Raw genomic sequence first — 288,358 nt, forward strand, 5'->3', positions numbered from 1 at the left:
TCACTTCCATAATCTATTGTATTCTTGCAACAATGCTGTATGGTAGAAGCGAACAGCCCCACTATACAGATGAGAAAACTGAGGTAGAGAGAGGTCGAGAAACTTTCCTAAATTATATAACTAGTAAACAGTAGAATTGGGACTTAAATTCAGGCAATCTGTCTTCAGAATACCGTCTCCTAACTACTCTGCTATGCCACTACCACATTCTATTACAAAAATGAAAGCTCATGAATAAGTAGAAATTACTCCAGGAATATAAAGATTGTTCAATTTGAACAAATCTAGCAAAATGACATATCATACCAATAATAATAGCGAAAAAAAATACTATCCCCAAAAGCACTCAGTATTTATCTCTAGCAGAAAAAAATAGATGGATGATCCCCACAAGTAAACAAGAATAGAAGAATGCTTACACATCTATCTGAAATAACTGTAATTAACACCTAACATTGGCACAAGAAAGACATATGTAAGTAATAAAAAAAAAACATATCTGTTATCATTACCCTAACTTAAATTTATTCTACATGTTTTAACTAATGCAGTCAGTAAGTAAAAGGAAAAATGAGGTTTCTCTTGAAAAATAAAATGCAAAATAATTATTTCTATATAATAAACTGTATAAATAGAAAAATAAAAGAAAACCAACTTCAAAATCATCTTTAGTGATGCAACATTTCAGTAATCCAAGAAACTGAAAGTCTGTGACAAAAAAAAAAGATATACGTGTGTGGGAGTGGCAATGGGAGTGGAGGGTTAGAGCTCAAATTCATCTTTCAGGCTGAACAGTCCCCATTAACTGGAAATCATTAAGTCCTGTTTCACCTCCCAAGAATGCATACCAGCTAAAATTCTTTACATTCTTTTTCCTTGCCTATTTTGCCTGGAAAAATGCTTGAAACCACAATGTTGGACAGATAGTTTATTTTTGTGTGTCAGTATTTTAACTGGAAGGAAGAGGAGAAAATTTTTCATGGATCTTTAGGTTATAATGATTTGACCTTTTATTAGTTATAGGATTTATTGCCCACATGAAAAAAAAAGGAAGAACTTTTGCAAAGGAAGAGTGGAAAAGCTAAGGGCCAATATCATGTATTCCCGTCTTCCCTGACCTACTATTCAAAATCTCCAGTAATGTGGAGAAAAAAGAAAGGCTCCAGAGTCCTTTGAAGTCTGTGTGACTTCAAGGAAATTACAGAGTAACAATGTCACGGAGTATCTTGCAGGCTGCTGGAAACCCCAGGGCTCAAGGCTGAAGGGAGTCTTCAGCCTTGCAGATCCAAGAGCCCAAATGAATCTGCTCAACTAAGGGCTATTCTGGGATGTCCAAGAGCTTTGACTAAATGAACTTACCAGACTTTTTTTTTATATAAACCAGTCATTTATGCATGTTTACCTGCCTCCTTCCCACAGAGGTTTTGGTGGCTAAGATAGCAGCCCATTAATTTATCTTTAGAAATACATTAGTAGCTGCTGGGGTACACCAGATGAAAACTGACTTGGAGTCAGAATCCCTGGTCCGAGTCCCAAATTAGTCATTTAAATATTATGTGTGATCCTGGCTGAGCCACTTCGCCCGTCATTCCACCAAAATTAGCTTTATCAATGTCACCAATAACCTGCTGGTTGCCAAGTACAATACACTCTTTTATTAAAATCTCACTTAACCTCTCCATGGCCTTGTACCCTGCCAATCACCTTTCCTCCTTGAGTTTTCATGACACCACCTTTCTGGTTTTCCGCTTACCTGTCAGCTGATTCTTCTCTTTATTCTTCATCTCATTCTTTGAATCTAGGATCTCTCTTTAATACTCAACTATTTGGGTTTAAATCCCTTTCCTTGAGCAGCCTCATCCAGATCCATAGATTCAAGTCCCAGACCTTTATCCTAAGACCCAGAACTATAGATTAGACATTTCCACCTGAACAAACCTTGGAGACCTAAACTCAACAGGCCCCAAACTGAACTAAGCGTCTTCCCTTATGCTTTCCTCACACTGTCCGAATCAGAAAATTAACTCCTCAGGTGAAGTTGATGCTATTAATCTATGAATGACACTTCAAGTAGCAAGTCGGAGAAGCAAGAACTTTTCTCCTGACTCCAACACTAAATTATCAAGTCTTCCTTGTTTATAGCCCCTCGCTCGTCATCATCCCCACCTCCACTGCCTTAATTCAAGAGCGAATGACACCTCCTTCAAAACAGCCTCTCTGCTCTCTCTACTGATCTCCCTGACTCCTTGCTGGGCCATGTCAATTTTTCTTACATAGTCCTCCCATAATGACCTTTATCAAAGGCCAGTCTGAGACTCTTAAATGGCTTTTCCATAGCTCTAGAGTTATTTAAGCTTCTTTGTTTTGTACACAGGCCCTTCATGGTCTGGCTTTATTCTACCTCTAGACTCACATCTGCAATCCCACATCCCTTGCATCTCAATCATTACCTCAATTTTCCTAAACACATCATGCTGTTTCATGTATCACTGCCTTCCTACAATCATTTCTTCTACTGGAATCCATTCTAAACCTCAAAGCTTGTTCTTTTCTCATCCTTCTAGGATCAGTTCATTCATTCCTTTCAAAAGAGGTCTACCCTTTCCCCGGTGTGATAGATTGCATTTGCTCACCACTCTCTGCCTATACATTTTTGCCATGGCTTCACCATGACCAAAATAGACTTTCCCACCCTTGTGCCTTGCTGTGGCCAATAGCACAGAAGTGGAGGTAATAATGTGCCAGTTCCAAGCCCTTTTAAACAAACTTATGACATCCCTATGAGAAGAACCTGTCTGAGCCTGTCTCAGAATGATCATGAGAAACACATGGAGAACTTCACCAATCAGCGACCCTCAGAGGCCCAACAGACATGTCAGGTAAATCCTTACTGGCACGTGCAGTTTAGAGGTGTGGTTGCTTCTTATGTGGTGTGTTGTAGATTAACCAAAACATTTAGTGTAGTTTATTTGTCCTTCTCTGTCCTCCCATAGCCACTCTGCTTGCTTTAGGCCAGCTCTTCTCCAAGACAAATGAGAAAGCAAAACTGGCACCTTGACCTGCTGCCATTCAAACTTTAGTCAAAGGGGAAAAAACATCCTCTCTGCTTTCTAATAAAGTTTCTTAAAAAGGTAATAACACCCTGCCTTGTGCTATTCCTCCAAATAAATGAAGACTTCAGCCCTTTCCCTTAAGTTGTTAATTCTCTAACCAAAATAATTTTATCCTTGACTTTTACAAAACTGATGCCTACATATATAGGGAAACTTTATTTACTGATATGACAATCAAGCGAAGAAACATTTGATTTTCTGCCATGAACAAACCAACTTTCACCTTGTTTAATTCAGGGAGCCCAGCTCTCTTGAAATCTGGAGTAACTTGAAAAATTATGCAAGTAAAAATAATTTTATTTTCTCGATGCTTTTGTCTGAGTTTTGTTTTTGTTTTTTTGTTTGTTTGTTTGTTTGTTGTTTTTGCCACAAGCAAAGGTTTGAGGCATTAGGCGCCATCAAGGGCTCAGCATTCTGGAAGCCTATGTCTTATAAGCGTGATGGTAGCTCAGGGATTTCTGAGAGGAGAAACCAGAAAGGCACTGTCTTGGGAAGACGCTAAAATAAAAAGACTGGCTCACAGTCCAAACTCATCTCCAAACCCCAGAAATAGGCAGGCTGTGAATTCCACTATGAGTGCCAAGAAAGGCAATTTGGGTATCCAATTCTAACACTCATGAGAAGGTATTACTGCCGTTGTTTAGAGGACCATTCAGCCTCTGGTATAGGTGAGAAAGAGACAGGCTGACATGGAAAACCTCTATTGCAAAACTTTTCACATGGTGACACAGAAAGTTTGTGTATAATTCTTTTATGTTGTTTATACAAGACAAGCTTTTTGATACATGTGTGGAGACATTACAAACAATGATTATGAGCCTGACTGGGCTGTATGGGACATGCTAATGATATAATGTTAAGTGAAAAAACAGAAAGCAAAATTTTTTTGCACACTGTTATTTTATAACATATTCCTAGAAAACTGATTGATAGAAAATACATGCCTGACCAGGCATGGTGGCTCACACCTGTAATCTTAGCACTTTGGGAGGCTGGGGTGAGTGGGTAGCTTAAAAGCCCAGGAGGTTGAAGCTGCAGTGAGCCCACTGCATTCCAGCCTGGGCAACAAGAGTGAGACGCTGTGTCAAAAAAAAAAAAACATGCCCAAAGGGGTTTAGTTGAGTGAAGGTAAGAGATTTTTTTAAATATTTCTATTTTACAAAACATTTTATGTAAGAATATAACTTTATGATGAAAAATAATAAATGTCTCACATAAAATAATATCTACAAATAAAAGCTGAAAATTTAAAAAGAAAGGTTTTTCAGTGAGCACTGAATAAGAGCAAAGCAGTGGGGAAATGTTGCCCAAGTATTCCTGTGGGAATATTCTACCAAGGGGTCCACTATTCATTCCAGTCCATCACAGTTCCCTCTCCAAACTGGGTTGGAGACACATGAATCACTCTTTGGCTTTAGATTTCTAGACTCCACACAGACTACAGCCCTTCTGATACACGACAATTGAGAAGATTACTGTTTACTTCAATTATATGCCAGTTATATACTCCTGACTGGTTTTCTTGATTGAACATAGACCTTGGTCATTTGCTGAAGAGTTAGAAATATTTTATCAGCAAACACACTTCACTTTTTTATTGAGTGTTTGTATGCCTAGAAGAGAAGGCTCATTTTTATTTCATTTTCAGAGGATAAATTTTCAGACCTCATCTCCAAATTCAAGGTTTCTATCCTATTTGGTAGCCTCATATACAGCCTGTTCTAACTTTTAACAAACGTGAGTGAAAACAGCTTGTCCCTATCTCTTTCCTATCTTGTTCATAATAACCCTTCAGACAGTTGTTGTTAAAACTATCCATCAGCTTTAATTATTCAGATTAACCCACCTTCTCTGATTGACTTTGGCTTTGCCCCTGATATTTTGTTTTCCAGGAAAACAAAAAGGAGGGGAGTATTTTTCTGGATACCTGTGCATATCTCCTCATTGGTTTTAAATTGAAGACATCTAAAAGGAACACTCTGTATTGGTACAAATATCACCAGCATTGCCTGTACTGTAAAGCTGAATGTAAGGTGGGTGGGGAGGGGAGAGGAGGTAAGCAAAGACATCATCCTCTACCAAAATCAATTTATCTAATAGGAAATCACAAATATGCATGATGTTTTGCCACACATACAATCTGTGTGCTGATAGGAAAAAAGGCTTAAAATTAGAAATAATATGTTTATGGAATGACCAGCTTCTAATAACCAAGAAATCAGTATGGGATTCCTATAGGAATAACCAAATGGCAGGAGTGCTATTTAGAAAATATTTTGTTCGGGTGCTAATTAAAGGGAATATATAGCTATACAGCTTTATAAAACAGTAACACAAGAACATGCCCCTTGCTCTGCAGGGCTGACAGAATGATTTAAACAGGAACACTGGGAGTAGACTATTGGAAGACGGCATCAGGGACAGGATTGGTCAGGAAGAGTTTGGAGATGGGTTAAGATACTAAAATGGGGAGGTAAGGGTCAAGTCCTTTCTATCATAGAAATGGGGAGGTCAGAGTCAGAGGTTCATGTGCTGAGGCCTGGAGAGTCCATTCAAAAAGAGGCAGAACTCTGAACTCGGGTTAGGGATCAGCAGCGAGGGGGATGTGGCAGGTAGGGCTGACACTGTAACTATTATGAATCATGGATACAGTGGGCCTAGCTCTTGGATGATGTCACATTCAAGGAAGCACCATCAGAAACAGCCAAAAAAAAGATTTTTTTTTCAATCTTCAACATGCAACTCTCAAAAACAATAAAAACAGTAAATGGTACATTCAAAATTCTTCCTTGTATTCTCTCTGAGTTACTGTAGAGACTAACTTCTTTTTTAAAAAAAAAATTTATTTTATTTGAAATTCTGGAGTATATGTGCAGGATGTGCAGCTTTGTTACATAGGTAAACATGTGCCATGGTGGTTTGCTGCACCTATCAACCCATTACCTAGGAATTAAGCCCCACATGCATTAGCTATTTATCCTGAAGCTATCCCTCCCCCCACCCCCTCAACAAGCTTCAGTATGTGTTGTTTCCTTCTATGTGTCCATGTGTTCTCATTGTTCAGTTCCCACTTATAAGTGACAACATGCAGCATTTGGTTTTCTGTTCCTGTGTTGGTTTGCTGAGGACAATGGCTTCCAGTTTCATCCATGTCTCTGCAAAGGACATAATATTATTCCTTTTTATGGCTGCATAGTATTCCATGGTGTATATGTACCACATTTTCTTTGTCCAGTCTATCACTGACGGGCATTTGGGCTGATTTCATGTCTTTGCCATTGTGAATAGTGCTACAATTAACATATGTGTACCTGTATCATTATAATAGAATGATTTATATTCCTTTGGGTATATACCCAGTAATGGGAATGCTGGGTCAAATGGTATTTCTGGTTCTAGGTCTTTAAGGAATCGCCACACTGTCTTCCACAATGGTTGAACCAATCTATATTCCCACCAACAGTGTAAAAGCATTCCTATCTTTCTGTGGAGACTAACTTCTTATCTCTCTCCCCAGCCACCATGCTCCCTTCCCCATCAGCTATTCCTGTGCCCTTTTCTGTGTCCAGGAGCTGGTGGGGCAGAGAGAAATGTTCCTCAGAGGGCAGTGGATGGAGATTACCCCAGGTAGGAAAACACCTTTTTCTTGGGGTAGCTGGGATGCTTAAGTGACTTACACAGTTTAATAATTTTTATTATGTCTCTCTGCCCTCTAGTCAAAATTACCGCCCCCCCCCACCCCACAACATACACACACACATACGCATACACACATAGAAAAATTCTTATTTTAAGTGGGGATCCCAGAAACTCTTTATTTACAGTCTAACTTTGCCACTCTTTGTCTTCTACTGGGGATACCTGTCATGGCCCTTGTGATTGTATCTCTGGGCATCTTCCAGCTGGATGACCACAGCCCCTTCTTATCAAACTTGACTGAGACTGAGGGACAGGCAAAATCCTGGGAAGCAAATGCAGTCAATTCCGTATTTAATCAGCCCTCACTTCGGGAGCTCCGTCCCGGATTTTTGGCACGGAAGTGATGTTCCCTGTGAAGAGTCCTCCTGGTTGCAGACTGCCACTTGATGTCCCTCATCCCTTCAACCTAAACAGAGGAATGAGTCTTCACCTCACCGCAAGGTATGTGACGAGCAGGGGGAATGAGTACCTGGGTGGGCAGAACCTCCTTATGAGTAATCAGAAGTGCAGTTCTAAGTCAGAGCCTGGCTGCCGTAGACGGTTCCCCTGGGACCCCTCTTTCAGGGGCTCTGTCTTGAAGGAGTGGAGGTGAGCCAGCACCCTGTGTCCTAGCATTAAGTTCTGAACTCCATTCTGGAAAGAAATCCTATGTCCAGAGAGCTTTTCATGTTGACTGCTTTTCCTCCTTAATTCTATTCTTCTTCAGCAGTAGACAGACTTAGAGGGTCCTCAGAGTAGCGGTAAAGTTCTGGATGGGTTTGATAATTTCTGACTATAAACTGGCACCACATGAATTTTATCTGGCTGCTTTCTAGCCTCCAAGTTTCATTCATTAGGCCCTCAGAGGAGAGCTCTGACAGTGTAAACAAGGTGGATCTTCCCAAAAGTATTAAGAATTAGCGTAGATGAGTCCTAATCACTTTTCCTGTTGGTCAAAGGTAATGAGATGTTTCTGCTCAGAAAAGTCAGTCATTGAAAGACTGAGTCTGTGATCATTCCATTTGGGAAGCCCAGCACTCACACAAATAGCAGCATTTCTCTGCCTCTGAACATGACCTTCCTTATACATTTTTGTGACACATTCTAACCATACCCCTCTATCCCTGTTACATTTTATACTGTCATATCTCAAGCTGTTGGGGCAACTGGCCAGTCCCAAATGCCTCCAAAGCTAATATGCAAGTCCATGAAGTCCCTGTGTGTGTGTTGGGGGTGAGAGTTGGGGGTGAAAGATGAATCTAACTCCCTCTGGTAAAGGCAGACTGAGCCTTGAACTAATCAAGGCAGGTCAGACTCTCTTTGAATTCCTCTCACAGTAGCTCATTGAAAAACGTTTCCTGGATGAATCCTTTATGACCCAAAGGGAAAATATTCCAAGGCTTTCCAAGAATATCAGACTACTGTCACAACTACCAAATTTAAAACATAATGAAGGCAGTAAACAATAGAAGAGATATTTCAGACAATCTTAAAGTCAAATTAGAAACTCAAGCCATACTTAAAAATGTTGGCATGTTTCCCTAAAATTTCCTCAAGCATGATTTTCACTGTTTCTCCCAAGTTTAACTGGACATGGTTTTCAGGGAAACAGGGAGGCAAATGGAGAGTTGACATGGATCTCTTGGAATGTAGATGGTCCATAGAGTAAAACTTTTCTCTTGTCTAGGGCCCCCTGTGATAGCAAAACAAAGATATAGGGTTTATGTGAGACTAGCCTATTGATATGGTTTGGCTTTATGTCCCCACCCAAATCTCATGTTGAGTTGTAATTCCAAATGTTGAAGGTGGGTCCTGGTGGGAAGTGATTAGATCATGGGGGTGGTTTCTAGTGATTTAGTACCATCACCCTAGTGCTGTCTCGTGATTGAGTTCTCATGATATCTGGTTGTTTAAAAGTGTATAGCACCACCTCCTTCACTCACTGTCCCTCCTCCTCCAGCTGTGTTGAGCATGCCTGCTTCCCCTTCGTCTTCCACCATGATTGTAAGTTTCCTGAGGCCTCCCCCAGCCATGCTTCCAGTACAGCCTGCAGAACAATGAGCCAACTCAACCTCTTTTCTTATAAATTACCCAGTCTCAGGTAGTTCTTTATAGCAAGGTGAGAATGGACTGATACACCTATCCATAAAGAATTTGGGCTGAGATTTTCCTAATGGGTTATATGAGAGTTTCAGACCTTCTCAGAGTAGCAGTGAAGTTCAGTGAAGCCTAGTTTGAGTCATATTGCAAGGTCTCTACCTGAGAAATTGGCCAGGGCAAGGGGACCTCAGTGATAAGAGCTCTGTGGTCTTAACCTGAGAAGCAGAAGCTGACGATAAGAAGACATCAGAGGTGGCAGATGCAGACTGCATTACTAATACTAGGGAGTGGTGCCAGATCAAAAATCCCAGATAATCTGCAAAGAATTCATACAAGTGACCCATGAAAGAAAAACAGTAATTGAGAACCTAACATGCAGGAGGTTCCAGTGTCAGGTTATGACACAAAAGCCACATAAGCCATTGCCCTTTTCTTTTAATACCTCTTGCACTTCCACGATGCCCCAAAATCATGAAATAGCAGTCAGTAAACAAAAGAGCACAAAGGGAAAGACTCTTCAAAACTTTCAGGGGCATCAAAAAAAAAAGCAAAGCCTGAGAAACTGTCACAGTAAAGAGAAGGCTAAGGAGATATGATAACTGAATGAAATACGGTATCATAAATAAAATTCTGAAACAGAAAAAGGACATTAGGAAAAACTAGTGAAATCTGAATAAACTGTGAACTTTAGTTAATAATAATGTATCGATATTGATTCATTCATTATAACAAACATACTATAGAAATGTAGAGTGTTAATTATAGTGGAAACCAGGTATAGGGGATGTGGGAACTCTATTGTCTTCATAAGTTTTCTGTAAATCCAAAACTATTCTAAAACATTGATTTTATTTTTTTTCAAAGGTAGATGAGGGATACCGGTTAAGAGTCTGTTAAATTAATTTAGAGGCTGATGATAGGAACTGGGACCAGAGAGGTAGCAACTGAAATGAAAAGCAGGTATTTGAATTTGAGTTACATTCTAGAAATAAGGCAGGCCACACTTGCTACAGGATTGTGTTGTGAATGAAGAAAAGGAGGTACTGAAGGTGCCTCTGAATATTGGGCTCAAGTGACTGGATGGCTAATAGGGTGTGTTTGTTGAGGGTATTGGGATAGGAAAATGTTATGGTTATTTTGGGGCAGCGGAAGAGAATGGATGTGAAGTGATTTGTTTTAGATATGTTAGGTTTGAAAGGTCTATTAAACAGTAAGATGAAGTTGTCAGGTAGTCTGGGATTCAAGGAAGGGCACAGGGCTAGGCACATATATTTAAAAGACACGTTGGTATATTTAAAGTCCTATTATAATTGACAGAAATCAGTGAGATAGTATTTAGAAGAAGGCCCAGGACCAAGCCCTGGGGCACTACAATATTTAGAGATTATGAAGAGGAGAAAGAACCAGAGAGGCCAACATTGAAGGTGCAGCCATAGAAGTAGGAGGAAAACCATGGAAGCATTTAATTATGGAAGCCTAGTGAAGGAGGTGTTTGTCAAACCCATCAAACGCTGCTGAGTAAGTAAGAGAAGATAAGAGAAATGACCACCAAATTTAGAAAGACGAGTGCTTTTAAGAAAGAGGTAGAAATAAAAGCCCAATTAGGGTGGATTAAAAAGAAAATTTTTAATTTCTTTTTAAAAATTTGAATTACAGGCTCATGCCTGTAATCCTAGCACTTTGGGAAGCCAAGGCAGGCAGATCACTTGAGGCCAGGAGTTCAAGATCAGCCTTGCCAACATGGTGAAACCCCCTCTCTACTAAAAATACAAACAAATTAGCCAGGTGTGGTGGTATACATCTGTAATCCCAGCTACTTGGGAAGCTGAGGCATGAGAATCGCTTGAACCTAGGAGGCAGAGGTTGCAGTGAGCTGAGATTGTGCCGCTGCACTTCAGGCTAGGCAACAGAGCAAGACTCTGCCTCAAAAAAAAAGAAAAGAAAAGAAAAATGAAATGAAAATGGGTTGTAAGGAAGTGGAAATAGTGACTCCCAACAAAATTTGAGAAGTTCTGTAGCAAAGCGGAGAAACAAAATGAGAACCATGAGAGATGAGGTCAAATCTTTTATATTTTAGTAGGCCAGAAACTCTGAAGGAAGTCAAAGAAAATAGAAAGCATAATACCAGAAAAGAAACAAAAATTCAAATCACTTTAAAACACTCTTAAATACCAAATCTTTAGGACACTCTTAAATACCATAAAAAAAAGAAAAAGAAAAGAAAAAACCCACAGAATTTTGCCATCCATCTATGGACCCATGCAATTTTCTGCCTCCCTCAACATTGGGCTCAATCTAAGCTTTAGTGCTAAGCACCAAAGGGAATCTCCATCCATTTACTATACCCAGAGAAAAGCTTGTTCTCGGACTCCTGCAGTCAGTAGCTAGTCAGGATGAGACATCCTGGGGACATTAAAAAGTGACATACATTATTGCTGAAAGGGCTCACATCAGTTCCAGTATAAATCAAGCTTACCCTTCACTGATTAAAAAAGAAGAAAAAAGGTAGATTCATCAAAACACCTTGCTATAGAAAGGATTACTAGTTTAGTGCCAAAGCCCCTCCTCTCAGAGAAAAAGAAATAATAGAAAAAGTAGGAAAAAAAACTTTTCTAAAAGATCACAATGCATATTTTCAGTGCAGTTTGACAGGCTTTAGGGATGCATGAAACTAACGTATGTGGCTATGGGAAAGTAAGCAATCAGAGAATAGAATGGGTTCTTAAGGGAAAAAATAATTTATAAAATTAAAAAATGAATAAAAAAGGCCAGAAATAGCAGAATGAACACTACACTGCTGAAAAACAAATTAGAACAGCAACCCAGAAATTCACTCACCTATTCAGTAAATATTATTTAAGTACCTCCTCTGTTCTCTATTCTGGCTCATATGTAAGCATTAAATATATAATAACAAGAAAATAAATTGCAGTCCCATGGAGCTTTCATCCTTGTGAGAAATATTACAGAATTTGGTGGAGAAAAATACATTGATATAAATGATAAGAGAAATTGTCAGTAATATGGACAATAGATAAAGGTGATACAGTATTTATATAATTAGGTATTCCAGAAGAACACTAGAGAGCAAATGGAAGAAAGAATAGAAGAAAATTTCTCCGAGCTGCTTGAGATTTACAGCAAAAAGACTCACTGAGTTCTCTGGAGACACGATAAAATGCATTCAATTATATTAATATCAAATTTTAAGATCATGTAAATTAAAAACATTATTAGATATAGGAAGCATCACCATATAATGATATAAAATTAGTTCACTAGGAAGATAATTTTAAATATGAATACTCCTCAAAATATATGAGGCAGAAATTCATAGACCCACCCCCAGAGAAAAAATGACAAATGCACCATCAAAGTAGGAGATATCAATATATCTTTCTCAATTGTAGATAGAAAAAGCAGAAAACAGCAAAATAGCTAAGATTTTCAAACATAATCAGCAGGACTGATCTAATGAAAACATATAGAATTTTGCATCCAACCATTGGAGAATATTAGTTTTTCTCAAGCCTGCAAGAGACATTTAGAATATGGATACCAAGATAAAAACTCTTGGCTTCTGAATTCCAAAATAAAGATTAAATCCTACAAGATAATATACTAGACTAGCATCATTTATCACTGCTGAAACACTTAATGCTAGAAATAATTAAGCAATGTTTTAATATTTCTTAAGAAAAATATTATTACACAAGAACTATAAACTTAGCCAAAAAATGTTCATGTAAGAGGAGAAATGAAATATGTTTTTCATTTTTGAGGGAATGAGGGAACCAGTTTTCATATAAGCAGCCACAAAGTATGCTTTCTTGGGAAAAAAGTCATTATGGAAGCCAAAAGAAAAATGATTCAGCATAAAGAGATAAAGAAAGAGGAAGATGGGGGGAAAAAAAAAACCTAACAAGCAACATAACCGGCAAGCTAGAGTTATCTAAGGACTTCTTGGCAGATGTTAGCAAAAAATCCTTCAAAGAGAAACATCATTAGGAAAAAAAAAGCGGATCTGAAAATAAATATGGAGTTGTTTTAATAGATGAGGAATTTTAGAGAAAAGAATAGGAAGGATCTACAACTCTGGTAAATTTCTGAATCTGAAAAAGGGAAACACATACACATATAATCTCATGATTAATAGAGATTAAAATGTTTTTGGAAAAGACTTTTTAAACAGACAACTTCAAAGTAACTGGAAAAAATAATTTCAAGATGGCAAATTAGAACAAAGAAAAACAAGGATGTACAAAAGCATAATAAAGAGAAATAAAAAAGCAACTAAATAACCTTATTATGCAAAGTCTTACGGAATGAATAATAGAGCAAAAACAAGATTTCTGCTGTTTATAAGACATATGCCTAGAATAAAATAATGTAGAGTTGGAAAATTAATTTAAAAGAGCAGTCTTGGAGATATTAATATTTAGAGAAATCTAAAACCAAATAAACAAAAAATGCTATTGCATAATAAAATGTTCAACCAATGTCAATCTAAGTCAAAAGCATTTAGATTGGCCAAATCACAATCATAATGGGACATCATAAGAAAACTATATTAACTTCATAATTAAAGTAGAAGATAATAAATTAGGATATATTAAATTAAACATACCAGTTCCAAACTTTATAAAAAAGAAAATATAGACCTGTATACCCAGCAAAGAACTTACAAACTTTTCAAGTTTTAGGGATTTGACATATTAATTCTAAATTGTAAATGGAACAAATGTGTAAGAATACCTACAAAAATATTGACACAAAGGAATAATATGAGTTTCCATGTCACATATTACAATATTTAACATTATGATGACTTATATTAAATGAATGTAAAATTATAATATGTAAATTGTTAAACTGAAAGAGTTGTGATCAACAAGCTACTTTTTCTTTCTTATTCTTTTTCTTTCTCCAGATGCACATAATCTGTAACACACATTTACAAATATTTTTAAATTCCATAACTGGTGTTAAAAAATTGGCTTTTTTGGGGAAAAAAAGGTACATTTTCTTACAATATACTTGAATAAACTGCACTGAAATTGAATACTTAGTCACTAAAAATAATAGATGCACAAAATAAACAAAAGAAAAGATAGTCAAATAAGTTTAAAAATCAGAGGGAAAAGCATGTCTAATCTTGTCTCAAAATTCAGAAACCATCAATGAAAATTACACAGAATTGATTAACAAAAAAATGAAAAATTTTTATGTAGCCAAAGACATTATATTCAAAGCTGAAAAAATATATAAGAAAGATGAAGAGCTAGTATGTTAACAAATAAATAGCTTCCAAACTAACAAAAACATCAACTTAAATTATTAAAAATAAAAGATATGCACAGAAAAGAATAAACTTATGAAAAAACCCTCAATTTCACCAATAAACAAAGAACTGAACACAAAAATAAAAATGAGAAATAATCACATACCAGTTTGGCTAAAAATCAAAAGATTGCTCATAACCAGTATTGATGAAGACATGGGAAAATGGTCTCTCTAATCACTAAAAATCTTGAAGGACATCCAATCAGTAGTAACAAAAATTGAATGTTCATACATGTAGCAGCAATTTCACTTCTAAAAATTTATCTTAGGGAAGTAATAATTGCACAAAGATATAGATTCTTATCTCAGCATTTTTTTAATAAGAAGAAAAAATTGGCCAGGTGGTGTATACCTGTAATCTCAGCACTTTGGGAGGCTGAAGTGAGAGGTTCACTTAAGTTCAGAAGTTCAAGACCAGCATGGGCAACATGGCAAAATCCTGTCTCTACAAAAAATACAAGAATTAGCTGGGCTTGATGGCACATGCCTGTAGTATCAGCTATTTGGGAGGCTGAAGCAGGAGTATTGCTTGAGCCTGGGAGGTTGAGGCTTCAGTGAGCCGTGACTGCACCTCTGCACTCCAGTCTGGGTGACAGAGTGAGACCCTCTCTCAAAGATGAAATAAAAAAATAAAATAAAATAAAATAAAATAAAATAATAAAAACTTAAATTGCCACCAAGGAAGCATTATTTTAATTACAGTACTTGAACACAATGGAATTTCATGTAGCAATTTAAAAGCTGAGATGCATACATATGTGTATGTATGCAAAGTTGCCCAAAATTTGTAAAAAACGAAAACGGAAACAAAACCAAAAGCATATTACAAAGGATATGTATGCCAAGATCCAATTTTTGAATGATGTTGATTAAAATTTATGGTTACATCTTTAAGGTACAATATTCTAACTTTATTGCTTTAACTGAATTTAGCCTTCTTATAAAACCCTATTTCCATTCAGTGATAGAAAGAAAAATCAATCTCACTCATACAGGGTAACTTTGAAAATTATTTTAAAACTTGGTCTCTTGAAGGTTAACTTGGTTTCCTCTGGGAAACTTGCTCCTCATGCCATTTTTCTCCTTTATTTTATCTTGAGGACTCTCACTCAAGGCATCTGGGTACAAGGGAAGCTCATGGCTATTATGGTGTTGGAACAAGGAGGCTCTGGTTGGAAAGAGGATGCTCCCAAGGACTCCAGGCTTGTCCCATCTGGTTTAACAGCTTCTGCACTCGTGTAGCAGGTCCTGTGTGGATTTTGAGTGTTTGCAGGATGAACAACTGATGTCTGTGGTTCCTAGAATGCCCTTAGGCCCTGAGTTCCTATGAATTCCACTTTCCCTATCCCTGACCCCCAGCCTTGTCCCACCCACCAACAATCTCTCAGCATTTATGCAATACAACGTGTTTTTCAAGGAGATGATAGTGCCAAGTGGGTATTTTTTAAGAAATAAAATCATGACTCAGATACAAAAATAAAATGAATGCACATCAAAGATTTCGTTCAGCTCATTAATCAATGAGGGAACCAGTAAGATGTTACAATCCCGTTCAAAGGGAAATTTTAAGTACAGGGCCTCGAATTCTTCCCATCAATATTCAGATGATGTAGAGCAACTGCCACGAGAAAGCTCCAAAACACGTTTGGGAGGAGACAGTGCTTGTCCACACAGCCAACCCCAGGAAATCTCAGAGTGCTCCCTGCCTTGAATGTTTGCCTTAGTGTAGCATTTACTGAGCATTTACATATTGGAACATCATTTTATTATAAATTTATTTCCTTTTATATATTGTCCATTATAATTGATTATACTGTTTTTTTAAGGATATGAATTAATTAGGTTGCATTATCTAAAAATCTCATTTCAGGATAATAATACTTTATTAAACAAAAACATTGTTAATAAAGGTAGGCACTGGCTCCAATAGAGGTGAGAGCCACTGTATTCCATTCCATTTCATCTTGGAATCTATGCTCTGGTCACTAAGGAGAGAAAATATCTCCAGTGGAATCAATGACGTTGTGCTTTAGTTAGGTTTGGCTTAACCATGATGGTGAGTCCTGAAACCCTTCCTCTTAAATGGCCTGGGTGGCCATTTGAGGCTCCCAATGCCTCATTAATGTATACGGTACTTGAAGTTTATCATATCACTTTTGCTCCAGTATACTTGGATAAATTAATGCAGGGAACAGTTAGGGTATTTTTAACAATTGTTATTTTCCAAAAATAAAAATTCACCAAATTTATCCACATAATTCTGTATAGTGATATTAAAGCAAATAAAGTCAAATATAATAAAAAGAGGAAAAATTACGATCATTTGTAGACAGGATGATTATCAGTCTGAAAAGCCTAAGTGTAGTGGACATTTGCTGTTTTTACTGCCCAGTATCTTTTTTCTCTTCTAGAAAGTATCCCAATTACATTTAAATAATTACCTTTTTCCTTCTGGATACAGACTATGATCAGCAGCCCTGCCCTGCCCTGTCCTTCTCTAGGCCAGACATTGAGATATGTGACCCAAGATATAGGTCTTGATTGAATCTAAATCTTGAAGAGAAAGTCAAAGAGACCAAAAATGGTTAGAATCCATCCATTTCCACAGAGATATTCTGACCAGATTGTTTCTGCTAGAAGAGAAATTCTGTAATTCCTGCTACCCAGCTCAGTTCCTGTTTATTTCCAAGACTAATTTTCTAATCTTTTAATTAATTTTGTGAACTCTTAATTTTCTATCAATTAATTCCTTTTTTGTTTAAGTTAGGGTAAAATTTTACTAATGCAACAAAAGAACTCTAACTGATGCCTCAAGGTGATAAATTTAAAAGTTTGTTAAAAGAAATAAGAATACTTACTATGGTGGCCAATTTCAAATACAGTTAATACTTTTTATACAGGAACAATAATCAGTTAAAGAACATAATGGGGAAAACGTTCTATTCAAATTATCAGCCACAATATAAAATACATAAATATAAACATTGGTTATTAACAACAACATTGTTAGGAAAAACTTGAAAAAAACCTAAAATGCAACTGAAAGACCTAAAAGTAACAAATAAAGAGAAAAATATACCAAGTATTTAGATGTCAATTCTTTTCAAATTATTCTACTATAAATGCGATTCCTATAAACATTTCAACACAATTTCTATAAACATTCCTGTTTTCTCAGAATTTCATAAAATAGCACAGGGAGAGATAAAAATATACCTCATACCTTCTAAAAATGTAAATTCCAAATGATTTCACATTTTTATTGTATTAAAAAAGTCATTAGACTACTAGCAGGAAACATAGGTATATATTGACATAACCTAAGTATAGGAAGCAAAATTTTAAACAAGCTATTGAAGCTAGGAAGTTCAAGTAAAAGATTGGTGTAATAAACATCACACCTTTTAAAATTATGTAAAGTGAAACAGATATATAAAAGAATAAATAAGCAAGAAAGGTGCATTTATTAAAAAGGAAAATGATAACCTTCATAGCACATATGGAAAACTGTTAATATATGTACTACATGAAAGCTTTCCTATATATTAGTTAGGAAAAAATAAAAATATCTCTTGCCTAAAACTTAATTTTTCTTCTAATATATATTTCAAAATAATTGCCCCTCCATTTTCTCATCAAAATAATTTTCTGCTCCTCCTTGCCCAATGTGCCAATTCTCTTGCTTCTCTCAAACATTTTCATTGTATTTTCTAGAGCAGAGCTTCTCAAACTTTAATGTACACACACATAGCCTGGAGATCTTGTTAAAACACATGTTCTGATTCAGGAGGCCTGGGTCAGCCCTGAGAGTCTGCATTTCTTACAAGCTCCCAGATGAAATAGATGCTGCTGGACTCAACTACATGTTTTAAAGATGAACACATTTGGCCATATCCTTCATTTCTTCATTGAACTGCTCACTTTTATAAAACTTAAGTACATTAGGAATGGGAGTGGGGAGCTGATCATTGACATCCTCCTCATTCCCTAGGGCTGCTTCTAGACATGCAATGCTGCCTCCTTCTACCAAAAACTTCCAATACTTCCTTGTTGCTGTCATCTACTGGCCCCCAGGATGTGTCTCCTGATCCCCCTGATTCGTTGAAGATTCTAGCTCCTGACTCACAGGTTTCCATTCCACCTTAAATCCAGCCAGCATCCTAACAGGACCTTCCACCTTAAGTCCAGCCAGCATCCTAAGTGGACTTTTCATAGTTCACATGGACTTTCTGGTCATCACTCTAGACATTCAGTCTCTCGATATTTTCCTCTCCATGAACCTTGTTTCCCTGTCTACCTGAACCACCAATTCTCCTCACACCTTAGAATCTGAAATGGTTCCACCCTCCAAATCTCTTTATGCAGATATTCTACTCTCTGAGCCAGACCATAATCTCCTATCATTCTAACTTGGTGGCTGAATTTCCCCCTAAGGGCTGATTTCATGGACATAAGATCAGTGTAGTCAGTTGCACAGGGTTCCACACTTATAAGAGACTGCATGTGGTTTAGTGCTCTGCTATGGGTGACCTGATATTCTTAATTTTTGAAGAATAGGCTCCACATTTTTATTTTGCACTGGGTCCCACAAATATTGAAGTTGGTCCTGCTTCTCCTATGACATGAATTTTTAAAAATCTGTATTCATTTTATTTTATTATTTATTTATTTTTTTGAGATAGAGCTTCACTTTTATTGCCCAGGCTGGAGTGCAATGGCATAATCTCAGCTCACTGCAACCTCTGCCTCCCGAATTCAAGTGATTCTCCTGCCTCAGCCTCCCGAGTAGCTGAGACTACAGGTGCATGCCACCACACCTGGCTATTTTTTTTTTCTTTTAGTAGAGACAGGATTTCACCATGTTGGCCAGACTTGCCTTGAACTCCCGACCTCAGATGATCCACCCGCCTCAGCCTCCCAAAGTGCTGGGATTACAGGCGTGAGCCACCACACTGGCCTGTGTTCATTTAAAATACAGGAATAACATATACTCATTTTAACAAACTTTAACAATGTAGAAATACAACATTTAAAGTCAAACATTCCCCCACCAATTACATTCCGTAAAAGTAAGTACCATTAATAATGTTCTGTAACTTTACCTTGTCTGTCAGTCAGGATAGGGTGCATATGTGTGCAGTCATTTCCACCACAGAATCCAAATTAAGCCCATCAACAACATTGCACTCCCGCCCCTTTCATTAACACATGCTCTTGATTCACATTTCTGTCTTTTTGTGTCACTTGTTGGTATCAATTAAATTATCTGCCTTTTTTGGCCTACTCTGAGATGCTGCATATTTTGAAGGAAAAAGAAACCACAACCAGAAAACTGGCATATTGTTACTCTGAGAACTAATCATGATAACTAAAAATACAAAAATTAGTGGAGCATGGTGGTGTGCACCTGTAGTCCCAGCTACTCGGGAGGCTGAGGCAGGAGAATTGCACTAACCCAGAAGGTGGAGGTTGCAGTGAGCTGAGATTGTGCCACTGCACTCCAACCTTGGTGACAGAGCGAGACTCCATTTCAAAAAACAAACAAACAAACAAACAAAAATAATGTTTTAAAGTTTTCTTAAACAAAATGAACAATAGTAGAAAATTGATCACTAGTACAAATAAAAGTTTCCCAAAACAAATATATATGTATGTATGTGTATACATACATGTTTGTATACACACACATACACACACACACATATATAAATATACTATAAGGCAAAATTTTAAAAATAGTTTATTCAAGATTGACAAGCATCTAAAGTATAACAATCAGAGCTACAAAATTTTAGAAAAATAAAAGAGTTTTTAAATTATTATGGAGGGGAAGAGGCTTCTTTAAACAAGATAAAAAAAAAATGAAAACACCAAAACAAGAGAAGCCATAAAGAAAAGATTGATGTGTATCTAAACAAAAACTAAAAACACAATCAAAAGGTGTGAAATTTGAGAAAATATTGCAATATTTTAATAGACAGAGTTATTTCCCCAATATAAAAATAGCTTCTATACAAAAATGAGGAAAATTTTGAAAATACAATAGGAAACATAAACCTGGAGCCCAAGAGACTACACAGGATTAGAGATAAAAATTTAAGAGTTGTCAGTGTACAGGTGTTTTTAAAATCATGGAACTAGATGGAAGCACATAGTAAAAATGATAGAAAAAGATGAGAATAGGCATGGGAATGAACTTCGGAGGGCTCCAGCAGAGGAAACTATTCAAGATATTAGAACACTGATATGGTTTGGCTGTGTCTCCACCCAAATCTCATCTTGGATTGTAGTTCCCATAAAGAACTCCCACTGAGAGGGACCCAGTGGGAGGTACTTTAATCATGGGGGCAGTTACCTCTATGAGTTCTCATGATAGTGTGTAAGTTTCCATAAGATCTAATGGTTTTATAAGGGGCTTCCTCCTCTGCTTGGTTCTCATTCTTCTCTTTCCTGCCATCATGTGAAGAAGGACATGTTTGCTTTCCCTTCTGCCATGATTGTAGATTTCCTGAGGCCTCCCAATCCAGCACAACTGTGAGTCAATTAAACCTCTTTCCTTTATAAATTACTCAGTCTCAAGCAGTTCTTTATAGTAGTGTGTGAACAGACTAATATAGTAAATTGGTACCAGATAGTGGGGTGATGCTGTAATAATACCCAAAAATGCAGAAGTGACTTTCGAACTGGGTAACAGGCAGAAGTTTGGAGGGCTCAGAAGAAGACAGCAAGATGTGGGAAAGTTTGGAATTTGCTAGAGACTTGTTGAATGGCTTTGACCAAAATGCTGATAGTGATATGGACAATAAAGTCCAGGCTGAGGTGGTCTCAGATGTAGATGAGGAACTTGTTGGGAACTAGGGTAAAGGTCACTCTTACTATGCAAAGAGACTGGCAGCATTTTGCCCCTGCCCTGGAGATCTGTGGAACTTTGAACTTCAAATAGATGATTTAGGGTATCTGGCAGAATCTCTACTTCCTGGGTTCAAGCAAGTCTCCTGCCTCAGCCTCCAGAGTAGCTGGGATTAGAGGCATGTGCCACCATACCCAGCTAATTTTTGTATTTTTAGTAGAGACAGGGTTTCACCATGTTGGCCAGAATGGTCTTGATCTCCTGACCTCGTGATCTGCCTGCCTTGGCCTCCCAAAGTGCTGGAATTACAGGCATGAGCCACCCTGCCCGAATTCTGGCAGAAGAAATTTCTAAGCAGCAAAGTGTTCAGGAGGAGGCAGAGGATAAAAGTTTGAAAAATATGCAGCCTAATGACGTAATAGAAAAGAAAAACCCATTTCCTGGGGAGAAATTCTAGCTTGCTTCAGAAATTTGCAAAAGTAAGAGGAGTCAAATGTTAATCACCAAAACAATGGTGAAAATGTCTCCAGGGCATGTCAGGGACCTTCCCAGCAGCTCCTCCCATCACAGGCCCAGAGGCCTAGGAGGGAAAAATGGTTCTGTGGGCCAGGCCCAGGGCCTCCCAGCTGTGTGCAGCCTAGGGACTTGGTGCTCTACATCCCAGCTGCTCCAGCAGTGGTTAAAAAGGGCCAAGGTACAGCTTGGGCCATTGCTTTAGAGGGTGCGAGCCCCAAGCCTTGGCAGTTTCCACATGGTGTTGGTCCTGTGGATGCACAGAAGTCAAGAATTGAGGTTTGGGAACCTCTGCCTATATTTCAGAGGATGTACGGAAATGTCTGGATGTCCAGGCAGAATTTTGCTGCAAGGGTGGAGCCCTCATGGAAAACCTCTGCTAGGGCAGTGAGGAAGGAAAATGTGGGGTCGCAGCCCTTACACACAGTCCCTACTGGGGCACTGCCCAGTGGAGCTGCAAGAAGAGGGCCACCATCCTCCAGATGAAAAAATGGTAGATCCACTGACAGCTTGCACCATGCATCTGGAAAAGCCATGGATATTCAACATCAGCCTGTGAAAGAAGCCAGGAGGGGAGCCATACCCTGCAAAGCCACAGGGTAGAGCTGCCCAAGGCCATGGGAGCCCACCTCTTGCATCAGTGTGACATGGAGTCAAAGGATATCATTTTGGAACTTTAACGTTTAATGACTGCCCTAGTAGATTTTGAACTTGCATGGAGTCTGTAGCCTCTTTGTTTTGGCCAATTTCTCCCATTTGGAATGAGTGTATTTACCCAACACCTGTACCCTCCTTGTATCTAGGAAGTAACTAACTTGCTTCTGATTTTACAGACTTACAGGTAGAAGGAATTTGCCTTGTCTCAGATGAGACTTTGGACTTGGACTTTTGAGTTAATGCTAGAACAAGTTAAGACTTTGGCAGACTGTTGAAGGGCATGATTTTGTTTTGAAATGTGAAGACATGAGATTTGGGAGGGGTCAGGGATGGAATGATATGGTTTGGCTATGTTCCCACACAAATCTCATCTTGAATAGAAGTTCCCATAATCCCCATGTATTTTGGGAGGGATCCAGTGGGAGGTGATTTAATCATGGGTGTGGTCACTCTCATGTTATTCTCATGATAGTAAGTTCTCATGAAATCTGATGGTTTTATAAGGGGCTTCCCACTTTACTTGGTTCTCATTCTTCTCCTTCCTGCCATCATGTGAGGAAGAACTTGTTTGCTTACCCTTCTACCATTGTTGTAAGTTTCCTGAGGCCTACCCAGTGCCTGTGGAACTGTGAGTCAATTAAACTGCTTTCCTTTATAAATTACCCAGCCATGGGCAGTTCTTTATAACAATGAGAGAATGGACTAACACAAATACCAAAGAAATGGTCATGTGAAATTTCTAAGCCAGAGTTGTAAATGACGGACTTCAAGGCTGCTACTGGTGAAGAATTAAGGGAAAGCAAGAAAAATGATATTGGAAACTAGAAGGAAGGGAAATCCTTTTCAGGTGGGGGCAGAAAGTTTAGCAGTGCTGACACCTACAGTAACATGGAAAGCAAAAGAGGTACCTATAAACTGAGTGGTTTTGCTAAGGAAATTTCCAAAGGGGTGTTGGAGGTTTTTTCTACCTGCTTTTTGCCATTTATAGTAAAATGCAAGAGAAGATAGAAGAGCTAAAGAAAGTGCTGTTAAATATAAAAGATCCAGGAATTGTTTGGTTTGAAAACTATCCACTTCCAACAATGGAAAATGATGCTAAGTAAAAAATAGCTTCAGGCAAAGAACAAATTGAGGGTGATTTCAAGAAAACATGATCTAAAAATGAAGCTAAGTTTGTGACTGCAAAACATTTTGTTCAGATTTGGAAAAGGTCTAAGTTGATGCCTCCAAGAATCATTCAAACAGTAGGGCTTCTAAGAAGCTAAAAGATTCTGTTTCTCAGCAGCTTCAGCAAAAGCCAAAGATAAAAAGGTCTTATTTCAAAGGGATCTGTTATTTGATGGTTGATACTTTTGTTTAATGGAGTAAACCTCAATAAAACTCATAGAAAACCCACAATGTTTTAAGGTAAATATATTATCAGAATCATTGTCAGGTTTAACTGAAGTAGACACAGCACAAATGCAAAGAACCTTTGAATGCCCAGACTTCTACAGTCTGAAAGCAGGCTAAGAAAACAACTTAGTAGCAAACACAAGCTAACTTTCATAGAGAAGATAGGAAAACTAAAATGACAAACCAAGAACTCAGAATGTGGCACTAATAACCATGGAAAATCATTCCCAGGTTTTAAGTTATAATCAAGGAACTGCCAACAGCTCTCTTGTTGGATAGCATAATGGATTCCCTACGTGTGTCTTCCATTTCTCTCCTTTATTTGAATGTCTATAGTGGTTCTTTTTATGCCTGTCCCATCAGTTATTTGATTTGTTGGAGATGGGGTTTGGGGTGTGGGCACAGATAACTATTTCTCCTTACTTCACAGGTCTTCATATTGAGAGAAACCCTGTTGAGGGGTTGTCCTTAAGGAACCACAGTCAAAGAGCCTCATCCACATGTAGAAACACAAATGGTTAGATCTTGTACTTTGATGATGCTGTAAAAGGAGAGACTACTGGGTACCCTGGGAAGGGGGAAGAAGTATGTTTTGCATGTGGAGAAACATAAATCATTGGAGAGCAGAGTGAAAACTCTTGTAGCCAGACTTCTAGATGACACCCAGTGATCTTTGCCTGCTGGTATTTCTGCCTTAGGGTGATTCCCTGCACACTGAATTAGAGCTGACCATGTGACCAATGGAATATTATGGAAGTGATAGAGTGTGATTTCCCAACTAGCTTGTTAAAGACACAGCCACTTCTGCCTTGGTTTTTTTGGATTACTAGCCTTGGAGGAAGTGACAAAGGCTCTCTCCTTGACTAAGCTCTACTCTAGTCAGGGTCCTCCGAACCCTCTTCTTAACTAGGCCTTACCCTATAGACATGACAGATTTTTAACACAAATGATTTCATCCACCGTCACCACCATTCCCACAAACACTAAGAGACCTGGACAACCATGTAGACTTTTCAGTTTGGCTTCTTCTATTTAGTAATCTACACTTAAATTTTCTCCATGTTTTTATATGGCTTGATAGCTCATTTATTTTGAGTGCTAAATAACATTCCATGGTCTGGATGTGCCATAGTTTACCCATTCACCTACTGAAGGAGATGTTGGTTGTTTCCAAGTTTCAGTAATTATGAATAAAGTTACTTTAAATATTCCATGCAGGTTTTTGTGTGGACATAAATTTTCAACACAGTCAGATAGATACCAAGGAGTATTATTGCTGGGTCATATGGTAAGAGAATGTTTTATAAGGAACTGCCAACTATCTTCCAAAGTGGCTATACCATTTTGCATTCCCATCAATAATGAATGAGAGTTCCAATTGTTCCACATCTTCACTAGCATTTGTTGTTGCCAGTATTTTGGGCTTTTTTATTCCCTATTAGTTACAGTTATATTAGCTTATTAGTTCTAGGAGTTTGTCAGTTTCTTCAGACTTTTTAGGCAATCATTAAAGTCAGTTTTATTTTTCCTTTCTGAAACTTATTTCCTTTTCTTAACATATTTTATTAGATAAGACTTCCAGTACGACGTTGAAAAGGAATGGTGAGAGAAGATAGCCTTGCCTTGTTCCTTATCTTAGTGGGAAAGCTTCTAGTTTCTCACCATTAAGTATGATATAAGCTGTAAGTTTTCTGCAGATGTTCTTTATCAAGTTGAGGAAGTTCCCTCTCTATCCCTAGTTAGAAAGTTTTTATCATGAATGAATATTAAATTTTGTCAAATGGTTTTCTTCATCTATTGATATAGTCATGTGATTTTCCTACTTTAGCCCCTAGATGTGATGGATTACATTGATTTTTTAATGTTAAATCTGCCTTGCATGCCCAAATTAAAATCCACTTGGTTATAGCGTATTTTTTTATACATTGTTGGACTCAATTTGCTAATATTCTGTTGAGAATTTTTGTATCAATGCTCATGAGAGATATTGTTTTCATTTTAATAATATCTTTGGTTTGGGTATAGGGTAATGCTAACTTCATAGAATTGAGTTAGGAAGTATTTCCTCTGTTTATGTATTTTGGAAGAGATTATGGAGAATTGGTATAATTTCTTCTTTAAATGTTTGGCAGAATTCTTCGCTAGTAGACCCACATGGGTCCAGTGCTTTCTGTTTTAAAAGGTTATTAATTACTGATTTAATGTATTTAATAGGTATAGGTTGACTCAGATTATCTTTCTTCTTGTGTGAGTTTTGGCAGATGTCTTTCAAAGATTTGGTCCATTTAATCTAGGTTATCAAATTTGTGGACATAGAATTGTTGTTTATAGTATTTCTTTATTATCCCTATAATATTCATGGGATCTGTAGTAATGTCCCCTCTTCTTTTTCTGATCTTAGTAATTTGGGGACTTTCTCTTTTTTTTCTTAGCTTGGCTAAAGGTTTATTAATTTTCTCTCTTTTCAAAGAACCAGCTTTTAGTCCCATTGATTTTTCTCTATTGACTTCCTATTTTCAATTTCATTGATTTCTGTCTAATTTTTATTATTTTTCTTTGGCTTACTTTGGATTTAATTTGCTCTTTTAAAAAAGTTCCCTAAGGAGGAATGTTATTGATTTTAGATCTTTCTTCTTTTCTAGTATATGAATGTACTGCTACAAATTTCCCTCTAAGCACTGCATTCATTGCATCCCACAAATGTTGATGTTTTATTTTTATTTAGTTCAAATTTTAAATCTATTGAGATTTCTTCTTTGACCCATGTGTTATTTAGAAGTGTATTGTTTAACCTATAAGTCTTTTGGGGTCTTTTGGCCAAACTCTTTTAATTAAAGAAACTTAAAAGACTGATAGTATCCAATACTGGTGAAGAGATGGGTTAAAAGATAGTCTCATACACTATGGTACTATAAACTGGTACAGTGTTTTTGGAGCGCACTTTGGTATGCTTTACAAAAAAATAAAAAATTAAATGTCCATTTCCTATAATCAGGAAAAGAGAAAAGTCAATTTTAATGCTCATCAAGACTGAATACTATTTATCAGTTGGGATAAGCTACGTTGCAGTAACAAATGAATGACAAAATCTCACTGAAAACAGAGCACGTGCTTATTTCTTGTGTAAATCAGAAATTATCGGAGACAATTCTCAATCAATTTAGAAGTTTATTTTGTCGACATTAAGGACATCCCCTGAAGAAAGGAACACAGAAATCACAAAAACAGTCTGTCCTGTGTGCCTTTCTCCAAAGAGAAAAAGGCTTCAGTATTTAAAGGGGAAACGCAGTTTGGAGGGGAAAGAGAGAAGATATGGTCACATTACTGAATCCACGTGTTGCAAGAGAAAAGGAGCAGGTGGGGGAAAAGTCAATTATGTATTTGTCTGGTGCTCAGTAAATCAGCACTTTACATAAGATAAGGTGAACATAGAGTAGCTACCTGTGGAGATATCTGGCCTTTTATCTGCAGCCATGTGCTTAGGGACAAAAGGAAAAGCAGTTTCTTGTATGACTTAGATTTCGGCTGAATTTTTCCCTTTTGGCATAGTGATTTTCATAGTGAGATTTTATTTTCCTTTCAGACTTGATAATGCTGTCCATTCAACATGAGACATCAGGGAGTTAGCTCTACATAGTCACTCAAGCTGATGGGGGTTTCACTCTCTTATTCTGCCACCTCTATTTTTGGCTTTTGGAAGGTGGAGGGGGAGAGAAAAAAGATCTGAAAAGTAGCATGGGGTATTTTAGTTCATCAAATCTAGAAATGACAGATGTCACATCCACTCACAGCCCACTGGACATAACTAGTTGCACAAACCTGCCTAACAGAGTTGTAGCTTTCCAGTTCAGGAAGAAGGGGTAAACAAAACATTGATGACCTGTAATAATCTCTACTTCAACTGCAGAGCAAGGCAGACACATACTTAAACCTTGGATGGATATCTATAATGTATTATCAAGTTAAAAATCAAATACATGGTACCTAGATAACCTTATTTTGTTGAAAAGAAACAGCTTCACATGTTTCTGGATAATACATTCAGATATTAAGTTCTGCTTTTTTTATTTCTCCTTGTTTTAGCTCATTCCCTTCTTCTTATTCAAGCAGATCAGAGGCTGTGTGCTTCTCCTCTTGGGGAAGAATATAGCAAGATGGCAGCAGAAAAAAATCAGACTCCAAAATCTAAGTCTTCAGTCCAGGGATATATCGTGAGCTTCAAGTTTCACATAGCCACCTTCCTACCACAAAATTCTCATTTGAAGGCTCTACTCATTATCTTTTCTCTGTAAAATTGCTTTTATGTTCCTTATCTCAACATATCACATTCCCATCCATCCAGTATTCGAGGTCACAACTTGAGAAAACATCTTTATGCAAACAATCACCGTGTCCCAAACACCCCTGAATCCATTCATCTCTGCACCTCCATTGCCACCTTCATCTTTCGTCTCAGTTAATGTGACAGCCTCTGATCCTATCTTTTGCCTTCAGTCTTTCTTCTCCAATTTATTCTGAAGTGTAAACCAGATTGTGTGGTTTTTTTTAAACTTAAATCCTTTAGCTTATTTCCCACAATTCTCAAGCATAAAATCACTTCCAAAATCACTCAAGTCATCAAGCCAGCCTGCCTTTCAAGCCTCATCCTCACAGTCTACACCTGCCCTTCTTTCCCAAATGGCATGCTTTCTCTCACTAAGTATTTACATATCTTGTCTGAAATTCCTATCTGCATATGCTAGATGCATGCCAATTTTTCTAATAGGTTGTTTTGATGTAAGCTGATTACCAGAGTGAGTGCAAGTTCAAGAGCTTGACAGGGGCACACCTCTGTGCAACTCAGGCTCAAGGTGAGTGGCTTTGACAGGACAGTTCTCATTCTAGGACAGAGCATTCTAAATTATCCTTTCAAAGATAGTTCCTCTCCCTACCTTCCACCATCCGTTTTATTTTCCTTTAATTTCTGTGTCATGCCATTGTTTCCTTCATAACTCTTAATACAATTTGTACTTTTATTTTGAACTTATTTTCTTCTCCTTCGCTGCAACTAAGTTCTATTAAAGATCTTGCTTATCACATTCACAGCAATGTCATAAGAGCCTGATACACAGAAGACTCTGAAAAAATATTTGTAGATGAATAAGTTAAAGAATGAGTGGTAGATAGTGATAACATCAACTATCACATCTAATTATGGTCATAAAATTTTCATTTAAGAACTGTCAAGTGACACCATATTTCTAGTTTTGTTCCAGTCATTGGTATAATAAAAAGATAATGGAAAGCACAAGATTATCTTACTCTCAAATATTAATAACTTGTTTTCTAGCCTGGCATATAGACATGCCTGCAATAATACGAACACCACACAGCACAGTTCATGCACCTGTTAATGACATCATGTTTTCTTCTCTTACTTTTACTGTGCTAAATTCTTTGAGGGATTAAAAAATATATAAAACATCATACCTCTTCTCAACGAACTCATAATTTGTTTGGGGAGCCACAATAGATAAATATATATAAAGAATTATGGATTACAATATAAAGAATATGTAATTAGGCATCAAATAATGCTATAAACAACAAATAGTAGACCACCAATTTTTTCTTTGAGACTGTTTCCTCATGTTTAAGAGTTATCACAAAGATCAAAATATAAATTATATGAATGTTTTCTGTGAGCTATAAATCCCATTACCCATGCAACACAGTAGTGCTATTAAAAATTTTCCCAAAGCATAGCAAAATAAGTTGACTACTCAGAAAACACAGACACATTGGTAGAACATATCATCAAAGGATTTAAACTTTTTTTTTTTTTACATTATTCCAACTTAATTTTAACTGTAATATTCTTAAACATGAAGGAAACCCTTTATCAGGATTGTGGAATTAAAGAGCATTTCTTGATTAAGCATGCCTTTACTTGTAGTTCACACATTTCATTTACATAAACAAGTGTTAAGTACTACTTAGCTCTATATGTTCTTCATAATAGAAAATACAAAGATTCCTTTCATGAAAGATGCAAATTAAAAGATGCAAATTATAAACAATGTCACACATGAAACAAAATGAAGTCTGGCTTTCCTGATGCCAAAGAGACGTTGAGAGTTCCACAAAACAAACAAAAATGTAAAATCACAGCCAGGCGTGGTGGCTCACGCCTGTAATCCCAGCACTTTGGGAGGCCAAGGTGGGTGGATCACGAGGTCGGGAGATGGAGACCATCCTGGCTAACACAGTGAAACCCCGTCTCTCCTAAAAATACAAAAAATATAGCCGGGTGTGGTGGCAGGCGCCTGTAGTCCCAGCAACTCAGGAAGCTGAGGCAGGAGAATGGTGTGAACCTGGGAGATGGAGCTTGCAGCGAGCGGAGATCGCGCCACTGCACTCCAGTCTGGGCAACAGAGCAAGACTCCGTCTCAAAAAAAAAAAAAAAAAAGTCAAATCACTTTGTGAATGTCTGTTTATCAGGTAATGTGTGCAACAGATTATCTGTAGTCTAACTTCCAAACTGTAGGGGAGACTTCCACTTTCTACTTTACTCATTTCTGTATTCCTTGAAATATTTGTTTGCATGGCTTCTCTCTGGACTATATATAGTCTATATTCTATAGTTCATGTGTATAGAGACTCTCCCTGTCTGTTAACTCTAGGGAAGTATCAGCACCACACCCATTGTTACAGAGAAGTCTTATGAGTTTTAGCATGAGAAAATTATTAAATGTAATTGAAGAAATAAGGACTAGATTAGTGAATGCTAGGAGTCAGAATGGGGGTAAGGGAGTTGGATGAAGCTATAAATTGCAACATGAGGAATCTTTGTGGATGGAACTGTTCTATGCCTTGATTATATCAATGTCAACATCCTGTTGTAATGCTATGCTATGGTTTTGTGAGATATTGGCCACTGGGAGAAACCAGGTAAAAGATACACGGAATCAGTCCATATTATGTCTTATAACTGCATGTGAATCTACAATTATCTCAAAAGGAAAGATTTCACTGGAAAGCGACAGCAACAGTATAAGCGATTAAACAAAACAGGAACCCATGAGTTCATATGGGTATAAATGAATGAATAAATGAGAGAAAAAGTTTCTCACAGAAGAATGCTAATATGTTTTGAAAAGAGAATTAGAAATTCATCATTTGGCAACTATCAGAATAAAGATTAATTCATCCAAGAAATATCAATGGATGCTAAAACTAGACATTAAAATTTGATGAGGAACAGGATACTCACATCGTCCCAATTACCTCTCTACAGGGTGCTTATTACAAAGGAAAAAAATGATTGAGGGTATGTGTGCAACGGGTATCTGTTTTCTTCATAGTGGACAAACCTAGTAGACATCACCTTAACTACATAATCAAAGTACGTAATAGGACAAATCAACCTGATGTGCTGCTTGATGGGATGTGGGCAGAAGAAACACAGCAGCATTTCTCTCTTGTTTTGTCAAAGATAAATGACATAAATACAATTTAAAATGTCCGACAAGCCAAGTTGAGAGACATTCTAAAAAATGACCTGTGATCTTTAAGTGACAAAGTCATGAAGGTCAAGAAAAAACTAAGAGACTGTTGAAGATTTAAGAAGACTCAAAGAGAGATAATACAGCCAGCCAGCCAGCCTGGACTAGGTTATTTTGCTATAATGGACATTATTGGACAAATTGATGAAGGTTGAATGGAATCAGGGAATTAAATGATAGTTTCTGTATCAATGTTAAATTGACTTTAATAATTGCATTGAGGTTATGAAAGAGAATGTCCTTATCTGTAGGAACTACATAAGAAAGTTTTGATGCGAACTGATTACCAGAGTGAGTGCAGTGCAAGTTCAAGAGCTTGACAGGGGTACACCTCTGTGCAACTCAGGCTCAAGGTAAGTGGCTTTGACAGGACAGTTCTCATTCTCAGACAGAGCATTCTAAATTATCCTTTCAAAGATAGTTCCTCTCCCTACCTTCCACCATCCGTTTTATTTTCCTTCAGGGCTGATGAGGCATCATGTTGGCAATTTATTCACAAAGATCTGTAAATTTGGTTAGCTTTTCCATAAGTTCCAAAATGCAAGTTATCTTTAGCATAAAAAATTGGGTTGAGAATTCTCTCTGCAGGCTAGAGCTAGATTAAGGAATGTTGTGCCCAATTTCTCCTTCTTCCTCTTCTAATGAACATCCATAGTCAAATGAGGATAGCATGATTGAAAATGGAATCTTCTAAATCAAGGATTGGAAAACTTTTTCAATAAAGGGCCAGGGAGTTAATATCTTATACTCTGAGAGCCATTATAGTCTCTGTTGCAACTACTCCACTCTGTGCTAGTATTTAGTGGTACAAAAGCAGTCATAGGGAATTAATAAACTAATAAGGATGGCTGTATTCCAATAAAACTTTATTTATGGACATTGACATTTGGATTTCTTATAATTTTCACGTGTCACAAAATATTTTCCCAACCATTTAAAAATGTAAAACCTCTTCTCAGCTGATAGGTCATACAAAAATAAGTGGATTCGACTGATGTGCCTTAGTTTGCAAATCCAGCATATTTTCAAGTGGTCATTACATGTCACATCATTAAAGTTCATATTCACAGTTATAAAGCTCATATTCATAGACTATTTGCTAATAATTTATGATTTAAGTTTATAATCTAATAATTTGCTAATAGTCTATGAATATGAGCTTTATAACATTAAGGGAGGAATCAGAGAATTTGCTGTGTAGACTACACAAGATGCAGGTGAATGCTAGAACATGAACAGCCCTTGCTTAGGAAGATTAACAACACATCCTGGCTCCTAGTTACATACATCTCTTCTATCATGCCGAGTCCAACCTCATTCACAAACCACCCATTCTAAACCCACAAATAATCCCTAATTCTTATGGGGTTTGGAATCAGGTGAAGCTCAGTTGGTATGAAGCAATTAGCACTTTGTTTCAAAAGCTCTTTTCACTAAAATGTTCTGTTTACTTTGTTATAGTGAAGGGATGTGATAAAACAGGTGTTTCTACAGTTTTTACCTAGCATGAGTGCACACTCTGGGTTTTAAGGGAAGGAGCTAGAAGCAGTATATAATATTTCAGAAGTTGAGAGAATTCTGGAATAAATTGGAAAATGAACAGTGGAACCTAAAACAATAGCTAACTGGGAAGGAGAAAAGGAAGGCTGATAAGATTCATTAATTGTATGTTAGTTGCAGTTTTAGGTCTTGAAAATTATGGTTTCACTAATTTAAAAAGAGGAATATGTGGGGGGTGGCTAATTTGTAAAGACCAGTTCAAAGATATTTGATTTCTAACAATCTTAGATCCACCTAAAATTAAAGTTCAGAATTCTCTTCCAAATCCTCATCGAGACATTCACTTGAATAAATATTTTATCTTTTTCCAACACCTTAGTGATCTGCTGAAAATGTTATAATGGTTATATCATTGGAAGATACGTATATAACTTTAACTTGGTTATTAAACCTATAAGTAGAAATACCACCGTGACTTTATAAACTAGTGAGAGTGTTTCATAAAGTTGTCAAAATTTTTTGTAAAATCAGAGTCTTTCAAAAAGAAACTCACTCTAACAGTTATCCTGTTGAGGTAAAGTACCATCTTAATAAATTGTCTCCTCTCGTGGAAATAAACTACCATCTCCCAGACATTGGCAAGATTTATTACTCAGATGGAAAAAAAGCAGTTGTGGGCTGGGGGAGCACACGGTTGCTCCACCTCAGGGCTAAGCAGCCCTTGTAACAGAGAAATAAAGGAGGTCACAGTGGGAAAAACACCCATGCAATGCAAGCTGGAAGACTCTCGAACAAGAGAAATAGCACTGACCAGAACCACACATTACCAAACGCTGATTGAAAATGATTTATTGAAGTCCAATTAGTATGCTTTTCATTTGAAATAATCCATATAGCCTCCAGAAAAATATGCACATGTGTAAAAGTCCAAGTTCATTTCTTTCACTTCCAATATAAAATACTCTGTATTTTGTATGAAGTATGTGCAAACACCTTTCTGCTAACTGGGTCCCCACATTCTTTTCACTACGGGTACTTTACAAGTCTGCCCTCTGCTCAAACACTAACCGTGCACTGATGTCCTCCTTCCTAGATAGCCATTCATCTCCCGGACTTCTTTCTCTCAGACATCCTCCTGACCTCCCCTGACCTGCTTCACGACTGTGTTACTTTACTTGTTACTTGTTACAGCAAACTGATGCAACTACTAGTCTACCTGGACAACATATTAAACAGGTATCACCTAATAGGGCGGCAGTCTATCGAGGTGATTCCTGGCGAATACACAGTAACCAACCACATACTGACACACTCAACCCATTTGCTACAGATGGACCCACACTAATTGATATGACAATCCTTTATTCACTCGGCACATTTGGTTTCTTTGCATTTTCTTCAATTTTACATTGCAGGTGTGGCTACCAAGAGCTGGATAACGAGTCCCTCAAACAAAGTTTGGAATTGCAAGAGATATTGGGGTACCTTGATTCTTGAGACAGTTGAATTCTTCTAGTTGATCTTGTTATATTAAAAAGTCACTCTCAAGTAAAGTGACCACTGCATTTCTTTTGTAAAAAGGTCATTTGACTGGCTTTTCCTCACAACTGCCACCCAGGCAGTACAAAAGCAGGAAATCCCTTTTTATGAAAGGTGTAAGTACAAGATGACATTTCACATTTTTTTTTAAAAAAAATCCTTCATGGGAATATGTCCAAATAATCAATTATATGGACAAAGTTTTATGTACACAAAATTTCTGCAACTTTATAATAATGAAAATTAGAAATAACCTAAATAGTTAACAACATGGGAATGGTTAAATAAACTGAGTTGCATCCATTAAATGGAATATAATATAGCCATTAAAATTATGTTTTTGTAAAATTTTTAATGCCATAAGAAAATGTGGCAATTTTGCAATGAAAAAGATCTACTTATAAAACTGTTTACAGTATGACTCCAATTATGTAAAAAAAGTATACAATACACATATAGGCATACATGAGGGTTGCTTTTTAAAGGTGGTTACTTCCGGGTTGTGATATTATCAGTAATCATTTTTGCTTTTTTACACATTTCTGCATTTTTCAAGTTTTCTATGATGAGTATATTATTTTACAAAGACTACGAAAATTTTCCTCCGATATACTGGTAATTATAATGTACTTGGGTACTTTAAATATGTAGGAACAATATTACAGTGCTTCATCTTCTATTACTTTTTTAGAATACATATCACTTTGGTAATAAACTTACATTTCCCTGTTTTATACTTGTTACAACATTTTAATTAAACAGTTAATATTGTGATTAGAGCATTGTTTGCTTCATAACCTAAACAAATACTGGCTTTGAAGTCTAGGTTCTATTTCCTAGATTTAACATTAGTATCCTTTTAATCTTTTTAAGTAAGGCATACTGCATACATACATTACATGCATGCTTTCTAAACAAAAGATAATTCCAACTTACAGTTTTCCTATGTAAGGGAAAAAATGGAATTATGGTAGTTTAAAAACAGTCCATAGTCTCATCCATCACAAACATGCTGATAGGCATAAACATGTTTATTAAGTGAAATGTATCCTTTAAAAATAAAAAAGGGAAGCCTGTATATAAATGAAGTTGTGGACTCAACTAGTCAGAATTTATTCTGACTTGCACCAAACCACACAAAATCTTTTAAAAGTCTAGTTAGTGTAGTCTAAATGGACACTCCAGAGTCTGTTCTTGAATTCCATTTTAAGAGCTCCACTTCCTACTTTCAGAAGGGATGGGGATCAAGATGAGGGTTGTCACATAAGCTAATTTTCAATATATATCAAGTCTTGTGGGGTCTAGGAACAAATACTGTCACTGGTTAGTGTTTAAGTACATGAGTTGACTTTTCTCCTCTCTCACACCCCACCTTGCCCTGGCAATTGGGTAGGGGGAGGCTGTTTATCTTCCAAGAGAGGACGGCTGGTTCCTCATCTCAGTTTCCGTTCTAAACCACAGAGTGGTCATTGCTGTGAACTCCAGCCAAGATGGTGTGGTTGAGGGAGGAAGCCGAGCGGTCTGAGCCTTCTGTGGGGCCGGTGGGGTTCTCACTGCGCTGGCAGCAGAGGATCTGCCTAAAGGTGGCGCTCATTTCTTTGTCGCGGTAGGAGTAAATGATGGGGTTCATGGCAGAGTTGAATTCAGCAAGGAGAAGGAAGAATTTCTCATAGGCCAGCACATCGCACTGTGGACAGCACACGTCTAGAAGTAACAAAACCAATCCAGGAGTCCAGCAGATGATAAAGGCCCCTACAAGGACAAGGATAGGGATCAGGAGGATTTTTTAAAAGAGAATGAAAAAATATTATAAAACATGCGACCATAAAGTGAAATGATTTCAGTTCAATATAAAAATACTGAAGTTGGAAGCCACCAATCATTGTCGCAAACGAAATATTCATTTCCTGAGATAATCAGAAAAAATTTAACGATAGTCAACTTAAAATTTTATTTCGGACGTTACTAAAATCAAGTAATTATGAGACATTGACGATTATTATTTTGAGCAAAACACAAAGAGTTTGATAAGCAATTGAGATATGAAAAACTGCATTCAGGAAACACTTCACCTCACATAACAACATGGTTTTTAATAGCAGTGTTATTTTCAGGCAAAAGATAAGCACGAATGATAAGTGTCCTTTAATGTTTAATTAAAGCATAGTTTCTGGATTCAGGTTGTCTGGGCCCAAATCCTTGTTTGACATGTAATAAACTGGGTGAACTTAGTTAGGCAAACTACTTTCTTTCCTTAATTTTCCCATTTGAAAAATGCAGATGATTATATTTACTCCTCATAAGGTTTGTTGTATGGATTAAACAAGTGTTAAGGAAATAATCACTCAATCTGTATCTACAATAACAATAATAATTATTACCTGCTGAGTAGCATGGGCCTGTTTGGAAATTGTGATTTTCAGTGATCAGATCTATGTTTTATTTTTATTCAACAACTATCTACATAGTGCTGTCCTATATGCTTTACCAGTAATAACTCATTGAATTTTCACAGTAGCCATATGACATAGAAACTAATATCCCCATTGTACAGATGAAGGAACTGAGACCCAGAAAGTTTATATAACTGGCTCAAGGCCACAGTACTGGAAAGCAGAAAAATCCCAGAGTTTCTGCTCTTAGAGGCTGCCTCCACAGTTCAAGCTCTAGAAAATATTACATTTCTACGTCTTGAAAATGATAACATTAAATATTTTAAACCAAATTTACTGTTTCAGATGTTTTACTAATTTAGATCAACCTTGTTCTCTTTCTTCCCCCAATTATTCTGAATCATTACAATTTTACTATAACTGTTAAGAGGAATGAAAATATAGATGATATGCTTAATTCTATTTCATTTAGTTTCTGAAATCACTCATTTGGATCCCAGGAAAATGGAGGTCGTAAAATCGCATTAAATCCTACCACTGTGTTACTCCAGACTCTGCTGGGGATATTGTACTGAAAGAACATGAGCTAACAGTGGTGGGCACCATTGTGTCCCATTACACCTCACCTAACGGGCCCCATATGTGTCATCAGGCAGGCTACATATGTGTAATCAGGCAGAGCGGAAGTAGGGGCAATCCCAGAAGGGCATTTGCATCTTCAGATTTAAATGGCGCTGGCTTTGGTGGATGCAGGCTTGGACTGGGGTCATGGATTTGGTCCAGCCTCAAGGAATTAGTTTCACAAAATGTAAACAAACGAGATTTAGTCTCCAAACAGCCCACTTTTGAATCTGAGCTCTCTTTTGTGAAACTTTTCAGCAGGGTAATGAAAATAAAGGAGAAAAGTACCCCCATAAAGCTCTTTGTTCTACAACACAAATGTGTATTGGTTTTAAACTGCTGTTCACTTTGAAGATTGGCCAAGGTACTTCATTTTCTAATAAATACAATACCTTAGACTTTCCTTGGAGAGAAAAAAATATTTCAAATATCAGGAGATAATAGCCAAGGAGCAATCTGAACTTCAATAAAAATGTTAATAAAGCATTCATTTCAAGTCCTTGAATTTCCTTGCTTGAAAATCACTCAGAAAGCTAAACATAAAGGAAAATCAAAGGAATGCCTCTTGGGTTTCAGAAATAATGCATTATTCATTGAGAAGCCAGGAAGGGAATTATTCTCAGGATGGAAAATGCTTGGATGGAAAATGCATGGTCCCATTATGCCATTTACTTGGAAACTAAAAACACGCAGTCCCTTCATGAATGGAACAGCATTCTTTCAAGTTTCCTTTCCCCTTCCTTTTATCAAAGCTCTAATTGAGTTCAAATTCAGAACTTGATTAGACACAAGGAACATGCATCTCAATAGCTAGATTTTAAATATAAAATGATCTTTTTCTCCTCCTGGGCAACAGAAGGGAATATCTTTATTCTCACATACTTAAGCTGCTTGACTTTGTTCAAAAGTGAGAGAATTCAAATACTGTCATTTGTTGTTTATAATTTCTTCCCATGTTAAAATTTAAAAGGTGTAAGATCTTTCCAAAAAGAGCCCATGAGCCTTACTTTTAGACCAAGAAATGCAAGGAACCCTGCTAGACTGAAGGCAGGAAGTGGGAAACACCACAGCCTGACACAGGAGCTACTATGTATGGATGCTTCATTGAGGAACCTCGAGTCCTCTCCCTTTTCTTCTTCACTGAAAGGAACTGGTTTTTGTACTAGGATTAGGCCCAACCACACAGTCCCAACACTCAGTGTTTGGATCTTCAAGACTCAATCCAATAATTTCAGTGACTCACAGTACAGGCCTCAGAAATCAACATCTAAAATCAATCATATGGAAATTCCGAGCCCCCTCCCCCTCCTTTCTATTTCACAGAGGCCTCAAGGATCAAACTGACCAAAAGATGAGGATGCACTACAGAAGAGGAAAATGGGGGCTGGAAAATTTCAAGGGATGAAGCTCCTAACCCCTAATGAATGGATATTCTGAAATAAAGTTTGCTCAAATTAAGGATTTCCCCTTGAGCTTTTGAAAACAATAATAAACCACACCTAAACCCCTTTAATAATAAGGAGCTAACCATAATTCAATCAGGTTACAGGACTTGAGATGTGCATTGTGGATCCCATCAACATGTAATCTATAGAGAGTTCAGCATACACCTGAAAGACAGGTTGATAAGAGTTAAAACACCGCCATCTCAGCACCTGTGAAGTGGAGAAATAATAGCTCCCCGCCTACTCCACATGGCACAGTGAGGATCAAACTGAGATACAACTTGTAAAAGCCCTCCGTAAATTGCGCATCTACCTGACCACCATGACTTACGTGAGTAGCACAGACTTGCGGCAGCTGGTGTTGCAGAGCCCTAGGATAGATTCTCCAAGGGCAGAATGTGAAAATGTGTTTTGGACAATGAAGAGCTGGCATGTCAAAAGGCTCCAAGACAATACTATCCTGATTATAAAGAGATTCCTAGGACTTGCAGTTGGGTATGAAGAAGATAACAAGAGGGAATAGAGAGACAACACAGGGAAGCAAATCACTTTGGAGGTCCTCATGGGTCAATACCATCACCTACCAAGATGGGGAATGAAATATAGTATTCAGTAGTCATAGTGCTCTGAGTAGTTTGTATATTGCCAGCACATTTCTGATAGAAGAATCCCACAAACCCAGGCACAACACCGATGAATGGTATGCAACAATATGAAAGTAAGAGGAAGGGCCCGGTGCGGGAGCTCATGCCTGTAATCCTAGCACTTTGGGAGGCTGAGGTGAGTGGATCACCTGAGGTCAGGAGTTCGAGACCAGCCTGGCCAACAATGGTGAAACCGCATCTCTACTAAAAATACAAAAATTAGCCAGGTGTGGTGGTGCACACCTGTGGTCCTAGCTACTTGGGAGGCTGAGGCAGGAGAATCACTTGAACCCAGGAGGCAGAGGTTGCAGTGAGCTGAGCTCACACCACCACACTCCAGCCTGGGCGACAGAGCAAGACTCCATCTCAAAAAAAAAAAAAAAGGAAGAAGAAGTATGGTTATTATTGTAAAGTCAGAAACAGAAGTAGCAGAAGATAAGATGTCCAAGGTCACAAAGGTCTTGTATATCTGGCTAAGATATTTGAAATTTGTCCAGTCCAGCATACATTCTCAACCCTAGCCACACATTACAATAGTCTGCAGAGCTTCTTTAAATAATAAAGACCTTCACCCACCCCTCCCACTATGGGATTGTAATCTCATTGGCCTTACTGGTCAGATTTTCATTTAAGACACAATATTGGTGACAGAGTGGAAGAAGAAAATAAAGTAAAGGCAAAACTATTTCCAAATTCCAGAAGAGAGATAATGAAAGCCAGAATCAGGACAGCAGCACTGGGAAGAGATATAGAAGGACTGGAGAACTACTTAGGAGATGGACTCCATGAGATGGATGAGACAGAGAAGTCTAGAATGACTTCTAAATTTTCACTTTGGTTGAAGGAGGAAACACAGGAGAAAATGTTTACTGGTGTTTTGTTAAGGGAGGTAAGGAGAAGAGAGCTGATGAGCTGGGTTCAGTGTGTGTTTGGTTTGAGGTGCCTGCAAGACATCAAATGGAAATGCCTTAATTACATCTAAATAGGCTCATGACAATTTGTGCCATGGGAAACTGTCTCTCAGCGTGCTGAACAAAAGCGGTTATATTCTCCCTGATTTGCCAACAATATTACAAGTAACATGGGGTGGAGGACATTCAAAACAGATCCGTGGGTTGTCCTTCCTTGAACAAGCTTTATTCCTCCCTGATGCATCTGTCAAAGCAATCTGTGAGAACCCCAATGCCCACAAAGATGGAGGGAGAGGTGCTGGAATGCAGACGCAAAAGGCAGGGAGGAATGAGGCTGTTTTGGAACAACAGGTCACAGCTGCAGATCGAGATCATATTACCACACCTTCCCTCAAATCTACCCAACCTCATCAGCTGAATAATGCTTACCATCTGGTCTCACAATTACAGTCTTTTTTTTTCTAGAATGACTTTTTCCTAACTAGTTGAACTTTGCTTACATATGGAATGCAAGAACCAAAGTTAAAGAGGAAAACAGTCCTTGCCAGAGAAGACCTCTAGAGAGAGTGTCCAAGATTTTTGATGAAAAACACAGAAAGCGTTTCCAGTCTGGCTGGCAAAGTTGTGTTTTTACAAAAGAACCAGACATCCCGCAGATCCAAAACAAGTCAAGGTAAATCAATTCTACATCAGCACTGTGCCCAAGGTGGCCTCACTCTTCTTGTTTTTCAAATGAGGATCCCAGAAACAGTCCTATCTCAGAGACCTGGGGTGGGAATCAAGGGAGAAAATAAGTGAGTGCCGAAGTTGCTTTTTCTGTTCTCCCTAAATTGTTTATTCCCTCAGGTCAGGCAGTGTGGTATCCCAGAATCTAATCAAATTTTAGTTCACCTCTGTAGTTACACTGTGATTTCTGCTATTAAGGTCCACACATAATACATAGTTAGCTAGGAAATCCTTCAATGCTATGTATCTTAACAGAGCCTATGTCAGAAAAATAGGCCACAGATGCAAAGCTTATTCTTCCTCAGTCTCGCAGCTAAGGATTCATTATAATGGGGGTGTATGTGGATGGCTTTTTGAGAGTAATGCTTTTTCTAAAAGAATAACCCAGATTAATTATAAAATCTTCTTTCCTGACTATTGAAACTATATAATTTAACTGAGATATATCTCCACAGTATTATTGTTCTGCATTATTTCCACCCTGATACCAATTTTACTCCATCTAGTTTGGTGTTCAACACTGCCATTCCTTCCTGGTCACAGCACATGTTGCATACATTTAAGGTTTCATGATTTCATTTATTGTGTGATGTGCTCTAGTATTTTCATTACTCCCTCTTGAGAGCAACATTTATCTTTTAGAGAAGGATAATAACACTACACAGAGCTCTAAAGCAGAGCAGAATACTCATTATGTTCTCTTTTTAACATTCCTGGGTGACAGTTTTAGCTTCATTAGACTCTCCTGATCACCACAATGCTACCTTTCCTGTACCCAAGAGAATGCCAAAGCTGCCTTCCCTCTGGCCTACTCTCCTTAACATTAAGTAGCGTGTATCGTGCACGTACAAGCTCCAGACCCTACAACAGACTCTAACTCTCATCTTGCAACTGTACATTGGAAAGTCCACATTGAAATGACTTGTATGCTAGTGCCATTCTTACAGAGCATTCCAGTGCTGAAAAGCCAGGAAAAAACACTTCTCCTCTCTACCACCCTAGCCAAGTGAGCAATACCTTTTATCTGCCAATTGCAACAGGCTCTTAACCAATTCCTCTTCCTCCACACTGCTTCCCTAAAGTGCAGCTTGTACACAACAAGCATAAATCAATTTGCATTAAGTCACTCTCCTGCTTAAAACCCTCCAAAATCTTCCTACTTGAAATTCTTACTGCTATCCATAATGCCCTACACATGACTGGCCCTGCCAGTTTCTTGGATCTCATCTCTTTCCACTCACTCCTCATTTACGAGGTTCCAGTCACATAGACCAAGCCCATTTCTGTCTCAGGATCTTTGCATTTATAGATCCATCTGCTGGGATTACTCTCTCTGCAGCTTTTTATGTCTATTTACTTATTAAATGTCACTTTCTTAAAAAGGCTATCCTTGGTTATCCTAGCCAAAGCAACAGCCCACCACCATCACCACATTCTCCCATTTTATTATCATCACATGATGATATACTCAAATGATATATCCTTTATTTATACCCAAAATTATTGTATTTATTGGTTTACATGTTTATTGTTTTATCTTCCCTCAACAAGAATGTTAACTGCGTGAAGGAAGGAATGCTACCTCTTTCATGTCTGTATCTGTGGAATCTAGAATATTGCCTGGCGACAGTAGACACTCAATATCTTCCAATGGATGAATTAGCAAGTCATAGCTAAGCACCTAGTACATATATCCCAAACAAGAAAAATTAATGAGTAGAACTGTCATTAAATTATGGGTGGAAAATAAACATTAACATCTACCATGTGTAAGGTCTTTAAATGGATGCTATAGGACATTCAAAGGGGCATAAGGAAGACCCTAGAAGACCAAATTCTAGAATGGTGGAACAATTCCTACACACTTTTGAAGGTTCAGAATTTGTATCCTGTAATTTTAACCTGTATTACCTGGCCAAATTATTCTTAAGTGTGAGGGTTTTTTAAATGAGTGGACAGATACATAATAAAAGTGCAAGCACATGAATGAGAACAAGAAGCAGCAATTTCCAGACAACTTCTGAGATGACAGGCAGGAGGAAGGAGTGGGGGATGGTGCTTTGCTTATATCTACAATTCTTTTCAGAGACCTGAAGCAAATTACGCAAAATGTTAGCATGTTTGACATTTCCTGCAGCCCTCTGACTTACTAACCCAATCGAACCCATTGATTTCTAGGCCTGCTTCTCAGCTTCCATTGAGCGTTGCTTATTTTACATACCCAGGTGGTACATTGTTTCTTCTAACGTACATCTTTTTTTTGGAATCTCTTTTCTTCTCCCTCCTCCACCCCCATTTTCTAGAGTGTATCCATGAGCATTCTTTCTAGAAAGTTTGCATAAGCTTAAAATCATTTTCTCTCAGAACACTGTCTTCTAGTATTTAGTCTTGCAGATGAGAAGTCTGAGGTATGATTCCCATTCTTTTTGTGTAAAACACCTGCGTAGTACGGGTCCTCACTTACTTGCCAAGCTTTGTCTTGCACTGCATGTCTGCTTTCTGGACATATTAGTTTTTCCGTTCCTTTCAATCTATCACAATCCCCCTAACCAGGGGCCTTTGTACGTGTTACTCTCTCTTCCTGGGATGTTACCTGCTCTCCTTGCAATCTAATTCCTACTCACACTTTACTTACTGCTACTTCTGGGATGCCTTCCCTGATTAAGTCAAAAATCCCTTTGTAATATGCTCTCAACACTATAAAACTCTCCATGGTAGAAGTTATCACAGGTGTAATTTGTTTTTATTTATAAAGTGATTATTGATTACTGATTATTACTTCTGTCCCTCATTAGACTATTTTTACTCCACTGTGTCTATATTACCTCACAAAATTTTTGGCATATAGTAAGTGGTCTATAAACATTTTTTGAAAGAATAAAAAAAAAAAATAAGTGAAAGAAAGAACAAGGATCTGGCTAGCGAGCTAACTAAGCCATTAACCAAACATTTTTCTCATCCTCTCCTACCGGAAACTGTCACAATGTCTTTCATTAACTTTGGGAGATCACAAATATCACTAGAATATGATGTCTCGGCTTTGCTCATAATTCTTGCTTGGCCCTTGATTGGCAATTTTATCTACAGTCTCACGTTTGTCTTTAGATTAAGGAAATATCCTATTACTTTGAGTACTTTTCTCTCCATTGTTTCTGTTCATTTGAGACTTCTTTTACAATGAATGTTGGATATTTGGGAATCTACATTTAGAAATTGATGGATCCTTGACGTCTCTTAACTTTTCATTTGTATTTTTAACACTTCACTTTTTATTTGGTATCCTGGGTGATATCCTGGACTTATTTTCAAGGTCAAATATTTGATTTTTAGCTATATCCATTTCACTACTTGGTAGTAACTTTTGGTTTGTCTCTTTATTAGTAATGGATAAAGGAGGGCAGGTGATCAGATTTTTTTATTTTCAGGAACACTGTTCTTTGAATGATCCTTTTACATAGTAATGTGTACTAATTTAGTCAATACAGTATCTTCTTGAATCTGTGAAGCTATTAATTAGAGTTTACTTGACATTATTTTGTGCTTCCTATACTATCACTGTTTCCATGTAAGATGTTGCTCTACATTCAAATGCAGTGGGTGGGGGGTCATCATGCTTCAAGGAATGTCTATTCATTATGCAGGAAACATTCCTGAATAGAGGACCCTCTTAATTTGAGAAGACAGCATAAAGAATTGCCACCAAAGTCAGCTTTTCCCTATACCTAAAACATTTAGCCATGCCATCTGAGTAGGCAAAATGCTAAATGAGATAATTACATGGGGAGAGATGTGTTCCTCTGAATGTTCTTATCTACAAATAGAACAAATAAAGTCAGAATAATGTTCCAAAAATATGGAAGCAGCACAACCACCTAATTAGATCCAGGATGCATGCACACATACTTCACTGCCAAAGGTAGCTACTATTCTCAGGAGCAGAATGTGACCTCTGAGGTCTATAAGCATACAAAAAAGGAAAGGCTTTGATTTACTCGCAATCAAACAATACAGTCTAAACCTTAAGATGGGTCACTGCCTCTTCCTTTTTTCCTAATTCTTGTCTTCTGATTTCTACCCAGCTCTGTCTTAGGGTTAAGTAACTGAGGTTAAGACTGACTTACCAGGCCGGGCGCAGTGGCTCATGCCTATAATCCCAACACTTTGGGAGGCTGAGGCAGGTGGATCACCTGAGGTGAGGAGTTCGAGACCAGCCTGACCAATATGATAAAACCCTGTCTCTACTAAAAATACAAAATTAGGCTGGGCATGGTGGCTCATGCCTGTAATCCCAGCACTTTGGGAGGCTGAGGCGGGTGGATTGCCTGAGGTCAGGAGTTCAAGACCAGCCTGACCAACATGGTATTACTCTGTCTCTACTAAAACCACAAAAATTAGTTGGGTGTGATGGCGGGCGCCTGTCATCTCAGCCACTCCAGAGTCTAAGGCAGGAGAATTGCTTGAACCTGAGAGGCAGAGGTTGCAGTGAGCCAAGATTGTGCCATTGCACTCCAGCCTGAGCAACAAGAGCAAAAACCCATCTCAAAAAAAAAAAAACAATTTAGCTGGGCATGGTGACACATGCCTGTAATCCCAGCCACTCAGGACGCTGAGGCAGAAGAATCACTTGAACCCAGGAGACAGAGGTTGCAGTGAGCAAAGATTGCACCATTACACTCCAGCCAGGGCAACAAGAGCGAAACTCCATCTCAAAAAAAAGACTGATTTACCAGAGCATTATTACCCATCAATAACCAAAAAAAAAAAAAAAAAAAAAAAATGCTACTCCAAGGCCTACAAAGAGATTATCTGGTAACCCCTTCCTATTTTCAAGTCACTGATATTATTTTAAACTTGTAAAAATATATATATACCCATTTGTATGCATACACATATAACACATACATAACATGCATGCACTATGCACACTCAGGATCCTCAGTCTTCGCTTTGCTGTATCATAAAAAAGACAGTAAGATTTGTTTTCTTTTACGTAATGTGCACTATGAAACCCAATCAAAAACGATGGTACCACATATATTCTTCACATAGAAAATAACTCACAATTCTCAAAATGGTTAAATCTATTTTGCCTCGTAAACCAAGTGATAAATTGCAAATGTTTTAAAAAGCGAAATTTCCCCCTTATTTAAAAAATAATAAATCGTAAACTTCACAGAAAATCAATGTTGTCAACTCCAGACCAACACCATCTAACTTAGAAAGTGATACTAAACTAATTGCATGACTGTGGTCCAACTGTTACTAAGGTGATTTGAATAATATTTATCCCTTTAAAAGGATAAAGGAAATTCCCCTCAGAATCTTTCCCTAGCAAAGTTCAACATTAACAGGAAGTTTATAATTGGTTTTGCAACATATTTAATTTTTTAACTACAAATTAAGATTCTCCCAAAATAATATAAATCTAAACAAGTACTGAAATCTGGCTGAAAATGCTCATAGAATGTAGCTGATGACAAAATCCTGTGGATTTTTTTTCTTTGCAGTTCATGAATCACAAGATATGTATTACCCAAGAGACAAACTTCAAGGATAGACAAACATAATGGAAATTTTATTTACAATTCATTTTTTTACTATCAAAATGGGGAAAATATTTAAAATTTAATCTAAAAGCAAATTCGGAAAACTTCGTGAATTATTTACATAACCTAAAAAGTTTATATTTATATAAATATAATTTTTAATAGCCAAAAGACATGAAAAGAAGAACAGTATAAACTGTAAATGTGGTCATTGTCATTCTTTTTGAGATTAGTTACATCTCCTATAGCTGCCAAATGTCCTGGATTGATCTTTAGGAAGCACAGATTCTTGGCAGAGCAGAAAGGAGGTACGGTCTGTTCTAATATGATAGCTGTGTGTCTAAGATATCTCTCATTATCAAAAACTTTTTATAAATTAAAAAACATCCTTAAAGTAAGGTTATAAAAACAATTATTCAATTGGGAAGTGGGTGCTTAGGCTACAGAATTCCAGATTCACAATCATAAACATACTTTTTCTACATAAATTTCAATTATTTTAAGTACAAGTGTAGAGTAAAAAGGCTAGCTGATAAAACTGACGACACCAAGTCTAAATATCACAGAGCAAATTCTGACTAGCCCATAAATCCTAAGCAAAAGTCAATCAGTTCTAAAGCTATCAAAATAAACTGCAACAATATCACTGATAGGAACTTACCCTATAGATATATTTACACACAATACAATTATGCATGTGCAAAGAATTATTTGCAGTATTCTTTATTTTAAAAACTGTAAATAACTTAAATAACCATAAATAGAGAAGTAAAATAAGGTACACTGCACCCATAAGGTAGAATCCTATTCAATTCTACCAGTTTAGATATTCTGGCTTTACTGATACCATGCATCTGACAGTGTTTAGAACGACAAATCATAAAAATGATACTTTAAACATCTTATTTAAAAATATAAATTTGTATTCATTTACCAGTGTTTTGACATAGAGTCAAGGCTTTTTATTTGAACACAGGTGCATTGACTGGAGTTCTGTGTCATATTCGAAGCAAAAGCCACCCCAATTAAGCATCCCATACTACTTCCAATTTGGCTCCTCCAGAATAGAGTCAGAACTTAAAATTCTTGCAAAGCAATTTCAGTGAAAAACCTTGTGGAGTGTTTTTATGGATTCTCCAAACTTCGACAGTTGTTTTCATCAGCCCTTTTTTTCCCCCCAATTTACCTTAATTGAATGTTAACAAAGCATTCACCTAATTTTCATAGAAACGATGTCTTCTTTTTGTACTTATTTTATTAGACAATGTAATTATTTAATTAGTTATGTGACTAGGGATGCAACAATGAACCCAGCAGAAAAAAAATAATCTGCCTTCATTGAGTTTAGGTTCTAAGATAAATGGGAAAGACAATCAACAAAATACAAAATAAGTAAGACATTTTTTATAGGGGAATAATATTTGGAGACTGTGGAAGCGCAAGTGTGGATACAAGAAGAGCAGCTAGAAACTCACACAGTAAATCAGACAAGAGATAATGGTGGCTCTGAATACGGGAAGGTGGAGATCATAGACACATTTTGACCATACAGCTGATATGTATGGCTAACAGACTGGATATTGGAGACAACGAGAAAAGTCAAAAATACCTGAAAACTGAAAAAATGAATTTAGTGGTAAGGAGGTCACTGATGACAGTTCAGTGGAGTCATGAGAACTCCTGACTTGGAGTAACATCAAGAGAGAACAGGAAAGAAACTGAATACTGCAAGGATATACAACTCTTTAAAGCAGTTTTACTGGAAGAGAATAGAAAAGTGGCTATGGGCATGAATTAGTATGTTTTACAAAACTATTGTTAACACATTGGCCAGGTGCGGTGGCTCTCGCCTGTAATCCCAGCACTTTGGGAGGCCGAGGCAGGCAGATCACGAGGTCAGGAGATCGAGACCATCCTGGCTAACAAGGTGAAACCCTATCTCTACTAAAAATACAAAAATTAGCCCGGCATGGTTGGGCGCCTGTAGTCTCAGCTACTCAGGAGGCTGAGGCAGGAGAATGGTGTGAAGCCAGGAGGCGGAGCTTGCAGTGAGCTGAGATTGCACCACTGCACTCCAGCCTGGGCAACAGAGTGAGACTCTGTCTCAAAAAATAAAAAAAGAAAGAAAGAAAGAAAGAAAAAAACACATTAAGTTGGTGAAAAGAAAAGTCAGGTAAGAATAGGTGCATATACTCAGTATGTATATGCAGATACACACATGCCCTCCCACACTCGCTTATGCTTATATATGTAGATAATTTTTAAAAATTCTACATCAGAAATTAGTATTGCCATGGCTAAAGATTGAGGTGAGAAAGTAGATTCACTGTGTATTTTTCACTACTAGAATTTTTGTCACAAATCATTACTTTAAAATTAATTGTAAAATTGTAATTGAGTTTACAACTGTTAATAATAACAGGATACCAACTGAGCTGCTGGAAATTCAAAGCAGGTTTAGGTTTGTTTGCTGTACAAATAGCACATTGTGGTTACAAAATAATCACTATTGGTTCTAGTAATACAAATCACACACCCTAATTAAGTGATTGCATTATATCCAAATGGAATGTCTGTAACAGACTCGAAATCCATTAACAGCACAGTTTTGCATTCAGAGGCCAAAATATTTTTACAAATGAATACAAATAATGAGAAAGAAATGAACCATGCATTTAACACAAAAAGTTGAGCAAAAATATATAACGTCCCCAAAAGGAAAAAAGAAATTAAAACATGTTACTGAAATAGTAAATAAAAAATAATAAACTTGATTAAGACAACAAATCTGGTATTTAAAGAAACAACTAAAGAGACAAATGTCTTATAAATATGACCAACAAAATAAAAACAGATTGGAAAGAAGAGATAACCATAGATGATGAAGTTCACACAACTAGAAGAAGTTACATGAAATTATTTGCCAATAAATTTGAAAATATGGCTAAAATTGATGTTTTTCTAAGGAAAGAAACTATGTCAATTGATGCAATAGTTTGAAAATCTGAATATACCCAAAACAAAAAACATAGAGAATATAATCATTAAAAAAGTTCCTTCACCCCCCCTCAAAAGGCACCAGATTCAGATGGATTTGTGGATGAAATTTATCAAACCACTAAGGAACATATTACTTCCTATGGAATTTATATTGTTCCCCAAGCATTAACATTTAAAAAAAAATTCCAATTCATTCTAAGAGACTAAAATAAACTATAAAAAATAGACAAAACAAATCTCCCCTCCACAAAACTATAGATTAGTTTTTCTCAATGGGATTGGAATTGGTTTTGTGGATGAAAAACTTCTTTGTTGCATGTAACTGTTCCATGAATTCCAGGGTCCTTAGCACCCTGCCCATTGTGGCCAGCAAAAACTACTCCCTCACATTCCCAAATGTCCCTGGAGAAGAGTCAGCAGGAAGTACCACCTTTCCTTGAGAATAACTGTATAGAGCAGTCAACTTTATGAATATAATCGAATCTGACATTATATTAGCAGAATGCTATGATACAACCAAAAAAGGTTAACACTAGGAAATCTCTTAATGCAATTCACCACACTATTAAGAAAAAATATTAGCACCAATGACTTGCCTGGTAAAATTCAACATGTGCTTTTTTAAAAGGAAGATAAAACACCACCACCAACAAATCAAAATATAATTACAACACTTAGTAATCTGGGAATAGGGGAAAACTACAGAAAACTTATTAGAAACCAACAGAAATCTTATTTAACAGTGATAAACTAGAAGTATTCCATTAATATAAGGGATAAGAAAAGGATATCCATTTGTATTGACATTCTAGTCAATGAATTAAGCTGGCAAAGAAAAAATTGATAAACAATTGAAAATAAGTTGTCTTCAGATTGCCTACTTGTCAATAGAAAAACTAAAATACCTGATAACTATTCAATCAACTCTTGGAAAAAAAATTGTAATTCAGAAAAGTGGGCATATATAAATTAAAGTACAAAACTAAATGGATTTCTTATAATAAATATTTGCAAGATAATCATCATCTAGCAAAAGTATGTTATTCTTCAATAAAGAACATTACATAACTTTTAAGAAAAAATACCTAAATAAATGGAGCTAGTACCACATTCTTGAAGGGGAAGATTCGATACTTTTAAAATAGGAATTCTTTCAAAATCAGTTTGTATATTAAATGCATTTGTGGGGGCAAGTTAATGAAAGGGGCTTATCTCATTAAAACATGCTATAAAGCCACAGGTTTAAGCTAGTTTGGTACTAGCAGGAGGATAAACGAGATTAGTGGCACACATTAGAATCTAAAAACGGATCTCTGCATAACAAAATCTAATACATATTTTAAAACATGAAGAAAAGATCAAATGCTTAATAAATAGTCTTGGAATAATTTGACTTTGGGGTGAGGGAGGGATATAAAAGTTAGATTCCCATTATGTATCAATACAATAATAAAATGAATAATCCAATTAAAATGTAAAATAGTTTAATAGATGCTTCTCAAAAGAAAATGTATAAATGGCGCATTAAGCACATGAAAAGGTGATCAGCTTCACTAGTCATCAGGGAAATGCAAATTAAATCCACAATGAGATACGACTGCACACCCACTGAATGTCTAAAATTTAAAAGAGTGACCCTAGCAAATGTTGACTTGGATATAGTGGAACTGAAACTTTCATCACTGCTGGTGAAAATGTAATATGGTATTAATTATTCGGAAAACAGTTTGGCAGCTTCTTCAAAAGTTAAACATTCACATATTATATGACTCAGCCATTCTACTCAATATTTATCCAAGAGAAAGGAAAGAATATGTCCACACAAAGATGTGTATGAAATGCCCAGAGCAAAATATTTGTAATAGTCAATAACTAGAAACAACCCAAAAGTCTATCCACAGATCAACAGATGAATATACAGTAGTATTTCTAATCAATGGAATACTAGTCAGTAATAGAAACAAACTATCAATATATGCAACAACGTGTTATATGTCAATTATAGTTCAATAAAATAGGAAAGAGAGAATAACAGAGGAAGATTGACCAACACTAGAAAGGCCTGCACCAACTATCTTTAGTTTCTTCTTCTCATTTCCTGTAGAAAGTAGCTCATAGCTCAGGCCCACGCGGTGGCTCATGCCTGTAATCCCAGCACTTCGGGAGGCCAAGGCAGGTGGATCATGAGGTCAGGAGTTCGAGACCAGCCTGACCAACATGGTGAAACCCCATCCTACTAAAAATACAAAAATTTGCCAGGCGAGGTGGCATGTGCCTGTAATCCTAGCTACTTGGGAGGCTGAGGCAGGAGAATCTCTTGAACCTGAGAGGCAGAAGTTACAGTCAGCTGAGATCACGCCACTGCACTCCAGCCTGGGTGACAGAGTGAGAAAGAGAAAGAGAGAGGAGAGGAGAGGAGAGGCGAGGAGAGGAGAGGAGAGGAGAGAAGAACTAAAGCTCTTCAGTATTAAATGCGTTATTCTGATCTTAAAAAGAATAGCTAGCAGAGTGGGAAAGATTTACAATGCTCTTACTAATGATGTAATGGTAATAAATAAATGGACACACTCATATACTGTTGATAGAAGAGTCATTTGACCATCTTTTTGAAGGGCAATTTGGCAATATCTATCTAAATGTACAATGTCCTCTTATACCTAACAATTCCATTTTAGAAATGTATCATCCAGATATACTTGAAGAAGCATATAAAAATGCAACCAAAAAATGTTCAATGAAATATTTATAACGGTAGAAAATTAGAAACTATCTCAATATCCACCGATAGTATACATAAGTGGACTAGTAAGCAGCCATTAAGCAGATTGGCACTGCTCTATCATATTTACCCACATGGGAAGATATTATGTTAAGTCTATAAAGTTACATCATGTACAATAGGTCACTTATTATAAAATTGCTATAGGTACTTATATGCATACATACCCTATGTGTATTACAAAAAATGTCTAGAAGGATACACACCAAATCATTGGCAGTAGTTACCTTGAGGAACCAGGGGCAGTTGCATGGACTTTAAATTTTAATGTAAACATTGTTTTTGTAACTTTTTCTGGTAAGAAACATGTTTTTCTAAGCCTGTCCAGGACAGGGGGGAAATTGATGGAGAAAAAGTCCTGGAACCCACTGGGACACAAACTTGGTCTCAATTCCTGCTCTCATCCACGGCAAGTGTTTGTAACCAAAAGTGGTATGGGACTGTCTGTTTCATGGACATAATTTTCCTACCTGCTTACACATGGCCTCAGTGTGCTGGCCCACATGATGTTCATCTACTATGCTCCCTGGTCTAAGCAGGAGGAAAAAAGAGGACAGACAGACGGTGGACTTTGATAATGATATTGATGTAGATAACCAACCCTAAATTATTACTTTTCTTTATTCTATGGAAATGCTTCATTAGAATAAATTAGAAATGCTTCGATGGAAAGAACTTCATTAAAAATGTTTTTAAAATAATGATAAAACCTTTATTAAACACTATTTACCAGTTTAAAGAAAAGAAACATGTTTTTCTTTAATAATTAAGGAAATGAATGACAATATTCACATGGGAACTCAAGAAGCTAGTTAGTGGGAAGGAAGAAAAATAGAGATATCTTGGAAATAAAATTTATTTTAATCTCCGAGGCTGGGTAACTTGGAGGACTTTAAAGGTATGTGTTCATCTTTTATGGGAGGAAAGAGACAGACAGACCTGAGGTCAGATACTGTTTCTTTTCCTTACTGCATATGGGTCATTGGGCAAGTTATTCACTTTTGCCCAGCCTCAATTTCCTTATCTGTCAAATGGGGATATGATCTACTTTCAGCACTATTGTGAGGACCGAATGAGACGCTGCAAGTGGAATACGAAGCACAGGGCCACCTAATGGGTTCCCTTCATTTCTTTCCTTTCCTACTTCAGTGAATACCCAAAGGATAAGCCTTCAAGAAATGTGGATATTTTGGGTGAACTGTTATTGGTTCTCCCAACCTAGAGATAGCAAAGCGGGAAGCTGTACTCCCTACTATGCCATTACCATAGTCACAGAGTGACATCAGGCTGTCCTTTAATCTGAAACAATTCTGAAGTAACCCATCAGCATTTCTTGATGACTTCTCGAACTTCAGAGTCAGTCCCCTTTTTGCTTAAAATTAAGGGACAGGTGCAGTGGCTCACACCTATAATCCCAGCCTTTTGGGAGGCTGAGGCAGGAGGATCGCTTGAGCCCAAGAGTTCAACACCAGCCTGGGCAACAAGGTGAAACCCTACCTCCAGAAAAAGTAAAAAAAAAAAAAAAAAAATCAGCCAGATGCAGTGGCGCACACATGTGGTCCCAACGACATGGGAGGCCGAGGTGGGGGAATTGCTTGAGCCCAGGAGGTCCAGGCTGCAGTGAGTTATGATTGCACCACCACACTCCAGCCTGGATGACAAAGCAAGACCTAGTCTTAAAAAATAAAAAAAGAATATAAAATGAATATTTGCTTTTAATTTCTTAATTTTAGACCCAATCTCATTTGAAAAAGAATTTGAGGTAAGAGTCAAGTTTAAAAGTTTAAATGGTCCTTTATTTTACTATCCTTCAAGTAGAGGGGAACAATTTCTAAGAGGAATGGACTTTCTCAGCCTGCTAAAGTACCACATTCTGGAAAAGGATGAAATCCTTCTGGCTTTAGAGAGCCTGGGAAGACAGCGTGTAGTGGACGCCCCACTCTGAGCATGCTCAGAGCTGCACAGCCCTAACAGCTGCTACAGCCAGGCATAGCCAGCAAAGGTTCTGGGTGGCTGACTCCAACCTCTCCTCTCTGGGGCAGACACTGGGGCCTGGCCACTAGGCTGGGTGGGCTGCACAATCAGTTATTGCAGCATGGGGCCCCCTAGTCAGGGCCTAAGGCAGAGGCCAGGTATTCTTAGCTGGGAAACTAAGGGAGACTCACTTGTTTTTTAATGACAGGGCCTGACCTAGTTGAGATGTTTGGGGAAAATAGATAACTCTTTAGGGAGTGAACATACAGGCCTCGTATTTCTGTTTTTCACAGGTTACAGTTTGGGAGGGTCTGGTGGAGACTCATCAGACAACATAGCACTGACTGGGGCGTGTTTGGAGCTGGATGCACTCTGGCCACCTCGGTAAGATTGGACCCCACCCTCCAGAAACAGCTGGGCTGCTGGGCAAAGGCCAGCGCTGATAGAATTTCATTGCAGAACAGTTCTGGCTAAAAAACAATAAAAATAATTTTCCTAAGAAATAAAGTAGCAACAAAAGAGAACCAGATGCAGCCCAGAGGGGCTTCATGTTGGCCCCGCGTGAAGAATGGAAAGACAGCCTTTGGGACATCTGGGCATTTCTCTTGCTTCTCATGCCATTTACCCATCCATTTCATATTCATTTCTTAGTCAAAAATCTTAGTCAGATCAGGCTTACAGAGTGAAAAACTTCATTAGGGAAGATGTAAGCTGGGTCAATTCCTTTGCCTTCCTTTAGCCGTAAACCAGTAAAGTGCTTGCTTCCAGTTTAGATCAGAGGCAGAAATGTACTTGCTCCATTTAATCCAGGTATATGATGCTAATGAAGAACTTGAAGTCCTGCTCATAATTATTCTTGTTACCACGACAGATTTTTAACTATGCTGTATACTTTCTAGGGCCCTCATTATATTTTCAAAAACATTGCTGACAATTTTCTTTTTGACAGTTATTTTTCAGACTCCTGCTATTTATTCAGGTCATTTGTGGCCTTTAGATTTTTAACTATGTAAAGTTTTGAGGTGCAATTACATCTTTTAAATGCATTTATATGTTATCTCTTTATAATGCCTAATTAAATTTATCAGGGGCAACCCACACTTGAAACATTTAAAAGGCATCTCAGAATGTGTTTTATTTGCTTAGTCTGATTGTTACTGAATTACACCTTATTTTGTGTTTTGCACTTAAGTATTTGATTTTTAAGACATTCCCCATTGTACTACTCCATGGTATGATCTAGAAAGTAACCCTACACTTAAGTAGGCAAGAAAAACAAAGGAAAGGATCCACAAGAATAGTACACTAAGGATTACCCATAGTGAGGTTACAAGATTGAAGACTAGGATTTAAGCACTGTATGAACTTGTAATAAACACATAATGCACTGAAGCATGACTTAAAATTTGGGAGGGGGTGAGTTAAGTGACTTATATTTGCATATGCAACTTCTTAGTGAAATCTTTTTTTTTTTTTTTTTTTTTTTTGAGATGGAATCTTGCTCTGTTGCCCAGGCTGGAGTGCAGTGGTGCAATCTCAGCTCACTGCAAGCTCCACCTCCTGGGTTCACGCCATTCTCCTGCCTCAGCCTCCCGAGTAGCTGGGACTACAGGCGCCTGCCACCACGCCTGGCTAATTTGTTGTATTTTTAGTAGAGATGGGGTTTCACCGTGTTAGCCAGGATAGTCTCGATCTCCTGACCTCGTGATCTGCCCACCTCGGCCTCCCAAAGCGCTGGGATTATAGGCGTGATTTAGTGAAATCTTTAATCAGACAGAGAAATTTATTTTCCTGAATCCTGCCTTCCTACCTGACATAGTTTGGCTTTATGTTCCCACCCAAATCTCATCTTGTAGCTCCCATAATTCCCATGTGTTGCAGAAGGTACCCCGTGGGAGATGATTGAATCATGGGGGAGGGTCTTGCCCATGCTGTTCTCATGATAGCAAATGGGTCTCATGAGATCTGATTTAAAAACAGGAGTTTCTCTGCACAAGCTCTCTCTTTGCCTGCTGCCATCCATGTAAGATGTGACTTGCTCCTCCTTGCCTTCCTCCACGAATGTGTGGCCTCCCAGCCATGTTGAACCATAAGTCCAATAAACCTCTTTCTTTTGTAAATTGCCCAGTCTCGGGTATGTCTTCATCAGCAGTGTGAAAACAAACTAATACAGTACCCTTCAACCCCCTTAGCATGCTGACAAAGTTCTTATGCATCAGAATTACAAACAGATCTTATGGGGAGAAACTTTTGCCTCTGTGTCATCTGTCTGTCTGAAAGTGGAACAGCATTTGGCTTCCTCTTCCATAAGTTAGACGCATGTGTGTTCTTCAAATCATAGCATCCTTACTAAGCTCCATCACACTGTCTTTAAAGATAAAACAACATAAGCTAGAAGGAAAAAGACAACTGGAGAACTAATTCTAGAAAGACAGGCAGAAACATTGAAAAGTAGAAAAAAATAACTAGATATAGACTAAAATAAGGCCTTTGATTTTTTTTTTTAAATGAGCAGATATCCACACTACTGTCATCAAGGATCATTGTCTCTGCATCACTTTGTATTGTTGAATTTTCATTACTTGGGAATTATTTCACAAGGGATACATAAAATACTCAAACATAGAATTTCTGGAGGAAGGAAGAAAATATTTAATAGCAAAAATAGTGAGCTCAAGAAACCCTAGTAATTAGAATCATAGTCTTGACAAGTCAGATTTTCACTGGTCTTCAGATACATATTTCAAGAGTTGAAAAACCTAGTGACTCATTTCTGTGACATTGGTGCCTCTGGGAGTCCAGTGAAAGCCATGGCCTCTATCCTGAAGGGTAAAAAGGACCCTAAAACAACACAATGCTTACAGTTCCAAGCAATACAAACCAATATTTCTGGACCAAGTTATTTTTTCCAGTGCTAGTTTTGCTTTTAGAAATTTAAAAAATATGTGTCTTTTGGACTTTGCCCAGTAGCTTTGGAATTACAAAACTATTTTATCAGAGAATTAATATAACTTTGCACTTTTATTCATCTACATATGAAGTAAAAACCTTTTTATATAGATTACCGTGTGCAAAGAAACATGAATTTAAATCTAACTTTTGTACTAGTATTGTAGTGACAGTTTCCATCCATTTACCCATCCTTTTCTCCAGACAGAAATAGTCTACAGAGAGGCAGTATGAAACTATAAGAATGCTATATTTAGAGTGGGAGAACCGGATTTAAAATGTTTTAAAAGTTGCAAGGCCCTCAAGGGTCATCCGGTTTACAGCACACGTTTAAGAGATGAAGACAGCTATGTTTAAAAGCAAGCCTCCAATACTGTCCTTTCCACAAAACATGCAATGGTTTGATCTTTTGACTAGCACCAACTTCTCTAGGCCTCAAATTCCTCATCTGTAAAATGAAGGAGATCACTTACAGTCTGAGAAATCTCTGGCTAATTAAACTAGAATTTTTAATTTGCTCCTTCTCTGTAGCAGTGAATTCTTATTTTTGCTGTAAGATGCAGTATTCATAAAATCAAGCTTTTAACGTTATGTGTGTCACCTTAACTCCAAAACATCCTATGAGTGTTTTCACTGCATTCGTGCAAAGAAAAAAAATGAGATAATTCCTTGTAGTTGTAACCATCATATAAAGTAACAGATTTTGATAAATACCAAAAACCTGATAATCCCCTTAAGTTCCTTGGGGAACATTGGCTAATTGTTTTTTAAAAATACAATACAAATTATTCCATTACACAAATGATTGCTCTGGAGAATTAATGTTAAGAATGGAATGTTAAGAATGGAAATACTGGCTACATTTTGTTACACATCAAGAATCAGAATATAGGATACTTAGGATGAGTTCTCTTCTTCACACTGTGAAATTATTAGGAAGCTTCAATTTACTATGAAATTTCTAGATATTTGAAACGGCTATCTTTTTTCATAGTTGAAACTCTAAGAAATGTTTGAATTAAATTACAAAGTAAAAATGATGGCAGCCATCCATTCAGTTAAAATGAAAATTATCTAAATCAAGAATTTTCAGAAGTTTATTCGATCCATAAATAATATCAAGCAGCTATTTTGTGCAATGCAATGTAGTTAGTGTCTTTGGGAGAAAATAGAGATGAAATAATACACAGACCTGGCTTGAGGAGACTAGAAACTGAAGCTGGGAAGAAAGGCATTTATGTAGCTAAACAGGAACCGTAAGTGCAGGGTGTAGCAGAGGGAGGAGAAAGGAAATGACAGGGAGAGAAAGAAAGCAAGAGAAAGTCACCTAGACCAGTGCTTTATCAACTTCAATGTGTACAGGAATCACCCAGAGATCTATTAAAATACAGATTCTGATTCAGTAGGTCTGGAGTGGGACCTGAGAATCAGCATTGCTAACAGCTGTCAGGCAATGCTAATGTTACTTATCCATGTACAGCACTTTGGGTAGCAAGAGTCTAGAAGACCAGCACTACTCAATAGAACTTTCCACAATGATAGAAATGTTCTATATCAGAGCTGTTGAATATGGTAGCCGCTAGGCACATATGGCTACCAAGCACTTGAAAAATGATAAGTGTGACCGAGAAACTGAATTTTTCAATTTGTTTAACTGTAATGAATTTAAATTTGAACAAACATGTGTGTCTAATAGCTACCCTATTGGACAGTGCAGCTCTAGACTATGCAGTTAGTTTAAAGCAAACTGAATAGGGAAGCCTCAATTTCCTACATGCTTTGAGTATATAAATTAACCTAGCTCAGAATTTCTCTATTTTGGCTAGATGATTCTTTCTTGTGGGACTGGTCATTCCATTGTAAGATATTTAGCAGCACCCCTGGCTTTTGCCCACTCGGTGCCAGTAATACACCACCCCCATGCCCCCATTGCAAAAATCAAAAATGTCTCCAAACATTGCCAAATGTTTTCCTAGGGGCAAAGTCAGTGGTGTAGATAATGCTTTTACATAAAAAGTTCTATGAGACAAATAGCAACCCTCTTAAAAATAACTCACTTATTTGTATTAGTTTTCTATTTCTGCTGTAACAAATTATCACAAAACTTCGTGACTCAGAATAACTCAAATGTATTATCTTATAATTCTAGAGGTCAGAAATCTGATGTGAGTCCTTGCTAGGCTAAAATCAAAGTGTTAGCAGGGCTGTAACACTTTCTTTAGGATCCAGGGAAGAATCAGTTTCCTTGACTTTTCCAGCTTCCAGAAGCTTCCACTGCTCATGGACCCTTCCTCTTTCTTCAAAGCCAGTGATCCAGCATAAAACCTCCCTATCTCAAGGCCTTTAACTTAATCACATCTGCAAAGTCTCTTTTGGTTCCAGGGATAAGGATGTGAGCATCTTTAGTGGTCCATATTTCTCACTCCCACTGTGTTAAAATAAAAATTACAATTGTAAATGATTTCATACCTAGAATAATTTAAGATAAAGTTTTTCCCCCCAAATCCTAGAGAACAGGGATTTTCTTCTGTGCCGAAAGTACTTTCCTACCTGAGAACATTTCATAGCATTTCTAGTCACACATAAATTCATCTAAGGAAGAACCAAGTTTTTCTACTTTTAATGTTACAGTTTTGGCACCATTCCCAAGCTTTCTTGACCCTGTTGCTATCACTAGTATAAAATTACATTTTTAATGCCCAACAAATGAGGAAATATGATTCATTTCTGAATCTTTGGGTGTTTCCTGAAATTTAAGAATTCCATTCTTATTTTATAGAGTTATATTTACTATTTTAAAAATTTTCTTTTAGATTTATCTTAAAAGTGAAGGTAGTATTTGGCTACTTGAACCCTCATCCAAAACCTTCATCAGCACCTTCCCTGTGTTTTTTAGATTTTTGCTCATATGTGCCAAGGGCTAGGGCATCTTAAGTTACAGAACACTTAGTGACAAATTGAATTGAATGTAATTAACATGCTGAAATGTTTAAAACAAATCTTTTCTTCAATCTGTTCCTATAAACTGCTCTTTAGAGTGAAAGCCTGCATCTGCTCAAAGTGACTGTGAGATGGGGGAGGATGAGTAAATAAAGCCAGATGGCATTTACACTTAAAGTTTCTTTCCCTTTTTGAGTTTGACATATAAGATTTGACTAACTGTCTTTAAAAGCTCATTTTTCCCAGCCTGTGAAGTTAAGCTTGGTGAAGTTGACAAGAGGCGATTAGGAGGAAGGCAGAAGGAGAAGGAGAAGTGGTGGCCTAAAGATAGAGTATTTGTTGACTCACGTTCCCACTACGACAAGAGTAGCAAAACTGAAAGTGAGGCTTTAACTCTTCCTCCACGCTCCTAAAGATATAAGAACTTCAGCTCACTGAAGCCCACAGAGGCAGCATGTATTAGTCTGTTCTCATGCTGCTAATAAAGACATACCCAAGACTGGGTAATTTATAAAGGAAAGAGGTTTAAGGGACTCAGTTCCATATAGCTAGGGAGGCCTCACAATCATGGTGGAAGAGCAAGGTATGTCTTATATGTAGCAGGCAAGAGACAGCATGTGCAGGGGAACTGCCCTTTATAAAACCATCAGATCTCGTGAGACTTATGCACTATCATGAGAACAGCATGGGAAAGACCCACCTCCAAGATTAATTACCTCCCACCAGGTACCTCCCATGACATGTGGGAATTGTGGCGGCCACAATTCAAGATGAGATTTGGGTGGGGACACAGCCAAACCATATCACAGCATGATTACGAAGTAGAGAGAAGAGAGAGGGCAGGTAGACTGCATTTCAGTTTTGTTTACAGGGAAATATGAAAGGTAGAAACATAAAGAAATAGAGAACTTTCTACTGAAACAAAGCCACTAACCAAATTCATTTTTTCTACAATGAGTAGTCTTAAAGGTCTTCTCCCACCCCACCTCTCCCCAAAAATAGTCCCTGCACAAGAATTCAGGACTGGACAAGATGGTACAGATACTTTTTCCCTGTTCCTCCCAGCTAAGTATAAATACAAACCCTAGAAAAAACACAAAAGGAAGCCAGAGAACTCTGAAAGGTGAACTGGTTAGAGACCCCACAACTAGAGGAATGTCACAGTGACAGTGCCTTACAACCCACAACCTCACAGAAGGTCACCCAAGCCCGGTGTTTCTAGAGCCTCAACCTAGTAGCCAGCCCAAATAGGCTCATTCCCACTCAGACCAAAGGGGAGTCCCAATAACACTACCAGGCTGGCCAGTGGTACCAGCCAGGGAAAATGGAGCAGGAGCCATGCTGATATTGTTTGGCTGTGTCCCCACCCAAATCTCATCTTGAATTGTAGTTTCCATAATCCTGCATTGTGGGGGACCTGGTGGGAGGTTATTGAATCATGGGGGTGGATACCCTCATGCTGTTCTTGTGATAGTAAGTTATCATGACATCTGATGGGTTTATAAGGGGCTTTTCCCACTTTTCTCAGCACTTCTCTCTCCTGCTGCCTTGTGAAGAAGGATGTGTTTGCTTCCCCTTCCACCATGATTGTAAGTTTCCTGAGGCCTTCCCAGCCATGTGGAACTGGCAGTCAATTAAACCTCTTTCCTTTATAAATTACCCAGTCTCAGGTATGTCTTTATTAGCAGCGTGAGACTAATACACCTGCTGACCATAAGGAGACAGGAAAGCACTCTCCTTACTCACCATGCCTAAGACTCCCTTCCTCCAATGAGAAACAGCAGATGGCTTGCAGCACTAGCAAAGGGGATCCTGCCACAAAAAAAGGCTCCACCTGGGAAGTGTTTTCCTTGGAGAGAGGGGCGGTCCTCAGCACTAGTGCCTGTCTCCAGGATATCTGTTTGTATTCCCTCTACCCCCATCAGGGGCATCATGAGGCTCTACCCAGGAGCTCCACCCCTTCAGGCAGCACCAGCAGATACCAGGAGGAACCCTAGCAGCCCCAGATAAACCAAGAGGACCAAAATAGCACCACAAAGTCTCTGAAAATGTAATTGTCATTGGATGCATAGCCCACAAAATTAGGCCAGGATTTTCTTGCTAAACCTAAATGGGATGACTGCCTACTAAAACAAAAGATTTAAATCGGACTCTGAGTCTCCTAACAGCATAGCCAAATTCCAGGATAGAATGAAAAATTACCCAACAAACCAAAAATCAGGAAAATCACAACTTGACTGTGAAATGACAACTGACACTAACCCTGAGATGAAACAGATGAAGAACTTATTGACAAAGATTTTAAAGCAGCCATCCTCAAAATGGTGTAATGAGTAATTGCAAATTATTTAGAAACAAATGAAAAAACAGAAAATCTCAGCCAAGAACTAGAAGTTACAAAAAAAGAACCACGGTACTCACAGTTCCGCAGCAAATACACTAACATTGGAACAGCATAGATAAGATTAGAATGGCCCCTGCACAAGGGTGACATGCAAAGTTGTGACGCATTCCGTATTTTTTGAGGAATTAAAAAAAGAACCAAATGGAAATTATAAAACTAAAAAGTACAACAAAGATAAACTTAGTGGGTTCAATAGTAAAATGAAGGTGACAAAGGACAGAATCAGTGAACCCGAGAACAGATCAACAGAATTCCCAAATTTACTCACTATGAACAAGAAGAAAATAGACTAAAAACTGAAAAATAACAGACCCTCAAGGACTTGTAGCACAATAACAAAATGTTCAATATTCACATCATCAGAGGTCCAGAATAGAGGGTTTGAAAAAGCATTTTTAAAATAATGGCTTAAAATTTTCTAAATTTGGCAAAAAATATAAATCTACAGATTCATCAGCTGTATAAATCTCAAACTGGATAAACCCAAAGAAATCCATACCAGGACATTTCATTATTAAAATTTTGAGAAGTGAATTGCAAAAAAAAAAAAAAAAAAGTCTTGAAAGCATTCAGAGAGCAACAACACATTACCCATTAGGGAACATCAACTCAAATAACAGCAAATTTACCTGAAACCATACAGGCTAGAAGGAAAAGGCACATTTTCCAAGTGCTGAAAAGAAAGAACTGTCATCTTCAAATTCTAAATCCAGGAAAACTATACTTCAAGAATAAAGGGAATATAGAAATATTCTTAGATGAAAGAAACAAAAAGATTGTGTTGCTAGCAGATCTTTTAAAAATGGCTAAAATAAGTTTTTTGAACAGAAAGAAAATGATGGAAGATGGAATCGTGGAGCATTAGGAAAGAAAACGGCCGGGTGTGGTGGCTCACGCTTGTAATCCCAGCACTGTGAGAGGCCGAGGCAGGCGGATCACGAGGTCAGGAGATCGAGACCACGGTGAAACCCCGTCTCTACTAAAAATACAAAAAAAATTAGCCGGGCGTGGTGGCGGGCGCCTGTAGTCCCAGCTACAGAATGGGTGAACCGAAGGGGTGAGGTTAACCGTGGCCATCCTCCAACCGGGGAGAGAAGTCTCAAAAAAAAGAAGAAAACAACAAAACAAGCTAAAATATGGCTACATACGATAGATGATCCTCCTCATGAATTTCATAAGATTTATTAGATGACTGAAACAAACATTATAACACCATCTGATACTCAAGACAATAATATTTAAAAGTGGGAAAGGTAAAAGCGTTTAAATGGAAATAAGGCTCCCATGTGTCACTCAAAGTGGTAAAATGTTGATATCAGTAGACTGTGATGTCACATTTGTATTGTAATGAGACAGCAACCAAAAGGAAAACTATTCAAAGAGGTATACTCAAAGACATAATAAATAAATCGAGGTATAATTCCAAAAGTCCTCAATATCTATTTGGGATTCTGCATATTAAATGACTCAATATAAATAAAAGTATTAAGTTGTTCATGGCAAAGTCCTAGACTAGGAGCTACCTCATTCTGAGACAGAACTAGACTGAAGCATGTTTCTGACTCTTAACTAGGAATCAGGATCACCAGAAATTCCTGGACCTTAACTGCCACATCTTTGAAATAGGAGTGGCTGGAGAAGTAGGTCTGAAAGACAACCTGGACCATACCCAGTGATAATTCTATACATTATTACAGGTTTTAATTCTTCTCATCCATCCTGTGTTATCCCTTATGATTCAGACATCTTCAAAGTGCTCTGAAAACTGTAAGAAAGTTCACAATCCAAAGAGGATATTGTATGACACACTCCAAGCTCTCACAAACCTCAGAGTAGAGCGTAGAGGAAGTGACAGAAGAAAGATACTTCAAATGTAGCATAAACCTACTGGAGCATGGACCATTTCCACTTAGAGGAATTATTCATTTCTTTCCCACCTCTGGTAGGGAACACAAATAAGCAAAGCGGAGTCAACTATTTACTGCTGTTCATTCAGCATCCTCTTAGATCAACTATAACAAATCCCTGGAACTAAAGGAACTATATGAAAATTGGCTGATGCCGATCATGGTCCACCAACTTAACATGCACTCACTTCTTCCTCAGTTTACCACGCTATCCTTTTCCAAGTCTGCATAAGTAGCAAGACAATTTGTCTTTGAGAAGTGCTAGGTCATATATGGATGGTTGGGTACAATGGACAATGAAATGCATTTAAAACAAAATATGCCTTTGCTATTTTTTTTTTTTTCAAAAGGAGTCTCGCTCTATTACCCAGGCCAGAGTGCAGTGGCATGATCTTGGCTCACTGCAACCTCTGTCACCCAGGTTGAAGCAATTCTCCTGTCTCACCTTCCCCCAGCATCTGGGATTACGGGCGTGTGCCACCACACTCAGCTAATTTTTTATTATTATTTTTAGTAGAGACGGGGTTTCACCATGTTGGCCAGGCTGGTCTCGAACTCGAGACCTCAAATGATCTGCCCACCTCAGCCTCCCAAAGTGCTGGGATTACAGGTGTGAGCCACGGCGCCCAGCCCGCTATGTCTTATAAATAAGTATAAACACCTTAATTGCACCATTTACCATAAAAGTTAAAAGGCTTGCATTTTTTATCAGTAATATGCAAGGATTTAAAAGGCTCTATACATTTCCTCAGTCTCTTACGTTCTATGGAATTATTTTTCCTAGACAGATAGTGGTGAACATACCTGGGCTAGAACATGCCAGTGTGTGCACTTGCTGGCTGAGTGTCCTGGCCCAATACCCTGAGGTTCAGTTTCTTCATTTGTGAAAAGGATATGGTAATACCTAATTTATAGCAGTGCTATAAGAACCAAATGAATTTCTGTATCTCAAACACGTGACATGTAATAAGCTTTCCACAGTAGCTATTATAATCCAGGAGCATGCTCTTTGTCAGAAACTTTACCATAGGTAACAATGGATTTGGAAACAAAGTAAAACATTTCAAGAAATCAGATTAGTAAACGTTATGGCACAAAAATACGTCAAGTTCTATGGACAAGACAGATGTTACCTCTAAAGCCAAAATTCTCCCTGCTTATGTTTGGGACTTCTAAGATCCCTGGAACTCTAGAATCAACCATCTGACTACATTGCTGGTCCATTCTCTGTCTTCTATTATATGTAGGACAATGTTAACCCTTCCCAACTTGCTGTAACGTGTTTCATTAAAAAAAGGAAAAAATCCTACTTCTTAATTTGTATAATATAATGTTGACACTGGTGATGTTTTTAAAAAACTTATTTCAAGCCATGTGTTCTTTGGGTGAAAACTTCTGATTGAAGACACATAATCATTAAGAGTATCATCTCCATAATTTTAGCCTGTGCTAGAAATGCAAGCTCATCTTTTGATTTTTAGTACCAACCCAACACATGCCAAAATGGTCAAAATATTATCTAATAAAAGTACATATTCTGATCATTGTGTGGTAGAATATTTTTTCATATTAAAACATTTTTCTTGGGTTTGACTCTTACACTCAGGAAAATAAAATGCTTCACAACAATAATACTATTATGGCTCTAACCAGTTATCAAAATACTTTTAAAACAGCTGATTTTCTTCTAGAATGAAACTTTTTAAATTAAAATGCTTTTCCACATAAAATGCATAAATATAGTCAGCAAATACAAAACATAACAAATATATCACATAAAGTAAATGAACTATATATTTACATGTAAAACCAAAGTTTCCATGGAGTGACATTGGATATATATGCTTTGAAGGCCAACTTAAGGATAAAGGAAGTTTCTAAAAATTATGATATAAAAATCCTTTATTGATGCAAAATGGATTCAGATTAACATCTTAATTCTGTAACTTAAAAAAATCTAGAATTAAGAACAAAACAAATTCTATGAATGTACATTTTCTGGTATTATATGCAGCTATCTAATTTCAAAAGTTGATATGTATTTGAAAAATGTTAAAAATTACATTGATCATATATATTATCACTTCAACAAAAGGGAGAAAAGGATAATACTACCTCTGAGAAAGGACTAAATCTTATTTAAGAATTTGATGGTCCCAATGTCACAAACAATAAATATTCCTCATAATATTCTGTCCGGCAAAAAATCTAGAGAGGAACAGAGAGAAACTAAGATGAACAGAGATGTATGGTGAACAACCTAGAATGACTCACTGGAGACTTGACAGGTCCTGAGCCACTGATGGTTCTAACACCCTTAGCTCTGTAAAAAGGCAAGGGGTAATCATTCTTGGTCTTTCTTTTTTTTTTGAGACGGAGTCTCACTCTGTCACCCAGGCTGGAGTGCAGTGGCACAATCTCGGCTCACTGCAAGCTCCGCCTCCCAGGTTCACGCCATTCTCCTGCCTCAGCCTCCCGAGTAGCTGCGACTACAGGCGCCCGCCACCACGCCCGGCTAATTTTTTGTATTTTTTAGCAGAGATGGGGTTTCACCATGTTAGCCAGGATGGTCTCGATCTCCTGACCTCGTGATCCACCCATCTCGGCCTCCCAAAGTGCTGGGATTACAGGCGTGAGCCACCGCGCCCAGCCCGTTCTTGGTCTTTAATTGAACAGACTCTGGTGAAAGAAATGGAACAGAGAATAAACTATAAGAATAAAGAACACACAATCACCTCAGCCAAAATAAACAGGTAACCTGTAAAGGGAGAATAATCAGATTGACCCTAGACTTTTCTGTAACAATGTTAAAAATCAGGGTCCAGTAAAGCAACATCTATATGAGTTCACAGGAACTGTTTTGATTCATTAATTCTATATTCCCTCTTGACATTCACATGTCTGGACAACAGGAAAATCCTCAGATAAAGGATATGTGTTGTCTTTGCATGGTGGGACTACAGGTTACTATTTTCTTTCTTTGATTCTTAGTATTTCCCAATATATCTGTACTAATCATATGTTATCTTTACAGAAGAAAATAATTTTTATTAATAATAATGCAGAGATTAAAACAGAAAAAACAAGAACTACAGAGAGCATAAGGATGGCTTACTATTCAAAGAACAGTAATTTGATTTACATCAGTTTAATTGTTCTAAAACTTTCACATAAAAAAGAAAGAGTTAACCTTTGACAAAACACACACACACACAGCTTTTCTGATTTCAGGGAAAAGCTAAAGTAGATTCATAAGAAAATTACACCACAGAAGACGGAGGCTAAGGCTTATATCCAACCCAAATAATTCTGCTTCTCATCAGTTGCTTCTTGTTTACTTGTTCTTTGGAAATAAATAATCAGTGTGTTTTTCTTTTCTTTTTTTCCCTTATGCATATTTCAGGAACATTTTTCTATTTAAACTAGGAACTAAAGTATTATTAATTTTAAATATCTGAATGTTTATAAATAGTAAGCTATTTTAAAATATTTTACTTAAATTATTTTAAAATATTAAGATATTTGTTTAAATATTTTATAATTCATTAATGCTTAAAACTATTAATAAATTAATATTAATATATTATAATTAACTATATATTAACAAATTGATAGTAATAAGTTATTGTCTAGATGCTACATTTATTAAAATTTAAATGTACTGAATTACAATTATTTTCATCATGAAGTATTAAAACAGGAAATTAATACTGAAATTAGTCTCTTGTCACATATCATGTTCAAGAAAAATCCAAAGGGAAATATAAAGCAGAATAATCTTAAAGGAAAAATACATTTTAGTAACTGCATTGAATGGAACATTCCGGTCTTTCAGAGAGATTCATTAGTTAGTGAAGTTACCTAAGCACTGTGAGGAAGTACCTTTTCTTCTGTGGACCAGAAATTCCCTGACATGAATACAACCTCCTAGGAGGCCTTGAAAATGCAAAGGGTCAGCTCTTGGAGTTGCCCTTGCTGGAAAGAACTATATTGAAGGGAAAGGGCAGGTGTGACCAGCATCCTTTCAGAAGAACTGGTGTGGTCACATAGAGAAAAATGCTCAAGGAGTCTTGTAGTTTCCATTTCAGAAGGGACAAGAGAACTACCAATCAGATGCCAGGGTAGTATTGAAACCAACCACATCATTCCATAGACTGTTCTTTTGGATAAACATAGAAATTGACCTTTTTTGTCTTAAAGCTTGAAACTTATTTTATCTGAGTTCCTTTCTTGAGAAAGGAGCTTCAGGCCTCTTAAAAAAGTATCAAAGAAGTGAAACTCACCAGATCACTGTACCAAATGCCATGCCCCTCCCTAGTTCCTATTTCTTACACATTGTGACTTTTTTTTTCCGTTCTATATAAACCCATGGTTTTAGTCAGTCAGGGAGATGGATTTAAGTCTGAGCTCCCATGTCCTCAGCTGCAGCACCCAAAAAAAGCCTTTTTCCTTGGCAATGCTTGGCATCTCAGTGATTGACTTTCTGTGCAGTGGACGGCAGGACCTAGACCAAACCCCTGGTGTTTCAGTAACAGTATAAGTTACATGATCCTAGCACCTTCTTGTACAGGAGCAGCTCATTTCACTGTGCTCACATTTCATTGACTGACATCACATTGGCATCTCAGTGATTGACTTTCAGTGCAGCAGGCAGCAGGACCTAGACCAAACCCCTGGTGTTTTAGTAACAGTATGAGTTACATGATCCTAGTACCTTCCTGGACAGGCACAGCTCATTTCACTGTGCTCATTACATTTTTTAGAAATTGAAGGTTTGTGGCAGCCCTGTATCACACAAAGATAGTGGCACCTATTCTCCAGCACCATGTGCTCACTTGATGTCTGTGTCACATCTTGGTAATCCTCACAATATTTCAAACTTTTCATTATTGTGTCTGTTATGGTGATCTGTGATCAGTGATCTTTTTGTTTTGCTTCATTTATTAAATAAAGTATTTATTTATTTATTTATTTATTTAGAGACAGGGTCTGGCTCTGTTGCCCTGACTAGAGTGCAGTGGTGTGATCTCGGTTCACTGCGACCTCTGTTTCCTGGGCTCAAAAGTGATCCTCCCACCTCAGCCTCTCGAGTAGCTGGGACTACAGGTGCCTGCCACCATGCTTGGATAATTTTTTTGCATTTTTTGGAGAGACAGGGTTTCATCATGCTGCCCAGGCTGGTCTCAAACTCCTGAGCTCAAGCTATCTGCCTGCCTTGGCTTCCCAAAGTACTGGGATTATAGGCATGAGCCACCATGCCCAGCCCAAATGTTATTTTTAGAGCAGGTTAGTTTCACAACATAACTGACCAATAAGTACAGAGAGAAAATTCCACCTAGGACTTTCATAGCTGGAGAGGAGAAGTCAATGCCTGGCTTCTAAGCTTCAAAGGGTAGGCTGACTCTCTTGTGAGGGGATAATGCGGCTGGTGTGTCTTTAAGCAGAAGCCAGTGGTCATTTACCATTCCAAAAATCCTACAGCCCTTAAGAATTATACTAAATCTACTCTGCCTGTAGTCTATAAATGCAACAACAAAGCTTGGATAACACATCTGTTTATATCATGGCTTACTGAATATTTTAAGCCCATTGTTGAGACCTGCTAAGAAACAAAGATTCCTTTCAAAATATTACTGCTCACTGACAATGTACCTAGTCACCTAAGAGCTCTGATGGACATGTACAGGGATATTAATGTTGTATTCATGACTGCTAAGCCAATATACATTCTGCAGCCCATGGATCAAGGAGTAATTTCGACTTCCAAGTCTTATTTAATAAGTACATTTTGTAAAGCTAGAGCTGCCATAGATAGTGATTTCTCTGATGGATCTTGGCAAAGTTAGTTGAAAACTTTCTGGAAAGAATTCACCATTCTAGATGCCATTAAGAACATCCATGATTCATAGGAGGAGGCCAAAATATCAACATTATTAGGAGTTTATAAGAAGTTGATTCCAACCCTCATGGATGACTTTGAGGGGTTCAAGACTTCAGTGGAGGAAGTTACTGCAGATTTGGGAGAAAGAGCAAGAGAAAGAGTTAGAAGTGGCACCTGAAGATGTGGCTAAATTGCTACAATCTCATGATAAAACTTTAATGGATGAAGAGTTGCTTCTTATGGAGGAGCAAAGAAAGTGGTCTCTGGAGATAGAACATATTCTGGTTGTCATTGTTGACATGACAACAAAGGATTGAAAATATTCCATCAACTTAGTTGATAAAGCAGCATTAGGGTTTGAGAGGATTGACTCAGATTTTGAAAGAAGTTTTATTGTGGGTAAAATGCTATCAAACAGTATCACCTGCTACTGAGAAATCTTTTGTGAAAGGAAGAATCAATCAATGTGGCAAACTTCATTACTGTCTCATTTTAAGAAATTGCCACAGCCACCCCAATCTTCAGCAACCACCACTCTCATCAGCCAGCAACCATCGACATCAAGGCCAGACCTTCCACCAGCAAAGAGGTCATGATCTGTGCAGGGCACGGTGGCACACGCCTGTAATCCCAGCACTTTGAGAGGCCAAGGCAGGTGGATTGCTTGAGCCCAGGAGTTTGAGACAAGCCTGGGCAACATAGCGAGATGTCATTTCTACCCAAAATACAAAAGCCAGGCATGGTGGTGCACACCTGTGGCCCAGCTACTTGGGAGGCTGAGGTGGGAGGATTGCTTCAGCCTGGGAAGTAGAGGCTGCAATGCACCAAGATTGTGCCACTGCACTCCAGCCTGGGTGACAGAGGAAGATCCTATCTAAAAAAAAAAAAGTGGAGGATTTGAAAAAAAAATTAAGAAGCAGACTTAAGATACTTTAATTTTTTTAATTTAAGAAAAAATATTTTCAAAAGATTATGACTTAAGGCTCAGATGACTATTAGCATTTTTAAAGAAATAAGCTGTTTTAAATTAAGGTATGCACATACCTTTTTAAGACATACTACTATTGCACATTTAGTAGACTATAGTATATTACAAACATAACTATCATATGAACCAGGAAACCGAAAAATTTGTGTGACTCACTTTATTGCAATATTTGTTCTATTGCAGTGATCTGGAACCAAATCTGCAATATCTCCAAGGTATGCCTGTATCTTTCCCATATGCCTATTTCCCAATTGAGATCAGAATTAACACTTACAACACAGAAAAGGGCTGGGTGATTGTTTTAAGGGCCAGCCAGAAAGCAGAAAGCCTAGGGAGACAGTATCTCAGTCTAAAGAAAACCTAAAAGGCAGAAACCCTCGGGTGATAGGAAGTGAAGGTAGGTAGACAGAAGAATAAACGTCTGGGTTACTGAGGGCTGTGGGAGGGAGAAAGGAAAGCACAGTATCAATGCAGAAACAATGTGACTACATCACAGTTTTTAAATACTTAATAATAGAAAATAGAAAGAAAAACAACTTCTTTCTAAACACACCCTACTTTTGACCACCCAGGAGGCCAGATCTCTTTGCTGTGACCCTCTCCATCATCGAGGTGACTAGAAGTACTTCACATTACAGAATTGTGCAACTTGTGAGCTTGAACATTGCCAGGAATCTCCACCTCTCAAAGACAATTCTGATTTCTTTACAAATGCAAATATTTGATCCCTGACCCAGAGATAGAATACAAAACTTTAAAACTCTTATCTTCTCATGACAGTTTTAAAGAAAGAATTAGTAGGGGACAAAGACCTTTTGGCTGACTACAGAGTTTTCTCATTTTTTTCTTCCAAAAGCAAAGAGAGAAGAGGAAATACCAAATGAGCTTCTCTTTTCACAATAAAACCCGTTTTCAGACATTCATCATTCTGGGAACATTGAGATTTTATTAATGGAGATAGTGTTTGGATATTCAGGCTTTCATCAACTATAGAAGCTGGCATGGTCTAAATTTGAACAAACTATTGAAATACAGCCATAAGTTTCTTGCTGGAGACAGAGTCTCCATATTACAGTTTTTTCATTACTCAAACAGTGCCCAAGGAGAAGGGCTAGAGATTCCATTCTAAATGCCACCAGGATACTCTGTTCTTCCTTCTTCACCCTCCAGATGAGAAGGGTTCCTTTCAGTTCAAAGGATGCTAATCTTGCCTCTCTTGGGGCTGTCCCAAATAATAAACGGGCTGAACTTAGCTAAACAGAGCAATTGGTCAAACCTGGGAAGATCAGATTTTCAGCCTCAGAAAGCACTGTCATAGGAACAAGGTTAGGAGGTTAACAGCATTAAGCCAGTTACTCTTTAGCACATCCTATGAAGTGGTGTCATGTGTGCGATTTGTGCTATTTCCCAGAGGAGGAACTTAAACTTGAAAGTAATTGACTTGTCAAGCTCCATTCAAACTGAAGTCTGTATTCAAATCCAGATCTTTCATTATATTCCCTGACCTAGAAAACCATCTGGGATATAATAGATACCACCTATCTAGGAATCTAGCTATGTATCTATGTAGATACCTCTTGTTTATATAACTCAGATGTTGAGCTGTCTGACTCCAAAAGTGTTTTTCTGCCAGACCATGCTGCATAGAAACTACAGACTTTTAGAGCATCTGTTAGATTAAATACAGGTTTCCAACAGGTAGTATTTACCACTACTACAAGTCAGCCGAATCAGAAAGGTTCATTATCCTAAAAGAAGTTAAAATCAGTGCCAACCTGTCATAATATGCATACACACAATTTGTTTCCGAAAGTCTCTAAATGAAAGTTTTGCAAAAGTATTGATGAAAGGTATTTATATAAATATATGTATATATATACACACATATGTATCAAGTTCATTTTAATAAGTATATATATCCATTTTTAGCTTTAGATATTACAAAACTACGTAATAATCAGAGTAAACCAGCAGATAAGCCTAATTAAGTATGCCCACAAACAAAAAGCACATTCTGAATGGAACAAAGCAAGTGAAGTGGAGTTATGGAAAATAAGACTAAAGGACATGCTGCAATGTGACTTTGGAAGGACGAGAACATTACGGTAAGAGATTTCTGCTTTCCTTCTTAGGCAGTGGGGATCCATTTAAATTGTTGAGTAGGAAGATCAAAGTGGCTATTTTGTAGAATGTAGATGAAAGGTTACATGCTCAAAGAGGAGAGAACGTCTAAGAAGTTCAATTGGGTGCCTGCTATATTTTACCACAAGAAAGCTGGCTATTACCAGACCGTATGAACAAGACACATCCAAGCTTGACAAGCATCACTGACTTATTTTTGGCAGGCGATCTGGGGCAAAAAGAAGTCCCCTCATTGCTTTTTTCCTTTGGTTCCTGTCCTCAAAGGATGCCAGCATCTCAAAAGACAACTCTTCCCAGGACAAAGCAAGCTCCACACCCAAGAACTTACAAACTCCTTTGCCTGATTCTAATCCTGTTTCCCTTTGTCTTATGTAGCTGTCTCCCTAACTTTTAAACGATCTTATCATTGTGTACAGTCTGTTACACAGTTAGTCTATTTTCATACTGCTAATAAAGACATACCTGAGACTGGATAATTTATAAAGAAAAAGAGGTTTAATGAACTCACAGTTCCACATGGCTGGGGGGCCTCAACAATCATGGTAGAAGGCAAAAGGTAAATCTTACATGGTGGCAAGCAAGAGGGAGAATGAGAGCCAAGTGAAAGGGGCTTCCCCCTGTAAAACCATCAGGTCTCATGAGACTTATTCACTACCACCAGAACAGCACGGGAAAGACCCACTCCCATGATTCAATTATCTCCCACCAGGTCCCTCCCAAAACACATGGGAATTATAGGAGCTACAATTCAAGAAGAGATGTGGGTGGCGACCCAGCCAAACTATATCAGTCTTTAATAAATGTGTTTCCACAAAATGTCTAGAACAATTCTGGTTGTGAGGATAATTCTTGGTTTCCTTCTTTCCCAGGCTGAGAGTCTTATCGAGGGAGGCAGAATGCTGATACTGACATGGAAGATGCCTAGTACAGTATGCAGAGACAAGCTTCTTTTTTTATCTCTTTTCACTTCCTTTCTTCATTTAAGACTCAAGGGGGGAAAAAAAAGCTTATTTTGCTTGCTGAGATGATACTTCTGTGTTTTAGTTTTCCTGCTTCGAAATTAATGTTTTAGCTCCCGAGCTAAGTCAACTGCTAATCTCATACTCAAACCTACCCTTAGTTCTAGCCACTTGGCTTTAAAGAAACTTGAATAAAACAGATTTCACAAGTTAAAAAAAAGAATTTAATGATCAGAATGATAGTGAGGGCCCCTTTGTGCAAGCTGCATGCACATGCAGTCTAGGAGGTCTCTCATTTAAGATGCAGACATTGTCCTTAAGGATAATTTTGATGGTTTTTAAACTCCCTGTATAATTGTATTCTCTAAAGTGTGCTTATGATTCATAGTTTTTCTTTATCTTCTTTCGTTTTAAAAACAGTAATATTTATTGCTATTTTATGATCGTGAGAATAAGAAGTATGCATTGTAGAATATTTGAAAATGAATATACAACAGGCCGGGCGTGGTGGCTCATGCCTGTAATCCTAGCACTTCGGGAAGCTGAGGCAGGCAGATCACTGGAGGTAAAGAGTTGGAGACCAGCCTGACCAACATAGTGAAACCCCATGTCTACTAAAAATACAAAACTTAGCCAGGGGTGGTGGCATGTGCCTGTAATCCCAGCTACTTGGGAGGCTGAGGCAGAAGCAGCAGAAGAATCACTTGAACCCAGGAGGTGGAGGTTGTAGTGAGCCGAAATCATGCTATTGCACTCCAGCCTGGGAGACAGAGTGAGACGCTCTCTCTCTCAAAAAAAAAAAGAATATACAACAAAAAAGTATCTGTAATTCCATCTCTAGAATCTAATCTGTGAACGTATTATACAAAATGTGTACATGTGTATATACACACATACACATGTCCACATGTGTATGTACATATAACCACAATCATATATTTAGACATACTGATTTTTCTTGGAATAAATTTCTGGAATTATGAAGATGTAAATGGATATGAATGGTTTAAATTCCTTAGATGTAGATTTTAGCTATTTTTCCATATATTATCATCAAAAATGGAACACTGACTACCCTAAGAAAGAAGAAAAATTGAACAAGTGTGCCTTCTTTTCCTCTCTTGCTTATTTCTGAGTGTCTTACTTCTTTCTTCTGTCAATATAATAATAGGTTATCAAATTATCAATTTGAAAATCATGGTAATAACATGAATGACTAAAATCAAACAAATAGGTAAGTATAGTGATATAACTTTATGGTAAAATGTTAGACAGATGTTAAATTTAAAGGATAAAGGAACCTTGAGTATGATATCAATTATATAACCCTACTAGATACATTTAAATGCATGTATACACACATATAAGCATGCAATAGCCAGTATCTACTGAGGTCTGTCACATAATTGGCACTGTGCTAATAAGCTCATTGAATATACTTTCTCATGTAGTTCTTGGCAATAACCTTATGAGATAGGACTGCCTATATTTTATAAATGAGGAAATTGAGGTTCAAAGAGGTCAAGAAACTTCTCTGGGCAATGCAGCTAGGAATGACAGAGCTGGGATCTTACTCTAGATCTGGATGCCTCCAGAGGCTTTGTTCTTAGCCACTATGCTATATTGGCACAAGAAAAAAATACACTGGATGGAAGTATGTCAAAATGGTGGTGGTCAAGTTCAGAATCACTTTTGTATCCTTATTTAAATGATTCTATATGCTATAAAACATTGACATAGGATGCGATTTACTTTTATAACCAGAAATAAATTAATGAATAATTAGTATAGCATGCAAATTTTGTAATTCGGACCCAGGTGGCCTGGATCACTCAGACCCTCCGTAGGAAGACCATTATTATTATTATGCAGAAACCCTTGGGATGGCCATGATTTTTTTCCTCTTTCTTGTAGCTGAGGTGGAACAGTCTCCTAATGAGGCAGATGTCTTTTTAAATTCCTCCAGTTTCCTCTAGAGAATGCTAATTACTCCCAAACCACCCCCTAAAAAAACTCCACTGACTTTAACTAGAAATTATAAAAAAGGTATATCCAGATGTTAGCAATAAAGATAATATTTTTTAAACTTGGAAAAAATAACTGTAACAATATGCATGGAGAACTGTATGATTCATTCTTTTGGATAGGCCAAAATAAAGTCTTTTTTTTTTCTTTAAGGTTGTTGAGGGCAGATACAGCAGAATAACTAGTGCTGAGTGTATACACTGTCAATATTGTAACAACTTTGTAGTTGGAAGATAAAATAACTTCTTTTCAAATATAAGCTAAGGTATGAAAAACAAAACTTTAAAATGTTCTTGGCTGGGTGCAGCAGCTCATGGCTGTAATCCCAGCACTTTGGGAAGCCAAGGAGGGTGGATCACCTAAGGTCAGGAGTTCGAGACCAGCCTGGCTAACAAAGTGCAACCTCGTCCCTACTAAATATCCAAAAAAAAAATAAAAATTAGCCAGGTATGGTGGTACATGCCTGTAATCCCAGCTACTTGGGAGGCTGAGGCAGGAGAATCACTTGAACCTGGGAGGTGGAGGCTGCAGTGAGCCGAGATTGTGCCATTGCACTCTAGCCTAGGCGACAAGAGTGAAATTCCATCTCAAAAATAATAATAATAATAATAATAATAATAACAAAGATCTTAAGCTTTTCAGGGGCAGGGCAATACGTTTTTAATAAGACTAAGAAACACTATGTTAAGCCTGATTCTTGAGGGAGCCAACCAATATATTAGAAAGCCACATGACTAGGCTATATCTTTAAGCCTCACAGAATTGCTTTCATTGAACTGCACTTTGGTTACAGACCACCAAACTTCACTGAGAAATGATATGACATGACTTTATGGGACATGGTACTGAATGTGCCATAAAGAACGTAGAGCTCTCCAGAACATCACATCATAGCTGATGCATCCATCACAGAGCAATAATACCCAAATGAGAAATGTCTCTTTGGACTCAGAACTTAGAAGGGTTATTTCTCCTGATTTTACTTTATGGCCACCAAATCATGAACCTTATTGTGTTTTACATCTTCATTAACTGCTAGAAAGTATGTCTTTACCTGACTCCATGTCAGTTTCTTAGATTTCTTTTTCCCCTTCCCTCCTTTTTCTTGCTTATTTTAAACTCAACTTTGTCCTCTGAACTGAATGCATCTTTTTAAGCTGTCTTAAATACTTTGTTTTGAGACTGGGTCTCGCTCTGCCACCCAGGCTGTAGTACAGTGGCATGATCACAGCTCACTATAGCCTCCACCTACAGGCCTCATGCTATCCTTCCAACTCAGCCTTCCAAGTAGCTGGGACAAGAGGCACGCATCACCATGCCCAACTAACTTTTTTTTTGTAGAGATGGGGTTTTTCCATGTCATCAGGCTGGTCTCAAACTCCCGAGCTCAAGCAAACCATCCACTTTGGCCTCCCAAAGTGCTAGAATTATGGGTGTGAGCCACTGCACCCAGCCAAATCCTTTTTCTAATAAAAGATTAAGTATAAATAAACAGGCACATACTCTGTACACTTCTGTAAGACTGTTTATGCAATACTGCTATTGGACATAAAAACCACCCAACATGAATAAAACCAGTATGTTTCCTATACCAAAAAGAAAATAAATTTTCATTTATATTTTGACAGTGAGATTGAAACAATCTAAGGTCTCTCGCCCACAGGCCATTCTGCAGACACTCAGGTTACAACCTGAACCCAACAGAGCAGCTGGCTTATCTATAGGCTCATGATTACATCATGATTATGTGTTTCCATGCCACTGTGTTCAGGAAGTAAGTGGTCTGGGTATAAGATTTCTAGCCATCCTTGAGGTGAGTGGACAGAAGGAACTGTCAGGTTAGATATGCAGTATTTCAAAAACAAACAGAAGGGATGAAGGAACTGGAAGTGAAGGAACAGGCAAAGAGATATGAGATTCAGAAAAGAGTAATGTCTCTGTAGCCAAAATTAGAGAAAACTTCAGAAAGGAAGTACTAGATGATACATTCTTTAACAGATAACTAATATTCCTGGCACAAACTTTTTAAAAACTAAGCATACATTTAAATACATAGCATTCCATCCTTTAGTCTTCAACCTAACAACATCAATTCCTTTAAAACAGTATTTTTGAAAAGCTGGGTTTTTTTTCCATCTGTACTCAAAATGGTACATCTATAGTGGACACACCCTAAGATGTTCCAAAATGAGCCACACTCTTGTGTAGTCCCCCCTCTCCTGGTGTGTGAGCAGAACCTGTAACTTGCTTCTAACCATAGAATACAGTTATAGGATGCCACTCCCTTGATTAGGTTCTGTTAAATAGCAAAAGAGAAGGGGTTTTGCAGATGTAATTAAATTGACAATAAATTGCTCAAAAGGGAGATTACCCTGGGTCAGTTGGACTTACTTAAGTGAGCTCTCACAGAGGCCAGAGACTGGAAGAAGTACAGATTTCTCTCTCCCTCTCTCTCTCTCCCTCCCTCTCTCCCTCTGCCCACCCCCCGCCTCCACCCATTGCTGGCCTTGAAGATGCAAGTTGCCATGAATTCTACAGTCACAGGGAAATGAATTCTACTAGCAACCTAAGGAGCTTGAAGCAGATCCTTCCCTAGTTGAGCCTCCACATGAGAATGCAACCCAACTGGCACGCAGACTTCAGCTTGTGAGACCCTCTGCACAGAACCCAGCTAAGCATGCCTGGACTTTTAACCTATAGAGACTGAGAGATAATTCATGGGTGTGTTTTAAACCACTAAGTTTGTGACAATTCGTGATGTAGCATAGAAAACGAATACAACATCTAAAGACAGAGACAATTTGCATGGGAATTGCCTTTTAATCAACTAAGCAGAAAAAAATGTAATGGAAACTTCAGACTCCCCTCTTAACTTCTCACATCACTTAGCCAAGTTCTCCCACATTAGATGTTCCAGATACTTAAACTAAAGCAGCTGTCACCATATCCAAAATGCTTTGCCGGAGAACCATCACATGACACCATTGTGGGGGTTTCAATGCTTGCTTGCCCAAGGAAATCTGCCTCCAATAAACCAGGAAATGTTTAACCCAGACAGCCTGTAACTTCCACAATTTTCTAATCAGCCATCAGAGAGTCCTCTTTAGATAGTCATAGTGACTCAGCACACACACATCAATGCCTTCAACCCCAAAGCTGCATGTCTATGTACGTAGTTGTTCTCCCTTCACCTACTTGGGCATGAAAATCACCAAATGAGCACAGGATTGGCAAACTCTGTATAGGCCACAAAGGAGGAGGCAACGTTTCATTTCCATTTTAGCACTGAGATCAAAACACAGCCAAAGGCCAGGCTATTCAGCTGAGACTTGATTCCATAATAGCATGTTCTCTCTGCCCTGCACAAAATTATACCCTGATTATGTATTTCCATGCCACTGTGCCCAGAAGGTGGTTAGGCAGCAACAGCTCTAGCATGGGTGGAAGGTTTCGGCATCTGAATATTTGGAAAAGTAGAGAATGGGGGGAAGGGAAAGTTTGTCTCTTTTTCTGAAGCATTTTTCTGTCAACTGGAAATCAAACTTACCAATGCTTACATTATACTTTCCTGAGTGATGAATACAATGCTTTGGATGCATAGTTCAAGTAAGGTCGATAGCAATTTATCTTTTGAAATTATTTCTAATGAGAAAGCATTGGCAATTTTTTTCAACTGTTGTTATTTTTATGCACTAATTAAAATCATTATAATACTTATATATACTAGACACAGCAGAAATAGCAAATTTTCATTGTTTAAAAACACATCAGAGAATAACAATCTTCTTTTCCTTTTTTTCTTCCCTTCCTCTTTTGTTTTTACCTTTTGAAATACTAAAGGCAACAAAATAGCAAGTAATGAGCACCAGCATTGAAACTACAAGACCTAGGTTAGGGTATGGGGTCTACCAAATACTGAATTTCCTTCAGTAATTCACTTCATCTCTCTGAATCTGTTTTATCATCTCTAAAATGGGTAAAACACTGTCTGCACTATCATACCTATAATTTCATAAAAATCATCACAGATCATATGTCTACAAAGATACTGTAGTACATATAAACCAAATGTGGCCAGGCAAGTGGCCCATGCCTGTATTCTCAGCACTTTGGGAGACTGAGGTGGCAGGAATGCTTGACACCAGGAGTCCCAGACCAGCCTGGGAAACATAATGAGACCCCATCTCAACAACAACAACAATTTTTTTTTTTTTTAATTAGGCAGACGTCATGGCACTTGCCTATTGTTCTAGCTGCACACGAGGCTAAAGTGAGAGAATCCCTTGAGCCCAGGAGTTTGAAGCTGCAGTGAGCAAGGATCGCTACTGAACTCCAGCCTGTGTGACAGAGCAAAACCCTGTTTCAAAGAACAACAACAAAAAAAAACAGGCTGAGGTGGGAGGATGGCTTGAGCCCAGGAGGTTGAGGCTGCAGTGAGCTGTGATCTAGCCACTGTACTCCAGTATAGGTGACAGAGCAAGACCTTATCTCAGTTTAATTTAAAAAAATTACATGAATGTATTTTTCCTTTCAATATTCATGTTTCCTCTCATGAACTGACAAACTTTAACAGCCAGTAGTTTATTACTCTGTTCCTAAAAACATTAAAATAGTTAAAAGTAAATTACAAAATTACTGTCAGAAAAATATAGTAACATTTAATAAATGTCAGACATTGACTAAAGGGCATCACATAACTTTTCATTTGATTCTCACATGAAGGAAACCAATTATCTCTATTTTACAGATGAGGAATCTGAAGTTTCAGGAAGTTAAAGAGTAAGTAGTAAACCTGTGATAAAAAAAAATTAAGCAGGTTAATCCGGAGTCCACAATTAACCACTCAACTGTTTCAAATGCATTTTCTGGGTTGATACTCCAAGAAAAGGAGCGATGAGATGTGGTCGCAGCATATAGGTGGTCTTTGTTGTTATAAAGCAGAGAGTGTTCCTAGTGAGCCAGGAGACCCGATGTGGAGGACAAGCCCACCCACACCGCAGGGAGACCGCCACAGACAGAACCTAATGGCCAGCCACATGAAAGGCATGCCATCAGGGCAGGTTATGATGGACGTAATGCTCCCTGGAGTTGTGAAATGAAGAAGTCCTGTAGAGTTTAGAACACATCGATTGACCTACAGCCAGCTACCAAACCACATCAGAGCCTATGAGGCTGCATCTAGGTCTGCAAAGGTCCAGAAGCTACAGAGACTGCTGCTGCTTGACGGTGACTATGCAGAGAGCGGACCTGAGCAACGGAGAAAGTAACCAGAGAGCTGGAACCAAGAAATAAAAGTAGGAACTGGGGAAAAAGAGTCAATGAGACAAAAGAAAACAAAACTGAAGTAAAGCCAGAAACCAGAAATACAGTATGGCTCTAGTTCCCAAACTGTGTCCCCAGGAACCTTGGGGTGCCACAGTGAATTCAGAGGAATACTACTAGATATTTTTAATTTGAGGGCAACTAACACTTGACATCTGTCAGACACCCTCTGAAATACTAGCATGAAGTAGTTCAGCGCTTCAACATTAGATGGCATTACATTCCTTTCAATGACATCATGTCCTTGCAATATGATATCTGCTATAATAAAAAAGAAGTGTAAACATAAAGCTCAGTGTGGAACAGAAAATGAAGATGGTGGTTTCCAATCTGAGTTCAAGTTTTGAGAAGTTGTGCAGTGCCCAACAGGTGCATACATACCTTAGTAAATATGAAGAATTAGATAAAATAATAATTCTTTCTTTCAATTTATATGGTTTTGTTTTACAAAATGGCTACTAATTTATTAGGACCTATATATGTATTAAGTTGAATTAACTAATTAAGTTGAATATACTTATTAAGTTGATTTAATAAATGAAACTGTTAGATATTTCTTTTAGCTTTGGGGCACTGTAAAAAAACTGAGACAGTATGAGCACTGAACTGAGACGTCGTGGGAACATTACTTAGGGATTAAAGTTGTCTAGGGAAGATAGAAAAGTAAAGGATCTCAGCAGTGAGTTGCATATCTGTTTCCAAGGTCTTTTTATCATTATTATTATTATTATTATTATTATTATTATTATTATTATTATACTTTAAGTCCTGGGGTACATATGCAGAAAGTGCAGGTTTGTTACATAGGTATACACGTGCCATGGTGGTTTGCTGCACCCATCAACCCGTCATCCACATTAGGTATTTCTCCTAATGCTATCCCTCTCTCAGCCCCCCAACCCCCAACAGGCCCCGGTGTGTGATATTCTCCTCCCTGTGTCCATGCTTTGACATGGCAACACCACTCAATACAAAGGAGACTTGCCCCACTGAGTCCCAGAAGCATCATGGGTCCTGATCCTTGCAGTCTAGTCCTGCTCAAGACATAATAAAGATCTGCCACAACGAGGATTAATTCAGGGACTTTAGATTTCCGCATGGCAATATGATAATCTGATGAAAACAAGTTATGTATCATGTATTTTATAATAGTACCTACCAAGTACTTATATACTTGGCATCTAATACAGACGGTCCTTGACTCACAATGGTTTGATTTAGGATTTTTTGACTTTATGACAGTGTGAAAGTGAAACACACATTCCTTAGAAACTGTACTTTGGGTACCCATACAACCATTCTGTTTTTCACTTTCATTTCGGTATTCAATAAATCGATGAGATATTCAACGCTTTATTGTACAATAGACTTTGTGTTAGATATTTTGCCCAACTGTAGGCTAATGTAAGTGTTCTGAGCATGTTTAAGGTAGGCTAGGCTAAGCTATGATGTTCCAAGGTTATGTGTATTAAATGCATTTTCAACTTACAATATTTTCAATTTACGATGGGTTTATGGAGATGTAACCCCACCGCTAAGTCAGGAAACATTTGTGTAATAATCTTACTTAACATTTTGAGGTTTTACTGTTTCTGCTGTGTCTCTCATTTAACAGGCAAGGAAACTGGAGCTTGCAGCAACTGGATACATTGCTCAAGTGGACTCTGCTGGTATGCAGTAGTGTCAGGATTAGAATCCAAGAAGTTGGGACTTCAAAAGTAACACTGTTAATCACCATGCTGTCTTGTTCAGCTGTTAGGCCTTTGGATTTCTAAAGAAGTAAATATACACTAGACTTTCACATGGAACAAAGTACTTCAAAGGAGTACATATATTTAAATGTGGCCACATACATTCCTATTTTTGTTTATCTTGGTTTCTAAATCCTTAAAAAGTTTCCATCTCTTTTTAGGTTTGCTAATGTCTATCATCATGAATAAAGATAACACAAATGGTTGTAACATAGCGCCATTAAAAAAAATCCAATATTGTCATGAATGTGACAAAAGACTCCCAATCCCCTTGTGATGAGTATAAATTGGCACAAGCTTTCTGAAGAACATTTAACAATAAGTCATTATGATTCATTACTCTGTGAGGAAGGAATCATAAGAGAAATGTATCTTAATGTTATTATAATAGCAAAAAAAAAGAAAACTTAAATGTCTAGTGATTATATATTTCATCATATGAATGTACCGAACTTTGGGTAGAAAAATCACACTTTCAAAGATTACTTAATGGCATAATAAATGCTCAAGACAATCTTTTAAAGAATCTATAAAATTGTATGTATTGTATGAATTGAATAAACTATTAATTAGCAAAGAACTAGAAAGAAACAGTATATTCAATTTAATATTTTCGTTAACTATGAAAGGTAAAATTCTAAATGATTTTCTTTCCTTAATGAATATGCATTAGTTTGCTAATCAAAAAAAGAGTAAGCTGGGTGTGATGGCATGCACCTGCAGTTCTAGCTACTCAGGAGGCTGAGGCAGGAGGATCATTTAAGCCCATTGAGTTCAATTCCAGCCTGAGCAACATAGCAATACACTATCTCTTAGAAAAAAAAAAAAAAGAGGAAATGTGATGTGATTAAAATAAGATTCAGTACTTGACAAGGTAAATGCAGTCTAATACTTCATTCCCTAAACATCACCTATGTGTCAACAGCCAAGTCATACATAAAATTCATTTATACAAAGCTTTTCTGATTTTACTTCCAACAAGATAGTCTCTCTCCTCTAAATTCCCATACAGCTTTATTTGTACTTCTTTTATGGTATTTTTGTCACCTTTTGCCTTTCTCAATAATTATCTATGTATATGTGCCATCCTTCCTACCAGACTACAGGCATTGGCATGTCAGGGCCATATTTGCTTCATAATTACATCTGCCATGAGTCTGACTCCCATTCTCCCTGTATTTTAGTCATATTTGTAAGTGAATAGGGATTATACATTTTGGTATTTGTTTTCCCATCACACAACAGGCAACATGCCACCCAAGCTGAATTGGTTTGTATATAGTTACAGTGCTCTTTATGGCACCCAAGGATACAAATAGGTTTAGTGGATGGCACCCCAAAATACAGTTTTTTTCTGAGATTTTGGATAGATACAGATATATGACATAATATATATTTAATTTTATATATATAAAATAGTCCATATATCTAAAGATTGTCTGGCCTCTAGGGGGATACATTGGTCCGTGTATCCAAGATGTTTGAGCAGATGCTGAGAAACCATTTATCATTGCTACCATATAGACAATTCAAGCCTGGCTTTGGAAGACTGTATGAACATCATATTCCTGACAGTCTCATAATTCTGACAGATGACAGTTTATAGAATCCTGCTGGGATTCTACATTCATTGACTGAATGAATGACTAGAGGATGAATTTCTGGATAAATATACAAACTAATGAGTGGAATCCCCATATAGAACCTTCAGATCACCTTGTACAGACACAGAATGGGAAAACACCACGCATCATTATACAGGCCTATAAAATTAGCTAGATAACTTCAAGGAGTGACCATCCTGGGAAGGCAGCTCCAACCACTAATTACAGCAGGCCACAGGTGGCCCTTTCATGTATGTGAGCCACAGGTATATGAGAGCATTACATTCACCGCAACATGTGCCAGGCAGTATGCTAAGCACTTGAACAAATCTAATTTTCTCAACAACCTCCCCGTTTGGGAGTGAGTACTCTCCCCAGTTATAAATGGGAATAAAAGCTCAGAAAGGTCAAATGTACTACTCTAGGTCACACAGTTAATATGTCAGCAGAACTGGGTTTTGTTTTTGTTTGTTTTTTTGGTTTTTTTTGTTTTTTGAGGCGGAGTCTCGCTCTGTCGCCCAGGCTGGAGTGCAGTGGCACGATCTCGGCTCACTGCAAGCTCTGCTTCCCGGGTTCGCGCCATTCTCCTGCCTCAGCCTCCTGAGTAGCTGGGACTACAGGCGCCCGTCACCGCATCCGACTAATTTTTTGTATTTGTAGTAGAGACGGGGTTTCACCGTGTTAGCCAGGATAGTCTCAATCTCCTGACCTTGTGATCCTCCTGCCTCGGCCTCCCAAAGTGCTGGGATTACAGGCGTGAGCCACTGCACCCGGCCCAGAACTGGGTTTTTGCACACAAGGACATGTGAGTCCAACTCCCAAGCTCTTCAGATTATACCATGCTGACTCAGGAAGAAATTAAAGCCTATGAACAAGCAAATTGATTTACCCTTTTTCTACAGAAGTTTCCATGCAGACACATACAACTGTATTAGGTTAATGCAAAAATAAACAAACATTGTTGCTCCATCCTCATTCTTGGGGGAAACAAATGGTTTCTCCTCAGGATAATATAAAATCATATGCCTACGTGAAAAATTCTTAGATACCCCATAATTTCTCAAGATACCTTTTAGTAGATCAGGTGATTCTCAGACATTAATTTACAGGTGACAAATTTTCCTAGGGTGATAAAACTAATTAGTGTGGATGTTTCAAATATTTTGAGAGGAAAGTCTGTTTAGTGTGAAACAATCTATTTTCTTTGATAGCTCTTCAAGAGCCAAGAATTTTGTCCTAGTGGTTTTGTGTTTTGTTTTTCCCTAACTGTCCTTTCCTTTCCTTTTCCCTTCTGATCCTCTCTCCTGTAAAGCAAGTGTGCAAACTCACATGCCTGGGGCAGTCACGGATACTCACAGTACCAAAAATGTACCCATTTCAGTGGAAAAGGTGAAAAGGGTTTTAAAATTGAGCAAGGACAGGTTGAATGCCACGTAATTTAAACCAAAGCCAGCAACTCCTCACACGGTCAATTGTCAAGGTTTGTGTGACGTAAGTACTGATGCCTGAATCCCAACACAAAGATTCTGCTTCAATAGTCTGGGCTCAGGCCCAAAAATCAGCCTTTAAACAAGCATCCCAGGTGACTCAGATGCAATGTGGCCCTTGGACCACACCTGGAGAAACACTGACGTAGCGAAGTCCTTCATGGTACAGATAAAGAAGTTGTCGTAAAGGTTAAGTGGATTGCCCAAAGTCAATCCGCTTAACCAACTTGGAAGTGGCAAATCTGGAATCAGAATACAGCTAACGCCTTTGCAACTACACTACATCACATTTTTTACTTAGCATTCCACACTTTTTTTTTTTTTTAATTTGGGTCACTGCTCTATAAGTAGCAGCTGCAAAAACATTCATAGCTTACATTTGTGTGGCACTTCCTATAAAAAGAGCTCTCACATTCATTATCCAATATGATCCTCACAAAAATATATTTTCTGTATTTGGCAGATGAAGGGGCTGAAATTGAGAGAGATTAAGATTCTTGCTCAAAGTTATACTCAATTTGGGACAAAGTAGGACTTAATGAGTCCTGATAACTAGTAAACACTCAAATGTTAACCGTTATTATTATATTTTCTTTTTAGAAACTCTCAAAACTAAAAATATTGACCTAGGAAAAGTTAAGAAAAGTAGGAAAAATTGAAAACAAAACTGAAAACAGCCAAACTGCATGCAATAAAGTTTATTATATATTAGAATACATTTGATTTGATTCAAAAATGAATAAAATCTTTTTTATAAAATTTAGCTGTAAAATAAGGCCAAGGAAAAGTAAATGTGAGAGGAAAAATAACTCACAATAGTAGATGGTTTAGTTACTGCAATTTGATATGTTAAAAAACTAATCAATAAGTTAAGCCTTGACTGGGTAACATACACAAAGATTTTATTCTTATGAAAATTTTAGCTATACCTGAAAATTGTAGCAAACTAGAAATATTTTAACTGTGCTATATGTTGAAGGGATTAAAGTGAATTAATAATATATTGTCTAGAAATGTCTTCTCAATAAAAATCAATGTTACTGTAATTCTGATTTAAATATCCATATTTACAAAGATAGTATAAAAATGTCCTCAAAGTCTAATCAAAACAATGGGTCAAAATGTCCCATGATCTCAATAAGCTTCCTAGTAATAAAGCTACATCTGTTACTACTAAAGTTATAAATCAGTTAACTGCAGGACAATACATTGAACATGTAATATTTTATAATTTAATGGTAGTAAATCAGTTATAGTATAGATACAGCAATACATAGAAATGAATATTTTTTGTTTCTGCTTCTAATTTTAATGCTTTTTAAATTTACACATGCTTTCAGACAGATTTCTTGCCTTAAAAGTATTAATACGGCCGGGCGCGATGGCTCACGCTTGTAATCCCAGCACTTTGGGAGGCTGAGGCGGGTGGATCACGAGGTCAGGAGATCGAGACCACGGTGAAACCCCGTCTCTACTAAAAAAATGCAAAGAATTGGCCGGGCGTGGTGGCGGGCGCCTGTAGTCCCAGCTACTCGGAGAGGCTGAGGCAGGAGAATGGCGTGAACCCGGGAGGCGGAGCTTGCAGTGAGCCGAGATCACGCCACTGTGCTCCAGCCTGGGTGACAGAGCGAGACTCCGTCTCAAAAAAAAAACAAAAAAAAAAAGTATTAATACTAATTTAGATTGAACTGAAGCATTAAGAAATTCCACGAAGGAATTCTATTAATGTTACTATCTCACTATGCTAATATAATAACATAACTACAGTTAGAATTACTCAAATTTTGTTTCTATAGCATGCTCTGCCACTGTAAATAAGTAGTTCTCATATATTGGTACTCTAGAATATATGTATGGTGCCTTAGAAATAGTGTTTTTAATTAAAACATCTTCACTTTTCTTCTAGAACATTAGAATTTGCCAAATTAAACAAAGCCAGTGCTCTACTCTCTACCATCTGATCGTTTCATACACACTTTTTAAAGAATGTCTAAATACAGCCTCTTTTGCTTTAGTTCAGAAACTCACTGATTCCAGCTCCTCAATTTATAGCTTGGCCTCTCCTCTCAGACTGGACCAATATACAAAGGAGTACCACGTGCTTGGCAAGGTTAGCAACCCCAATCCCTTCAGCATAAAATGGTGAATCACTTGCTGGCTACAGCAAAAGCTTCTTGACTGTTCACTTCATCCATCTTTTCTGCATGTTCCTTAAAGCTAGGCTCCTAAGTGGCTACCTTCTCTCTCCCAAGAGAAAGGAAAATAACTTGAGTGAATGAGTTCATGCCTGCAATATAAATATGAGAAGCTTTTTGAAGCACAGAAATACCTGTTTAGAATGAACTCATGGAAAACCCAACTTAAAATGCAGTGTTCTTTGTGTCAACAAAAGTCTACTTGGGCAGAATAAATAAGTGAAGCCATGAATTTCCAGTCTCCCAATGCCAGATTAAATCCCATTTCTTCAAAAAGACCCTGTTATTGCTGTGTCACCCTATTAGAACTTCATATTTGCTTTGGATCATTATAATAACTCCTCTATGGGTGCAGGAGCCCTTCCAGGGTTTAAGTAAAGCCATGACCACATTCAGTCTAGACACTATCATCTTCACTAAAACACATGGACAGAAAGTAGCTTCTCAGAGGCACAGGCTCTAGTTAGGCCTCAAAGAAAAAAATATCAAAGGTATCAACAGAAGAAAAAAATTATTTATATGAAAAAACAAATTTCATTAAAATGCTTCTTTCAAAGAGCATGAGAAAGACCATGTAACAGAAGAGAAAAATTCAATTTTGACATAGAAGTATACAACATTACCTGTTCATAAGCAAGCAAAATTTCTGAGAAAACAAGATTCTATAAACTGAATACAACCCTTTATTTCAAGGCAACTCAGAATAAAATGCAGAAATAGTAAATAAGTGAAACTTCTCGTGTAGTTAAATTGAACTCCAGGATAATATGGAAGCCTGTAAGACAAAGGAGAAAATCCATGTAATAGAGAATTGACTGCTATCTAAAATGCTGTATTTCCCAGCCAATAATGTGTGTGTGTGTGTGTGTGTGTGTGTGTGTGTGTGTGTTATAGTTGCCAGATAAAACACAAGATACCCAGTTAAATTTTAATTTCAAATAAAAAAGAAGTATTTTTTTTAGTATAAGTATATTCCATGCAATTATTTTTATTGGCTAAATTCGGCAATTCATGTGTGTGCCTCCTACGTTCATTCTCATTTTTTCAATCTGTATCAGGAAATCAGAAATGATGCTTCGAGTTGCAAAGAGCGTAAACCCCTGAAAAATAGAACTACACATTTCCATATGAAACAGCTGCCTGTGAATTCTACTGCTGTAACAATAACAAAAAACAACTGAAGACATTCTGAAACCTCAACCAGGCCATTACAGACTATAAAATGCCATAGAAAATTATATTCCCATTATGTGTCAGGTATAGGTGTCGACCTTTTCTGGCAATGATCTTTCAGATCCTGAAACACATACACATCACTGTCAATCCCTTCTTCTTCTCCATAGGATGTTAATCTGACATACAGAAATGAATCCCTTTCCACCGGATGTGGTGGCTCACGCCTGTAGTCCAGCACTTTGGGAGGCCAAGGCAGGCGGATCACCTGAGGTTGGGAGTTCGAGACCACCCTGACCAACATGGAGAAACCCCGTCTCTACTAAAAATACAAAAAATTAGCTGGGTGTGGTGGCCTGTAATCCCAGCTGCTCGGGAGGTTGAGGCAGCAGAATCACTTGAACCCAGGAGGCGGAGGTTGTGGTGAGCCGGAGATTGTGCCATTGCACTCCAGCCTGGGCAACAAGAGCGAAACTCCATCTCAAAAAAAAAAAAGAAAAAGAAATTAATCCCTTTCCTTATAGGTCAGCAACCATTCAAAACCCATTTACTTCATAACCAGTTTGATGATGTCAAATTGCTATCTCTAGTCAATTAAGAAAGTGAATACTGGGCCGGGCTTGGTGGCTCCCAGCACTTTGGGAGGCTGAGGTGGGCGGATCACCTGAGGTTGTGAGTTCTAGACCAGCCTGACCAACATGGAGAAACCCCATCTCTACTAAAACTGCAAAATCAGCCGGGCATGGTGGCGCATGCCTATAGTCCCAGCTACTCGGGATGCTGAGGCAGGAGAATTTCTTGAACCCGGGAGGCAGAGGTTGCGGTGAACCAAGATCACGCCACTGCACTCCAGCCTGGGCAACAAGAGCGAAATTCCGTCTCAAAAAAAAAAAAAAAAAAGTGAATATTATGCCACTGCAAAATGCAACCAAAAAGTTATAAGTAAATATTGTCTGACAATTCTGGAAGCTCCCCTTTCCACTCTAAGGATTTATACAAGATGTACATGCCTAACAACGGCTATTGTCATAGCTAAGTGACATACTAATTACAATATAAGTAATTGACTATTTCATTCAATTCAGGGTATAAAGAATATCTAATAGAAATAATTCGTTTGCCTAGACTTACTTAGCAAACTTCTATACATCATCTAAGATGAAATTCCAACATCAATTTCATCTTGAAGTCTTTTCCAGACATTGCCCGGTGAAATACAGCATTCACATAGCACTTTGCCTATTTTGTCATATTATATTGTGTTTATTTACCATACTATATTGCAGTTATTTAAATTATCTGTCATTATCTACTATAATGAGCGCTTCTTGAAAGCAGGATACATATTTTTGTTGATCTTTGCAGTCATACTCATTAACAGAGAGTCTAGAAGACTTCAAAGCATGTTTGCTGGCAAAATAAACTATTATTAACAAGTTTGAAAAAAAATTCTGATGGTAGTTTCTTTTGCTGTGCAGAAGCTCTTTAGTTTAATTAGATCCCATTTGTCAATTTTGGCTTTTGTTGCCATTGCTTTTGGTGTTTTAGACATGAAGTACTTGCCCATGCCTATGTCCTGAATGGTATTGCCTAGGTTTTCTTCTAGGGTTTTTATGGTTTTAGGTCTAACATTTAAGTCTTTAATCCATCTTGAATTAATTTTTGTATAAGGTGTAAGGAAGGGATCCAGTTTCAGCTTTCTGTATATGGCTAGCCAGTTTTCCCAGCACCATTTATCAAATAGGGAATCATTTCCCCATTTCTTGTTTTTGTCAGGTTTGTCAAAGATCAGATGGTTGTAGATATGCAGCATTATTTCTGAGGGCTCTGTTCTGTTCCATTGGTCTATATCTCTGTTTTGGTACCAGTACCATGCTGTTTTGGTTACTGTAGCCTTGTAGTATAGTTTGAAGTCAGGTAGCGTGATGCCTCCAGCTTTGTTCTTTTGGCTTAGGATTGACTTGGCAATGTGGGAAGTTTGCACTGGAACTTAGCCTTTAAAAAAGTCCTGCGAGGCAGGAGTTATAGCTGCTTAATTATAACAACCTTATGGCAAATATCCCTTTGAATGGGACCCACTATTAAATTGCATTGAATTTTCGGCTACCTGGGTATATTACTATTGTAATTAGGCAACCTGTAAAACTCTCAATCCAGAATAAGAGATATATTTCATGTAGTCATTCAACAAATATCTAGAGTGCCAGGCCCTATTCTAGGTGCTGGGAAGTAAAATAAAGCCCTGGCATCATAGAACAGCCATGATGATTCTTCACAGAGATTCATGAGGTAGCAGTGAGAGATTAGGAGTTATTAATAAATATCATTTTCTTCGTAAGTAAATGACGATGAATCCCAGACTAAAAGATTCATAGGTAGTCACACTGTGAAGCTAAGACTGGCTAGAGAACAGCAATCAGGTCTCATGACCCCAGCCATTTCCCATTTCTTCCATACATGCCAGACATGGCCCTTCACTGCTGATCAAAAGGAAACAGAATAACAGAATGGTGCCCTAGCTCAGGAGTTCGAAACTCCCAGGCCATGGACCAATATCAGTCCATGGCCTGTTAGGAATCGGGCCGCACAGCAGGAGGTGAGCAGCAGATGAGCAAGCATTACTGCTTGAGCTCTGCCTCCTGCCAGATCAGTGGCGGCATTAGATTCTCATAGGAGTGTGAACCCTACTGTGATTTGCAGATGTGAGGGATGTAGATTGCATGATTCTTATAAGAATCTAACTAGTGCCTGACGATCTGAGATGGAACATTTCATCCCCAAACCATCCCCCTTCCTCCAACCCATCTGTGGAAAAATCGTCTTCCATGAAAGTGATTCCTGGGGCCAAAAATGTTGGGGACCACTGCCCTAGATGATGTCTGGGCTTTCAGCTGTGCCTTAAGTACTGCAGGTCCATCTGAAGGAGCTCATGACTTTCCTATAGACATTGACAAAGTAGCCTGTTACATTCCAAAGTTCTTTTTAATAGTCAACACCATTTAACCATCCTGAAGAGTTAGCAGGTCAAAACAGGAAATGTGATGCTAACAGGATTTTTCATACACAGGACTGAGGCTCGACAAGTAGGGTGTAGGCAAAGCTGCAGTAAAAGCAAAGGCCATTCATTTGGGATAAAAATTTACAGAGTATAATTCGAGCCACCAGCTGCTGGAACACAATAGCAATTTCATATTACGTCATAGAAATGAAGCACCATCTCAAACATCAAATTATACGTGGACTTGGTGTGTAGGCAGATGTGAATGGATGTGGGTGTGTCAAAAAAGAGAAAGAGAAAGAAAAAGGAGGGGAATTCTCATGAGGACACAACCTAAAAGTAATGATAATACTTGGTACCATTAAGTGTTTTCTGTAAGCCACATGTATGTGCTTTACATAAATCAGTTCATCTAATGCTCACAACCACTTGAGAAAGGCCCTACGATTCTTACTTTATTAATTCTGAAACCAAGACTCAGAGAGGTTAAGTCAGTTATTTGGGATTATGGAACTCGTAAGCGAGGAGACAGGATTTGAACTTCAAACTCTGGCCTATCTTACTCCAAATCTAAACTCTCAACCCCTAGGCAACAGTGATTCTCAGTGGTCGCCACAATTCATTTAAGAAATCTTTGCATCATTTATTACCTTTAACGACAAGGAAAAGTAAATGACTTTCCAACATTCATATTTGGATGAACAAGAGTCTCGGCCAGACAAGGCCTGAATCACTCTCAACAGACCTAAAATAAGAGCTTCATGTTCTGGTTCCTCTGTCCACACTTCAAAAGGAACTCTGTTAGGTTCATGTGGTATTTTTGGTTTCTGTTTCTGTTTAAACATTTCTTCGGAGAAAAAATATTTGAATGGAGATGGGCAACAAAAGGGTATAAAGAGCTGGTGTTTGAAAGTTGTTTTCTGTTTTGACCCAAGCCCAGGGTGTGGGGTCTGGGAAGCACTGTAGGACTTTTGCAAGGACTGTCTCCTGGCCACCACCCATGGTGCCAAGCAGCCTAGTGGCTGGCCAGACAATCGAGGCTCTCATGGATATTCTCTCAGGTTCTTCCTCAAAGAGGCCTTTACAGGGATGCCACTGGGATCTCAGGACACGTGGGGTAGCTTTAGTTCCTCTTCAGAGTAACAGAATGTGTAGCTGGTCACCTGTGGCCAGGGAATAAGAGACTCTGTGTCCACTCCCTGCCCCTAGCAAGAGGACCAATTGAGAAGTCTTCCCTTCCTGCCACATGGCTCTCCACAGGAAAGTAAAGCCCCCAGATTCATCTCTTTGAGAGGTTCCTTTATACACTTGCCACTCCCTTTAATGGAGGATAGTGCATCTAAAAGCTTATTTTTAGAGAAGGTAATGGCTGGTCTGAGTGCAGGGAGGTGTACAACTAATTGATTATAACCAATTACAGATTTCTTTGTTCCTTCTCCACTCCCACTGTTCTATTTGACTAGCCTTAAAAAATAAAAAAGAAGGTGGGATGCACCGTTTATACAAAGAAGAATCATAGTCCCTTATTTTTGTCCCAATCTTCTTTCAAATTTTCCTCTAGAAAGCTCTACATGGTTGATTCACAGTAGTTACTGTCCTTATAATTTTATTTATAGAATAAATAGAATCCTAAATAATCTTGGAAATCAAATTGGTCACCTTATCCTACAGAAAAAATTAACACACAGGGAAAGTAACTTGTCCAGAATCATCCAGATAGTTTTTGTCAAAGAGTAGATTCCAGAGGTGCCCTGACTCATTGAATATAAGTGAACACACACACAAACACACACACACACACACAGAGTGAGAGAGAGAGGAGAGGAGAGAGAGAGAGAGCACAAACTTAATATAAAAACCAAGTGGAATGAAAAATTGTAACATAATGCTGTTGTCAAGAAAGCTAACAGGATGCTAATATATGTGAAAAGCTACTGTATGTGATGCTAATAATGTATAAGCAATTCAGTTTCAGATGACTTTTTTCAAGGTTTCATTAGGGAGGGAGATTACCAATTGGTTATAAGAAGACTTATTCAAGGAAACTCTTTCTGTGAGAACCAGTTACCCTCACAGCCACAATGTTTACACCTAATCCTGGCTAGCCACATAAATACATGGCTGAAGTTCCCAAAAAAGATGAAGATGGAAAGTGTGGATGGGACTGAACAAGGCAGGGGCAGTAAAAACAGCACCTTAGTGGAAGTCAGGAAACTTGGATCCTGGCTTGGATCGTGAGCTAACTAAGACCTGAAGTTCTCAATTAAGCTGGGGGTCTCGGTCTCTTCATTTGTAAGATGTGGGAGTTGGGTGATGTAATTTTTAGGGATCCTTTCAAGTTCTAAGAATTCTAAATCTGGACCAACTCCAGCCTAAAAAAAAAAAAAACCTTTACCAATTATACACAGTAATACAAGTCCAGTGTTGAGAGCTGCATTTGAAAAGCTAAAAGAGAACCTAGAAAAAATATTGGCTGGGCATGGTGGCTCACACCTGTAATCTCAACACTATGGGAGGCTGAGGTGGGCAGATCACTTGAGCTCATGAGTTCAAGACCAGCCTGGGCAACGTGGTGAAACCCCGGCTCTAAAACAAAAAAAGAACAGAGAGCAGAGCCTCGGAGGAGTGTGACCATACATCCTAGGTTGCCCTAAACAGTCTTGATTTACTCCTGTTATCCCAGATTCCCGACAGTTAGTGCCTGTTTTCACTCCCAAAAGCGTCTCAGTTTGGATGATACATTATGTGAGGACTCTGCCTATAAGGAATTGGTGTCCATTTGATCTTGGGGAACCCTTCACCATCTCCCATCTCCCACACACAGAAGCTCAAACTTCTCAGTATGTTATAAAGGTTTTGACCCTCTTGTAAAAACTCCATCCAGCATATCCACTAGATGCTAATCACACCTGACTACTTTCAGTTCCTCAAAGGTGATCATCATTGTTCATGAACTGGTCACCTTCTCCTCCACCCAATGCTACAGTAAGGCAAGCTCCTCTACATCCAGCAAGACTCAGCTCAAGATTGCGTCCTCTGGGAGCCCCTCCCATCCGTCCACTCGTCATCACTCTCTGCCCATACCTCTACTAGCACATGAACCCGAGTGCTTTGCAGCTCTTTTTTTAGTCTCCTCTACTACATCATAAGCTCTGTAAAGAACTTTTTCTTTTATCCCTTAGCACACAATTAGCACTCAATAACATGTTTGTTGAAGTAAACTGAAAAGAGAAGCACATATAGATTTGCTAATAGGATAGTAGCCAAATTAAATCTTTCATCAGAGTGAACAAGAAAACAATGGTCTTAAACTTATCTGACTCCCGCCACTTTTGTCACCAGTGGTGACAGTCACCATGGTATGTGAAGAGTCAGTGTCCTGTGGCCAAAAGGCATGGTCTACAAGAATCTGACAGCTGATTTCCAGTTCTGCCACTTACAAAAAGAATGATCTTAGACAAGTTATTTATCCTATCCTAATTCAGTTCCCTCAACGTAAAATGAGGAAAATTTAACTCCTTGATGTAAGATTATAAACAACACAGGAAGAGTAGGGCTGCATACTGACCCTAGTACAAAGAATGTAAGACATAAGGAGTAATTTAGCTTCCATGGTGATCGTTTCCAACCAGAACAAACTAGAAAAACAGTGTCTCCCTCTTCTTCCCCAAAGAGGTGAGCCACACCTGGATTCATTTTACTTTATGTCCCTCCCCAGGACTCAGATGTAAAAACTTCACATCTTAACCATGATTTTCTCTTTTCAAATTCTGGATTTCCTCCTTTCTAAGTATCCTGGACAGAAGTGTCATCACAAAGAATACAGCCAAAAAGGAAAGGACTTATAATTCAAGACATGCCATGGTCAAATAAGGAAGAACATCTTGACGGCCACTCTGACTCAATAGTGGAAACGACTCAGAAGGAATTCTTGGTAAAATGTCAAGCAGGGAGACTTCAAGCCTAGGGAGGGATTACATGACTTCATGCTAGGGCAATGAACCTTCAAGTTAACTATACCTTGAACAAAATCCTCCCTCAATCAGAAGCCATCAGCTGCAACACGAAACAGTGGAAAAGGGTGGATGAAATGAGAGTCATCAGAAGCAAAAGGAAGACAAGATTACTCCCTCAAAAGCTTTCTCTGCCCAGGGAAACAAAGCCCAGCCAGCAAAGCTAGGCAGTTTCAACAGAAACAAATGAGATCACAGTGTTTCAATTTAATAGCACACACTGCTTGCTGTTCAAATGTTATAACTAAATACAGCATGTGCTGCTAGTTGTTTTGATTAAAGGGAAGTAGAATAACATGGAGGGGAAAAAAACATGGGTTCTGAAACCCAAGTGCCCAACCTTGAATCCCAGCTCCTGACCTTGAATCCCCATTCCTATACTTCCTAGCTGTGTGGCTGTGGGAGAGTTACCTAACCTCTCCTTACATCAGTTTTTATCATCTGGAAAATAAGGATAACAAATCAATAACAGTACCTATACTCCACAGGGCTGTAATTTACAAATACTAATTTCTAAGGTAGCACATGATTTATGCCAGGTAAGTATTTCACAACTAAAAATAATTATTAAGATCCAGTACTCACTCAAAAGCAGCTTAATAAAAGATCATGCTTAAAAACCAGCCATTGGTATTGCCCATCATTAATCTCAAAGATGCCTTTATTTTAATATAAGTTGACTCATAGGAATTCAGTTGCTGACCAACAAATTCTTCTCTTGATCATGAAGACTGAATAGGTCTAAAACCCAGGGATCATTTTGATGAAGTGAAAATGGAAACGGAGTAATCATTCCCAGAATAAATGGAAGTAAAACAGACATATTATTTACTGAGCACCCATTGTAGCCAGGCGTTTTCCAGGCTATTGTATTTTAGAAGGCATGGAACATAAAGGTGTCGCTAGATTTGGTTGCCACATAGCTGAATAAAGTGGCATTTACTGTAGTGAATTCACTATGGCTCTGGTCTTCAGTTTTGAAGGCAGAGAAACTTGGTTTTGTCATCACATGCATTCCCTCAGCATTTATTGACTACCTACTTTGTACCAGATAGCCATGACAGGAAATGTAGCAACGTGGAGAAAACAAACAATCATTACAATCCTGCCTGCCCTCACAAACCTGGCGATCTGGCAGTGAAGACAAATACTAAAAACCAAATGTACACAAACTAAAGTAAAATAACCAGATTATCAATGGACTAATTTACAAAGAGAAGAACTTCGAGTAGACCAGAATTCTTGTTCCTACTGAAGTGGGAGATCAGCAGGACTTGTTTTCACAACCTGCTTATCAAAACAGGATGTAGCAAAGAAACCAATCCAAACCAGCAAGGACCAGGAATCATAATACATTTGCATTAGACATTCCTACCAGCACCACGACGGTTTACAAATGCAATGGCAATGACTTGGAAGTTAACCTTACATGGTTTCAGGAACTCCCCACCCCTTTTCCAGGAAGTTCATGAATAACCTGTTTAATTATATTTAGCATTAAGAGTGGGGGCCCAGGCATGGTGGCTTATGCCTGCAATCCCAGCATTTTGGGAGGCCAAGGCAGGAAGATCACTTGAACCCAGAAGCTCAAGACCAACCTGGGCAACATGACAAAACCCCATCTCTACAAAAAAAAAAAAAAAAAGAAAAGAAAAGAAAAGAAAAGAAAAATCTGGGTAGCTGGGTGTGGTGGTATGCACCTGTAATCTCAGCTAATTGAGAGGCTGAGGTGGGAGAACTGCTTGAGCCTAGGAGGTCCAGGCTACAATGAGCCAAGATCATGCCACTGCACTCCAGCCTGGGTGATACAGCAAGACCCTGTCTCAAAGAAAACGAAAAAAGAATGGGTATAAATATAACTAGCCGGCAATCCATTAGTGCTGTTCTGTGCTACCCTGCCTATGAGACAGCCCTGCTCTGCCTATGGAGCGGTCATTTTGCTGTACACTGTTACCCTAACAAAGTTGCTTTCTTTCACTGTTGGTTCACTTTTGAATTCCTTCCTGGGCAGAGCCAAGAACTCTCCCAGGCTGAGCCCCAATTTTGGGGTTCGCCTACATTACAGCAAGACCAACCCATGTCTCCCATGTTACCATGCCTATCTCAGGATGGACACTTACAATTCAAATAGGGGAGCATATTGTAGGAATGGCATTAGGCACCACGCCTTGAAAAACATCTGTTAGGATTCTGACTTCCCCATTCTAAACTTTCCAACCACTCCCTGCCCACATCCTGCCCATTCTCTTATTCTCGCTACTTTTCTCAAAAAGGCTACGGTCCATTTAATTTCTGTTTCCTATATTACAATTGTATTCCCATCTTTCTTCACCAAATACCTTCACCTATCACCGTGATGGGGTTTTCCATGTTCTAAAACTTCTCCCATCTCACAGCTTTAAAAATCATGCTCTTTATTCCAGAGATGTCAACTGCATTCGATCTTTGTGGAGTATACTAGTTTAAATATTATTTCTGTTATTTTAAAGTTAGTGGTTGTGTAGTGGTAGTAGTTGGACATGGGACAGTGGCATTTAGGGCAGATGTACACTGAAACACTAGCTCCTATAGCCTCAAAATGATTATTTCAGCCTGAAAAACAACCCAATGAGGCACAAAAGTATGTGAATCATTCAGTACATCACACACTGGAATACACAAGATATTATACAAAGGTCAAAATTAAAACAAGAACTTGGCAGGTTAATAGTCCAAGTTCAGTAGTCATTTGCTGCTGGCAATTCTGCAAACTATGAGTAGCACTTGTCGTAATAGAAAAAGTTCATGCATATAAACAATGTCAACCAACATTTAGATCATCGGCAAATAAACATTTGAGTCAATACAGAAAAAAAGTCTCATGTTATTTAATGTCTCATGTTTTATTTCATACAAAAATAGCATCCATGGTAAACGAAGATGTGTTTCATCCACATAATGGAAAATATGGCCTTGTGGCACAGGTGTGCTTAAGGTCCTGTTAATAAACACACAGAGAAACCATTTTTGTAGTTCTACTAATCTTCATTGGATGGAATAAGACAGTCTCATATCTGAGGTGATGGGGTCCTCAGTGTTTCAGTTAGTTAGGCAGGGTTTTAGGTATGTCAATAATCCCAAGGCTTAGCTGCTATTCTCACAGGTCTGCATGTGGGTCAACAATGAGTATAGCTGAAAATGATGTCCATGATGCATTCACCCTAACCAAAACAGACGAGACCTATGCATCGATCTGAATACTACTTTATATAATGATCATTAGGACCCTGTCTCCTTCCAGTGGCTAAAATTAAGGTAATTCTCAGAGTTTCAGAGGAGCCACATAATCCCATGTTACAGTCACTCAAAAATGCTATACAAATTGGAGCACAGAGAATTACAGGAACTTCCCATTGAACTTCTGTGGGGAAAGAGGAGGTGATAAAATGGTTTTTCTCAGTTTCCACAGGGAAAGATGAAATGATAAAAGGTTTTCAAAAAAGATTTTTTAATGTGATCAAATGTTAACCTGAATATAGTCTATGGAGAATGTGTAATTCCATTGGGTAATTATTTTTAAAAATTCTCACTCTAAGCTCCAAAGGAAATGTCCGTATCTGTCCTTTTCATGGGTTTATCTCCAGGAGCCAGCACAGAGCGTAGAACATAGTAGGTGCTCTTTAACTACCTTCTACACACGTAAGTGAATATATTCTTCTTGATCACTACTATGAATTTTTCATCCAAGAAAAACAATGCTTATTTAAAAGTAGAAGGTATTTGAGTCTACAAATCTTGCTCTTCACCTTGAAATATGAATTAACCTCCATTACTACAAATAGAAAATTAATAGAAAAGAGGGAAGTTTTCATGAAGATGACTGTCAGAGAATATCATTAATTCCAATCTGCTTCATTCAGTAAATCTATATAAAACCTTGATATACTTATCTATAATGTAGTAACAATTACAGAATAGACTAACAAAAATAACTACATATGGAAGCATATTTATATTCTACAAAAGCACTTTCTGTCTGAAAATATGTAATACAGAAACCACAATGCAAAAGTTTCACAATTTAGGCTGCAAGAAAAACGAAATGAGTTTGATTGCTAATTCTGGTATTTTCAGCCAAACTCTTCAATGACATCTTTTACATCATCATCATTTATACTGCACCACTGAGACCCATGTTTCCCTAATGCTAATTCTATAACTTTAGAAAGACTCATAAGCTGACATTTAATATAAAGGTGCCTCATCCCCTTGTAATTCCTGGTGAATTACCTGGTGAATATTCATACTGTTGGTTACCTCTGTCATAAAATAATGTGGTTTATGTTAAGTTATTGAGAATCTATAAAGTAAATTACAGTCAAGATAGAACTTACCAAGCACAATGACCACAGTCTTCAGAAGACTCATCATGGTATCCCGATTCCGCCGGGGTCCAGAACTATGCCGAGACATTCTCATAGTCCTCTGGCGAACATAGCCAAAGATGTGAGCATAGAGAACCACCATTACCACAAAGGTCACCAAGTTGAAAATGGCCCAGAAGACTAAGTAAGAGTCACTGTAGAGGGGTGCCATGTTGGAACAATTTTCAATATCACAGATGCAGTTCCAGCCCACACTGGGTATAGCACCCATAACAATGGCCATAGTCCAGATGACCACAATGACCACCACTACCCTCCGGTTGCTCATCCGTGTGTGGAGCTGCATGCGGAAAACCGTAATGTGCCTCTCGATTGCAATAGCCAGTAAGTTGGCCACAGATGCCGTCAGGCTGGTGTCAATGAGGCCCTGACGAAGGAGCCATGTGCTAACAGTCAGTCTCCGAGTATTGGGTCCTGTGTTGAACATGAGATAGAAGTAGGCCAACCCAGCAAAGAAGTCTGCAGCAGCCAGATTAGCCATTAGGTAATAAATAGGAAAATGGAAGCGGCGGTTGACATAGATTGCCACCATGACCAATAGGTTGGCCAACATGATGAAGATACAAACAGTGATTCCAAGTCCCATCACCAGCTTGCTGACTGTATTCCATTCTGTGGCAAGATGCTTTCCACTTCGGTTATAAAAGAAGGCAATGGACGCATTATAGAAGCACTGCTGTTCATTCATGGCTGTGAACTAAAAGAAAAAGGAGAAAAGATGATGAAAAAGAAGCCACAGGTCCACATTTAAAGCTTATATAGATAACACAAGACTTTTATAGTACATGCAACAGAAAAACAAAAGCAAATAATTTGAACATTTGATCCTACATACCATCTTGTGATTATGTTGAAACTCCAAGGTTTCTCACAATATTACTGTCCTCAAGATTAAAGGCAGTTGGAGTTAAATAAATGACAAGGTCTCTGCTTAGCGGTTTTATGTCATTGAAGTCTACTACAAAAGCCACATGGCCAACAAACCTTGCTTAAAATACATGAGACAGACAAAAATTTTGCACAACATTGCAATTGGAATATTTACCATAGTAAAATCTATTTGACCTGTTATTTAGGGAATCTGTAAACACAGTTGGTTTCTAGATAGGGTATCATTGCCTCATTATTCTGCATTTCTATTCTCACACAGTATGTTCCATGTGGGACAGACATTTTGTAATGCAGGTTCCCACAAGGACCATCATTCCGAACATTTCCAACAAGTCACTGTGCATCAAAGGTTTTTTGCCCAAAGCCAGCATTTGCTGCTCAACATTCCTGTGGTCAGCACTGCCTACCCCCACAACTCCTTAAGCTCAGAATAGGACTCGTCAACCAATCTATGACATTTGAGAATTTTTTTTCTTTTTGGAGGACCCAACGTAACCTCCAAAGAGTAGGTGACCCTTTGACAACATTCTACAAGTAAAATATACTTAGATTAGATGCAGCATATTTTAAAGTGTGGAGTGAAAATGCTTTATAACATGTTTACTTATTCTTCAACATCATTGATAAGAATATATTTGCTTATTATTTATATTCTCACTTTAAAAAGGATTGAGACAGTTTAAAACAGAATAATATATATTTATTTATATATATCATAATATATAATATATAATTATTATAATATGTAATTATATGTAATAATATATTTAAACAAAATTAGAAAATAAGTCACAAAATAGAAATTAGAAAAGTATACATCACATAGAGTAAGTCATTCTTCCTGAGGCTCTAAGCTTACCTGGGACCCCTAAAATTAAAAAATATATCTTGAAGACAGTTCACATTCTACTTTTTCATTTTTATTTTGCTTTGCATCTAACAAATTACCCAAAACATATGACACTTTTAACCACTATTTTTGATCAAATATTCTACTGAATATCCATAGGTTGTACACTAAAACTTCCAAGAACAACGTGAAATACTTAAGTGGTTAGTCTTCTGACTTACCCAGGCATCTAAAGTCTCTTTCCTTATCTAGACTTTAATAGCTTTTAGATTATGCTTCAAACATTATACTTAATACATTGTATAATTATTTATCTCTTTACTTGTCTGCTTCTTAAAGAGATCACAGTCCAGGGCACGGTGGCTCACATCTGTAATCCCAGCACTTTGGGAGGCCAAAGTGGGTGGATCACTTGAGGTCAGAAGTTCGAGACCAGCCTGGTCAACATGGTGAAACCCCCTCTCTACTAAAAATACAGAAGTTAGTCAGACATGGTGGTGGGCACCTGTAATCCCAGCTACTCGGGAGGCTGAAGCAGGAGAATCACTTGAACGTGGGAGGTGGAGGTTGCAGTGAGCCAAGACCATGCCACTGTACTCCAGCCTGAATAACAAAGCAAGACCCCAACTCCATCTCAAAAAAAAAAAAAAAGACAAAGTTGATCAAGCTGTTTCCCCACTGGACATGTTTTAAGGGCTTATGAGTGCACGTTAGATAAAAGTCCAAACTCTTCAATCATCTTATCAGACCTTACTTACCTGCCTCTCCAGCCTCAACTCAAGATATTAATGACTCCAAACTCTCAGCTTCAGCTCTATTTAATGTGCTGTGCTCTCTCTCTCAACTCTGGTTCTCAACGGTGAAAACAGTGGTTTCTTGTATCAGAATTACCTGAGAGTTTGTAAAACACTGATTGCTGACATACCCGCAAGAACTTCTGATTCAGTAGATCTGAGGTAGGGTCCCAAATAATGCCAAGGGAATCACTGTATCATAATTGCTTAATTATCTGTTGATCCCCTCTACACTAGGCTATGAAACCCTATAAACGCAGAGATTCTAGCTTGCTTATTCATTGTTGTATAGTATCCAACTGTTCTATGGACTACGTGCTAAATACATATTGATTTTCTTAATAAATTAAAGATATTTCCAAAAATGTTTAAACTTTACAAATTTTCTTTCTGCAAAGGATATTTAAAACTTTGTCAAGACAAATATAAAAGTCTATTCTTTTCATTAGTCTCTATAACCATCTACCTTCTCTGAATCAAGAAATGTTTAAACCAAATATCAAGCGTATATTATTTCACAGCATTCCAATTTCTGAACACCAAGTAGCAACAAAGTTAAGCAGAGATATATGCAGCTTCTTAGCCCTTCCCACAGAGAAAAATGATAAAGTTAAGGATGGCAAAATTAAAAAGTATAAATTATCTCTTTAAGCCACAATGTACAAAGATGAGTAAAACTGACAGATTTTCTCTAATGGTAGAGAAAAGTGCCCTGTCCTATGCCATTTCTTTTCTCTCAACAATTGATTGTAATACCATAAAAACCATACATATTTAATGACATAACTCAAATGATTTTTGAAACTCAATTGTATCATCTGTGAAATGAAATTGGACTAACTTATACATAAGGTCTATTTCAGATTTAAAATCCTATACTAAGAGGATTCTGGATAAGAACTCTATATTTCATGAAAATTAGCAGCTAAATATTGAAAGAGTAGAAAATACACCAGGAATTAAAAATTGGGAGTGTATAATATGCCTGAGAAGAAGTGAGAGGAATTTCAGTTAGTTTTATGACAATAGGACTGAATTGATAGAGGAATTAAATCTCCTCTCCTATTGTCTGCAGAAAGCACTAGGTCAAAAGAATAAGCAGTGGAAACCCTGAAAGCACCTCCAGTGGCAGTGAGAAGGGCAGTGTGAATGGGCTTTCCTACTTTTTCAGGAGCTGACAGACTTAGGCAGAAAACCCACATGGTTCAGAGAGAATCCAATTTAACTGCAATTGGACTATAGGCCAATAAGATAGTCAGGGCTATAATGACAGAAAAATAATTATGGAACATAATGGGGAAAAATGTAATCAAAGGAGGTGGCCACTCATCTCCCACCAAAGAAGAAATCACTTCCCCTCCCACTGAAGCAGATGTGTGGGAGGGGAAAAAAGAAGAGATAGAGAAAAAAATTAAATGATGGGACATCTCTGATTTGCGTCCTCAATGTGTTTTGTTAACATAGTAACATTGAAAATAGAACAAGCCATTATGAAGACAAAAGAAATCAGTAAAAACTTCATAAAAATAGTTTTTTATTGCTACTTTAACAAATTGCTATAAATTTAGTGGCATAAATATACAAATTTATTCTCTTAGAGTCCTAGAGGTCAGAAGTCCAAAATAGGTCTCACGGGACTAAAATCACAGAGAAGGCAAAGCTGTGTTTCTTTCCAGAAGCTCTAGGGGAGAATCCGTTTCCTTGTCTTTTCCAACTTCTAGAGGCTGCCCTCATCTCTTGGCTCATGGCTACCTGTCATCTTCAAAAGCTGGTAATGACTAGTCAGGTCTTTCTCACGTGACTGACACTCAATCTTCTTTCTCACTCTTCCACATTTGATGACCCCTGTGATTACACTGAGCCCACCCGAAAATCCAGGAGAACCTCCCCCTCTCAACATCTTTAACTGAAACACATCTGAAAAGTCCCTTTCTCTATGCAAGGTAGTAGCCACAGGCTCTGAGGGTTAAGTAATGGATATCTTTGGAAGCCATTATTGTGCCTATCAGAACAAACTGAAAAACAATTTCTGAATTAAAAATGGCAATGCAGATAATGAAAGGAAGTATAAAAATACCAGAAAACTGAAATGGCAGGTAGAAGACTTAAGAAATTCACCCAACACTCAGAAAAGAGTCAGAGATGATAAGAACAAAAGAAAAGAAGGCACATATAGGAAAAAACTGCAAGATGCACCAGGGATCCAAGAAAGATGAGAAGGAACCTGAAGAAACACAGCTCCAAACAGAAGACAAGTAATTGCCTAAAAAGGAAGGTCTCAGATTAGTGATTTAAATTTATATAGATTACAAAACAAAGTTAATTAAAAGCAACTAAAATGTAGGCATATCTTGATGAGATTTTGGGATCTCAATGGTAAAGAAAAATTGTAAGAGTTTAGAGAAAAAATAAGTAACAAGTCAAATATCTAAAGACAGAGAGAATCAGAACAGACCCATTATGCAGAGAAATTTTTTGAGATACACAGCCAACTACATTGATGTTTTCATATGAGGACAATAAAGAACAGTCACAGAAATGTGAGTACTCAGAAAGAATGCCATCTACATTTCATCTACCCTTCCTTCATAGAGAAAGTGTATACACTATTTAACTCATGAGAAAAGAAAAAAACAAATACACACACACACACACACACACACACACACACAATAAATACAAGACCCTGGTAGCAAACATTAAAACCCACAGAACATGATTCTAAATAATTGTTCTTCATAGGGTTATAAAACTTAAAGCAAATATCAAAAATAATTATTGAAAGACGCTATACCTATTAATAAAATAGCAATTTAATAATAATCTGGGATTAAAATTACTGTGTAGATAAAAACTTGAAATGGGGAAGCAGAATGTAAACATATTAATTTTCTCTTATTACTCAAGTAAAAATGAGATGACTTAAATGTGACAAGTTTTCAAAAATAAATTTAAATATGCTGATTCAAAAACCACTGAACTGAATAATTAATACACTAAAGCAGAATGACAACTTTTTGTATTACTAGAGAAAAACAGAGTGCAAAATAGGAGGAAAGCATAAGCAATATACAGAATGACAATTTTGTAAAATTTACGTAGGTGAGACTATAGATGATATCTTCATCTTTAGAAAGTAGCTCATGTTTATTGCAAGAAATTTTGGGAAGAACAAAAATACACTCAAAGTTCAATAAGTACTTTTCTAAAAAGTTCATTATAAAATCCAAATCGCTATAATTAGAAACTTCTCTGTAATAAGAAGTTATAGAATTTTACCCTGCCCAAGAACCAAAAACATAAATAAGATAGCATTATTCCCAAATTCAGTTGTCCTCAAAACTTCAAAGAGAAGTTCATATTCATGCCGTTTTCTCATCCACCAATTATTTTGTCTTAGGATGATAGGGCTCGAGGGAAGTGATCTCACTGACTGCTCTATAGAGTAGATGTTACAAATCTCAGAAATTTACCTGACCTTATTGTGTGATCTCAAAATAAGTTATAACCAATTTGCCAAGCCTAAACTCTAAAGAGTCACATATGGTGTTTATCTTCACCATGCACTTCATTCATCCATGCACACATTCATGAACGTTTATAGGATACCAGGCTGGGCATGGCACTGCATTATGCCTTCTAAGAGTACAACTGATGCACCCAAGTGCCTGCCATGGAGTCACTCACAGCACATCTGATGTGTTCTTTCATCTCTTGAAAGACAATTACATACTCATTAGCCAAGAGGAAGAAGGAACAGTTGGCATAAACTGACATACTAGTAATTACACCAATGTGGTTTAGTATTTAGATATGAATGTAAATATGTATTCTACTGAGATACTCTAAGGGAGACTGTAATCTATGCTGATAAAGAACTAGTAATAAGATATAAATCAAACCAACTTACTTCCTCCACTTCTGTTAAAATACAATAGAGTGAGCCGGGGCGGGGGCCTGAGTTGTAGCTTTGGTTAAGCAGATCTCTTTCTGATTCTCATGTTCAACCAGCTAATTTGTTTTTCAATAAGTTCCAAAACTGTTCTGAATCTCAATTGTCTCATTTGTAAATTAAGGTAAGGATGACCTATAAGACTTTTTAAATTCTTATTCTTAAATTCAAAATAATCAGGCCTATTTTCTTTCTCCAAAAAAGATGAGAAAAGAGACAGCATAGAATTTAATTAAATTCCATTAAGTCTCTATTAACAAGAAAAAAGTCCTCACCCTTCTTAGAGCTTCAAATTGGACATTTTAAAAAGTGAGATGTTTTGTCACAATAACTAGAAAATGGGCCACAAAACAATACTGATATCCACTAAAAATGATTTTAAACTAGAATATTTAAAATTGCTGAAGAATATGCAACTAGTAAATTTTAGGAGGTTTATCTGAAGAAGTACATAAAATGTACTTCTCATAAAATAATAATGTATATCCATGTGATATACACATACGCAAAAAGAAACTGTGCAACACATAAATTGTAAGTTGCAACACATAAATTATAATAGATAATTATGCAATAACTGTGCAACACATAAATTATAATAGATAAAAGTACTTTTTATCTATTATAGCCCATTGTCTACCATGCTGAGAAAAGGTACACATCATCACACTTGTCAAATTTCCAAAGAGAATTCTGTGTCAGTCCTAAGAGGAAGGAATGGAAAAATTCACTAAAAACACTAAGATGTGCGGGATAAAGTATGATAAATAGTCCTTAGATGCACTGCTAAGCTAAGAGGGAACTTAAACCAAGGTGAAAGGCTGTCCAGGCAGCAGATTGTCAGAGATCATGAGGACGGGGCTTTAATACTATTGGGAAACAGAAGATGAGCCCTCAGGCTTGACTGAGGCAGTGAGTTGGAATTGAGACCCACCCACCAAGCTAGCAGTCTCTAAGATCTTCATATCAGTAAGTGTGTAGATCAGAAAAAAAAAAAAAAAAAAAAAAAAGATATCCCTGCTTGCACTGGGAAGAAGAAGGAAGTTTTGTCAAGCTTAGGCTCCAGGTTGGAAAATAAATAAAGAGTCCCTTAAGAAATCATGACTCTAGTCCCATAAATCACACAAGGCTGGGATTTGAACTCAGACTATCTGTCAAGTCTGAGAACCCACAGGAGAAGAAATTAACACAAACCAAGGTCCTGAGTTGGTGATATCCCCGTGCTCCTCCCACTCACCACCTAACACTAGCGAACACCAAACTTCTCTGGAGGACGAGACCTCAGCACAGCCAGCCACATGGGATTCTCTCAAACCAGCCCCACTGAATATAAACTCACCTTCCAAAAGGACAAAAACACAGGAGGCTGCCACATGTGAGAATCCCCAGAACAGTCCACAGCAGGATTAGACCCAAGAATGTCAGATAATAAATGATTAAAGACAAAACGGAACTGACTGCATTCTCCCTTTTCCACTTCTATTGGTTCAAGAGTTATACATTGTTTCTATTCTTTAATGCTTAGTCTTAATATTTTAACATGCACACTTGACTAGAAGTCTAAAGGTAATCCTCTTCCCTTGATATGTTTTCTCTCCAGTGCCTCCACTCCCATCTTACATATTACTGTGGCTCAACATTCTACTTCCATTTGTTCTGAAGCCTACCTAAAATTACTTGCTATTACTTATTTTCCAAGTTTATTTGGTTACCCCATAAGAAGCCAGTAGAATCATCTTACAAGAACAAACAAGGAGAGTAAGAACAACATGAATTATGAGTTAATCTAATTTAAGATCATAAATGAGAGTTTCTAAATAAAATGCAAGTAAATCAAATATGTATCTTCAAGATACACACAAACACACAGAATATAGGGTGTGTGTATGTATGACTAAATGGGTTGTGTGTATGTATATAAATTTCTTGTGACTAAATAGGGTTTATTCCAGAATGCAAAGATGATTTAACATTTAAAAAATTTGGTTACATAATTAACCACTCTAACAAATTGAAAGAGAGAAAAAAAGCCAATGATCATCTCAAAAGACACGGAAAATGTGCTTGGTAATTTTTAATACACTTTCATGATATTTTGACAATCTATAATTAGAAGATAATTAATTTCCCGAACTTATTAAAAAGTCGCTATCAAACATGTACACTAATTGTCATATTTAAGCATTTGCTTTCAAAACATTCATATCATATTTAAGCATTCACTTTCAAACAGAAACAAGGACAGGCATGGTGGTTGATGCCTATAATTCCAGCACTGTGAAGGGCTGAGGCAGGTGGCTCACTTGAGGCCAGGAATTTGAGACCAGTCTGGACCACATGGCAAAATCCCATCTGTACTATAATAAAAATATGAAATTTAGCTGGGCATAGTGGTATATGCCTGTAATCCCAGCTATTTGGGAAGCTGAGGCATGAGAATTGCTTGAACCTGGGAGGCGGAGGTTGCAGTGAGCGGAGATAGCACCTCTGCATTCCAGCCTGGGTGACAGAGTAAGACTCTGTCTCAAAAAAAAAAAAAAAAAGGAAATTTTTTAAAAACCTTATTTTTAACCACACATAATATAATCAGTTACACAGAAAATGCAAGACACCTATAAACAAACTGTATTAAGAGAGTTTAACAAATTTTCTGAATTAATCATCAAGCCATTTGAATCAACTGCTCCTATAAAAATACCAGAAAAAAAATTCTAGTTATTATTTCAAGAAAGAACACATTTACAGTAACAAGAGCTCTAATGTATCTAGGAATAAGTCTGACTTTACAAAAGCATACAAGCAAACCTAAATAAATGAAGAAATAAAATATTTTGTGAATAGAGATGTAAAGATGTCAATTTTCCCAGTATCAATATATAAATTTAACATGATAAAATTAAAATCCCAAAAGGGTTTCTCATGGAACTTGACAGACTCCCTGAACATTGATATGAAAGCACAAAAGAACAATACCCAAGACAACTGGAAAACTAATAACTAGATGCCTTACTGAATACTACATTTTAAAGTGACGGTATTTAGGACATTGTGATATTGGCATAGAAATACATGAATAGCCCAATGGAACAAAATAAAGAGCCTGAAACACACATATTATAACTTGATATGAGAGATATGATTTTACCCATCAATTGAGAAAATGACGTATCTGTTCATTCATGTAAAAACACTTAAAAACTGAATATTTATTTTAAACACAGAAATCCATTTCAGGCAATATGAAAATATACATATAATAAAATACAATTTTAAGAAGAAAATGAAAAAATATATTTATAAGCTCTGAAGAGGGGAATATTTCTAAATATGACCAAAAAGCATCGATAAAACTTGACTAATCAAAATTTTAAGACTTCTGTGCTGCAAAATCTAACGAGTGAAAAGAAAAACTAAATTACTAGAAACTTCAGAAACACACATGAGAGAGACTTTCTCTGCAGTGAAATGTAAAGACTTCTTACAAATCAAAAAGGGAGAAGCCAAACAATCCAATAGAAAAAGGGGCACCGATGTGGATAGGCAATTCACAGAAGAGAAAACCTTAAGAGCCAATAATCACATCAAAAGAAAATTACATTTACAGGGAATCAGAGAATGAATTACAAACTGCAGTGAGATCCAATTTATTTTCATCAGGTTGGCAAAAACTACCAAGTTGGAAAATGTCAAGAGTCAGTGAGGTCAGTCCTACAGTGCTGGTGAAAGTAAAATTTAGTACAATAGCTTTGAAAAACAGTTTGGCAAAAACTATTAAGTATGAACATGTTCATACACTAGATCAAAAGATTCTAACCCTAATTTTAAAAAAAAAAAAAAATCACACATGTGCCTAAGGAGAGACACAAGAATTCCAATTGCCACTCTTTTAAAATATCAAAATATCAAAGCAACACAAATATTTATCAACTGGTGAAGGAATAAATCACAGTATTACCAGAAAGATAAAAAGCAGTTAAAATAAACAAAGTATACCTTTAAATATGCCAATGACTGAAGCAAGTTGCACAAGGATGCATGCAGTACATTATTCTTGTGAATATTAAAAACTTGCAGAAGCCAAGACGGCTGACTAGAGGCATCTGGCACTCACCTCCTCCACAAAGAATGGAAATAGCAAGTAGATAATCACACTACAAACAGGCCACCTAAGAAAGAGTACTAGAATTCAACAGAGAAGTGACAGGAAACACCTAAGGCAAGGAAGAAGAGGGAAGCAAGGCAGCCTGCTGTTCTGGGACTGGCGAGAAGCCTGGAACGGCTCTTCGATGTGGGGAAAGGGGAAGTGACCCCAGTGGTCCACAATCCCACCACAGACTCCAATCCTAGCCACAGGAGAGCCCCTCAACCCACAGGGGCCCTGAGGCTGATGTAGGGCGCTCCCTGGAGACCATGCAATAGCATTACTCCAGAGACGGAGCTCATGCCAATTCCCATCTTCCGCCTCACCCTCTAGTACTAAGCAGCTACAGCAAAGCACCACTTTGAGAACCCAGCCCCCACCAAATTGCATCTACCCGAGGGGCCCAAGACCCCCATCTCTCCACATATCTGAAGCTACACTGACAGCCCCTGCCTACATCTACCACCACAGCTGACTGCCATTGGCAGCAACTCTGCTGCCCGCAATAGCAGGGCTACAACACATTTAAAAATGCCCTGAGGAACGGCTACTCTGCTTATAGCTGCCACCTGGGGCTGAAGCATGTGCTCTCCAACCATCTGTCTATGGTTGCTGCCATTGAAAGCAACCCTGCCCTCCCCAGCAGTAGGACCACAGCACAGCCATTGCCACCCCCACCAAACATTCCTCTGCAGAACTGAGGATCACCCCGCCCCTGCCTACCACAGCTAGCACCGGCACCACAGCACTTGGGAGCCTGAGGACACGTCCACCTGGCCCAGCTCCACTGTCTACCTCCAGTGCTCAAGCATGCAATCCAGGGGCCTCGGGATCATCCTGCCCCAACCACCACTGGCACCTGAGCACACCTCCTGGGGATCTCAGGATGGGCTCAGCCAAACTGCCACTATCACCTCAGTTGGCACACAGACATATGTGCCACCTGCAGACCTGGCGATTGGCCCTCCCAGCCTGTTGCAGCCACTGTCAACACAGTATGGACCACTTGGATCCCACAGGGTTGCCCCATCACTAATACTGCTATCTCCCACACCACACCTGACACTCAGAGGGACCGAAGGACCTACCCACATGCCTGGCCCACTCAGGCAAGCCTGGAGGCTCAAGAATCAGCCTGCCTGGACCTCTTACACTGGTATCAGCATATACCAAGAACAGGCATGCTCAGCCTGCAACTGCCACTACTGAGGCTCAGGACTGACCCATCTGACATCCCCGGCCCTAGCGAATCTTTGCCACAGCCTCCATAACCAACCACACCCTAAGCCACTTAAAGAATTACAGACACATAGACTGGGCACAGTGGCTCATGCCTATAATCCCAGCACTTTGAGAGGCCGAGGTGGGCAGATCACCTGAGGTCGGAAGTTCAAGACCAGCCTGATCAACATGGAGAAACCCCAACTCTACTAAAAATACAAAATTAGCTGGGCATGGTGGCACATGCCTGTAATCCCAACTACTTGGGAGGCTGAGGCAGAAGAATTGCTTGAACCCAGAAGGCAGAGGTTGTGGTGAGCCAAGATCATGCCATTGCACTCCAGCCTGGGCAAAGAGTGAAACTTGGTCTCAAAAAAAAAAAAAAAAAAAAATTACAGACACTACTGATACATTTACAGCCAAATAAATTATATGGAGACTACACTACTTCACATACTCAGAATCAAAGCCAAAGTCACCTACACAACCAACACCATAGATACATCTTCAGGAAAACATCCTCCCCTATGAAAGTAAATTCCCAAAACTGGAATAAGAGACTTTTATATCAGATGTACAAATTATCAACATGTGAACAAAAGAAACACAAAAAAGCAAGGAAATATGACACCTTCAAAAGAGCACAATAATTCTTCAGCAATAGACTTGAAAAAGAAACTTATGAAATCCAGGATAAAGAATTCAAAATAATAATATTTTAAAAAATAGTGAATCATAAGAGAATTCAGATTAAACAATAAAAAGAAATCAGAAAAGCAATTCAGGATATAAATGAGAAATTTAGCAGAGACAGAAATCATTAAAAAGAACCAAACAGAAACCTTGGTACTAAAGAATTCACTGAAAGAAATATAAAATACATTCAAAAAGCTTCAACAACAGACAAGATCAAGTAGAACAATTTCAGAATTTGAAGACAGGTCTTTTGACATAAACCAGGCAGACCAAAAGAGAAACAAAAGGATAAAAAAAGAATGAACAAAGCCTATGTGACATATTGGACACAATATACTGATCAAATATTTGAATTTTACATGTTCCAGAAGGCAAAGAGAAAAATGAAAGGGATAGAGGACCTATTTAACAAAATAATAGCTGAAAATTTCCCAAGTCTAGCAAGAGAATTAGACATCCAGATATAGGAGGCTCAGGGATCCCCAAACAGATACAACCCAAAAAGGTCTTCTCCCTGGCACATAATAATCAAACTGTCAAAAGTCAAGGACAAACAGAGAATTATAAAAACCACGGGAAAAAAAAAAAAAAAAGCATCAAGTCACTTATAAGGGAACCCTCATCAAACTAACAGATTTGTCAGGAGAAATTGTACAGGCCAGGAGAGAATGGGATAGGATGACACATTCGTTCGAAGTGCTGAAGGAGGAAAACAAACAAACAAAAACAAAACAAAACAAAACAAAAAACTGCCAGTAAAGATACTATACCCAGCAAAGTTATCCTTCATAAATGAAGAATAAATAATGTATTTCCCAAACAAGCAAAAGCCGAGGGAATTACCGCTAGACCATACCTACAAGAAATGCTTCAGGGAGTCCTACACTTGGAAGTGATAGGATAATTTCTACCATCATGAAAACACACAAAAGTGTAAAACCCACTAGTAGAGCAAACATACAAATGAGGAAGAGAAAGAACTCATATGTTACCACTAAAGAAAACCACAAAACCACAATGATAAACAATAAGAAAGAAAGGAAAAAGGATACATGAAACAACCAAAAATCAATTAACAAAATGACAGGAACAATCACTCACATATCAATAACAACCAAGAATGTAAACAGATTAAACTGTCTGCTTAAAAGATACAGACTGGCTGAATGGATTTAAAAACGTGATCCAACCATATTGTTACCCACGAGAAACTCATCTCATCCGTGAAGACACATGTAGACTGAAAGTAAAAAGACAGAAAAAGATATTCCATGCAAATGAAAACCAAGAATGAACACAAGTACCTATACACATGTCAGATAAAATGGACTTTAAATTAAAACAGTAAAAACAGACAAAGAGAGTCATTACATAATGATAAAGGAACCAATCCAGGAAGATGTAACAATTCTAAACAATGCACCAAACACAGAAACATCTAGATGTATAATATTATTAGATCTAAAGGAAGAGACAGATTCTAACACAATAATGGTTGGGGACCTCAACATCCCCCTCTCAGCATTGGGAAAAAAATTAACAAATAAACATTGGATTTAAACTACACTTTACACAAAACGGACCTAATAGACATTTAGAGACCATTTCATCCAACTGCTATAGAATGTACATTCTTTGTATCAGCACATGGAACAGTTCCCAGAATAGACCACATAAAAAAGTCTCAACAAATTTAAATAAAAATCATACCAATTATCTCCTCAGACCACAATAGAAAAAAAAAAAAAAACACAAATCAATTACAAGAGTAACTTTGGAAACTATACAAACACATGGAATTAAAAAAAAATACTACTGAATGACCATTGGGTCAAGGAAGAAATCAAGAAGAAAATCAAAAAATTTCTTGAAACAAATGAAAATTGAAACACAACATACCAAAAGCAATGGGATACAACCAAAGCAGTGCAAAGAAGGAAATTTATAGCAATAAATTCCTACATCAAAAAACTAGAAAGATTTCCAATAAACAACCTAAAAATATATCTCAAAAAACTAGAAAAGAACAAAATCAAGCCCCAAATAAATAGAAGAAAAAAATAATAAAGATTAGGGCATAAAAAAAGGATGAGTTAGTGTCCTTTGCAGGAACATGGATGAAGCTGGAAACCATCATTATCAGCAAACTATCACAAGAACAGAAAACCAAACACTGCATGTTCTCACTCATAAGTGGTAGATGAACAAGGAGAAAACATGGACACAGGGAGGGCAACACCACACACGGGGCCTGTCGTGGGGTTGGGGGGCTAGGGGAGGGATAGCATCAGGAGAAATACCTAATGTAGGTGATGGGTTGATGGGTGCAGCAAACCACCACAGCACGTGTATACCTACGTAACAAAACTGCACACTCTGCACATGTACCCCAGAACTTAAAGTATAGTAATAATAATACTATGTGTAGTAGGGAATAAAAGTTAATATTTTAAAAATAAAGAAAGATTAGGGCAAAATTAAATAAAATAGACTTTAAAAGACAATACAAAGGATCAAGCAAACATGAAGTTACTGTTTTGAAAAGATAAAATTGAACTACTAACTAGACTAACCAAGAAAAAAGATGACCCAAATATAATTAGAAATGAAAAAAAAGCAGTATAACTGATACCATAGAAATACAAAAAGATCATCAGACTATTATAAACAACTATACGCTAGCAAACTGGAAAACCTAGAGGAAATGGATAAATTCCTAGAAACATACAACCTACCAAGATTGAATTAAAAAGTGGAAAACCTAAACAGATCAATAATGAATAATGAGATTGAATCAGTAATAAAAGTCTCCCAACAAAATAAATTCCAGGACAAAATGACTTCACTGCCAAATGCTACCAAACTTACAAAGAATTAACACAATTCTCCTCAAAGGATTCTGAAATATCAAAGGGGGGGGGGGGACTTTTCCCTAATTCATTCTACAAGGCCAGCATTACTCTGATATCAAAACCAGAAAAGGATGCAACACAAAAAGAAAACTGCAGGGCAATATCCCGGATGAACATAGATGGAAAAAATCCTCAACAAAATATCACCAAACTGAATCTAATAGCACATCAAAAAGATAATATACCATGTTGGGTTCAGTAGCTCATAACCATAATCCCAGAATTTTGGGAGGCCAAGGTGGGAGGATCACTTGAGCCCAGGAGTTCAAGACCAGCCTGGGCAACAAAGCGAATGACATCTCTACAAAAAAAAAAAATTTTTTTTTAATTAGCAAGGCATAGTAGTGTGCATCTATAGTCCCAGCTACATGGGAGGCTGAGGCAAGAGGAACCCTTGAGCCCAGGAGCTATGATTATGCCATTGCACTCCAACCTAGGTGATAGAGTGATACTCTGTCTCAAAAATAATAATAATAATCATAATAATAATGCACCATGCACCATGATCAGGTAGGATTTATCCCATGGATGCAATGATGGTTCAACATATGCAAATCAATATATACAACACATCATATTTACGGAATGAAGAATAAATACCATATGACCATCTCAATAGATGCAAAAAAATGATAAAATTCAACATTCTTTCATGAGAAAAACTCTCAGCAAACTAGGCATAAAGGGAACATACCTCAACCTAATAAAGCCTATATATGACAGATCCACAGCTAACATCATACTGAATAGCGAAAAGCTGAAAGCCTTTCTTCTAAGAACTAGAACAACACAGGATGCCCACTTTCACCACTCCTAGTCAACATAATACTAGAAGTTCCAGCCAAAGCAATCAGGCAAGAGAAAGAAATAAAGGCATCTAAATTGGAAAAGAGGAAGGCAAATTGCCCCCCTTTGCAGATGACATGATCTTATATCTAGAAAAATCTAAAGACTCCACCAAAAATATCCTACATTGGATAAATTCAGTAAAGTTGCAGGATACAAAATCAACATACAAAAATCAATAGTGTTTTTACACACCAATAATGAACTATCCAAAAAAGAAATAAAGAAGGCAATCCCCTTTCCAAAGCTATGAAAATAAAATAAAATAAAATAATAAAATAAAATAAAATAAAAAATAAAATACCTAGGACCAAATTTAACCAAGGAGGGAAAAGACCTCTTCAAGGAAAACTACAAAACACTGATGAAAGAAAGTGAAGAGGACACAAACAAATGGAAGGACATCCCATGCTCACAGATCGAATGAATTAACATTGTTAAAATGATCATGCTACCCAAAGCAATCTACAGATTCAATGCAATCTCTATCAAAATACCAAGGTCATTTTTTACAGAAATAGAAAAAACAATCCAAAAATTCATACAGAACCAAAAACAAGCCTAAATAGCTAAAGCAATCCTGAGCAAAAAGAACAAAGCTGGAAACATCACACTATCTGGCTTCAAAATGTATCACAAAGCTATGGTAAGCAAAACAGCATGGTATTGGTATAAAAACAGACATACAGACCTGGAACAGAATAGAAAACACATAAATAAATCCCTGTATTTACAGCCAACCTATTTTTTGACAAAAGCATCAAGAACCTACATTGAGGAAAGAAACCCTCTTCAATAAGCGGTGCTGGGAAAACTGGATATCCTTATGCAGAAGAATAGAACTGGACCCCTATGTCTCACCACATATAAAAATCAACTCAAGATAAAGACTTTACTAAGACTGCAAACTATAGAACTACTAAAATAAAACATTGGGAAACACTTCGGGGCATTGATCTAGGCAAATATTTTATGGCTAAGACCTCAAAAGCACAAATAAAAACAAAAACAGGCAAAAGGGACTATTTTAAACTAAATGTTTTAAAACAATCAGTAGAATGAAGAGGCAACTGGTTGAATGGGAGAAAATACTTTCTAACTATTCATCTGACAAGGTACTAATATCCAGAGTATACAAGGAAGGAACTCAAACAAGTCAAGAGTTAAAAAAAAAAAAAAAGCAAATAATCTCATTAAAAAGTGGGCAAAGGATATGAATACACTTTCTCATAAGAAGACATACAAATGGCCAGTAGGTATGTGTAAAAAATGCTTAACTTTCCTAATCATCAGGGAAATGCAAATCAAAACCACAATGAGATATCATCTTACCCCAGCCAGAATGGCTATTTTTAAAAAGACAAAAAAATAACAAATGCTGGCAAGGATGCAGAGAAAGGGGAACTCTTATACAGTGTTGGTGGGAATGTAAATTAGTACAGCAACTATTAAAAAAAAAAAAAAAGCAGTATGGAGATGTCTCTACAAAAAAAAAAAAAAAAACCACTAAAACCAGAGAAATTCCATATGATCTAGGTATCCCCCTACTGGCTATTTATCGGAAAAGAGAAAAAAGAAAGAAAGAGAAGGTAAGAAGGATGGAAGGAAGGGAGGAAAGGAGGAAGGGAGGAATGGAGGGAGGGCATCATCCCAGCACTTTACGGGGCTGAAGCAGGCAAATTGCTTGAGCTTAGGAGTTCGAGACCAGCCTGGGCAACACGGTGAAACCCCGTCTCTACCAAAAATACAAAAAAATTAGCCAGGCATGGTGGTACACACCTGTGGTCCTAGCTACTTGGGAGGCTGAGGTGGGAGGATCACTTGAGCCTGGGTGGTGGAGGTTGCAATGAGCTGAGATCACAACCCTGCACTCCAGCCTGGGTGACAGAGTGAGACCCTGTCTCAAAAAACAAAAACAAAAACAAAAAATAAACAAACAAAAAAGTAGAAGAAGAGGAAAAAGATATCAATATGCCAAAGGGATACCTGCATTCATGTATTACCACAGCACTATTTAAAAAAGCAGAGACACAGATTCAACCTAAGTGCCTATCAATCAATGAATTAATAAATGGATAAAGAAAATGTGGTATATATATACGATGGGATACTATCTGATCATAAAAAAGAATGAAATCATGTCAGTTGCAGCAACGTGAATGGAGTGGGGGAGCAGTCATTATATTAAGCGAAATAAGCCAGACACAGAATGACAAATATCCCAGGCATGGGATCTATGAACATGGGACTAAAAAAAATTGATCTCAAGTATAGTGAATAGAATGGTGGGTACCAGAGGCTGGGAAGGGTAATGGTGAGGTGAGGATAAAGAGGGGTTAGTTAATGGGTACAAACATACAGTTAGATAGAAGGAGTAAGTTCTAACGTTCGATAGCACAGTAGGGTGGCTATAGTTAATGAAAACGTATGATATATTTCCAAATAGCTAGAAGAGAGAACTTAAAACGTTCCCAACACATTGATATAGACAGGAACACAAGGATGTGTTCCCAACACATCTCAACAGAAATAATAAGTACATGAGGTGATGAATAGCCTGAATAGCCTGACTTGATCATTACACATTCTATGTGTGTAATAAAATATCACATGTACCCTGCAAACATGTACAAATACTATGTATCAATAAATAAACCTGCAGAAGCCTACTATATTTTTTTTATGTTTTTCTCACATATGTATACATTCACAAACACATGCAGAGAGATGAAAAGTATCAATTAATGGCCTGGGCAAAGAGGAGGCTAATGGAATTAGGAAGAAGTAAAAGGGCTCCAACTTTATCTGTAATTACTGACTTGTTTTATGTATTAAGTCCCAAAAGATCCTGAAGAAATTACATCGAAATGTTAACATTTTACAAAGCTTGGTAATGGCTATGTTATTGCATTATAACTCCCTGTATGCATTTCATTTTGCTTAATTTTTTTTTAAAAAAGGAGAGAAAGAAATTGAATTAAGTCTAAGCCATTAAGAGAGAGAGGAAGAAACGGGAGGGAATGTTAATTTACTCATCCATAAAACAAAGAGAAAAAGATCACCTTCTTTTATATGTTGTACATTGAGAACTCTATCTCTGTGACATCTATTCTCCTGAAACTTTTAACCAGGTAACCCAGAAGACTTGAACCTTCATAAACCAAATGCCAGCTCTAAAGTGCTGTCTTACTTGAACTGACAGGTCAAAACAATGTAATAATTCATCCTGACAAAAATGAAAAATTATTTTCCATTAGCCCATTTTGCTGAAAGGCTAATAACAATATATTTCCTTATAAACTTATTCCATTTCAATTTTAAAAATGGAATTTTGTATCTATTTTAGTTTTTATTATTTTCTTCTACCTTCCATTATTGTCCTTTTTTAAATTACAAAACAGCTTATCTCTATAAACTGTCTTTTTTCTGTGTCAAGCTAAGAGACAGCAATAAACTTATACAATTTTTAAAAAGCAGCATTTAATATTTTAGATAACTGACAGCAATTCATTTATAACCATTTTAAGGGAAAAAAAAGCCAAATGTGCTCCTAAGACTCCTATGAGTAAATGTATTGCATTAGTCCATTTTCATACTGTTACGAAGAAATACCCAACACTGGGTAACTTATTAAAAAAAGAGGTTTAGGGCCAGGCGCAGTGGCTCATGCCTGTAATCCCAGCACTTTGGGAGGCCGAGATGGGTGGATCACCTGAGGTCAGGAGTTCAAGACCAGCCTGTGACATGGTGAAATCCCGTCTCTACTAAAAATACAAAAATTAGCCAGGCGTAGTGGCATACACTTGTAGTCCCAGCTACTTGGGAGGCTGAGGGAGGAGAATAGCTTGAAACCAGGAGGCAGAGGTTGCAGTGAACTGTGATCGTGCTACTGCACTTCAGCCTGGGTGACAGGGCAAGACTCTGTCTCAAAAAAAAAAAAAAAAATAGAAAGAAAGAAAAAGCGGTTTAATGGACTCACAGTTCCACATGTCTGGGGAGGCATCACAATCATGGCAGAAGGTGAAGGAGGAGCAAAGGCACATCGTACATGGCCGCAGGAAAGAGGGCGTGTGCAGAGGAACTGCTCTTTATAAAACCATCAGATCTCATGAGACTTATTTACTATCATGACAACAGCATGGGAAAAACCCACCCCTATGATTCAATTACCTCCCACCAGGTCCCTCCCACAACATGAGGATTATGGGAGCTACGAATTCAGGATAAGATTTGGGTGGGAACACAGTCAAACCATATCATGTATATTCATGATACATCATTTGAAAGAGTAAAATACTATGGTGTAACTGATTACTATAATCCTCACAATCATTTGCCACCTTGTTTCTCCTGCCTTTTCTTTCTCCGCTGCCATAGCATTGAATTCCCCTCTGCAACTTCAGTGTTGCCCTAGTTTTCCAGTTAGTTTTGAATGAGACAGTGGAATGATCTATGGCTGAGTCTCTCCATCTTGACCTATCTTACATAAGTGGGATCTACATCTGACCATGACAGCTCATTCCTAAATTCCCATCAGTCATCTCTATACAATCCAGCATGTCAGTGGTGAGCACTGCACTATGACCTGTGCCACTGAGCTGGGATGCTTCCTGGGTCTTCTCCTCCACTGTCTTTACCAGGTTACTGCAGTAACCTGATCAACCACAATTAAGGTAATACTAAACAGAGTTCTAAGTATGCAAAGCCCTGAGAGTTGGGGCCTACACCTGCTCCACTCCAAATCCTTCCTATGCTTGGTGGTGGAAACTCATCTAAGTGCAAATGTTTTGATATCATCTGCTGGACATTCTGACTTTGAAATCAGCCACCTAGTTCACCAACACACACACCCTACTCTTCTTCCTGCAAGATTGGAATTCCTGCTACTAAAGGTTGTCTGAATAATTGAAAGTTGCTTTATTTCCAACCTATGCTTTCAGAAACTAATATGCTCCATGGCCCTCTAATAAAACATATTCTCTGATGCTGAGAAGCAAGTATCAACCCACTTTTGCTTTTCTCCTGGCCTGAGCCTGCCTAACACAATCATGTATAAAATGGGATAAGTTTAACTTAAGGGCAGCTCTTAAGTGATGTTATGCAATTACCAAATGGCAGTATTAATATTATCACACAGCAGGGAAAGGCTGATTTTTTTAAATGACAGTCTTATTAAGGCAAGGTACAGATCTTAAAAGACAGAAATCCCCTGGACTCTATAATTATGATTTTCTCAGGTGGAAAAAAACAGCAGGCCATTGTCCAACCTTAGTGTGTATTCACAGCAAAGCTGCAACAAAAGTTCAAAGAAAGATAGCTGGAGAATCTAGGGGTATGAAAAGGAGATTGGGCAAACAGTTCCATGATGGGCAAGAAGTGGGAAAAAGCCAGACCCACTTTGAAAGATAAAAGAGTAGCTCCATTAACCATTAAAGACTAAACCAATTAAAAAGGATGTATTAGAAAGAAAAATAAACAAACATGAAGGGTGTCATATGTGGTTTACCCTAGGTGCCCCTGTACAATTTCATCTTATGAATAGAAAATTCAAAATGGGCTTTCAGATTCCAAAATAATATCTCTTCTCAAGCCTTATCTGAGTTTATAAACACAAAAGGAGGCACAAGATGAATTTAAATTGCAATATGGGAACAAATTTAACTTCTAATAGAAACACAGTTCAAGATGAAGTCAGAAGTCTCAATGTTTATCTCCACATGCATTTATTCCTGGCAATACGTTAGAGTTTCCCATAGAGTGTTTATTCAACGTGGCCTTCCTTTGATGGGTCTTCTGGCATACCACATACACAGACCATATGTAGTGGTTCCTCTTTCTCCCTGTAAAGAACTTCCAGAATAATCATGGGGAAAAGGGAAAGAACTAACATACGTCAGGTATCTATTAAAAGGCTGATACTATACAAAGCACTTAGCAGTTATTTTGCCATTTAATCTTGTGACCACAGTGTATGTTATTTGAATTCTAGAGATTTTAAAAAATGAAGCTGAAAAAGACCTATATATTGAAGATCCCCTAGCTATGGTGTATAACAGTCTGGATTTGAACAAAAATCCACCTGGGTCTACGGCCTATGCATTACCTTTTCTCAATTCTATGTTGAGAAGACGAAATTATCGTGTGGCACTGGAAACATACTTCATACTGCAGTTAATTGTTCACATTTTAGTTTGAAAGAAAGCACTATCAAGATAATCTGTAATCCCTTACTTCAGAGACTCATAATTTAATAATTGCAAACGTTGTATGAATTCCCTTATTCTGGAGCCTTCTGTGTGTCTCATTTTTGTATTCTTCAGTTGTGAAATATTCTAGTTACAATTTCAATCTATTTTCTCACTTAGAAAATAAAGAGAGGAAGTGGAATTGCCTTTTTAAACCTTAAGAGTCATTGAATCATTTTATGCAGAAGAGTAAACTGATCTAATCAATGTTTTTAAAAAATAAAAATAAACCCACCAACTACAAAAACACATTTTAGAAAAGCAACTGAAGAAACCTGAATATGAATTGAGTATCAAGTGATATTAAGGAGTTATTTATACTTTTGCTAAGTGTGATGATGGCACTGTGGTTATTTAAGCAAATTATTTTTTAGATATGCATATTAACATAAGGGGATTTTTTAAAAGTTAACAATGCTAGGGATTCTAAAACACTTCATCCCCCAAAAAAGGAGCAAGTGAAGCAAGTATGTCAAAATGTTATTACTGAATCTATGTGTTGGCTATATTGAGATTATTTTTATTTTTGTGAATGTCTGAAAACTGCCATAGTACGAAGTTCTATCCAAAAAGACGAATCTTTCAGCCTCAAAAAAAACAACCCATTTAATGTGAAATTCAGTTGCTTTGATAAAAAAAAAAAAATCCTCTTTCTAATATCAGAAATAAAACCTTCTAAAACACAGATTTTGAAAATACATATTTTGTTGAGAGTACCTATTGGTAAGGATGTCCAAACAAAAGTGTCTTCCAAAAAACAACAAGCAAACACCAATCACTTTTTTTTTTTTTTTTGAGACAGAGTCTCACTGTTTCACCCAGGCTGGAGTGCAGTGGCGCAATCTTGGCTCACTGCAACCTGCAACCTTTGCCTCCTGGGTTCAAGCAATTCTCCTGTCTCAGCCTCCCGAATAGCTGAGAATACAGGTGCACGCCACCACACCCGGCTGATTTTTGTATTTGCCGTAGAGACAGGGTTTCACCATATTGGCCAGGCTGTCTCAAACTTCTGACCTCAGGTGATCCACCAGTCTCGACCTCCCAAAGACATTGAAAATCTACCCAAATTCACATCTTCAATGAAAGCTACAGGAAATCACTTGGAGGGATCAAAATATCTTTATGTTCTTGGCTTAAAACCAAAATGGTTGTGAACAGGCAACCTACAGAATGGGAGAAAAATTTTGCAATCTATCCATCTGACAAAGGTCTAATATCCAGAATCTACAAGGAACTTAAATTTAAGAGAAAAAACAACCCCATCAAAATGTGGGTGAAGGATATGAACAGATACTTCTCAAAAGAAGACATTTATGTATCCAACAAACATATGAAAAAAAGCTCATTATTCCTGGTCATTAGAGAAATGCAAATCAAAACCACAATGAGATACCATCTTACACCAGTTAGAATGGCGATTATTAAAAAGTCAGGAAACAACAGATGCTGGAGAGGATGTGGAGAAATGGGAATATCTTTACACTGTTGGTGGGAGTATGAACTAGTTCAACCTTTGTGGAAGACAGTGTGGTGATTCCTCAAGGATCTAGAATCAGAAATAACCATGTGACCCAGCAATCCCATTACTGGGTATATACCCAAAGGATTATAAATCATTTCTACTATGAAGACACATGCATGCACATGTTTATTGTAGCACTATTTACAATAGCAAAGACTTGGAAACAACCCAGATGCCCATCAATGATAGACTGGATAAAGAAGATATGGCACATATACCATGGAATACTATGCAGCCATAAAAAAGAATGAGTTCATGTCTTTTGTAGGGACATGGATGAAGCTGAAAACCATCATTCTCAGCAAACTATCACAGGAACAGAAAACCAAATACCACATATTCTCACTCATAAGTGGGAGATGAACAATGAGAACACATGGATGCAGGGAGGGGAACATCACACACTAGGGCCTGTCTGGGGGTGGGGGAAAAAGGGAGGGAGAGCATTAGAACAAATACCTATTGTATGCGGGCTTAAAATCTAGATGATGGGCCGGGCATGCTGGCTCACACCTGCAATCTCAGCACTTTGGCAGGCCAAGGTGGGCAGATCACTAGGTCAGGAGTTCCAGACCAGCCTGGCCAACATAGTGAAACCTCATCTCTACTAAAAATGCAAAAATTAGCCAGACATGGTGGCACATGCCTGTAGTCCCAGCTACTCAGGAGGCTGAGGCAGGAGAATCGCTTGAACTCAGGAGGCAGAGGTTGTGGTGAGCCAAGATCACGCCATTGCACTCCAGCCTGGGCAATAGAGTGAGACTCCATCTCAATAAAAAAAAAAAAAACCAACCTAGATGATGGGTTGATAGGTACAGCAAACTACCATGGCACATGTATACCTATGTAACAAACCTGCACGTTCTGCACATGTATCCCAGAACTTAAAGTAAAATATTTTAAAATAAAATAATTTAAATTCAAATAAATATAAAAATAAAAATTAAAAAATAACAAAATGGTCATGTAACAAATGAGTGACAGAATGATACACCTTGAAAAATACTGATAAAGAAGAGTCTTTCCTTACTGGAATCATAGGTGTGAGATCTGAATATCTTTTAGGTTCTCAGATACCTATTCTGGCCTCTAATATAATCCTAGGTTTGAGAGAAGACAAACTGCTCACTCTGGTACTGAACTATTGACTCTTTAATGAAAAATGAAAATGAAACTTTTAATCCAGCTTCTATCCACAGTAACCTGATCAAGCACAGGGTAATGCTTAAAACCGTGCTAGAAACAGAAAATGGCTCTGGAGAGCTGCAAGTTTGTTTGGTTTCCTACCCCATCCCCATGCCCCCAATATCCACAGGACACGAACACATTAACTCAACCTAATGATGAACAGGTTCCTGTCTGCAAATACATCCTGGGAGTTTCCTTTGGATAAGAAAACTCTTTCAGTGTCTGGACCAGCAGAATTACAAATCAGCTACAAACACAGCATCTTCTTAGTGCTGCTAGTCCAGTTTCGTCTTAGTATTCATCACCCAGCTTTGTAAGAGCTAGGTGCTCTCTCAGCATGAGAAAACAAAAATCTGTCTCAGAGTCAAGGCAGGGGTAAAGCAGATAATACAAACTTGCCCCACTTCAAAGCACAAGGCATATCTTTCAACTAACTAAACAGCAATCCCAGCAGGCGTGACAATGCAAGCTGTCTTCCCTATTATTGTTTGAAACAATCACAAGCTATTTGTTCATATTAATTCGTTTATATGTAGTACTAGGCAGCCTTGATTAGAAAAATGTTCTTTGTTACCCAATGAATAGAGTAACAAACAAAACCAAAAGCTTTTTTAAAAAATTGTTTTGGCCTTAGAAAAGGATTTTCAGGTCTTTTACACTTGAATGTGGATTTATCTTTACAAGGTCCCTGGATTCACTGGAAAAGAATGCAAGTTGATGTGCCAAACAATACCAGGCTAAGGTGACTGAGTGAGCTGCTTATTATGCTTGCCCACGAAGATGCTATATCTAAATTATTTTTACCTTCTTTGAACCTGGGCAAAACTGATAATAAGGGAGAAGACATCAGTAGAAGCTCTGGGGCAAGCGCAAGTCAGCCTTGGACTAAATTTGACTGTACAAATTACATGTGAGGAACTGACATATAATTAGGAGGCCCATCATTGGCCAAAGGATCCTGGGAACCAAGTGACCCAATGGTCTGCATCTCTCCAGAAGAAGCCATCTATCTCTGTGACCTAATGCCCGAGTGTATAGCTGACTGCTTCCCCGTGGGCTTAGTTCCCCAACCATCAGAGGCTGCCACTATTCCCAAAATACAGTGAGAATAATGGAACTACCCTGGTTAAGGTTAATTAACAAACTTGCTCAATAAAACAATTATTGAAAGTCAGAACTTGAACCCAGGTCTATTTCAAAGGCTGGGACCATTAAGCTAACAAAGACTTCTTTTAAGATCAATGTTAAATTCGTTAATATGGTTTGAAAGACCTTGTAAAATCTCCAATTTTATAACCTAACCCATTTATGCTAATTCTAGCATTTGCCGATTTCTGCAGTGTAACTATTCCATGTGGCTGATTTCAAGCTGCTAGCGTGAAGTCAATTGGCTCGCAAAATTCCTGAAAATTTAACAATCCGCCTCTTTGAGTTGGTATAGGTGGCTCCAGGGACATCACTGTTTACAACCTCATGCCCCACTGTAGTGCAACCATCCAAAACAAAATTCTAAATGCTTTGCTCTCTCTCTCTCTCTCTCTCTCTCTCACACACACACCTTGGGACACTTGACATTCACCTATGCTTTTTCTTCTCCTTTACCAAAATAACTCATATTCATTTGCTCTCAGCCTAGTGGTCTTCCTTCAAGAAGCCTTCCCTGATCCTCTAAATCTTTTCTTGGGTCTCTACTTTCCTCCGAGAGCACCCATACTTCCTGTATTTGTGCATTCCTGCATGGGTGACAAAGCGCTGTAACTTTTTGTTTTATCTGTATATCTCCCACTATATCTCTAAACTCTGGCAGGGCAAAACTTATTTCTCTTATTTATTCTTGCATCCCCCAGCCCTGCCACAAGGCTTGCTGAGCAATAATAACAATGCTTGCTAACATGCACTGGGCAATATGTGCCCAGAATATGTGCCAGGCACTATTCTGAGTTTTATAGAAATTATTTCATTTCCTCCTTAAAATAACTCTATCGGGTTGGCTTCATTATTGCTATGCTCATTCCGTGGGTAAGGAAATAGAGGCACTAAGAGGGTGGATACCTTCCCCTCGGGCTCAGGTAATTAGTAAATTGAAGCAGGGTGACTGGTGAGCCTATGTGCCTCCCTCAAGAAACCAGTGTTTCTTGGTCATATTTTTTTCTCATTAGTGATCCTTAAGGAGAAAAATTAATTACATTTAAATTTTCTCTAGTGAGAAAAAACTAAATACTAAGGAATAAGATTTTGTTGGATAGAGGTATAAGCTTTGGAGGGATTTTTTTCATCTCCCAAAACCCAATTTTTGTCCTCTTGGGGCAATATCACTATGTTAAGAATGTATGTTCTAGGACTTTCATTATCCATTTCCATTAATGTACCATATATTTGTCCCTAAAAATAGTCTTGTTTTAGAATTTTAATGGTATCTTCCTGTAAGTACTATTTTGCATCTTGCTTTCTTTTTCCTCTATACGATATCTTGGAGTAATATATAACTGTGTAGACATCCTCATTTTAAAACTACCAAATAGTGGTCGGGCGCAGTGGATCATGGCTGTAATCCCAGAACTTTGGGAGGCCGAGATGGGCAGATCACCTGAAGTCAGGAGTTTGAGACCAGCCTGGACAACATGGTGAAACCCCATCTCTACTAAAAATACAAAAATTAACAGGGCGTGGAGGCACACGCCTATAATCCCAGCTACTTGGGAGGCTGAGGCAAGAGAATCGCTGGAACCCAGAAGGTGGAGGTTGCAGTGAGCCAAGATCGTGCCACTACACTCCAGCCTGGGCAATAGAGCGAGACTCCATCTCAAAAAATAAAAAATAAAAATAAATAAAATGACTGAATAGTATTTTAATCATGTCCACATTCCTGAATTCATTAAGTCTTTCTACTATTGGATATTCACAAAATTTTGTACTTCTTGGTTTGCAACCAATGCTTCAATGAATATCTTTATACATTCCTTATACACTCCTTGGGCTCAGGTGTGAGTGTTTTTCTAATGTAGATTCCAAGACAGGAGCAGGGCATGTGCAGAAGTGTATAATTTTAATAGACACTGTTGAATTACCCTCCAGAGTGACTGTACCAATTTACTTTCCCACAGAGAATTTACAAGAGTACACATTTTCCCCAGTGATTGTATGAAATAGAACCTCTTTCTCCTTCGGGCAGTGTTAACCATTTTAATTAAATGAGTCATTTAGAGGCATTTCTATTCCTCACCAGCTGATAGGAGCTTGTGTAACAGAGAAGATATATAGTTAAGAAGATGCTGTTGGAAATGCTGACAGATGACAGCAGCAAACCAGGACGTGGAAATGCCCTTTATAGAAAACCTGCACTAACCTAACTCACTTCACAAAAGGACTAAGAAGAGTCATTATATGGGAACAGCTGCAGTGGACTTTGAAACGGTGACCTCAGGTAACAGGCACTAAATCTCTTTGCCCATTCTCCAGGTCTCTCAGACACCAAAAAAAGTCTATTGAAGATAAGGGAAACCAAACACCCAAAGTAAATGAAGTGTTGAAAGGACAATGGTCCACTTACCAGAAAGAGGAATGCATATGACGATGGTAACACTAAACATTCTGGAAAATAATACTAAAGGCCTTAGTACTTTATTCTTTATTCATATAATATGAATAAAGGGCTTTATTCATATGATAAAATCCCAAGGTTGATAACAATGATGACATCCCAAATGGTGCTGAGGAGAAAACACTATACTATACGAACGAAAAATGCCCCTTGTTCTCCTTTTTCCCTCTCTTCCTTCTCTCCCTCTCTCACAAACACACAAACCCCTACTTAAAATACATACAAAATTGAATAGCCTGCAAAATCATACTGAAAAAAACAGTGTGGAACAACATTCTGTATCAAGTTCAAATTTCAATCAATATGGCTCTTTCTTGAAAGTATGCTTTTTTCTTCAAAGTTGCCCGGCAGTGGCTCAGACCTGTAATCCCAGCACTTTGGGAGGCCAAGGCAGGTGGACCATTTGAGGTCAAGAGTTCAAGACCAGCCTGACCAACATGGTGAAACCCCATCTCTACTAAAATACAAAAATTAGCTCAGTGTGGTGGTGGGCACCTGTAACCTCAGCTACTCGGGAAGCTGAGACAGGAGAATTGCTTGAACCCAGGAGGCAGAGGTTGCAGTGAGCCATGAGCCAAGATCACGCCACTACACTCCAGCCTGGGCAACACAGCAGGGCTCTCTCTCAAAAAAATAAATAAATAAAAATAAAATTGGCCAAAAAATGATTGTCACAAATGAGAGAGGAGGTCACACTATAGAAAGAAGATAAATGAAGAGCAAATGGGAAACTATACTTGCTGAGCACCTCTGTATGCCTCATGTACATAAACCATCATTTAATCCATGTAACCATCATGTGAGGAATTATTACATGAGAGGAAACTGAAGCTGAGAGAGGGTGGCATGACTAAGGCTCTTTATACTGCAATCAGAGGAGCAGAGATGTGAACTGTGGCCTTACGACTCCAAAGTCTGTTTCCACATTGTACCCTCCTGCCTGCTGAATCTGAAAGAGTCCAGCAAATGCCTGATTAAATAAGGCTGTAAAATCATCTGAACAAAGACCATGTCCCTGCCGTATTACTGCTCTTCACTGGACAGAAAAAAATAACTCATATGATTGCTGTTCAGAAGTTTCTGGAATTGCATTTTGTTTTCAAAGTTCCTAGAACAGGTCAAGGCAAAAGAGTAAGTATAGGAGGAGGACAACTAGACAGCCCTCAGAAAACTTGTTCTAAAATTAGATCCATTCTGATATATTTCATTAAACCCCACCCCACCTCCCGGCCCACAAAAAAGCCAAGAGAGGAAAAGCAGCAGGGTTTACTACTGACTTACTTTGATTTAGAGTTTGATGCCTATAATGAGTCAGGCATTCTAAGCACTGAAAACCAAGGCCTCCTATGAACAGAGGCCAGTTCACTAAAATCACTTGTTCATTGTTCCAGCTGCTTCCTGAACTAAATGGCACCTCACTCACAAAAGCACCGTTATTCAAATACGCACCAAATGATAGCGAGAGAGATATACATGATCCCTAGCATCAAACACACTTCCTGAAGCCCAGTTTAAATATTTGACAAACTTATGATTACCTCAGACCTCTGCTAGTTTGAAGCCCTTACCTGGGGCTGTGAAATTACAGGGATGGAAGTAGAGATGGCAGCCATGTCAGCTCTGTGGTTGTAGGTGGTGAACAGGCCCCAGAACTATGGGAGACAAATTTTGTTTGCTGATCAGATCGAGGTCATGCTAGGAGAAGCTGTGTACCTGTAAAACAACAGGAAAACCCACATTTAGCATAAAAGGACTAGCATATGGGTGTGAAGTACCATTGGCCAAAGGAGGTAAGAATCCCTAGACGTCAAGTGTCAAATACTAGCTTAATGCAAACAGAAAGCCAGTAGGGAAAAGCTAAGTTCTAAAAGCCACAACTTCTGTGCTGTCTGTCCAAATACTCTTAAGTTGAGGAATTTTCATAGGTTTGAATCCAACATCCCAGCTAGATGTTTTGGGAAGACAGTTTCAAGTTGCAGAGCTGGGGAGGGTGAGGCGGGGGAAAAGCCACCCTGCCATTAAATAATAAAGGAATAATCCACAGTGGAGAGCTGATGGCTTACATCGAGGACAAAGAGAATGCAGTAACCACCCCCACTTATCTGAGGAGTGGATTCTAAGCCCCCCAGTGGATACTTGAAACTGTGGATAGTGGGCCAGGTGTGGTGGCTCACGCCTATAATCTCAGCTCTTTGGGAAGTCAAGGGGGAAGGATTACCTGAGGTCAGGAGTTTGAGACCAGCCTGGCCAACATGGCAAAACCCCATCTCTACTAAAAATATAAAAATTAGCCAGGCATGGTGGCACATGCCTGTAATCCTAGCTACTCGGGAGGCTGAGGCAGGAGAATTGCTTGAACCTGGGAGGTGAATGTTGCAGTGAGCCAAGATGGCACCACTGCACTCGAGCCTGGGCGACACAGCGAGACTCCTTCTCAAAAAAAAGAAAAAGAAAAAGAAACTGTGAATAGTACCCAACCCTGTATATAACAGAGACAGCTACTAAGTGACTAATGTGCAGGTAGCATATACAGTGTGGAGACGCAGGACAAAGGGACAAATCACATGGACAGTATGAGATTTCACTTACGCTATACAGAATGGTATGCAATTTACAACTTGTGAATTGTTTCTGAAACTTTTCATTTAATATTTTTGGACCAAGCTTGACTGCAGGTAACTGAAACTGTGGAAAGTGAAACTTTGCATAAAGGTGGACTACCACAATACCGTCAAGTGATTAGATATCACCCAGTCCAACCCCACCTATTTGCAGAAGAAAAAATTGACGCTTAGAGAAGAAAAGGGACTAGAGTCACACATTTAATGGTAGAAACAGGACTACAGCAGCAACTCCAGTTCCCAGGCTTATATGAAACATAATGAAGTGAATGTGTTCCCTGCCTATATTTCCTCAAGGAACTCAAGTTCCTTAAGGAACTGCTTTTAAGACTAAAGAAAGGCAAGATACCTGATGCTGTAGGTGTCAGTCCTGAGAAGTCAGGTACTCAGACAGGTGGATGGGGAGCTTCATAAATCAGACATCCACCTGTGTGAGAAAGAGAACATTTCTAAAATCCTTTTGACATCCTCAGAGAGAGGATGCTAAATAAGCACAAAGTATAACCAAATCTTTTATTCACATGTTCATTAAGAAAACTCAGAAAGATGCTAACTTCCCTGTAGTAAATCACGGCCCTAGTTCTGTCCAAAGGCTGATGTGACTCTTTCCACATTGCAGTTTGGTCCAGAAGAAAAAAATTTTTCATTTTAAGAAAAGATTTTTTAAAAATTCATTTTTAAGAAACATTTTCCTTTTCCGGTGATTTTCATACCCCCTAACAATATCTTTTCTTTTATTCAAAGGACGTTATTGGCTGGGCACAGCAGCTCATGCCTGTAATCTCAAAACTTTGGGAGGTCGATGGGGGCAGATCATTAGAGGTCAGGAATTTAAGACCAGCCTGACCAACATGGTGAAACCCCAACTCTACTAAAAATATAAAAATTAGCTAGGCATGGTGGCACATGCCTGTAATCTCACCTACTCAGGAGGCTGAGGCAGGAGAATCACTTGAACCCAGGAGGTGGAGGTTGCAGTGAGACGAGATCGTGCCACTGCACTCCAGCGTGGGCAACAGAGCGAGACTCCAACTCAAACAAAAAACAAAAAACAAAAACACGTTATTGAGCATCAGTAGGGAACTGGGAGCACCAGAAGTAAGGCTAAGCCAGCCTTGCCTTTAAGGGGCTTTTGTCTGTAAATATACTTTCTAGTTTCACCAACATGCAAGACGATACCTGAACACTTTTTAAACTATTGGGAAATGATACTTTTCATAATAGTAAAAGTAATGAATGACAGGTCACAAGATCCAAGTCTTGTACAGTAGAAACTGTGGAGTTGGACATTTAATCCAAGTCCTTTGTCTCCCAAATCCCATGGTGCTACCCTGTATCAGGGATACTGGGCAAATGAGAAGCTCAGAAATGCTGCTTTTCTAAGAAATAATCTAGGTTTGACAGCAACTTCTATAAGCTTAAATTTTTAATTGCTACATTTTTGTGCAGCATCCTTGATACTATGGTTTCAATCACTTTAGGTTCTAGCTGCTTAGTACTGTAGAGCCTTCCTATTTTCTTCCCCCATTACAGCAATTATTTTCATTGACAAATAAGTAGTAAAGTTCTCAAGCTATCTTGTCATGACATTCAACACCGAATTCCACAGCTTCCCTGTGACAATACTGATATTCTCCTTAGTCTCAGTTTTAGGAACAAATAAGACTTGTTTATCACATTGTGAAAGTAAATAAACAACCCAGGAGAAAAGCATATGTATACAGGACCTTTCTTTTTTCAAGATGACTGCCAGAGTGCCAAACTGACCCAAGAAAATTACAGGAACGCCATGGTGCACTGTTTTACACTGAACTTATTCCTGGCACTATTTTTTGCCCACTCCTACTTTCATTTTTCCTTTCTCCTTCTCACGTATTTATTATTCCTGGCATTATTTTTTGTCCACTCCTACTTTCATTTTTCCTTTCTCCCTCTTATGTATTTATAATTCACATTATCTTGTTCTATGTGACATAAATGAATATATCAATAATATAACTAAAAAGCAAAAAATCAAGCACACAAGATTCCATTCTTAAGGACGCATACTATATGCTCAGGTCCAACATCATTTCACCAAGCTATGTCATTAAGCAATGTAACCTTAAAATATTTTCAATATTCAGAATATAGAGAGTTGCCTGAAAGGTAAATAGAGGCACCTAGCTTACAGTAAGGAAAGCGATATAGAAATGGATGAGATCCACCAAACAAATATGTCATATGGCGTTATTACTAACAACAGCAGAGGGAAAGATGGGAGACTGGGATTTAATGAAAGGCCACTGGATGCTGAGCTTTGGAGCAGTCATTTCCCCTAGAGTTTGAGGCGGATACTATTCAGTTATTTTACAGAGGAGACATCTGAGGCCTTGAAAGATATTGTGAGGTTATGCAACATACCCACAGTCACACAGTCAGGAAATGAAAGAGCTGAGGTCTGAACCAGGGCCTATGCTAAGATTCATACTCTTTCCATAGGCCAATACTCCATGTGATCAAAGATTAAAAAGAGATGAAAAGCACATGGAATCTTTAAGCAAAAATTTCAGATAAAAAATGGAGAAAGTAGGATGAAAGTCAGATGACCTGCGGAGTAACCCTGAGACAGAGAACCTTGTGCTCCTCTCATCTATATAAAATTTTAATCATTTAACCCTCATTTGGATGTGTCATTTCCTTGAGATGTCTAATAAACATGACAGATTGTTAGTTTCACATTTTCAAGAAGAAAATAAGACAGAAAATTAACTAAACCCATAATGATACCCCTAGCTCAGAGCAATGGGGGCTGAGGGAACTAAGCCCAAGAAGACTTGGGGTACATTTAAAACACACTAACTCCTTAAAAGGGTTCCTGGCTTCAGAGGCCAGCCAAGCAAGTAACCTCTGGGCTGCATTTACTTCTGGTTGACAGGTGACCATGATGACTACCACGGAAAACACATGGGAAAAAGACACTCCCAGCTGGCTCCTGGCAAGGGCAGCCATGCCAAGTGACAATGACCTTGCTAATTACTGAGTGCCACACCAAATACCTAAAACAAAGTCTTTAGTTTGAGGCAAACTTCCCTTTGATTACTTCTGGAGCTGATGCTGGCTCTTTTCCCAGGCCTCACAGGAATATGAATTCATAATTGGTAAATTAATCTACTACAAATGTAACCTTTTTCCTTTGTCTGGACTTGAGTCAAATAGTGACTCATACAAGTTTCTTGAAAGAACACAGGGTTACTAATGCATGCGGGGCTTAAAACCTAGATGATGAGTTGATAGGTGCATCAAACCACCACAGCACATGTATACCTATGTAAGAAACCTGCATGTTCTGCACACGTATCCCAGAACTTAAAGTAAAATTTTTAAAACAGAAGAAAAGAAGGAAAGGAAGGAAGGAAGGAAGGAAGGAAGGAAGGAAGGAAGGAAGGAAGGAAGGAAGGAAGGAAGCAGGGAGGGAGGGAGGGAGGGAAGGAAGGAAGGAAGGAAGGAAGGAAGCAAGGAAGGAAGGAAGGAAAGAAAGAAAGAAAGAAAAAGAAAACAGGGCAATACCCGATACTGAATATGCATTGACTTCCCTAAGGATAAGCAAAGGAGAAAAATCTAAATCCACCAGGCAAATAGAACACATTGTGGTTCAAAAAAGGGGAAGATTCTAGAATCAGAGCAAATATTTACTTAAGAAATAGATATACTACATAAAAGAGAAAACTCTATTAACAGAAAATTTCTAGCTCACGTTCTTAAAATTCCAGGGGACATAGTAGAATCTTTGCGCATAGAGCAGGTAGTCATAGAAAGAAATACGAGACCAGAGAAGAGTTTGTGTTAACCAGAAAAGAAAATCTGAATTATGAACTTGAATAAAAGCAACCAATGAAGCAGAAAGTAGAATATTTTTAAAAAGAAAAAAATAAAATTAGTGACGCAAAAGATAAAACAGATTTTTCAGAGGTAGTTGGAGGAAGCTACATGGGTAAAGATTTTAAAGCCTTCATCCCCAAAATAGAATAGACGAACGAAAAGCAATAAAGGAGGAAAGAAGAAACCATCAATGCTGAAACCAGGAAAGGACAAATTTATTCTAAAAACTTTAGAAAACTATTACAGATATACAACAATTTAGATAAAATGGGGAAATTTTTCAGACTGTGTATCATTCTTCAGAGAGCCCTATAGTCTGATAGAAACAAAATAGAAAAAATTCCTGAAGCCCAAACCTGGAGGAACAAGATGAGATACAGGCAGTTCAGAGCTGAAGTTTGTCTTCTTTCTTATTATCTCTTCCGCCTATCGGAGCTAAATAGCATCTGAAGCCAGTCTTACATCATCTAAGGCCTGAGACTGAAAGATTTTTCTCTCTGGAATCTGAGCAGATGAATAGGTTTAACAATAGTAACATCAAGAGGAATATATTGCACTTATTCAAACAAAAACAGGATGCTTAAAAAGTGGTAATTCAAAATCTAAAAAAGTTGTTCCCACAGAAGTAGAGAGCAAAGTGGTGGTTACCAAAGGCTGGGGTGGTTGTGGGGAGAGGGAGTTGGGAAGATGTTGATCAAAGGATACATATTTACAGTTAGACAGGAGGCATAAGGTCAGATCTATTGCAGTTAAGAGGAATAAGGTCAGATCTATCACGTAGGACAGTGACTATAGATAATGATGATATATGGTATTCTTGGAAAATGCCAAGGGATTTTTTTTTTCTTTTTGTGATGGAGTCTCTCTCTGTCGCCCAGGCTGGAGTGCAGTGGCGCGATCTCAGCTCACTGCAAGCTCTGCCTCCTGTTTCACGCCATTCTCCTGCCTCAGCCTCCCGAGTAGCTGGGACTACAGGCACCTGCCACCACGTCTGGCTAATTTTTTATATGTTTTAGTAGACATGGGGTTTCACCATGTTAGCCAGGATGGTCTCGATCTCCTGACCTCGTGATCCGCCCGCCTTGGCCTCCCAAAGTGCTGGGATTACAGGCGTGAGCCACCAAGCCCGGCCTAAGGGAGTGGATGTTAACTGTTCTTACCACAAAAAAATGATGGCTTTGTGAGGTAATGCATTTGTTAATTAGCTAGACTTAACCATTCCACTATATATATATATATATATATATATATACTCAAAACATCATGTTGTGCATGATAAATACATATAATTTTATATGTCAATTTTTAAGAATTTCAAAAAAATTCAGTAGACAGATTGGAATATAACTTTAAGGAATGTGCCCAAAATGTAGTTAAAAAAAAAAATAAAGGAGACTAGAACAGTAAAAATGAGAAGGCTATAAAATGTGTCCAGAAGTTCTAATAGCCAAATAGAATTCCAGAATAAAAGAGTAAAGGAAATGGGGTGAGAGTGAAGTCAAATGACTAACTCAAAATATTTCCTAAAATGTAACGCCATAACTGTGTAGACTATAAGGGCCCACTGATGCCTACCTGCCCATTTCATTTGATTTCAATATGCCCACATTAAACACAGCATCTGTCATGATGAGTTGTGTTTTTTTAACTGTAAGTATATTAAAAAGGTCCTATAAAATATCAGAAAGCAGGTAGGGAAGCTCATAAGCAAAGGATTAGGAATTAGAAAGTCTTTGGACTTTTCAATAGCAACCCTGAAAGCTAGAAGGCAATGAAGCAATGAGGAAGGCAGTTTACAACCTAGAATTCTATTGGCAGATGTTCTTCTGCAAAACAGGGAGGAAACTAAGAAAAAGACAGGCATGTGATACAGGAAACAGGAGTCCAATACAAGAGGGAGTAAAAAAGGAATTCCTGGCACAATTGTGAAGAGAAATCCTTGGGTGATACACAAGAAGACTCACGAAGTAGTATATCAAGAGGAGATTTGGACAACCAAGAGCGTTTAGGACTGAATGAGTAAAAAGCACATAGAAAACTAAGCAAATATCAAAAGAACAATTAGTTTAAATAGAAAAAAAAATTTGCAGAAGAGGAAAAGGATTCATAGAATTCTACATGGCTCGGGTATGAACAGCATTAACAACGTCATCATCCTATTAACACTGAATAATGGCCTAGTCAAAATCATGACCTAACTATACTAAGACAAGGAGGTTCAGGATGGGAGTATGTGAATGGTACACTCTGCACATGGTACATCTATAAATATTCAAAACTAGCAAGACAAAAAGAAATAAAAACCTTAGAATTCCACAAAGTACATATTTCAAAACATATCATTCACAATTTTAAAAATTTTCAAAAAGAAGTTAAAATCTTACAGATTCCATGCAAATATCAAATGAGGCTGCCAAAACAACTGAAAGTAGTAGCTCTGGGGAAGGTAAAATTGTAGGAAGGGAGCAAGGACTCCTCTTTCCTGGCAAGCATCAGAGCTATTTGACACTTTAAATTACATACATCCTGTCATTTGCAGCAACACGGATGAGCCTGGAGGACTGTATGTAAAGCGAAGTCAGACACAGAAAGATAAGTACTGCAATGTTCTCGCTCCTATGTGGGAGCTAAAAAAGTTAATCTCACAGAAGTAGAGAGTAGGATAGTGCTTACTAGATACTAGGAAGCCTAGGGGACAGGGAGGGATAGGGAGAGTTTGGTTAATGGATATATAAAGTTATACCTAGACAGCAAGAATAAGTTCTAGTGTTCTATAGACTGAAGAGTGACTTGGAGCAAACAACAATTTATTGTATTTTTTCAAATAGCTAGAAGAGAGGACTTTGACTGTTACCCATATAAAGAAATGATGAAGGTTTGAGGTGATGGATATGTTAATTATATTAATTTGATCATTACACATTGTATACATGTATCAAAATATCACACTGTATCCCATAAATATGTACAAATGTATGTCAATTAAAATGAATATACTAAAAGATAATATAGAGGAACAAATCCCAAGCATGATTTAATTTCTTCTGTAAATAACTCAGCACAATACATATGCTGTAAATAACTTTATGTTAACATATTTAGCTGGTTTGTCCTTAAAAGAACTTTTATAAGGAAACTACCACACCATCACCACACTTAAAAAATTAACCAGAGGAACTTGATATCATCAAATATTCAGTAAGTTCACAATCCCCTGATTTTCTTATAACTTTTAACAGTTTGGTTGGTTGAGTCAGAATTCAAATAAAGCACATACATTTCTTTTCTTTAAGAAAAGGAGGAAGAAAGACAGGCAGTGCTGCATTGTAGTTACAAGTGCAATACGCTAGGGAATCCAACTGCCTAGGTTCAAATCCTTGTCCTGCCAGTGTGACCTTGGGCAGGTTATGTCATGTCTCCTTGCCTCAGATTTCTCCTCTGTAAAATGAGTATAATAATAGTAAGGCTGCCACATATGACTGTAAGAATTGAATTGATTAATATACCTAAGATACCTGGAGTAATACTTATGATACTGTGAACAATATAGTGAACATGGTAAAAGTGATAGCTAGCATTGTTTGCCAAATAAAGTATCTACCTATATATTTTTAAATTATAAACATTTACAAGTTTGATTTTAAAATTTTTTAAGAAAATAAAAAAATAATATGACTGCAGAAACTAAAAATTTAAAACTACAAAAGACAGAAATGCCACTGCAGAAAACCAAGTTGGTGCCATGGAAGTCTGGCTTGAAAAAAAGTACATGTGCTTACAATAATGAAATTTACTAGATTGATTAGAAATTATGGACATACAGAATCTACAAATAAATTTACAAGAAGAAAACAACCTCATCAAAAAGTAGGCGAAGGATATGAACAGACACTTCTCAAAGGAAGACATTTATGCAGCCAACAAACTTATGAAAAAATATTCATCATCACTGCTCGTTAGAGAAATGCAAATCAAAACCACAATGAGATACCATCTCACACCAGTTAGAACAGCGAGCATTAAAAAGTCAGGAATCAACAGATGCTGGAGAGGATGTGGGGAAAATAGGAATGCTTTTACACTGTTGGTAGGAGTTTAAATTAGTTCAACCATTGTGGAAGACAGTGTGGCAACTCCTCAAGGATCTAGAACTAGAAATACCATTTGACCCAGCCATCCTATTACTAGGTATATACCTAAAAGATTATAAATCATTCTACTATAAAGACACATGCACACATATGTTTATTGCAGCATTGTTCACAATAGCAAAGCCTTGGAACCAACCCAAATGCCCATCAATGATAGATTGGATAAAGAAAATGTGGTACATATACCCCATGGAATATTCTGCAGCCATAGATGAGTTTATGTCCTTTACAGGGACATGGATGAAACTGGAAACCATCATTCTCAGCAAAGTAACACAAGAAGAGAAAACCAAACACCATATATTCTCACTCATAAGTGGGAGTTGAACAACAAGAACACATGGACACAGGGAGGGGAATATCACACACTGGGGCCTGTCAGGGGGTGTTGGACTGGGGGGAGGGAGAGCATTAGGAGAAATACCTAATGTAAATGACGAGTTGATGGGTGCAGCAAACCAACATGGCACATGTATACCTATGTAACAAACCTGCACATTGTGTATGTACCCCAGAACTTAAAGTATAATAATAATAAATAAAAATTAAAAAATTTAAAAAGAAATTATGGATATAAATCACAGAACATAAAGATTCAACATAATTGGCATACTTGAGAAAAATAAATGGAACAGAAGTTACTTAGCAATAAAAGTAAACTTTCCTAACTCCTACGACTCAAAATCAAAAACAACAAACAACTTCAAAATTGGGCAAAAGACTTGAGTAGTCACTTCTACAAAAACGTATACACACACACACACACACACACACACACACGGCCAAACATGAAGAGATGCTCAACATCACTAATCATCAGTAAAATGCAAATGCAAATCAAATTAGTAAGATAACATCTGATACCCATTAAGATAGCCATTATCAAAAAAAGAAAAGAAGTATTAGCAAGGATGTGGACAAACTGGAACTCTTCAGCACTGCTGGTGGGACCAAAGATGGTACAGTCACTATGGAAAACAGTATAGAGGTTCCTCAAAAAATTAAAAATAGAATTACCATATGATTTAGCAATCTCACCTCTGGGTATATATCCAAAATAATTGAAAATGATCTTTCAAAGAGATATTTGCATACCCATGTTCGTAGTAGCATTATCTACAAGAGCCAAGAGGCAGAAGCAACCCAAGTTTTCAATAACAGATGAACAGACATAAACTAAATTGGTATATACATACAATGGTTTATCATCCAGCCTCCAAAAGGATATTCTGGCATATGCTATGACATGGATAAACCCTGAAGACATTACGCTAAGTGAAATAAGCCAGTCAAAAAAGGACAAATACTCCACATATATAATAAGGTAGCTAATGGTCAAATTAATAGAGACAAAGTACAGTAGTACTTGCCAGGGACTGGGGGAGAGGGATGAATGAGAAATTGCTGTGTAATGGGTATGGAGTTTCAGTTTTACAAGATGAAAAGAGTTCTGGAGATTGGTTGCACAACAGTCTGAATATACTTAACACTACTGAACTGTACACTTAAATGGTTAAGAGGGTAAATTTTATGTTATGTGTATTTTACCATGATTAAAAAAAAAGTGTGACAAATTCCAGGAAAACTATGAAGTAAATGATAACTGAAAAACAGATTTAAGTTAATAAGCTTTAAAAATTAAAAGAAATCCCATTAAAAAAATCAAATGGGGAAAATAAATCAAATCATAATGGGAAACAAATGGGCTGGACACAGCCATTAACCTCACCCCAACAAATAAGATGAAGGAATAAATTTCAAGATTTTGTCAGAAATATGGAATGATTCAAAAATTCTACAGCCAATCAAGCCTTTGTTTACCTGCAATAACAAAAACAAGCCAGTTTTAATATTTTTATTTTTAATTTTTGTGGGTACATAGTAGGTGTATATATCTGTGGGGTATATGGGATATTTTGATGCAGGCATGCAATGTGTAAATGGGGTATGCATCACCTCAAGCACTTATCCTTTGTGTTACAAACAATCCAATAATCCAATTATACCCTTTTAATTATTATAAAATGTACAATAAATTCACCCTGTTGTGCTACCAAATACTAGTCTTATTCATTCTATTTAACTATATTTTTGTACCCATTAACCAACCCACCTTCCTAGCCTCTCGTAACTATCCTTCTATTCTGTCTCCATACGTTCAATTCATTTTTTTAGTTCCTACAAATAAGAACATGCAAAGTTTGTCTGTGACTAGCTTATTTCACTTAACACAGTGACCTCCAGTTCCATCCATGTTGTTGCAAATGACAAGATCTTATTCCTTTTTTGGCTGAATAATACTCCATTGTGTGTAAGTACCACATTTTCTTTATCCATTTTTCTGTTAATGGACACTTAGGCTGCTTCCAAATCTTGGCTATTGTGAACAGTGCTGCAATAAACATGAGAGTGAAGATACCTCCTCAATATGCTGATTTTCTTTCTTTTGGGTATATACTTAGCAGTGAGATTGCTGGATCATATGGTATAATTAAGATATATTTCTCCCTGAAAAATTTGCTCAATGACATAATACAACTACTCATATGACAAATCAAAATAATGTGCTCAGGAAACCTTTGGCAAGAGCAGCTTGTCAATCCAGATAAGCACAGAATACCTGTGATAGTAATGGTGACAAAAAAAAAAAGAATGCAGTTTTAACTAATAGGAATAAAAAGCTATACAGTTGAAATACGTGTAACTAATAAACTAAGATGAAAACTCCAGAAAATCACAAGAAAAAGGAGAACATTCTTCACTTTTTGAGAAAGGAGCCAATCAATACTGTTTCATTTCTAAAGTTGATAAAATCAGAATTTCTGGTTTAAAGAATCAAAAAAAAAAAAAAAAGGAAAGGGGAAAACAGGATGACAGAGACATGGCCATGCTAAACTTTTTATCTGGGTTACTTATCCCTACCACTGACTCTATCCCCTTCACTGACAGTGAAGCAAATGGTTCAGCTGGGATGAAGGAGGCTATGGGTCCATTTGCTTCACATGCAGATTCAGAACAAAGAAATCAGAAATGCATTTGAGAAACCAAATGACTACCTTATGTTTTGTTTTAAAATACCATCGCCACCTGTGGCTACAGGCTACTTTCCTCTCTGTGGCTACTTTCCTCTCCTCCTCAAAGCGTCAGGCCTAAGATCTTGCTTCAGTGTACTCACAGAATACAATCTATTTCACGTTCATAAATCCTTTTCCACAAATAAGATCAGTCTCTTCATTTGCTTCTCCAGCTTTTCAATTAGACCTTTTATTCTCAAATTGATCTAAAAGTCTATCATTTTTTCTACAGGGCACAGAGCTAACGTATTCCAAGGAAGAAATAAAACTAGTCCATCCTGTGCACACTGACTGCAGAGAGAGAAACACAATTAACACAATTGCACCATTTTACATGTATTTTATCAGGTCAGGGCCCAGTATTCCAGAAGCTGGAGAAACTGGCCAAAATTTATGTAAGTAAACTCACTGTCTTAATTTCAAAGACTGTATTCCGAGCTATATCGTTTTCACTTTAGAAGTGGTCCTGATGGAGAGGAATGCTATCCTGACACTTACCAAAATAAACAAGAATTGTAAAATTCAAATTATGGAGATTACTATCTTAGAATAAATGTCACTATGAAGGCAAAGGATATATTGGCCAAACTGTTTAGCCTCAAGGTCAAGCTAGTTTGTGTTACAATGCTTAGAAAATGGGAGAAAATCTCTACTTAGAAGTAGTAAATCAGGAACGGCCTGGAACTACAGATTTCTGAGTTGGAGAAAATTGAACTCAAGGGAGTGTGATCAGTTATGAAGACAGAGAGCAAGAAGAGAAGGAATGAGATCTACATTTTAAGGGGAAATGAAGAGGATTCAACAAAGAAGACTGAAAAAAATCCTCTTGAAAAGTAGAATTCTACTCTGAGTGAGACAGACTTCATTCTACCCTGTTTCTTTCCAGAGTCCTCTAAACTCTTGATCTTCTTAGTGTGTGCATGCCATGACCCTCAGCCATTTGCATAGGGACCCAGAGCAATGCAGATATAAATTAGAATTAGGATTTCCACCAACAGGAGAAGCACCCTATAGGGTGGATACATTTCTACCGAGGGTGCCACTGTGCCAAGCTGGGGTGTTTTCAGTCCATAGTTTTCAGAACAAGGACAATTACAACATCTATAACCAAGCTTCAGGCAACCTAGACTCTTCCAACCACAGATGAGTCTTGAAAAATATTTCATTCTAAGAGTAAGTGCATGTTTCTAACATCAGAAGTAATTTTCAGCCAAGTGTGGTGGCTCATGCCTGTAATTCCAGCACTTTGAGAGGCCAAGGCCGGAGGATTCCTTGAGCCCAGGAGTTTGAGACCAGCCAGGGCAATATAGTGAAACTCTGTCTCTACAAAGATTAAAAATAAAAAAAAATTTAAAAAGTTAACTATTCTAAAAAAAAAATGTAATTCCCAAATGGCCTAAAATAGAAGGAATGTGAATATATGAAGTGAAGGGAAGAAAATTAGGGAAGAAAAGAGACCAATGGGGGTGTAAACAAAGTGTTGAAATAGCTAGTCAGAATATAGAAGTCTGTGGCTGTGGTAAGAAAAGTGATTCAGCCCTGAATAACAGTGTTCAACAGCAGAGGGTTCTCTTAACAGAGACATCTTCCATTATTTAAGGTTTCAAGTAGCTTAAAATTCAAGCACCATTGGGAGAATGAATCAAAATCGATACTGAGTGCTTGAAGGATTGTGATTTAAAACTGCCTCAGCATAAGAAAGTTATCCCTGAAAGATGGTTTTCTGATGTGTTTGTATACGAAGTAGGAAAATAGGCACTTAAATATATTTCTGGTGTAGGTGAAACTGTTGTAACCTTTCTGGAATGCTAATATTAGGGATACGTGTGTATATGCACGGTTTGCATCAAGACCCTAAAAAGTATGCTGAATCAGAAAGCATGTAACTCCACCACTAGGAATTTATACTGTGGGAAAAATATAAAGGACAAAGAATTTGCTACAAGGATGCTTAATGCAATATCACATACGATAGGAAAATTTTAGGAACAATCTAAGCATCCAGTAATACAGTACTTGGCAACCTTGTTATTAAAACTACATTTACATGCAATTCAACTATTACATACCTATTCAATTATTATGTTTATTCTATATAATATATTGCATATAATAGGTATTATGCTCAATTATATAATACATATGTTTATATAATATACATGTTTATATAATATTTCAACTCCCAATAATTTCATCTCCAGCGCCACCAATAACACTCGCTACTCCCTGGCCCCCTACCCACCAAATTATTCTTTAAAAACCTCAGTCTCCAAATTTGGGGGGAGACTGATTTGAGTAATAAAACTCCAGTCACCCATTCAGCTGGCTCTACATGAACTAAACTCTTTCGCTATTGCAAGTCTCCTGTCTTGATAAATCAGTTCTACCTGGGGAGTAGGTGAGGAGAACCCATTGGGCAGTTACACCACAGACAGCCTTGTGGAACCTGCATATATATATATATATAAAGTTGGCCCTCCATATCTGTGGGGTTCACATACCATGAATACTGTATTTCTGATCTGCATTTGGTTAGAAAAAAATATGCATATAAACAGATCTGCACAGTAGAAACCCATGTTGTTCATGGGTCAACTGTACATGTAATTGGAGTCCCCAAAGGAAAAAGGGGGAGTGAAAAAACAAGGCTAAAAATAAAAACTATAAACCCACAGACTCAACAAGCTCAATGAAGCATGAGCACAAGAAACAAAGAAAAATGCACAATCAAATTTACAAAACCATAGCAATAAAATCTTTAAAGTCACTGGATTAAAGAAAAAAAAAGACATGTAGATAGAGAGGAACAAGGATAAGAATGACAGCAGATTTCTCATGAGAAACAATCCAAGCAAAAAGACAGGTGATCAACATCTTTAAAATAATGGGAAGTGGGGGGAACTATAACTTTATACACATAAAAAAATGTTCAGAGGTGAAAGTAAAATAAAAATATTTTCAAACATACAAAAGGTGAAAGAATTCACCATAAGCAGACAATGGACTATAAGAAATGTTAAAAAGAAGTTCATCAGACAGAAAGAAAATTATACCACATGAAAATATGCATCCTCATAAAGAAATGAAGGATACCAAAAATATTAATAGTAATAACATGGATAAATATGAAAACCATTTTATTATATAAGTATCTTAAAAATATAATTGAAAACAACTCACAGAAAGAAAAAATATTTGCAAATCATAAGGGACTTGTATCCAGAATAAAGAACTCCTGCAATTCGATAATAAAGAGACAAGCTAATTTTAAAATGATTAAATATCTGAATAGATATTTTTCTAAGAAAATAGACAAATGGCTAACAAGAATATGAAAAGACACTGGATATCCTTTAGCCATTAGGGAAACAAAAGCCAAATTCACACTTCATAACTACTAAGATGGCTATAATTTAAAAGACATAATAACAAGTGTTGGTAAGAATGTAGAGAAATTGGAACCCTTATACATTGCTGGTGGGAATATAAAAGGTGCAGCCACTGTGAAAATCCGGTAGTTCCTCAAAATATTAAATAGCATTTTCATATGACCCAGCAATTCCACGCCTAAGTATATGCCCAAAAGAACTGAAAATATATATCCACACAAAAACTTCTCCAAGAATATTCATAGAAGCATTACAGAATCATCAAAAAGTAGAAATAATCCAAATGTCTATCAACTGTTGAAAGGATAAAGTTAAATATGGTATTTTCAAACAATGGACTATTATTGAGCAGCAACAAAAAAGGAAAGAAAGGTACATACTACAACATGCAGTATTGTGCATTTTTTTCTAAGTGAAAAGCCAATCAAAAAAGGCCACAAATGTATAAGCCTGCTTACATGAAATGTCCAAGATAGGTAAATCTATGAGAAAGAAAGTAGATTCATGTTTTTCAGGAGTTTGGAAGAGGATAAATAGGGAGTGGTTGAAAACAAATATGAGGATTCTCTTGGAATGATAAACATTTTCTGAGCTTGATTGGAGTGATGATTGCACATTATCTATCTATCTGGAGACAAGGATTGGCTATGTTGCCCAGGCTGGCCTTAAACTCCTGTGCTCAAGTGATCCTGTCTCTGCCTCCTGAATAGCTGGGACTACAGACAGGCACATGCCACTGCTGCAGAACTCTTAATATATCAAAAACTATTGAATTTTAAATGGCTGGCTTTTGTGGTATTAAATTATATCTCAATAAAGTTGTTCTAAAAAGATAATGAAAATAATAACCATAGAGTTTATTTAAAAAGTTTTAAAAAGCAGGGGAGTAAAGTAAGTATACTGTACTGTTGTGAGGTTCTTGTACTATACATAAAGGGGTACGATGTTGCTTAAAAGTTGCCTACAATAAATTAGAGCCTACTGCACACACTGAATCAACCACTAAAAACAAAATAATTATGGCTAATAATCCAACAAGAAGATAAAATGAAATCATAAAGTATACCCAATCCAAAAAATAGAACAAATGTGACAACAGACAAAAGCAAGATGATAGATTTAAACATAACCATATGAAAACACATCTATATACGCTCATTAAATGTAAGTGGTCTAAACAACTCAATTAAAAGGCATAGATTATGAGAATGGATAAAAGAGCAAGACACAACTATATGCTCCCTATATGAACATACTTTAAATATGAAGACACAAATAGATTAAAAGTAAAAGGATAAAAGAAAGAAATATCCAGCTAACACTAAACAAAACAAAGCTGAAGTACCAATATTAAAATCTAGCAGAGTAGATTTTAGAGCAAAACATATTACCAAGGATTTAAAAAAAACAAACTTTATTTCATAAGATAGAGTCTCTTTATCAAGATGACGTAACAATCCTAAAAGCGTATGCATCTAATTACAGATTTTTGAAATATATGACGTAAAAACCAGTAACTGGAGAAATAAACAAATCCACAAATATAGCCAGAGATAAATATGCCTCAGTCATGACAGAACAGAAAAAATCAGTAGGGATATAAGAGACTTGAACAATACAAGTAGTCAACTTGATCTAATTTGACATTTTGAAAAGACTCAACCCAACACCACACTACACATTCCTCTCAAGAACAAAAGAAATCTGTACCAATATAGACCATATTCTGGGCCATAAAACAAGTCTCAACAAATGTAAAAGAATTTGAATCATAAAAAGTCTGTTCTCTGACCACACTTAAATTATCAATAACAGAACGATCTCTGGAAAATCATCAAATGCTGGAAACTAAGTAATATATCTGTATATGCCTTATAAATCAAAGAAGTCAAAGGAGGTAATTAAAAATATTTTGAATTGAATATTTTGAATTAAATGAAGATGAAAACAAAACATATCAAAATTTGTGGGATGTCACTAAACCAGTGCCAAAGAGGAAAATCATAGCATTAAACACCTATAATAGAAGAGAAGAAAAGTCTCAAATAAATGACCTCATCTTTTACCATCAGAAACTAGAAAAGGATAATTTAATTAAAATCAAAGTAAGCAGGAAAAAATAAAATAGTAGATAATTATATAGAAACAATAAAACAAAACCAAAAGATATTTCTTTAAGAACATCAATACAATTGCTAACCCTCTAACCAGATTAGTTGAGAAAAAAGGAGAGAAGATATAAATGACTAATAATAAAATTGAAAGAGGGGTCATTACTATTGTCCCTGTCAGAGACATTAAAAGTATAATAAATGATTAAGACAGTGTAGTATAGCCTTTTCTCCACTTTTAAATATGAAGTCACAATTTTAAAATCATGGTGGAACTATTAGATATCCATAAGCAAAACTACAAACTGAGAAAACAAACTGATTCATACCTCATACCACATACAAAAATTAACTGAAAAGGGGCATAAACCTAAATGTAAAACTTAGAACCATAAAACTTCTAGAGGAAAACATAAGAGAAAATCATTGTGTACTTTGGGTAAGCAAAGTTTCCTTAGATAAGATACCTGTGAGCCAAAGTAACAAATGTAATTTTGCTCATTTCTGCTTGTCAACATACTTTCCCAAAGCCCCTGACTGTGACAATGTGTAGCTCTCCAGAAACGTGCATTGAAGACAAAACAGAATAGAGAACAGGGCCTCCCACCCTCCAACCCTTGCCTGAGTCATTGTATTCCTTAAAAGATAAATGGTCCTAGTCCTTGCCTTTTCCTACACATAAGAGAACCCCTGACAGGGTTAGTGATTACACTTCTGTAATCTATAACCAGATAGACTCTTGCATCCAAACTTTGATGTGATTTTATATGTACTGAACCTGTATATAAACCGTGAGCTGAAACACTATTTTGCAGCAGTCTGATAGAATCTTTCTGGTTTGTTTTTTGTTGTTGTTGTTGTTGTTGCTGCTGTTGTTGCTTTTTGGGACAGTTTCATTCTTGTTGCCCAGGCTGGAGGGCAATGGCACGATCTTGGCACCCTGCAACCTCCGCCTCCCAGGTTCAAGCAATTCTCCTGCCTCAGCCTCCCAAGTAGCTGGGATTACAGGCATGTGCCATTTGTATTTTTAGTAAAGACGGGGTTTCTCCATGTTGGTCAGGCTGGTCTCAAACTCCTGACCTCAGGTGATCTGCCCACCTCGGCCTCCCAAAATGCTGGGATTACAGGCGTGAGCCACCACTCCTGGCCAATAGAACCTTTCTGAAAGACTCCTCCTCCCAGGCTGTAGTCCTCAGTCAGTCTATAGCTCTCAGTAAGACTTCTGAATAAAACTAACTTAAATTCCTTAAAAGCTTGTTTTTTTTCTTTAGTCAAAATATCAAAAGCAGGATCTATAAAGAACAAATTGAAAAACTGAACTTCATTTAAATTTACTTTTTAAAAGACATTGTTAAATAAATTAAATGGCAAGCCACAAACTGAGAGAAAATACTTTCAAAGTATATGTCCATGAGGAACTAGTATCTACAGCATATAAGAATTTTCAAAATTCAAAAAGGGGCAAAAGATTGGGACAGTTTACCAAAGATAATATATGGATGGCAGATAAGCATAAAAGAGCAATTAGGAAAAATGCAAATTAAAACCACAATGAAACACCACTACATGACTATTAGAATGGATAAAATTGAAAAAACCAACCATACCAAGTGTCAGTGAGGATTTAAAGAAGCTGCAACTCTCACACACTGATGTGGGAATGTAAGATAGAATCAGTCTGGAAAATAATCTGACAGTTTCTTTAAAAGTTAATTATCCAATTCAGCCATTTTACTCCTAGGTATTTACCCAAGAGAAAAGAAAGTATTTGTCTATACAAAGATGAGCACAAATGCTTCTAGTAGTTTTATCTGTAAATAGCCAAAAACTGGAAACAGCTCAAATGTCCATTCATAAATGAATGGACAAATTGTTATATAGCCATAAAACAGAAGACTACTCAGCAATAAAAACAAGTGAACTACTGGTATGCATAATACTATCTATCACTCTCAAAATAAGCCAAGTAAAAGAAGCCAGACAAAACACAGCACTTACTGTATGATTCCGTTATATAAAACTGTAGAAAATGCAAACTAATTTATAGTGACCAAAAGCAGTTAAGTGGTTGCCTAGGAGTACAAGAGCAGAATGACATGAGGGAAGGATTTGAAACAAGAGGAGAAAAGTTGAGGAGTGTTGGATATGTTCACTACCTTCATTGCAGTGATAATTTCAAGAGTATATGCATATGTCAAAACAAATCAAACTGTATACTTTAAATATATGCAGTCCACGTTATCAACGAAAAAATTAAAAGAAAGCATAAGACTTAAAGAAAAATGCTATTTTACAACTTTTTAAAATGTAATATTTAAAGAACATTCTCCTTAAAGGGAAAACTCTGGCATACAAGAAAATATGACCACTAACCACAAACTAATTTTCTTAATACACTTTAAGTTCTAGGATACATGTGCACAACGTGCAGGTTTGTTACATAGGTATACATGTGCTATGTTGGTTTGCTGCATCCATCAACTCGTCATTTACATTAGGTATTTCTCCTAATGCTATCCCTCCCGCAGCCCCTAACCCACCGACAGGCCCCCTGTGTGTGATGTTCCCCTGCCTGTGTCCATGTGTTCTCATACCACAAACTAATTTTTAAAAATTATTATGGAATAGTTTCTAAGTTTTTTCCTGGCTTTTATACCCTTGATCTCTTGATTATAGGTTGTTTATTGTGTAGAATGTTCCTCAGTGGCTGCAAGGGCAGCCCAACGCAGAGTGTCAGAGTCTAAGTGAGGTGAAGAGGATGTCCCCATGGGAAGGCAGCCCAGAGTTTGTGTCAAAGCCTGAAAGGTGAGGGGTCAACCAGGAGAGAAAGAGAGAGAGGTAATCCAGGAGAGAAGGAAAGAGGTTTTCAACAGAAATAGAAATAAAAACAGTTATCAATGTGTGTGTTGCACAGTAAGAAGCTTGGGAATAGTGATATCCCAATAACAAGGAGCACGCCTAACACTTACGTCTTCATCTCTTAATACCATTCTCTACAGAAAGGTGCCAGGCTCCTTGGAGATGCGTCTGATCCTCAGATTAGGGAAATACATGATGCCTTGGTCATCTTGAGCAGGCAGTTAAGACAGCACTTAAAGAATTATGCAGACATGTAAAAAGGACAAGGAAACTAGTTGGAAAGGTACTCACTGGTCTAATTATTTCTAACTTTGAAAATAAAAAAGGAATCCATAATCATTTTAATATAAATAAAAGTTTGACCAAAAAAATGATATTTACAGAGACTCATACACTTCCCGAGAAAATACTTACTATAAAGTGCAAAATAATAATTTTACAGTAAATAAGTCTGGAAGACATCACCTTAATCAAGTGATCAAAATAACATCACCAATAATGGAGAAAATCAACAGCATGTGCCACCTGACGAAAGGCAATGAGAATATCACTTCTGTCATATTCCTGCCAAAAGTACAAAATCTGAATTTAATCAACAGGAAACATGAAACAAACCCACTGAGGAACATTCTACACAATAAACAGCCTATAATCAAGACATCAAGGGTATAAAAGCCAAGAAAAAACTTAGAAACTATTCCATAATAAAGTAGACTTAGAAAAGACCTAATTATAAATACAACGCAAGATGATGAGCTGGATCCTTCACTATCAAGGATATTGTTGTGGCAATATGGGAAAACTTCAATGGGATCTGATAATTAGATGATAGTAAGATAACAGGGTTAATTTACTGATTTCAGTGGTTGCTTTGTGACTATGTTGAAGAATGTGCTTGTTTGTGAGAAAAACAGAGTATTTGAAGATGTTAGAGCATCAGTGTAAACAATTCACTCTTAATTGACTTAGGGAGATAAAAGGTTCTTCATACTTTTTTACTGTACTTGCAACTTTTCTATAAGTTTGAGGGAGGCAGAGTAGAGGAGGAGGAGAGGAAGGAGCAGGGATAGAAGGAGAAGCAGTCATCTTACATAAAATAATTTTAAGTGGAAGAGAGGGTTCATGTGTCACTACTAACCATAAGAATAGACATCCCCAAGATCTGGCTAGAAGTGACTGTTACAAAGTACATGACTACCCCAGACACGCATGTGCCTGATTTTAGAGAAGACAGGAAAAGATGTCTCAAACAAATCACAAACTCTAAGAGGCATGTTGCCAAAAGTCAAATAGGTCTTCTGAAAAAGGAGAAGTCTAGACCACAGTCAACAGTGCAGGCAGCACTGTACCACCAAGTTTAGCTGTGTTTTCAAAAAAGCTAAAGAAATATCATAGTATTAGAAAGACATATTTATGTTCAACACAAAACAAAGACAAAGGCAGATGCTCCAGCAATGTGGCCCTAAGTACTTCTGTTTCCAGGATACATGTCACATGAGAAATGTGACGAGGTACCATGTTCTTTGAAGATGGTACATTATGAAATTTCTTCTGCCTACCAGTGAGACTAATCTCTTCCAGATGTTGTTTGGCCCACAATGTGCTATTCAAATATATGAAAGTTTTGTTTATTTTCAAAGTTTGAGAGCCAAATAAGAAACCCAGTTTCCTTCACCAGCCTCTAATTAAACTGGAGATAAAAGCTAAAAAAAATCAGTATATAACCTAAGTCTAGACTTATACATCCTGCCTGAAGTTTTGAGGTGAGGAGGGCGAAGAAAGTAAGACCTGTGGAATACAATCCTAATATCTGCTTCAGCATGGGAAAAATAATGAGACACTTAATTTCATTTCCTTTCCTGCTCCCAGCATATTACCATTCTTCCTCATTGAAAACCCTCTTGGCAATACCTCTCTAAAACAGTAAATATAGAGGGGAATCTAAAGAAAACTAGTATTGTACTAGAGGATGAATTATTCCCAGCTGGGTCGAGGATATGTAAATACTCTGGCTTCCTGAGAAGTCACATACGTGATTTTACCAACTTGAGGGGGCACCAAGAAAGAGCTGGCCTCGTTCTTTGATATACAATTCTATGAATAACATCTCAAATGTTACCACTCTGTTGAAGAAATCAGGAAGTGAAGCAAAGGGAATGAAGTGACTTTCCTCTGTTCACAATGATTTAGTAACTATGAAAATCACCAAAAAAGGGGGTCCCCTCTCTAACTTATGTGAGTGGTTAACTCCTGTTTTCCTGTTATGAAAGGGTTTAAAATATAATAGCAGACACTTTTAAAAATAATGGCTGAAGACTTTTATCAGGAAAGCAGCAGAAAATGGAAGGGAAAAGGAGCCTCTTTTTTAATGAACTATGAGGAGATAGTAAAACCACAAAGTAGCCACAAAGCCCCTATGTCTGAGACATGACCTAAAAACCAACTGGAGACCTAAAAACAGCTGTGAGGCCCCACTTGAAAGACTTCTATCTGCTAATGGGCCTGAAAGATGCTGTCCTACATGTCCAGAAAAACGTGGGATCGTCCAAATACGTAGAGAACGGAGAATGTCACACAGAAAACTTCTAACTAGTGTGAAAAGGGATTTGATGATCACTCCAAAAAAGAGATAAGGCATTATGACATTAGAAAGGGAATTCTGGGCTGGGTGTGGTGGCTCAAGCCTGTAATTCCAACACTCTCCGAGGCCAAGGCAGGACGATCACTTGAGACCAGGGGTTCGAGACCAGCCTGGCCAACATAGCAAGATGCCATCTCTACTTAAAAAATAAGAATAAATATAAAAATATTTTTTAAAGGAAAGGAATTCTGATATGAAAGGAGTCCACTTACAAAAAAATAAGTTTTACTAAACCGATATTCCCTAAAAAATCTGGGAGAAGAAGAAACAACCAGGCTCGGTGGCTGTGGGTGCGACCTGACCAAGAATTTCCTGGGGCTTGAGAAGGAAGCAGTGTGCCAAAGGGCTGAGGTTAGAGTGACTGTTGTTTTAAGCCAAGTCATAGCGATAAAATGAGCAGGTGGCAAGTCTCTAAATCTTTTGTATTCCCAGATTTCCCCATTTTACAGTAATATAGTGCTGGGGGCAAGGGATAAAATGTGATGTGTTCAGCCCATTGCAGAGAAGTGGCTCCAAGGGTATAATTTTAGATTTCTAAAAGGCCACCTCTCCAAAGAACTACCCCAGTTTCTCTTGGTGGTAGCTGTGGAGGTAACTGAAGTGACATACAAGGACCCTTCTCCTTCTAGGGTCTGATGGTCTCGTTATGGAGACTGATCTCTGATCCAAGTTACACGAACTCCTCTCAGCTGGAATTCATAGCACCACACTGATTTCTTTTGGCCCCAAGCCCAAATTGCAGCTGTTTGTACTTATTCGTGGTATGGTGTATTTTGAAACAAAATGAACCAGATTTTTCCTACTGCCTATGTCAGTGCCTGGTATTGGGAAACATTAACTCTTTCACAGTCAGGCTACCAACAATTGTATCGTCTATGAAAGGAAGGATGATATAAAGAAAACACTGACCCCAAGCTGGGAAAGAGTCAATCAAGAATTTTCCTACTGCCTATGTCAGTGCCTGGTATTGGGAAACATTAACTCTTTCACAGTCAGGCTACCAACAATTGTGTCTATGAAAGGAAGGATGATATAAAGAAGACACTGACCCCAAGCTGGGAAAGAGTCAATCAAGAAGCCCATTTCAAAGCAAAGGGCAGATATTCCATCATTTACTTAGTTTTGGGGCCCCATCTACTTCCAAATAAGTTTCAGATAGGTTACAGAAGACTATAAAGAACAAGAGTCATGGATTAAAGTAAGCAAGGGAAATAGGTATTTCAAAACTGAGTGCAAAATTTTACTTTGAGCTCTCTGGTAACCAAAGCAAAAGGGAAAACGAAGAATTGCATATTAACTATTGAGAGAGAGAGAGAGAGATGTTATTTTCTTCTACTAAATCCTAGTAAGAGTTATCAAATGGTATAAAATATACAAAAATATTAATATGGCTATTTCTTCTCCTATCAACTCTCAATGAAAGCTGAAGATAAAAATAAGTGGTTCTTGGATGATATAGCACCCATGAAACTTAAACATAAGACAAAACCAGACTTAAACAAAACAGAGTTTTTGATTTAGTAGAACCTAGACACCTGTATTTTTTTAAGTCTCCTTAATTCTGAAGCATATGTCTGACTACATGCCATTATCTTAAATCAGAGTTCTTCACAGATACTTGGACTAGAACAAATGTATTATATTCCACATTTATTGCTAGTAAGTGATCTAATATGATACAAGGTGAGCAGAGCAAGCTTTACTGCAGAATATAGTAACACTGAGTCCTGTGTCTTCTCCAAAGCTGGTGAATAAGATGTGTGAGAGAGAACCAAGAATCTGTATTTTAACAAGCACCCAAAGTGGGTCTAGGTTGAAAGCTAGGTGTGTTAACTACTGCATTACACCAGTTGTTCTCAAATTGTAATATGTGGCACACAGAATTCACTGGAGGGCTTGTTCAAACACAGATGTATAAGCCCCACCCCACTGTATGTCTGATTCAGTAGGTCCGGGGTGGATCCAAGAATTTTCATTTACTAACAAGTCTCCAAGTGATGCTGGTGCTGCTTATGGGGCCACACTTTAAGAACCACTCACTAAACTGTCCATTTACTAAATCAGTGGCCTCACATGGCCTTTAATAGAACTGGAAATAATAATTTAAAATAATATATAATTCAAGACTAAAGTCTCTGATAAGTGTCTGAAGTGTTCAGTATTGTTGATTAGAAACAGTTTTAAGTGCTTTTAATACCTGGCAGAAAAGGCAAATTTGGCATTTTATTAAATAAATACATAGATAAATAAATTGGACTTTCATCCAAACAATGTCATTCCACCTGGTCAATTATAAGGACTGCCAGAAATATTGTTTTAGGAGAGAACTTCTGAATTACTCAATAAAGACTGTAACTGAAACACCGTGGACCAGTGCAAAAAAGAACTGAGGGCAGGTGTTACCATTTATAAATCTTGGACATTAAAAATACACACACATGTTTAATGAAACTCCTAAGAGCATGTTAAGTTTGAGAACTTCATCCTGGCAAGCGTCTACAAGAATAAGGGAGCTGCAAATGTACCTTCACATTATATGACTTGATCTGTAGCATAAAGCTATTTAGTGTAATCCATCTGAATCTGAATTTTGGAGGGTGTTGCCCAAGGCAACAGATTTAGTTTTGACAAAGTCAATAGCACGTTCTCCTTAAAGAAAAGAACTGGCCAATAGGTCTGAGGATTCTTAAATTCCTTTTCTGTTCATGAGCATAAGATCACATCATAGCTCTACCAGAACGGCAATATCTAATGCATAGATAGATTTCTTAAGTTATTAAATCATAGATTCAAAAGAAGGCATAAGGATGTGGACACAGGTGGGTTTTATATCATTTGGAAATGGAACCTGATCTGTCAAAAGATAACTCCTATATACTACATTATTCTCTGGATGGCTGTATCAATCCTCTTAAGAAACATTAAAGTTTAAATCTTCGCGATCAGTCAGCTCAACCCAGAGACATTTTATTAAGATCGAAAGCTGTAGTGAAATTAATATATCCCGCACATGGTCATAAATCGACTTCTGAATAAAGATGACGTCAGCCCCAACTCCCCAGTATGTCCACACCCAATTTCCAGTCAAAATACAAATGAAGACAAAAACTCAAAATAGCTCTGAAACCAAGAATAACAGCCAGCCATTTATAAGAACCTGGGAGTGATGTCTATTTAGTACAGTGCAGATGGAACTGAATTAAAAGCAACTGGTGTCCAATGAACGCTTTAATTGCTAAAAAAGAACAGCTAGAAATAAATTAGAAGGTTCAGACCTCCCCCACCCTACCTCATTTTCCAGAACACTGGAATGAGCAGGAATGAGTAGCAGCAGCATCCCCACACTGTGCAGCCCTGCTTTCTAAAACAACCAGACAGCTATCCACTTGTCTTAGTCAGTTCAGGCTGCTATGAAAGCTACCACAGACTGGGTGGCTTAAACAACAAACATTTCTTTCTTACAGATCTGAAGGCTGGAAGTCTAAGACCAGGGTGCCAACAAAGTTGGGCTCTGATGAGGCCTCTTCGGGGTTGTGGTCTGCCATCTTCTCAATTTAGCCTCACAAGTGGAAACAGGGCTAGAGAGCTCTTCTGGGGTCACATTTAACGAAACTCCTACGAGCATGTTAGGACAGGGTCTTGCTGTCACCCAGGCTGGAGTGGCGCGATCGTACCTCACTATAGACTTAAACTCCTAGGCTCAAGTGATTCTGCCACCTAAGCCTCCTAGGAAGCCGAAACAACAGGCACACACCACCACACCAGGCTAATTTTTAAAAATTTTTATTAATAGTAGACACAGGGTCTTGCTGTGTTGCCCAGGTTGGTCTCAAACTGCTGAGCTCAAGCAAATCTTCTGCCTCAGCCTCCCAGAGTGCTGGGATTACAGGTGTGAGTCAACACGCCGAGTGTAGGGTCTCTTTTATAAGGCCCCTAATCTCATTCATGAGGGCGGAGCCCTTATGACCTAATCACCTCCTGATACCATCACCTTGGGGACTGAGATTTCAACATATGAATTTCAGGGAGACACAATCTTCAGTCCATAACACTGCTATTCTCCCTTTCTCTTACCCTTTCAGAAGCTCTGTACAAAGAAGTTTTTTCATAAATCAGTAAGCACAATAAACAATCTACTGGTTGGTTCATGGCCTCCTGAATATGGGAGAACAGTAGTCCAGTTCTAAAAGAGCTGGGTACAAGAATTCTAACATGAAAAATTTCCTTGTCACCAGCCAAATCTCTTAGTATTGACTTGTGACTAGGGAAACAACGGGCTCCACTTTGATCGGGTGACTTCTTAGGGGCATGGGGCCAGGGTTTTCTCCTGTTTCAGCAGTCAGGGTCCAGAGCCTCCAGAGGTAGTCACCAGGATCACCCTTGCCAATGGTGCCAGCTGCTCACTTGCATAAAGGCATCAGGCCTAAAGGAGAGCCATGGCTGCAATCCAGCAAGGACTGCTCTACTCCCCCAGCCACGTGCCTCAGTGTGAGCTGTGCTAGCCCAAAACAATAAGCCTTCTGAAACCAGGCAGGAACCTGCGCAGCTAGTAAATGGGGCATGGTTAGAACTCCAAAGTCTAGGCCCACATTGTCCAATACGATAGTTGCTCTCCTACGTGCACAGTGCAGAAATACAACATTTTCCATTATCACAAAAATCTATTGGACAGTGCTGGAATACTGTCCACAAAAATTACGAAGTGGAAGGACGCTTTGCCACTTTTCCATTAAAATGGAAATACTCTTATTCTCTCCTACAGAATACAGTCTCCAGAGAGGTTGGTCATTTTGGAGTCAGAATTAAATCTAACTAAATGCCTCTAAAACAATGAAAACATTAAGACAGCTAGTACGCTAAGCTCATAATAACCCCTTTTGTTCACTGCATGTTTCCTATGTTTTTATGTGCTAAAATCAAACACAAGGAAATGCTGAGCTGTTTTAAATAATACTCCTCAAAAAGGAATAGGGTTCTCTTTAGAAGCATTTTCTGCAATATCAGGAATAGCAAGAATCTCACTATTACTCCTACTATTCAACACAGTTCTAGACAGCCTAGTTAATTCAATGAAACAAGACAACAATAAATAACATGTAAGGAGTGAAAGAGTCAAAACTGCCCTGATTTGCAATCAAAATGATTATTTAAATTCAAAGTCCAAGAAAGTCTATAGATAAACCTGCTCCTAAATTTCCAGTGAAATGCTAAGGACCAAAATAGCCATGACAAATTAAGAGAACAGAAGTAGAGGACTTGACCTACCAACGCGTAAGACATATTAAAAGCCATGTAATGAAGGTAATGTGACAATTGTTCCAGGCTAGACATTCAGAGGTACACAAAGTTTCAAAACAGTCTTACATAGATGATACACATGACATTACAGTGGGGACATAAAGGGACTGGAAAAAAAAAAATGGTTCTAAGGCAAAAGGAAAAATATACCTAATCAGACACCCCAACTTCATATCATACACAGAACTAACATCCAGGCGGATTAAAGGCCTGAACATAATTTGACTGGCCTAGGGGAACTCCAGCATCATGCTGGTCTCTTATTTCCTTTTAGCTTCATTTCTGAACCCTTCTACTGTTATTCTGTGCTAACAATCTAATGTAGGAAAAGCTGCCTCTTTCCTCAAATGATACAGAAACAAGAAGTTAAAAAGATCGTGCTTGAAGATCTCTTTTATACCTAAAACTAACCACTGGCTTCCTTCCCCTCCAAAGAAAGTCATGTAATGTTCCTGATTCAGCAGACAGATTAAAAGCTCAATTAGAATTCTATTTTTAAAAATAATACATACAGCTTCTGAAAGAACATATAAGATGCTGACTAATAAATACCCTGGATAAAAACTTCCAAAATGACTAATAAATACCCTGGATAGGAACTTCCATATAAAAATCAACATAAATGTAGCCAACAAATGCAGAATACGATTTAGCTTTTAATATATGCTAACCTTCTTTGGAAATTAAATATTTTACCTGGAAATAACAGTGGTTTTTTAAAGTTCTATCTTGAGACTTTCTCCTTGGTTTATAGCTCTTTTACTTTATCTAACACTTACATGTTTCAGATGATTAATAACAACTACGCAGGAACATTCAATTCCAGAGGCAATTTTAATGTAGTCATTGATAAAATACAAGCTATCATAATAAAACTGTTTAATTTACTTAAAAAAGGAATGCAGTCCTAATCACATATTCATCTATTATACTTTTCTTGTAAATTTCCCTTCAGAAAACAATTTTAAACTTCTAAACCACCTCAATCTGCACACTTAACAGTAAATCACAGTAATATGTGTATGTATTCTAGCTCTCTTGAGGTAAAACAAGCATTTAATTTTAACAGACACTACTCATGGGGTGCCAAAGTTAATCACACAAAACCAGAAGTATGGCTCAATGTGGGAACATATTTCTGAATGAACTTATCATTAAAGATAGAAAAAGTGTCCCAGAATGTAAACTAATAATGGGAGATAATGAGGATGAACACGGTGCAATATTCATTGCTGTTTGAGAGCTGAATAGGTAGGTATTCTCTTATTCCTAATCGAAATTAGGATAAACCAAGGGACCTAAAACTCCAGAGATAGGATTTTTCCTGCTAAGGCTAATAGAACAAAGCAGTTAACAACTTTCAGTAAAAGAGGAATGCAAAAACTATGCTCTAGAAAGATGTGTCCATCAAAAGTCGAAACACTGTAGGTGTAACTTCTCTTTAAAATATGAAGGGAGCCAGGCATGGTGGCTCACACTTGTAATCCCAGCAGTTTGTGGGCCTGAGGCAGGAGAATTGCTTGAGGCCAGGAGTTTGAGACCAGCCTGGTCCATATGGTGAGACCCCATCTCTACAAAAGAAAAATAAAAATAAAATATGAAGTGCTGGTTACAAGAAACCTAATTCGTATACCCAGATGAGAAATTCTGGGAATCCAGGCAGATCATCAGGAGCCCATTTGAAATGGAAATCCCCTGATCCTGTGGAATCAACTGTAAATTAAACAGTTTTATTATGATAGTTTGTATTTTATCAATGACTACATTAAAACTGCCTCAGAATTGAATGTTCCTGCATAGCTGTTATTAATCAGCTGTTATTAATCAGCTTACACGTTTTATCTGAAACGTGTAAGTTTTATATAAAGTATTTAAATTACAGAGATTCAGTCACAAACAGAGAAGGCAGGATTATGGCTGTCCCTATCCCTGGAGTTTAGTAGACAAGCCAGAACACTCCATGGTAAGACAGAGTCAACGCATGCACCCTTGCATCTCAAGTAAAAGCAGGCAAGAGTGAAACCAGCAGGGTGGCACACAAATCTACTTAGAACCCATTCTCTAGGGACAATGAATGTAATTTGCTTAATAGAATGAACCACAAATCAAAAGAGAAAGGGCTATGTTGGGTGCTAAAAGTGTTACAAACACACAGGCATCCCTGAGGATGCCCTAAAGAGTTTTCCTATTTGGAAGGAAAATCTCCTTCTCTTTGGGGAGGGGAAGATAAGTACAGTGAACTATTATTTGAGGGTCAGGGACTAAACAGTGGTGGCTGCAATCACAGAAAGGGCAGTCACCCATGAGCCAGTGCAGTGTGGCCAGTTCAGAAGCTTCCTCCTCCACCATCCCAAGGAGCTGGACCATGAAAACCAAACCATTCTTTGTGGGAGTTAAGGGGAGACGCTGCAGCCACATATCCTAGGAATTATTCCCCCAAACCTCCAGCTGTATCTCAGATTTATATGGCTTACAGAAACAAAAATGTAATGGTAACAATAATTAGGCTCAGAATTCATAACTCAGAAATAACTGAATTTATTTGCATATGTCTTGGACCACTATTCCAACTAACATGTAATATTCATACTGCTAGTAGTGTCAAAGTCACATTAACTATTTCAATGAAGTTCATCCCAACAACTCAGACTTAAGAAAAACTAATCATTCCATGAGGGCATAATCAAGGCTCCATCCTTCACCCAGTACACAGCTGCCATAGTTCTTTGTGCTCATAAACATTTGTGAAATGCATGTCTTTATCCTCCAGTGATAGTCACTGTCACCAATTTTGGCTAACAATGATTTTGCAAGATATCTCTACCATTCATCCTAGTCTTCAATTGGCCACATCTTGTTTTGAACTGTAGTTTACTTCATTCAATTATCCTCTCTTCTGTGGCTTCAGTTTTGTTCTCTCCTTAGTTCCCAGTCCTCAGAATATAAACATGCTAGATTTCCTATTCAAGAAAGAAAAGGTACTCTCTTGACCCCAATTTCTTCCTTCTCTCTCGTCCCCCTACCCCAACCTCCCTTTTCAAGGCCCAGGATACTGAAGAAACTGCGCTTATTGCTTTTACATTTTTATATGATGAACCATGACTTCCTCCACCCCAACTCAAAACCTTAAGATCACTGACCTCTAAAAAGGATCTTTTTCTGTCCTTATCTTACTTGACCCTTTGTTGGCATTTTGCATCATTAATCACTCATTTTAATTTTGCCCTACTCACAACACCATGCTCCCTTGATTCTTATCCAACTTTGTGATAGCCTTTTCTCAAGCCTCTTTGCAGAATCCTCTTCCTCTGATGACTAGGAAATGTTGGCTTACCCCCAAGCTCTGCCTTTCCTATTCTACTTCTGCTTACTCTCCTTAGGCCATCTTATCCATACCAATCAATTCCACAGACACTTATAGGCTGGTGATACTTAATTACGCATCCCATTCCAGAATGTAGTACAACATTCCAACTTAATAGATTCAAATCCATTCTTGGTTGAGCATGGTGGCTCACGCCTGTAATCTCAGCACTTTGGGAGGCTAAAGTGGGAGGATCACTTGAGCCCATGAATTTGAGACAAGCCTGGGCAACAAAGTGAGACCCCATCTCTACAAAAAACAAACAAAAATAGCCGGGTGTGATGGCGTGTGCCTGTGGTTCCAGGTAGTCAAAAGGCTAAAGCAGGAGGATTGGTTGAGCCCAAGAGGTCGAAGCTGCAGTTAGCCATGATTATGACACTGTACTCTAGCCTGGGTGACAGAGTCTCAAAAAAAAAAAAGGGGGGGGGGGCCTCTATCTCTAACCTCATTTCATTTCTCTCTGTCTCTATCCAATTTAACCTCTTGCAATGATCAACAAAACTGTGGAAATCCTTTCAATTGTTAAGAATTGGGAAGGAGGTGGGCCGGGCGTGACAGCTCATGCCTGTAATCCCAGCACTGTAGGAGGCCCAGGCAGGTGGATCACTTGAGCTCAGGAGACCAGCCTGGGCAACATGGTGAAAACAATTAGCTAGGTGTGGTGGCATGTGACTGTGTGGTCCCAGCTACTCGGGAGGCTGAGGTGAGAGAATTACCTGAGCCCAGGAGGTGGAGGTTGCAGTGTACTGTGATGGCACCACTGTACTACAGCCTGAGCAACGAGTGAGACCCTGTCTCAAAAAAAAAAAAAAAAAAAAGAATTGGGAGGGAGGAAGCAAACTTCAGATTCCTTTGTACATTCCCCAAGACATCACCTGATCCAGCCTCTGCCTCGTCCACTAGCAAGTCTTACATTATTTACCAACAAAACTACCTGGAGTTCCTAGAAAACATCATGCTACTGTTTTCACAATTAAAATGCCTTCTTCCACTGCCTATCCACAAGGTGAATTCCCTTTATCTTTCAATCATCCAGTGTCCAGCTGATGTCTCAGGAGTCTCCTTTTTAATCACTGCCACACACACATCATCAGCCGTGTGTTGGTGTGCCCTGCTATATGCCATCATCTCTGTACCTTGCACATAAGTAATAACATTCATCACACTAAACCCTATTCAGTTATGAGACAACTGCTGGACTTTGAGCTTCCGGAGGATTAAGCCAGCCCTATCATTATTTTTTTATCCTAATGCTCAGTGTGCCTGGCAATATAGACAGTGCTCAATAAAGGGTAATTGAACAAGAAAAGGAGGAATTAATGAAGGCATACAGCCACTAGAAATGAAAAATGAACTGAAGAATTGGTTTGCCCAAAAGCACAGTTATTCTAACACAACTATTTCCTGTCCAATGATTTTCTTCATTCATGCATGCATGCAAAAGGCTATACACAAGACACAAAGTGCTGGTAATATAATCTTCCCAGCTTTCTCAAGTCACTGAAAATCCTGATGATGCAAGAGCCTTCCTGGTCAATCCAACACATTCCATTCCCAATGGCCATTAGGAAGAAAAAAAAAACATATACAAAATGTTGGGGAAATGATCCCTAAAGGTTAAGCATTATAATTAACTTTCTGTCTTGGCACATCCTTTAACTTATTCCTTCTTCCTTAACACACGCAACTGCTTGTTCCATCATGAATTTGGAGTTCACCATTGCCTGTGCAAACATCTATATTACCAATTCCATGCCATGGTAATTACATATTCAAAAGTTACAGACTCAACACACAAAAAAAAACCCAAATAATTTGGCTTGATCCAAATCACACCTCCAAATAGGTAAACAGGCAAGCCAACTCAAATAAATTCCCAAGGGTACAAGGTATAAATCTTTACAGCACATAAACAAATGTTTCTGCATTAGAAATGAGTATGAAAAATAAAGCCTTAAGAGATCTAGAAGAAAATATGGTAGAATGTTTATATAGTCACAGATTGAGAGGAGGCTATTTTAGCATAAGGCCAAAGAAAAGACTGATAAAGGTAACTACCTAAAATAGTTTGGATATTTGTCTCCACCCAAATCTCACATTGAAACGTAATCTCCAGTGTTTTACCTGGGGCCTGATGGGAGATGTTTGGATCGTGGGGACAGATCCCTCATGAATGGCTCTGGAACATCTTCGTGGTAAGTGATCTGAGTTCTCTCAAGATACTGTCATTTAAAAGTATGTGTCACCTCACCCCAACTAACTCACTCCTTCTCTCCCTTTCTCTCTCTCCTTCAGTGGTGCTTGTTTGCTCCTGTTTTCACCACATGAGATGCCTCCTCCCCCTTCACCTTCTGCCATGACTGTAAATTTTGTGAGGCCTCCCCAGAAGCTGAGCAGATGCCAGCACCATGCTTCCCGTAGAGCCCGCAGAGTTGTGAGCCAATTAAACTTCTTTTCTTTATAAATTACCCAGTCTTAGGTATTTCTTTACAGCAGTATAAAAATGGCCTAATACACTACCTAAACATTTAAGGCTTTATTATATTAAACAAATGCATATATGAAAAAATGCTTTATATCACATCATAAACTGTTAACATTCTTAAAGTTTTAAAAACGAAAATTATATGTATTAAATATACAGCTTAAACAAGTAAATTTTTAGATGAGCATCCTAATAGAAAAATGGTTGATAAACATCCACAAGAAATTTATGAGAAATAATACAAATGATCGATGAGCATAAGAAAAAATTGTGCCTAACATAAAGTGATTAAATAATCTAATTTTAAAAATAAAATGCCATTGCCCCCAACACATTGATAATCTTTCTAAATTTATAATATTCAGTTTAATGAAGTTGCTGCACTTTCGAGCACTGTGATCACGGGTTTCAGTATGGAACAATCCCATCCTGTCCCTGAAGGATGATTTTGGCAATATGTATCAAAAGCCACACAAACACACCCTTTGACCTAGCAATTCTACTTCAAGATGTTTATCATTGGAAAAGAACCAGCAATCTGTGCTAACATACCTACTGAGGACGATCATTACAAAACTCTATCTATGAAATTGAAAGCAACCTTAAGGTTTCAAGAAGTGGTATTAATTTAAGAGGCCGAGCACAGTGGTTCACACCTGTAATCCCAGCACTTTGGGAGGCCAAGGCAGGCAGATCACCCAAGGTCAGGAGTTCAGGACCAGCCTGGCCAACATGGTGAAACCCCATCTCTACTAAAAATACAAAAATTAGCTCGGTGTGGTTGTGGGCACCTGTAATCCCAGCTACTTGGGAGGCTAAGGCAGGAGAATCATTTGAACCTGGGAGGTGGAGGTTGCAGTGAGCCAAGATTGTGCCACTGCACTCCAACCTGGGCAATAGAACAAGACTCCGTCTCAAAAAAAAAAATCTTATTAATAACAATATATTTGAAGGACAAAATATCTCCTACTATTTTAAAAGTCACACGATAGACGTCTTTTCCCAGAATACTAAGAGCAAAATACGCTGAAAACTCTTCTAGCACAAAAACATGTAAAACTGCTGTGTGTGTATGCATACACAAGCACACACCTCCACCTCTGTAAATGTTTACCCAAGTTGGCAAAAGTCATGAATCTCCCAAGAAGCAAAAATAATCAAGAAATCAACTCAGAAAAGAAAAAAATAATAATAATAAACTAGAGAGTCTGTCAGCTGATTATATCCTAATAATCCCAAGTGACCTTGAGTTTTGGCTTTCAAAAGCAGAAATCAAGTGAAAAATGGAAGTCAGATCAAAGACCTCTGCAAAAAGCTGGGACATCCTACCCTTAACAGCTGAACTAATAGAAAAAATACTGACCCATGTTACACAGGGACAGGGTCAGAAAATGTGACTGTCTCACACATGGATCTAGGTAGGAAAGAGTCGCCCCTGAGAATTTATATCCGGACACTTGCCCTTAATAAACTGGGGATGACCTGAATTCATACTGCTGGTGCAGCCACCCAAAAACCTCAAGCTAATAATTCAACCTGATGTGGACATGGGTTGAGAGTGCCTTTAATGCATCAAACAGAAGAAAACACAAATTCTTTCTGAACTGATTCACCTTAAGCTCTCAAAGAATTCCCAGAGAAAAAGTTCCTAGAAACATGAGCTTACATTGGGAGAGTGGGGAGTGGGGTGGGATCGCAAAGCACGTACAGAAACAAGTTAACATTTACAAGAGTCATCAAAAAGAACAAATAGCAGAAACAGACTTACAAAGTCTACAGATACTGGGATCATCAAATACAGACTATAAAATAAAAATGTTTAATAAGTAAAAGAGGACGTATTAAAGGATAATATATTAAAAATGACCATACAACTTTTAAGAAGATGTAAACAGGGTTCCTATAATAAAAATAGAAACAGGGTTCCTAGAAATATAAAAACACAGTATTTCAAATTAGAAATTCAGTAGGTGATAATACAGCTGATTAAGTGCAACTGAAGAGATAATTAGTAAAGTGGACCATCACTACAAACAAATTACACAGAGGCACAGATGGGAAATCTCAAAGTGAGGTTTAGAGTCAGGAATGAGATTTAAAAAAAAAAAATTTCATACCAAAACAAACTTTATTGAGCATCTATTAACACAAAAATGTTTGATACATTCCTAAATATTTTTTAAAAAGCCACAAAGCAATATATACTTGTGTCATTTTTATTTTTTGTAAAGTGTGGGGTTTGGCCGGGCGCGGTGGCTCACGCTTGTAATCCCAGCACTTTGGGAGGCCGAGGCGGGCGGATCACGAGGTCAGGAGATCGAGACCACGGTGAAACCCTGTCTCTACTAAAAATACAAAAAATTAGCCGGGCGTGGTGGCGGGCGCCTGTAGTCCCAGCTACTCGGAGAGGCTGAGGCAGGAGAATGGCGTGAACCCGGGAGGCGGAGCTTGCAGTGAGCCGAGATTGCGCCACTGCACTCCAGCCTGGGGGATGGAGCGAGACTCCGTCTTAAAAAAAAAAAAAAAAAAAGAAAAGTGTGGGGTTTGCAGACATAAGTGTACATATTTGGAAGAACTGGTAAAAATGATTGGTTTATGTTTGAGTGGAAATATTTCAGTCCATTTTTTATTTACATGTTTATATTTTCCAGGGGTTCTGAATTATACATGAATCACTTTTATAGTAAAAAAAAGTTATTTAAAAATTAATAGAAAATAATACTGGGCATATATATATGTATTTGAGTATATGAAGGGACATATACCAATACTGTTAATAGCTGCTATTTCTAGTTTTTCAGAATTTGCATGATTTGGATGATTTTTACCTATAATTTCTAATCAATAATTGAATAAATTATATGTCTAAATATGGAGCGGAAAAGATTTGGTACTTACAAACGTTAATAGAGATTTTATTATGGATGCTAAGTTACTATGATTTTTATATTTTACAAATTCTCGTTTGTTTTTGTTGTTTATATAGTTTACACTTTACATATTTTCATTTCTCATTTCATAATTAGGAAAAGATATATATATATATGTGGATACATAGATAGGTCAGTTGGCCGTAGAACTGTATACAAACCTTTGTGCAAGAAAATCCCATTTTAAAATTGAAAACAAATATGCAATATATCTATATATTTATATACAATGTTTTCAGAGACTTACAATGTGAGGGGAAAGCACTGCCTTTAAATGTTAAAATTTTAAAACACAGAACAAAAATACATTCAGCTCTCATAAAGGCCTTGCAAAGGAATAACAGGCAGAAATTATAGGAGAATGTTAACAGTGGCTGTTCCTGGTGTCCTAGTTCCCTTCTTGCATTAATATCTGGGGAGGGAGAGAACAAGAGAGCCAGTCAGTTTCTTGATGTTAACATACATCTGGCCTCAATTTTGATTCTTGGGAACCAGAGCAGTGGAAGCAAGAGGACCAGGAAAATAAGGTAGGGGCTAAAACCACCTATCTTAAAACATGTTAAAATGTACAATCATTGAGATGAATTAGAGGCAAAAAGTCAACATTTACTACTGCCTTTCAAGATAAGGGAAAAGGACAAGTGCAACCAAGAAAAGGGAAAAGCCAATAATGCTTAGCTGTTGCCGCTTTTCTTAATGACATAAAAACCCACATCAGACAAATTTTTTTGGTACCCTACCCTTGAACTGGAAACCACAGATTTTAATCTCTAATTTATTTAGGAATAAAAATTCAGATCACAGGCAACACACTTCCATGTGACTTTAAATGTATATTATTAGCTAATGATAGGAAAACCTCACATTGCCCAGTTGAGTTCACATAAAATGTCATGACTTCCCTTCTCCTTCCAGAAACAGATCTCTGAAAGCAGATCCCTAAAGAAGAATACCAAATATTAGCCAAAAACTTAATTTATTCTATCCCACGTTCCTCTGATCTTTAAAAAATGATTCTGCAGTGCTTTCCAAATTCACAGCAGACACAATGTATAAACATCAAATCATCAAAGACAGTTCAAGAGAATGCCTCACTTTTAGAAACACTACAAACTAAAACTTAAGAGCTTCTACACCTGCAAATAATAAACTTCAAAGGCAATCCAAACTATCCTGGCATTTATCATTTGTGGGCATAAGTGTGTGTAGTGGGTGTAAGTCTGTGCTTGGTTTTAATAATCAATTGACTGATAATAGTTTAACTAGTCTTATTTCAGCCTCGAATCCGTGTAGAGTGTCTTAAAGCTATTTTAAGTGTGTTGTTCATAAAACTTATAGCATCTCATGATTGGAAGAAAACTTCTGAGGTCATCTAGTTCTATATCTTATCCAATCCTTTAGTCACTGCATAATCTATTCTCTATGATGTCTGCTGGAACACTTCCAATAATGGGAAGCTCACTACCTTCCAAGGCCAGCCATGAGACCCTTGGACAGGCAGTTTGCTAGAAATTCTCTCTCACATGTAGTTCAGATTATCCTAACTGAAAAACCCATCCCTGGGACCCAGCTACTCTTTTGTAACCAAACTGAATCCCATTCTTTAAACACTTCAAAGCTTATCTGGCCGATGAAGATAGAGATCAGATTGTCTGTTTCTTTCTTTCCTCTGTCTCATAATTCTATTTTGCAGATCCTTTACAACTTCTTTCCGCTTTTCGCTGAGAACATGACAGCAGATTTATTCTATCCTTCAAGGATGACACCTAAAACACAATATGGTACCCTTGCTGGCTAGTTCTGACCAGTCCGGAATATGATGAAACCCACTTGTTCTTAATGTTTGGATATGAGGTGTTTAGAGAGCACATTACAATGAAAAAAAAATGTCTACAGTTTGATAAAACAGTCATTTCAAATTGGCCCAACTTTGAAAAATGCTGCTACTGTGAGATGGAAAATAATAATAACTAAAGTCCCCAAATCCACTGTTTCTCAAAGAACATGTGGCCCACCAGTTGTCTGTTAAAAATGCAGCGTCTCGGCTAGGCACAATGGCTCATGCCTCTTATTCCAACACTTTGAGAGGCCAAGGCAGAAAGATCACTTGAGGCCATGTGTTCAAGACCAGGCTGGACAACATAGCGAGACCCTGTCTCTACAAAAAAAATTTAAAAATTAGCCAGGCACAGTGGTGCACATCCGTGGTCCCAGCTACTCAGGTAGCTGAGGTAAGAGAATTGCTTGAGCCTAGGAGTTCAAGGCTGCAATGAGCAGTTATCATGCCACTGCACTCCAGCCTGGACAATAGAGCAAAAACCTGTCTCAAAAAAACAAACAAACAAAAAATGCAGAGTCCTGGATCCTTCCCAAATTATCTGAATCGTGAACACTGTGAGCAGGCTGAAAATTCTGCATTTAAATACACATCTCTGGCATTTCTGATGACAGTAAACAGTGAAAACCAATGCCTTACCCTATGCTTGCCAAATTGTTATTGTTTTAACAAACACAAACACGCACATGCATGCACGCGCGCACACACACACACACACACACACACACACACTCAGTATCCTGGTAGTCCACAAAAGCAGAAGTGAATCTGGGTTGGTCTCAGTTGATGGTAAAGCTGGGAGTTGATGGTAAAGCTGGGTAATCACATCTTTCAGTTCCAGTCCAAGCTTGTCCCCTAAAGAAGAAAACAGTATCTGGAATGTGGTAGGAGGATGAGACAGAGTTTTAAATGGGGCTGATGGGGCAAAATAAAGAGCCTAAAATAAAGCAATTACTTCATTCACACTTGATCCTTTGAGGTTGGTGGTAAAAAACTAAGAAACTGTTCAATTGAGAGAAATATGCCAAAAGAGAGGACAGGAAAAAGCAAGGAAGGAGAGAGGAGAGGAAGAAGGAAGGAAAATTTCATGTAATAGGGGGAATTCCTGTGACTGGACAGGGCAGACCAGCTGGATTCAGCCTGTAACTTTGTGAAAGATCTAGAATTTCACTCTTACAATTTTAATCTCCAAATTTTATTCTGTTAATGTTAAGCTTTATGTGATTTAGAAAATGTTCTCCCCTAAATAAGCAAACTCACTGATATCTGCATTTGCTGCAACAAGAACAACAAAAAATACATTCAAGGATTTTTTTTTTAATTCCGTGATAAGGATCAAATTTATTTCCTCATAGAACAAGAAGACACTCTAACAATGAAGGCCAAAAGTGCTTGTAAAATCCTTTTTGCTGTTGGGGTCGTAGTTTTAAAAAGTACACTTCATTCCAGTTCTAAATACACATGCAAACTACAGACAAAACATCCTACCACAAAACTAAATCTGAAAATGTCCAGAACCAACCAATCCACAATAAAGAGGTTAAACACCAAACCCAAAATGGTAAGTGTAATAACCATGACCCTCACCATGTGGTAAGAGATGAATCCAATTAATGTTACCTTAAAAAGAACTTAAGTAACTCCTTCCTGTCCTAATTGCCCATTATAAGTCTCAGAAGCCAGCTGTGTGGTGGAGACAAATCAGTGACATTCAGCAAAGCACGTTCCGACCAAAGTACCACTTTACCCTGTGTGAACTCTATGAAGCATGCGTTAATGGATTCCAAAGGCATTTAAAGAGGCTATAACCTGTCAAACACTTACAATTACAATGGGATCAATAAAAATGGGATTGTTAGATGGCATTTTTCAGATTGCTCTACTCTGATTCCAAAAAGAAAAAGAAAAAAAGGAGATCAGGGAGCCATGACACAAAACAATGACATTTTGTTAAATCCTGAGGCTGGAAGAAACCTTAAAGGTTATCTAGTAAATTTCCCCAACCTTCATTCCCTCTTGCAAACAACTCAATCATCAAGCAAGTCATTATCAAGGGCAATTTCATCACACCCAACAGTCTGACCTGACAAGTTAGTTTCTGAAGTGACTATACCACTTAGCCCCTCATCATTCAGAATTGCCTGTGACATTTCAAAATCCCCCTTTATAGCTGAAACTATGCATCTATGCAGCTGTTTGAGCTCATACACATTATTTCAGCCCTCCAAAATACCCAGCCTCCTGCTCCCTCCATTCTTTCCTGTTCACCAGCCCTATCCAAGGTCAATTCTCAGAATGCCCAGCCTAAATACCATGGTCAGCCCTCTGGGCTCCCCTCACACCAGCCTGCTACCCCATGCTCCTTTCTGCCAATCTGCCCTTTGACACCGCAATCATGATTAAACTCCAAACTGCCTGTTCTGCTCCCATTCACAACCTCCAGAGGCCTCGTGGGGAAAACTTAAGGAAAAGGTAAAGCTGTCACTATTAATCAATGCATTCTAATCTCAGATGAGCCCACAAAGAGAAGCCATCAATGCTGCCATTTCTCTCAGCACCTCTTCCAAGCCTTAAATCCCCTCAAAGGAACTCCCTAGTTTGCACGTCCATCATGGAGAAGTTGATGGACATCAGGCAAGAAGCCCCCCAGACTCCCATCCTTCCCATCCTTCTCTCTCTCTTACCAACCACCACTTGAATGATCTGAGCCATTCTTTCAGATCTCTTCTCTACACTTACCCTAGACCCATCCTCTCAACCTTGGATCACATTAGAACGACCAGGTGTCTGCCCTGGCCTCTCTTTCAAAGACTGAGTCATGGCCTGAAGTGAGCCCCCTGCACATGGTATGTTACAAAAGCTCCCCCAGGTGTTCTTAAAATAAGCCAAGGTTGGTTATTACTGGTCAAGACAATTTTATCCATGCCCATGGTTTTAAATACCAAATCTGGAGTTCTTTTCTGGGCTGTGTTCTCACACATCCAAATGCATTATAGAACCACCACCACCACTCTACATACTCCACAGGGTTTGCAAATTCAACATGTACCAAACTCCTCATCCTTCCTGTTCTAGGCTAAACTGTGTCCCCCCGAGAAATACATATGTTGAGGCCCTAACTCCCGCTACCTCACAATGTGACCACATTTGGAGCCAGGGCCTATAAAGAGGTAATTAAGTTAAAATGAGGTCGTTAGAGTGGCCCTAATCCAATATGACTAGTGTCCTTATAAGAGGAAGAAAGTTGGACACAGGCAGGTACAGATGAAAAACCACATGAAGACATGGGGAGGAGACCATTACATGCAAGGCAAAGAGAGAGGCCTTAGAAGAAAGCAGTCCTCACAATTCTCTATGACTTCCAGCCTCCAGAATTGTGAGAAAATAAATTTTTGTTGTTTCAGCCACCCAGTCCATGGGACTTCATGGCAGCGCTGGCAATCTAATATAAATACACATCCCATGTCCTTGTTACTCTCTCCTACTTCGTCTCATTCAACGGCATTGCCATCCATTCACTATCACTCCTCCCCCGTCCCTCACCCACCATATCTATTCAACAGCCAAGTTGCATCAGTTCTTCCTCCTAAATGTCTTTCGTATCTACCTTCTTCCCTCCAAACCCACTGTTACTGCCTTACCTCAAGCCCTAATTATCTCTCTTAAGATATCTCAGTACTATACGATCTCAACTTATAGGCAGAATCTTAAAAAAGTTGAACCAAGAAGTAGAGGGTAGAATGATGGTCACCAGAGGCTGGGGGCAAGGGATGAAGAACAGCGGGGTGGGAGATAGGGAGTTGTTGATCAAAGGGTACAAAGTTTCAGACAGCCAAGAGGAATAGCTTCTTTCTGAGATCCACTGCACAGCAGAGTGGCTAGGGTCAATAATAATGTACTGTATATTTCAAAGTAAGAGTAAATTTCAAATGTCTCACCATAAAAAATTATATAGGTCAGTGAAATGGAGGAAAAATAAAGATGTTTTCATAAATAACTTTTTTTAAAAAGCTATTCTAGTCCCTTCTACCTGCAACTATTTCTCCTGGGTGTTTGGAGAATAACCTTCCTAAAACAGAAATCTAGTATGGCAATGATCTGTTTCAAACCTTTCCATGGTTCCCCATTGCCCCAAGGCCAGCCTCCTCATGCATGGCAAACTGAGTCCTTCAGGTACTTCTGGCTTAGGCTATAACTCATCTTGCTTGTTAAGCCCCAGCACTTTGGATCTACTCAGAAATCCCCTAACATATAATGCTAATCCACACAACTGTCTTTGCATACGCACTTGGCTTTTCCTGGAATACCCTCCCTTGTCCAAATTCTATGCCTGGCAAATATCTACTCATCTTTCCAGTCACAGCCTTTCAATGAAGCCTTTTATGGGTCCTACTCCCCACCCAGATTAATCACCGCCTCCTCTATGCTGCTTCTGAACTTACACATACATCATTACACTGTGACCATATACCAGCAAATGTCACAAACACAAATACCCACAGGGCCCAACCAGGTATCATAAATACATGAAGTGCCTAATGAAAACAGATCTTTAACTTCCAAGCTACACTTGCATGAGGAACAATCAGAATGCCAACCTGTCTACGCTGACTTTTGACACTTGACCTGAACAAATAAGTTGCACGTGGGGCCAAATTCATTTAGCACACAGACTTTCAGTCTTGCAAACTCTGGCCAAAGGCATCAACTGTCAGAGCCTTCATTTCTCTTCCTTCTACTCCCTGAAGTAAAAAGCATAAAATTCGTGCTCATAGGCTGATCTTTGTTCATGCTATTCTCAGTCAAGCCAACACTGAAAGCACAGGAACCCACACTTAACTGACCACAGAGGATGCAGTATTGAGCTTAATAACCTTGAACTTACTGCTACTCAGTTCTTATCAAAAATATCCTTTTGCATGAAGTAATATTCATAGGGAACATCCTGAAAAGTATCTAATTCAGCATTCCACAAAGAATGTGGAATGTCTATCCTTGGACGGAGCCAGCAGTGAGCTGCTTGTCTGAACTGTCTTGCTTTGGCTCTTACAGAATGGCTTTTCTGAGATAAGCAATTGGCATTATGCCGTTAACCTATATTGAGCAATACAATTTTTTTTAACCCCACTGTCACATTCATTGTAAGATTGTATTTGGAAACACGACTCATTAAAGTATCTAATGTTTGGAGACCCATGGATAAAATCCTCTCTCCTCCCAGCACACGAAGAGTTCTCCTCCCAGCACATGAAGAGTTGTCCCCTCTGGTTAGTCCTTATCTTCATGGGCTCTCTGGGTAACACAGCTCATTGAGTCCCCTCTTGTCAACTATGAGGAAGAACAGCAAAACGTGTGGCCCTTTTCTAATACATGAATAGCACCCTAAGGTGGGCCCTTGGTCTTGGTCTCTGCTTAAATTCACACTCTCACTTTCTCTTACCCCATTTCCTTCCTATGCCCATTAAATTTCACTATATTTAGTAGGAAAATAGACATGCAACTAACTTCTAACACTGCATTTATCACATGGTATCTTCATTCAGTTCCCATCCCTCGAGTCTGAGTTTTTTGAAGGTGGGCCTCCATCACTAATTAGATGTCAAATTTAATTGGATTACATGTGACTACTTCCAGTAATGGGTGAAATTGCAAATCTATTACCTCCTAAGGAAGCTCACTTTATTTCCCCAAGGCACAAAAGTGGTCCCTGACTGTAATATCAATGGCATCTAGAAGAAAATTAAGCTTATGCGGGTAAATATGCAAAATACACACTAAACCAGCACAGGTATAATTACCATTTAGTTTTTAATTCTTTGCTATCCATTTTTAGAGTACTTGCTCCACTTTCTAGTAGTTAACCAGTTATTTCACAGAAGTATACTCATCAGGAATACCCTACCATCAGTTGATGCAATGTATACAGTTAAAAACAAAACTTGGGGCCGGGTGCGGTGGCTCACACTTGTAATCCCAGCACTGTGGGAGGCCGAGACGGGTGGATCACGAGGTCAGGAGATCGAGACCACGGAAAAACCCCGTCTCTACTAAAAAAAATACAAAAAAATTAGCCGGGCATGGTGGCGGGCGCCTGTAGTCCCAGCTACTTGGAGAGGCTGAGGCAGGAGAATGGCGTGAACCCGGGAGGCAGAGCTTGCAGTGAGCCGAGATTGCGTCACTGCACTCCAGCCTGGGCGACAGAGCGAGACTCCGTCTCAAAAAAAAAAAAAAAAAAACTTGGCTGGGCGTAGTGGCTCACGCCTGTAATCTCAGCACTTTGGGAGGCCGAGACAGGTGGATCACAAGATCAAGAGATCGAGACCATCCTGGCCAAAATGGTGAAACCTATCTCTACTAAAAATACAAAAATTAGCTGGGCATGGTGGCGCCTGCCTGTAGTCCCAGCTACTAGGGAGGCTGAGGCAGGAGAATTGCTTGAACCCAGGAGGTGGAGGTTGCAGTGAGCCAGATCGCGCCACTGCACTCCAACCTAGCGACAGGGCAAGACTCTGTCTAAAAAAAAAAAAAAAAAAAAATCTTTTCACAGCATATTAAAGGACATAAAACTAAGGGAAGCTTGAAACATAATGTTCTCTGTTAGAAGACAAAACTGTGGATGAGTGAAAGACATCACCACGGTGGAGAGAACATCCACCAATGAGGTCTAGTCAATGTCATCCAGGACAGATTATTATTAAAGTTTCCCATTGCTCTAATCATTTCACATTTCACTTATACTAATTTCCATCTTTAAGTTTTTCTCAAACTCTGCTGGAAGGAGTATGAAGCATTATCATTGTTTTGGAAATCAATTTAATCATTTCTGTCTCTAGCCATAAAAATCATCCCTGCCTTTTAAGGTAACAAATTATATTACCAGGAATCTACTCTAAAGAAATTACCTGAAATGCAAAAATAGGCTTGCAAAGATATTCACTGAAGTGAGTTCACTATAGCAGTAGCTGAATGGAATTAACATCATTTCCATTTACCACATACTATTAAGAGAAAGGACAAAGTACTGATTATGCCCAGTAGGATTCCAACTAGATAAAATTTACAGAGAAAATATTAAAAGGGAATATCCCATAAACTTGACAATGGCTATCTCTAGGTGGGGAGTATGAGTACTTTTTCCTTCTTCTTCTTTATATTTTTCTTTGTTTTCTAAAATGAATACAAACAGGTGTTACTTTTAAAAGTTAAGTTTTTAAACTACCTTTTAAAATCTACTTGAAAACCAAATGATATTACTTTCAAATCAGTGATCTCACTCTTAATCAGTCTATGGAAATTACATAAAAGTTGTTGAGTACAATGCTTTTTAAAACAGCAAGTACAAAGGAAATAAAACTGTGTAAAAATAGGGCAATGGTTGAATGAACAGTTTAACAGCTTAATGGATTATTATCAGGCTATTAAAAATATGATTCAGACTATATTGCCTTATATAACAGTGTGTTAAAAAATGATCAGTAGAAATAAAAACACACATTTGTTACTTCTAGGTAGAAGTAGACCATAAAATAGAACATAATAGAAATAGGCTATAAAACTAACATGACGAAATAACAAATATATTCATTAGGAAACTGCAAATACAAGTGGGTTTGTTTATTTAAATATTGCCATAATGTGATTTCAAAAATAATTTTTTTAATGTTTTTAAGAATACACTAAGGATCAGGTATGGTGGCTCACACCTCTAATCCCAACACTTTGGGAAGATTGCTTGAGCCCAGGAGTTCGAGACCAGCCTGGTCAACATAGCAAGACCCCTTCTCTATTAAAAATAATAATAATAGAGGTATATTTTAAAAGATAATAAAGAGTATTTCATATAAAAACAATTGTTTTAAATAAGTTGAACAGTTTTAAATACTTTAAGATGTGTTCACTGAAACATTTTTAATCACTGAGTTATTCTGCCATTAAAACGGGATGAAGAAGGAAAAAGGAAGAGAGTTAGGCAGGTAAATGATAGTGTATATTTTCTGCTGAACAGCCACTGGACAGAGTTACTTTTATTCCCTACCCAAATTCATGGAATGTTTTATTAGCTTAGACTGTCATTAAAAAGTTCCTTGGGAGGCCGAGGCGGGCGGATCACAAGGACAGGAGATCGAGACCATCCTGGCTAACATGGTGAAACCCCGTCTCTACTAAAAAAAAAAAAATACAAAAAATTAGCCGGGCATGGTGGTGGGCACCTGTAGTCCCAGCTACTCAGGAGGCTGAGGCAGGAGAATGGCGTGAACCTGGGAGGCGGAGCTTGCAGTGAGCCAAGATCGCGCCACAGCACACCAGCCTGGGCGACAGAGCGAGACTCCGTCTCAAAAAAAAAAAGTTCCATACATTAGGTGGCTTAAATAACAAAAATTTATTTTCTCATAATTCTAGAGGCTAGAAATATAATACAGGGTGCCAGCATGGTTGGTTTCTGGTGAGGGCTCTCCTTCTGGCTTGCAGACAGCTGTCTTTTCACTGTTTGCTCACACAGCCTTTCCTTGGTGAATGTGTATAGAGACAAAGATCTCTCTCTTCTTCTTCCCATAAGGCCACCAATCCTATCAGATTAGGACCCCACATTTATAATCTCATTTAATCCTAATTATCTCCTAAAAGCCCTATCTCCAAATACAGCTACACGGGGGGGTTAGGGCTCCAACATGAGTATTAGGGAGAAAATCCAGTCCACAGCAAATGTTAAATATGTTTAATAATAAATCTCTTGTAGAAAGAATACATTTAGTCATGAGACCTCGGCTAATTCCTGCTCCTAGAGAAATAGTATTCAACAAGGTTCTTAATCCCTGAATCAGATGAGAATTTGTGATTTCGAAGCCCTCTACTTTAAGATGGCCAAACATTGAAGAGAAGCTGGGACTTTTTCCCAAGGTCATGGTGACTAAACCCCTGCTTGAGTGTTGAGATTCCCTTGAACAATCAGAGAAGTTCAACTGATGCTTCCAACTCTGAAAATAAATTTCTCCTGGGAGCTTTAGACTTTTGTCTATACCACTTCTCTCTTAGGGCTATCCAGAATGCCTTTTGTGGAATTCTAGGCCAGGCATCTACATGCTCTGTGCCTCTTCCTGGCTTTGTCTACCTTGAACCTACCCTAACCCCATGACCCCAACCCCTTCAGACCCAACCTGTTTCTAGTACTAGCATTGAGCATCTGTGCCTAGTACCTGTTTGGACCTACACATTGCCAAACATTGCCTGTGCCTGTGTGACCTGCCCCTGCCTTGTCTCAGATCAGGAGCCTGGAGTCCTGGCTGGTTTCCATATAATAATCAGCTTAAGAAGGTATTCAACAACGAATAAAAGAAACAACTGATGAATCAGCACCAAAACACACTAAGTAAAATCTCCAGAGTTACCTGAACTTCCTGAGTAAATATTTTACTACCAATGAGGAATTCAGTAGAGTTCAGACAAATAGAAAAAGCATGCATCTCATCTTTCTTCCTTCGATTTCTAAACAAAAAATAAGAACAAGTGTAATAACATATTCACATTACAATAAATGAACTTGAAAGACTGAATATATTGAATTACAAAAAATAATGTTGAAATGTATTTGAATCAAATGATTTAATATACTGGTAAGAAAAGGTGAGTTGGTGGGGGAAATGGAAGACGCTGGTCAAAGGGTACAAACTTCCAGTTATGAGTAAGTTCTGGGGATCTAACATACAGCATGGTGACAATACTTAATAGTACTCATTTCACAGTATATATGTATATCATCATCATAAGTAGACCTTAAATACAGTTTTGCTTGTCATTATACATCAATAAAGCTAGGAGGAAAAAGAAAAGGTAAGCTGAATTGCCAAGTACCTTTAATTCTCTTTCACATAAGCCCATTTCTTATAAAATATTCCTTAAACTTGGTATAGTTGTTAAAACTGAATTTATCTTCCATATGATTTGATTCCTTAGCCCTTTAAAATCTTTTTAAAATAATATCACCCTCATCCAATGGGTTTTTATAAAATGTGGATTATATATAACTCAGATGCTGCATATTTCTCCAAAGCAAGCATCCAGCATATAAACATAAAATAATCATATTTTTCCATGTTTGCTGAAAGGATAAAAAAATTAATTTCAAGTGTTGTCAAACTACAAACTATGATATAAAGTCTTAAAGATTCAGGCCAGTCGCAGTGGCTCATGCCTGTAATCCCAACACTTTAGGAGGCCCAGGTGGGCAGATCACCTGAGTTCAGGAGTTCAAGACCAGCCTGGCCAACATGGTGAAACCCCATCTCTACTAAAAATACAAAAATTAGCTGAGTGTGGGGGCGGACACCTGTAATCCCAGCTACTCAAGAGGCTTAGGCAGGAGAATCGCTTGAACCACCCGGGAGGTGGAGGTTGCAGTGAGCAGAGATCCCGCCACTGCACTCCAGCCTGGGTGACAGAGCGAGATATCGTCACAAAAAAAAAAAAAAAAAAAAAAAAAAAAAAAGTCTCAAGAGAATTCTAATCTTTGCCCATTCTTCCATGCTTTAATGAGAAGCATTAGTAGTGTTGCCCAATGTGAAGGAATTAGTGTCACCTGAGCCCGACCCCACAAAGACTCAGAAAGATGCAAATACCTGGAGTTCTCCCAAGTTTGGCCTGAGCTTGTTGGACTAGCTTAGTTAAATGGTGGGGTGCCAAGTCTTTAAACAGCCAGAGCAAAGTTGAAAATAGAAAGCATAAAGGCACTTAATATTAATAATAGGATTGGGAGAATGATTCTTGCAAATGATTTCAAGTCCTCCATTTTAAGACAAGGTTCCCAGGGCCTCAAAGGTTGGGTATTGTCAAGGGTACCATGCGCAGCAGTGGAAGAACTGGCACTTGAATCATGGTCTCCCATCTCATGTGGTCTCCAACTTACTTTATGGACTTCCAATTTAAAATCTTTCTTTTAAACTCTTCAGTTTTAAAAGAGGGTGGGGGGAATGAACACTAAAATCCTACCGAGGTAAAAAAACAAAAATCCTAGCGCAGCAATAATTCCTACCATTATATTCAAATCAACAAGAAGCAATGAAATACTCACCCAACCATCTGATCTTCACTTACCAAAACTTAACTTCAGTGTTATAATTTCTTACAAATTATGCATAGTTACTAAATTGGTAATTATACTATATAAAAGTATTTTTTAATCCAACCAAATCTACTTCTCCTACGTATCAAACACAACTTTGTACAGCTCCTCATACAGAGCAAGCCTTCAAAAAACCCTGCTGTTACCAGGCACGGTGGCTCAAGTCTGTAATCTCAGCACTTTGGGAGGCCAAGGTGGGTGGATTACGAGGTCAGGAGATCGAGACCATCCTGGCTAACACAGTGAAACCCTGTCTCTACTAAAAATGCAAAACAAAAGTAGCCAGGCATGGTGGCGGGCACCTGTATTCCCAGCTCCTCGGGAGGCTGAGGCAGGAGAACGACGTGAACCCAGCAAGCAGAGCTTGCAGTGAGCCAAGATTGTGCCACTGCACTCCAGGCTGGGTGACACAGCAAGACTCCATCTCAAAAAAAAAAAAACCCTGCTATTTAGCAACACACTATATTGCTCTAATACAAAACTACTTCAACAAACACTAACACCCATCTCCCCAAAAAAATCCTTGACATTCCTATTTGATTTTTGTCAAGTAAGAAAAAAAAAAAGCCACAAACAGGAAGGCCTACTAAGTATTACAAAAAATGCCAACTCATCAAACAAAGAAGATTGCCTTCCACCTGTCTTTCCCTTCCAGTTTTCTATTTTGCTTCTGTTACTATTTCTTCCATGACTCTCCAATCCCACGCACACACCCCGCTCAGTCCTTCACAGAGTTAACACGTTCTCATCTGCAGACCTAACCAAATGTCGGTTCCCCAGGGAAATCCTGAATCACCCCCAAAGTCAGATGAGGTTCCCCATTTAATCGCTTTTGCTCTTTCCCCCACAGAATTTATCATGCATAGTATTTATACATTTGGGTGATTTTTTTTTGGTTCAGATGCTCCATCCCACTAGACTCTATGCTTCATGCCACCAGTGATAACGACTGCTTTACTCATCACTCTATTCCCAGCTACTAGCAAAATAACCAATAATGTATCTAACAAATGGATTTTGAAAAATGAATGAACCTGATTTTAGACAGCACAGCAACAGACTAGATCAGTGTTTTTCAAACTGCATGCAGTTCATGACCAGATCAGTGTTTTCAAAATTTATGAGTTGTAACCAGTACTTTTTAAAATGAAAATGAACAAATTATAGGAAAAAATAGAAAAGAAAATGTCAGAGTTTACTATGTGTAGTAAACTATATAAAACTAATGTCTCATTCATATATATGTACAAACATATCTAACTATGGGTCATGACTAAAAAGTTTGAAAGCCACTGAACTAAATGTCCCAATAAAACTCATCACAATTTCCAGTTAAAATGCTCAAGAAGGTGCACACAAAGACAAAAACTGGCAACAGCACTAAAAATATACGAGGAAAAAGCAGCCAAAGTCAAGGCATTATTTCCACTAACTACATAGTACAAAAAATGGGTAAGAAGCATGTTCTTGGACCATATGCACAATGCATACCACACCTTTTGAACTTCAACAAGATAGATTCTCTAACAAATGTAGAAAAAAATTCTGAGTTGAACTCAGAAAATGCAGAAGATGCAACTGGCCAGATAAATCTGAAGGGCGTAATATTAGACTGAACTGTACAAAACTACCATTTTATAGATCAAGAGCAGTCAAATACCAGCAATCTCATATGATCCAACTTACCAATGAAGATAATGAAAATGGTAGCTAATACATTCAGTGTGCTGGGCATCATATATATATATATATATATATATACACACACACACACACACACATACATATTTATATATACACATATTTATATATACATATTTTTATATATTTATATTTATATATATATGTGCATGTGTGTATGTGTATATATACACACACACACACTTTAAGTACTGGGATACATGTATAGAACATGCAGGTTTGTTACACAGGTATAAATGTGCCATGGTGGTTTGCTGCACCCATAAACTCGTCATCTACATTAGGTATTTCTCCTAATGTTATCCCTCCCCTTGTCCCCCACCCCCCAAGAGGCCCCCGTGTGTGATGTTCCCATCCCTGTGCCCATAGGTTCTCATTGTTCAACTCTCACTTTTGAGTGAGAACATGCAGTGTTAGGTTTTCTGTTCTTGTGTTACTTTGCTGAGAATGATGGTTTCCAGCTTCATCCAAGTCCCCACAAAGGGCATGAACTCATCCGTTTTTATGGCTGCATAGTATTCCATGGTGTATATGTGCCGCATTTTCTTTATCCAGTCTATCATTGATGGACATTTGGGTTGGTTCCAAGTCTTTGCTATTGTAAATAGTGCTGCAATAAACATACATGTGCATGTGTCTTTATAGTAGAATGATTTATAATCCTTTGGGTATATACCCAGTAATGGGATGGCTGGGTCAAATGGTATTTCTGGTTCTAGATCCTTGAAGAATCACCACACTGTCTTCCACAATGGTTGAACTAATTTACACTCCCACCAACAGTATAAAAGCATTCCTATTTCTCCACATCCTCTCTAGCATCTGTTGATTCCTGACTTTTTAATGATTGCCATTCTAACTGGTGTGAGATGGTAGCTGACTGTGGTTTGATTTGTATTTCTCTAATGACCAGTAATGATGAGCTTTTTTTCATAAGTCTGTTGGCTGCATAAATGTCTTCTTTTGAAAAGTGTCTGTTCATATCCTTCACCCACGTTTTGATGGAGTTCTTTTTTTCTTGTAAATTTGTTTAAGTTCCGTGTAGATAGTGGATATTAGCCCTTTGTCAGATGAATAGATTGCAAACATTTTCTCCCACTCTGTAGGTTGCCTGTTCACTCTGATGATAGCTTCTTTTGCTGTGCAGAAGCTCTTTAGTTTAATTAGATCCCACTTGTCAATTTTGGCTTTTGGTGTTGCAATTGCTTTTGGTGTTTTAGTCATGAAATCTTTGCCCATGCCTATGTCCTGAATGGTATTGCTTGGGTTTTCTTTTAGGGTTTTTATGGTTTTAGTTCTTACATTTAAATCTTTAATCCATCTTCAGTTAATTTTTGGATAAGGTGTAAGGAAGGGGTCCAGTTTCACTTTTCTACATATGGCTAGCCAGTTTTCCCAACACCATTTATTAAATAGGAAATCCTTTCCCCATTGCTTATTTTTGTCAGATTTGTCAAAGATCAAATGGTTGTAGATGTGTGGTATTATTTCTGAGGCCTCTGTTCTGTTCCACTGGTCTTCATATCTGTTTTGGTACCAGTAATAGCCTTGTAGTATAGTTTGAAGTCAGGTAGTGTGATGCCTCCAGCTTTGTTCTTTTTGCTTAGGATTACCTTTGCTATACGGGCTCTTTTTTAGTTCCATATGAAATTTGAAGTAGTTTTTTCTAATTCTGTGAAGAAAGTCAATGGTAGCTTGATGGGAATAGCATTGAATTTATAAATTACTTTGGGCAGTAGGGCCATTTTCACGATATTGATTCTTCCAACCCATGAGCATGGAATGTTTTTCCATTTGTTTGTGTTCTCTCTTGTTTCCTTGAGCACTGGTTTGTAGTTCTCCTTGAAGAGGTCCTTCACATCCCTTGTAAATTATATTCCTAAGTATTTTATTCTCTTTGTAGCAATTGTGAATGGGCGTTCATTTATGATTTGGCTCTCTGTTCATCTATTGTGTATAGGAATGCTTGTGATTTTTGCACATTGATTTTGTATCCTGAGGCTTTGCTGAAGTTGCTTATCAGCTTAAGGAGATTTGGGGCTGAGACGACAGGGTTTTCTAACTATACAATCATGTCATCTGCAAACAAAGACAATTTGACTTCCTCTCTTCCTGTATGAATATTCTTTTTTTTCTCTTGCCTGATTGCCCTGGCCAGAACTTCCAATACTCTGTTGAATAGGAGTGGTGAAAGAGGGCATCCTTGTTTTGTGTCAGTTTTCAAATGGAATGCTTCCAGCTTTTGCCCATTCAGTATGATATTGGCTGTGGGTTTGTCATAAATAGCTCTTATTATCTTGAGATATGTTCCATCAATACCTAGTTTATTGAGTTTTTAGCATGAAAGGGTATTGAATTTTATTGAAGGTCTTTTCTGCAACTATTGAGATAATCATGTGGTTTTTGTCATTGGTTCTGTTTATGCGATGGATTACATTTATTGATTTGTATATGTTGAGCCAGCTTTGCATCCCAGGGATGAAGCCGACTTGATTGTGGTGGATAAGCTTTTTAAAGTGCTGCTGGATTCAGTTTGCCAGTATTTTACTGAGGATTTTCGCATCAATGTTCATCAGGGATATTGGCCTGAAATTTTCTTTTTTTGTTGTGTCTCTGCCAGGTTTTAGTATCAGGATGATGCTGGCCTCATAAAATGAGCTAGGGAGGAGTCCCTCTTTTTCTATTGTTTGGAATAGTTTCAGAAGGAATGGTACCAGCTCCTCTTTGTACCTTTGGTGGAATGCAGTTGTGAAGCTGTCTGGTCCTGGGCTTTTTTTGGTTGGTAGGCTATTAATTACTGCTTCAATTTCAGAACGCTCCACCCCAAATCAACAGGCCAGGTGCAGCGTTCATACCTGCAATCCCAACAGTTTGGGAAGCCAAGATGAGAGTTCGAGACTAGCCTGGGTAATAAAGCAAGACCCTGTCTCTACACAAAAAATAAATAAATAAATAAATAAATAAATAAATAAATAACCAAACATGGTGGCATGTGCTCATAGTCCCAGCTACTCAGGAAGCTGAAGCAGGAAGATGGTTTGAGCCCAGGAGTTTGAGGCCACAGTGAGCTATGATTGAGCAACTGAACTCCAGCCTGGGTGACAGAGCAAGGCATGGTCTTTAAGAAACAAAACAAGAAAAATATTTTGGGGAAACAGCAGAAAATAAAAACAGAATTTTTTTTTAAGTCTTGTCCTCATCTAAGAAGTCAGAAGAAAAGTGCAATGGAGAAGAAAATATCAGGCAAGCTGGGTAGACAGGAAAGGTCACAAAATTTTAAATGTAGTGATAGAAGGCCTCAGTATGGAGTTGACCTTTGAGTTAAGACATGAAAATAATGAGAGCAGGCATGTGGATACCTAGGAAAGAATGTCCTAGGCAGAAGAACAAAGACCAGGAAACCACAGTCCACTGTGTGGATAAGCTCAAAAATGGAGATCATTTAGAGTAAGGATAGAATTCTGGGAACATCAACACTGAAATATGGGCAGAGAAGCACAAGTCCTCAAAAAAAAAAAAAAAAAAAACAAAAAGAAGCAAGCAGAGAAAGGGAATGACTAAACATAATTAGGTATGTTTAATTAGTCTCACACACATTAAATAGTGTGACTAATATGTAGTCATTAGAAATTAAAAATGAAAGATTTTAATGGCCTGTGTACATATTTATGATACAAAGGAGAATACTGTTAAATATTCCGTAAAAGCAAACATTTTTAAAACTGCAAGAAATTATCCCAAAATGGAATAAGAATTTTTTTTTTTTTTTTTTTTGAGGCAGAGTCTCGCTCTGTCACCCAGGCTGGAGTGCAGTGGCACAAACTCAGCTCACTGCAACCTTTGCCTCCTGGGTTCAAGAGAGCACATCCAGCTAATTTTTGTATTTTTAGTAGAGACAGGGTTTTATCATGTTGGCCAGGCTGGTCTTGAACTCTTGACCTCAAGTGATCTGCCCACCTTGGCCTCCCAAAGTGATGGGATTTCTAGCATGAGCCACCATGCCTAGCAAGAAAGTAAATCTTAAGTGATGGAACTACACATGAATCCCTGTACATTCCAAATGTTTTAAAATGAGCATATACTGCTTTTTCCTATCAAATTGAAATGAGTATAATTTAAAAGAATCATAATGGCTTAGAAAATTAAGAATAAACTTCTTTTTTCTATCTTACATGCAAGAAGGCATGCCAATAAAATTATCTAAAGTGAAAATAAATTCTTAATTAGAAAAAGACTTTTTTTTTTTTTTTTTACCAAGTAAAGGACAAACTTGTACTGCATCCTACTTTTTAGTAGGCAACTAAAGCTTAAAATTATTTGATCAGACTTTTAAAACCTCTATGACAAACCTTTACGAGTTTCTCAAAGCATAGTCTTTAGGCTACTGAAATTTCCAAAGTTCTTCTGGAAGGTTTATCTTTTATATGACAGCAATATGACACTCACTGCCACTAGCCCTACAGTAAATTAAAACTATATCTGCAACTTCCACCAGACCTCAAATCACCACGTAATTATTGTAAGGATTTTTTTCCAGATAACAATGGCTGGAATGGGCTGTTTCAGGGATTTGTTGTTCACCTCAATGGGATATTGTTGAAATTTGCACCATTTCCTTCCTATCTCCCCAGGACCACCTATCAAGAGAAGCCATAGTAAACGCTCAACAAATGCTTGATAACCCATAAAACTACTTTAATCTGCTAAAGAAAAATAACCTAAAGAATTGAAATAAGTCTTGTCCTTGTTAAAATATATCAATCTTTTCATTCTAAAAGTACCTTCCAGCTTATCACACATATTTTACTGGCATTTACTTCTACATTTAGCAATTATGCCTGAATACTGCCAACTGACTCGTCAGCTAAACTTCAAACTCAAATTGCCAGCTACCAGCTGAAAAATCTCTGCCTGCGTGGTTTTAGACATGTCTAAAACTAACAAGCCTCACTGCAACAATCTTCATACTCTCATGTCCTGTCTGGTAATGGCATCAACATGCCCTTTTTTGTCCGCAGTAGTCTCCAGTACCCTTCTACCTCCACAACCTTTGAGATTGGTCCCACCACTTCCTGCCACAAACCGCCAATTCCAGGCACTCCTCCCCAAGCCTGTCACTCACTGGGTCTTCCTCATTACTCTTCTGCATGGAATGAGCTCCACAGACCATCAAGGCTGCCATCCTGCTGCAAGTCACTTCCCTCCTCTAAGGCTGACTTACCCTTTCCATCCTCAGATATGCAGACAGCTCTTTGTTTGAACCTTGGTTTACCGTATTCATCACTATCTACCTGATCTTAATCATTTGAGTCCATATCACTCCATGTTCATGAGCTACTCAAGAGCGGGGACCATATTTTCTTAATTTTTTTTTTTTAATTTTAGTGTCCTCAGGCCAGGCATGGTGGCTTGCACCTGTAAAGTCAGCACTTTGAGAGGCCGAGGCGGGTGGTTCACTTGAGGCCAGGAGTTCAAGACCAGCCTGGCCAACATAGCGAAACCCCATCTCTACCAAAAAATACAAAAAAAATTAGCCAGGCATGGTGGCGCATGCCTGTGGTCCCAGCTATTTGGAAGCTGAGGCAAGAGAATTGCTTGAACCCAGGAGGCAGTGAGCCAAGATCGTGCCATTGCACTCCAGCCTGGGTGATAAAGTTAGACTCTGCCTCAAAAAAAAAATAAAAAAAAGAAAAAAAATTGTGTCCTCAGCCAAATATAAGGATACACAAGTTCTCCAAGATATCAGTTGCATGAAACTAAGTTGACAGTGTCTCAAAGTGACCAGAGAACAGATTGTGCTGAATCTGGAAAAGTCAGTCATCTTGCCCTAGCCTTTGAACCTTTACTTCTCTGTGCCTAGTCAGAAAGTAAAGCAAGCAGTTCTCTGTGGAACTACAATAAATAGTGGGTACAGAATGAATGCCCCATTTACTTGACAACAATTCTTCTCCCCACAATCGTAGTCCAAGAAGGCAAAGCATCCCCTTAACAAAAAGCAATTCTGTTTCAGTTGTGTTATTCTCTTAGTAAGAACACACCATCCTTATCATCTGCTGATTACAGACTTCTAAGGCAGGGGTCCTCATTGACTACTCCTACAATGAAACCTGCCTATAATGAATAACTCTACCTATCTTCTCTGCTCCAGAAGTGGTTGATAGGCCTTTCATCCAGGCCTTGTTTTCTACCTAACAAAAGGTTCACAGATGCCAAACACGTGTTCCAAAATGCCCCTCCTCCCGTTGTCTGAGACCCAGATGAAGCAGGGTCCTTGTGGCAATAATATTCTCTGCAATGCTTTTTGTCGTCTTGGTTGTCACACAGCTGGAAATAGTTTTCTTGTTCCCGTTTATAATAGCCAGACATTCATTATCACTCTGACAAGAACTCTTGAGTGATGTCATGCTGCACCAGTTCAAGAAGGGCCCACGCAGCTTTTCCAGCTTCAAACTTCTCACTCTTGATGGCAGCCTCAAGTATAGCCTCTTTAAAGCAAAAGAAAATGGAGGCAGGCACAGACAGATACACACACAAACATATATATGAATATGTATAAACATATCCACACTCATCCCACACACACATAAATATTAATTTTTGTAGGTTTGTATAAGTAAAAGGACAACAATGGAAGGCTATGGAACAAACTGATATCAGATGGGTAAGGTTGAAGTGGCAGAGAGAGATTTTTACATTTACTTTAGACACATCTATAGTGTTTGAATCATTGCAAAAAAAAATTTTGTAAATGAATGCAGCTACCTTCTTCTAGTTGGGATGCATTTTGTTGTGTTTGTATCCCTGAGTGACTTCAAGATCATAAGTGAAATACATTAGTGAAGCAAAGCACCATGACAGGGTGACTTCAAAATAAGTATTAGCCAGATGCGGTGGCTCACACCTGTCATCCCAACAGTTTGGGAGGCCAAGGTGAGAGGATCCCTTGAGCCCAGGAGTTTGAGAACAGCCTGGGTAATGTAGTGAGAGCCCATTGAAAGAAAGAAAGAAAGAAAGAAGGAAAGAAAGAAAGAAAGAAAGAAAGAAAGAAAGAAAGAAAGAAAGAAAGGAAGGAAAGAAAGAGAAAGGAAAGGGAGAAAGAAAGAAAGAAGAAGAAAGAAAGAAAAAGAAAAAAATAGCCAGGCATAGTGGGACACACCTGCGGTCCCAGCTACTTGGAAGGCTGTAGTGGGAGAATAGCTTGAGCCCAGGAGATCAAAGCTGCAGTGAGCCAGGATTATGCCACTGCACTCCAAGACCCTATTTCAAATAAATAAAAAATAAGTCTGACTTTCCACAGGCACTAGATTTGAATTATTCTAGAAAGCAAACTATACACTGAGCAAAGAATCTCAAACACAAGTTGGGTTAAAAGTAAGAATAGGGAAAATGAGATGGAAGCAAGGCAGGGCTACAGATAAAACACAGCTATGTCTATCTCTAGACTTTAAAACAGACAAATCCTAGCGAAATATTTCAAGCATATAAAATGAAAAGATTACCAGGCTCTGTGGTCTCCTTCCCTAAGAGAGAAAGGCCAACTCACCTCAAGCATTGAGACTACCTTGGAGAAAATGTTCCTAAAATGGAAGAATAACAAGATATATATGCCTGAGTTTGAAGGCATTCTGAAAGAACTTCTCTTACTAATGTCATATGATAGAAGGCAAGCTCCATGAGAGAAGGGGTCCGTCCACATCTTGTTTCCTGCAGTGCTATCTTCCCAGTACAGGGTGGGTACAAATGCCTACTGAATATGGAAGAAAGAGTAACATAAAGGATTAAGGAACACACAGTAAATGAAAACTAGAATTACCAACCAGATATCAGTTCTTATTCTTATTTTCCAGATGTAAAAAGAGAGGCACTTTGACCTACCCAGGAGTAGCAAAACTGGAGATAGAAAGCCTCTTGATCCCTTTTTTACCTCTTCTAGGCTTAGTTTATCTCCCAGGGTCCTTCCAGATCCTAACCTTCCAGGAGCATTCCCTGACCTCCACCACCTCACTGCTGAAGGTCAAGTGCCCCGCTTGGTGCTCCCGCAAAGTTATCTTTCTCATAACACTTGTTTACACTGAATTGTAATTATCTGTTAATCGTGTGTAAGCTCCTCCTGGAGGGTGGGAATCCTGCCTTATTCACACTCACCCTAGTAACTAGCACAAAGCCTGGTATATAGCAGGCAGTCAGTTACATGCTCCTGAGATGGGGGGAAAAAGTTTCCTCTGCCCCTGAACCATTTCTCCCTCCAAAGACCCAGGAATATTCTTCAATTAGGGCAGAATTTCAGAATCAGGGCAATTAAAAGTTGGTCAAAGAGAACCACCTAGACATAGGGGAAGAAAATTTAGTAGAACAGATCAATATAAAGTCTAATCTAGAGCATTGTTCAGACACATAAGGTAATGAATACAGGGAAACTTGCTATAAAAGGAATGGTTCACAGTAGCAATCTCAGCATAGCAAATCCTAAACTCTAAGAAACATAGCACACATAATGGCCATAATGAACAAAATTTCCTTCAACCAACAGCTAGAAATCCCACCCATGGCCAGGTATTATTAGTCAAATTTTTTTCTTCTAGAGAAAAGGCTGGTTTTGAAAACATTTTCCTTTATTTTCATAATATAACAAACACAGCTTGCCCTGCCTCATGCAAGCTTATTGCATGTTTGTTTTAGCACAGGACTAAAGTTAAGGGTCTGCCCTGTCATTATATCACTTTTTTTAAACACTACCACAAAAATAAAATAAATTATAACCTAAATCCATGAATGTAGTAAAATAGTTCTCTTTCATTTCTGGAAAAAAATAATTAGAATTTTACATGGACTTCAGGGTTAAAGTTTCTATAGCACTGATTAGATGACAGGGACATGCAAGTATTAAGACAATATTCTTTGGCCCAGCCCCACAAGTTGATAATACAACAACACTACTTTGAAATCATACTAACCTGCTAAAAAATGCCAAGGAGTTTGAATAAAATCATCATCACCACCATGCCACCCCTCCTCCTCTCCCACCAAAAATGTATCCTAAAATAAAGTATACTAACCTTGGGCTTCTCCAACTTAATTAACTTAATTTATTAAACATGCCAAATCTAAGTTCCCTTGCAGAAGATAAAGCAAACTGCTAGGAAGATCATTCATTAAATTGAATTCACAAGGTAACTGAAAGAAATTCAGCCAGTTTCTTTTTCTTTTCCTTTTTTTTTTAAGTTTTTTGAGATGGAGTCTCACTCTGTCCGCCCAGGCTGGAGTGCAATGGCACAATCTTGGCTCACTGCAACCTCTCCCTCCTGGGTTCAAGTGATTCTCCTGCCTCAGCCTCCTGAGTAGCTGGGATTACAGGCGCCCAGCACCACACCTGGCTAATTTTTTGTATTTTTAGTAGAGACACAGTTTCACCATGTTAGCCAGGCTGGTCTCAAACTCTTGACCTCAGGTGATCCACCCGCCTCGGGCTCCCAAAGTGCTGGGATTACAGGCATGAGCCACCGTGCCCAGCCTCTTCTTTTTCCTGTCTGTCTCCTGGGTACCCTGGCATCTCCAGATTCAACAGCAATTCAAAGACATCCAAGTCAGTTCCACCTCTGACATGCAACTGAAAACTGATGTATATCCTCCTGTGACACAAGAGGTACTGGGGAGCAAGTGTGAACCTATAAAGCTCCTGAATACCTCTCCCAAATGGATCCCACGGAGTGAAGATAATGAGTTAAATGCTTTAGCTCTAGGGATTTAAAATATATTGAAAGCAAGTTACTTCTACTGGAAGTTAAACTTAAAGAATTCTCATGGTTATGTCATCTCTCACTGCAGTACCGAGGGTGCTACTCGGCTTCCCTCTCTCCTTTCATCTACTGCCTTGCCCTATCATTTACAGAGGCATTAATGCCGGTTTCAAACTAATAATAATTCTTTTTCTTCTGTGCTGCAAATACCCAATCACTGTGGTTAAATACCATGTATAACATAAACAGGGTCAAGAATGCCAGCTGCCAGAAGAGTCATGTTTAAATTAGCATTAACCAGCAAGCCCTTCCCTAAACAAAAAAGAGAGGGAAAAAAAATGTTCTCTTGGACAGCTCTGTGCCTGCAGAATGACTTCAACCCCACATGTTCAAAAGGCTCCACAAGGTCCAGCTGTAACACAATAGCATCATTAATTTTTACTAAATTAAATTTCTCAAAAGTATAAAGCACTATCAATTTGTGGAGAGTAGGGAGGAAGAAACCACTTATTAGTTTATTCTACAACCTTTATATAATTTGAGTAAACTGGCAATAGTGTCTTAAAACGTAGCAGCCGTAAGTTACATGGATTGTAGTGGAATAAAAGCCCAGTACTCCGTCCATCATCGCACCCCTCACTCTGCCCCAATACGTGTTACTCAGTGTCTTTCTGCATCTTGAGGTTATGTAATACGTCCTCCTCGCCTTCCTATCCCCATGTAGCACAGCTCCTTAAAATAACATCAGAGGTCCCCCACAATTTGTCCCTTTGTAACTTTCCAGGCTTCATCACCCCACACTCTCACTTTGTCTTCATTCCCCCACCATTCATCTTTTAAAAGATATGTTATTCTTCAAGCCACATTTATAAAGTCGTCCCCTGAATCAAAACGTAATTCTCCATCCCCTGGCATGCCAAAGTTCTTGGACACTACAGCTACCACCCAGTACACAACACTGCATATACATATTCAGTATAAACCGTGAGGCTCACTGCATCTTTCCCCACTGCGTTGCAGTTCTTTCTGGAGCTTCCTTTTCACCATTCTTGCATCTACCACATGAAAGGAATTCAATAATTGTTTGCTGAAATAGAATTGCCTCCTTTTCTTTCAGCTTTCTAAGACATCCATAATAGTTTTCCCTAAGATTTTTTTTTTTTAAGAGACAGTCTCTCTGTCACCCAAGCTGTAGTGCAATGGCATAATCACAGCTCACTGCAGCCTTGAATCCTGAGCTGAAGCCATCCTCCCTCCTCCGCCTCCCAAGTAGCTGAGACTACACGCACATGCCACCATACCCAGCTAATGTTTTTATTTTTTTGTAGAGACAGTCTCACTATGTTGCCCAGGTTGGTCTCAAACTCCTGGCTTCAAGCAATCCTCCTGCCTCAGCCTCCCAAAGTGTTGGGATTACAGGCATGAGCCAGTACACCTGGCCCGGGATATTTAAATAAGAGGATAACATGATATGTAAAAATAAGAAACCAAACAGTAGTATGATGCTGACTTAAGGCCAGAGAAGACTATTGCACTTTAAACCAAGAGCTTATGTTTAAGTTTTTATTACATCACAGTTCAGCTTTTAAAATAAATAACGTTCCTCAAGGGTGTAGGCATATTGATACCAAAACATCAAAGAAAAGGAAGAGAGGCCACACATCAAGCACAGACATTAAAATCTTGACCTCAAACTAAATTCTAAAAGTTCTGTTATCTGCTGACCACTTGGAGCTTCCCAGTGAAAATGATACAGTGTATTCTGCCCAGATTGCAACTTTCCATACTAAGCACTTGAAATGATTCTTGGCCCTAAATATCACTTACTTCAGACTGAATGTCACTGTGTATCAAAAACACTGAGCAAGTGAGATTTTTATTCTTTGAGTGTTCCAGGAGGTCACTAATGGAATAGATTCAGTAAAACCTTGCAGAGTCTATGGTATAATTTGAAACAAACAAACAAAAAAAAAATCAAATTACTTTTTGGAAAAGATTAGGTTTGAACAAAAATAGAAGTTCCGAAAGGGCCGCCACTTACATTCTTCCCTCTGTTATTTCTTTCCCATCACTCACAGGGAGACTGAAATCCATGCTGAGTGCCCACAGACCTGGACAGGAGCTGTTCCCCGGAGAGACAATGATGCAAATGGGTCAAGTGATGCCTAGTAGAAGTCAGACTGCAAGGATCACCTTGACCTCACCTTAGTGCATTAGCTAAGCAAACTCACAAGCTTTAAATAAAGGTAACAAGAGATTGATCGGGGGAGTGGGGGGGAGTATTATTGAGTCCCTTGAGGAAAAGAAAAAAAAAAACAAACAGAGGAAATGAGCTCCCAGCTCGAGGATTTTTCTCCTCCAGGCATCCTCTGTTGCTGGTTTTCTTCCATCTTCCTGGCCCTCTGGACCTCTCACTCCCCCCTCCTACCTTTTCCGACTGCTCTAACATAAGATAACCTCCCACCGGCTTCTATCTATTTGGGAAGCTGGAAGGAACAGCAATGATCACCAACCCCTTCCATTTTCCGGATGGGGAGACGGAGACCAGGAGCTGAGTGAGCTGACCCGACTGGCTGAGGTCGCGCCGCTAGGGGACGTGGTGTGCCTTGCGGGCTCGGATGATGACAACCCAGCCTTCCCTCCTCGCTCCTCGCCTGTGCCTTCCTGCCTCAAGCTACCTCCTTCTCTTGCCACTTGGTGCTTTTATCCTCAAATTAGAGAAGTATCAAGAAAAAAAATGCAACCTTAATATACTTACAATGCTGATTATTATTCATACTTTTGCATTTGGGGCAATTATACTCGCTCCTACTGGGATATGGAAATCAAGGGCAGAAACAACTAGGTGACATTCTACCTCCCTGTGTATTTTAATGATGTTTAGTTTGGTTCAAATAACCATACCTCTAACATGCACCCTTTTTCCTTGGGACTCACTCTTCTATCTGGCAAGGGAATAACTTCTTTAAAAACTTCGCATTTTCCAAGTGCACAGTCTCCCCTTAACCAGAACTGTAGACTCTGAATCACAGACCTCTAGCTTACCAGTTATGCTTAGCTGAGCAAACACACTTATGCAAATACGTGAAAAACAAACTGTTAGAGCCTGAAGGAATAGAGGATTTCGCTGTGATCATCATTTACGTTTTCAATATTTATGTTTACCAATATCTATCTAACCCATAAGAAACGACGCGTCCATAGTGAAACAAGCCAGCACCCACATTTATGAAACAATCCACCGATTTCAACAAAAATGAACAGAGGAGAGCAGAAGCGGAGAGCCACAACCTCAGGCCCCAGACAGCAGGCAGCAGCAAGTCCTGAAGGCCTTCACTCTTAACATTTCAAAGACCAAATGGCAGCAAAGAAAAACAAGAATAAACTTTAAATCCATTCACCACAAAGGAGTCCTGCGCAAGTCAAAGGAGCCGTCGATTTCAAAACCATCAACTCAAAGCCAGGTCCCTCCCTTGCCTTATAACCTCCTGTTACTTGCTAAGCACGTTTGTTAGGCGGCTGGACAGAAACTTAGTTAAAAGTCCTCAGCCCGGTGATGGGGGACAACCGAGTCGTCAATGGGAAGCGAGAGGTACGGGAGCCCCAGGGGCGCAGGGACCCCTCGGAGGTGCACGTCCAGCGGGACGAGGTTTTGGGAGAATTTCGAGGGCCCCTCGCAAGCCCTCCCGCGCACCCACCCCGACCCAGGTAACCGGAGGCCACCTACGTGTCACTTGGGCGGGCCCCGGGGCGCACTGACCTGGCGCGGGACAGGAGGGCCGGCGGTCCGGGCGGCTGCGGCAACTTCCCTCCCGGGGCTCGGTCCGCCGCTGGGTGCGGGAGGCCAGGGGAGCCTCGCCTCCTGCAGGCCGGCTCGCAAGAACGCACGGCCACCCACCCGCGCCGCGGCCCAGCGCGCGCACCCACACTCTCACTGGCACTCGCACGCGCGCCCCCAACCACAAAGCCCATCCGCGGCGGGACAGTGTGAGCCCAGCGCGCAGTGTGGCGGCCGAGCCGTCGCCGCGGCCTCTGGCTTCGCGCCCAGGGGGCGCAGTCCCCACACGCCGCGCCGGCCCCTTTACCTGCGCTCGCCGCCGCCGCCGCCGCGCGTCCCGCTCCCGCCGCCCCCGGGCTGACTTCAGGCCGCGCGCCCAGTCCCAGCGGCCCCCGCCCCACCGCCAGCCGAGCCCGGCCCTCCGCCCGCCCCTCGGCAGTCGCCCAGAGCGGGGCCGCCCCCTGCGCCCACCCCGCCGGGGTCCCGTGCTCGGCCGGGCGGCGGGGAGGGCTCCGCGGCTCCGGGCCCTGGCCGCCCCAGATCCGGCCTGCGCTCCGCAGCGGGGCTGGAGACGGAGTCGCCACTCGGGGAGCGTCAGCCGCCGATCGGCCCGTACTGCCCGGCTTTGGCGCGCTGGCAGGAGGAGGGGGCGCAGAGGGAGGGCCAGAGGAGCAGCGCCGACGCCAGCCTCCTCTCTTCCTCCGCCTTCCTTCTTTTCTGCTTGCTCCACGTAGCACGAGTCAGCAACTCCCGAACCCCCAGAGTCCGCCCTCCCCGCTCCCAAGCTGGACCGCTTACCTGGTGTGGCGCCCCCAGCGCCCCTGACCTCTGCGCCCCCTCCTCCATTCATTGGCTCTACAGCCCACAGTGGTGGCAGGGCCGGGGCTGGGGGGTGGCTACCCATTCATTATCTCAGCAGCCTCCCCCGCCCCGCCCCCGAGCCGACACACCCGCGGCGGGAGACCCGTGGCCGCCAGCTCTGGTCCCACCCCCGCCCCTCCTGCGCTCACCCCAGCGCCCGACAGCTGGCAGGACTCCGGTGGACGCCCCGGCACGGGGCATTTTCACGTTGTCGCTCTCCTCTTCCCACTCGAAAAGCTCTGGCAAACATCGCGGGGCCCGCAAATCCCCCGAAATGTGGCCTCTCTTTCGTGGCTCACTTTCTAAACTTTCCAGAAGGCGCAAAGTTTCTCCCAGCGCCGCCCTGCACTGGAGGCTGCGAAGAACGCAGGGTGGCTTTGCTGCTAGGAAGGTGCATACGTTTCTAGTTCTGATTTTTCACTTCACTGGATCTGTAAACCAAAGCAAGTGTGTCTGCTCCCCTAGTTCTCCATATCCATGATTATAAATTTCTCTTCCGCTTTCCCAGTGTAGCTTCGCAAGTGTAAACTATCAATTTTAGTGAGAGTAATTAAGGGCGGGGACTGCACACCTGGAGGTGTGGGAGGGAGCGGCTTGGGACTAAGGCCTAGGAGTCATTCTCAGGAGAGTGGCAGCCACAGGGATTCGCCCAGGTCTTGTAACAACACCCACTCGGTGGGGTCTCCCTAGCCACGCCACCTCACCACACCCATCTCCCACTTCTGGCTTCCCAGGATTTCCGGAGTGATCAGAATTATCGGACTCTCGCTCCACAGCTAAGGCCACCACCGCATGTCAAAAGTAGCAGCGTGTGTGTAAAAGTTTCAGGAGCCCTCGCCTTGAAATGGCACAGAGGACACAGCACGCCAGCAGTAAGGCATGGGGACTCGGCAGAACTGATCTGATTGAGAGAAACGCAGGACAGCGAGGCAGGGCTATGTTGGTGGCCACCCGGTAACCGTGGGCTTTGCAGAAGAGAAAGGTCACTGCAAACCGTAGTTGGATGGAAACTTTTCAAGCCTCAACTGAGTTATGCTGTGACGGGACCATGACCATCTCCCACCAGTGACTGCTTAGAACTTTGACCAAGCTCGTGTGGTTTTCACAGGATGCTCAGGGCTGAGTCCTGGCTGTAAATAATTTACTATCTAAAGCTGTTTCCTTTTTAAAACAATGGTTCTAATCTTTTTAAAAAAAAAAAGAAAAATCATTCGAATCTTTTTTAAAAATCCACTTTAAATAACTTTGCTTTCTATACCTTTCCTACCAATATATGATTTATTTTATAACCTACTATGTGAAAAAAATGAAATTTTAGTACATGCACAGTGCTAATATGTTCATGCACAATGCTGCTATGTTTGTGTACAGCATGCAGAAATGTGTATAAATATGTATACCCATGAATACAAACCACTCCCTTATCTCACAAATAATGATAGGGGTTGATACCAAACTATAAGAAATATTATATTGGGATGAATAGGCAAATGTTCACTATAAAACCTAAGTATCATAAAAAGTATATATTGGTAAGAAAAAAATATACTCGAAAGAGATTCCCATATATTTTTAACCATAGCTCTACTCAAGTCAGAAAAATCACTTATTAGCTTATTTTCTTGTCTCTTTCTTCCTATACGCTCTACTTACTATCAGATTTCTTAACACCAATACTTCTATATCTAATATAAGGACATTTTAAAATTAATTATTTCCACGTTTAGCCTTTCCCCGTAAATCAAAGGTAAAGTAAAAGGAGTTTCTTACCTACCACTCAACTTGAATATTTTCAATATGTTGATTTTGTCTCTAACCTTCTTAAGGAATACAGTTGCTTCTGTTTTGACTACATGTTAACTATCTTAACTACTCTGTGGCCCCTTCTAACATCAAATTGGGAGGCCTGTCCGTACAAGACATGTGTATTCAGAAGTAAGTTATTTGCTATAAAACACTTCATTTCCTCTTTATTTGGTCTGCTGTGGCCTGAAATGAAATATAGAACAAACTGAAAGGTCTGCCTGGACAGACCTGTCTTCCTGACAAGCGTGGACCTGTCTGAATGAGACAGCTTCTGCAGCCAGCTTTAGATCGATAACTTTAAAATTAAATGTAGGTATGTACATCCAGTGGAAAAGGACAGAGAAAATGAAATACAATACAGAATTCAGTTCAGCATCTAGATTAATCCATAAAACCTAGCTCATTATGTTCCAAATGAGCTACTTTTCTCATCTGTAAAATGGAATAATGGTACCAGTGCAGTCTTTTATATGGTTCCAAGTTGTCTTTTATCAAAGTAAAATAATATATTTGAGTGGGCTTCTGAAGACACTCACATTGATGATGAGGTTTCAACAGGAACAAAGAATAGCTTGATAAATTTTCTTGAATGTTTTCTCCTGTCTGTAGTCCTCTTGTCATTCAGACATTCCCTTTCCTGGAGAGTCATCCTGATGCTTTCTGTCCTAACCTTTCTCTCCTACCCTCTGCCAAGCAGTATTTCTTTAGATTTGTTTCTTCAAATGACTTCAGCAGAGGTAAAGACCCAAAGACGGCTGGCACTGTCAAACATGACAAATATATACTTAGCCACAGTGGCTCATGCTTGTAATCCCAGCACTTTGGGAGGCTGAGGCAAGAGGAGCACTTGAGCCCAGGAGTTCGAAGCTGCGGTGAGCTGCCATTGTGCCACTGCACTCCAGCCTGGGCAACAGCCAGACCCTGTCTCTTAAAAAGTTTTAAAATTTTTAAACATATATATACATATATGTTCAGCAAAATGAAGCCAGGCATGGTGGCTCACACCTGTAATCCTAGCACCTTGGGAAGCCAAGGTGGGCAGATCACTTGAGGCCAAGAGTTTGAGACCAGCCTGACCAACATGTCTGTCTCTAGTAAAACCCTGTCTCTACTAAAAATACAAAAATTAGCCAGCATGGTGGTGCATGCCTGTAGTCCCAGCTATCGGGAGGCTGAGGCATAAGAATCTCTTGAACTTGGGAGGGAGAGGTTGCAGTGAGCCAAGACTGCACCACTGCACTCCAGCCTGGGCAACAGAACAAGACTGTGTCTCAGAAAAAGTTCAGCAAAATGAAACATTGTGATGGATATTTCAAGTTCAGGTTTTACGTTAACATCTGGAAGGACACCATAGACTTTGTCAGACTATTGATATAAGCTAGTGATCCAAGGACTATAATTTGAGAAGCATTTAGGGTGGAAAAATTGGCTGTCACTGCCTTTGGCACTATTATTTGTTCAAAAGTTTCCCCAGTCATGGCACACTCATGGAAGAGTTCTCTCTTCCTCCCTCTGTTCTCTTCCCTCTGGCAAAAAGCTTTTGAAATTTTCTGTTCGAGAGTAATCAAAACTATCAGCAAAACAATCTGTTGGAAACTTTCCCTCCAGTCTATTAAGGTAGAGACTGATTCAAAGACAGTATTTTGGTGAAACAATACCCTGAGAGAACTCAGCCTTTTCGGGAAAGTTTTGCAGATGCCTCCAGGCATAGTTTTCTTCCTCCTTGAAATGGGGTATTTGTGCCTCTCCAGTGTTTTTCCCCTTGGCTAGGGGAAAAAAAAAAAAAAAGCATTCTCCTTAGGAAACCTTTCTATTTTAAAAGGCCAGTGACAAAGGTGGGTGGGGCAGCCCAATTTAGTAAAAAAGTAATAATAATAACACTCTTCAGAGTGCAGGTGGCATAAGGAGACTCCAAGAATGGAGAGAATTTGGGTTTGCGTGCAGCAGCCTCCTGCAAGGACCAGGCTACAATGAAAGCCCCAAACAGAGTAACTCTGTGTTCACCTTTTTCTTATCACACACATCTGCATGAATAATCTGGGTAATATCAGAAGTAGGTCAAGGCTAGCAAATCCTTTCTCTGTAGTCTCCCTCATCCAAAATAAAAAAGACTTAGATCTAAAACAAAGTGAAGAAAGAAAAGGAAAAGGAAAAATATATATGTGTGTTATATGTACAACTATAATGCTAAAAATGGATCTGGATACAAAGAAATCATAGAAAGGGTCAACAAAACAAAAACCTAGTTCTATAGAACAATAGTAAAATAGATAAATTTCCGGTAAAATTGACAATGAAAAAAGAGAAAAGAAACAAGGCTATGAATATGGAGATTATAATTACAGTTTCAGTAGAATTTTTTAAATCCTAAGAATACTATGAACATTAAAAAACTTGGCTGAAACACTTTCTTCAATAAATTAATTTTTAATTCAATAAAAGATGAAAATTAAAATAATACATGATTTTACATTTTCCTTTGTTGACAAAGATTTCTTTTAAATAATGATATTTGCAATATAGGTATAAACTCATGCAAACTCTCTGTAATGTAATTTAGCAAAACAGTATAGTTACATTTTGTATGATTTTAATTGAAGTACATTTATTTAAGACGGAGTTTCACCTTGTTGCCCAGGCTGCAATGGCACAATCTTGGCTCACCACAACCTCCACCTCCCAGGTTCAAGTGATTCTCCTGCCTCAGCCTCCCAAGTAGCTGGCATTACAGGCATGCGCCACTATGCCCAGCTAATTTTGTATTTTTAGTAGAGACGGGGTTTCTCCATGTTGGTCAGACTGGTCTCAAACTCCCGACCTCAGGTGATCTGCCCACCTCGGCCTCCCAAAATGCTGGGATTACAGGCCTGAGCCACGGCACCTGGCTGAAGTACATTTAAATGTATGATAAACATACCAAGAAAATTTTACTTTATGTGCAAAATTTTTAAATAATACAAAGCTCAGTATTTTTAAAACTTGAAAAACAGCAAAATTATAGAGCTGAAATGCTTTTTAATAAATTATAAAATTGTATTAATTCAAAAATAATATGAATGTATTTAAAACCATGAAATAATTTAAATTCTTATTTCTAAATAAATATGCAAACAGTTCAAAGTTTTGGCTGGTAAGACTTACCAAATCTTCATGGACAAATAACCTCTATTCAAATGGTTGCAAAGCATAGAAAAAGAAAAAAAGCACCCTAGTCCATTATGAGCTAATAAAATTTTGATACCAAAACCTGACAAAGCCATAGAAAAGAAAATACCAGACCAATCTAATAAGGAATAAAAAAATGATAAATTCTACATATAGTATTATTAAACCAATTTCAATGTGTTTTCACAATATGCATAATAAACATATTGGGTTGATACCATAAATGTAAAGATGCCTTGATATTAGAAAATGTGGCTGGATGCAGTGGCTCACGCCTGTAATCCCAGCACTTTGGGAGGCTGAGGTGGGCAGATCACGAGGTCAGGAGTGCAAGACCAGCCTGACCAACATAGCGAAACCCCATCTCTACTAAAAATACAAAAATTAGCCAGGCATAGTGGTGCACACCTGTAGTCCCAGCTACTCAGGAGGCTGAGGCAAAAGAATCACTTGAACCTGGGAGGTGGAGGTTGCAGTGAGCCAAGATTGCACCCCTGCACTCCAGCCTGTGTGACAGAGTGAGACTCCAGGGAAAAAAAAATATATATATATATATGTGTGTGTGTATATGTGTATATATGTATGAAAATGTAAAGTAATTCACAACTCATTTTTTTATCTTAGCAAAGTAGGAATAGGGAGGAATTTCCTGAACATGATAAAGAGTTGCTACCAATAACCCAACTCCAGAAGCATTATTTTTAATGTTAATTCATTCAACATTTTCCTTTCAAAATTGGCAACAAAACAAAGATATCTTTTGCCATCTCCATTCAACATTGTACTGAAGCCACCTGTCAATATAATGAGACAAGAAAAACAAATTAGAAGGTATGAAAGTTAGAAAACAAGAAAAGTATGATTTATAGGTTATATAGTTGTCTGCTTAAGAAATTCAAGCAAATCCAATAAAGTATCTAATAAAGAGAGCTTAGCAACATTGTTGAATATGAGATCAATATGCAAAAAAGCCACACCCCCTTAGAAAAAATAATTTTTGAAAGTCCTCTCACACATATTGATACAGAATGGCTGAGCTCCTGGCTAAACCCCACCCTCAAGCCTGGAACCCCTAACCTAAATGAAAACAGCTGATCTTGAAGGGCTGGGCTTCTGGCTAAACCTCACCCTCAAGCCTGGAACCTTGGCCCTAAGTGAAAACAGCTGACCCCATTTTTCCTCCCAAATAATTGCCTTTTGGCCCACCCTGCCCCCTATCCTGTGCCCATAAAAACCAGACCAGCTGGCAGAAAAAAAAGGAAAAGAGAAGCACAAGCAGCTGACTGGCGGGGATACAAGCAGCCAAGCAGCGAGCAGAGAAGCAACTAAGCATCAGAGGCTATGGATAAATGTGGCTAACTTCAGACGGTGCAGTTTCAGAAGGGAGCCCAGCCAGAGACAGCTGGGCTTCAGGGAAAGATCACCCTTTTCCCGCACCATCCCCTTTTCAGCTACCCTTTCACCAAGAGCCACTTCCACTGCTCAATAAAGTCTTCCGCATTCATCTTTCAAACAGTTCATTTGACCTGATTCTCCCTGGACACCAAACAAGAACTCAGTGTCAAAAAGGGCAGGTGCAGGAGGCTGTCACCCTGACCCTTCACTGAGCCGTTAACACTTAGCCATCCATGGACTGCAGGCTGAGTGAAATGAGCCACTCCATTCCTGTCCACGAAGGGGGTCAAGGTCAAGGGAACAAACACCATCTCAATATTAGCAACAATTTTTTTTTTTTTTTTGAGATGGAGTCTAGCTCTGTTGCCCAGACTGGAGTGCAGTGGCACTATCTCGGCTCACTGCAACTTCTGCCTTCTGGGTTCAAGCCATTCTCCTGCCTCAGCCTCCTGAGTAGCTGGGATTACAGGCATCCACCACCACGCCCAGGTAATTTTGTATGTTTAGTAGAGATGAGGTTTCACCATTTTGGCCAGGCTGGTTTTGAACTCCTGGGCTCCAGTGATCTGCCCACCTTGGCCTCACAGAGTGCTGGGATTACAGGCATGAGCCACTGTGCCTGGCCCATATTAGCAACAAGTCTTTATTATAACTTTAATCAAAACTAACAGAAAAGTACAGTGCCTATATGGAAAATTATAAAACTTTATTAAAATACATAAAAAGGCCTGAATATTCGCCATGTTTGTGGATGCAAAACCTCCAATATATGTAATGCAATCTACTCAAAATTGCAATAGGGTTTTCCACAGACCCTCACAACTTGATTCTAAAATTCAGGGGTAAGCCTAAGAAGCCAAGAATAATCAAGAGAATTATGGAGAAGATTAAGGAGGGAAAATTTTCCATACAGCTATCAAGATAGTCTAAGGCTTCTTTCTCAAATAAAAAAAAAAATGTAGTATTGGTGCAGTGGCTGATAAATAACATAGTGAAAGAGAATTCAGAAACAACTACATGTAAATGTCCAAGTCCATGTAAATTCATACATCAAAGATGATTTGCTTGAAAGAACAAAGCTGAAGGCATCACCCTACCCAACTTCCAACTATACAACAGGGCTACAGTAACCAAAACAGCATGATACTGGTACAAAAACAGACACATAGACCAATGGAACAGAATAAAGAACTGAGAAATAAGACTGCACACCTACAACTATCTGATCTTTGACTAACCTGACAAAAACAAGCAATGGGGAAAGGATTCCCTTTTCAATAAATGGTGCTGGGATAACTGGCTAGCCATATGCAGAAGATTGAAACTGGACCCTTTCCTTACTCTATATACCAAAATTAACTCAATATGGATTAAAGACTTAAATGTAAAACCCCAAACTATAAAAACCCCTTGAAGACAGCCTAGACAATATCACTCAGGACATAGGCACAGGTAAAGATTTCATGATGAAGACACCAAATGCAAAAATTGACAAATGGGATCTAATTAAACTAAAGAGCTTCTGCAGAGCAAAAGAAACTATCAACACAGTAAACAACCTACCGAATGAGAGAACATTTTTGCAAACTTTGCATCTGACAAAGGTCTAATATCCAGCCTCTATAAGGAGCTTAAACAAACTTACAAGAAAAAACAAACAACCCCATTGAAAAGTGGGCAAAGAACACAAACAGACATTTTTCAAAAGAAGACATACATGCAGCCAACAATCATGAAAAAAAGCTCAACATCACTGATCATTGGAAAAATGCAAATCAAAACCACAATGAGGTACCATACCATCTCACACCAGTCAGAATGGTTATTATTGAAAACTCAAAGAATAACAGATGCTGGTGAGGTTGTGTAGAAAAAAAAAAAAAAAAAAAAAAACAGTGTATACACTGTTGGTGGGAGTGTAAATTAGTTCAACCGTTCTGGAAGACAGGGTGGCAAGTCCTCAAAGACCTAAAGACAGAAATGCCATTCAACCCAGCAATCCCATTACTGGGAATATACCCAAAGGAATAGAGAAATCATTCTATTATAAGGACACATGCACACATAAGTTCATTGAAGCACTATTCACAATAGCAAAGACATGCAATCAACCTAAATGCCCATCAGTGACAGATGGGCTAAAGAAAATGTGGTACATATATGCCATGGAATACTATGCAGCCATAACAAGGAATGAGATCTTGTCCTTTGCAGGGACATGGATGGAGCTAGAGGCCATTATCCTTAACAAACTAATGCAGGAATAGAAAACCAAACACCACATATTCTCACTTATAAGTGAGAGCTAAATGATGACAACACATGGACACATAGAGGGGAACAACACACACTGGGGCCTATTGGAGTGTAGAGGGTGGGAGGAGGGAGAGGATCAGGAAAAATAACTAATAGGTACTAGGCTTAATACCTGGATGATGAAATAGTCTGTACAACAAACCCCCATGACACAACTTTACCTGTGTAACAAACCTGCACATGTACCCCTGAACTTAAAATAAAAGCTAAAAAAAAAAAAAAAAAAGATGTGTTGTTGCTTAATAAATGATGCTGAGATAATTGGCACTTTATATACAGGAAAAAAATCAGTTCTCTACATCACACTATTTTTTAAAAGGTTGTTAATCTTTTAAACATAGGTTTTGACATAGGGATCTGATATTTCTTCCTCTATAAGAACCTTTAAAAAATAGTGTGACATAGGGATCTGATATTTTTTCCTCTATAAGAACCTTTTAAAAAATAGTGTGACGTAGGGATCTGATATTTTTTCCTCTATATAAAGTGCCAATTATCTTAGCATCATGGCACATGTATACCTATGTAACAAACCTGCACGTTCTGTACATGTATCCCAGAACAAAGTATAATTTTAAAAAATTAAATTAATTAAAAAGTTACTTTGTTATATATGAGTATTAAATAACTTTTTTTTTAAAGTTGTTAATGAATTAAAAACCTAAATTTGCAAAGTGAAACTTCCAGATTTTTGGAATATCTTCATCACTTCAGGGTAGAGAAGAATCTCTTACAAAAGACACAAAAATACCACAAAACAATTGCTCCTTTCTTTCAAATAAAATATGGCTTGTTCTAATATGCTGGATTTTTGTGAGATCTAGTAGCTCATAGGATGTTGGTCTCAAGTTCTGCAATGAGTATTCCAGGGAATATGAACAGTATTATGTCATCCTGTGCAACAACAGGATTTTCCTACATTATGTGTGTTTTATGTCATTTCTGTGTTTTGCCTTGATGGCCCAGTATACCTTCTAGGGCAAGGTGGAAGCAGCAGTGCCCATGTGCCCTTACAGCAGGCTCTGAAACATTTCTGGGTATAGACCCATCCCTTTGAGAACCTAATCAAAGCTGTAGATAAATATAGAATATACATATAGTAGGAGAGGCCTCTAGTGACAATATCCGTTCTTGCCCTCTTGGACATCAGCTTCTTTTGGAGATAGTTGAGGACATGTAACAGTTCTCTCCAGTAGAACGTGAGCATAAGTGACTTCTGCCAGTTCTGAGACTACCTGTAAAATCCTCCCATGGGTGCTCCTCTGTGCTGTGTGTCCCTTCTGGCTAAGATGGTGATGCCCACACCAACTTTGGAAGCCATGAGTTGAAGATAATAAGCAACCATAGTCCTGACACCCAAGCATCCATATGGAGTAACACTTCTCTGCTAACATGGATACTCACTATGGATTCTTGTATGAAAAAGAAATTTCCTTGATCCATTAAATTGTGAGAATCTTAGCTTAACTAATGCATATATTCACCCACCTTTTGAACATAATCTCAGGGGTTCAATGACACCCTGTAGCCTAGATCATGGATGGATCAGAGAAAAGGAGAGACCCAAATGTACTGCCCCTAGAGTGAGCACTCACTATAAGTGGACAAGTTAGAGAAGTGACACCTTTGCAGAAACTCTGCTAGATTAGGCACTCATTATATTTAACTGAATGGCTCTGCCAAACCCCTGCATTTCTCAGAGGCCAACATATACACTGCCAGACACAGAAACAGAGTACATTCCAGTGATTTTTTTTTTTTAAAGACACAAATGGAAGACCAGTTAGCACTATCAGGAACAAACTACTGATATACACAACGTGGGTGAATCTCAAAACATGCTGAGCAAAAAATGACACAAAACAGTACATACAACATGATTTCATGTTTATAAAGCTCTAGAATAGAAAGAACTAATCTATGATGAAAGAAATAGAGCATTGATTGCCTTTGGGGTGGGGATTGACTGAAAAGGCACACAAGGAAACTGCAGTTAGGGAAATATCCTGTATATCTTGCTTCGTGTGGTGGTTACAAGGGTATATGTATCCCACTAACAGGGCTATATGTAACCACCACACAAAGCAAGATGCAGGACATTGCACTGAACATTTAAGATTGGTAGAATTTATTGTTTATAAATCACACCTCAATAATATATTTTTAAATGCAAATGAGGCAGGTTGCGATGGCTCATGCCTGTAATCCCAGCACTTTGGGAGGCCAAGGCGGCAGATCACTTTAGGCCAGAAGTTCGAGACCAGCCTGGCCAACATAGCAAAATGCTGTCTCTACTAGAAATACAAAAAATTAGCTGGGTGTGGTGGCACCACCTGTAGTCCCAGCTACTCAGGAGGCTGAGGCAGCATCGCTGGAGCCCGGGAGGTGGAGGTTGCAGTGGGCCAAGATCACGCCACTGCACTCCAGCCTGGGTGACAGAGCGAGACTATGTCTCAAAAAAAAACAAAAGGGGGGGCAAATGAAATTATTGGGGTCTATCCATACAATAATATTTCTAAAACAAACTATTATGGGATAATGTTCAGCCATTAGATCCTTTGGGGGCTACTGTTGTGATTAACCACATATTATCACTATAACACCTAACAGCAGAAAGTGATTGTACTCCTAGGTAAAACCAAGACACACGATAAACATGTCCTAAGACAAATTATAAGAAACAAGTTAATAGTTTGTTCCTATGCATAAAGCTTGTGGTTTCTCATAGATAGCATCCTAATTCCATGTAACCATTAAATATACTTTGATAATCAGTGTGTATAGTTTTTCTGTCTGTAGTGGGATAGAAAAATTAATTGACAGGACTCTATTTTGAGATTCTTATTCCATATTGTCTTCTCCCTGTATTTCCACTTTTCCCTCTCTCATTGTTGAATAGTAATATGCTCTGTGCTTACTGCTTAGGAAAGTACATGACAGGACAGAAAACAGAAGAGCCAAAAATCTTTACAGAAAGATTAGGAGAAAGGGATTTAAAAAGTGGTATGAATAGACCTTAGTTCCCCAGACTAAAAACAGATACTCTACAAGTGAAAGAGTGATAAACAGAAGTCTGTGTATCCTGAGAGCAGACAGCTCATCTGCCCTGCTTCCCAGCAGTGAGGCTGGGAAGACAGCAAGACCCTGGAGAATAAAAGACTTCAAGAGATGGGAATTCTTAGGTAGATGGGCCCTAGAATAGCTTAGTCATGGATGCTCATGTCCCATGAATGGCATGGTGGCAATGGACTTGGGCAAATGAAGTAGCAAAGTTAACCTCTAAGGACCAAAACCAGCTGGACCTTCTCCAACATGTTGCAACTACAGAAAACTCTGGAATGCTGACTGACCTGGGTAGGTATTCCTAAGAATGAAAGAAAACTCCAAAAGAGCTGAGCTCATGTTTTCCCACTAACTCTGAAGAATAAGGGTACCAGAGCAGGAATTTAATCTGAAATAAAGAAAAATACTCTTGTATATCTAAGTTTATTGATGGTGATTCAAATCTACTGTACTGGCCAGGTTCAGTGGCTCACACCTATAATCCTGGCACTTTGGGAGGCCGAGGCAGGAGGATTGCTTGAGCCCAGGAGTTCAAGACCAGCTTTGTCTCTATTTTTAAAAACAATTTAAATAAATTTTAAAAAAGGAATAAACCCACTGTATGAGTTTGATAAGGCTAGTATAACAAAATATTGCAGACTGGCTGGCTTAAGCAACAGAAATTTATTTGCTCAAAGTTCTGGAGTCTGGCAGTCCAAGATCCCGGTGTTGGCAGAGTTGTTTCTTCTCAGACCATTCTCCTTGGCTTGTCTTCTCCTCGTATCTTCCCTTCATCTTCCCTTGGTCTGTGTGCATCTATGTCCTAATCCCCTCTTTTTATAAGGATATGAGTCATATTGAATTAGGACCCATCCATATGACCTCATTTATCTTAACTACTGTTTTTAAGGACCTATCTCCAAACACAGACACATTCTAAGGTACTGGGGTTTAGAACTTCAAAATAGGAATTTAGAGAGGGAAATGTTTCAGCCTATAATACCCACCAAGTGTGGAGTCCTCATCCATGATTGCCAGGAACCCTTGGGCACCTCATGTCTGCACCATGGAAAGATTACAAATCCCAGACTAAGAACCACTTTGGTATAAGACATAGTCACAACCTGGAGAGGATTACTATGCAGACAAGAGGTAACCTTGCAGAAATCACTGCTAATTTGCAGAATACAAATGGACTGCAATGAGTTTGAAACAGTAGCAGAGCACACTTTAAACCCCTTGGGAAGATGCAATGTGATCAGAAGAAAGAAAGTGATAGCCTTGAACGTTACTAGGATTTGCTGATGAGGATAATTTATTTCCAATTTCTAAGAAAATATCTAGAAAGGAAAGAGTATGAAAAGTTATCTTTAAAACCTTTTTCTGAGACTTCAGGTTTCTGAAAGATTAACAATAGAAATTACTGGACTTCTTCCCAGAGAGAGATCTGCACTGACTTGTAGGAATTTAGATTGAGAGAGCATGGATCTGACCATTAGGGACAAGTTTTGACAAGTGTATTAAATTGAGTACCATAATCAATTCCAAGATGAACCTGAATGAACACGATCCTCCCCTTCTATAATTTCTTTTTTTTTTTTTTTTTTTTTTTTTTTGGACAAAGTCTCGCTTTGTTGGTTAGGCTGGAGTGCAGTGGCACAATCTAGGTTCACTACAACCTCCGCCTCTCAGCTTCAAGTGATTCTCCTGCCTCAGCCTCCCGAGTAGCTGGGACTATAGGTGTGTGCCACCATGTCTGGCTAATTTTTGTGTTTTTAGTAGAGACAGGTTTTCACCATGTTGGCCAGGCTAGCCTCAAACTCCTGGCCTCAAGTGATCCACCTGCCTCAGTCTCCTACAGGCGGGAGCCACCGTGCCTGGCCCCCACTTCCATAATTCTTCCAACAGGCAAAGGAGAGGAAAGAGGTCGAATTGCTGCTTATCTTCTCAAGCAGGAACACTGAGTCAACCTTTGTTAGCAGCGCTACCAGTGCTAACACAATGAACAAATGAATGAAGTAGCCACCATGGCAAAGAGGGAGGCTGCATGGACCCAAGAGCATGGATTTCCACTTACCAAAGCTGATCTAGCTAGTGTTATTTCTGAGCGTTCAAACTGCCAACAACAGAGACCAGCTCAGCCCCTAGATTCCTTGATGAGACCAACTAGCAACTTGGTAGCAAGATTGCTAGGTTGGGCATCCTCTTTCTGGATGGATTAGTAGTTCATTTCCTTAGGAATAGACATCTAGTCTGGATATGTCATTTCCTTTCCTGCCCTGGGGCCTCAGCCAGTATCGCTATCCAGGCCTTATGGAATGCCTGATTCACAGGCATGGAATACCATGCAACATTCAACCAGGGCATTTCGTTTACAATGAAGAAGGTGCATGTGGGCTTATCACATACTGCACCATCCAGAAGTTTCCTACTAAAGGATGGAATGTTTCGATGAAGACGCAGCTAAGGCACCAACTTGGGACAGTGCCTTGCAAGAATACGGAACTGTTTTTCAGGATGCAGTATATGCATTGGATCAGGGATGTTTATGCAGTGCTTTGCCACTAACACGAGAAATACATGGGTCCATGGACCAAGAAGATGGAAGCAGAAGTGACCACAGTTATCATCACTGTCAGTGACTCCCTGTGGCACTTTGTGCTTCCCCTCACACAACTTTGGGATCTTCAGGGTTAGAGGTTCTGCACTCTTGCAAAGTTCCCATTGAACTACAAGCCATGGTTGTTGCCTGGGCAAATTGGGTTCCTTATGCTTAGAAATCAGCAGACAAGAAGTGCAATCACCATCCTTTCAGGAATAATCTACCCTGATAATTAACAGGAGGGGATAGGGCTGCTGTAATTAAATGGGGGCAGGAAGGAAGATTTATGAAACTCACAGGACCCACTTGGGTGCCTCTTGGTACTTCCTTGTCCAACTATGGCTATGAATGGACAAATATCACAACTAAAGAAGAGTACGGTTACAAAAACACAGACCTGTGAGGAATGAGGGTTTGGGTCACACTATGAGGTACATTAACAAGACTGGCAGAGATGTTCACTGAGGGTTTAGAGAATTAGCATGTATAATAAGGGAAGAAGAGGGTGAGTACTATTTTTGGTCCTGAGACCAACTATTGTGATGAAGCCTGACATTCATCCTGCTAGTCTTCCTCTTCTAAGTTTTCCTGCAGGAAAAGAGGCCCATGAGACACTTGGAGGTGCTGCCACCTCAACAATTTTGGGGAAATAGCTCCACACGGAGCAAGGGGTGGACTATTGAAGACATGGAAATGTGCCATTCAGATCCCTTTCAAGAAAACACACTGACCAGCTGCAAAGAATGTAGTTAGCTAATAGCCCATGGTATTTAGCGCCTTCAGGGTCCTGTGTAGCTTCGGAAGTGGGTTCATATTCCTCTCGGGGCATCTTTTCAGCCAATGAATGAGCAAAGAGGTGATAGCCGAGTTTATGCTCTTCTCATGGTGTACCATGCCCAATGACTGAGCAAGGGCCCAATAAGAAGCTTCTCTAAGGGCCATCTCTGTTCCCAAGATCCACGTTGGGATAGCAAAGACTTTGTAGGGTCTGCAACATGATCTGATGGCATCTCCTGCCCTATCCTGCTTCTCTACCTTTTCCTTTCACAGATGTTACTCCCCAGTGCACCCTTTGCACTCCTAAATCTCCCCTATCTACTTCCTGAGAACTTACCCTATAACAAGTCTTTTCCATAGCTACTATTCTGTTTATCTTTAAATAATTTTCATGTAATAATCTTTTTGTTGAGATTTCAAATTGCCTGAACTGAAATTGTTAATGGTATTCGCTTACTGTACTTTACCCGTTTGTTTACCCTGGTACTGTAGATACTTTTTTAAACAATAATTTGCAAAATCAGATCCAGGATGTATGTATCAATGCTGTTCATTTTACTGTTGTGTATCTCATTAATTATTTTGGTTACAGTCAAATCCTTGGGTTTAACTACTGACTTCCTTGAGTTTATGCTGTTATCCTCTTTCCTTTCTGGTGCTGAATGCTCAGCTTATTTTTTTTCTTCCTTTTTAATAATTATTTTTATTATTTATTTACTGGGACAGAGTCTCACCCTGTTACCCAAGCTGGAGTGCAGTGGCACAATCATAGCTTACTGTAACCTCGAACTAGACTCAAGCAATCCTTCCATCTCAGCCTCATGAGTAGCTAGGACTACAGGCATGTGTCACCACACCTGGCTAAATTTACTTTTTAATTTTTTGTAGAGATGGGGTCTCACTACATTGCTGAAGCTGGTCTTAAACTCCAGCCTTGAAGCGATTCTTCCTCCTGGGCCTCACAAAGCACTGGAATTACAGGCATGAGCTGCTGCACCCAGCCCTTAATACTACTTTTTAAATGCTCTCAACTGGGTACACACACAACTCAGTTGCTTGGGCTAATCTTTACATTTTTCAGCAAGGCCTCCTGGGAGGCCTTGCTACAGTCTGAACATCTGTGTCACCCACAAATTTATATGTTGAATTCTAATCACCAGGGTGACGATATCAGAAGGTAGAGACTTTGAGAGATGATTAAGTCATGAGGTCTCTGCGCTTATGAATGGGATTAGTGCCTTTGGAAAAGAGGCCTCAAAGAGGTGCCCTGACCCCTTTCACATGTGAAGACACAGCAAGAAGGTACCATCTGTGAACCAGGAAATGGGCCCTCACCAGACACCAAATCTGCTGGTGACTTCACCTTGAACTTCCCAACCTCCAGAACTGTTTTAAACAAATTTCTTTTATTTAAAAGCTACCCATTTTAGTGTATTTTATTATGGCAGCCCAAATGCACTCCAGCAATGATCTATATTTTAGTCTCGGCACATCTTTAAATGTTTTTTTCTCTTAAAAAACTATGTTGGAACTAAGAAACCCCTTCAAATCTACACAAATAGGTCTTTGTGTAATAGGATTATAAATAAGTATATAAACCTTCATAAAATAGGTTCAGGAAAGTTTTCTTCTACCATCTATTTAATTGTTGCTTTTGTTCATTTCAGTCTCCTTCAAGAACAGCCTTATCCATATATTGGCTCTGAGAGCTCTGTTCTCCATTCAGTCACTTACTTGTCATTTTTATCTCTGCCTTTCCCCACTGCATCCTAGGAGAGCTTATAAACTGTAAAATCCACATTACTAACTATTATCCAGAACATTTTTCTCTTTAATTACTCCAATATAGATTTTATTTAGAATGCATTTTAATTTTTCTTGCATATCTCCCTTTTGTCTTCCATTTTCTTTTTCATCTTATCTGGTTATCTTTTTAAAAAAAATCTCTCATGCTGTTAACATTTTGTACCAACCTACCCTTTTCACAACCTGCCCGTTCCAATTTCTTTAAAACCACTTTTTTGCACTCCATTAAATATACCTACCTCAGTATCTAGCACTTTCTAGTTGTACAGTAAATACTTGTTGAATTAATTAATTTTAAATGAACAATTGAACCTTAGACTGTAGGTCAAGTTCCATAGAAAATGGAAAAGATACTATGCTAACAAAATTGCCAGTGCATCCAAAGGAAAACGAAATGTCTTTGCTTTTTATGTTCCAGTTTTATCCAAAGTCCGTTTTTAAGGTGTAGTTTTAAAAAAGTATCCAAAATTTAAACCTGTTTAGTAAAAATAACTGATTATCATTAATACTGGATCCAGCCTATGTAATAAGGCACTTCTTTTTAAAAAAAATTGCCTTGAAGAAAAAATTTCTTTCTGAAACATTGAAATCTCCTTCTGCTCACTTTCTTGCACTCTATGAATATATTTGAAGCTTCTTCTTTTTGTGTTTTGCTGGGAAAAGGTCTGAATTTGAAATATTAACAATAGCACGTTAAAAAAGAAAAGAAAAGAAAAGAAAACTCTTCTGGTCATTTTAACCAGCCACAAGTGGCCAGGGTAAACTTCCTTCATGAAAGCTTCTTGCCTAGAGGTGGAACTGGGTCATTATATCTGTACAATAACCACCCCTACAAACAACATATGAATGCCAGATGGTTGGAACTGTTCCATTAAGAAACTGATGTCTTCATTGTTTGGAATTTGATTTTGTAGCTTTCTCCATATAGTGATTTGATTGCAGCATTTGGAAGCTTTGAAAGCTTTCCCATAAATTATTTCACCTCTTGAATGTGAAACTAGGGTAGGCTCATTAGCCTGTTTTTCCATTAGTATGCTACTTCCACCTTCTTACTCAGAAGTGGATAATTTAGGCAGAATTCATAAAAAGAAATTCTGGGTTTTGTGCTTTGGTTGTTTCTTCAAGGAACTTACTACTGCATATTTCTCTCACTTTAAACTTTTTATTTATTTTATTTTATTTTATTTTTTATTTTATTGTTGTTGTTTTATAGAAATAGATGCCCTCTATGTTGTCTAGAGTGGTCTCGAACTCGTGGCCTCAAATTCCTGGCCTCATGCAAGCCTCCTGCCTCAGCCTGCCAAAGTGTTGAGATTACAGGCATGAGATTGAGATTACACTTCACCCGGCCACTTCTTTCACTTTGTTCACTGAATATTTATGTAGAAATTTTCATGAAAAATAATATAATAATCACTAACAAAGTTCTTACTATGTCCTTACCTGGCTCTTATATTACTTTCAAGTTCTTACACTACTCTAAACATTTTATACATATTAACTCCTATAAGCATCACAACTCTGTGACGTGAATACTGTTATTATTTCCATTTTATTGAAGAATAAGAAATACTGAAGTCAAGCAACTTACCTAAGATCAAGTAGTCAGTAAGTGGCAGAACTAGGATTTTGATACAGTCCGTGTTCTTAGCCACCCCGCCACACACCACATTGTCAAAGTCCCAACTAATCTATCTTGTTCAAAAGAACAATGGTAAAACAAAATTCTCTGCTCCCCACTTATTCCTCATCATTATGAACAGAGCCTTGGCATTATTGTAACAAATGGCTTGTCTATTCCAAGCCTTAGAGAAAACCCCACGGTATACAACCACCTATCAATAGGTCCAGTCTTTAAAGAATCTTGGAGAGCTGGCTGGGTGTGGTGGCTTACGCCTGTAATCCCAGCACTTTAAGAGGCCACGGCGGGCAAATCACGAGGTCAGGAGATCGAGACCATCCTGGCTAACACGGTGAAACTCCGTCTCTACTAAAAACACAAAAAATTAGCCAGGCATGGTGGCGTGTGCTTGTAGTCCCAGCTACTTGGGAGGCTGAGGCAGGAGAATGGCATGAACCTGGGAGGCGGAGCTTGCAGTGAGCCAAGATCGCGCCACTGCATTCCAGCCTGGGCAACAGAGCGAGACACCGTCTCAAAAAAAAGAAAAAAAAAGGAATCTTGGAGATATCCATTATTCTGTTCATTAAATAAAGGTTTTTTAAGACCTAAAATTCTTTACAAACTATCTTGCTATGAATCTTGATGTACCCCCATTTTCTTAAAGTGAAACATGAAATTTAAAAAATATCCATCTGCAGGAGAAATGAAGTGTGGCATGAAGTTACAGAAAATGGAAGTGACCTATAAAATCAACACTACAAGGAGTTCTGCAACATGGTCATTATTGTGATATTACTCAGGATCAGTAGGTCCTAGGGGGAAGACATATGCCTGCCCTGAAAGTGAAAGAACATGGGGACACGATAACCACGAACACTTGGAATAAGACACTGCAAGAAGAAGACTCAGGGAAACTCAGTAGTTTAAAGGGCTTTAGATAACATCCTTATTCAAAGGCAAGTATTTAAGAGTCATCCTAAGATTAGCCAGATGTGTCAGCTCCATAGGCAAATGGAGGAGTGGTGGACATTTGTTGTTATATTGTTGCCTACCATCCAAGCTCCCTTCTGCTAACAGTACCTTGATTTTCCTTTCTACTGCTTTGTGTGATGTTAACCTTTTGCTCTTTATGGGTGCCTATGATGTGGATGATGTGGTACTGGCCATTCAGAACATTCAATGTGATCATCAAATTGAAAAATTCTAAGATGTACCAGTGATCCAGTCAGAGCCAATGATCTATGCTAATGATCTTGGGTACTTTCACTTGACCTGATGAGAAAGTGGTATATTCTCTTTTCTTGCTAGAATTAGGGCTGTTGAGGTCAGGTGCAGTGGCTCATGCCTGTAATCCCAGCACTTTGGGAGGCTGAGGCAAAAAAAAAAAAAATAGCCAGGTGTGGTGGCATGTGTGCCTGTAGTCCCAGCTACTCAAGAGGTTGTAGTGGGAAGATCGCTTGAGCCCAGGAGGTTGAAGCTGCAGTGAGCCATGATCATGCCACTGTTTTCTAGCCTGGGCAACAGAGTGAGACCCTGTCTCAAAAAATAATGATAAAATAAGATAGAATTGGAGCTGTGAAACCAAAAACTTGAAATGTTGGAGACCGCCATGAATGAGAACTTGCCAAAGGGGTAAGCCAACACTCAGAAAAGTAACATTAGGAGACATATCCTGATGACCTATTTTGAAACCCTGGATCAAGGTGTATCTCTTGTCTGTTCTATGAACTTTTACATTGCATAAGCCAATACATTTCCATTTTTATTTCAGAGTTTAAAATTTTCCCTTGCTATCCAAGGAGTTCCAACAGAAGGAAAGAACCAAGAGTCCCTGGCCCCTTTGGGGAGAATTTCTCCATCTTCCTTTGTTAAGGGAAACAATGGAGCACTTGAAGAAGGCTCTGGAGAGAACAAGAGTTGGGATTTGAGGATATCCCTAAATAGACTTTCTTCATTCAGGGTATTTAAATAAATAGCCTAGATTGCTACCTTTTAGAACATTAGAAAAAGTATTCTGCACTTTTGCACAGAATCTTTGGGGATGAAGGGAAAAGAAAATTATTTCAATAATTTAAAAATCAACTAAGTTTTATGGTGGTAAGAAAGAGGTTCCATTTGTGCTCCTGCACCAGACTTCAGAGACTCACCTTTTGGTTTGTGAGCCACATAGATGACTTTGGGCTCTTAGAGAAACATTATTGACCTGGCTTTACATACTTTTAAAGAGAAATGTTTCCTATCAGCTTGGTGTGGCAGACTGCTAGTGGTCACCAGAAATCTTTTCTTCTCCTCTTCCCTAGTAGTGGAATTTTAGCTAGGCACACGGATATTCAGGTTTAGCCTCCACTTCCCAGCCTACTTTGCAACCAGTTATGGTCATGTGATTAGTTCTCATCAATGGAAATGGAAGAGATGTGTGAAAGAATGTGAGTGGAAGAGATGTCTGCAGCTGCTTCTATATCATTTGCATGAAAGGAAATTGCTTGCCCTTCATCACTGTACTTTCTCCTGCTAGCTTGATCTAATTTCAGCCAGTTAAAATAACACTATGGGCATTGAAGAAGCAACAAGATGGAAGAAATAATGTCCTTAAATGACTAACTGAAGATAGGAGAGCAGCCCCACCAACCTGGACTACTCACTACTAGACTGTTACTTGACAGAGAAATAAATTGGTATATTATTTAAGTCCTGGTATTTTGAGGTTCTTTTTTCACAGCAGCTTAACACCTATTCTAATACTTCCATTTTCTGAATCTTTCACCACAGCCTTCTCTCCTTTCTCGTAAAAAAGGGATGAAAGAAGGGAAAAGTCCCACCAAAGAGTATTAAACATAATCCAACCAGATTTTTAAGGAAGTCCATGAAGGGAAGGGAAGAGAAGGGAAGAAAGGAGGGGAGAGGAAGGAAGGGAAGGGAAGGAAGAAATGGAGGGAAGGGCCCCACCAAAGAATATTAAACACAATCCAACCAGATTGTTAAGGAAGCCCATGAAGAGAAGGCAAGAGAGGGAAGAAAGAGGGGAGAAGAAGGGAGGGAAGAGAAGGAAAGAAAGGAGGGAAGGGCCCCACCAAAGAATATTAAACACAATCCAACCAGATTGTTAGGGAAGCCCACTGGTGCTGATCATTCTAATCCTCATTCATAAGTAAGCGGTCAGTGAAAAATCACGAGAGGAAAGAAAAGAATCAGTCACCAGAAGAGAAAAGGAAATTTTTTTAAAATCAGAAAAAAATGGTCTCAGTGGAAACAATGGTAATGAAGAAAATTAAATAAGGCCTTTAAAAATTTTGAAGTGGCATTTCCAAAAAAATCTATTGGATAATGCATAAATACAATAAAAAACATGCTTCCATTAGAATGTATTAGAAAGTAGTAATTGGAAAAGAAGAATGAATTCTAATAGATTTAAAAACATGACTGCCAACAAAGAAAAGCAAAACAAATTAAGTAGCAGAAGTCTGGAAATCAAATTAATGAGTTAAAGCCACTGGTATACACTGTTCTTCTCCTAGAACAGAGTATGACCATGTCAGCATTGTGATGGCATCATGAACATTTAGTTAGAAGACTTGAGTTCAAATCATAGCTCCACTACTGTTTAGCTATTTAGCCTCATACTGCTTTAGTTAACTTTTCTAGGCGTCAATTTTCTCACCTATTATATTGAGCTAGTAGTGCCTCTGTTACTGAATTGCCATGAGGATTCAATGAGGTAATTTATGCAAAATTCTGAAGGTCTGACATAAAATACTTAGCAAATGTTAGCTATTGTTATTAATATAAAGCAAAGATATGGGAGATCAACTGCTTTATGGCAACTGATATGGTGCTGAGTATAAGTTTTCTCATTTTTCAAAATTGGGTAATTAAGGTTGACAGCTGAAAATAAAGAGCTTCCAAGTATGCACTTTCTAAAGAGAGATGCTAAAAAGTGGGGGCAGACTTACAAGCGGTAATAAGAGATGGCATAATATGTCCTAGCTATTAACAACACTTCTTCCCCCAACCTCAGTATATAATAAGAGAAAGTAGAAAGGTAAGAGTTTTCAGAAAGTTCATGTAAATGACTACACGTGCTTCTCACTGATTATACATATTACCTCACTACTAAGCCATGGACATAGCAGACATAGCAGGGAAAGACGATGTTTCTATCTAACTCCTATTCCGCCTGGCTCTGGTCCAAGATGTTGATGAAACCTGGAAAATGTAAAATAAATGAGAGGCTACCAGTGAAATGCACCATTCATTGTTAAGTCCAAGGGCTCTCTCTTGACAACTCACTCTGGGACAGTTTTAGGTGAGGAATTTAAAGGATGGAGTAAGAAAAACAAAATCAGAGATAGAGGTGGACCTTTAGATTAAACAGAATTTAAGGGACATAATTGGCCAATTTCAATGCTTAGACATTAGTTGGATTCTGATAAAAATAAATTATATTTTGAAAAATGAGCCAGACATGATGGCTCACACCTGTAATCTTAGCACTTTGGGAGGCCGAGACTGGTGGATTGCTTGAGCTCAGGAATTTGAGACTACCCTGGGAAACATGATGAAACCCTATCTCTATAAAAAATATAAAAATTATCTGGGCATGGTGGCTTGTGTCTGTAGTCCCAGCTACTCAGGAGACTGAAGTGGGAGGTTGGCTTGAGCTCAGGAGACGCAGGTTGCAGTGAACTCAGATCACGCCATTGCACTCCAGCCTGGGCAACAGAGAAAGACCCTATCTCAAAAAAAGTAAAAGAAAAAAGACAGACAATTGGAATATTTGAATTGTAATTGAGTACTTCATGATATTAAGAAACTATTATTAATTTTTAGGTGTGATAACACTATTATAGTTATGTTTTAAAAGATTCTTTTTGAGATATTAACTGAAATATTTAAGTTTAAAATGATATGATGGCTGAGATTTCTTTCTAAATAATTGAAGGACACATGGATGGTAGCAATAAAAACAAGTTTGAACATTTTTTAAAGGTTGAGTGAATTTTAAAAGTCTGCTGTTTTTAAGAAGCATGCATAGAATGAAAAGAAAACATAAGTTTGAGAATAAACAGGATGGGAAAGTACTAAGCCAATGCTAATTTAAAAACTCATGGGTGGCATTATTAAGATCAGATTAAGTAATATTCAAGGAAAAAATTAAATGAGGTAAACCTGGACAGTTCATAGGAATACATGACATAATTTATCAAAAAGGTATAGTAGTGAACCTTTGAGCTTCAAGCAATATTGCCTTAAACTATCTAAATCAAAAATTATTAGAAATACAAGGAGATTTTAATACAGTAAAACAAAGTGTAAACCAATCTGACATAAGTATAGATTAAAATGTTTTAAAGGCAACATTATAGAGTAGATTCCATTATTATGAAATTTAAAAATAAGTACATAAAATTAATTTTAGGTGTTAAAAAGTGACCTGTAATTTTATTCATAAATCATACCAAAATGTGGTATATTTTTAAAAAGACATCTTAATAAAGGTAGTAGAGTCCCATTTTAGACCTTGGGGATATGACAGTAAACAAAACACAGCTCTGCCTCAAGTGTCTGTTTTAATGGGAGGAGACAGAAAATTCACTAATAAGTAATATGTCAGGTAGCAATAAGTGTTGTGAGTGCTTATTTTAGATAAAGTGATCAGAAACAAGCTTTTGTAATGATGGCTTTTGAAGAGAGACCTGAGGAAAGCAGATAAAAAGGTGAGGAAGGCACAGGAGTGTGCATTCCAGGTAGAAGGGAAGGCAAGTGCAATAGTCCTGAGATGGCAGCTTGCTTCCCTTATTCAATGAACAGCAATGAGGTCAAGGTCATAGCTGGAGAGAAAGGAGTGAGGGGAAAGAAGGCTGGGAGAGAAAGTCAGAGAAGATTGGGTGTGGTGGGAGTTGGTGTGGTGTGTGTTGCCGTAGAGACCACAGATGATGGCCTTGCAGCCCATGGGAAGGACTTTGGATTTTCCTCTGAATGAGACGGTAACTTGGTAGGTTTTAGGCAGAAAAATAACATGTATTAAAAGAACAACCTGCCTGCCGGGTTGAGAAGAGACTACCATGCGTCAGGGAAAAGGAGACCATTTAGGAGGCTACTGCAATTGACCAGACAAGAGATGGTTGGATTCTGAATATATTTCAAAGGAAAAGCTAAGAGGGTTTGCTGAGGGATTGAATATGTTAACATAAGAGGAAGACAGAGTAAAGATGATGCCAAAGTTTTGCCCTGAACAACGGGAAGAAAGGAAGTATTATTTACTAAGATAGGGGGTACTGCAGTGGTCGTTCATGAAATAAATACCTACATTACATACAAAGGCATTAGAAAAATATATGATTGATTTTTTAAAAAATCTTTTGACTTGGGGATGGCTTGCCATGACAGCACTGGAAGAAAGCCTAAAGAAAAAGACTGATAGATTTAAATTAAACAACAATTTAAAATGCCTATCAATGAAAACAAGGAATGTTTTTTAAAAATTATAAACTGGGGAAAATATGCAATATAAAAATTATTTTTTGAACTATTTTAACGTGGTTTTCCTTTTTTGAGCATCCATCTAATTTGGGTGCTAGTCAGGGATGATTAGGACTGTTAACAGCAGGAACGCAAGAGAAAGAAAGCAGTCAATGTTCAGCTTCTGTCTGTCAAATGGCTTTGACCGGTGGGAAGGGGATTTCCTAAATTATCTGAGTTCTCACTTACATAATCACTAGTTTGATCATAGAGTTTCATTACAAGTATAAAGTAGACGGCACTCAACAAAGCCCCTGCCACATAGGAAAGAGTGAAAGTCCATCCTTTCTTTTTCTAGCAGAGTTTTGAGAGAGAGGAGAGGATGAAATCAGACCCGAGTGTCCTCACTTTCCTCCTCTTAGAGTAGAGAAAAACACCCAGAAAAGGTGTCAGGGAAACTGAGAACCCTGGAGCTCATGGAGTGCTTTCTTGGGACTAGGGGAACCCCTAACTACACTTGGGCAATGTGATGTCCAACGATGTATGAGAGCTGCAATGTAGCACTGGCCGAGAGAGTGGCTGGATAGATGGCTTCCCACATTCGTGTAAGCCATACAGGGGCACCTAACATTAGCTCATGCCTTCCTGTGGAGGACATAAGGACACTGAGATCGGCAGACCAGTGCACGTGAATGCTGTTGAAACAAAGAGGCTGCAGTGATGAGATGTGTATAGGTTATTCTGAGGTCTTGATAGTCTAAGTAGAGTTCCCTCCAGAATGCAGACAATAGTTTGTCTTTTCGAAGACTCAAGTTTTCATTGTTTTTCTGTGGTTTTATGGACATTTTAGTGAGACACGTGAATCTGCTTCAGGGAATAGTATCCTTGTGGGCACACCAAAAAAAAAGAGACTAGGATAGCTTTACCCACCCTTACTCCAATACCAGTAATCTCCGTCACCCCTTATTCTTTGACAGGAACAGCTGACTTTCTCAAACTTAGGTAAAGTGCTGTGTGAATCCAACTTTAGGCTTCCTTCCAACCCTATTGCTGCCTCCAAGTTTTTTATACATAAAAATGTTGTAATCATCAGTGGCTAACCAGGTACCATTTTCATCTCTAAACCCTTAAAACGGGCACTTGAACTTTGAAGTTTTCTTTTTTGAGGCAGAGAATAACAGGCTTCCATCCTTCTGTCGGTGAATTTTTTTATCCTATCTCTTCCGCAACAGGTTTGCTTCTGCTACATTGAAATACCATCTTCCTCTCTGGGAATAAGGGCAATTATTTCAATCAGTCATTTACTTCTCATGGTACTTTCTTATGATTTCTCTGTTGTGCAGTAAGTATCTCAAAGAGAAATGTTGGAATATGTGACCACGTGATCAAGAAATTTAGCCGTAAGTTGTAATTTAATGAATGCCTTAACAGCAACATGGTCGTCTTCTATTTCATTTCGGTAGGCAAATCTAGATGTTATAATCTAAAATGGATCTCTGTAGCTACTCACTTCCTCTTTCAACCCCTCTTCTCCCACATCTCATTATTGTTACTTTTCTTTTGCTCATTAGACACTTCTCCCCCCGTCCTCTAGTTCCATCTGAAATGTTCATTCTTTCTGTGTATGTGACTTCATCCAGTGCATATAGCCCATCTTCAAGCAACCTCTCCAAGGCTCCAATACCTGTATGAACTGCTTTTCAAAACTAGTATTACTATTAAATATTTCCTTTTTCAAATGCAGATTCCCAGACCCCAGCCCCATCCCAACAAATCAGAAACTCTGGGCAGGTCCTGGGAGTCTGTGTTTCGTAAGTGTTCCAGATGATTATGATGCATACTAACACTCAAGAACTACTGCCCTACAAGCCTGGGCATCATGGTGAAACCCTGTCTCCACAAGAAATTTTTAAAAAGAAAAATTAGCCGGACATGGTGGTGCACAACTGTAGTCCCAGCTACTAGAGAGGCTAAGGTGGGAGGATCGCTTGAGCCTGGGAGGTCAAGGCTGCAGTGAGCCAAGATCACTCCTCTGCACTCCAGCCTGAGCAACAGAGCAAGATTGTTTCAAAAAAAATTTTTTTTAAAAGAACTACTGACCCAGAAAAGAGGTTAAAAAAAAAATACATCAGGTCCTTTAGTCCTCTCAATTCTTGGTTATTTGGTTCCTTCCTTCTTTTCTCCCTTCCTTTTTTCTATCCTTGGAACCTAATGGAACACACTGGGCTCACTTTCTGGGAATCTTTCTTCCTCTTTTCCCCTCTTTCTTCCTCTCTCTTTTCTAAGCCTCTCCCCATCTCCTCCTTTCCCTGTCTCCCCCAGATCCCTGCACCACCACCCCTGCCCTGCCTTGGCCTGGCATTTAAGTGCATCATGGCAGTATGCTAAGCATTACAAGTATCTGATATTCTTTATTTTAAAAAAGAAAAGAAAACTAACTTGTGCAAGAGCTGCTGGATCAAAATCTCCCTTGAGCTTTGGACATGTAGACTACAGAATACGGAATGGTAACGAGCCAGGAAACCCAAAAGTAAGCACAGCTGGGATCCATAAAGTCCCCTCCCCTCTTTGATTCAGAGAGAAACATTAAAACAGCTGACCTCTTGCACCAGCATTTCTTTTCTATCATCTGGAATGTATGATAAATAGATATTTAAAAGCTGACATTGTCCTGGCACCTTTATCCTTCACCATAATTTTACTAGCTCATTATCTTTCAAGAAAGCTTCCATCCTATAGACCTTGTGAAAAAAGGCTTAAATATTCCATGTGATACTAGAGTTCTGTGTTAGAAGAGTATGGAAAAAAGAAAACCTTTTTAAAAACTGTTGGCTGCAGAAGTGTAATACAGGCAAAGACTGTGGTTGTTTTATTAAAAACAGTTAAGACGCAACTAATTAGAAGGTTGTGGTCCTTTATTGCAATCTGTTACTGAAAAGTTACATGTTGATGAAATTATGGTTAGTAAAAGTATACTTATATAGTATTGCCAGAGTCTGTAATTTAAAGAAATTGTGTAGTAATTTTTTGGTCAAGTAATTAATTCTTTTTGACATGAAAATATCCATCCTATTGTGTCTTATTTTGTAAATTAAGGTTGACAAAATTTATTTTTCTTAAAATAGAGGCATGTCTTTCACTGAGTGTTTTGTTTTAAAGGTTGAGATAAACGCAAATGCTGCAAGTATGTTTACATTGTATCAGAAACATGTTAATTATATGTAAGTTAACTCATGAGTATCACAGCTTATAAAAAACATTATGGGGAAAGTGGATTGAAAAATGTTAGGTTGCTTTAGAGTTGTCTTAGGTCATGAGGCTTCGTGATCCAGAAACTAGATACTTCTTTCATGTGAAAAAACTGTTTAATCATCCTCAGTTGGTTTTTAAAATAACGAATTCCATTTTTATTTGCAAAAGTTCACAAAGAAACCCATTTGATTTACTGAATTTAAATAATTTATAGACGTAGCTTTCCTAGAGATAGGAGGGAAAAAAATGTAACAACAGCACCCACTGAGAATTATCTTCCAAATACCGCCTCTAAGTCTGGACTTCAGATCAAGATCTGGCAAACACACAGTACTGAAATTGTCAGCTCTCTGAAATAATCACAGCTCACTGTCAGTCAGAGGTTTTGCAATTGAATTAATGCACATTTCTCTCTTAAGCAGCAATTCCTCTTTAATTCTTAGCATGCTCTCCCGCTTTTAAAAGAACTTTATTTCCGCCTATACCTCTCTCAGCTGTACAAATCCACAACAGGAAACATAGTTAAGGCACTGAGACTGGTAGGGAAAAAAAAAAGTGTGCATATGAGAAAAAGAAGAGACAGGGAAAGAAAGCATCAACTTCTGAATAGCTTCAATATGCCCATCCCAGGTCTGATAAACATCCCTTTCATATTAAATATTGGCTGGAAGTACTTTTACATAAAGGAAAAGAGAAGACCTTTTTATGGTTTTGAAAGGTGATCACAAGATCAAAGCAGCCAGGATCGAAGTTCCTTGACTGGAATTCCACCAACACAGATGGAAAACTGGTTGTTGTGGGACTTTTTGTGTTTTGTTTTTTGTTTTTGAGATGGAGTCTCACTCTGTCACCCAGGCTGGAGTGCAGTGGCGCAATCTCGGCTCACTGCAAACCCCGCCTCCCGGGTTCAAGCAATTCTCCTGCCTCAGCCTCCTGAGTAGCTGGGATTACAGGCACGTGCCACCACGCCCAGCTATTTTTTGTGCTTTTAGTAGAGACAGGGTTTCACCATGTTGGTCGGGCTGGTCCCAAACTCCTGACCTCGTGATCCGCCTGCCTCAGCCTCCCAAAGTGCTGGGATTACAGGCATGACCCACCGTGCCCGGCCAGAAAACCCATTTTTTAAAAACTCAAATACATTCACAAATAAAAATAAGCCACTGGGTTTTAAGAGCCCTGGCCTGTGTTATGTGGAACATCAGGAACCAATTAAATTGCTCTCCCGTTCTTGTTTATCCTAAATAATACGGTCTTTTCCCTCCTCTGATTATACCAGCCTGTGTCCCCGTGGCAGGAATCTGTTCTTTCACTCTCTACTAAAACCCTTTCTCCACAGTACGTAAGAGTTGGAAAAGATCGAAAGCCTGCATTTTATTATGCTAAGGAAAACTAGCTAAATATCCATCTTATATCTTGTAATATTTTCTTCTGCCCCCAAAAGACAATTGGCAGTTGGTTAATGAGTTGGTGCATTTGTATGTGAATCACAATATCCAACCGTTGACAATGATTCTGTTTTTCATTTGCTTAAACTTTTCACCTCCCTCCTGAGCTTATAATGGAACATATTCTTCATGTTCTGCTTTTAGTTTTCCTTTTTTAGGCTTGTGCGCATGATTCAGTTCTGAAGGGTAGAGAGTTAGACTTCGTGCCTTATTGTGAAATATGGACTATCAAGTGACATCAATCCTTCCATTTACTGTCTGAGAGCACACCACTCAGCATGTCTGTTTCTTGTCTGACCACTGAGACCACAGCCTCAGTAAAGGGTACTATGTCTCATGTCTGCCATCAACAAATTTACATATCTGCCCCTAGGGTATATTCCTAGGAACGGGGTGGATATTACCCATTGGAAAGAGCTACCAGTTAAGTTCATAAAACCACAAGTCACATGGCTCTTGACTTGTACAACACACAGGCATGGTCATCCTTGTATATTTTGCTATAAAAAAACAAATGGAGAAAGAGAAGGAGTTTGAGCCAGGGCCCTTTTGCATCTGTCCAGCGTGAATAATACCACACGAGTCTCAGAGTGCTTAGATAAGCTTGACCTCTCCCAAGAAAAGAGACTTTTTGAAGCTTCTATTCTGTGTGAATCTGAATCAGTGAGCTCAATGTTTAATGTCTTGTTAATGTCCAATTATGCCAGAAAATGACAGATGAAATATTATCTCAAAGTTGGAAAAAATAGTTTTCGTATTATAGCCACAAGATTCCAAAAGCTTAGCTCCACCATCCCAGTGGCCCATCAAGAAACACTTTTTCATTAATAAATACTTACACTGTTCTACTCAGATCATCTAAGTGCCTGTCCTTTCCTACTATACAATATCTTACGGTTTTTTTCTATCTAATTCAACCACCAGATTAAATTATGTACCTTCAGGGACAGTTGATTGGTCATCTGCCTTGCTGTCTCCATGATAGGGCTACTTTTTACACATTTCTAGGAAACAGAAAGGAATAGTTGCCTTTTTAGAAACTGCCTAGTGATGTGGCATCACCAGATGTGTTCAGGTTACCTAGTAGACATCATTCAAACTTGAGTGGTGACAAAGTGTAATTGAGGTGGGGGGAGGCGGGTATCAAACCAGGGAAATAAATAAATAAAACCCCTACATTTGGCCAAATCTCTTCATCGAAGATGACACCTAAACTGTAAGCCTCAGTGTTCTAAACTATTAGAAGGATAGCAGAAAATTAACATCCACTGAGTAGCTACAATGTTCCATACACTTCAGAGAACTGTTTCAATTTTATTCACACAAAATTCTTGCAAAAGAAGACTTTCTGGGCCGGGCGTGGTGGCTCACGCCTGTAATCCCAGCACTTTGGGAGGCCGAGGCAGGCGGATCACGAGGTCAGGAGATCAAGACCATCCTGGCTAACACGGTGAAACCCCATATCTACTGAAAATACAAAAAAATTATCTGGGCGTGGTGGCAGGCACCTGTAGTCCCAGCTACTCGGGAGGCTAAGGCAGGAGAATGACGTGAACCTGGGAGGCAGAGCATGCAGTGAGTTGAGATCACGCCACTGCACTCCAGCCTGGGTAACAGAGTAAGACTCCGTCTGAAAAAAAAAAAAAAAAAAAGAAGAAGAAGAAGACTTTCTCTCTCCATATATACATGAGGAAACTGGAGTAGGGGGACAAGGAGAGGGAGAGGAAGAGAGGGAGAAGAAGGAGATAAGAAAGGAGAGAGGAAAAGGAACTCCAAGAAAGTGAGCCCAGTGTATTCCATTAAGTTCTAAGAAAAGAAAAAGGGAAGGGAGAAAGGAAGAAAGGAACCAAATAACTAAATAGGTTAATTAATTTCTCCAGGGCCATTAAAGGTGGCAGGGCCAAGATTTGCATCTATATGAACCGGCTTCAAAGGTATTGCCTCCCTGAAAATACCTGTACGAAAATGTTATGCTCGGTACATAGTTCATGCTTGGTAAATATGCTTTTTCCTTCCAAAGTCCCTTCGAGCTTTGAAATACAGATTCTATTATAAATTCTAAGTTTCAAACCTATTCATTAATGCAAATCACGAAGTTCACTGTGCACATATAGCTTGGCACTATCTGCTGAATTCCACTTTTAATTCTCACCGTGCTACTCCCTCTTTCAACATCATCATTTCTCTCAGGCTAAATTTCTTGTTACCTTCATATTCCATTGTTCCCACATTTCCATCTTTGGCTTTAGTAAGGTTATGCTCTACCCTTTAATACCATTTGCAGGGTTCTGACCCATTTTTTGTATGCTAAGAGCTCTTGAAATTTCAGCTTTTGTTTTAGATATTTTCTGAAAAAGTTAAAATAAGCATAGTAATTTCTTGATGCCTTACCACCTATTTAACAATTTATTTTCATTAAGCAAATTATATTCAGGCTGGGAGTGGTGGCTCACACATGTAATCCCAGCACTTTGGGAGGCCGAGACGTTCGAGACCAGCCTGGCCATCATGGCAAAACCCCGTCTCTACTGAAAATACAAAAATTAGCCGGCCGTGGTAATGCATGTCTGTAATCCCAGCTACCTGGGAGGCTGAGGCACAAAAATTTCTTGAACTTGGGAGGCAGAAGTTGCAGTGAGCTGAGATGGCACCACTGCACTCCAGTCTGGGCGACACAGTGAGACTCTGTCTCCAAAAAAAAAAAATTATATTCAAATGAAATAATGCGATAGGCTATACATACTATGATGTATGTAGTATATACTATATATGTAGTGCAATATATACCATTAATATTATAATATATACTATCATAGTATATTATTCTATGTAGAATATGGAATATTCTATTTTATTTAAATATAATTTGTATAAGATGTATACACTATATAATTTGATTAAGATATATATACCTTGTGAGCTACTTTGGATTTCTGTGTTTGTGTGTGTCTATGATAATACTGTTCTCTCAGGCTGATGGTTCGTGAATGTTTATAAATCTAAACAGTTACTGTTAAAACTGAAATAGTACCCCAGTTTGGACATACGTTGTCAAAATATAGCACTATATTCTTCTACATGCCATAGAATAAAAATTATCCTTTTAATATGAGAGATAGTTTGATTATAATAATTTAATGTCAATATTTGCAGAAACTCCTTAGGTGGCCAATAGGCTTTTTAGAAGAGAGATATTAATAATCAAACTTAAGTTGTTTATATTGCTGTAAGATAAATATCTTTCTTTGCCTCACAACTTTAGGAGAGTCTGCTATGCACATATTAAGGGGAGAAAGCAAGGTTGTCATGGAAGAGAGAGAAGAGATCAGCCATAGGAAAAGTGATGCAGTCAATTTTGGAACAAGAAGTAATCTTGAGAATATAAGTGAAACCATGGGCTAAAATCTGTATTTCCCAAGTCTTTGGGATATGGGCCATGAGTTGAGATTCTTAGATTTTATGTAAGTTTTCAAGGACAAGGGGACAGGGGTAATTCCTTTTTTTATTTTAAGTTCCAGGATATATGCACAGGATGTGCAGGTTTGTTACATAGGTAAACGTGTGCCATGGTGGTTTGTTGCACAGACCAACACATCACCTAGGTGTTAAGCCCCACATGCATTAGCTATTTATCCCGATGCTCTCCCTACCCCCACCCCCACCAGCAGGCCCCAGTGTGTGTTGTTCCTCTCCTTATGTTCATGTAATCTCATTGTTCAGTTCCCACTTATGAATAAGAACATGCAGTGTTTGGTTTTCTGTTCCTGCATTAGTTTGCTGAGGATAATGGCTTCCAGCTCCATCCATGTCCCTACAAAGGACATGATCTCATTCCTTTTCATAGCTGCATAGTATTCCATGGTATATATGTACCACATTTTCTTTATCTAGTCTATCATTGATGGGCATTAGGCTCATTCCATGTCTTTGCTATTGTGAATAGTGCTGCAATAAACATACGCGTGCATGTGTCCTTATAATAGAATGATTTATATTCCTTTGGGTATATAACCAGTAATGGGATTGCTGGGTCAAATGGTATTTCTGGTTCTAAATCCTTGAGGAATCACCACACTGTCTTCCACAATGGTTGAACTAATTTACATTCCCACCAACAGTGTAAAAGTGTTCCTATTTCTCCACAGCCTCTCCAGCATCTGTTGCTTCTTGACTTTTTAATAACCACCATTCTGACTGGCGTGAGATGGTATCTCATTGTGGTTTTGATATGCATTTCTCCAATTATCAGTGATGTTGAACTTTTTTTCATATGTTTAAGTTCTGACATGGGTAATTTCTGCTGTTATTTAGGTTATATGTATTTCAAAGCATTCTGGGTATGAACCAACAACATCTTTAGGGTAGTATAAAAGACAAAGTTACTACCACAGCATTGCTAAAATGCTTCTCTTTCTTTAAAAAATCCTCTTGTCCTTCTCTCTAGTCTAAGTCAGGGGTTGACAAGCCATGGCTGGTAGGCTAATTCTGGCCTGTGGATTGTTTTTTTTTTTTTTGAGACGGAGTCTCGCTCTGTCACCCAGGCTGGAGTTCAGCGGTGCGATCTCGGCTCACTGCAAGCTCCACCTCCCGGGTTCACGCCATTCTCCTGCCTCAGCCTCTCTGAGTAGCTGGGACTACAGGCGCCCGCCACCATGCTCGGCTAATTTTTTTCATTTTTTTAGTAGAGAGGGGGTTTCACCGTGGTCTCGATCTCCTGACCTCGTGATCCGCCCGCCTCGGCCTCCCAAAGTGCTGGGATTACAAGCGTGAGCCACCGTGCCCGGCCGCCTGTGGATTGCTTTTGTAAACAGTTTTACCAAAACACAGCCACTCCCACTTATTTATATATTGTCTGTGGCCGTTTTTGCACTACAATGGCAGAGTTGAGTAGTTGCAACATAGAAAACTATAAGGCCTGCAAAGCCTAAAATATTTACTGTCTGGTCTTTACAAAAAGTTTGCTAACTCCTGCTCTAAATCAATTATTCACACACCTGATTGTGAATTAAAATCCCTTGAGAAGCTTTGGAATAATACCAGCTCCTAGATCCCAACCACAGAGATACTGATTTAATTTGTTCTAGGGTAGTATTTAGACATTAGCATTTTTATAACTCTCTAAGTGATTCCAATATGTAGGCAGGGAGAATCATTATTCTAAATATTTTTTAGCTCGCTAGTAAAGGAAAGTTGAAGGATCATCTTCTAATTGCATATATTCCAGATTTTAACTAACCAATAAAATGTATATTCAATGACTTTATTTTATCAGTATAAAAATCTGGAAAGGGACTTTTTGACTAATAATTCTTTTCTCAATGGCCACAAGCCAATAAAATGCTCCATTTTCATTTAAAACACACATGCACAGTAAATATAGTTGGCAAGAATTTCTTCTGCTGGGAAACATTCTCAGGTTCAACCTGCTACCAAGACTCAGATATAAAGCAGTTTCCAAATATAGGTTTAAGGTTCAAATTGGGCAGCCAAAAAATTACAAACATCTGCTATGATATTGTAAAACAAATTATTACGAAAGGAAGAGAAAGAAAAAAACAAGTTCAGAGTTACTGCTCTATCTAATAAAAAAAGAAGCATTTCTAGAATTCAGATTCTTTTTGAGTAAAGTTCAAAAGAGTGTAACATTATAATGTGAATTCATTTAATATTTTCCAATTTCAATATCTAACAACTTAGTTCATGTAACCTACATTTTCTAGATATTGTTAACATGTAAAAATCACATCTCCTGATATGATCAAGTTACAACTGTCTAAATTCTTTCCCTGCTTGATGGCAGAAAGTCTCTTCAATAGAAATTTCTCTTCTATACCAAAGGCATCTGTATTATGTCATTCTTACATTGCTATAAAGAAATATCTGAGACTGGGTAATTTATAAGAAGTTTAATTGACTCATGGTTCTGCAGGCTGTATAGGAAGCATAGTGCCAAGTTTAGCTTTTGGGGAGGCCTCAAGAAGCTTCTGATCATGGCAGAAGGTGAAGAGGGATCTCACATGGTGGGAGGATCTCACAGGCATCTCACATGGCGGGAGCAGAAGCAAAAGAGAGAGTGAGAGGAAGGTGCTGCACACTTTACAACAACTAGATCCCACAAGAACTCACTCACTACTGCAAAGACAGCACCAAGGGATGGTGCTAAATCATTCATGAGAAATCCACTCTCATGCTCCAATCACCTCCCACCCAGCCACCTATCTCCAACACTGGGGATTGCATTTCAATGTGAGATTCAGAGGAAACACATAGTTAAAGCCTATCAGCTTCAGAATAAAATAGTCAGACTTAAAGATACTTCCAAAAGTCTAGGTTATTCTGACTGAATTAGCACCATGAGTTTCTAAGTATGATCTTTGGGAGACTTTGATCATATCAATGCTTTTGGTCTTTCTTAGCCCTAAATCCCACTCCCAGTGGCCTGTGGATAACTATGAAAGCACACATACACACACTTCATAAGAATAATGAATAAATTTAAGTAACAGTACTGTCTAAATCATATTTAGAAAAGCAACATTTACTTAAAGGTTACAAAATCTGCAAAGATCCAACTCTATCATCAATGAAGTCAAAAGGAATAGCAGAGTATTGGCCAGGCATGGTGTCTCACGCCTGTAATCCAAGCACTTTGGGAGGCCGAGGCAGGTGGATCACTTGAGGCCAGGAGTTCCAGACCATTCTGGCCAACATGACAACAGCCTGTCTCTACTAAAAATAACAAAAATTACCTGGGCATGGTTGCGCACACCTGTAATCCCAGCTACTTGGGAGACTGAGGCACGAGAATCACTTGAACCCAGGAGATGGAGGTTGCAGTGAGCCAAGATAGCACCACTGCACTCCAGCCTGGGCGACAGAACAAGACTCCATCTAAAAAAAAAGGAATAGCAGAGTATTAGACTATTTTAGTTCCTTGAAACTACATGGTCTCTCCCCTCTCCAATCCAGAATAGGGTATTTGTGGTGGTCTTCCCATAACAAAAAATGTTTGCCTAATTCCCACCATATACACACACACACACAAAACCAAAGAACCACTGGAAGTTTTGAACTGACCATGTTCTAGTCAAGAATCAAGCCCTGGAACTATGGGATCCCCCTTCCCTCAGCAGCCTTTCAGCAAGAAATAACTTTTAACCGTACTCTTGGCCTAGAAAGAAGAGCGAAAGCCTGCTATGAAGACAGCAGATGATTTTTTTTCTCCTTAGGTAGCAAATCTCACAGGCTGTCACTTCTTTCCCCCGTGTTAAGTGTATTCTTATACCAAGACATTTATTTCTCCACAGGTTTATATCCCTATTTCCTCCCACAGCCAAAGAATGTGTAAGAAAAGTAACTTTCTCAAATTTGACCTGTGCTGCCATGATATTTTTGTTTTTGTACTTCCACCATTTTACTTAGCAGTTATTAGAATTTGTTAGTGGGGAAGACAGTAAAAGTATGCTTCTGGTAGGATGGAAAGGAAATCCTACAACTCTCTCTGGACTGTCCATGAACTGAAAATTCTCCAAAAGATGTCTACTTTTGGTTATTTTTACTGATTTTTAAGGATTCCATCCCTGTTGCCCTAAGGGAATAACATTTATATTGATCTTTTGAAAGTTGTGATTTAGCTCCCACCCTAAGCTGAAGAAAGGAAAAGAAAGAAAAACAAAGGAAATCTGGAACCTGTCAGTATTTTTCTTTCTTCATCAACTTTTTCTCTTACTCACTTCCTCTTCTTGCTTACTGGGGATTATAATCCAAGCCCTGCCCACGGCGACTGGTCATTGACTACAAGAGACAGCCCTGCACTATGCGCATTCATCATCACAACACTAAAGAATCATTAGATTTGGCAGGGTGTAGTGGCTCATGACAGTGGCTGTAATTCCAGCACTTTGGGAACCCGAGGTGGGTGCTTCAGGAGTTTGAGACCAGCCTGGCCAACATGGCAAAACCCCGTCTCTACTAAAAAAGGACAAAAATTAGCCGGGCGTGGTGGCGGTGGGCAATTGTAATCCCAGCTACTCAGGAGGCTGAGGCAGGAGAATTGCTTGAACCCTGGAGCTGGAGGTTGCAGTGAGCCGAGATCACACCACTGCACTCCAGCCTGGGCAACAAGAGCGAGATTGTCTCAAAAAAAAAAAAAAAAAGAATCATTAGATTTTTAGAGTGAGTTCCTCTTCTTAGTGTAAAGGCATCTCTCTATTTCCTGAAAACAAAAAATGCTAAATCATACCTGAGAGTGAACCCAGTCCTACATACTTCCCCAGGCCGAGTGCAGTCGTGGCTCATTCTTGTAATCCCAGCACTGTCGGGGGCTGGGGCAGGAGGATCACTTGAGTCCAAGAATTTGAGAGCAGCCTGGGCAACATAGTGAGACCTATCTCAAACAAACAAACCAACAAATAATCCTCAACTTGCTTCTACAAAGCTCTTTTGCTGCAGAGAGTAAGAACCTAACTTTCTCATCCCCAATCTTATTCTCTCAGAGGCAGATCATGGGGAAATATTAAAGACAGTCCTCCTTTGCTCTAGGGTAGAAAATCAGGACACATCAAAATCCCACTACTAGGAGACTTTGGTGGGGCAGCGAATTCTCTGGATGCTTTCAGTTTCAGATACCAGATATAGTAGGGAGTACTCTTGTGTTGTGGGAAGAGGGTAAATTTTATATTAAAAACTATTCTAATGCACATAGTCCTCATTTGAACACTCAAATAATTTTAGATTATTTCTAAGTTGGCATTTACAGTGCATGTAATTCCTAGCTTATCAATCATTGTCCTCACTATGACAAATTTACTTTCCACTTACTGCTGTTTCTCTTAGTGACTGGTTTTTAGCAATAATGTATCTACTTAATTCTTGTTTATATAAAATTGTTGTCATCTCTAATAGAATTATTTCACAAGCTAGGAAGGGGATGGGGGAGGGTGAGATAAAGACAGATTGATTATTGGGTACAAAAATACAGTTAGAAGAAATAAGCCTACTGTTTGATGAATCAGTATAGTGACTATAGTAAATAATAATTGTGTATTTCTAAACAGCCAGTAGAAAATAATTAAAATGTTCCCAACATTAGGAAAAGAGAAATGTTTCAGGTGAAGGATATCACAATTACCCTGATTTGATTGTTATATATTATATGAATGTATCAAAATATTACATACACCCTGAAAATATGTACATTATGTATCAATAAAATAAAATGAATTCTTTTACAGGTTTTTCAGAAGGCAAGTAACTATCTTAAAGTGAATGAAATAACATGGCTAATTCTAACATTGACTAGTTATGTGACCTTGAAAAGTTATTATTCAAAATGCACTTCTATTCATTCAAAATAGATGTGATAAGAGTACCCACCCCACGGTGTTGCTGTGAGGATTATGTGAGGTGATATATATGTGACACTAACTAGCATATAACAGCTGCTCAATAAATATAGTTTCCTACTCAGCATTTTGGGATGCCAAGGCAGGTGAATCACCTGAGGTCAGGAGTTTGAGACCAGCCTGGCCAACATGGTGAAAGCCTGTCTCTACTAAAAATACAAAAATTAGCCAACCATGGGGGTGGGCACCTGTAATCCCAGCTACTCGGTAGGCTGAGGTGGGAGAATTGCTTGAACCTGGGAGGTCGAGGTTATGGTGAGCTGAGATTACATCACTGCACTCCAGCCTGGGCAACAAAATGAGACACCATCTCAAAAAATAATAATAATAAAATAAAATAAATAAAGTTTCTTTTCAAGATCTTTGGGTGGTGAAACCTTTTGTGACTCCTCTGTTTCCCCACTGGGCATCCCACTGGGCTGCCACTAGTTGAATTTATTATCTGATCTCCTTAAATCTCTTGACTCATTTATTCATTCTCAGACCTAGAAATGTATTCTTACTCTGCCCCTCAAGCCCATAGTTACCCTCCCAGTGTCTTCAAACTTTTGCTCTCACCACTGCGTTAACATCATTTCCACAAGTTCCCTGTGGCCACTACTCCATGCCCCTCAACATCTTCTGCTTGCCACATTTTCTAACTCAGTAACCTTTCTCATCCTCTTTTGGGGGAATTCCTGGCTTTAGCCAGGGTCAATCTTCCCTACATAGCATTTCCTATTGCATGTACCCATTACAACTTCTGCAGTTCAATTTCCAGAGAGGAGGTGGGGGAAATGTGGCCCTTAGGGGAAAAAAAAAAAAAGAAAAAAGAAAAAAGATAACGTAGGCAATTAGGGGAAGCTAACGAGTAGCTCAATCTAGTTGGGAAACCCTGTATATTGGGAGTTAAGTGCAGTGTACATGGAGAACCAAGAAATCATCTTCATTCTCCACTCCAAGTTCTTCTCCAATTTCAGCAATACATGGCAGGACTTTTTGAGTTCTTACTATGTGCGAGCCACTGAGTATTTTACACAGATTATCTCATTTCCTTTTTAACTAATTCTGGAAATAGATACATTTATTATCACATCCTTATTTTACAGATGTTAAAATTGAAGCTTAGAAAGATGCTCAAGGTCACACAGTCAGAGACTGACAATCTGGTTCTAGCACCTGTTAACTACCCTCTGCTCTACTCTCAAAGGTCAGGGTTAACTACAGCTTCCAGGCTAAGAGAAGGTAACCATCTTACCTAACCAGCTTTTCTTTTTTTTTTTTTTTGAGACGGAGTCTCGCTCTGTCGCCCAGGCTGGAGTGCAGTGGCGCGATCTCGGCTCACTGCAAGCTCCGCCTCCCGGATTCACGCCATTCTCCTGCCTCAGCCTCCCGAGTAGCTGGTACTACAGGCGCCCGCCACCATGCCCGGCTAATTTTTTGTATTTTTAGTAGAGACAGGGTTTCACCATGTTAGCCAGGATGGTCTGGATCTCCTTACCTCGGGATCCACCCGCTTTGGCCTCCCAAAGTGCTGGGATTACAGGCGTAAGCCACTGCGCCCAGCCTTACCTTACTAGCTTTTCTAAGACTTGAGGACCCTGATGTTCTTCCTGGTGCATATTAAGGAGGCCGGGAAAAAGGACCTGGCAGAGATAAGAGTTAGTGCCCTAGCTCCAGAGCACCAAAATTCTTCACAGAATTAAGAAAATAATTACTATCACTATTGAACATCAACTACTTAATGGTGCTACACGAGGAACTTTATTTCATTTCGTTTTTACAATAACCCTGCCAAGAGCTTATTCTTGTCTTCATTTTACAATGGAGAAAACTAAGGCTTAAAACAGTTAAGTGACTGAGTAGCTGGGCTGAGGTTTAATTGAGATCTCTTGGCCGGGCGCGGTAGCTCACGCCTGTAATCCCAGCACTTTGGGAGGCCGAGGCGGGTGGATCATGAGGTCAGGAGATCAAGACCAGCCTGGCTAACACAGTGAAACCCCGTCTCTACTAAAAATACAAAAAAATCAGCTGGGCGCGGTGGCGGGTGCCTGTAGTCCCAGCTACTCGGGGAGGCTGAGATCTCTCAGACTCCAAAACCCTTCTTTCTAAGATACTGTCTTGTAATTTTTTTCTTTTAGAAAAAAAAAAACAAACATGTATTGCAACTCTTCTTGTCTGTAGTTCATGACTTATGACAATCTTTAATTCTGCATGAAAAGATTAAAATGATAGAGATTAAAATGATTCAAGTAATCAATTTCTGATTATCTCAAATTGCCAAGAGAAGCTAACTTATCCCATTAACCAAGACCTTTGCCCAAGAAAAGGGATAAAATAAACACATTATTTTATCTTTCATTATGTGGTTTGCAACTCCCAGTGAAAGGAACTCAGCTATAAAATTAAAAAGCAACCAAAAAAATGGATTGCAAGGAAGTTCTGGAATCTATTCTTTTTAACAGGTAAGAAAAAGGGCAAAGACCAAAAACTGGCCTAAATAACTAAAAGAATGTTGGAATGATCATATTCAATAGAAAGAAAACTAGGGTTTGGGTTCTAGTCCCAGTTCTACACAAGCCATGTATTCTTGACTCAGTCTCTTTACTTCTCTAAGACAGTTTCCTCAACTATAAAATGGAGCCAATGTCTGGCTTGTTTAAACCACTGGATTCATGAAAGAATTAAAATAAGAGAAGGCTCCATAAAGTGTTTTACAATTTGCAAATTTCTATTCAAATATCATTCCATCATCCTCGTTGTCTTTGGAGTCAAATGGGTGAGAGTTTAAGCAAGCGCTAATTCAGTCATTATCAACTCTGAGATATTGGGCAGCTCACTTAACCTCTCTGTCTTTCTGGTTTCATTTATAAAATGAGTGTAGTGAATATTTGTTACCTATGTTCAAAATACAATCCATCCTTCTTTCACCGAAACATTATTCATAATTTTAGTTCAGGTATCCACTCTTCCATTATGGGGTTCAAATACTTTAGGTCACCTGACTTCACCTCCAGTTTCAAGAGCAGGCCTTGATAGGATTAAACAAATTAGGGAATATAGTTCACCTTGCCAGAGTGATTGGTTTACAATTAGTAGTCTGAACACCAGAGAGATTGGTTCGGATATAAGCATATTAATTAACCCACTCTGACCAATGAAAGGCAATGGAGGTTTTCAGATGAACAGGAGCTTTAGAAAAGAAGCTTTCTAGCTCTTGTGATTTGGCACCTAAAAATAAACTTTATATTTTCATCCTTGGCCATGGTGGGGTAACTGGTACCAGACTAGCCTTCCCGCTATAAACAACTAGAAAACTGGACAAAATACATAAAACAACTATTTTTAGATATTATATGATAGGCAGCACAAGACTATGATACCTGAAAGAAGAGAAACAAATGAGTGGAGTCCAGTGATTACCCCAGCTTTCTGCATGAAGACTCAAGGAGGGGGAATTCAAGCACAACACAGAAGTCTTTTTTATTTAATTTTTTATTTTATTTTATTTTATTTTATTTTATTTTATTTTATTTTATTTTATTTTATTTTAATTTTATTTTATTTTTGTAGAGATGGGGTTTCATCATGTTGGCCAGACTGGTCTCAAACTCCTGGCCACAAGTGATCCATCCACCTCAGCCTCTAAAAGTGCTGGGATTACAGGCATGAGCCACTGTACCTGGCCAGAAGTCTTAGTAAGTTGAGGACACAGAGATCAGAGTTCAAGGAGGCCAAGATGGTTAAAATTTGTATGGAGTACCAGAAAAGAATAAGTTTCATAGAGAAATTGCTCCATAAACCTTAGAATGTTTAACCAAATAATAAGCTGTGTATTTATAGGATGAGACTAAACAAGAGCAACTATTAGAGAAATAAAACTAACGTGCAGCTGTAAGTTGAACTACCAGAACTTTCAGTATCAAGGGGCATTTCAGTTCTTTCTGACCAACCCAAATGGAGACACACCACTGAACATTCAGAACATTTATCAGAATCTGCACCTTATAATCAGTACCCCCTAGAAATGGGGTTAGTTTCTAGAGTAAATGCTACCTAAACATGCTCCAACAGGGTTTTGAAAAGATCAATGCCTTGAAAAGATCAAGAGGATCTAGAAATATTTGTCACCTTCCAGAATAAAATCCAGCATTGATTAAAGGAAGGCAGCAAAATCCAGACACTCGGCAAGGTAATAATCACAATGTCCAGCATCCAATAAAAAGTTACTGTATGTGCTCAATGTCATTAGTCATTAGGTAATTACAAATCAAAACAGCAGTGGGACACTATTTCATACTCAATGGAATAGCCCTAATAAAAATATATGAAAAATAACAAGTATTGGCAAGGATGTGGAGAAATCATTGCCAGTAGAATGTAAAATGGTACAGCCAATATGAAAAACATTTTGTTTGTTCCTCATAAGTTAAGCATAGAATTGCTGCATGACCTATCAATTCTACTCCTAGGTATATACTCAAAAGAACTAAAAATAGGTGTTCAAACAAAAATTGTACATCAATGTTCATAGCAACACTATTCACAATAACCAAAAGGTAGAAACAACCCAAATGTCCATCAGTTGATACATGCATAAACAGAATATGGTATATGAACACAATGAATTATTATTCAGCCATAAAAAGGAATGAAGTACTGATACATGCTACAACATGAACACTGGAAAACATTATGGTAAGGGAAAGAAGACAGACACAACAAGTTACAATAGTACAGAATTCAATATACTGTATATGAAATATTAAGAATAGGCAAATCCACAGAGAAAGAAAGCAGATTAGTGGTGGCCAGGGAATATGGAGAGGACAGAATCAAGAGTGACTGCTTAGCGGGTACGGCTTTCATTTTGCTTTTGTTGCCTGTGATTTTGAGATCTTACTCATAAAATCTTTTCCCAGACCAGCGTCCTGAAGGATTTCCCCTGTTTTCTTCTAATAGTTTCATAGTTTGGGGTTTTATCTTTAGGTATTCAATCCATTTTGAGTTTTTTTTTATAACCCTGAGAGATGGGGGTCTAGTTTTATTCATCTGCATATGGATATCCAGTATTCCCAGCATCATTTATTGAAGAGACTATCATTTCAGAATATATTATGAAATCATAACGTGTGATACCTCCAGCTTTATTCTTCACCCTTATGATTGATTTGGCCATTCATCGTCTTTTATGGTTTCATATGAATTATAGAATTTTTTTTGTTTCTATAAAATATGTATTTTGGAATTGAATAGGGATTGCACTGAATCTGCAGATCACTTTGGGTAATGTGGACATTTTAACAATATTAAGTCTTCTAATCCATGAACATGAAATGTCTTTCCATTTGTTTGTGTCTTGCTTAATTTCTTTCATCTCTGTTTTGTAATTTTCAGTATATAAATCTTTCACCTCCTTAGTTAAGTTTATTCTTAAGTATTTTCTTCTTTTCTGGTGCTATCATAAATGGGATTGTCTTCCTAAGTTCTTTCCAGTAGTTCATTGTTAATGTATAGACAGGCAACTGATTTCTATGATCACACTTTTTAAAAATTATTATTATATGTGTCAAGAAGTATGGAAATTCTTGTTCTTATTCTTATTTGGAACTCTTATTACAAAACAAGTTTAAAAAAATTAGAAAATAGAAACAGACCCAGTGTTACAGCAGCCTGGATAGAAAAAAAAAGACAAAACAGACCCAGGAATGAAAGAGATTATAGAATGAGCAGACAAGGACATAAAAACAGCAATTATAACTATGTTAAATGACCATATTAGTAGTCCGTTGCTGTGTAACAAATTAACCCAAAATTTAACAGTGTAAATGGTAAGCATGTATTACTTTATATTTTCTGAGCATCAAGAATTCAAGAATACATTAGCTGGTGGTTCTGGCCCTGAACTTAATCATTTTAATAATGTAATATGATAAACTTGGCAGTAAATTTAAAAGACAGCAAAATATAAAGGGTCATAAAAGTAAACTTGATAAATATGCCAAATGTGGTATTAACTGTAAAAGACTTTTTTGGTTTTAACATTTCTTTTTAAAATAATTGAGAGAATTCTTCTGGTTGTAACATAGTTCCCATTGAACGACCCTTCTTCTCGAAGAAAACAAACTATAAAACTTGTAAAAATACAAAAATAAACCACTGGGAAGTGTACAGAGAAAGATTTTGGTAAGGAGGGCACATTTACTTGGAGGAGGGGAGATGAAGAGCCTCATGAGCCCAGTCATGCATCATTTAATGATGGAGATATCTTCTGAGAAATGCATCGTTAGGTGATTTCATCATTGTGTGAACATTATAGAGTGTACTTACATAAACCCAGATGGTATAGCCTATTACACACCTAACCTATGTGATATAGTCTACTGCTAGTAGGCTACAAACCTATATCGCATGTTATTGTACTGACTACTATAGGCAATTTTAGCACAATGATAAGTATTTGTGTATCTAAGCATAGAAAAGGTATAGTAAAAATATGGTATTATAATCTTATGGAACCACTGTCGTACATGTAGTCTGTCATTGACTGAAACGTCATCATGTGTCACACGACTATATATTATATTTGTATTGCCATGGCTTTTAGCCTAGGTTAAGTGCGGTCTACATAATGTGCTAAGTGACACTGGGGGTAACCATGAAAAAACTGCTATCTTTCTAGCCTGGGAATCATAAGAGTAAAGCCAGGAAACTGTGTCCACTGAGGTGAGTGGAGGAATCTTGGGAGGGAAAGAGCTAGAGAAGGGATTCTAGAACGTTTTTCTACCCAAATCATTTACTGACCCTAAACTATGCATATGCAGAACAGATTCAAAGTAGCTCAGCTTGGGAACTACTAGAGGCGGGGAGGTAGGGTCTCAAGGGCTGAAAAACAAACTATTGGGTACTTTGCTCAGTACCTGGGTGATAGGATTAATTGTACCCCAAATCTCAGCATCACACAATATATACATGTAACAAACCTGCACTCCTGAATCTAAAAATAAAGGTTGCAATTATAAAACAACAACAATAACAACATAGCTCAGATAAATTTGAAAGATCTGAAGCAAAGACTAGAGCTGCTATTCACGAAAGTCTGCAGTTTGCACCCAGCAAACAAACAAACAAAAAGACTTGCAAACACAAAGGAAAAAAGCCAATCATCAGCGAAAAATAACAGAATCCAAGACTTCCACAAGCTTCCAAAAGTCAACATTAATCATATCTAAAATCCAATCCAAAATTACCCATAAAACAAAGAACCAAGAAAGTGGAACCTGTAGCAAAGGAGGAAAAAAAAAACAAATCAGACCCCAAAATGAGTTAGATGTTGTAACTAATACATGGATTTTAAAATGGCTATTATAACTATCTTCATGAGGTAACAGACATATATAAAAACATATATATATATGTTTACAATGGATAAAAATCTCAGCAGAGAAATAGAAAATATCAGTAAAGCAATGGAAGCAAGAAGAAACAAATGGAAATTTTAGAACTAAAAAATACAGCATATAAAATAAAATATTCACTTGGTAGGCTTAACAGATGAGTGGTGATGACAGTAGAAAGTAAGCAAATTTGAAGGTAGAGCAATAGAAATTATCCACAGTGAGGAACAAAGAGAAAAAAATTAATTAAAAATGAACAGACTCATGGACCTGTTAGATGATACATGGTTGTATATGTTATTGTAATATGGAGAGGGAGGTGAGAAAAAGAGAGAAAGAGAGAGGGAAAAGGAGGGAAGAAGAAAGGGAGTGGGGACAGAGAGAAAGAATGTGGTACAGTGGCCAGAAATTTCCCAAATTTGAAGGAAGACAAAAATTTGCAGATACCACACAATAGACACCAAGCATGATAAACATAAAGTAGCACTGAGGCATATCGGAGTTAAACTGTTGAAAGCCCAAGATAAGGAGTAAATATTTAAATTAACAAGAGAAAAATGACATACTACACACAGAGGAATAAAAAATCCAAATATTAGATGACTTCTCATTAGAAGTTGTGGAGACTAGAAGAGAGTGGAACAATGTCTTTAGAATATTGGAGAACAGAGAAGCCTGTCAACCTAGAATTTTATATCTATGAAAAGTATCTTTCAAAAAATTATGGTAGAATAAAGATATGTTCAGATAAAAGAAAACTAAGAAAATTCATCCCCAGCAGATCTGTACTACAAGAAATGCTAAAGGAAATTCTTCATGTATCTAAAGAAAAACAGGTCTTTTGCATTTGTCTAGTGTTATAATCTGCATCTTAAATAGCTTTGTGATTAATAGAGAAATTGGGCAGTTTCTTTTGAAGGAGAATGATACTACATTGAAATCTGCATCCTCAGAAATGAATGGAGAGCATCAGAAACAGTAAATATCGGGACAAATGCAAAAGACCTTTTTTTCTTTTTGACTTTTTCCTCTTAGTTTGTTCCTTCCTTCCTTCCTTTTTTTCTTTCTTTCTCTTTCTCTCCTTTTTTTTGACAAGTTCTCACTTTGTTGCTGAGGTTGGAGTGCAGTGGTACAATTGCAGCTCACTCAGCCTTGACCTCCCAGGCTCAAATGATCCTCCCACCTCAGCCTCCCAAGTAGCTGGGAATACAGGTGTGAACCACCACACCTAGATAGTTTGTATGTTTTGTAGAGATGGGGTCTCACCATATTGCCCAGGCTGGTCTTGAACTCCTGAGCTCAAGCAATCCTCCTGCCTCAGCCTCCTAAACTGCTGGGATTATAGATATGAACCACCATGCCAGGCAATTTCTTTATTAACCACAAAACTATTTAAGATACAGATTATAACATTGTCTTATCAGTTTTGTAATATAATCAGATGTAATATATTTAACAGTCATAGCATAAATGATAGGAAGTACATAGACTTTAAAAGCTTGCAATATTTCTATATTTTACATGAGTTAATACATTATTAACCATAAGTGGATTGTAAAAGGGTGAAGAGGTATATTGGAATCCCTATAGTAACCACTTAAAAATGACACAAAGTATAGCTATTTAACCATGAAAATAAAATGGAATTCTAAAAAAAAATTAAAATAAGCATGATCCAAACAAAAAATGCAGAAAAGAAGAAACAGAACCAGAGAAGTCATGTAGAAAACACAAAATACAATGGTAGACCCAAGCCAATCACATCAATACATTAAATATTGAAGCACTGAACATTCCAATTGAAATGTAAAAATTGTCAGAATGAATTAAACCAAAAACAAGACCCAGCTATGTCATGTCCACAAAAAAAAAACCACTTTAAACATAAAAACATATAGGTTGAAAGTAAGCAGATAGAAAAGGTTGTATCACACAAATAGTAAATATTAGAAGGCTGGAGTGTCTATATTAATATCAAATAAAATAGGTTTCATGACTAAATATATTACCTGGGATATAGAAGAACATTTCATAATGATAAAAGAGTTGATTTATCAGAAAAGCATAACTATGCATGTGTATGCAGCCAGTAATAGGGCTTCAAAATACATAAAGAATAAATAGACAGTTTCACAATTATGGATTTTAATTACTAGAGATATTGTTAGAGATTTTAATTGCTGACATACCTGTCTCAGCGATTGATAGAACTGGACATAATATCAGCAAAGACATAGATTATTTGATCAACATTATCAACTGATATTTCTAAAACAATACAATTAATACCAGTAGGATATACATTCTTTTTAGTGTACATAATTATTAGAATAGACTACACTTAGAGCCATGAAAGGAATTTTGATACATTTAACAATATTAAAAGCACAAAGAGGATTTCTCTGACCATAATGGCATTAAATTAAAGAATAAAAAAGAATTAGATATCTAAGACATCCAACTAGGTGAAAATTTTAAAATACACGATAAGTAATCAATGAGCTAGCCTTGCATGGTGGCTCACGCCTGTAATCCCAACACTTTGAGAGGCCAAGATGGGAGGATCACTTGAGCTCAGGAGTTCAAGACGAGTATGGGCAACATAGCAATAACACATCTGTGATGGTTAATACCGAGTGTCAATTTGATTGGATTGAAGGATGTAAAGTATTGATCGTTGGTGTGTCTGTGAGGGTTTTGCCAAAGGAGATTAACATCTGAGTCAGTAGGCAGGGGAAAGCAGACCCACCCTTAATCTGGTGGGCACTATCTAATCAGCGTGGCCAGCAAACATAAGCAGGCAGAAAAACATGAAAAGGTGAGACTGGCCTAGCCTCCCAGCCTACATCTTTCTCCCATGCTGAACGCTTCCTGCCCTCGAACATTGGACTCCAAGTTCTTCAGTTTTGAGACTTGGGCTGGCTCTCCTTGCTCCTCAAGCTTGCTGACAGACAGCCTATTTTGGGAACTTGTGATTGTGTAGGTTAATACTTAATAAAGTCATATATATATATATATATAATAGATACCTCTATATATGTATACATATGTGTATATATGTATATGTGCATATATATATACATCTCCTATTAGTTCTGTCCCTCTAGAGAACCTTGACTAATACAGATTTTAGTACCAGGAATGGTTTTAGAGGAACGGAATATTAAGGATGGAGTTCTTTCGTTGGTTTTGGGGTTTCTGGAGTTGGCTGCTTAATATGATTAGACCCCAAAATGTTAAGGACTCTACTTCTAATAGTATGGAAAACACTGATAGTCCTTGGCATAAACTGTTTAGAGTTATGCAAAATAAATGCATTTGACACTCCTGATTCACCACTCATGAGAGACAAGGAGTTTAGTGACTCTATGCATAATACCTTTGACCATATGTGGAGAGCCAAGGTACATAATGAAGCTGGTTGGCTGCTCCTAAGTTCAGTGGACGAAGTGATAAAAGAAAATGATGAACTCAGGGATTCTGTCTCCTGGCTTCAGAAGCAGATACTGAGCCTCAAATCTGCTAAGATTGCCCTGAGTGAGAATCTTATCTCCTGTAGAGAAACAGCTGAAATTGGAAAAACAGACATAGCTCCCATCATGTGAGTGGCTGACCTGCAATGAAAGGTGCATCCACAGCCTCACCAGGTATCTACGGTTAAAGTGAGGGCATTGATTAGAAAAGAATGGGATCCTGCAACTTGGAATGGGGATGTGTGGGAGGACCCTGATGAAGCTGGGGATGCTGAGTTTGTAAACTCTGATGAAGCTTTTTTGCCAGAAGAAACAGCTTCCCCATCTCCAGTAGTGGCAACATCCCATTCCCCAACTCGTGCTGCCATCAGCCTTTCCACCTTTGTCTGAGGAGATAAACCCCGCTCTGCCAGAGGCAACAGTGATGGCCTCCCCTGAGGCAGTTGCCAGGCAAAATAATATTGATTCTCCTCAGGAGCCACCCCCAACTCCCCACTTCTGGTACCAATTTACTGTATTAGTCCATTTTCACGCTGCTGATAAAGACATACCCAAGAATGGGAAGAAAAAGAGGTTTAATTGGACTTACAGCTCCACATGGCTGAGGAGGCCTCAGAATCATGGCCGGAGGTGAAAGGCACTTCTTACATGGTGGCAGCAAGAGAAAAATGAGGAAGAAGCAAAAGTGGAAACCCCTGATAAACCCATCAGATCTCATGAGACTTATTCACTGTCATGAGACTAGCATGGGGAATACTAACCCCCATGATTCAATTACCTCCCCCTAGGTCCCTCCCACAACACATGGGAATTCTGGGAGATACAGTTCAAGTTGAGATTTGGGTGAGGACACAGCCAAACCATATCACCATCTCTATGGAAAAAAAAAAAAAAAAATCTTTAATTAGCTGGGCATGGTGGAGCATCCCTATAGTCCTAGCCACTCAGGAGGCCAATGCAGGAGGATGGCTTGAACCCAGGAGATCGAGCTTATAGTGAACTATGACTGTATCATTGCATTCAAGCCTGGGCAAGCAAGATCCTGTCTCTGGGGAAAAAAAAAAAAAAGCAATGAGTGAAAGAAGAAATCACAAAGGAATTATATTATAAAATAATTTGAATTGAATGATAATGGAAATACAAGATACCAAAATTTATGGGATGAGATAAAGTACTTGGAGGAAAATATATAGCTTTAAATGCCTATATTAGAAAAAAAAAAGACTAAAATTGATCATGAGTGACCACCTTAAGAAATCAGAAAAAGAAGAGCAAAATTAAGCCCAAAGTAAGTAGAAGAAAAAATATAAAACAATGAAAATCAGTGAAAGAGAAAAAAAAATAGAGAAAATCAGTGAAATTAAGAGTTGACTTTTTGTAAAATTTAGTAAAATTAAGAAGCTTCATCAGGCTGATCAAAAATAAAAGAAAATACAAATAACCAATATCAGAAGAACTGAAAAAAGGATATCACTATGAATCCTATTGACATTAAAAATAGTAAGAAATCCTCAGGGCCAGGCATGATGGCTCATGCCTGTAATCACAGCACTTTAGGAGGCTAGAGATTTGGGGATCAATTGAGCCCAGGAGTTCAAGACCAGCCTGCACAACATAGTGTGAACCCCATCTCTATGAAAAATTTAAAAAATTTACCAGGCATGGTGGCAAGCACATGTAGTCCCAGCTACTTGGGGGACTGAGGTGGGAGGATCACTTGAGCCCAGGAGGTCAAGTCTGCAGTCAGCCATGATTGTGCCACTGCACTCTGGATGACAGAGTGAGACTGTCTCAAAAATTGATGATGAAGAAGAATAAGGAGGAGGAGGAGGAGAAGAAGAAGGAGAAGGAGAAGAAGAAGAAGAAGAAGAAGAAGAAGAAATAATTAGAAATCGCTTATGTCAATAACTTTGACGATGTAGCTGAAATACGTGAATTCTCAAAACTGATGCAAAAAAATGAAAATCTGAATAACTCTTTATTAAATTCCTAATTAAAAATCTGATGTAAGTCATTGTTTAGCCTTTATAGAGTCCAACGTCTATGACACATACATACATACATGTGTGTACACACACACACACATATCATACATGTCATATATAATCCATTTCTGCATCTACAGAGATTTTATCAGGATTGCATATATCACCCTTCCACACCCCTATAAGGGTGCCCCTGAACACCAAGTCCCCAGAGGTTTCTCCAAAACCTCTCTCCAAAGCTGTCCATGACCACTTTAGCCCACAGGGGTGACTCCCTCCGCTTATACTTGTTGCACTCTCTCATCTTTCCACATATGTGTGCCTTCTTTCCCAAAAGGTGTTGTCTATACTTAAGGGCAGGCACTTCTTGTTTAGAGCTCCCTCTGTAAGCTCTCATATAACCAACATTTAATAATACTTATAGGTTGCATAGAAAAAAACAGAGAACATTGTCTTAATATTCAGCCACACAGAGTTAAAGGGCATGTTACTCTACACTCAGTGACTCTTCTGAGATTAGTTCTGAAAGATACAAAGGAATAATTGCCATTTTAATCTTTTTTTTTTTTTTTTTTTTGGTAGAGACAGGATTTCACTATGTTGCCTGGGCTGGTTTTGAACTCTTGGGCTCAAGCAATCCTCCCATCTTCATCTCACATAGTGCTGGGATTATAGGTGTAAGCAATTGTACCCAGCCTCATTTTAATATTTGATTAAACTCTAGAGTTTATGTATCGGGGACCTTCTACTTCAGCAACAAGGTTTACTAAGATTAGTGTGAGAGGTTCATCTCAAAATTAAAGTCCCTGATCCTGGCCTGTATTAATAGGAAGAACAAGAACATTGTGACCTCTCTGTGGGATTCTGCATTGCTGTTGCTGTATCTATGACAAAGAACCTCAAAAGGAGGACATTCTAGGTGAGAGTTGAGGGTTAGTTCAGAGAGAAGTTCAACCTTGGCCTTGGTTCTGATCTCCCCTGGCTTTTAGCCACAGGATGACCCCTTCTCTGTGTCTTTGACGGTCAGGGGGTGGAATATCTCCAGAGTCCCTATTTCACTTCCCTGAAAGGGAGGGAGTATTCCGGATTCTAGAAAATTAGAAACCAAAGAGCATTGTCTTCTGAGAAGTAGAATTAGAGAAAGAGGAAGAGATGGTGAAGCCAGGAGGGGCCAGGAGAGTTCACACAGACTGGCTTCTGACTGTTCATGACTAAAAACTTCAGCAGTGACTTAGCATGGACCGGGAGGTGGGACTATTATAACTAGAACAGGACACACTTATTGGAATCATGGCAAAAGGCCCTTTTCTCTGGCGTCTTGGCAAAAGGGATACAGTGAGATTTTCTAAAGTCAACAAAGTCAGATTCTTTGAATTTGTAAATCTTCCCTTGTCACTTCTCAGCATGAAGAAAATTGCTTATAGGTTTCAAGAATAGTACCATTATTCTTTCAATTAGCATTTTATGTACTACCCCATGTCCATCTTCTCTCAGTGGGACTCTCCTGAAAGCATGCTGTCTTTTTCAGCCTGTTTCTGTGAAGAGGAGAACATGAAATGTGTGTGTTACTGTGTTGAGACCTGTATCACAAGACAGAACCCAGAGGATTCAGACAGGCAAGGGAGTCAGGAAACTTGCATGTCATATCCTACAGCAGGCATAAAAATCATGAGGTAAGGGTTGCCTGGTTATATCATTTGCTGGAATAACTTTAGGAGAAGAGCAATGGGGTTCACTTACAGAATTTAGACAAGACCCATGTTAGCACTAACTGGGAAAAGATGAAGGTCAAATCAAATAGCCCTGGTATGAATTTATTATTAGGACTCCTTTTTTGAAAAACAAGACTCTCTGTTAGATCACAGAGAGAAGCATGGAGTATCTGTCCCTATGGAGTTAAACACAGAGTGAAATTCTAAAATCCTTCCATCTAACAGCCCCTACATGTCATCAAACTGATGTGCTTCCTGCCAGTTGAGATGTTCCCAGCAACTGATAACCAAGAGCCATTTGAGAGCTCTGAGGAGTCCTTCCAGACGGCTTTCTTAGACAATGTCATTAAACTTCTTGTTGCCATGAGCACCAAAGTGTTTGTTTTAAACAGATTTCCTATGACCCCCACATGTGTTTAAATTTTCTGGACTTGATGTCTTATTTAGAAAGCCAGCTTAGCCCATGTCTGAACAAAGTAATGTGATATGACAAGCTATCTGGGCATGAAGTTCATCCCAGGCATGCTTAGGACCAGAAAATTGAAGAAACACATGAGTACTCACCCACAGTGAGGGTGTAACAAGGGAGGTGTGGGGAAGGTGGAAATCCTAAGGGGGAACACAATAATTTTTTCATAAACCAAGTGAAACAAATTAAGATTTAAAAAATTCCATGATGCCAGATTTTGATATCAGCAATTATCAGAGGATCAACCTCCTCTGCTCTTCTGGGTTTCAGTATATTTAAAATTTCCTATCTTCTGTGGGACTTAGTAAAAATTGACCACCCCTCTTCTGCAGTGGTTCCCAGACCTTGCTGTACATTGGAATCACCTGAGAAGCTTAAAACACTACTGATGCCTAGATCCCATGCCTAGAAATTCTGATTTAATTGGTCTAGAGTGCAGCTGGGGCACCAACTGATTGTGAAGCCCCCCTGCTGATTCTAATCTAAGGTTTGAGAACAAGGGCTCGGTGCTTTGTTACTCAAAGTGTGGTCTGAGGACCTGGGAGCTTGTTAGAAATACAGATTATCAGGCAACATCCGGACCCACAGAATCATGATCTCCATTTTAATAAGATCCCCAGGTGACTCACATGCACATTAAGTTTGAGAAGCATTACTCTATTTTTCCATAGCCTCCTTCTGCTCTGCAGAAGAGAATGTAGCTCTTAACAGTGGTTGTACATTAAAATCACCTAGAAAGGCTTTCAAAAATATTGATGCCTGGATCCTCTCTCCAGAGATTCTAATTATAACTGGTCTTGAGTGTGGCCTGGGCAGTTTTTCAAACAATTTTTTAAATCTTTCCAGGGGGTTTTTATATTAATTCCGGGCTGAGAATCACTGCTATAAAAAAGATGTTTTTTCTTCCTTTACTTTAATAGTCTTTGGTATAAAGTGATCATTTCTGTTAAATCGTTAGGTTCCCTGGGAGAGAACCCTCTATTCTGATTTTCTGCATTGGTTATCAAAATTTGCAAACCAACAACGGAGTGCCTTCCCTTCAGAGAGTTTTCTTTGGTAAGTCTGGAATGGGGCCCAGAATCTGCATTTTTTTAAGTCCCATTTGGAATTCCAACATGCATGATTCTTGTACCACATTTTAAAAAACACTGCCTTAGCATGACAAAAGAATAGGAGAGTAGACTTTAATGGGCACGGAGAGAAAAAGGAAAGTGTGTAAGGTCTCAGAGTAAGGGTTAGAGAGCAGAAAGAAGTGATGCAGGTGGCTCACAACATGGAGTTCCAAAGGTTGATGAAAGAGAGAAAGGAGAAACTTCATGGCACAATTCTTAGGAATGAGCAGTAAAGCTCAAGCTCTGTACAAACCAGGCTACTTCTTGTTTGATCAACTCCAAGTTGCCCAGGGAACAGCAATGTGCCTCAGTGAGCACTGTCTTGGAAGCCCCTAGAGAAAGACCTTTTGGGATTTTAATTGCTTCTTCTCAAGGCTCCTGAAGTGTTTTTTGGTTTTTTTTTTTTTCCTTTCCTTCCTTCTTCTTAAGCCAGTCAAATTTAGCAGTGGGGGATTGTCTCCCAACTTTAGTGACACTAATGTTAATAAGTTCTGATAACCCATTGGACCAGCCTCCTTTCCCTTCTTGACCCATCGGATTAAAGAATTAGAAGAACTTGACTTGAAAGAACACTGTCCAAAACCTAAAATCTTTAACTGCACCTTGCTTTACAGAAAAGATGTATGCAGAAAAATTGTATATAGAATTTTGGTAAACCAAATGATATTTTTAATGACTACAGAATAGGAAAGGAGCTTGCATTTTAAAATAATCCTCTGACAATCCCCTGAAAAGTTTTTTTCTTGTTTTTTATTTTTTGAGGTTTTATTTTTATTTTTCTCTATATCTGATTTTTCTTAACAAAGAATACATATTTAATATTGACCATTCATGGAGTCATTATTGGATTAAACAAGAAAATGAATTTAAGGCATTAAGATAGTCCCTGGCACGCAGTAAATATTCAAAAAAGTTAGATTTTCTTAAAAGACATTTTTTAAAGAGTAGCTTTAGGTTCACAGCAAAATTGAGAGGCAAGTACAGAGATTTCCCATATACTCCCTGCCCCCTACACATGTATAGCCTCCCTGATTATCAAAATCCCCAGCAGAGTGGCAGATTTGTTGTAATTGATGAACCTGTGTTGACACATCATAATTACCCAATGTCCATAGTTTACATTAGGGTTTACTGTTGGTGGTGTTCATTCTGTGGATTTAGACAAATGTGTAATGGCATGTATCTACCCTCACAGTATCATACAGGGTGTTTTCACTGCCTCTTGAATCCCCTGTGCTCAAATATTATTTTTACTATGATAATATAATTTGTGCAGCCTAAACATAAGATATGGAGGGTTATATATCTCTACCTACCCATCTCAGAGGTCAAGACCAGCTCTGGGACACTTAATGAGATTTCTATTATAAAAGAGCTTGCAGGCAGAGGGGAACATTGTCAGGCAAAGCCACAGTCTATCAACGATTGATCAAATGATAACTCCCTAAAGACGATTGGAGTAAGGAAAGCAGGGAAATCCAGATTTCAGTCTCCAGTACTGGCAAGCAGCAGCAGTAATTTTTTTTTCCTAATAAATCCATTTACAAAGCATCTGGTCTCATTCAATGAGGGCTTACTATATAAAGACACAAGCTTAAATCTCATTTAACCCCTCGACATTATTAGCTTCACTTTATCGACGAGAAAAGGTCTAGAAAGTGTCTAAAGCAGTTCCTTAAATCTGTTTCCATCTATATCCAAAGTCCAGGTTGTAACCACTTTATATGTTCCCCTTCCTCAGTAATTATTACCCCAACAAATGTTCTCTTGAACTCCTTATCAAAATAAGCAAAGACGAGTCATTTGTAAGGTGACACTCAGGCATGTTAGAATAAGGCTTCAAGCTCTTGAAACAATCTTGCATTACAGAATGTGAAGCTCCTTCTCTTAAGAGACAAATTCCAGACAAGAAGTTGAGAAGCCATTGGAAATTCATTCAAGAGCTCAGGTGACTTCTCAATTCACATGAGTCTGATTCATCTCTTCGTTTAAGAAGTACCATTTTTAATGATAATTCAGGATGTCAGGCAAAGCCAGATAAGTTACTTCCCAACTGGAGGCCTCCATTAAGAATCTGCAACAACCATTAAGAATCTGTTTGACCAACTTGAACTCATGCTTGAACCTTGCCTTTCTCTCCACCCTTATCCCAGTGCACCTGTCTGCTGACCAGGACTCTGCAGACCTTGCCCCCAAGTTTCCTTTATGAAGGGCACACAGGACAGGGGCCCTATTGTTCCTCATCTAACTCTGATCCTGACTGTCCCAATTCCACCCCCACCCATGTAATGACTTCTGAGACATTCAGATACTATTTAGTAGTACTTCTTGGCTCTATATTTTACTGCATGTTCTTTGACACCCTGCGACACGTCCCTATGTGCTATCCTATGTTCACATCTGCTTAGGTTATCTGATCTAGCTGCCAATCTGAGATAGGACTTTTTCCCTTCATGCTTAGCCTAGTGCTCTATCTGTATTCTTTACAGTTTCTGGCTTCAGATTGGAGGCCCGATTATATACGCTGTCCCAGGGGCAGCAGATGTTTTCAAATGCCTGGGGGCTAACATTTAGCAAGGAATTTGTACCCAAAGTAGGAACCCAAGATGACATCAGCAGAGCCTGGTAAATCAGCCCACCACTGTCTGGAGCACTTAAGGAAATGAAATCCCTGCAGGCTTCCGATTTTCCTTCTTAATTAGCCTCCTCCATTCCCTTAGGCATTTGTTTCCTTAGCAGGATCCTACCCCATAAACTTTCCTTTGCCCCGGCTCACAGGTGTTAAGTAAATACCTGGGAGCAATTACCGATAGCTTCACAGGGCTGTTTTTTTTTTTTTTTTGTAGTCCACTACAGGGCCCCTGGCCTGCCAGCTTCTGTTAATGCTAATTGGAGCGCTTGTGTCACACTTTCTGCCTGGAGGAGAGGATTTTAGCAGTGCTGCTCTGCCTGCCTGGCGCTCCTGCCTTTAGAGTATTCAAAGAACCTCTATAAATGTGCGTTTATTCTTAGCAAGTCTCCCAGAGGGCCAGCAGTTGTTTGTTTTACACGTGTGAAAGGACTTGTTGTCCCATGATCTCTAGGTGTTCTGAAATGGAGGGGTCAAAGGGCAAACCAAAGAAACCCACAACAATATTAATCCCATTGTTGAAACTCAGATTTAGGCAACTCAAATTCCTGATCGAATGGAGCCAATGTTATATTTGGAGATAAATGTTATCTCACCACCAGGTTCAAGTTTAAAATCCCACATAAGAAAATAACACCAAAATCTGATTATTATTAGGTCTCTGTTTCCATCACAACAGCCTTTTGCTCCCTTCAACTTAACATCATGAATGGCTTGATGGCTCTGGCAGATCTGATCACTATGTTAATTTTTTTAAAGAAGAAAATGGGGAAAGTTAAGAGAGAAGTGGGGAGAGAGAAGAATCTTTTGACTTCTCTATTAGGAAACCTGAATCTTTATTTCTATAGTCGAATTATGCTTGTGGGTAAAACACGGCTAGTCAAATTTCTGTTAGACATGATACACAGTGCTATCACTAAGATGTTTGTTTTATTCAGGTTGGATGAGGCTAAGAATTTACTCATTCGTTTATTCAATATGTACAGGGGTTGAGATGTATATACAATTTATTATCCAAACACAGACAATTTAAAGAGTATAAGGGGTGCTGTATTAATTCCACCAAGACAACAGACTCATAACAGGACATCTCTGAACAAAACGAGAGGTATGGCCACCTTATTATTGAGCACTTTCTATATACCAGGAAGTATACTGCCTTGTGTAAAAACAGAAAATGCCTGTGGGGGTGGGAAAGAAGCTGTTCTTCATTTCTAGGTCCAAAATCAGTGTTTAACTCCCATCTGCTCTCAAAAGATCAAAAGGCTTTGTGAGCCTACTGGTTCTTTCAGGTGAAATAAAGGTATGTGCTCAGGTCACTCAATCACTGACTGTTGTGGCTTACAACAATTCTCTCTAAATAGGATCCAGTTTCTTTTTTTTTTTTTTTTTTGAGACGGAGTCTCGCTCTGTAGCCCAGGCTGGAGTGCAGTGGCGCAATCTCGGCTCACTGCAAGCTCCGCCTCCCGGGTTCACGCCATTCTCCTGCCTCAGCCTCTCCGAGTAGCTGGGACTACAGGCGCCCGCCACCACGCCCGGCTAATTTTTTTTTGTATTTTTAGTAGAGACGGGGTTTCATCGTGGTCTCGATCTCCTGACCTCGTGATCCACCCGCCTAGGCCTCCCAAAGTGCTGGGATTACAAGCGTGAGCCACCGCGCCCGGCCAGGATCCAGTTTCATCTTCATATTTTTTTGAGAACAGGTTGAATTTTTGAGCAGCACTTTTATATTCAGTTGCATTGATATATGATGAGTAGAATAACGAGGCCTAATCTTAATTTAAAAAATTGTTCTCCCTTGAAAATAACAAAACTACCCTCTTACCATTCAAGGGAACATTACACAAGATAGTCAAGCAAGATGAAGTACAAAAAAGTCGTGTGTGTGTGTGTATGTGTGTGTATCCCCAGTTTTAGAAAGAACAGAACATAGTGGTTAACTCATGTATTCATAGAACAGTATTTATAGTTTAGAAATAAATTCTGCCCACATTACCATAATTGATTCTTACAGCTGGCTTAAGTAGTTCTACTATCCTTATTTTACAGTAGAGAAAACTTACTACAGCTAGACCAGCTAGACAATAAACAGGCACTTGAAGCTTCTTTTTGTTGTTGTTGTTGTTGAGACAGAGTCTTGCTCTATTGCCCAGGCTGGCATGGAGTGATGTGATCTTGGCCACTGCAACCTCCACCTCCCAAGTTCAAGCGATTCTCCTGCCTCAGCTCCTGAGAAACTGGGATTACAGGTGCACACCACCACGCCCCGCTCATTTTTGTATTTTTAGTAGAGGTGGGGTTTCGCCATGTTGGCCAGGCTCATCTTGAACTCCTGACCTCAGATGATCTGCTCGCCTCGGCCTCCCACAGTGCTGGAATTACAATCGTGAGCCACCATGCCCGGCCTGCACTTGAAGCTTTTAACTCTGATTCTGTTGTTCTTCTTGCAGTAAAACAATAGCTTGTTGTAGATGTTTCAGGATATTTGTAAGGTAAAAATAACCCGAAATATTTCCATCAAATTTAAAACTTTTCAAAGCATTTTCACATTTACTTATTCAATATACCTACAGAGACCACTATATGACATCCACAGACTAGATGCTGGTGGTAAAAAGGTGAATAAAACTATTCTTAAGTATCAAGAACCTAAAATCTAATGTATGAGACAGACAAGGAAATCAGTCTAGTTGAGTTGATAATGGAAGTGAAGGACACACACAACATGCCACAAGCCACAGAAAAGCATCAAGTTCAGGCTGTGTGGACCAAAGAAGGCATCCCAAGGACATGATGCTTGCAAAAGAAACAGGAGTTTGCCAGGAAGACAAACTGCAGATGAGCTCATGACCTTGAGTCAGGAGACATCAGGCTACATTAAAGCAACAGCAAGTTGCTTCTGAATAGTTGTAGCAAAGGATGTGTTTTAGGATAAGATACAGGATAAGGAGTGGGGCCTACGATGGGAGGCTGGACTTTTGGGCTAAGGAGGTTGAATTTATCCTGTAGGTTTGGGGTGCCAGTGAAAGCAGCAGTGGGTGACATAGAGACATCTGGAGAAGCAAACGCAGAAGCAAATGGAGAAGGCTCAGTGAAAGATGGTTGGGATCTAAACTGAATAGAATGAGGACGAAAGCACAGCCAAAAAATGTGTAAAGACACAGAGTCAGCCGGATTTGGTGTCTGGATTGGGGAGATGAGAGGTGGGAGGAAAGCAGGTACAACTCCAAATTTTCATTTGAGTAACTGGGTGATTAAGAATTTCATGAACCAGCCAGGTGTGGTGCCTCATGCCTATAATCCCAGCACTTTGAGAGGCTGAGGCAGGAGGATTGCTTGAAGCCGTGAGTTCGAAACCAGCCTGAGCAACACGGCAGAGTAATCAGGTGGCAAAACCTACAGGGAACTGGCAATAGGCACCTGAAGCGTAGGAGAAAATTCTAGCAGTAGACAGATTTGGGAACCATTCATATGTAGGCCTCAGGCGATGCAGAAAAAGAGGGCCATTCATCAAACAGGGGAGCAGACTGGAGAGGGAGAGGAAAAAGATTCCAAACAATAGAAGGTTATTATAGTGGTTTTTTTTATTAGAAAGCAAATTTTTTGGAAATATGTATTTTGATCAAATAAAATGTAGCAAAAAACTTTCCCCTCACTTGGTTTTATTAGGAAATATATACATCCCTCCAACATTTTTTCCCCTAAGAAATACACTGAGTCATATGTAGGGTTAGAGGAAGCCTTTCTTCTGTGATGTGAAGCTGATGAATGTGTGAAGACTTTTAATAGGAAGAGCTGCACTAGGGGACAGGTGGCATAATTCCAGCAGCCCCATAGGACTGACCTTCAAAGTATCCTGCCAGTTCCAACCCACGCTCTGAGACATACCATTTCATTCAGCCTCTCCATTACTCGTATATAAACAATCGTTTCAACTTCCACCCACCCATATTCTCATCCAATATCAGATGTAGATGTCCCCATGGTTCTCAGTAAAGCCAAAGAATGACTGAAATCTCTATTTAGCCCTGGGAAACAGGCCACGTAATAAGGAAGAGGGAGGTAACTTTCTTAAGTGTCCCACAGTGAAGTCACTTTTGGCTTGGTTCTGATGATATAAATGGCCTGAGTGACTGGATCTTATCATCCCTTCTTCTGACCCTTGTGACCCTGGGCAATGTTAAGGGTTGAATTGTGTTCCCCTCACTCCCAAAATTCCTATGTTGAAGTCCCAACCCCCAGGAGCTCAGCATGTAATTATCATGGGAAAGAACGTCTTTAAAGAGGTAATTGAGTTAAAATGAGTTCTTCAGGGTGGGCCCTAATCCATTTATTTATAAAAGGAGATTTGGACACAGACATGCATGCCCAAAGGAAAGATCATGGGAGAACACAGCTGGAAGGTGGCCATGTACAAGCCAAGAAGGGAGGGCTCAGAAGGAATCAAACCTAATGGCACCTTGATCTTGGACCTCCGGCATCCAGAACTGTGAAAAAATAAATTTCTGTTGTTTTAGCTATCCAGGGCATGGTACTTTGTTTTGGCAACCCTAACAAACCAATACAGGCAATTTTTTTTTTTTTTTTTGAGACAGAGTGTGCTCTGTCATCCAGGCTGGAATGCAGTGGCTCAGTCTCGGCTCACTGCAACCTCTGCCTCCTGGATTCAAGCAATTCTGCTGCCTCAGTCTCCCAAGTAGCTGGGGTAAAGGTGCCTGCCACTACGCCTGGCTGATTTTTGTATTTTTAGTAGAGATAGGGTTTCACCATATTGGCCAGGCTGGTCTTGAACTCCTGACCTCAAGTGATCCACCAGCTTTGGCCTCCCAAAGTGCTGGGATTACTTGCCTGAGCCACTGCGTTTTGTTTGTTTGTTTGTTTGTTTGAAACAGGGTTTCACTATCACCTAGGCTGGCGTGCAGTGGCACAATCACAACTCACTGTAGCCTCGAGCTCCCAGGCTCAAGCAATCCTCCCACCTCACCCTCCTGAAAAGCTAGGACCACAGGCATGTACCACCATGCCTGGCTAATTTTTTAAAAATTTTTGTAGAGATGGGGTCTTACTATGTTACCCAGGCTTTTTTTTTTTTTTCCCCCAGAGACAGAGTCTTGCTCTGTTGCCCAGGCTGGAGTGCAGTGGCACAATCTCAGCTCACTACAACCTCTGCCTCCTAGTTCAAGCAGTTCTCATGCCTCAGCCACCTGAGTAGCTGGTATTGGAGGCATACGCCATCCCACTTGGCTAATTTTGGTATTTTCAGCAAAGATGGGGTTTCACCATGTTGACCAGGCTGGTCTCGAACTCCTGACCTCAAGTGATCTGCCAACCTCGGCCTCCCAAAGTGCTGGGATTTCAGGCACGAGCTACCACACCCGACCTTGTATAGGTAATTCTTAATGTGGTATAAAAATATGCACCAGGCCGGGCGCGGTGGCTCACGCCTGTAATCCCAGCACTTTGGGAGGCCGAGGCAGGCGGATCACGAGGTCAGGAGATCGAGACCATCCTGGCTAACACAGGGAAACCCTGTCTCTACTAAAAAATACAAAAAAATTAGCCAGGCGTGGTGGCAGGCACCTGTAGTCCCAGCTACTCGGGAGGCTGAGGCAGGAGAATGGCATGAACCCTGGGGGGCGGAGTCTGCAGTGAGCCAAGATCGCGCCACTGCACTCCAGCCTGGGCGACAGCGAAACTCCATCTCAAAAAAAAAAAAAAATGCACCAGTAATTCCCCAAGATGAAGTTAAATGAAAACAAAATTAGTCTTTATGTGCATTGTTTTGTAGGGATGGGGGTCTCACTATGTTACCCAGGCTGGTCTCAAACTCCTGGCCTTAAGCAATCCTCCCACTTTGACCTCCCAAAGTGCTGAGATTACTGATGAGACACCACACCTGGCCAAAAAAAAAAAAAAAAAAAAAAAAAATCAGTCTTGTTTTGCAATGAAGGGTATTGGATGATGCACAATTGTGTCATGTAAAATGGATTCACTTATTTACAAGTTCTGTAGGTATACAGCTATCCATGAGAGAAACTGGTGAGTGGTTAATTGATTTTATATCATCTTTGCTACGGAATTCACTGGTGAATAGGGTTCCATGGAATTATATTCATTCTGTGGCTCAGATGAGATTTCGCCCTTTCCTGTTGTATCTCAAGATACAGTGAACTGCTTTAGGCAGATTGTATTGAGTTGACTGTAGAATTTTTAATATTTGAAACACAAAATTCTAAATATCATCTATTTCAAAAGCAGAAAGAAAAAAATTGTAATATCTCTGCTTGTGTCATTTTAAACTCCCCTTTTCCCAATCAATTTGTCACCAAGTCCCATAGACATGACTTTTAAAATAGCCCCCCATCTGTTTCCCTCCACCAACACTGATTGTCACTGCCCCCATTCAAACCCTTATAATTTCTGGCCCATTCTGTTATCTACGTAACAAACCTCTCAGAGGGAATGCAGTACCATGTAATAGTTCAGGAACACAGTTGCTTGAATTAGGGTTCCAACTCTGCCACTTCTAATTGTGTGACCTTACCCAAGCCTAAGCCTCAAAATCCTCACGAATAAAATTAATAACGGTCCCTCATAGTGCCATCGAAGAATTAAATGAAATAACAAACAGTACTTGGCATAATACATAGTAAAACATTCAGAAAATATTAGGTGCGTTTTGTTTTGTTTTGTTTTGAGACAAGGTCTTGCTATTACCCAGGCTACGGTACAGTGGCACCACCACAGTTCAGTGCAGCTTCAACCTCCTAGGCTCAAGCAATCCTCCCACTTCAGCCTCCTGAGTAGCTGGGACTACAGGTGTGCACCATGACACCTGGCTAATTTTATTTATTTATTTATTTATTTATTTATTTATTTATTTATTTATTTAGTAGAGATTGGGTTTCCCTATGTTGCCCAGGCTGGTCTAAAACTCCTGGGCTCAAGCAATCCACCAGCGTCAGCCTCCCAAAGTTCTGGGATTATAGACGTCAGCCACTGTGTCAGCCAAGGTGCACTGTTATTAACCTTTTTTAAAGTCCATCACTCTACCATGTTTTACCATGCTCTCTTTTGCATAATTCTACCAGCAAAGATTTTCTCATGCTTCCCTTTCTTATAATTTATATCATGAAAGCAATAGACATGTTGGATTTTCTTCTTCAGACATCACAGGGTTCTGGCCAAGATTCAGTACAGGGGCCAAACACTTCCCAGTTGAAACTCTGTCCTAACTGATGTTTCTCCAGTTCCCCCATTACAACCCATTCTTCCTACTACCCCCACGCTCTCAAGTTCTTTTTCTAAAGCACAGAACTCACCTTAACAGTGCTTCAGTGGCCTCTTCTGGCACATAAGATGAAGCCAAGGGCTTTCACAGAGCCCACAGTGCCTTGGTCAAGCTAACTCTGTCTTGGCCTTCTCATCACCAGCTGTGAGGCCAGCAGGTGGCCTAGCAAACAGCAAGGTTCCTAGGAAATCCGTGCTGGCTCACAGGCTTGTATCTCCTCCATCAGCATAAGCCTGCTGTGTCCGTTTTCCTAGGACCACTGTAACAAAGAACCACACATTTTTGATGGTGAAAACAACAGAAATTAATTCTCTCACAGACCTGGGCCCAGAAATCTGAAATCAAAGTGTTGGCCTTGCTCGTTCCAAAAGTTCTAGCGAAAAATCCTTCCTTGCCATTTCCAGCTCCTGGTGGCTCCTGGTGTTCCTTGGCTTGTGGCTGCAAAGCTCCAATCTCTGCCTCCATCTTCACCTGCACTCATTCCCTGTGTTTCTTCTGTGTCTGTGTACCTCAAAGTTCCCTTTCTTTTTCCTTATAATAAGGACACAAGCCACTGGACTTAGGACCCGCCCTAAACCAAGATGATCTCTTCTTAAGATCCTTAATTATACCTGTAAAGTCCCTATTTCCAAATAAAGTTATATCCACAGGCACCTGGGATTAAGACTCGGATGTATCTTCTGGGGGAACACAATTCAACCTGCTACACCTGAAATAGTTGTTTTTTAGTTTTTGTTTTTGAGACAGAGTATCACTCTGTCACCCAGGCTGGAGTGCAGTGGCGCGATCACAGCTCACTACAGCTTCAACCTCCCAGGCTCAAGCGATTCTCCGACCTCAGCCCCCTGAGTAGTTGGGACTTCAGGTGTGTACCAGGCCCGGCTAATTTTTGTATTTCTCATGGAGTCGGGTTTTCGCCATGTTGCCCAGGCTGGTCTCAAAGTCCTGAGCACAAATGACCTACCCTCCTCAGCCTCCCACAGTGCTACAGGCGTGAGCCACTGTGCCTGGCTGTGAAATGGGTTTTTTGTTATCCTTTGATACAGTTCAGAGATCAAAGCTTTGCAGCTGCTGAGCATGATACCTGGCAACAGCCGTTGAGCCAGCCCAGGGTATCATGGGAGCAATGTTTTCTGCCAGCTCTTTTGTTTCAGATTCGCTCAGCAATGTTTTTTGTTGGGTTTTGTCCGTGAAAGATTTGTTATTAAGGCAAATTAGAGAAAAGAAAAAATAATCACATCAATCTCATTACTCTCACATCTTTCTTCCCATATTTAGGTTTTAGTGGGTGAACTTACACTGGATATACAATTTGTATCCTGCTTCTCTCTTATAACCTCAAAATTATTTCCTTTGTATTAATATGCTCACTTTAAATATTTTATCTTAACACATATTAAATGTCATCTTTACATTTTTCAAAATTATACCTGCACATAAAGTTAATAAGGCTTGTGACAAAAAGAAAATTATAAAACAAAAAACAAAATGACAATCTTTTGTACCATAGCTCTCTCCCATTTCTTGCTACCCAAAGACAACTACTTATTTCAGTGAATTATTTTATTTATTTCCATATATCTCAGTAGCACGTTTATAGTGATATTTCTTGATTTGTCAGTTTTAGACATTATGTATTGGCTGGCTTGCTCCTCTGCCTAGAGTACTTCTTTACCTCTTCCCCACTTCCACCATCCCCAAACACATACATGCATGTATGCACACACACATTCCCATGTACACTCACATACCCATACACACATGCATATATGTGCTCACTCAGACATACACACACATAAAAACACATTCATATACATGTATATACATACACATATATACTCACACACATATATGTACATACACATATACATGCACACACACATCCTAACCCCTGATATTCCTGGCGTGTTTAGATATTAATTTTGTTTAGCTCAATAGTCAATAGTTACATTGAACCCAGTTGGGCCAGCACTTTTGCTTTCTATGGTATTATTAATTACATTTTTATTTGCTTTGTTTTCTATACGTTCATCACAAATGCACCAAGTTCTTCTCCATTGCCTAAATCTCCTTTCAATATATTCTTTCACCCTAATAATTCCTTCTTTTGGAGCTGTCTCCTGGAGCTTGCTGACCTGTCTTCACTGGTTCGGTGGCTCCCTACACCTGCTAAGCGGCTGCCGCCCTGGGATCTTCCTTGGCCTCACCCTGAGGATTCCCTTCGCCTCTGCCTCCCGGGGGATCTCCTGTTTCATGGGTCACATGTCTTCTGTTTTATTTGTTTACTCTCTCATTGTGGTGGAACATCTCCTCCCGTAGCTTCCTGACAAAGGATGTTTGGATGGTAAATTCCTAGAGACTCCAAATGTCTGAAAACACCTTCAGTCCATTGCATACTGATATTGACTGGGAATAGAATTCCAGGTGGAACATTTTATTTTAGTATTTAAAAAAAGATCCATAGATTTCTAGTCTCCTCTCTTGCTGTTGAGAAATCCAAAATCGTTCTCTGCTAACATCTCCCCACCATCCACCTCTACCTTCAAGCTTATATATGATTTTTTCTGCTTGTCTCCAGGGTTTTGTAATTTCATAATGATGTACCAGCCAAGGGCCTGACAGGAAATCAACCAGACTCTTGGACGGAATTTCTGGAGACTTTTTAATGAAGGAACTATGTACATAGACCACGATAAAAGGAACCCAAAGGAAGCTAGCAGCACCCTTTGACCTGAAGGTGCAGAGGAAAGAAATATCAGATTCTGGTTGTGAGCTGCTGCTCTGGATCACGGATTGCCCAATAGGAACTGAGCAGCAGCAGTTCTCACTGCCAGGACTGTGCACAACTTTGTCATAGCCTGCATCACCTGGTTGTGGTGGTTGTGGTGAGAGCAAAATCATATTTATGTCCTCACTTACGTGATCTTCTCCAGTGAGAACTTGGTGCTTGCCAGCTGTGTATTGGTCTCTGGCTTATCAGATCCTCTTCCCTAGATTCTCACAGAATAAATTTTTTTTTTTTTTTTTTTTTTTTTTTTGCTGAGGAACAGGGTATGCATTTTTGTTTTTTGTTTTTGTTTTTTTGAGATGGAGTTTCACTCTTGTTGTCCAGGCTGGAGTGCAATGGCACGATCTCGGCTCACTGCAACCTCTGCTTCCAAGGTTCAAGCGATTCTCCTGCCTCAGCCTCCTGAGTAGCTGGGATTATAGGCTCCCGCCACCATGCCCAGCTAATTTTTGTATTTTTAGTAGAGACAGGGTTTCACCATGTTGGCCAGGCTGATCTCGAACTCCTGACCTAGGTGATCCACCCACCTCAGCCTCCCAAAGTGCTGGGATTACAGGCATGAGCCACCTCGTCCAGCTTATTCTTGCCATTTCTTTCTTCTTTTATTATACTTTAAGTTCTGGGGTACATGTGCAGAACGTGGAGTTTTGTTACGTAGGTATACATGTGCCACGATGGTTTGCTGCACGGAACAGGATAAGTGTTTGATGTGGTTACAGGAAGGTGAGATAACTTAGTTGCTGGAACCTGCTGGGAGGAAATAGTTCAGTTAGCCAACAGGGAGGAATTACAGCTCATGGCCCACTTTTCCAGGGCCCTGTGCAGGTGTCTGTTTGGCAAGAAGTAAATAGACAAGTGGAAGGCCTTAAAGGTAATCCTGCTAAGTAGGACACACATTGGTAGTCCTTAAAGGAAAATATCACTCACAGGTCCCAGGATGGGCCAAGGCCAGTCCTGATAGGGCAGCTGCTGCCTTCTACAGTAGCATCGTTGTATGAGCTAAAAAAATGTAGTCCCTTTGTAAAAGGTACTCCCTCTGTAGAGACAATAAAAAAGATGATCCCTCTGGACAGACCCAGACTGTGGGGACATGGCTTAGTGAGCAGAGCAGGGCTGAATGCTAACCACCATTCATTCCCTGGGCCAGACACCTTTTGTCAAATGGACAAACTTTACAACCGTGTAAAGCAGCCCTCAGTCCTCATGTAGTAATTCTGACAAATTTTCCATGTATAGACCATGGCTACAGTAGGGCATCATGACCCTGGGGAAAAAGAAAGCTCTATTGTCATCATCCCAGAGCCAACCCATCCCAGAGCAAAATAACAACAACAATTTGGGGAAACGAAAATCACAGAAAGATGAATGGTAACCAACTTAGCAGACTCAAGAAAGGTGAATCTTAAGCCAGCAACAGGGAAAAGCCAAAATGCCACCAGAATTATACCATGAATTATACCATGCTCAGATGCAGCCTGTCCCATTTCTCTAGGATGTTCTTTATTTTGAAGCAAGCTTCACCTATGAGCATAATTGCCTTGCTCCCCAAGTAAGGCCAACGGAAGCCTGGAAGGGACTCTGCTAGCCATTTCCGTGGCTGTTAGAGTTGACTATGATGGTATAGGAAGCCCGTCCTGCATTTAGCTCCCTTTAATACCTTGGGCGGAGGTGGGATGGAGGAAGGGTTGTTTCGTAGGACTAGAAGGATATGGGTTTGTAAACTGCAAATGGGGCTGTAGAAGCTACAAATTTTGGGGTGGAAGAGTTTCAAGGCAAAGTAACCTCTGGCATCCCTTGGTATCCAGGTTTTCAGAAGTGTTGGATCAACAAGCCCATTATACTTCCCAGGAAGCCTGTGGCTGCAGGAACTTGGCAAAACATTAGTCCATGCCTCCTGCTGTTCCTCCTCCCATCCTCCTAGCACCTGAATTAAAGGTTTTCTAAGGATCTCATTTTCCTATTCCTGATAATTTAGCTCATCTAGAAATAAAGAATATCCAAAACAGCAGGTTGTAACTCCAGGTTCCGTGGGCAGCCCCTGTCGTGGCGTTGAACTTAACAGCTTGTTGCAGCTCCGTATCAGTACTGGAGAAATTTTCAAGAAGTGAAGACCTTTACTTTCCCCAATACCTTAGTTGAGACAGAGTTGATGAGAATCCACTGCATGGTCTATGTGCCAATTAGAATCCCTGACACCTGATTTTTCAGAAGGTCCATAGGTAAAAAATGATTTTCATAAGAATACTAAGATATCATGCCTTTTTCACTGCATTGACTTTTGAACTGATGGTACAAAAGCAATGTTGGGCAAAACTGCTGGTATAAATCAAGGCAGGACACCAAAATGTACTAACGGACTAGCAGTCATTGTATTCTTTACTGCCACACATTCACAAGGGGAAAGCCAGTTTCACTTTCAAATGTCCTTGATGAAGCAGCAAAAAGTATTAATTTTATTAAATCTTGTTACTTTTTAATATTCTGTGTAATGAACTTGGCAGTATGCATTAAAAAGCATACCAAAGTAACATTCATTGAAGAAAAATACTTGTGTAATTTTGAGTAGCAAGCTGAACTAGCTTTTTTTTTTTTCATGGAACATGTTTTTTTTTAATTATACTTTTTTAGGGTACATGTGCACAATGTGCAGGCTTGTTACATATGCATATATGTGCCATGTTGGTGTGCTGCACCCATTAACTCGTCATTTAACATTAGGTATATCTCCTAATGCTATCCCTCCCCCCTCCCCCCAACCCACAACAAGCCCCAGTGTGTGATGTTCCCCTTCCTGTGTCCATGTGTTCTCATTGGAACATGATTTTTTTAACTTTAAAGAACAACTGAAAGACAAATATTCTTATTCAGATTTGGTTGTTTGACAGGCATCTTTCTTGAAAATTAACAAAGCAAGACTATCACCTCAAGAGAAACAACTGACAGTGTTTATTGCCAATTACAATATTTGAGCTTTCAAGCAAAAATCACAACTTTGGAAAAATAGTACCTGTACCATTGTACTTAAAGACATTTCTACCTTTAAGTTACTTAAATTGTTTTTCTGAGATTGGTGTTGATATAAATCTTTTTGATGTTTCAATGTTACATAATAAAATGTGTCAACATTTGAAAGATCTACACAACTCAGTGAATCAATACTCTAACATCATGAATGGATAAAAGGTCCATTCAAAGTACAAAATAGACCAATAGGTTGTTCACGTAATTGAGTATAAAAGTTCCTTGATACAGTTTCAGATTTCACCTTGCAACTAACCTTTAAGAAACTATCACATGTCATTTGGTATAGTGTCAAAGAAGAATATCTAAAATTTTCTCAAATGGCTACAAAACACTCTCACTTTTCCAACTACTTTTATAAATCTCAGCCAAAACAATGTATCACAGCAGATTGAATATATAAGTAGATGTGAGAATCTAGCTGTCTATAAAGCCAGACATTACATTTGCAAAAACATAACACAATGCATTTCTTCTCACCAAATTCTTTTGTCTTGGAAAATATAGTTATTTTAAATTAAAATGTTATTCATGTTAAATGTACTAGGTTTAGTATAATTATTTTTAAATGAGGTAATACCCAATTAAAATCTTGTTTTGGAATATATAGAACCTCAAATTGGGATTTTAAGAATGAGAGGCAAGAGTTCACCATGAGATTTCAGTGAAATTTTTTAAAATACTAACAGTTCAGTAGAATATGAGGTATTTTGAATTTAATGTACTCTCGTCAATTGACTAATTCACCAAGGAGGTTTTAAATGATGATAATTTCAAGCAGGAAGTTTAACAGCGCTGGGGACAGTGGTTTGGGCAATGATAGACCAATGAAAGAGATGATTTTTGGAGAGAGACCTTGGAAATTTCATCTGTGTAGAGGACACCTATTTGTATCCATCTAATATGCAAATATTCCTTTAGGGATTAATTTTCAGTATAAAAAGACAAATTGCATATAAAATTTGAGTTTTTACAACTGTGTTGACAATTTTTTTCTTCTGATGTTTTTCTCTGTCTTTCATGGAGCTTGAAAATCAGTAATTCTTTTTCTAATATATTTTCAGTTTTCATGTTTGATTTCAAAACTTGGGTTATTGGACAGGGAGAAGCTTTAAAAAATGATTCTTCCGTTGTTTAATACAATTTTTTAAAAAAAGCAATCATTTTAGAAACAATTCTTAAAATCATATTTTATCAACAGTAATTTCAAACATCTGTTGTACATATCTCAATTTAACTACTAAGAATTTAGCTATTAATTTACTTTCCTTTATGCTTAGGTATTCTGAAATGGTTGTAAGATTGCTTTACATTATTTCAAACACAATCAGGTATTTGAAAATTAGTGCTTCATGGCCAGGTGCGGTGGCTCACACCTGCAATCCTAGCACTTTGGGAGGCCAAGGCGGGAGGATCATTTGAGCCCAGGAGTTCAAGACCAGCCTAGGCAACATGGCAAAACCTTGTCTCTACAAAAAATAACAACAACAACAAAAAAGCCAAATGTGGTGGTACATACCTGTAGTCCCAACTACTTAGGAGGTTGAGGCTAGAGGATCAATTGAGCCCAGGAGGTCAAGGCTGCAGTAAGCTGTGATCATGCCAGTGCACTCCAGCCCTCCCGCCTGGGGAAGAAAGAGACCCCATCTCTTAAAAAAAAAAGAAAAAAGAAAAAGAAAAACAAAATTAGTGCTTTATGGCATATGTATAGAGAGTTAGTTATTTCTAGTATGAATTCTATAGATATTTTTAAAGAAAAATCAAAACATTTACAGTCCTGTAAATTTTAATATCCCTAATAGCTTGGAATTGTAGTTATAGCTGCCACTTCACTTCAAAAGAAAGAACTGACAAATCAAAAAGAAGAGAGGAAGTCAGCGCTGGGCACCATCTTGGGGATACAGTCACAGGGGTTTGGGAAGCTTCAGAAGGCTAATAGCCCAGGGATGTTTCCACTTCCTGAGTTCCATCCTTATCTTTCCTGACTCCCAGGGGCTGTAATTCGGAGGCTGCATTCCACAAAAGAATTCTAAACCCCCGTGAAGTAACTCTGAAATGCCATACCTTAGTATAGTGCTGAGGCCAGGGTAAACATATGGCCCAGGTAAGAATAGAGAAGAATTGTAAACAAGCTTAAATTATGTTTTCCCACCTTAGTTTTATTTTGGTATGTCTATGACACAATATTAGAAACATAGTAAAATTCAACAAAATGTTGAATAAGGGCAAATATGGAATCTACCTAGGAGACTAAAGATATTCCGTTTTATGTGTCTAAACTTGAAAATAAATTGGAAGTTTCCTAGATGCTGTGGGCCACGGGCTAATATCCAGTTACCTTCAATTGCTTAGGAAACAGGGGAGTCCATTTTGACAGATTACATTCCATGATTCAGGAAGCTTAATTAGACAAAGAAGAAATGCCCTGCGCTAATCTAGTTCATGAACAATTTCTTTAATCACAGAGTCTTTAACTCCATGCCAGGACATTTTATAGTCCTCACGATGCAAAATGCATGAAAGTCTTCTTGGGTTGCCTTTTGTTCTATTTCCTTTTTGACTATTAATTTTTCCATACTTGATTAGTTTTAACCAAAGAAAATACTTTAACTTATCTCCCTCTTAAAATATAAAGTAACACAAAAATGTTTTTTTGAAAGTGACCATTTTTCCTCTTTCATTCTATGATCAAAAAAATTGTTTTTCTTTGAATCACTTCAGACACCAGAGCATCTGTTTTAAATATAATGCTTTTGGTAGATTTTCCTCCCTGATTGTTGTAAAGTAATACATCTGCTTATTGGTTCATCTTGAATTCCAGATCTTAAAATGATGTCTGATTCTTTTTAAAATTAAAATATATGAGGAAATGACATATGATTATATTATTCATATTTAGAGTACTATATTTATAGGTATATACTTTTGTGGTAAAACTTCAGGATACTGCCTAGCTCCTGGGAAGGAGGAAAAAGAAAAGATGGGCTTCAGCTGTATCAGTAACATTTTATTTCTTTAATAAAAAGAAAAATGTAAAGCACTTATGACATTTATTAACATCTATTAAATCTAGTGTAGGATGTAGAGGTCATTTGCAACTGCCCCAAGAACAGCCACCAAAACCTTATGAATAAAGCCAATGTTAAATTTGTATGAACTGTAAAGTATAAAAAATGAGAGAAATGAAGATCAAAAACAAAAGGTATCATGGTACAATGGGGAAAGACCTAGCTTTAAATTCCTAGCTATGTCACTTTTTTTTTTTTTCAAGACGGAGTCTCGCTCTGTCACCCAGGCTGGAGGGCAGTGGCACGGTCTTGGCTCACTACACCCACCACCTCCCAGGTTCACGCCATTCTCTTGCCTCAGCCACTCGAGTAGCTGGGACTACAGGCGCCCGCCACCACGCCCTGCTAATTTTTTTTTTTTTTTTAGTAGAGACGGGGTTTCACTATGTTAGCCAGGATGGTCTCGATCTCATGACCTCGTGATCCGCCCGCCTCAGCCTCCCAAAGTGCTGGGATTACAGGCGTGAGCCACCGCGCCCGGCCGCTACGTCACCTTTTAGATACAACTTAGAACAAGCTATTGAATCACTCTGACCCTCGATTTCCTCATTGGTAAAAAGGAGTTCAGTAACACATACTTTGCAGGTTACGGGGAGTATTATGTATTATACATGTAGAATGTAAAATGATTATCTTGCCCTTGCATAATCTATATAGAATGAGGGTCAACATTATATATAGATTCATCATCAATGATTATCAATAGATAGGTAAAGACATAAAATTCACTTCTACATTGACTTCTAGATCTATTGAAATAAACATTTTTAAAGTTCCAACAAACATATTCGTAAGCAAAACACTGTAACAGTAATCAAAGCAGTGAGGTGCCAGTGTGAAAATAGATTATATGATAATGAGTCTGAATACAGAGAAGAGTTCAAATAGAAGACGAAAAATGAAATAAGCTATATATTGAAAGGGGGTAATTGGAGAAAACTTTCCTTTAATTATTATTCATTTTATGAAGGAAAAACAACAGGAAATCAATGGAACTGTGGTAATCAATGGAACTCAGAGGGGAGAAAAAAAGGAGAATTAATCATTGCTTTCACAAGTGATATCTCTTACTAAAGCTCAAACAGAAGTTATTTAAGGTTACACAGCTAGTAAGTGGGAGAACCTCAAAGCTAGGTTTAATTTCATTCTTAAATCTGTACTTTTTCATTATTCTATAAAAATATTGCCTCTCTGAACCTAATTCTGATCATTGAAGGTCCCCCAAAACTAATTACAGGAAATACTTTCTTCTTCAATTGCCAATATTAATGTTGTACCAAAAGCCACATTCACTTGAAATGGAGTCTTACTCTGTCACCCAGGCTAGAGTGTAGTGGTGCAACCTTGGCTCACTGTAACCTCCACCTCCTGGATTCAAGTGATTTTTCCTCTCAGCCTCCCGAGTAGCTGGGACTACAGGCATGTGCTACCACACCCGGCTAATTTTTTGTATTTTTAGCAGAGATGGGGTTTCATCATGTTAGCCAGGATAGTCTCAATCTCCTGACCTCGTGATCCACCCACCTTGGCCTCCCAAAGTGCTGGGATTACAGGCGTGAGCCACCGCACCCAGCCTCATAGAAAGCAATTTTCTAACTGCTCCCAGAAATACCTAGAAGGATCCTCATTCTATTTCTCTTGAGATTGAATCAAGGAGGGAGCTCTATTAACATTTATTGAGCGTCTGTTATAACTAAATATTGCACAATTGGCTCTCCATAGTCACAGATTTTGAATCTGTGGACTCAACTGGCCATATATAGAAAAGATTTTTTTTAAAAATAAATAATACTGCAACAATAAAAATAATTAAAATAAAAAATGACATAGTATAACAACTTTTAACATAGTGTTTACATTTTATTAGGTATTACAAGTAATCTAGGGATCATTTAAGGCACACAAGAGGGGCCAGGGGCCAGGTGCCGTGGCTCAGGCCCGTAATCCCAGCACTTTGGGAGGCAGAGGCGGGAGGATCACCTGAGGTCAGGAGGAGTTCAAGACCAGGCTGGCCAACATGGTGAATCCACGTCTCTACTAAAAATACAAAAATTTTGCTGGGTGTAGAGGCACACACCTGTAGTCCCAGCTGTTCAGGAGGCTGAGGCACGAGAATCATTTGAACCCAGGAGCAAAGGTTGCAGGGAGCCGAGTTCACACCACTGCACTCCAGCCTGGGTGATAGAGCAAGCCTCTGTCTCAAAATATAAAAATAAATAAATAATAAAGTACACAAGAGGATGTACAGAGGTTATATGCAAATACTATGCCATTTTATATCAAGGACTTGAGCATCCATAGATTTTGAAATCTGCAGCATTCCTGGAACCAATCCCCTCACAATATGACTGTGACTGTATATGTTTTGCCCCTTAGCATTAATCCTTATAACAACCAAGCTCAGCCATTTTGTTTTAGAGATGAGGAAACAGAAGTCAAAAAGGAAGTCAATCAGTACATACAGCTATTTGGGAGAAGATTTACACCCAAGTGCTCTGAGGACAGAATACATTCAATAACTTAGTACCTTTGAGCCATAATTCCTTTCCCAGGGCAGCATCCCAGCAGGGCTTGCAAGGGATTCCTGTCACCCTAGGTTATATTATACTGTTTGACACTTCAAAGCATTTTCTAGTATTAAAACATTGTAGGAAGAGATGATACATGAATCTCCACCTACTAACATTATGCTCTCCATGCCCCTCAATGACTTGTTAGCTAAAATGTACACAGAGATTAAGTGGTCCAGAAGGCCGAGATGGCCTTTTGTTTATTTGCTTGTTTTTGCTAGAAGGGGTTTATCTTAGTCCATTTTGTGCTGCTATAACAGAAGACTACAGATGGGTAATTTACAATGAACATAAATTTATTTGGCTCACAGTTCTGGCGGCAAGGAAGTCCAAAATTGAGGTGCTGTTGTCTGGTGAGGGCCTTTGCTCTCCATCATCCCATGGTGGAAGATGGAAGAGCAAAATAGGGTGAAAGAAGGAGATGGCTGAATTTGTTCTTTTATAAGGAACCCACTCCCTTGATAATGAACCCACTCCCAAGAGAAAGACACTAATCCATTCATGAGTTGGTACCCCCATGACCCAAACACCTCCTATTAGGCCCCGTCTCCCAGCAATACCACATTGGGAATCAAGTTTCCAACACATGAACCATGGAGGACACAGTAAAATCATAGCACAGGTTGTCTCCTCTGAGTCCCTGATGACAGAGAGCAACTACTTCAGCTGAATCACTGCAAACCAGACTCTGCTGGTCAACAGTCTCTATCCAGCAAAAAACATTTCAAATTCCTGGAGAACATGACTATTCCATGAGACACTCAGTATCTAGACCCTGTAAAGACCAAGATTTTAAAACTAATAATCTATGACTAGTATGCCAAGCTGCATACAAAATCCTTGTGGCAACAATTTGACTTCAGAGGGCCAATATAAATGACACCAATTCAGGCCAGTGTATTCAAGGGCAAACAAGAATTTAAGAAATTATGTAAAAATTATGGAAGAAAATGCTCCCACCCACCCATTCTTGTTCATAGTTGACTGTTCTATATTGTAAATGGAGTTTGCATCTCATTCAATTGGAATGTAGTGCCATAAACTTCTAATTTGAATTGAAATCTCTGTAATAAAACAAATACATGCCACAGGACAGACTCAGACAGCAAAAAGGCACCAGTGTCATTTGTTGGTCAGTAACCTCCAACCGCAAGGAGTGATAGCTATATATTGGACCGTTAACATAGTTCACAATAACTAAACTTTATCCTAGCTTTTCTAAAGTATTTCTGTAAAATGCTTTTATATTATAATGACATCAGGCTAGCAGTTTCCCATTTAGCTTGTCTACTTCTAAGACTATGAAGACAAAGAAAAAAAAGACAAAAATTAATCACAAACTAAATCAAATAAGTATCTCCTAATTTAAATGATCTCTTTTATTTGCCTAGAAATATGGATTTTTGTCTTCAACCTTACAATTAAAAATGTTTCCAGGATATGTTTAATTATGGATTTTTCATTAATTTTGCTCAGGAATATTTTCCTACCTTGCAGCTTTGTTTCGATTTTTCTACTTGTTCTAGGTCTCTTCTGTAGGATAACTGGTTTACAATAAAACCAGAAGAGTCTGTGAGTCTCTTCTACAGCCATCATTTTCTCTTTAATCATTAACCTTTTCTTCAGCATTTTACAAAAACATATCCATTTTGTATTCTACTTTATTGATGAGATTTCCCACAGTCTGCATTTTCTCCTCAAATGTGAATTTTAATTACCATGTTTTAGATTCCTTGTAGCCATTTTTATCTGCTACTTTTTTTTTGAGACAAGATCTGTATTAGTCCATTTTCATACTGCTATGAAAAAACACTTGAGACTGGGTAATTTACAAAGAAAAAGAGGTTTAACGGACTCACAGTTCCACATGGCTGGGGAGGCCTCACGATCATGGCAGAAGGTGAAGGAGGAGCAAAGGCACATCTTACATGGTGGCAGGCAAGAGAGCATGTGCTGGGGAACTGCCCTTTATAAAACCATCAGGTCTCGTGAGACTTAGTCACTATCATGAAAACAGCATGGGAAAAACCTCCCCCCATGATTCAATTACCTCCCACTGGGTCCCTCCCACAATGTGAGGATTATGGGGGCTACAATTCAAGATGAGATTTGGGTGGGGACACAGCCAAAACATATAATTCTGCCCCTGCCTCCTCCTGAGTCTCATGTCCTCACATTTCAAAACCAATCATGCCTTCTCAACAGTTCCCCCAAAATCTTAATTCATTTTAGCCTTATCTCAAAAGTTCCTTTTTCCTATCAGCCTGTAAAATCAAAAGCAAGTTAGTTACTTCCTAGATATAATGAGGGCACGGGCACTGAGTAAATACACCCATTCCAAATGGGAGAAATTGGCCAAAACAAAGGGGCTAAAGGCCCCATGCAAGTCTGAAATCTAGCAGGGCAGTCAAATCTTAAAGCTCCAAAATAATCTTTGACTCCATGTCTCACATCCAGGTCACATTGATGCAAGAGATGGGTTCTCATGGTCTTGAGCATTTCCACCCCTGTGGCTTTACAGGGTACAGCCCCAGTCCTGGCTGCTTTCACAAGCTGGCATTGAGTGTCTGTGGCTTTTCCAGGCGCTGGGTACAAGTTGTCAGTGGCTTTACCATTCTGGGATCTGGAGACAGTAGCCCTCTTCTCACAGCTCCACTAGGCAGTGCCCCAGTGGGGACTCTGTGTGGGAGCTCCCACGCCACATTTCCCTTCTGCACTTCCCCAGCAGAGGTTCCCCATGAGGGCTCCCCTCCTGCAACACACCTCTACCTGGACATCCAGGTGTTTCCATACATCCTCTGAAATCTAGGCAGAGGTTCCCAAAACTCGATTCTTGACTTCTGTGTACCCACAGGCTCAATACCACATGGAAGCTTCCAAGGCTTGGGGCTTGCACCCTCTGAAGCCACAGCCCGAACTGTACCTTGGCCCTTTTTAATCACAGCTGGAGTGGCTGGGATGCTGGGCACCAAGTCCTGAGGCTGCACACAGCAGGGGAACCCTGGACTGAGCCCAGGAAACCATTTTTCCCCTAGGCCTCCAGGCCTGTGATGGAGGCAGCTGCCACAAATGTCTCTGACATGCCCTGGAGATATTTTCCCGATTGTCTTGGTGTTTAACATTTGGCTCCTTGTAACTTATGCAAATTTCTGCAGCTGGCTTGAATTTCTCCTCAGAAAATGGGTTTCTCTTTTCTACTGCATCATCAGGCTACAAATTTTTCAAACTTTTATGTTCTGCTTCCTCTTAAACACTTTGCCACTTAGAAATTTCTTCTGCCAGATACCCTAAATCATGTCTCTCAAGTTCAAAGTTCCATAGATCTCTAGGGCAAGGGCAAAATGCCACCACTCTCTTTGCATAGCAAGAGAGACCTTTACTCCAGTTCCCAGAAAATTCCTCTTGTCCATCTAAGACCACCACAGCCTGGACTTTATTGTCCATGTCACTATCAGCATTTTGGTCAAAGCTATTCAACAAGTCTCTAGGAAGTTCCAAAATTCCCCAAATCTTCCTGCTTTCTGAGCCCTCCAAGTCTCTAGGAAGTTCCAAACTTTCCCAGATTTTCCTGTCTTCTTCTCAGTACTCCATACTGTTTTAACCTCTGTCTGTTACCCAATTCCAAAGTTGCTTCCACATTTTCAGGTATCTTTACAGCAGAAGCCCACTCCTAATACCAATTTCTGTATTAGTCCATTTTCATACTGCTATGAAGAAACACCCAAGACTGAGTAATTTATACAGAAAAAGAGGTTTAATGGACTCACAGTTCCACATGGCTGGGGAGGCCTCACAATCATGGCAGAAGGTGAAGGAGGAGCAAAGACATATTCTACACAGCAGCAGGCAAGATTGTGTGTGTAGGGGACCTGCCCTTTATAAAACCATCAGACCTCATGAGACTTATTCACTATCACGAGAGAATAGCACAGGAAAAATCCTGCCCCCATGATTCAATTACCTCCCACCAAGTCTCTCCCATGACACATGGGGATTATGGGAGCTACAATTCAGGATGAGACTTAGCTGAGGACACAGCAAAACTGTATCAAGGTCTCACTCTGTTGCCAAGGCTGGAGTACAGTAGTGCAATCATGGCTGACTGCAATCTTGAACTCCCGAGTTCAAGTGATCCTCCCACCTCAGCCTCCCGTGTAGCTGGGACAACAAGCTACAACTCCTGAGCTCACTGATCCTCATGCCTAGGCCTCCCAAAGTGCCTGGCCTTATCTGATACTTTATATATGCTCACCTCCCACTAAAATACCAGCAGATAATCAAACAGGGATTACATTCAAATAATTCCAGCCAAATTGCCTGTCAGAAATGGAGGCAAGAACTTCATACTTCAAGAGATACAAAGGCTTAGAAAATGTACTACCCATATATTCTTTCTGGAAAAAAATGGATTAATATCTCCATTTGATTTTTATGCAAACAGCTAATGAGAGGTAGAAAAGAAGTAAAATAATGGCAGGGGAACATCCTGTTGCAAGTCCAGCTCTCTGGTAATCAAAGAAATAGTTTTAAGGGATACTTTTGAAAATTTTCAAAGCACATACTAAAATTCCAAAATGTTACAAAGGTAAAAGCAAACAAACATAGTCCATACAGCAAAAGACAGAAAACAGAGAGAGGAAAATGGCCAAATAGGAAAACATAGAATATCTCAGAAGCAAATAAATAAATAAATAAATCTACCATAAGAAATGTAAATTGAATCACCTTCCTTAGGAAATTGAAAATCCTTCTGATGTATCAGAAAACAAAGTACAGCTGTATTCCATTTCTATGAAAAATTTTTGAAGCAAAAAATGTATTAAAATGGCTACAATAAGAATATGAGCAAAGATACAAGCTAATATGAAGAAATAAAGCAAGAGTAATATTAATATCAGATAAATTTGAACTAAGTGCAAACAACATGAATTGGGCCTAAGAAGGCAATTCATATTAACAAAAGATCTATTACAAAACGAAGGAATAATATTCATGAGTATTTATATACATTTTAATGAAAGATAAAAAGAAATAGACACTGACAATAGCACAATCCTATTAAGAAAATATATGCATTGTTTTTGTTGAACTACCAAAAGCTTTTAACAAGCTATTACTATTGATTGTAGACAATATATGGTGTTTGAAGTACTTTAGAGACATAATTTTCATGTATATGTGAATGAAAGTTTCTGAAGAATGCTCAGATCAGTGGACGGGGTGGCCTAGAACAAGCCAACTCTTAAAGAGTTCTGAGATAAACAGTGACCAGATATTTTAAAAGCCCGAAGAATTATGTGATATCATAAATAGTTGTGCTGATCTAAAGCATATGCTGCATCCTATAGGAAAATATCCTAATTGTGCAGGATTTTGTCTCCCAGCTCCCTTTAACAAGTCACTCACTGCTTCTATGGTACATGGTACTATTAGTGAATTTCTTAGGCAAATGCCTTTTAACATAGTTCTTTCACCATTTCTTGGTCAGAAATGTTGTATGGAATACCGTGACAATAAATAGAGCAGTCTATAAAGCCACAGGAATTTGTATGCATGTACTTGAGGATAAATTGTTACCCCTTCTAGAATGATGATGGCAGGTCACCTTGGGAAATGGTGCCATATCAGGACCTTAGCACTGGTCTCATTTATTGGTAGGACAGACAATCATCAGAGTAATAGCAAAATTAGCCTTGGTAAGGGGAAATCCACACTCTAAGCCCACGTATAACTTTCCACCCTGCCAACATGGTCACTTTGTGCATAAATTCATCAAACAAGTCATTGAGGGAAAGAGGCTATCTGATTTCCACAGGATGGATCATCTTGTCAACCTAAATTCTGAGATCTCCCTCTATAGTAGGTACCATGTGATGAGACACAAATATCTTTGCCCATTTTGGCCATTCTGTAAGGTCCATCCACATATCTCATGTCATCAGTTCTGGACTTTTCATGTCTCATATATGCTGGCTGAACAGTCAGAGTTTATTTCCCATCATTTGGCATGCATATATCTTACTAAGGCACGTAGGCCACTTTTTACGTCCTGTTTACCAAATCAAATTAGCATAAGGTCATGTATATAATAAACCAGCATGATGTTCTGTGATATATCAATATCCCCAAGCTCCACCAGACTGTAATAGATATCAGGAGAGTCAGCATAGCATAAAGTCAAGGCAGTAAAGGGATACTATTCTCCCTACCATTGGGAGGCTGAGGCAGGCGGATCACTTGAGGTCAGGAGTTCAAAACCAGCCTGTCCAACATGGGGAAACTCCATCTCTACTAAAAATACAAAAAAAAAAAATTAGCCTGCCATGGTGGCGGATGCCACCAGCTACTCTGGAGGCTGAGGAAGGAGAATCACTTGAACCCGGGAGGCATAGGTTACAGTGAGCCGAGACGGCGCCATTGCACTCCGGCCTGGGCGACAGAGCAATACTCTGTCTCAAAAAAAAAATTGCTGATAATTGTAATTATGAATTAGAAATAGAATTGAACAAAATCAATTTTCCAGGTCAATAGACTCATATAAAAATGCCAGGAAATGTGTTAATTTGCTCCACTAGCAACTGCAGTCAGAAATACCGCTGGCAATAACTTCAGTAATCATGATGCCACTGCAGGCAGCAGTTACCATATTTTCATCCTCCACCATAACCCCAAGCTGAGAGGTTATTTTCATCAAATAAGAGAGTAATCTTGTCTAAGAATTCTTATCCACAGGGTTTGATTATGGGACCAGTTTTGGTTCCCAGTATCAGTCAGAGTTCTGATAATAAATAGAATCCATCTCAGTAGCTAAAATTAAGAATTTCAATTAAAACACTACTTATAAATATATGGGCAGTATTAATAGATTTTGAGGTACCCAGAGTTAGCATTAACAGGGAGCCATTAGGTCTGAGAGACAAAGGGCAGAAATAGTGTTACAGGAGCCCAGTGAGAAGATAGTTGCCAGTGGGGAGCTGTATTTATGGACAGTCACAGCTATTGCTAGAAATGTAGCACTGAAGTGGAAAGGATAAAGGAATAAATATTCTGAGCTTTCTCTCATCTCACTTTCTTATCTCCATCAGTGAAGTTGGTAGCAAGGGAGCCTTGGAGATACATCAGGAAGAGGTCACTTTTCCAAGGTAAGTAACAGTGCAGAGAAGGGTAAATAATGAATATGAGGGTGAAGAAGCAAACACATTATAATTAGAACAAAAATGCATGTAGAAATAAGGTTTATGTGGCCCTGCTTTTAGATAACAAGAACTAAAAAACCAGATGATCTATCCAAATACTGTCTTCATGAAGAGATTTCTACAAATGATTTTTTTTTTTTTTTTCTGGAGATGGAGTCTCTGTCACTCAGGCTGGAGTACAATGGCGCGATCTTGGCTCACTGCGACCTCCGCCTCCCAGGTTCAAGAAATTCTCTTGCCTCAGCCTCCTGAGTAGCTGGGATTGCAGGTGCCTGCCAGCATGTCTGGCTAATTTTTGTATTTTTAGTATACAAAGGGTTTCGCCATGTTGGCCAGGCTGGTCTCAAATTTCTGACCTCAGGTAACCCACCCGCCTTGGCTTCCCAAAGTGCTGGGATTATAGGCATGAGCCACTGTGCCCGGCCTGCAAATGATTTTCTTTTTCTTTTTGGCCGGGTCTTGTTTTTTTTTTTTATACTTTAATTTCTAGGGTACATGTGCACAACATGCAGGTTTGTTACATATGTATACATGTGCCATGTTGGTGTGCTGCACCTATTAACTCATCATTTACATTAGGTATATCTCCTAATGCTATCCCTCTCCCCCCACCCTACAACAGGCCCCAGTGTGTGATGTTCCCCTTACTGTGTCCAAGTGTTCTCATTGTTCAATTCCCACCTATGAGTGAGAACATGCGATGTTTGGTTTTCTGTCCTTGTGATAGCTTGCTGAGAATGATAGTTTCCGGCTTCATCCATGTCCCTATAAAGGACACGAACTCATCATTTTTTATGGCTGCATAGTATTCCATGGTATATATGTGCCACATTTTCTTCATCCAGTCTATTATTGTTGGACATTTGGGTTGGTTCCAAGTCTTTGCTATTGTGAATAGTGCCGCAATAAACATATGTGTGTATGTGTCTTTATAGCAGCATGATTTATAGTCCTTTGGGTATATACCCAGTAATGGGATTGCTGGGTCAAATGGTATTTCTAGTTCTAGATCCTTAAGGAGTTGCCACACTGTCTTCCACAATGGTTGAACTAGTTTACAGTCCCACCAACAGTGTAAAGTGTTCCTATTTCTCCACATCCTCTCTAGCACCTGTTGTTTACTGACTTTTTAATGATCGCCATTCTAACTGGTGTGAGATGGTATCTCATTGTGGTTTTGATTTGCATTTCTTGATGGCCAGTGATGATGAGCATTTTTTCATGTGTCTGTTGGCTACATAAATATCTTCTTTTGAGAAGTGTCTGCTCATATCCTTCGCCTACTTTTTGACGGGGTCGTTTTTCTCTTGTAAATTTGTTTGAGTTCTCTGTAGATTGTGGATATTAGCCCTTTGTCAGATGAGTAGATTGCAAAAATTTTCCCCCATTCTGTAGGTTGCCTGTTCACTCTGATGGTAGTTTCTTTAGCTGTGCAGAAGCTCTTTAGTTTAATTAGATCCCATTCGTCAATTTTGGCTTTTGTTGCCATTGCTTTTGGTGTTTTAGACTGCAAATGATTTTCTACAATGATTTGTAATGGACAACTACTATTTGGTCAACACAACCCAATACCTTTTCTGAGAATTCCATCCTCTTTTACCCATCCATCTATGCAGTCTGAAGAACTAAGTCGGTAAACAGCAAGATAAAGAATAAAATCAGATGTGCAGTGAGCATGTGGGAAAAAATAGGGGAAGCACATGGATAGAGCAGTTCCTTCTTAGGCTACCCCAGAAACACAGTGTCATATTGCTCTCGAATTCCTAGAATGAGATTTCCTAAAATCCTTCAAACAAATCCATCCCATTTTCTTAAGCTTAATTAGTTTAGGGTCTGTTCTTTAGAATCCTAATAGATCTTCATTATAAATGCATAGTTAGGGTCAACACAACTTTATTCATTGATATATCTTGTCAATTCAAATTTGTACCAATGTGTCCTTTCTTAATTTTAGGTGGTTCTTTTTGGAAAATGTGAAAAGCTAATGAAAACCAAAAGAAACATGACATATATTGAATAGAGAAGAGCCAAAGAAGAGAAGAGCCAAAAAAAAAAGTTAGAAACCAAGGGGGCACAGTTTTCTACTATAACAGAATAACCCATTACATCTGCGTAGGCAGTTCTAGGAATACATCAACTGCAATATATACATGAAATTCTCTATGGGAGGTAGATAATTTCTTGTAGATTTTTAAAATGGTAGAGTGTTTGACTCACAACCCACTTGATTTTGCTTTCCCAATGTATTCACATTCCAGAAATTAATGGAGGCCTCTTTTCTTCTCAAAACTCCACAAAGACCAGTGACCTAAAAAGAATCTATATATTTACCACTGGTGGAACTGAAATTAAAATGCGTATTCTTGGAGAGGCCAGGCACAGTGGCTCATGCCTATAATCCCAGCACTTTGGGAGGACAAGGTGGGTGGATCACTTGAGGTCAGGAATTTAAGACCAGCCTGGCCAACGTGGTGAAACCCCCATCTCTATTAAAACTGCAAAAATTAGCCAGGCATGGTGGCAGACAGGTGGCAGGTGGGAGAATTGCTTGAACCCAAGAGATGGAGGTTGCAGTGAGCCAAGATCCTGCCACTATACTCCAGCCTGGCTGACAGAGTGAGACTCCATCTCAAAAAAAAAAAAAAGGAAAAAGGAAAAAGAAAAAAGAGACACTTATTTATTAGAATAAATATCCTCAAGAAAATAACATCATTCTAATGTTCTCTCCTAAATCTAAGCTTAGTGCAAGGAAATAAACTTAAGAATTGGCCATATAAATTCAGTTTGGATATATGCTAAGAAACATATTACATTCTGATCCTGCCCCAAGAAAGGTTAAAATGACTTTGCTTGGTTGGTTGTGTTTAGTTAGTGGGAGAATGTTTGCTCTTCTTCTATATTGCTATCATAAAACACACTGATCATTGTCTGTAGCCATTTGGTTTTGCTGTTTATAGTTGAGAGATATTGCAATATTAAGTAGGGAAGTCTCTGTCACAGAAATTATTTGAACCGTAAATGGTTATTTACAAATAAAGCCAGTTTATTCATCTGTGTTTTGTTTATGTTGCTAATTATCAGAGCTAAATGAGTCTTTTCCTTTAGACATCTCCTGAGTCCCAAGTTCCCTTCAGGTAGATTTTAAATACCAGAGAATTTATTTTTCACTAACCACCATGAGCAAATATTTAACCTAATTTCCAAACTATCACTTTGTGATTGTTGTCCCCTTATCATTCCCTAACATCGTAGAATCGACATTAAAAATAAGGAGATTTTAAATTCAATGGAATAAACACTGAATATTTTCATGGGCTAGGTCCTGTGCTAGTCATTTAGGGTGCAAAAATGCATGTAGTTCATGGTATATTTGGAGATGAAAGGAAACTAGGGGATCCATAAATGTTGGCCTCTGTTTTTCATAAAGTCAAGACAGCGTTCAGAGTAGAAGGCAGTGGCGAAGAAAAGCAGACTCAAGTTAAAGGAAAGGCTTAAGAAAAAGAACAAAGTTTAGGATTTGCCATTAAAATAAAGGCTAGCATTAATTGCGTACTATGTGCAGGGAGTAGAAAAATTGCTTCACTTACATTGCCTTTTTAATTCATAAAATAATCTTTTAATTTAAGTACTATTGTTCTCATTTTAGAGATTAAGTAACTGAGGTTCAGAGAGTTTAAAGGGTTTGCCAAGGTCACACAAGCCTAGTGAATCGTGTCTGTAAAAGCAGTTGACTAGAAAGCAATAAAGAATTGCTGCATGGCACTATGAATTATATTCACTTTAACATCTATGAATTTACAGTAACACAAATCTGCAGAACTACACCAATTTTTCTAGCAAGGCTTAGCAACTCAAAAAAAAAAAAAAAAACGAATGAAGACAGCTCATTGTTGCATTCATCTGAGACTGATTGGGCTGGCCTGGTGGTTGTGGCTAAAGTGCCATGGTAGCAAAAGAATTGCATGTGCTGAAGAGTCCTGTGAAAATAAATATTAGATTAGGAAGAGGAGATAGTGCCACCAGCTGAGTTCTGATTTATTAGAAAAATTGAGCTGGATTGATAGGCTATAGGATTCAACAAAGACAAAAGCGAGATTGAACAGAGGTCAGGAAGTGAAAAAGATGAAAGAATAGCCATTGCTATTCTTGTGTTGTGTAATTGTGTTGTTCAAATTAGATTAAAATTTTTTTTATTCCATGACACAGTCTTAGGAGGTCCTGAGAACATGGGCCCCCCAAATTAGATTTTAAATGTAGAGTTAAGGAAGTCAAAATGGTTGACTCCCACAACTTTCAACTCATCCCAAATGATTACACTAAGCTAAGAATGGTAATCCCAGTCTCACTACTATGGGCTGATTTAGGACTAGGCCAATAATCTGTAAGTCTTGGTGTTATGAGGGAAAGTTCGAGGAGCTTCTGGGAAATGTTTTCTTAACTATAGAAAAGAAACACTGGAGAAAATCAGCTCCAATTCTTCATTTGGATGATATAGTGTCCTGTTACTTTGCCTGAAACTATTGCAGCCATCTTACTACCAACTGAAAGATAAAGTCAATGCAGAGAGGAAGACAGAGCCCAAGGGAGTACTAGAAAAACAAAATCAGAACCCTCATGGATATACCTGAAGCTGCTTTATGTCTGAATTTATTATGTGAGTTATAAACTCCTTTTTATAATTATACAAGTTCTGGGGTACATGTACAGAATGTGCAGGTTTGTTACATAGGTATACACATGCCATGGTGGTTTGCTGCACCCATCAACCCGTCACCTACATTTTAGGTATTTCTCCTAATGCTATCCCACCCGTAGCCCCTCACCCCTTGACAGGCCCCAGTGTGTGATGTTCCCCTCCCTGTGTCCATGTGTTCTCATTGATCACCTCCCACTTATGAGTGAGAACATGCTGTGTTTGGTTTTCTGTTCTTGTGTTAGTTTGCTAAGAATGATGGTTTTAAGCTTCATCCATGTCCCTGCAAAGGACAAGAACTCACCCATTTTTATGGCTGAATAGTATTCCATGGTGTATATGTGCCACATTTTATTTATCCAGTCTATCATTGATGGGCACTCGGGTTGGTTCCAAGTCTTCTCTATTGTGAACAGTGCCACAATAAACCTTTTTTTTTTTTTTTTTTTGAGACAGGCTCTCGCTGTGTCATCCAAGCAGATTGTGCAGAGGTGCAATCATGGCCCACTGTAGCCTCAACCTCCTGGGCTCAAGTGATCCTCTCACCTAAACTTCCTTAGTAGCTGGGACTACAGGTGCACACAATCATGCCTGGCAAATTTTTGTATTTTTTGTAGAGACAGGGTTTTGCCATGTTGCCCAGACTGGTCTCAAACTCCTGGGCTTAAGCAATTCTCCTGCCTCAGCCTCCCAAAGTGCAGGGATTACAGGTGGTGATCCACTGCCCCTGCCCTCCCTTATCTTTTAAGGCAAATTAAACTTTGGTCTGCAGCCAAAGTCATCCTAAATGTCTCAAGGATGGTTCAGATAATGAGAGGATATTCCTATAACTGTAACCAGTATGGAGTAAAATTTGAAGATGACAAGCAGAGGATGAGAACGACCTGATCCAAACAGCGTGAGTCTTAAGAGAAGGAAGTTTGGATTGGTGAGGTGAGAGGAATGATCAAGGAATAGCAGTAGTCCAGGATACTAAAAGCCATTGCTATATATGTAATAATAAAAATAAAAATTTGTTCACTTAATCAACTATTGAATCCCTATAAAACATGAGAATTATGCTCTGTGCTGAAGACACATGGTGGGCAAAAAGTAGACATGGTCTCTGCCCTTAATGAAGTTTTGAGTCCAGTAGAGGATATTTACATTAATCAAATAATCACACAAATATAAAATTACATCGGCTACAACTAAAATTATATCTGCCGCAAACAAGAGGTTTAGATTTCTAGGTTGGGATGGAAAAAAATGCACACAGTGAAAATAATTCCCTCTCATTTCAAATGAATATAAATTCTATATAAAATTATATTAAAATATTTTAAAATATAGAACTTGAGAGAGAGAAAGAGACAGCGTAAGACATCTCAAGAGATGAGAAACAGAAGGAATGTGTTTAGTGGGAGCTAAGGCACAAAGACCATAGAGGACCCAGATGAGACACAAGTCCTTGGGACCGGGATTTTAGTGCCCTGTGTTGAAGGAAGCTGAAACCATAAGACTCAAATGCTGTGCTGAGTCAGAACTGGGTTTACTCTATAAAAGTGAACACTGGGAAGGTGTTGTTCATGGATGAACTGAGAATCTCCACATATTTGCCCAAGTTTATGAATAAAAGTTAGGCATTTGTCCCTGGCTTTAGACCAGAGCCTCTAACTATACCTCACATAATGTGGGGCGCAGATTGCATTACTCCAGTTGACCAAAACTTCAGAGTAGGAAGAAGGGAAGTAGGAAGTTTGAAATAGCCATTGTGGAGAATGGCTGACTCAATGACTC

At 38.6% G+C, this 288,358-nt stretch overlaps 1 protein-coding gene and 1 non-coding gene across 8 annotated transcripts; one reads left to right on the forward strand and one right to left on the reverse strand.

Annotated features, from left to right (window-relative positions):
* Positions 1 to 33,526: 33,526 nt before the first annotated feature.
* Positions 33,527 to 198,384, reverse strand: LPAR1 (lysophosphatidic acid receptor 1). Of its 7 annotated transcripts, none has more exons than XM_032164847.2 (5): positions 198,256 to 198,384; positions 133,263 to 133,340; positions 131,861 to 132,005; positions 101,383 to 102,130; positions 33,527 to 35,984 (listed from the first exon to the last, which is right to left on the reverse strand). In XM_032164847.2, exons 3-5 carry the CDS (start codon positions 131,903 to 131,905, stop codon positions 35,683 to 35,685), a joined length of 1,095 nt encoding a protein of 364 aa, XP_032020738.1. In that variant the 5' UTR covers positions 131,906 to 132,005; positions 133,263 to 133,340; positions 198,256 to 198,384; the 3' UTR covers positions 33,527 to 35,682. The 7 variants fall into 7 exon arrangements, with proteins under 7 accessions (XP_032020738.1, XP_032020740.1, XP_032020741.1 ...); XM_032164849.2 differs by lacking the exon at positions 198,256 to 198,384 and adding an exon at positions 198,044 to 198,132; XM_032164850.2 differs by lacking the exon at positions 198,256 to 198,384 and adding an exon at positions 197,553 to 197,862.
* On the forward strand, positions 62,574 to 62,682 carry LOC116475980 (U6 spliceosomal RNA). Its single transcript, XR_004250068.1, has one exon. It is a non-coding gene; the product is annotated as a U6 spliceosomal RNA (small nuclear RNA).
* Positions 198,385 to 288,358: the final 89,974 nt, after the last annotated feature.

This window comes from Hylobates moloch, unplaced genomic scaffold (genome assembly GCF_009828535.3).
Source record: "Hylobates moloch isolate HMO894 unplaced genomic scaffold, HMol_V3 SCAFFOLD_10, whole genome shotgun sequence".
Classification (NCBI taxonomy): Eukaryota; Metazoa; Chordata; class Mammalia; order Primates; family Hylobatidae; genus Hylobates; species Hylobates moloch.

What these genes read in the sequence shown, in the direction of transcription:
- LPAR1 (XM_032164847.2), bottom strand. Translation starts at nt 131,905, where the DNA reads ATGGCTGCCATCTCTACTTCCATCCCTGTAATTTCACAGCCCCAG. An exon ending in CTGTAATTTCACAGCCCCAG is followed by an intron (nt 102,131 to 131,860) that starts GTAAGGGCTTCA and finishes TTTTTCTTTTAG; the next exon opens with TTCACAGCCATGAATGAACA. An exon ending in GACTGTGGTCATTGTGCTTG is followed by an intron (nt 35,985 to 101,382) that starts GTAAGTTCTATC and finishes TTGTCCTTGTAG; the next exon opens with GGGCCTTTATCATCTGCTGG.